Source organism: Thamnophis elegans, chromosome 14 (assembly GCF_009769535.1).
Source record: "Thamnophis elegans isolate rThaEle1 chromosome 14, rThaEle1.pri, whole genome shotgun sequence".
Lineage (NCBI taxonomy): Eukaryota > Metazoa > Chordata > Lepidosauria > Squamata > Colubridae > Thamnophis > Thamnophis elegans.
In genome coordinates this window covers 25,279,970-25,568,327 of record NC_045554.1, presented here as the reverse complement: position 1 = coordinate 25,568,327, position 288,358 = coordinate 25,279,970, and the positions used below count along the sequence as shown (strand labels likewise).

The 288,358-nt window shown below is 44.5% G+C and overlaps 5 protein-coding genes across 6 annotated transcripts; all 5 read left to right on the top strand.

Annotated features, from left to right (window-relative positions):
* The first annotated feature begins 29,160 nt into the window (after nt 1-29,160).
* Nucleotides 29,161-84,977, top strand: FA2H (fatty acid 2-hydroxylase). Its single transcript, XM_032231084.1, has 7 exons — nt 29,161-29,436; nt 61,986-62,039; nt 76,160-76,302; nt 78,447-78,553; nt 79,536-79,708; nt 83,367-83,619; nt 84,901-84,977. Exons 1-7 carry the CDS (start codon nt 29,161-29,163, stop codon nt 84,975-84,977), a joined length of 1,083 nt encoding a protein of 360 aa, XP_032086975.1.
* A 17,746-nt stretch (nt 84,978-102,723) lies between these two features.
* Nucleotides 102,724-121,329, top strand: MLKL (mixed lineage kinase domain like pseudokinase). Its single transcript, XM_032231185.1, has 10 exons — nt 102,724-102,803; nt 104,978-105,430; nt 109,463-109,628; nt 111,201-111,298; nt 113,829-113,964; nt 115,510-115,594; nt 116,951-117,102; nt 118,252-118,301; nt 120,260-120,400; nt 121,168-121,329. Exons 2-10 carry the CDS (start codon nt 104,980-104,982, stop codon nt 121,233-121,235), a joined length of 1,347 nt encoding a protein of 448 aa, XP_032087076.1. The 5' UTR covers nt 102,724-102,803; nt 104,978-104,979; the 3' UTR covers nt 121,236-121,329.
* Nucleotides 121,330-125,356: 4,027 nt separating this feature from the next.
* RFWD3 (ring finger and WD repeat domain 3) lies at nt 125,357-138,463 on the top strand. Its single transcript, XM_032230870.1, has 12 exons — nt 125,357-125,650; nt 126,146-126,351; nt 126,977-127,068; nt 127,141-127,338; nt 127,854-127,945; nt 130,717-130,831; nt 132,599-132,830; nt 132,926-133,076; nt 134,233-134,409; nt 135,158-135,372; nt 136,474-136,691; nt 137,364-138,463. Exons 1-12 carry the CDS (start codon nt 125,400-125,402, stop codon nt 137,505-137,507), a joined length of 2,091 nt encoding a protein of 696 aa, XP_032086761.1. The 5' UTR covers nt 125,357-125,399; the 3' UTR covers nt 137,508-138,463.
* Nucleotides 138,464-149,410: 10,947 nt separating this feature from the next.
* On the top strand, nt 149,411-239,403 carry GLG1 (golgi glycoprotein 1). Its single transcript, XM_032230327.1, has 26 exons — nt 149,411-149,804; nt 188,258-188,290; nt 189,788-189,874; nt 198,677-198,892; nt 200,057-200,260; nt 203,374-203,445; nt 204,626-204,809; nt 207,778-207,992; nt 210,700-210,821; nt 212,187-212,288; nt 212,418-212,571; nt 214,177-214,314; nt 217,189-217,275; nt 218,897-218,959; nt 221,751-221,864; nt 223,458-223,546; nt 223,642-223,759; nt 224,758-224,850; nt 226,472-226,609; nt 229,067-229,190; nt 230,461-230,603; nt 232,171-232,272; nt 234,195-234,302; nt 235,140-235,260; nt 235,832-235,938; nt 237,472-239,403. Exons 1-26 carry the CDS (start codon nt 149,439-149,441, stop codon nt 237,637-237,639), a joined length of 3,468 nt encoding a protein of 1,155 aa, XP_032086218.1. The 5' UTR covers nt 149,411-149,438; the 3' UTR covers nt 237,640-239,403.
* Nucleotides 239,404-242,639: 3,236 nt separating this feature from the next.
* Nucleotides 242,640-280,614, top strand: PDPR (pyruvate dehydrogenase phosphatase regulatory subunit). Of its 2 annotated transcripts, none has more exons than XM_032230628.1 (18): nt 242,640-242,876; nt 247,317-247,598; nt 250,332-250,465; nt 252,141-252,222; nt 252,307-252,470; nt 255,246-255,367; nt 257,237-257,354; nt 258,951-259,100; nt 261,036-261,228; nt 263,251-263,375; nt 265,477-265,632; nt 265,721-265,854; nt 268,780-268,928; nt 271,100-271,212; nt 273,131-273,225; nt 275,605-275,694; nt 276,461-276,643; nt 276,907-280,614. In XM_032230628.1, the coding sequence occupies exons 2-18, from the start codon at nt 247,369-247,371 to the stop codon at nt 277,309-277,311; spliced, it is 2,643 nt and encodes an 880-aa protein (XP_032086519.1). In that variant the 5' UTR covers nt 242,640-242,876; nt 247,317-247,368; the 3' UTR covers nt 277,312-280,614. The 2 variants fall into 2 exon arrangements, with proteins under 2 accessions (XP_032086519.1, XP_032086518.1); XM_032230627.1 differs by having other exon boundaries at nt 242,640-242,849; nt 276,907-277,311.
* The last annotated feature ends 7,744 nt before the right edge of the window (nt 280,615-288,358 follow it).

Here is a 288,358-nt window from a genome sequence, read left to right as displayed (position 1 = left end):
AGTTCACACCACTCTTTTTGCATTCATTTCAAAGGAAGGGAGAGTTTTGGGATGAATTTTCATGGGAATCCGATTTGAGAGTTTTGTGATGTAAATCAAGTGTGGCATACATGTATGTTTAATGTGTATCCTCCAAGAGTCAGGAAATTATTCTTTTTTTCATTACATGCCAAAATAAGACATCAAGGTAACCTCCAAGAGGACTCCTTTTTAATAGCATGGCTAAGGTCATCACAGAGGGTCATCATTTTCCTGAACAAATTTTAGTGTCTGCTAAATTTTCTTTTAACAGATTAACAGAGCTGGAAAGGGACCTTGTAGGTCATCTAGCCCAACCCCCTGTCAAAGCAGGAGACCCTACACCATTTCTGACAGATGGCTGTTCAGTCTCTTCTTGAAAGCCTCCAGGGATGAAGCTCCCACAACCTCTGAAGGCAACTTCTCTTCCATGGGTGGATTGTCCTCACTGTCAGAAAATTCCTCCTTATTTCAAGGTTTTATTCAGTTGGGACTCTCTTCTAAATTGTTCACAACGTCCAGAGTGATTCTGATCCACGGTTTAAAATCCCAGGATTATTAGGCAGCAGTTATTTCATTTGAAGAAGACAAGAAGAGACCACTAGATAGTCATTTATCTGAAACAGTGTAGGTTCCCCTGCTTGAGCAGGAGGCTGGACTAGAAGACCTCCAAGGTCCCTTCCAGCTCTAATCTATTCTACATTTGCTTGCCTGTTGTTTTTGTTTTCCAATCTGCCAAACATTTATTGGAATTACTGAAAAATCCTACTAACTTCAGCCCAGACAGGATTTTTTTTAAAAACCCAGGTCTCTTTGTCAGTCATTCTTGGACTGCTAAAGGGTTTCTTGACTGTTAAAATGTTGAAAGGGGAGGACAGCCTCCGCTACCCTATAAAATTTAGAAAACAAGTGGAACTCAACCCCAGAGAGTGATATGGAATGGATAAAGGTAAAGATTCCCCTGCAGATGCTTGCTAGTCGTTCCTGACTCTAGGGGGAGGTGCTCATCTCCGTTTCAAAGCCAAAGAGCCAGCACAGTCCGAAGACGTCTCCGTGGTCATGTGGCCGGCATGACTAAACGCTGAAGGGGCATGGAACACTGTTACCTTCCCACCAAAGGTTGTTCCTATTTTTCTACGTGCATTTTTAACATGCTTCAAAACTGCTAGATTGACAGAAGCTGGGACAAGTAACAGGAGCTCACTCCGTTACACGGCGCTAGGAATTCGAACTGCCAAACTGCCGACCTTTCTGATCGACACGCTCGATGTCTTAGCCACTGAGCCTCTGCATCCCTATGGAATGGATATCCTGGAACAACGTTTCTAAATTAACTCAGCCCTCCCGACCTCTGAATGCCTGGCAGAATTTGTTTAAATCCTTCCTCCGGAAGACTTCGATTTCCCTAATCCTCTGCTGCATTTGGAGGGCACCTGGTTGGGGAAGGGCAGTGCTGATCTTAAGGCCTTTTCCTGAATTGTGAGAAATTCTGCCCATCTCTGCTTGGGAGCCAAGGCTGGGTATTTCCTGAAACGGTGGGAGGGGAATCAGAGGGAGCCAAAAAGGGGGAATGGGGGCCACGCTAAGCTCTTCCTGCTGGGCCTCTTGGTTTTCTGGGGCTTCATCCCACGCAGGGACGGTCAGAGGTCCGTTTCAGCTGGAAGCAGAAGAGGCAGTGCTGATCCGAAGTTTGGGATTCTGTGGAAGAACTGCTTGAACGACTCCTAGAAGATAAAGGGGAGAGAGGGGCCAAGATAAATCAAGTCATTAGATCATCAGGCAATCTCCACCAGGTAAGAAACCTGACACTGCCTGCCCTACGTTACAAACTTTTCTCCATCCCCACAAAAAGCTGCTGTGCTGCAACCTGTCTTTAAAAGGAGAGTTTTGAATTATAACAGAAAAGCAACAGCTGAAGGGGACCTTGGAGGTCTTTTAATCCAACCCCATGCTCAGGCAGGACACCCTATACCAGTGATGGCTAATTTTTTTTGGATCACATGCCAAAAGCAGGGGGAATGCAGGGGGGCCGTGCATGGGCGTGCCCACACCCATAATGTTATGCGTCTGACCTCAGCATGCTTGTGGGGGGGGCGCACACATGCGTACAACGAGCGCTACCCTCCTGCTTTTGGCTCGCTTTTTTCGCCCTTCCCAGGCACCAGAGGCTCTCTAGGAGCCTAGGGAGGGTGAAAACAGCCTCCCCTGCTCCCCTGGAGCCCCTCCGGAGGCTTCAGGAGCTTCCCTGAAGCCTCTGGAGGGTGAAAATAGCCCTATGGCCAAACCGGAAGTTCGGGAACAGTGACTTCTGGTTTGTCCATAGAACTGTTTTTTGTCCTCCGGAGCTCCGGAGGGCAAAAAACGGCCCTATGAGCAAACTGGAAGTCAGTTCCCGAACTTCCGGTTTGTCTATAGGGCCAATTTTTCATGCTTTAAAAGAAGGCTGAAGTCAGCTGGCCAGCATGCGCATGTACACTGGAGTTGACAGGGCAAGACCTTGCGTGCCCTAACAAATGGCTCCATGTGCCACCTGTGGCACGTGTCCCATAGGTTCGTCCTATACTATTTCAGACAAATAGTTTCCAATCACTTCTTTAAAACTTCCATTGTTGGAACATTTACAACTTCTGGAGGCAAGTTGTTCCACTGATTAATTGTTCTAACTTTCCTCCTTAGTTCTAAATTGGTTTTGTCCTTGATTAGTTTCCACTCGTTTCTTCTTCTCTTGCCTTTGGGTGCTTTGGAGAATAGCTTGACTCCCTCTTCTTTGTGGCAACCCCTGAGATATTGGAACACTGCTATCATGTGTCCCCTAGTCCTTCTTTTCATTAAACTAGACATACCCAATTTCAGCAACTGTTCTTTATATGAGTTCTGATATGGCCACGGAGTATATGGTTTAGATTACTTTTGTATCTAAAATCATGCCTAATGTGGAAAATATGGACATGACTTTTTCCCCCCTTCCCCTCAGAATTTCAGAAATTGAAGACGACCTACTGAAATTAGCAGAGAGAAGGAAGGGCTTTGTGCTTCATGCAACTGACTTTTTCCGCCATCAGACGTGATGGTGATGTCCTTCAATTCAGGGGGTTTAAAAATGTGAGATAAGAGGGGGGAAATATAGCTATACCATACTATATATAACATCACCAGATTCAGTCCTGTATTTAGAGATCAAATTGACTGTATTGCTAAATGAAGTGGGAAAACTCAATTGCAGCATTAAAGACATGGCTAGCAGCTGACTGTGGAGCAGATGCCAAACTGCTCATTAATGTTCAGAGTTAAGCTAAAGAAGAAGAAGAGGAATCTTGGAGTCTTAGTGGACAACCAGTTAAATATAAGCCAGTAGTGTCAACGCAATCCTAAATTGCATTAACAGAGTGATACAATCAAGATCAAGGGAGGTACTAATACCACTCTATAAAGCCTTAGTAAGACTACACCTAGAGTACTGCATCCAGTTTCGGTCACCACCAAAGATGTTGAGACTCTAGAAAGAGTGCAGAGAAGGGCAACCAAGATGATTAGGGGATTGGGGGCTAAAACATACGATGAATGGTTGAAGGAACTGGGCATGGCTAGTCTAGTGAAGAGAAGGACCAGGGGAGACAGGATAGCAGTCTTCCAATATCTGAGGGGCTGCCTGAAGGCCAGACAAGGAATAATGGGTGTAAAATGACCAGGAGAGATTCAACCTGGAAAAAAAGAGAAATTTTCTGACCGTGAGAACAATCAACCAGTGGAACAGAAGTTGCCTTCAGAAGTTGTGGGAGCTTCATCACTGGAAGCTTTCAAGAAGAGACTGGACAGCCCTCTTTCAAAAATGGTATAGGATCTCCTGCTTGGGCTAGGTAACCTCCAAGGTCCCTTCCAACTCTGTTAATCTGTATAAAATGAAGTCAGATTAGTATTCTGGTAATTCCCAAATCAGAAGGCTACAAAAACTGATGAAGCATCCACTGAAATATGGCCAACAACAGAAGAATCCATTCTCAACGAGCAAAGCCAGGAAATCAAGAACAGCAGGACAGCCAACAGATTGAAAGAGGAAAATATACATCCCAATACCAAAAAACAGAGGAGACTTAACAGTTGAGTGCGCAGACTACCATACGATATTCTAATTTTAATGATGGCAAAACTGACGGTTAAAATCAGTGCAGACATGGAAAAAGACACGTCGGGTGTTCAGGCTGGCTTCAGAAAAGGTTGAGGAGCACAAGACATTATTTGACAATTGAGAAAGCTAAGAACAACATGTGCTCCATTCATTTGACAAAAATCTGATTTGTATCAGTGACATCAAGTGTGTAAAGTTCTCAGAAAAGAAATGGGAATTCCTGGCCATCATATTGTCCTCATAGAACATTTATGTGTGTCAGAAGCCCCAGTAGGGACAAGAACATGATGACTCACAATGACTCCGTGTTGTCAGAGAAGTGGGACAAACCTGCAAATAATCTCTCTATAATATATTCAGTCTATATGCAGAAACTATATTAAGGCAGGGGTGTCCAAACTTGGGAACTTTAAGATTTGTGGACTTCAACTCTCAGCATGGCTGGTTGGGGAATTCTGGGAGTTGAAGTCCACAAGTCTTAAAGTTCCCAAGTTTGGACACCCCTGTATTAAGGGAAACAACTGGAAGAAGGTTTTAAAAGCGGAGGAAGAAATATCAATAACCTGGCACGACCCTGATAGCCAAAAATGCAAATGCAGAAAGAGCCTTAGTGCTTCAAGTCAAAGAATGCAGTGAAAAATTGCAAAAAAAATAATAATCATAAATTAAAAACTTTTTTTTAAAAACCCCAAAGATACAGGTGGAACAACCAGTCTCAGAATAGGCAAGCAAGATAAGGAAGTGATGGGGAGTTTTTGCTTGTTAGGATCAACCCTTAGCAACAAAGGAACAAGCAGTCAAGATATGCACCCCAGATGAATCAGCCCTGGAACAAGATATTTTCTGAACCTACAAAGATCAAAAGCATGCAAGCTGTCGTTTTCACTGTGACTCCATGGAAGCCAAAGTTGGACTTTGAAGCAGCAGAATATGAGAAGTTTCCATGCTTTCAAACTTTGGTGTTGGATGCACATTATTTGTTTACATTTTATAAGCATTCCTTAACATTTGTCCCTCTTCCCATCTTCAGCTCAAGTGAAGGGCTTTTCCTATTAGACACAGTCACTTTGATCTTTCTGGTAGTAATTTTCAGATCCATGCACCTTCCTTACTGTATCGCTCTAACATTCACTGCAAAGTATTCAGGTCCTCAGCCAAAGACATTCACGTTCCCAACAAACATCACCGTAATTTTTTATTTATTTATGTATTTTTGGCTTTCATACATAGCGGTCTTGCTCATTGCTCTCCATTGACCTCTTCGCTAAGTGTTCCTTCTATTTTCACATGTGCTTCCATTCAATCATAGTTTGTCCTCTATCACATTCAGTGACCAACCTTCAGCCCCACATTCACACAAACATTCTGTAATCCACCTCTGTCCTTGTTCCCATTTGCTTTCTCAAATGTGGCAGAGACGAGTCTACGACAACTCACCGTAGCCAACTCCCCTCAGGACAACTTACCACGGCCAATTCGCCCCAAGGGACTTACACTAATCTCAAAGAAATAGTGGGATAGAATCATTAAGGAAAGGATGCAAAAGGAGGGACAGCAAATTGTCCCATTCCGGACAGAGACCACCTATGCTCCCCGCCAGGATGCACTGGTCAATATTTTTCAGATCCCCCACCTTTGCTGACTAGGAAGTTGCTTCCTCTTGTCATCCCGCAGGTTCAGCTGCCGTAAGAGGCGAATCAGCTGGTTGATCTGGCGTAGTGTCATTTCTGGAGCCGGGCACGTCAGCCGCTGACGCTGGCTGATCAGGCATGGAGGATTGGCAAAGAGGGAGAAGCAGCTGTTTCTGCCCAGAAGCTGCACGGCTTGCTTGTTCTTGTAGCAGGAGGCATACTGGGCACCGAGGAAGAAAGTCAGAGAGGTTTAAGGTTAGGGCTGGGGGAAATTGTCCATTTCTTTTTGCCTCTAATTCACATTTCTGTATTGCAAATTGTTGCTTTTCCATTCCTCATTTCAAATTTTCTTTTGAATTAGATGCATGCAACTCCAAACAAAGATTTTCGCACTTTTACATTATACTGTTTTTGCAAATAACTACATCTAAAAGAGTGGTTTTTTTTTTCTAAGCACACTTTTAAAGTGTAGGGAACTCTTTTTCCTCCAAAAAACACTTTTAAAGTAGCCAGGTAGTCCTCAACTTACAACAGTCCATTTAGGGACCGTTTCATAGTTACCACGGCACTGAAAAACTGAGTTATAACCATTTTTCACACTTATGACCATTGCAGAATCCCCATGCTCATGTGATTTGCATTTGGCTGCTTAACAACTGACTCACATTTATGACAGTTGCAGTGTCCCGGGGTCATGTGTTCACCTTTTCTGACCTGACAAGCAAAGTTAATGGGCAAGCCAGGTTCACTTAACAACAATGTTACTAACAACTGCAAAGATTCACTTAACGATTGCACCAAGACAGGTTGTAAATTGGGACAAAACTCACCTAACCACTGTCTTACTTAGCACCATAAATTTTGGGCTCAATTGTGGTCATAAGTCAAGGACCAAAAGTGCACTGCACCATAGATAGGGCCCTGTGTGTCACCTCTGGCATGCATGCCATAGGTTTGCCATCACAGGATTAGCCCCTTGAAGGACAACAGGATGCTATTTAGAGGACTGAAGGAGCTGCAGTCCCAACTGGATTAAGAAGGCTGTACTAACCAGAACCACAAAGAGCACTTTGACCCGGGGGTTGGACAAGAAGACCTTGGAGACCACTTCAAGCTTTATGATTCCAAGATCCTTGCTCTGGGCCAAGCTCCAGAGTCTTTTTCCAACAGCCTCTCCCAAAAGCCTTCCAGTTTCCCTGGAAGCCTTCCCAACTTTGATATAAAAACGTAAAATAAAATAAACACCATCCAATTGAAGTTAGATAGTTTTCATTCATGGTCCATATTAGGATTGTGGAAAACTGAACATTCAAAGTTCATTAGACCTACCCATTTTGCACAACAGAGGGCTGGGTGGGTGTGCATTATTCGTTTAAATGGACAATTGTTTGCGCGCATTGACCAAATTCTTGGATCCTAGCCACGAGAAAAGAAGAGCACATAGGCAGGTCCCCAAATCCAGGAGGGCTCAAATGATGCATTTTAAAGGAAAGGGCTGTAAACAGGTAACATGACTCAGCTAAAGGACAAATGGCAGAAATATTTGGCCACATTCCCCTGATGGGAGAAACATGGATTTGGCACGCAATGCAGGAGGAGGTAGAGGAAAAAGGAGTTTCTTACCGGGACAAATGTGGCCATTGTTCCTTGTAGCAGGAGAGATTTGAAGGGAAGGAGGGTGGGTGGGTTGGTTGGTAGCTGAAGCTTTGGGAGAATCAGTGGTCCCAATTTATAGGCTCACTGCAGCACTGTGCAGAAGATCCAGAAGACTGAACTGCTCTGCACTGCTGCCTCCCCTCCCTCCCTTCTCACGTTCCAAGTGATTTCTTCCTTCATCAGGTTTCTACAAGATGGGTCTTTTGGCCACCTAGGCTGGCTCAGATTACTCAGGGAGGGAGTGGGAGGGAACATGAATTAATTATGGGCTTCCATAATTCATCAATTGAGAGCAACCTGGCAAGCAAGGGGTCTTTCGGGCCAACATGAGAAGAGAAAGAACAAAGCTGTAAGAGGGGCACATCCCAGCAGCCATTTTCAATTCTAAGCTCCGCTTCCAATTGTAATTAGCTATGGGTCGTGCAAAGCATCACTCTTGTTTATTTGCTGGTTCGTTGGTTGGTGGGTTGGTTAGTTGGTGTGTTGATTGGTTGGTTGGTGTGCTGGTTGGTTGGTTGGTTGGTTGGTAGGTTGCTTTTGGTGCAGGAACTTCTGAATGGGAAGTTCTAACATTAAGAGAACGGGAAAGATGTGTCAATGTGTTTGGTTTACCTTTCTTAGATTAACAGATTATCAAATTAACAGAGTTGGAAGGGACCTTGTAGATCATCTAATCCAATCCTCCCATCCAAGCAGGAGACAGATGGCAGTCCAGAGTTTTAGAATTTTTTAGAGTTTTATTGAACACTTATAGGCCGCCCTTTTCCCTGAGGGGACTCAGGGCGGCTTACAATAATGAGGGAGGGGAGTGCAAGACAAGACATAAAAGAAAATGTGAGTAAAAAATAGTTAACAATAAAAGCACAACATTCACTCGGCATTCGGGCGGGGAGAGAGTAAAGTCCTATCCCCAGGCCTGACGGGATAGCCAGCTCTTGAGGGCCGTGCGGAAGGCCTGGACGGTGGTGAGGGTGCGGATCTCCACGGGGAGATTGTTCCATAGCGTCGGAGCTGCAACTGAGAAGGCTCTCCTCCGCGTAGTCGTCAGTCGGCACTGACTGGCGGATGGAATTCGGAGGAGGCCTACCCTGTGCGATCTGATGGGACGCAGGGAGGTAATTGGCAGAAGGCGGTCTCTCAAATAGCCAGATCCACTACCATGGAGCGCTTTGTGGATGGTAAGTAGGACCTTGAAGTGCACCCAGAGATCAACAGGTAGCCAGCGCAGCTCACGGAGGATCGGTGTTATGTGGGCGAACCGCGGTGCACCCACGATCACTCGCGCGGCCGCATTCTGGACTAGCTGAAGTCGCCGGATGCTCTTCAAGGGCAGCCCCATGTAGAGCACATTGCAGTATTCCAGCCTAGAGATCACAAGGGCTCGAGTGACTGTTGTGAGGGCCTCCCGGTTCAGGTAGGGCCGCAACTGGCGCACCAGGCGAACCTGGGCAAATGCCCCCCTGGTCACAGCTGACAAGTGATGGTCGAAACTCAGCTGTGGGTCCAGGAGGACTCCCAAGTTGCGGACCCTGTCTGAGGGGTATAAATTTTGCCCCCCCAGCCTGATTGATGGAACATTAACCAAATTGCTGGGAGGAAAACACAACAGCCACTCGGTCTTTTCCGGGTTGAGTACCAGTTTGTTGGCTCTCATCCAGTCTTTAACAGCCTCAAGGCCCCGGTTCATCACGTCCACCGCTTCATTGAGTTGGCACGGGGCGGACAGATACAACTGTGTATCGTCCGCGTATTGATGGTATTTTATCCCGTGCCTCCGAATGATCTCGCCCAGCGGTTTCATGTATATGTTGAATAGTAGGGGGGATAAGACCGAGCCCTGCGGCACCCCATAAGTTAGGGGCCTCGGGGACGATCTCTGCCCCCCCACCAACACCGACTGCGACCTGTCCGAGAGGTAGGAGGAGAACCACTGCAGAACAGTGCCGCCCACCCCCACCTCCCGCAGTCGTCGCAGAAGGATACCATGGTCGATGATATCGAAAGCCGCTGAGAGGTCAAGGAGAACCAGGATGGACGCATGGCCTCCATCTCTGGCTCTCCAGAGATCATCGGTCAATGTGACCAAAGCGGTTTCTGTGCTGTAACCGGGCCTGAAGCCGGACTGGAAGGGGTCAAGATAGTTAGCTTCCTCCAAGGTACGCTGAAGCTGGAAGGCCAGTCTCTTCTTGAAAGTCTCCAGGGATGAAGCTCCCACAACTTCCGAAAGCAACTTCTGTTCCATGAGTTGATCGTTCTCACTGTCAGAAAATTCCTCCTTATTTCCAGGTTGAATCTCCCCTTGTTCAGTTTCCATCCATTGTTCCTTGTCTGGCCTTCGGGTACTTTGGAGAATAGCTTGATCCCCTCCTCTCTATAGCAGCCCGTCAAGTATTGGAAGATGCTATCCTGTCTCCCCTGGTCCTTCTCTTCCCTAGCCCAGTTCCTGTAACCGTTCATCATCTGTTTTAGCCTCCAGTCCCATCCTGGTTGCTCTTCTCTGCACTCTTTCTAGAGTCTCAATATCTCTTTTTATAGTGTGGTGACCAAAACTGGATGCAGTACTCTAGATGTGCTCTTACTAAGGCTTTATAGAGTGGTATTAGTACCTCCCTTGATCTTGATTGTATCTCTCTGTTAATGCAGCATAGGATTGCATTGGCTTTTTTGGCTATCACTGCACGCTGCTTGCTCATATTTAGCTGGTTGTCCAACGAAGACTCCAAACTCCCTCTCCCAGTCGCTGCTATTAAGCCTGGTTTCACCCAGTCTGTATGTGTCCTTTTGGTTTTCCTTGTCTAAGTGTAAGACTTGACTTTCCTCTACACTGAATTTCATTTTGTTAGGCAGGGCCCAGCATTCAAGTCTGTCCAGATAGTTGATGCTCTGTGTTTTATACCAGTGGTGTCCAACCTTGGCAACTTTAAGGCCTGTGGACTTCAACTCCCAGAGTTCCTCTGCCAGCTTTGCTGGCTGAGGAACTCTGGGAATTGAAGTCCACAGGTCTTAAAGTTGCCAAGGTTGGACACTACTGTTTTATACAGCTGCGTCTTGGGCCATCCTCAGCTGCACTCCTTTTCTGGATCCATTCGAAAGGCTCCTGGAAAGTCGCTGCAGGAGGTTGAGCTCAGGTGCTTGGAGGAGAATCTCTTCCCAGAACAAATCGAGCTGCAGACAGGCGGTGTGTCAACAATCCGACTTGGGACTGAAAAAGATCCTCTCGGCGCATGGCTTATTCATGCCCTGACAAAGACTCCGGTGACAGACACGCTCTGTTAACAAGACGTCAGGCTATAGTGGGGATAATGGGTTATCAGGTTCTTCTCCTGCAGTCGTGCAACACAGGAAGGCAGTTTGTCCTTCTGATAAAAATAGCTACCCCTCTTTTGAATGTGGGGCTGCCCGTCCCCGAAGTCATTCACGAGCACAGCCGTTACAGGTAGTCCTGAACTTACGACCAGTTTGCTGTCAGTTTATAGCTCCATGGTAGGCACTGAGAGAAAGAACTGGAAGAAGGTCATGGCAGCCCATAATGGGTGTTTTGCTGGGCAGTTGCTCTGAACGTGAGGTATGGTTGAAAAAGCCAAGATGTAGGCCACAGTTGTGTAATTGAAGCTGCACCTGGGAGCTTTAAATCTGGGTTGCTTCCATTGTACCATTGTGGCCACCATTTTGAATTTTTTGACACCCTGCAGGTTTTCTTTCCTTTGAGTGGGGGAGGGGGGAGTTTGACCAGTGGTGGGTTCCGGGTGGTACACCCCAGTACGGGTGTAGCGGTGGCAGCTGAGAGCAGCAGCCACCATACCAGAACAGTGTTTCCATTGCCCCCCCCCCTCGTTCCTTGCCTGTTTTTAAGCTCACCAGGCCATTTGTGCATACATGCGCAGCGTACGGCGCCTCTGCAACCTCTGCCGAGCAGCTGGAGCATTGCAGGGTGGTGGCGTGCGCATGCATGCGCAGCTTGCGTGCCCGAGGTAGACGCCCGGCCCCATTGCAGCGTACCAGTTGTGATGGGATCCGGAATCCACTACTGAGTTTGACCCAGCAAATCTTTTCCTTGAAGGCAAAGGAAGAAAATACTTTTGAAAGTTTATTTTTTCAGCTGTGACGAGCTTTGCATATTTCTCTTAAAAAGCTTTGACAACAACAGTAGATATGACATGTCATTCAATCAATTTGTTAGTCACTTTTACCGCTCATACTATCTTTCTTCGGATCTACCTCCATTTAAACCAGTGTTTTTTTCAAACTTGGCAACTTGAAGATGCCTCAACTTCAACTCACCAAATCCCAACCACATCTTTGAAGTTAAATAAATAATCTGGGAGAAAAAAGCCCATGCAGAAATGGCAAAGTTTGAAACACACTAATTTAATCACTGAATTACACACACACAGACCCACACACACTGCCAAAGGAGTGTGTGTCAAAGGAGTTTCCTTATGGTTCTCCTTACAATGGAAAAGAAATACCAGATGACATTTATGTTGGCAGAATATTACGCAAGCATGAAGCCTCCCCAAAGGGACAAGGAAGGAATTAGTGAACTTGAAATGATCACATGGTGATATGCCAAAGACTGCAGAAAAGGATAGTCTCTATTCAATACCAAGAGGAGATTACTGTTCTGTCAACTCCCCTCTTCATCCTTAGTCTATTACTCAGCTGACTGAAGAGGTGTGTCAGGGTTCCAAATAGCATCCAAAAGTAAACCAGAGTCCAAGGCAAAGTATTGCTCAAAGTTCCAATTTATTAAGAGAGCCATGTTGGCACATCTGGGGAAACCCAAATCTGAAAGCTTCCTGGTTTTCCCCACCCAGTTGAAAGTTCAAGATCTTGCCCCCACACCCACCACTCCATCACATGGTCCAAACTCCCACTGCCATGCTGGCAGTTCCACCAATCCAGTTCCGGTCAGGTGCAGAAGTGCAGAGACAAAGGATGACCTTGGCTTTCTGAGAAGAATGTTGTTATGGCTACATAGCATCTAACTCCGTACAATCCCCCCTCCCGTTTTCCCACAATAGAAAAGGCATAGCAGAATAATAGAAAGTGTGGCAGGCCAAAGACCGAAAAGAAAAGATGGCTGCAGGCCTGACAAGGTGCTAAGAATGCAACCTACAACTGTATTCTCGAAAAATGTATTAACAGATTAACAGAGTTGGAAGGGACCTTACAGGTCATCTAGTCCAACCCTCCACTCAAGCAGGAGACCCTACACCCATGATGGTGAACCTATGGCACATGTGCCACAAGTGGCACGCAGCGCCCTCACTGTGGGCACGTGAACTGTCATTCTACTTCAGCTCCACCACGCATGTGCGCACACCTCCCACCAGCCAGCTGGCTGTTGGGTCTCTCATGCGCATGTGGGGGGGCAGGGGACATGTGCAGGGATGCATGGCATGCACAGGGGCAGGGGCATGCGGGGAAACGTGTGCATGCATGGGGGCAGGGGGCATGCCCAGGGGGCGTACACGCATTGCATTTTGGGGCTTCAGGCGTGCTTTGGCCACTCACTTCTGAAAAGGTTAGCCCTCACTGCCCTGCACCATTTCTGACATGCCAGTCCAATATCTTCTTGAAGACTTCCAGTGATGGAGTGTTAAGGAAGAGGAAGGAGGGAAGAAGGAATACAGTATGGTATATGGTATGGTATAGTATTGTATAGCATAGAATAGCATAGCATAGTTTATTTATTGTAATTGTACAAAATAAATACAACAAAATTGGTTTTAGCCTCATTGGTGCAAAATTATAGCGGAAACGAAAAAAGAGAGAAAAAGAAAAAACTAGCCATACGTTTCCACGTGTGCCTGGAGTGATTGTAGTTGTGTTTAAGAGTTTGACAGCCAAGGATAGAAACTATTTTAAAACTATTTGTCCGGCTAGCTATGCTTCGATGTCTTCTGCCCAATGGTAGAAGTGCAAAGAGACACTGACCAGGGTATGAAGCATCTCTGGGTATCTCCCTTACTCTGCTAAAGCAGCGAGGCCTGGCGATGTCTTGGATAAGTGAGAAGACACAAGGGGACACTTGCCCGAAGTCCTTCTTTTCACTAGACTAGACATACCCAGTTCCTGCAACCATTCTTCATATGTTTTAGCCTCCAGCCCCCTAATCTTTTTTATTGCTCTTCTCTGCCTGCTTTCCATCACCTTTTTTAATATTGTGGCAACCAGAACTGGATGCAGCCAAGATTGGAGAATCCTTTTCTGGGGGTTTTGAGCACAGCCCATTTCTTTTAATTCCATCCTGCTCTGTGTGTACAACCTATTGATTCCAGGGCACTCCTTGTCGTTTATTTGCTGAGTAATCTCACAATTTCCCCAAGAGCTTCGAGGCAGCGTATGCAGGAGTCCTGGCACATGCACAGTGCCTTCATATGATTCTCCATTTCCTGTTGCCAAAGCATATTTTAAGGCCAGGTGTCAGCGGCAAGCCTTTGAAATTCAAACATAAAAGACACATCCCTGTACAGTTGGTGCAATTTTCAGTGGTGTTACAGCATCCGATGCAAATAGATTATTTGCATCCTGACACCCTTGAAGCATGGTGCAATGCTCAGGTTTCCGCGATAAGTCATTCTAATCTATCCTCCCTCCCAACCCCTCAAACTCTGTCAGCCCTTCAAGGTAGACCAGATCAGGATCAATAACCTTTTGGTTATTAATTTTTCTACACTTCCAAAATGCAGAAGACAAAATCCTCTGAGGCTTTGGTGCTTTAACCTCCTCTGCCTCCTTTTTCAATAAAATTCCCCGAAAGCCAGTTAGCCGCTAATTCCGCTCCAGAATCCATTTTTTTTTTTTCTGTGAGTTGATCAATTACGCACCCAGTTTCAACACTCCGCTCCAGCATACTAACTTAGTCCAGATGCCCCAACTTTGTAGCGGTCATTCAGTTATGGCCGCCGGCCCCACAGCCAGTTTGAAGGGCTTTTCTTCAACCTCCCGAGGAACTCCTGGTTCATCTAGGTCAGGGGTCTCCAACCTTGGCAACTTTAGCAATAGCAATAGCAATAGCAGTAGACTTATATACCGCTTCATAGGCCTTTCAGGCCTCTCTAAGCGGTTTACAGAGAGTCAGCATATTGCCCCCAACAATCTGGGTCCTCATTTTACCCACCTCGGAAGGATGGAAGGCTGAGTCAACCCTGAGCCGGTGAGATTTGAACCGCTGACCTGCTGATCTAGCAGTAGCCTGCAGTGCTGCATTTAACCACTGCGCCACCTTGGCTCTTAAGCTGGCTGAGGAACTCTGGGAGTTGAAGTCCACAAGTCTTAAAGTTGCCAAGGTTGGAGGCCCCTGCTCTAGGTCATTCAAGATGTCCATTCTTCTTCCTCGTTCTTCCAGGATGGTTCTAGTCCAAAGACCTCTAGACAGCGATTTGTCTGGCAGGATTTCCGTGAGGCTCAGCAGAGCCTGTTTTTTTCCAGCTGATCTCGCAGTGACGCTTCCGGCTTCCCCCGTCCATTGCTTCTTGTCTTGCCTTCACATGCTTTGGCAAATAGGTTGAGCCCCCCCCCTCCTTTGTGGCAGCCCCTCAGATATTGGAACGCTGCTTTCACGTCACCCCTAGTCCTTTTCACTAGACTAGAGGTACCTAATTCCTGTAACCGTTCTTCATATGTTTTAGTCTTCCAGGCCCTAAATTGTCTTAGTTTCTCTTCTCTGCATTCTTTCCAAAGTCTCAACCTCTTGTTTATATTGTGTTGACCAAAACTGAATGCAATGTTCCAACTATGGTCTTACCAAGGTACTATAAAGCTAACACTTCACATGATCTTTTTAAAAAGTTTTTTATTTTTTATTCTCTTACATACCATTTTAAGTATACATACATTCACATAGTTATTCTTCTTCTTTACGTTTGTCATTTTTATAGATTTGTCAATCCATTAAAAAGGTCATATTGTACAGTTTGGGTTGTTTCATTTACCATTCCATCTGCCTGCTTTAACACCATCTTATTTTGCCTTTCTTTTCTCCCTCCCTCCCTTCTCTACTTTCTTCCTTCCTCCTCTCCTTTCCCTTCCATCTTCCCTAGCCCTCTCCCCTACTCCTACTCTTCCTCTCCCCTTTCCTACCCTCTCTCCTTCTCTTTCTCTCCCTTCCACCCTCTTCTCCTTACCTCTTTCTTCCTTCCCTCCTCTTCCTCTCTCCCTTTCTTTTTCTGTTTTTATAGGTGTTCTCTTTCAGATCTCAATTTATGTTTCCTTGGAATGGTATTTCTGCAAACCCAAATATAGTTTAGTATCATTTCTTATTCCCTTTCCTTTGCTAATCTATCCTATGTTTTTCCCCTTTTATATCTCACTCTTGAAAATGTACTTTTATATTTAGTACTTTCTTTTCTGTTTTCCCCTTCATCCCCCCTTTCTCATTTAATAGTGTATCATCTGGGTTCTGTATCTTCCCCTTACTTTCTTTTCTAGATTCCTTTCTCTAGCCAATCATAAAATCTCCCCCATATCTTGAAGTACACCGATTCCTCTTTATCCTTTATTTATCTCTTTATGTTTATCTCTGCACAGTCTAATTTTTTTTATCATCTTTTCATCTGTTGGTAACATATTTGATTTCCAATTTTGGGTAAATACAATTCTCGCTGCTGTAGTTACATGTATAATCAAATAAGTATCCTCTCTTTTGTGTTTCTCAGGAAGAATACCCAATAAAAATGTCTCTGGTCTAAATTCTATTTTTTGTTGTAACATTTTCTCTAGCCATGTTCTTATTTTAGTCCAATATTTCCTTGCTTCTGCACATGTCCACCACGTATGATAATATGAACCTGTTGCTTGTTGACATTTCTAACATTTCGCTGACTTGTCTTTAAACATCTTTGCTAATTTTCCCGGGGATATTTCCCAGGTGAAGTTTGAACTGCTCTGGTGGGGGGGGTGTGTGTCATACAATGAAGGGGCTTGTGTTCTGAATGGGATTGGGCAAATCCTATTGTGTCTTAATGGTTTTCATCCTGCATTGGATCTTGCATGAGCAGCGGTTTCTAATCCTACCATTCTACCTTCGTTTCAAAATATTCTGAATGGATTACCAAATCTGCATTTCTAAAAGCTGCCTCCTCAGTTTCTGCTTGGGGGCAGGGAGACTGGGGCTGGTTTAACAACATGTTTCTCCATTACTTCCTTTGGGGAAATATAATATCTTGCTTTTTTAATATTCCTCAAAGTATTTCATTCTTCTGGGAGGGGAGGGCTTCCCCCACTACTCTGCATTTTGCATTTTGTGAAGTAGTACTCCTTTGCATTTTCAGCTTGCATTAATGCAAATTCAGCATATAGGTTGACGGAAAAAGGGGTCGATATAGACCAGTGATGGCTAACCTTTTTCCATCGTGTGCCAAAAGCAGGGGAAGGGCAGGGGGTTCATGCATGGGTGTGCCCACACCCATAATTCTATGTGCGTGACACCACCCTGCGCATTCATGCGTGTGCGACCCCTGCCCTCCCCCTGCTTTTGGCACGCGTTTTTCATTCTCAATGAGCTTCAGAGGCTTTCTAGGAGTCTCCCCTGCCCCCTCGAGTGAGAGAAAAATGGTCCAACTTGCAAATTGGAAGTCTGTTCCTGAATTTCCAGTTTTTGCATTGGGTTGTTTTTTGCCCTCCGGAGGCTTCAGCTCCATGCCCTAACAAATGGCTACATGTGCCATAGGTTTGCCATCACAGATATAGACTCTCTTCCCCAGTCCTTTGCCAAGCTGAAGCCAGCCTGTTTCCCCAGGGGGTTGGGGGCTCCTGGCTTGTAAATATAGATTGTGCATGAGGAAAATAAGATGTACTGGGATTCCCAGCATCTGAGAAATAATATTGGGTCAGGCAAACATCTTTATCGTGGGTTAAGAAAGGTCCTTTTATCAAGAAGGTGTTCCATTATATCATAATTATTAAATGGCACATATTATAAAGACTGGCTAAATAAGAAACTGCATAATTGATGTTCTGATTTTTACTATCTGTCATCCAATCCATTTGCCCAAAGTTTAGCAGCTAAAGAAGGAAAATTCTTGAGCTGCATTGGGATGGTCTTGGGTACAATTTGAAGTGCTGGTTGTCACCTTTAAAATCCAGCATGGCCTGGGACTGGCTTACCTGAGAAGCTTGCCTTGTTCCAAGAGTTTCTACCCATCTGATTTGATGGAGGAAATTGGGCATGCTGCAAAGTGTGTCGACTGGCAGGAACTAGAAGATGGGCATTTTCTGCAGTCGCTCCTGCTTTGTGGAATATCCTCTCTTTGAAGTATAAAATAAACAACTCAGGTGACACATTATTAAATTAGGGTGGGGGGAATAGGAAAGTATTAAAATACATGTATTCAAGTTAAAAATGATACAAGTGGATTTATTATTGGAAAGTAAAATGTTACGGAGAAAATTATTTTTATGTAAATATAAAGTTGGGATCCCTGAAATGCCACCCTGAGAACCCATCAGAGAAAGAAAATAAGTGAGGGAAACAAGGAAAGGAGGGAGGAAAAGGAGGGAAAAGAAGAACCGGTAAAGCAGAGGAATGAAGGGAGGAGATTTAAGAGTAGGAGAGAAGGTAAGGAGGAGGAGAAGAGAGGAGGAGTGGAGGAAAGAGGGGAAGAAGAAAAGAGGGAAAGGAAGGAAAGGCAAAGCAGAGGAATGAAGGGAGGAGATTTAAGAGTAGGAGAGAAAGTAAGAAGGAGGAGAAGAGAGGAGGAGTGGAGGAAAGAGAGAGGAAGAAGAAAAGAGGAAGGAGAGGAAGAAGGTGGAGAAGGGAGGTTGAGAAGAAGGAAGGAGCAAGGCTGTTGCAGAATAAGATGGAGACATGGGGCGGCAAGAAAGTGGCCCAAACCGTATTATATATATTTGTAAGAAGATAACAATAAACATGAATTGTTAACAGATAAATGTAAATAGCACCTATAAAAATGTATATTTTTGAATGAATTTGAAAGGGAAAAATAAAAAAAACTTTCAAAAAGAAGAAGATTAAAATGGATGCTTCTTGGCATTTCACAAGGCCTTAAACACCTGGCTGTGTTTCTGAACCTGGGATACTGTTTCCTGACTTCACTATTAACTGGGCAAGTATCTTGGCTGATAGTGTATTTATTTTGTTGTTTTTAATGTTTTAAAAATGTTTGCATTTTTTAAATTGTTGTATAAAGGCTGCATTAATAGAGAGAGGGAATCAAGATTATGTAAAGTGTTAATACCACTTTATAAGGCCTTGGTAAGACCACCACACCTGGAATACTGCATCCAGTTTTGGTCACCACATTATAAAAAAAGATGTTATATAAAAGACTCTAGAAAGAGTGCAGAGAAGAGCAACCAGGATGATTAGGGAGCTGGAGGCTAAGACATACAATGAACGGTTGCAGGAACTGGGCCTGGCTAGTCTAGGGAAGAGAAGGACCAGGGGAGACAGGATAGCAGTCTTCCAATATTTGAGGGGCTGTAACAAAGAAGAAGAGTTCACATATTCTCCAAAACATTTTGAAGACAGGACAAGAAGTAATAGATGGAAACTAAGGAAGGAGAGAACAAAGCTAGAAGTAAGGAGAATTTTGATGATGGCGAGAACCATCAACCAATGGAACAGAAGTTGCCTTCAGAAGTTGTGGGAACTTCATCACTGGAGCCTTTCAAGAAGGGACTGGACAGCCACTTGTCAGAAATGATTATATTATTAGATTAGATTAGATTAGATTAACAGAGTTGGAAGGCCCCCCAACAATCTGGTTGTCCTCATTTTCCTGACCTCGGAAGGATGGAAGAGTGAGTCAGCCTTGAGGCTGGTGAGATTTGAACTGCCAAATTGCAGGCAGCCAGCAGAAATAGCCTGCAGTACTGCACTCTAACCACTGCATCACCGTGGCTCATGGTCATAAACTTTTTCAGTGCGTTGTAACTTTGAATGGTCACTAAGCAAACTGTTGTAAATCAAGGACTACCTGTACTTCTGAAAACAAAATCTACTAGGAAGGCTTTGCTTCAATATTTTTCCTCAAAAGAAGGAAGATATGTACCTGCAATAAAACTTTTTAATGCCAAAGTGGCTCTTAAAATTTTATACGGAGCTCCAATTTGGATCATGTTTTGTTGATTATAATACACGGAATTGTTGCAGAAAATGACAAGCTTAGACTTCTCAGGATACAGGAGAAGTTTATTTGGCAGCCAGGTTCAGAAAGCGAGCACGTAGCTAGCATTGGAAATTCCGAACAACCTTCATTATCGAAGCACGCGTTCTTATACATTCTCAAAAGCAGCGCAACACGGAAATACTTAACTCATTTCTTATTGGTTATTTTGGGGGGAAAGCCTTATAAGTAGATGGGGGTCTTACTTCTCCTTTTGTTCTTGGGATACAGGTATGGACTACGTGCCTTTAGTGAACTTTATTTGAACCTTGTGGTTTGGACTTTTGACATAGGGACGTTGGCTGGAGCATCTTGTGGTTAGAGGCTGATGCCATTTCCCTGTCCCTTTAAGCAAGCTTCTAACTGTCCCTTTTATGCCACGTCTTCATTCTTATATTTTAATTCATATTTTATTCTACTTTAGTAGCATAGGTGCCAACTCGGAAACAGAGTAATACAGTTGATAACAAAGGCTGGCTAAGGTTTATTAAATTTTGGTTACAAATATTTGCTTTCAACAAGAAAGGATTGTTTCAGGAAACCCATAAATAAATCCAAGTATGTGGTTTAAAGACACAACTTAAAAGATTTGCACTATTGATTATTTAATATCCAGAAACATGCCATTAGCATGCCATCAAACAAAAATTATGGGATAATTCAACTCAGGAATTATCCTGAGCTAAAGCCAAAGCATTGTTTCCATCTGTAACTTTTGGAATTAACTATAATAGCATAGATACTTTTTTTCAACTTCCTAAGTATTTGAATCGCTTACATTTAAGTGAACTGCCTTATCAAAAGCCGGATAAATAAGTTGACATCAAATTATGCTACATGAAATCCTCAATTTACGATCACAATTAGGACTAGAATTTCTGTTGCTAAGCAAGGCAGTTATTAAGGGAGTCTCAATTGATTTTACATCCCCCCCACAGCTGCTAAGCAAATTACTACAATTTTGTGGCAACCCCTCAAATATCGGAACACTGCTATCCTGTCTCCACTGGTGCTTCTCTTCCCTAGATTAGCCATGCCCAGTTCCTGCAACAGTTCATTGTATGTTTTAGCCTCCAGTCCCCTAATCCTCTTGGTTGCTCTTCTCTGCACTCTTTTTAGAGTCTCAACATCTTTTTTATACTGTGGTGACCAAAACCGGATGCAGTACTCTAGGTGTGGCCTTACTAAGGCTTTATAGAGTGGTACTAGTAGCTCCCTTGATCTTGATTGTATTCCTCAATTAATGCAATTTAGGATCGCATTGGCTTTTTTGGCTGCTGCCACACACTATTGGTTCATAAAAGATGGTCTTTTGTATGTGTGTGAATGTGCCCACAGTAATGTTTAATTTGGTGAACTTGCTGTTCTGATGGGGAAATGTTTTATTTGACTTTTATTGAAAGTACAAATCTCCTTTGATGTGTCTCTGGGTGCCACTTCTATATGCTCAGGAAGTTTGCATTCTGTTGACTATCACTTGTTTGGCTTACTCATTTTCATCCCGACTGTCAGTTATCAGCAGAAGAAATAGTCTGGGAACCATTCCAACATTATATTGACTGCTTGATGATCATATACTATTAATAATTAAATAAAAAGTCAGAGCTGGTGCAGGATTAAATTCAATTTTTATTTAAAGTCTTACCATAATGAATTTTTGTAAGTCTTCGGCAAGAACTTATCTGACCTATTTTAAAATCCATACCAGGAAGATAGATTTCTGAGCATGTACAAATTTTACCTCCTGATGAAAATCCTATAATTACAGTGGCAACAGCCAAATTTTTAATGACTGCTATAAAAATAAGGCTTCTAGTAAAAAGAAAAAAATCAGGAGGTTGCAGTTTTACGTAATGTTTAGTACTTAAATGATTTATATTGTATTAGTAAGTAAAAATATTAAGTAATATTTAATGTAATATTTATTAGATATTTTGTTAAATTGTTTTAAGTTACATTTTATACTTCCTTTGGGACCTTTTGGCCAAAAATAAACGTGACCCGTCAAAACCGCGGAGGACAAAATCGCGCTCGACGAAAGCGCGCATGTGATGTCATCACAGCGCGACGAAAAAAATTAAAAATTGAAATAAAATTAAAATTAAAGCAAGCCGATTCACATAAAGGTAAGGGTTAGGGTTAGGGTTAGGGTTAGGTTAAGGGTTAGGGTTAGGTTTAGAGCGTTAGGGTTACGTTTAGCGTTAGGTTAAGGGTTAGCGTTAGGTTTAGTGTTACGTTAACGGTTAGGTTTAGGGTTAGATTTAGGGTTAGGTTAAGGGTTAGGTTTAGGGTTAGGTTTGGGGGGGTTAGGGTAAGGTTTTCGCTTTTTTTTTTACATTTTTCGATCACAGCACGATGTTTTCGTCACGCTGTGATGACGTCAAATGCGCGCTTTCGTCGAGCGCGATTTTGTCCTCCGCGGTTTTGTGGTGGAACCAAAATAAAATGGGTGAATCTTGGAACAAGAATTCTGGCAGCAAAATAGAGGTAATCTTTGATAGGTTCTTTGTGACTGTCCAAAGTTGCAACAGCACTAAAAAAAATGACCTATGACCATTATTCACACTTATGACTGTTCAGACCCTTGGCAACTAACTCATACTTATGACCGCTGCAGTGTCTGAGGGTCTTGGGATCCTCTTTTACAACCTTCGGACAAACAAAGTCAAAGGGGAAACCTGCTTCATTTAACAACCGTGTTGCTACCTTAACAATGGCAGTGATTCACTTAACAACTGTGGCAAGAAAAGTCATAAAAGGGGCAAACCTCACTTAAAAAATAACTCAGCAACAGAAATTTTGGCAATTTGTAAGTTGAGGACTAGCTGTAGAGAGAGGTGAATTTTATACACTTGATTTCAGGACTTTCAATACATTGTATTACTCCAAAAGGAGAACAGCCCTGAACTTAAGATAATTTCCCCCCACCTCCTCCAAAAAGTGAAGATTTGGACTTCCGGGGGAGGAGCTGTCGTCGTCGGGGGCTCAACGGAGCTCCCCTCAGAGTTCTGGTCTGTATATCTTTTAGATCTTTTAGATCTAAAAGATCTATAGATATCTCCCCTTTTAGGCAGAAAGGGGCAGGGAGGAGCTCAGTCGTTAGAATCTCTTTGAAGTTCACAGCCTTTTGTCTTTTGCTGTGAACGGAGAAGAGGTTCAACACAAAGCTGAGCTTTTTTTTTTTACTCCAGCCAGATCTTCTCAGCTGTTTTTTTCAGCTCAAGGCAGGTCGTCCTCCCCCCTCAGAACAAATCTAAGCTATTTAAAATTGGTCCGGGCAGCGACCATTCCTGAAAACCTTTTTTGTTTATTATTATTTAAAATACCAGCTTCAATTTTATAAAAAACTCCTCTGTTTAACTGTTTTTCAAAATGGCGATTTTATAGCCTTCGCAGTTGATATACTTAATCAGCCCTGTTTTTCTGAAGACTTCTCTTTACTAATTGCCAAAGTTTACTCAAAGTATTTTATTGCAAATCAAGGTGTGCAGAGACTTTGTTTGTTCGCTTTTGTTCTTTTATAATGGCTCCCAAGTCAAAAAATTCTAAGCGTTTTCTTAACAATACATCCCAAGTAATCGCTATAAAGCCACAGTCTTTGCCTTCTACGCCCCCTACTGGAGATCTGTTAACGAAAGAATTTCTTTTTGAAACTCTCAGAGAATTTAGAGAGGAAATAATGCAATTTATTTCGGAACTATGTGATAAACTTGATGCCAAGATTGCCCAAACAAGGGAGGATACTATCGGAGTTATAACCGTGATGACAGATTACATGGCAGGAATGGAGGATAAATTGGAACTTTTGGAACAAGACAATTTTAATCTGACATCTAAAATCGAAAAGTTGCAACAGGAAGTTGAAAAGACAGAGAAACAACTTGTTATGACAAATTATAAAAAGACTGCGTTTGCAATAAGAGTTAGGGGATTGCGTGAAAACGAACAGGAGAATTTGAAGCAGACCTTTTTTGAGGCTTTCAGTCGTGTGGTGGGAGGTCCGGGACTCAACTTTGATTGGCAGATCCAAAAAATTTACCGCCATAATTCGTGGACAGCAAAACAGAGACAGCTTCCGAGAGATGTGGTTATATATTTTGCTACAAAAGAATCCAGAAACGCGATACTACAAGAGTTCTACAACAACAGGCTGCGAATTGATGGACAGGATTTGATCGTTTTTAAAGAGGTGCCACCCCAGATGTTAAAAGCCAGGAGAGACTATGCTTTTTAAACTAAAGAACTTAGAGATAATCAGATACAGTACAGATGGGAGGCGCCATTTGGTATTACAGTCACACTTGACGATCAGAAACATCGCCTCAACTCAGCTTGTGAAGCCCGAGACTTTTATCATAAGATTTTAAAGGCGGGACTTCCTGAATTACCCGGACTTGGACAAATACAAGGAGAAGTACAAGAGAAACAACCAATCACACAACTACAAGGCGGGAGCTATCGTTTTTCCCCTTCGGAAGGGCAGCAGAGCGGAGAACAAGGATTTAGTTATGCTTCCAAAACATTTGCTTAATCTTAACTTAAATAATACTCTGTGACTATATCTTGTAGAAAATGGCATAGCGGTATACCGATCAAGAGACATTAAGGCTGTAAGAAACAATGCTGATCGCCTCGGAAATTATATTGTATGGGACTTAAAAAAAAAGACTTGATAGACAACTTGGAACTTTTACATAAACTGCTTATGTTTTATTCTCTAGGGTGAGGAAGGCGGAGATTGTGATGCTTTCGGATTGTGGTTTAGGTTGAATTGAGTTGGGAAGGGTGGCGCAGATGGGAGGGTAGTGAAGGTTTAATTAGAGCTTATTTTGAGCCAGAAAGTAAGTTGACTTTTATAGTAATTTTTATTTGAACATAATGTTTGGAAGAATATACTCAGGGAGCTTGAAGGAAGGCAGAGCAAATAGGGGAGGTGTACGGATGATAATAATATATATATATGGACACGGGTAGAGGCAGGATGAGAGGAGTTGGAACAGAAACCGAGAGAAATATTTGAGGTGTTTAAGTTGCTTTATAGAGAAAGAGGTAAAAGGGATATATTAAAGGTTTGGAAATGGATACATATTTAGATAAAGAGATAAGGTCCCTAGCTAGAGTAGAATTTTATTTGATTAACTCACTTGGTTTTAACATAGTTTGAAATCCTGCAAGTAATAAATTAATTGAGACTAGGAATGATGCACATTGCTTAAATGTTAATAATGATGGGAAGCTGAGCTTAAGGTAGAGATTTTATTGATTTCTCTTTTTTTGGGGGGGTCTTTTTCCCCTTTCTTTTTAATTTTTTAATTTTTTTTTTAATTTTTTTTTAGCTTCTAATCTACTTGGTTTCAATATACTCCAGACTTTGCTTGATAAGGAACGATGTCGGGAATGGGATCTGGGAAGTCGGAAGGGGGTCTGGGAAGGGGGTTTATGGGGGGGAGGGGGGGGAGGGTGGAAATATAAATTCAATTTTTAAAACAATGAATGCACTTGGATACTGTTGCTTTTTTTTTTCTTTCTTTCTTTTTTCCTTTCCTTTAATTTTTTTTTCTCTTATAATTTTAGTGTAAATTACAAAACGAATAGACCAATGAATAGTAAAAATACTCCGAAGTGAGGAGCAGAGGGAAAGAAGAGGGAGGAATTAAGAGGGAGTGAGAAGGGAATGTAAGGAGGGTGAGATGGTGGGAAGGGGAGAAAGGAATGGTTGAGGGGGAGGGGAAGTAGAAGAGGGGATTGTTGGAGGGGAGAAATGAAAGTTGGAGGGGTAGAAGAAAGGGTGTATGAAGGATAGAAGTGTTATGAGTTGTGTTTATTGCCTTTTTTTAACTGCACAGTATTTAAGTGATTGTATAAAGGAAAATGAAAATGAAATAAAATATCCAATGAAAAACAAAAAGTGAAGATTTGGCAGCAGGGAGGAAAAATGCAACACCGGTAAAAATCCTGGAAAATGCCCAGTTGTGTATCTTGTCTCCTCTTGAGCAGGGGGCTGGACTAGAAGACCTCCAAGGTCCCTTACAACTGTTATTCTGTTGGACTGTGAATTCCAGATAAAGCCAATCTCAGGAGCACCTCCTTAATAAAAAATATGTATGTGAAAATCACACCCACATTTTCTAATTGTTGGGCAATAAACCTCCGTTGGCAAAAGCCCCATAAAACTTTGCATTGTAAACCCATCATTTTACACAACTGGCCAAAATGAGGCAGCGTATATGGTTGATCAAGGTTTCTTGCTTGACAGTGTTTATAAACCAAGCCATGACTGCCCTCCAGAGTTAGTTTGGAAAAATGAAGGACTCTTGACACCCTCTGTGTTGATTAATACGCTTTCTTAAAAGGTGTCAACTTTGATGATATTTTTTTGTCACATTAACATGGCTCTCGTTCTAAAACTACATCCTGGCAGATGGAGTGGTCTGTACATCACCTTCTCTCTGAACTGGGATCAAATCTACCTCAAAAGCACAATTTGACCAAGAATGGCAGGTCCTATGGGAGCATGTCCTAAAGATTTATCTGCTGGGATTCGGAGTGGCTCCCACTGTTAGGTAAGCATCACTACTCTTCACATTTTTTCTTGGGAACATACCTGGGTAAGACCCTAACATGTGCGATGGGTTGACATCTGTTTGTTCCTTTGTTCTGTGACACGCCTGGTTTTCCACAGCCCTCATGCAGTGTTTATGTCTTTTTCCTCTGAAAAGGTGGAGCAGTCTGAACAGGGTGTCTCCAATATCGCTTTGTATATCTCCACAATGCACCTAAATCCTACTGATGGCCACAATTTGTCCCACAAAGGAAATAATAGTTCTACGAAATATGAGGCATGGACACTGTGAGGCGTATATAAAATTAATTACAGCTGAGCTCACGACTCATTGCAATTAATTACTGTGCAATTACATGCTTGGTGAGGTGGCCATGGGTAGATGAAGATAAAAGAAAGTTAGCCTAGGCATGCTTGGTGAGGTGGCCATGGGTAGAAACCTGCCATGTGAATCCGGGTATCACATCAGGCCATCAGAAGGGGCGTTTGGATTCCTTTCTGGTCCTTGAAAAAGGCAGGGTGTGTTCGAAGAGAACCTTGCGTGGCAGCCCCTTCAAAGCCCAGCAGGAAACCTAAAGCAAGGTCTGCACTGGGGTGGGGAGGGGAGACATCTTGAAGGACTCCAGCCACTGATTAGAAAATTGAGTGAACCAGGCCATCGCTTTGATCCAATATCAGATGATAGATAGGGAGATGGATGGATAAATTGATAGATGGATAGATAAATGGATACAGAGATAAAATAGATAGCTAGCTAGCTAGCTAGCTAGATAGATAGATATGGATGGATAAATGGATAGATAAATTGATAGATAGAAAGAAAAAGAAAGAAAGGGAAAAAGAAAGAAAGAAAGAAAGATAAATGGATGGATAGATAAATGGATGGATAGATAAATGGATGGATATAGAGATAGGTGAATTTAGAGATAGAGGGATATAGATAGATAAATAGATATAGATGGATGGATGGATAAATGGATAGATAAATGGAAAGATACGTAGATAGATATGGATAGATGGATGGATAAAGATAGATAGATAGATAGATAGATAGATAGATAGATAGATAGATAGATAGATAGATAGATGATGGATGGATGGAGGGATACAGGGATACATGGATAGATAAATGGACACAGAGATAGGGATAGATAGATCGAGATGGACGGATAAATGGATAGATGGATAGGTAAATTGATACATATACATATACATATACATATACATATACATTTTATATATATATATATATATATATATATATATATATATATATATATATATATATATATATATATATATATAGAGAGAGAGAGAGAGAGAGAGAGAGAGAGAGAGAGAGATAAATGGATGGATGGATGGATGGATAGATAAATGGATATAGAGATAGATCAGACAAGAAGACCGCCATGAAATGGGCCATTACTTCCCAGGTAAAGGGGAGAAAACTTCACAGATTTTACAGGGCTTTGAGGGACTCCTTGGCTGGGCTTCAAAGGAAGAAGAGGGGCTGAGGAAGAGGCCAAGCAAGGAGGGGAAAGGATGGAGCTGTGAACGGGGTTGTGCCCTTTTTAGGGGTTTCATTTTAACGTTGATTACTGAACATTCAAAGTGACAATAAAGTCATTCTAAGGGCGGAGAGCACGGGAGCTTCTAAAGAAGACAATCCTGTTGGGCAGCTGTGATGTCCCGAGATTTCTTATTTCAATCAATCAGAATAGAGCTGGGACCTTGGAGGTCTTCTAGTCCAACCCCCTCCTGAAGCAGGGGATCCTACACCGTTTCCTTCCCTCCTCTAGATGACAACGTTCATTCATTAGATAAAACCCACCTTGCTTTTGATTCAGGATCTCAAGGAAGCAGAGAGCTCGAGAGCGCTCCCTCCTCCCTTGTTCCCTAACAACACCCCTGTGAGGTAGGCTCCTGGTCCCGGGACCTCCCGCCCGTTCTCGGGCTCAATTGAGACACCCGGGGAGAAGGCGTCCCTCGTGGGGAAACTGCGCAGGGGATCTTCCCAGGCAGGCTGAAGTCGGGAGATTCTCACGCCGGGAACATTGTAAGGGTGGAGGCTCGCGGCGCTCTGCGGACCGGGCTTCACTGTTCGCAGGCCGGGGGCCCAGCCATCCTCTCCCGCAGCCGTCCAGCCGGCCCGATCTAAGAGCCCTCTCGCTTCATCCCGAGCCGTTGCATCACCGCTGAGTCCGTCGGTTCCCGGCTGCTTCGCGTGTTCGGGCTCTTGAGCGGCTGCGTTACGCCACCTCGTCCCTCTCCCCGAATGGCTCAGCCGCGCGTCGTGCGAATAAGACGATCGCAGGCCTGGAGGCTAAAACATACGAAGAAGGGCTGCGGGTCTTGGGTCTGGCTGGTGACTTGAGTCTAGAGAAAAGAAGAATTAGGGGTGCCACGAGAGCAGCCTTTCAGTCCTTGAGGGGCTGCCACAAAGAAAGGTTATTCTCCAAAGCACCCGAAGGGAAGATGAATAATGGATGGAAACTAACCAAGGAGAGAAGCAACCTGGAATTAAGGAGAAACTTCCTAACAGGGAGGACAATTAAACAGTGGAACAGTTGGCCACCAGAAATTGTGGGCGCTGCTCCATCACGGTTTTTTTTTAAGAAGAGTTGAGACGGCCACTTGTGTCAAATTGCACAGGATCTCCTGTTTGATCAGGTGGCTGGACTAGAAGACCTCCAAGGTCCCTTCCAGCTTCTTCTAAGAATGAGGCAGCGCTCTTGCGGGGAAGCCTGGGCGGGGAGGGCGTGGTCCGCCTCAGGGCAGTGGGTTGGGGTGGCTTGTATCCCCTCGCCGTTTTGGAGATGCTCCCGCCAGGGGAAGCGGCGGCACTCTGCGCGCGCTCAGAGGCCCCTTTCCCTCGCTCGACGGCCCGGCCACTGGCGGCGGGGGCGGGCTGGCAGCGGGCGCGATGCTTCGGCGGAGGGGCGGCGCCGTCGGGGGCGGAGCGGGGCGGGCGCACAGCCGTGAGGCTAGCAGGTGCCCGGCCAGCGCAACCGAATCCTCGCCAGACGTTCCTCGATGGCCGCCAGACCAACCAGTCGCTCCTTCAGCCGTGCCGAGCTGAGCGCCGGCTGCGCCCAGGGCGCCTGCCTGGTGCTGACCGGCCGCCGCCTCTACGACCTCAGCGCCTTCGTGCGCCTCCACCCGGGCGGGCAGCAGGTGCTGCTGGAGCGGGCTGGCACCGACGTGAGCGCCGCGCTGGACGGCCCGCCGCACCGGCACTCGGCCAACGCGCGCCGATGGCTCCAGCAGTACTATCTGGGCGAGCTGGAGGCCGACGGGGAGGCAGAGCAGGTAACGGGCGTCGGGCGGGGCAAGGGCGCGCACTCACTCCCGGGGCTCCTGCGGGCTGCTGGGCGAGGCTGCGGGCTGTCCCGCCGCGGGGCGAAGGCAGTGCGCGCCCCCACGTCAGGCTGCCGAGCCCGGCTCGTCTTTCGGCCGCGGGAGCGAAAACCCCGCAGTAAGCGGGGAAGAGCCGCGGGGGGCAAAGAGCGGCCGAAAAGGGCCGGGCTGTCTCGTCCCTCAGTCCCCGCCGCCTCAGCCGCCGTTTCGGCCTTGCTCAGGAGGGCCCTTTTGGGGCGCGAGGGCTTCGTCTGCCGTCAGGGGCCAAGATGCCCGGGGGGATGCTGGGAGTTGAAGTCCACGGCTGGCAGGGGCGCTCCAGCCTTCGGGAGGGTCCGACGGTCCCTCCACCCCTGTAGGCGCTTCTTGAACTCAGAGCCGTAATTAACCAGTTAACCAAAACCGATGCCTGAAGTAGCTTCTGATAGCCTGGAAGCATTAGCAATGGCATTTAGACTTATATGTCGCCTTATGGGGGACGAAGAGCAATAACTTAGATTTATACCTCGCTTTATGTGGGAAAGAATAGCAATAACACTTAGACATATGTTGCTTTATGTGGGAAAGAATAGCAATAACACAGACTTATATGTTGCTTTAAGTGGGAAAGAATAGCAATAATACTTAGACTTATATGTCGCTTTATGTGGGAAAGAATAGCAATAACAATATCACTTAGATTTATATGCTGCTTCAGTGCTTCACAGCCCTCTCTAAGCGGTTTATAGAGTCAGCCTATTGCCCCCAACAATCTGGGTCCTCGTTTTACCCACCTCGGAAGGACAGAAGGCTAGGTCATCCTTGAGCTGCTTAGAACCCCTCTCCAAGAGAGAAAAACTCCAGATTCCATCCACCCCCAGTCAGGATTGGCTGTGCACGATGGGTGCTGGGTATGGTACCTGTACAATTTTGCAGAGTTTATCCTGTGTGCCGTGGTAGGTGAGCGTGGACACCTGTTTATCTCAAGGGTTTTCAATTTCAGACCCAGCAGCAGTTCAAAGTGGTTCAGGCCACCTTTGCTGTTTTGTTCTGTTTCTTCTGAACGGGCTCAGCTGATGCCCCCCACTAATCTAGTCTTTCTATTTTCTGGGGAGCTTCCATTGAGCCAATTTTGGCCATGAAAATTGTGCTGGAGACTTCTCTCTGGGGACGAAAGAAAACTCCAGTTTAGTAGACTTCTAAGTTTAGTGGGTGACTTTTCTACTCCGTCCTCCACTGCCAAGGAGAGAGAGAGAGAATAGAAAGGAAGTTTGGCCAAGAAGAAATTAAAAGTCAAAGGGAGAGGTTATGTTGCCAGATAGCTTGGAAGAACAAAAAAAAAATGGTCCTTGTGAAATCAGAAACCCTCACCATGTTGCATGTCAGTGAAAAATGTGAGCATCATACCCAAGGTTTGTTTTATGCATGGCAACACCTGAAAGCAAAGTTTTAGTGCTTGAATGTCTTAGAAACCTATTGTGCTCTTTTTCACCCACTCCCTTTCAAAGTAACAATATCAAGGATAGATCCATCGCTAGGTAGGTGGAGTGGCAGATGCTTCCCAGGGTAATATTTTATTTACCTGTTGCATGGGTGTAGTCCATGAAAGTTGGTGCTGGGGGCCTTTTTGAGATGATGAAAAATTGCACAATAAGGAGGAGGGGGGAAGCAAAATCATCTTCATTGAAGCTCGACTCCTGATGCATTGCCATCATCTTGGTGGCATCATGGGTGTGGCTTTCTGTGGCTTCTCCTGGTGCGTTCTTTTGACTTTGCTGTCTACCTGCGGCCCTTTCCTTGTTGTATGTATCTGCTGTGTACACCCACTTCAGGCCAAGGGATGTATCAGACTATCTATTTAGTTCAGAGTTCATTTCCTTTCGGTTCAGGTAAAGGGTAAAGTTGGGTGTAAGTAAGTAGTAAAATCTTTATTACGGTCAAAGACCAGCAATACACATTAGTTTTTACACTATATCAAAAATACTAACATTAAAATATAATTAAAAAGTATTGTCATTAGAAGTGGATAATAATATAATGGTCCAAAGATTGTGAAAAAGTATGTCCAGATAATTGGTATAAGATGACAACTATACTTCCGTAGCCAATTTTTTTCTTATGGACATTGCAGTAGAACAGAACTTTTCCACTGCATACGTGGTAACCGGGTTAGTGTCCTGGAGGAGAAAGCCTATATAAAAATTGTCTGCCCTCCCTGGTAATCTCTCTAATAAGGGGAAAATATGTGCAGACCTACAAGCTCTGTATAGCTCACAGTGTAATAGAACATGTGAATTATCTTCCACTTCTCCTTTACCACATATACAAACCCGTTTTTCTATAGGTGTTCTCTTATACCTGCCCTGGGGGAGTGCTGAAGGAAGAATGCTAAATCTGGCTCTGAAGAAAGCTATTCTTTGTTTTGGGGAGATCAGGTCATTTAGATATCTTGCCGATTCCCACACTCCCTGTTTGATTCTGTCCCTACTGTGGAGAGGCAACTGTTTAGTTCTTCTTGGAACTCCATGTCCCTCATTCTATTAATTACTACTTGCTTTGCTTGCTCAAAGCCTAGGGACATTAAGAATTATGTTGAGAGCCCATAAGAGCCCAGCCTGTGATCAATTGCCTGTTTCCAGGGGGATGGGAAATTGTCAGTCAACACTAGTGGGGACAGTCCCTTTGGACGAAATGCATTTTAAGCCAATAAATGATCATCATCTTCCAGGCTCCTACCTGAATTTGAGGCATGCCTGTCTCAATTCTTAACTGGGCATTTGGAGTTCCATTGGGTGCGGCTAAGATGGCTCGCAGGAATTTAGTTTGTATGGTTTCTAACAAGTCTCTCTTTGCAAGGATTCCTGTTGTGCCCCGTAAAGAATTTGTGCCAATGTTTTGGCCTCAAAAAGTTTTAAGGAAGCAGGTACTAACTGACCTCCACTTGTGTAAAAGAAATGTTTGATTGCATTTGAGGACCTAATGGCTACTTACAATGTGTGGTCCAGGTGTGCCTTCCATGTCCCTAGAGAGTGGAAAACCACATCAAGGTATCTAAATGTTCTAACCTGTTCCAAACTATATCCTTCTATTTGCCAGGAGTAATGGCTTGGTCTTTTAGCAAAAAGTAAAATTTTTGATTTATCGAAGTTAAGGACCAGCTTATTTTGCCTGCTATAGCCACGTGAGCTGGGTGGAGTGCAGGCCGATCTTTGCTAAGGAAAACATGGAAAGGCTTAACACAGGCGACAGCAGCAACAAACTTGGTTCTACCAATGATTAGCTGCATCGCCGCCTCGCTTACCAGTTCTGTTCCCCTGCTTTATTGTGTGATATTTCTGCCCCTTGCCTCTGCCTCCTTCCCCTACAATTGCTTGGGTTAGCATGTCATTGTTTATTTGTTTGTTGGTTTATCTTCCTCATCCTGTTTGCCCCACAACAACAACCTGGTAGGGTGAGTTGAGCTAAGAGAGAGAGGGAGACTGGCTAGGGGTGAAATTCAGCAGATTCTCACAGGTTTTGGAGAACCGGTAGCAGAAATTCTGAGTAGTTCGGGGAACCGATAAATACCTCCTCTGACTGGCCCCAGAGTGGGGTGAGAATGGAGATTTTGTAGTATCCTTCCCCTGGAGTGGGGTGGGAATCAAGATTTTGTAGTAACCTTCCCCTGGAGTGGGGTGGGAATGGAGATTTTGTAGTAACCTTCCCCTGGAGTGAGGTGGGAATGGAGATTTTGTAGTATCCTTCCCCTGGAGTGGGCTAGGAATAGGGATTTTGCAGTATCCTTCCCCTGGAGTGGGGTGGGAATCAGGATTTTGTAGTAACCTTCCCCTGGAGTGGGGTGGAAATGGAGATTTTGTAGTATCCTTCCCCTGTAGTGGAGTGGGAATGGGGATTTTGCAGTATCCTTCCCCTGGAGTGGGGTGGGAATGGAGATTTTGCAGTATCCTTCCCCTAGAGTGGGATTGGGAATGGAGATTTTGCAGTATCCTTCCCCTGGAGTGGGGTGGGAATAGGGATTTTGCAGTATCCTTCCCTTGGAGTGGGGTGGGAATCAAGGTTTTGTAGTAACCTTCCCTGGAGTGGGGTGGGAATGGAGATTTAGTAGTATCCTTCCCCTGGAGTGGGGTGGGAATCAGGATTTTGTAGTAACCTTCCCCTGGAGTGGGGTGGGAATGGAGATTCTGCAGTATCCTTCCCCTGGAGTGGGGAGGAAATGGAGATTTTGCAGTATCCTTCCCCTGGAGTGGGGAGGGAATGGAGATTTTGCAGTATCCTTCCCCTGTAGTGGAGTGGGAATGGGGATTTTGTAGTATCCTTCCCCTGGAGTGGGGTAGGAATGGAGATTTTGCAGTATCCTTCCCCTGGAGTGGGGAGGGAATGGAGATTTTGCAGTATCCTTCCCCTGGAGTGGGGTGGGAATGAAGATTTTGCAGTATCCTTCCCCTGGAGTGGGGTGGGAATCAAGATTTTGTAGTAACCTTCCCCTGGAGTGGGGTGGGAATAGAGATTTTGTAGTATCCTTCCCCTGGAGTGGGCTAGGAATAGGGATTTTGCAGTATCCTTCCCCTGGAGTGGGGTGGGAATCAGGATTTTGTAGTAACCTTCCCCTGGAGTGGGGTGGGAATGGAGATTTTGCAGTATCCTTCCCCTGTAGTGGAGTGGGAATGGGGATTTTGCAGTATCCTTCCCCTGGAGTGGGGTGGGAATGGAGATTTTGCAGTATCCTTCCCCTAGAGTGGGATTGGGAATGGAGATTTTGCAGTATCCTTCCCCTGGAGTGGGGTGGGAATAGGGATTTTGCAGTATCCTTCCCCTGGAGTGGGGTGGGAATCAAGATTTTGTAGTAACCTTCCCCTGGAGTGGGGTGGGAATGGAGATTTTGCAGGATCCTTCCCCTGGAGTGGAGTGGGAATGGGGATTTTGCAGTATCCTTCCCCTGGAGTGGGGAGGGAATGGAAATTTTGCAGTATCCTTCCCCTGGAGTGGGGGGGGAATGGAGATTTTGCAGTATCCTTCCCCTGGAATGGGGAGGGAATGGGGAGGGAATGGGGATTTTACAGTATCCTTCCCCTGCCATGCCCACATAACCAATATTTTTAAAAAATGAATTTCAACACTGGGACTGGCCCAAAATCACCTTTCATGGCTAAGGTATGACTAGGTCTCTAGCTGGTACCTTAACCACTGGACCAAACAGGCTCTCAGGGGTATTTTTGAGATTTGTTGAGCCCACCTCTGCTAACTGATAAGTCATGATTTTTCCAGTCGTGGAAAAAGGCTCAATCAAACAGGTATAGGATTTGATTGAGGTCAGGAAGAGATAGGTTTTTTTGGCAAACAATCTGACGAGTTGAGGGCAGCAAAGGGCATTTTCAGGGCAATGTCCAATGCCACTGACTTTAAGTCAGCTGAGAGGGGCTCATGCAAACTTTGGAGACACAAATGCAAAGAGGACCAGACAAAGGTTAATTCTTCGAGAGCTTCATGGGTATAACTACATTGCTTAGATCTTGTCTGGTCATGTGCCTGGCATGACTAAACGCTGAAGGCGCACGGAACGCTGTTACCTTCACACCAAAGGTGGTCCCTATTTTTCTACTTGCATTTTTTTTTAACATGCTGTTGAACTGCTAGGTTGGCAGAAGCTGGGACAAGTAATGGGAGCTCACTCCGTTACACGGCGCTAGGGATTCGAACCGTTGAACTGCCAACTTTCCTCATCGATAAGCTCAGCATCTTACCCACTGAACCACCGCGTCCCTAACATCAGTGATAGCTGATAGCAATAGCACTTAAGACTTATATGCTGCTTCACAGTCCTTTACAGCTTTCTCTACCACTAATCAAACTATATAAAGCTAAGGAAATCTTCATGCTCCTATATGGAGCTGAGGTGTGGGGTTTACAGTTTTAGAACAAACACAGTCTCAGCACCCGAGATGTATTTTGGGTGTGGACCCTAAGACATCTGTGGCAGCTGTCAGAGCAGAATTGGGAATTTACACAATTCATGCACTGTCTAAAATTAGAACTTATAATTACTGGCTGGAAATTAATGAAATGGAAACGGATAGTTAAGTTATGCCTACTAGAGCAGATAAACTTGCAATCACAAACCAGCCTAACACACACACACACCCCGTCCCCAACCCAACCCAACCTCATCCGGCTGGCTCAGCATTCTTGGAACTGTGGCTGCTGCACATCTGGAGGGCTCCGGATTGTGGGGGGCTGAGTTTAGAAGCTGCTTTTCTGGGAGAACCACAAGCATTCTGCCAGAAATGTGTGAGAAGTAGTTGTTTGCTGCAGACGAGATGAGGTGTGGAAAAAAGAGGAGCAACGTTGGGAACTGAATAACTAAAGATGGTTGCAGCTATGTGGGCCATCCTGCGTTCCTTGGCCAATTCAGTATGTCCAGTCTAACAAAGAGAATGATTAAGGGGTGACATAATAGCAGTTTTCCAATATCTGAGGGATTCTCTCCAAACTCTCCAAAGCATCAGAGAGCAGGACAAGAAGGAGCAGGTGGAAGCTCAGAGGGAGGTACCACTTAGAACAGGATAAAAGTTTTGGCATTGGGAACAATCAACCAATGGAACCAAAGTTGCCTTCAGAAATTCTGGGAGCTCCAACATTGGAAGTTTTCAAGAAGAGACTGGAGAACCATTTGTCCAGAATGGTATAGGGGGTTAGACTAGAACCATGAGGGCGAACCTATGGCACACATGCCCAAAGTGGCACACAGAGCCATGTTGCCCGGCATGCGCAGCATCGCCCTTTCCTTTTCCTTGTTTCTGGCGCACATGAGTGCGCGGCAACCAGCTGGACTTAGCACATGTGGCAGTGCCGGAAACCGGAAGAGCTGGTCTTCCAGTTTCCGGCGTGCACATGTGTGCCAGCCAACTGATTGTCATCTGCACATGCGTGCCAGAAACTGGAAGACCAGCTGGCCAGTGCACAAGTTCATTTCCCAGGTCCATGCTCTTCTTCCAGGTTGCGGGCCTGGCACGCGCTCCCTTTTCGGCACTTGGTTTGCCATCACTGGGCTAGAAGATCCTGGAGGACCGGGGAACTACCAGAGGACTGGAAAAGAGCTGATGTGGTTCCCATCTTCAAAAAAAATAGTGGGGGAAACAGACCCAGGAAACTAGAGACCAATCAGCCTAACATCAATACCCGGGAAGATCCTGGAAAAGATAATAAAAAACCAGACCTGCCAAAACTAGAAATGAACAAAATAATAACTAGCAGTCGGCACGGGTTTGTTTCATTCTTTAACATAGTGACTAAATTAGTAGGCCAGCAAAATGCTGTGGACATAATATACTTCGACTTCAGCAAGGCATTCGACAAAGTAGACCACAACTACTTCTTGGTAAGAAAAAAGTGGGATAGATAACATCATCACCAAATGGATTCATCAGTGGCTGACAAACCGTACTCAACAAGTAGTCCTAAACGATGCTTCCATCTACATGGAAGGAAGGGAGCAGTGAGATACCAGAAGGTTCCGTCTTAGACCCAATACTCTTCAATATCTTCATAAATGACTTAGATGAGGGAATAGAAGGGGAACTTACCAAATTTGCAGATGATATTAAGCTGGCAGGAATAGCTAACACCCTAGAAGATAGGCTCAAGATCCAGACGAATCTTGACAGACTTGAACACTGGGCCTTAACAAAATGAAATTCAATGTAGAGAAAGTAAAGTCTTACACTTAGGCAAGAAAAACCAAAAGGACACACATAGAGTGGGAGAAACCAGGCTTAATAGCAGTGACTGTGGAGTCTTAGTGGACAACCAGTTAAATGTGAGCCAGCTCTGTGCGGGTGGCAGCCAAAAAAGCCAGTGCAATCCTAAGTTGCATTAACTGAGGGATACAATTGAGATCAAGGGAGGTATTAATACCACTCTATAAAGCCTTAGTAAGACCACACCTACAATACTGCATCCAGTTTTGGGCACCACATTATAAAAGAGATGTTGAGACTCTAGAAAGGATGCAGAGAAGAGCAACCAGGATGATTAGGGGACTGGAGGCTAAAACATACGATGAATGGTTGCAGGAACTGGGCATGGCTAGTCTAGTGAAGAGAAGGACCCAGGGGAGGCAGGATAGCAGCGTTCCAATATTTGAGGGGCGCCACAGAGAGGAAGGGGTCCACCTGTTTTCCACAGCACCCGAAGCCCAGACAAGGAATAATGGATGGAAACTGACCAAGGAGAGAGATTCAACCTGGAAATAAGGAGGAATTTTCTGACCGTGAAAACAATCCACCAATGGAACAGAAGTTGCCTTCAGAAGTTGTGGAAGCTCATTACTGGAGGCTTTCAAGAAGAGACTAGACTGCCATCTGTCAGAAGTAGTGTAGGGTCTGCTTGGATGGTGGTGGGGAGGTTAGACTAGATGACCTCCAAGATCCCTCCCAATTCTGTTATTCGGTATTCAAGAGACTGCTCTGAGCACACACACCCTACTCTCCTGGTGAAGATGCCAGGGAACCTGCTTGTCAGTGAGTGCCTCATTCCATGTTTGTGGTCATAATCCCTGTGCCTAACCGCCCCCTTTCCCCTCCTCCTCCTTTTCCTCTTCTTCCTCTTTGTGCCCTCTCTGGAATCCCCCATCTCCCCTGTCCCTGCTCTGGCAGAACAAGTCCAGCCAGTTCCCAGGAACCGGCTGAACTCAACAAACAAGTTCTTATTCTGCTTCCTTTGAAATGCCAGTGGTGGTGCAAATCTACGAGCCCGTTGACGAGGCATCTCAAGCGCACAATTGCCGCCTGGCACCAAAGGGGCGGCTTGTCTGCCTCCGGCTCAAGCTGGTGCTCCTCGCTGTTGTGCTTGCATTTCCTTCTTGGAGACTGACTTTCTCCCACCCTTGGCAAAGGCTGACCAACAGAGCAGGCTTTCTTACTTACTCATCCTTTACTCGCTGGTCGGGAGGGCTGGGGCAGAGCCCCTTACAGCTACACCAGTGATTCTCCAGCTCGGCAACTTGAAGATGGATGGATTTCAGAATTCCCAGCTGTGCTCTCTTAAGTTGCCCAGCTGGAGAAACACTGAGCTTCATGAAAGGTCACTGTGGTTTTCTTGGGAGCTTTTTGGAAGTAGATTTTCATTGTGGCCTTCTTGGTAGAGAAGGAGGACTGGTCCAAAGTCATCCAGCTGATGTCCGGGTGTAAGATAAGGATGAGAGCTCAGATTCATCTTTCTAACCCAGAGCCTTAACCAGTAGAGCTGTCAGGCTCTTAAGAACAAGTTGTTTTCAAATTACCTCCCACCCACCCCCAAAAAACCTTTGAAAATTAAAAGACTTCTTTGCAGAACAAGTCACCAAATCTAAAACAGCAAGAATCATAAAATCATAGGGCTGGAATGGACTTTGAAGGTCTTCTAGTTCAACCTCCTAATACCAGTGTTGGCGAACCTTTTCGGCACAGGAGCATGCATGTGCATGCGCACATGTGCCAGAAACTTGGAAGAGCAGCCACCTGGTGTGCGCATGCCGGGCAGCTGCTCTTCTGGTTTCTGCGCACAACCAGCTGATCTTTGCACACGCATGCTTGCCAGAAACCAGAAGGCCAGGTGGCTGGAGCGCACACACACATTGGAACCTGGAAGAGCAACAGGCGACAGTTCGCGTGCCCAGAGAGTTGACTCTGTGTGCCACTTCTGGCACGTGTGCCATAGGTTTGCCATCATGGTCCTATAACATTTGAGACAAATTGCTGTCCAGTCTCTTCTCCAAAGCCTCCAGTGATGGAACTCCCACAACTTCGAAGGCAAGCCAGTGGCTGATTGTTCTCCTGCTCCGGAAATTTCTCCTTAGTTCTAGGTTGAATCTCTCCTTGGTCAGTTTCCAACTGTTACTTCTCGTTCTGCCCGCAGGTGCATTGGGGAATAGGTTGACCACCTCTTCTCTGTGCCAGGTCCTCAAGGGCTGGAAAACAGCTATCATTTCTCCATAATCCTTCTCTTCCTTGGGCTGAACATTCCTCATCCTCTGAACCATTCATCATACGGTTTAGCCACCTGACTCCTTATCACTGTTGCTGCTATTCTCTGCATTCTTACTCAGATCTTTTGGTGTCATGGTGAACAGAAGTGGATGCCGTATTCCAAGATGGGGCCTTACAAGGCCTTATAAAGTGGTATTAACCCTTCATGTGATCTTGATTCTATGCGTCTGTTGCTGAGCCTAGGATTGCATTGGCTTTTTGGCAGCCGCAGTACACGGCTGGCTCACCCTTAAGTAGCTGTCCATTAGGACTCCAAGATCCCTCTGGCAGTTACTGCTGTTGAGCCAGGTACAGGCACAATTAAAGAAGGCGAAGATTTGATTCTGTTTTTGTTTACAGCAGGAAAGTCAAAATATAGGTTCTCATTCAAGGTTTATTGAAACAGTTAGGAAAAACTAATTTATGTATGGAAATTAGTTTAGTTTGTTTGTTTATTATTTATATTTATAAATAGTTAGGGTTTCCATAAGAGACCATGTTATGCAGGCTGGTATGATCTTTTCTCTTCTGGAACTGAAAAATATCTTATTTCCCCGAAAATAAGACAGGCTCTTATTTTCTTTTGACCCCCCAAATAAGCCCTTGGCCTTATTTTCAGGGAGGTCTTATTATTTTTGAGGAGCAGGAGGCGGCAAGCGTGGTCACCTCATGGCTGCTGCTGTATTGCAATATTTTCAGGGAGGGTTTATTTTAGTGCATGCGCTCAAAAGTCCAATTGGGCTTATTATCTGGGGCGGTCTTATTTTCAGGGAACGGGGTACTGTACTACCCAACAAATTTAGGAAATATGGGAAAAGTGCATCCTTCCTGAAATTATGTGGGAAATGTATATAAATATTTTAAACATTTATTTTGTTTATGAAATAAAAGGGCTAGATGAAAGCCTAAAAAATGTTTGCAATTGGGGGCTGCTGCCGTGACAGTTTGCTACTTTGGGAAAGTAACAGGTAGCTGAATAATAATCAGTGGAGTTATAATGTGTGGTCATGCATTTCTGATTGCTTTCTGTTGCTAAGACACATACTCTGAAACATTAAAGAACAATTTCTGATATCAGATAAAGAAGAACAAGATGTATTCAGAATAACTATCAGAGATTCAATCCACATAATGTACCTTCTGGGTGATTAAAGTTACCCACAGTAGGTGATTTTGCGGTCATTTGCCTTAGGCAATCAACCCCTTTGGGGCCACTGTATGGTATGAACCAGGGAATAGGTTGATCAGTAGCTAGATTAAATGCGCTGTGGAAATGCTCCATGTAATCTGGCTGGGTTGGCACAGTTAACCTTTTCTGGTTGTAGAGGAGGACAGGTGTCCTATATGGTCTTTTGAGAAGCTGGTCAGTTATACAGATGCCAGAAGCTGGCTTCATACATTACATTCAGTCAAAATGTGGCTTGCCAATTTGGCCTAACGTAGCAATAGCACTAGCACTTAGACTTATATACAACTTCATAGTGCTTCACAGCCCTCTCTAAGCGCTGTACAGAATCAGCCTATTTGCCCTCAACAATCTGGGTCTCATTTTACTAATCTTGGAAGACGGAAGGCTGAATCAATCTTGAGCCTGGTGGGATTTGGGTAGAGTTAGCCTGCAATACTGCATTCTAATCATTGTGGAAGGAAGGAAGGAAGGAAGGAAGGAAGATAGCAATAGACATATACAGCTTCACATTGCTTTTCCAGCCCTCTCTAAGGGGCTTACAGAGTCAGCCTATTTGCCCCCAACAATCTCGGTTCTTTTTTTACCCACCTCGGAAGGATGGAAGGCTGAGTCAAGCTTAAGCCTGTTGAGATTTGAACTGCCAAACTGTTGGCAGTCAGCGGTCAGCAGAAGTAGCCTGCAATACTGTACTCTAAACCACTGCGCCACCACAACATGATGTGTGACCTAGTTTTTTGTGGTACTTGAACCATGAAGTGCATCCAGTTTCTAACTTGGGTTCAGGTTTGCTTATCTTCCTGAAAAGGGCTGCTTTGATTCGGAATCCGTCATACCTGGGACGAGTGAAAATGCTATTGGTTCAGACCCGTTCGCCCACACAGTAGTAAAATGCTACCACTTTGGGTGAATCAGTATTTCCAACGATCAGCTGGCTGATGATCAGCTGTGACGCACGATTTGTATTAGCCAGAATTATCAGATTTTCTGCTTCTTAGCTAATCTACAGGTGAAACTCAAAAATTAGAATATCATGCTAAAGTTCATTTATTTCAGTAATGCAACCTTAAAAGGTGAAACTAATATATGAGATAGACTCATTACATGCAAAGCAAGATAGTTCAAGCCGTTGATTTGTCATAATTGTGATGATTATGGCGTACAGCTCATGAAAACTCAAATCCACAATCTCAGAAAATTAGAATATTACATGCAATCAATAAAACAAGGATTGTACATAGAACAATATCGGACCTCTGAAAAGTATAAGCATGCATATGTACTCAGTACTGGTTTGGGCCCCTTTTGCAGCAATTACTGGCTCAATGCGGCGTGGCATGGAAGCTATCAGCCTGTGGCACTGCTGAGGTGTTATGGAAGACCAGGATGCTTCAATAGCGGCCTTCAGCTCTTCTGCATTGTTCGGTCTCATGTCTCTCATCTTTCTCTTGGCAATTGCCCCATAGTTTCTCTATGGGGTTCAGGTCAGGCAAGTTTGCTGGCCAATCAAGCACAGTAATCCCACAGACATTGAACCAGGTTTTGGTGCTTTTGGTAGTGTGGGCAGCTGGAAAATGAAGTCAGCATCCCATGAAGCTCGTCTGTGGAAGGAAGCATTAAGTGCTCCAAAATCTCCTGGTAGACGGCTGCATTGACTCTGGACTTAATGAACACAGTGGTCCAAAGTTCTGTTGCTCAGTGGTCCAAAGTCCTCTTTTCTGATGAGAGCAACTTTTGCCAAAGGCACTAAAACCTGGTTCAATGACTGTGGGATTACTGTGCTTGATTGGCCTCTCCATTCTTCCTCTATACGCTGGGTCCTTGGCTTCCAAATGAGATGCAAAAGTTGCAGCCATCTACCAGGAGATTTTGGAGCACTTCATGCTTCCTTCCGCAGTCGAGCTTCATGGGGATACTGACTTCATTTTCCAAAAATCACGGCTTGAACTATCTTGCTTTGCATGTAATGAGTCTTAGCTCATATATTAGTTTCACCTTTGCATTACTGAAATAAATGAACTTTTGCACGATATTCTAATTTTTCGAGTTTCACCTGTAAATCGCATGGCACAGCGAATTCCACCCCCCCCTTCACTGTTCTACTTACCTCTGCAGACTCGGAAGGCTTCAAAATGTTCCTTTTTTTAGCACTGGGCCTCAGGCGCACATGCAAACCACACGCTCCGGCAGCAGACTCACCTAACGGGTTGCACACTTCAGAGGAATACACCGCTGACTTGGGAGCTTTGCTGACGGGTGCCCAAATTCCTGGACTTAAAAAATCACGGTTAGGATTTAAGTGGGATGCCAGGAGGCAGGGTTAGGGCAATGATTAAATTAGGCTTTGAACAAATCCACTGTTCTCCATATTTGACCTTTTTAAACTTTTGGTCCCCATTAAGACTTTGAATGATGGGGTGTTAGTTAAAGAACCGTTGTAATTATATGAAGCTGGCAGGGACCCCATCCCTGGGCTGGGGAAACCACATCCAGGGATTTGAAGCTGGAACTGGGATACTGAAAACTGGCAGCCTAGATAATAGCCATGTGATTTGCGAATATGAGAATCAGAGGGAGTTTTAACTCTGGAACTGGTTGGCTTCTCAGAGGCCTCTTGCTTGTACACCTCTGGATCAGTGGCGGGATTCAAATTTTCTTACTACTGGTTCTGTGGGCATGGCTTGGTTGGCGTGGCAGGGAAAGGTATTGCAAAATCTCCATTTCCTCTCGGTCAGCTGGGACTCGGGAGGCAGAGAATAGATTGGAGGTGGGGCCAGCCAGAGGTGGTATTTGCCGGTTCTCCAAACTACTCATAATTTCCGCTACCGATTCTCCAGAACTGGTCAGAACCTGATGAATACCACCTCTGTCTGGATGGGTCTTGGAGTTATTTCTCATCTCCCAATGAGTTCAGAGACATGTCAATTCCCTACAGCTTTACACAATCTCGGATATCTAGTCAGGAGAAGGGGTCTCCAACCTTGGCAACTTTAAGCCACAAAGGACTTCAACTCTCAGAATTCCCTTTGCTGGCTGGAGAATCTGGGAGTTGACGTCTGCCAAGGCTTAAAGTTGCCAAGGTTGGAGACCTTTGGTCAGGAGCCTTTAATCACAACACCCAACTGGCTCTCTTGTTTGCATCAGTCCTGACTCCTGGTGATTACCTGGGCAGGTCCCTGCAATTTTCTCCATGACATTTTCCAAGCGGTTTATCCTGAACTTCCGGCTAGGGCTGAAAGCGAGAGATTGTGGCAATAACTCTGCGCTTAATGTGAAATTACACCTCTGAGTCTCCCAGATTCCAATCCCAACACCTTAACCACTTGGCCAAACTGGCTGTCTTCTGCCCCCGTTCCTGTGCTGGAGAGCAGCAAAATTACACTGCCTCTTCTCATGTTGTTGCTTGATTCCGATCCAGGTCATCTCAGGGTGGGAAGGAGGCCGAAGAAATCCTTTAAGTCCAGGGGCTGACAAGGGAAAGAGACCCAGGACAGTGGCAAAAGGGAGGCTGAGCCCTTCCTGCTTTAGTGAATCCCTACAGTTGTTAAGTTACCGTTATTTTTCGGAGTATAAGACGCACCTTCCCCCCCTCTAAAGAGGGTGAAATTTGGCAGAGGGAAAAAAGAAGGAAGGGAGGAGAAGAGAGGGAGAGGGGAAGAGCTGAAGATGATATAGACTATAATATGGTGTTTGGAAAGCAGAAGAGCAAATAAAATTGCTTAATGGCAAAAGGAATTGATCTGTTATTGAATACTAAAAAATATTTGTTAAAATGTATTGGTATACTTTGGATTATATATATTATGTATGTTAAAATAAAAAAAAAGATAGATAGAATAGGATAGATAGATGATAGATAGATAGATAGATAGATAGATAGATGATAGATAGATAGATAGATAGATAGAGTGTGTGTGAAAATTTGGGTGCGTCTTATACACTGAATGTAGCTTGGCCCACCACCAGCCCACATTCTTTGGCCTCTGCCTCCCAGCAATTTACCTCCTTGCAGCAAATGGGGAAATGGGGCTTGAGTGGTGGCAATTGGCTATGGCAGTGATGGCGAATGTTTTTCTGCTTGAGTGCCAAAAGGGACCATAATGCAATGCCCTCCCCTGGTGCATGTGCGCACAACACCCCCCCCCTGCATATGCACATAGGCCTCACTGAAGCCTCTCGACTTCTGGTAGGCCAATTGGGCTGTTTTTCGCCCTCCCCAGGCTTCAAGAAAGCCACCTAAAGCCTGGGGAGGGTGAAAAATGGCTCACACAGGCCTACAAGAAGTTTGGAAATGAACTTCCGGTAGGCCCGTTGGTCCCATTTTTCGCCATCCACAGGTTCCGGAGGCTTTTCTGAAGCCTAGGGAGGGCGAAAACGACCTCCTCCCACCCTCTGGAAGACCGAAAATCAGCTGGCCAAGGCACAATGCACGCTAGAGCTGACACAGGGCAACGCTCGTGTGCCCTCAGATATGGCTCTGTGTGCCACCTGTGGCACACATGCCATTGGTTCGCCACACGGGGCTATGGCAATCCCTGCAGCCTAAAACAGCTGATCATCGGAAGGCTGGTACTGAAGCTGAAAGTGAAACGGGCTGTTTGCTGCAAAGAGGCAAAATTGCTGGGAGGCAGAGGCAGATGTTTTCCCCTTGTTTTCATCCCCCAAGGCTAGACGCGTCTTAAACTTTGGAGTGTCTTATACTCCGAAAAATATGGTAGTCACACAGTGTTAAGTGAATCTGGCTTCTTCAGTGACTTTGCTTGTCAGAAGGTCACACCAAGGGATCATTTGACAGGCAGCACTTGGCCTCCTGCACTCCAACTGCACCTGGGAGCAAAAACAGGCCGCGGGTGTGTATGTGTGTGCTGCACCCACCCACCCCATGCCCCCTTTGGGCCTTGTAGGCCTCCCGCACTTACCTGGGAGCCAAAATGGGGTGTGTGGGGACTCCTGGAAGGGTCAGAAACCAGCTAGAAATTCAACAACCGGTTCTCCCGAACCAGCCTGAACCACCTGAGTCCCACCACTGGGCCTTCCCCTTACAGAGGGCACGAGGGGAGTGCCATCCTAGCAGATCCGGGACTTGGTTCGCCCATTCACATACAGAGAGAGAGAAAGGGGAGAGAGAGAGGAGAGGAGAGATGAGAGGGAGGGAGGGAGGGAGGGAGGGAGGGAGAGAGGAGAGAGAGAGAGGAGAGAGAGAGAGAGATCGGTAGGTAGGTAAGGTAGAGAGACAGATAGGGATGGCTGCCTGGATGGACAATAGGCAGGCAGACAATAAATAATGAAATCATCCGGGCCCCAGCCCCACCCTTCAGAAGGACCCTGGTGCCCCCAGAAGCTGCACGGGTGGGCCCCCTCCTCGGCTTTGTTCTCAGCTGTTCCGTGAGCTCTTTGGACCCCCCAGGTTCACCCCAAGAGCTCCGGGGATTTGCTGGTCACAAGAGCATCTCCTGCCCTTCCTCCCAAACGCGGCCATTCACAGCTAGTGGAATAAACCTCATGCTGATGTCCCACAATGTGTTAAACCAGGGCTCTCCAACTTTGGCAGCTTTAAGCCTGTCGGACTTCCAACTCCCAGAATTCCCCAGCCAGCTGCCTGGGGAATTCTGGGAGTTGGAAGTCCGCCAGGCTTAAAGCTGCCAAGGTTGGAGACCCCTGTGCTAAACAGATAGGATTGCTGAGTCCCGCCAGTTTCAGAACTGGCCTGCTAAAAATGCAAACAGCCTCCTTTTGTTCCTTCAAAATCAAAAGGCCCAGTGATCTTTCCCTCCCCATTAAAATTCTGCAGAGATGTTCTTGTCAAGTAGATCCAAAATCTGCCCTCCAGGTAGCAACGGTGAACTCATCCTCCGTGGGAGGATTGGGAAGAGGAACTTTTGTGGTGTTACTCAGATTATCTCCTGGGGATCTGGAATGAATTGAGGAGGAAGGTTGTAGAAGTTCTCACACCACAAAGTAAAGGTTTATGCCCAGCCGTCCTGACCTACTCGCTAGGCAGCATTCTAGCCTAGGCATTTCATCGCCAGATAAGATATTCACAGGAGAAGCCATGCCTTGCACTACGCATGGGAAGACTTGAAATATACTGACTTGAAATTCAGTAGCTGCCATCCAGAACACTGAAGGCTTCATTGTCATTACGTCTGTCGGGTCCCCTCCCTCTCATTCATTTATGGGCAAGGATCGAGGAAGAAATGCTTGCCTTGGTCCTTTGTACGCATTTGCAATTCGCAGAATCAGCCGCATCAACAGGGCATTGTTTCCTTCCCCTGCATAAATGCTGACTGAATTTCTGTTACGTAATAAACCCAGGTTCATAAACCATAGTTGCTGAGTTCGACAGTCAAGCAAATCAGCCATGCGATGGCTTCACATCAGGGGTGAAATTCAGCAGGTTCTGACAGGTTCTGGAGAACCGGTAGCAGAGATTTTGAGTAGTTCAGAGAACGAGCAAATACCACCTCTGCCTGGCCCCAGAATGGGGAGGGAATGAGGATTTTGCAGTATCCTTCCCCAAGGAGTGGGGTGGAAAGGGAGATTTGAAGTATCCTTCCCCTGGAGTGGGGAGGGAATGGGGATTTTGCAGTATCCTTCTCCTGGAGTGGGGAAGGAATTGAGATTTTGCAGTATCCTTCCCCTGGAGTGGGAGTGAATGGAGATTTTGCAATATCCTTCCCCCAGGAGTGGGTTAGAAGGGAGATTTTGAAGTATCCTTCCCCAGGAGTGGGGACGGAATGGGGATTTTGCAGTATCCTTCTCCTGGAGTGGGGAGGGAATTGAGATTTTGCAGCATCCTTTCCCTGGAGTGGGAAGGGAATTGAGATTTTACAGTATCCCTCCCTGGAGTGGGGAAGGAATGTAGGATTTTGCAGTATCCTAGCCCCAGGAGTAGGGAGGGAATGGAGATTTTACAGTAGGGTATGGCCCACCAAGCCACACCCACAAAACCAAACTAAAAGTCAGTTTGCTGTAGTGTTTAAAGCAGGGGTTGGCACGTTTAAGGTATATGAACTTCAATTCCTAAGATTCCCCAGCCAACCTTGCTGGCTGGGCAATTCTGGGAATTGAAGTCCACACATCGAAAAGTTGAGAAACACTGTTTAAACCAGAAGTCTTCAAACTTGACAACTTTAAAACTTGTGGCCTTCACTCTCAGAATTCCTTAGCCAGCCTAGTTATGGTATTCTTGGAGTTGAAGTCCGCAAATCTTAAAACTGCCATGTTTGGATTCCCCTGGTTTAGCTGAAGACACATTTCTTGGTAGAACATCAACTTTGCGTATTGAAGTTTTATTCTTCATTCCAGGCAGCTTCTTACGTTCCGATGAGTCAACCTGGCTCAGATATATGTAGCGTGTCTACCTTTGCCATCTCTAAAGCAGAGGTGGTATGCTGCCGGCTCGCACTGGCTTGGGCGAACTGGTAATGGCAGTGCCACAAGGCTCCGCCCACCCACCCTGACATCATCACGGTCCTTCTGTGTATGCGCCTCCTGCTACCGAACTGGTAGTGAAGAGAATAAAATACCATTACTGCTCTAAAGAAGTTCAAAAAAGGGTTGCATAGGATGAGATGGATCTTTAAGTATGTTTTGAACTTTCTTAAGGCAGCGGGAAATGATAAAGCTCTTCCAAAGAGCTAATTAGGTGTGGACAGAGTTGATGCTGCTGACAATTGGTCTGAGTGGAGTGTGCTGGTTTGTGAATTTGGGGGAGTCCATATATGCCTGCGATAATGACTCCCCAGGGCAAAGACAGTCATGTGGTGGCTTTTCAAGCTTGTTTCAAAGACTCCAGAGCTGATTTTCCGGCAAGGATGTGGTGGGAAACAGGAGATGGGAGAAGAATGGGATCTCCTTTACCGCTGAGTTTGCGCATTTGTCTCATGCTTGAAGTGCCCTGCTGACCACTGAGGGTTTTGGACTGCCTGTGAATATGAATATGGGATGAACTGGATTCAGAAGATGTAACTTCGCACCTTTATGGGTCCCAGAGTCTGCTTTGGATTTGCATTTAGGAAGTCTTCTGCAGACTAATGGGATTAGTCTCTAATATATTCAAGGCATCTCCAGCTGCCTGTTCCTCCATATTTTGAGAAAATGAAATCGAGCACTTTCCCAGATGTGTCCTCTGCTCAGCTCAGGATATCTGGGCTTTTGCTCAACAAGGCACCAGAACCAAGGCAACCAGGAAGCCAGATCCCTCGTGATGAGGTAGCAGCAGTCCCTCATCATTAAAAACAAGATGGCGGTGCCATAGGCGCAATAGAATCAGTTTGGCAGCGTGGCCAACGAGTTACCACCTACTACCTATTCGGCCCGACACCGGGGCTGAACCTGTAGGAACCCACCTCTGAATCCAGGAAAGAAAACTAACTTAATAGCAAAAAGCACTTAGACTTATGTACCACTTCAAATGCTTTTACAGCCCTCTCTAAGCGGTTTACAGAGTCAGTCTATTTGCCCCCAACAATCTGGGTCCTCATTTGAACCACCTCGGAAGGATGGAAGGCTGAGTCACCCTTGAACCACTCAGGATAGAATACTGTATTCCTTAACCACCTGCGCCACCACAGCTCTTAACCAGTAGATATCGAGATCGATTAGATGGAGGTGTGACCGTCAAAAGCGCGTTCCACAAAAGCGCGGTCGACGAAATCGCGTATGTGACGTCATCACAACGCGACGAAAAAGATCGAAAAATTGAAATAAAAATTAAATTACAGCAAGCCGATTCACATAAAGGTAAGGGTTAGGTTAAGGGTTAGGGTTAGGTTTAGAGCGTTAGCGTTACGTTTAGCGTTAGGTTAAGGGTTAGCGTTACGTTTTTCGTTACGTTAAGGGTTAGGTTTAGGGTTAGGTTTAGGGTTAGGTTTAGGGGGGGTTAGGGGAAGGTTTTAGCTTTATTTTTACATTTTTCGATCTTTTTCGATCTTTTTCGTCGCGCTGTGATGACGTCACATACGCGCTTTCGTCGACCGCGATTTTGTCATCCGTGGTTTTGTGGTAGAACCGATGGAGGGAGGGAGCGAGAGACAGACAGACAGACAGACAGACATAGAGATAGGTAGCAATAGACTTATGTACCACTCCACAGTGCTTTACAGCCCTCTTTGAGCAGTTTACAGAGTCAGCCTATTGGCCCCCAAAATCTGGCTCCCTTTTTACCCACCTCGGAAGGACGGGAGGCTGAGTCAATCTTGAGCTCTTCAGAATTGAACTGCCAAACTGCAAGCAGCCTGCAGTATTGCATTCTAACTACTGAGCCACCACAGCTCATGGCTTTAATAAACATTTCACCCTGCACCTCTCCAATTGTTTGGGTGTGAAAAGGGCAGCCACACGGCCAACTAGACAAGGCTATTATCACAGCAGTTAGGTGTCATATTTCTGGAACAGGTGAAGGAAAGTGGTTAGCATAGATGGGGAGGCCAAGAACTTTGTGTTCGAAGCTGAAAGAAGTTACGGTATGTTGAATCCATGTAATGTGCTAGAATAGCCAAAATTAAGTTTTGGAAGTTTGGTGTATTTGTGGGAATCCAGATAGGATCTTAATACAAGTAGTCCTTGGTTTACAACAATTCATTTAGTGACTCATTTGAGGAGTTATAAATGCTGCCACAAGAGAAAAAAACAAATCACTGCTTGTCTGCTTCTTGTAGGGTTATAAACAAAGTTTTTTTTAAAATAGTTTTTATTAAACATTTTAACCTTTAAAAACAGTGGGGAGGACAAATACAGAAAAAACAAGACACACATAATAGTATAAATAGTTTTACAGCCTCTCTGTATTGGCTTACATATTAGCTTTTGTAGTTCTCTATCCTACATTGCCTTCCTATCAGTTTTAACACCTGTAATAGTGTAATAACAGTTGTACTCACAGTTGTAACAATAATAATTTGATCATATCACCATTATATTTACATTATTATGTAAATTATATTATAGTACATTATGGTAAATACTTTTAAGTTTGATAGTAATTAGTAATTTTGGTAATTTTTATTCAATGCTAGTTTAGAAAAAGCAAAAAAAAAAAAGACTTCTATTTCCTGTTTTGGCTTTTGTTTTCTAGCCACTTATACATTCTATTCCATATTTTATAATAATCTGATTCGTCTCTTTCTTTTAACTCCATGGTCCTTTTGTCCATCTCTGAAATTTGAATACATTTCTAATTGTTGTTTTGTCTGCAGGTGTATTGATTTGTTTCCAGTTTGTGCGAAAGGAATCCCAGCTGCAGTGAATATGTGTAGTATTATGTATTGAGATTTTTTTGTCCGTTTTCGGAGTCTAATATTCTAATAAGAACAATTCCGGTTTCAGTTCTGTCTTTTGCTCTGTAATTCTTCCAACCATTTCTGAATTTTACACTAGTATTTCCTTGTGATGGGGCACGTCCAACACATAGGGTAGAATGTACCTATGGAGGACTCGAATTACGCTTGCAATAAATGTAAAGTGGTTTGATTACTTGAAATAAAAGTTGCATTATAGGCATGAGATTAAAAAAAAGGATCAGCCCAAACTACAAGTAGTCCTTCACTTATAACAGTTCATTTAGTGACCGTTCAAAGTTACAACAGCACTGAAAAATGTGACCTATGAACATGTTTCATGGTTATGACTGTCGCAGCATCCCAATGATCATGTGATCAAAATTCAGACTCTTGGCAATTGTCTCATATTTATGACGGTTGCAGTATCATGGTGTTATGGGATCCCCTTTTATGACCTTCTGACAATCAAAGTCAATGGGGAAGCCGGATTCACTTAACAACTGGGTTACTAACTTATCAACTGCCGTGATTCACTTAACAACTGTGGCAAGAAGGTTGTACAATGGGACAAAGCTCACTTAACAAATGTCTCACTTAACAATGGTACTGTTGGGCTCAATAAGTCGAGAACGGCATTTTATACCGTTCCCTGAACCTCTCTCTGTGCTTCTGTTCTTGCAAGCCTTTCCTGCTTTCTGCTTGCTTTGGTTCATGCCCTAAACTTCTGAATTATCCAGCCTTCCTAATCTCAGGGAGAGGCACGTGGAGGATTTTTAAAATGGATTTAAAAGAGCCCTTCTTGGGATTTACAGCACCTAGGTGAGTTCTGGATTAGCACCAGATTAGTTGGATTTGCAGTTTATCTGCAAATCTGTGTTTCAGTTGTTTGTAGTTAGTCAGTTTCTTCAGGTCTTCGGAGATGAGCTCCAAGGAGCATTTTTCTGGAACTGCTCTCACACGGAAGGGCAGGAGAAAGGTCCTCAGCGGGATGAGTGGAAACAGGGACAAAGGCTGGAAGGTACAAAAGTATTGAGAAGGAGAGTAGATGGTGTTGGTGTGAATAGATTATTTTCATCATTCATTTATTACATTTATATGCTGCCCATCACCAATAAAGTAAGTCTGTTTGGGTTATAGATGATAGAAAGATAAATGTACGAACAATAAAATTAAGGAAAGTTACATAAAAGCTAAAACCAAGTAGAAAGATGGCACAGGGATGAAGTCATGTTCTTACTGTCCATCGTCTCCAGCAAATGAGGATGTCCCAAATCAGGGCCCAAACCCAACTGGCAAAACCAGATTTGAAGACCAGAAGAGAGGAGAAGATCTCACCTTCGGAGGTAGAATGTTCCATAGGTCAGGTGCCCCAACGGAAAAGGTTCTTCTCAACACCACCAGCCCAAATTCCTTACAGGTGGGTCCATCCATATTCCTTGTCTGGACTTCGGGTGCCTTGGAAAACAGGTAGATCCCTTCCTCTCTGTGGCAGCCCCTCAAATATTGGAAGATGCTATCCTGTCTCCCCTGGTCCTTCTCTTCCCTAGACTAGCCATGCCCAGTTCATCGTATGTTTAGCCTCCAGGGCCCTAATCAGCCTGGTTGCTCTTCTCTGCACTTTTTCTAGAGTCTCAACATCTTTTTATAGTGTGGTCACCAAAACTGGACGCAGTTATTGCTATTAAGCCTGGTTTCACCCCGTCTATGTGTCCTTTTGATTGGGTCCATAGCAAGTCCCTCTTGTTGGAGCAAGTGGGGTGGTCTAATCCATTGAAGATTGGTTTAAAAGCTAGCTCTGTTAATCAAAGCTTTTTTCTTATCTTATGTCTTTCATTTCTTTGACTTTCTGTTTCTCTCTGCCACTGTACCTGCTTTGTGAGACATCTTGCCCCCAGATGTGAGAAAAGCCTCCCATCTCTTGGCCTTCTGCAAAGAGGTCAAAACGTGACTCTGCAGCCTCAGGGGGGGCCACAGGGGACCTGAAAATTGTGGGGCTGGCGAGTCCTTCAGGGTATTACAGGCCCCACCTGTAATAATCCAGCACTAAAAGGCAGTCTTAGAATTCCCTCCCCTTTTTGATGGACAATTGTCATTATTTATCACTTTGAATTTTTAATTTCTACTGTTAATTGGTATACATTTTTTTATTATTGTTTACATTGTATGATGCCCTGCCCTGAGCCCTGTTAAGGTATTGGCGTCTTAGAAATATGAAATATAAATGAATAAATAATAGCCTAGAAGGGAATAGCTTGATGGGTGTGTGTATAACACACACCCACACACCCATAACTATTCACTGTACAATGCAACATACAGATTATTTTTCAGTTCGCTCTGTACCATTTGAGGAATTGAAGATTATATGCTACAATCCAAGCAAACCAAATCTCTTTAATCTATTAAATATACATTACTAAACATAGGCTGGATTTCATCCATGTTACCGAGGTGTAATTTGATTTATCTTGATTTTCGCTTTTGATACCAACCCAACCAACTCTAGTTTATTCATGTAGAACGAAACAAGCCACAACCTAATCTTGCTGTTTTATGTTTAGTGGGGTAGCCCTTCCCACCATACAGATATTGGAGTTTATCTTTGTGTGGCCGTGAGTATAACACCCTGTCGGTCCCATATTAATCCGGTCCCACTGGGCCTGGTAGCTCAGGAAGGGGCCGGATGTGGTAGCCTCACAGATTTTACCAGGCTGCTGTGGAGACACGGGATGCATGCGATATGGGCGCTTCAGCGAGTGGGCGCTTCAGTTCCACTGTCATGGTGTTTATTACCCAAACTATAGGAAAAGGCCCTAGGTACTTTGACCTCAGATTTCTGCATGGTACCCTCAATTTAAGGTATTTCGTGGAGAGATATACCTGGTCCCCTACCCTGAAAGGTTTGTGGGCTGCTTGTTTCTTGTTGGCCTGAACCTTATAGGTTATGGCCACTTCCTGCAAGGCTGCTTTTACAACTCCCAGGTGTCTGGTATCTTGTCTGCCACTCTTTCAGGGTTCCTGGGCCCTGGGGCCCCTGGGTCCACTCCAGAATGGGCACAAACTCCACCTCATGCAGCACCCAGAAGGAGGTGAACCCAGTGCTACTTTGTGCACCATGTTATTATTGTATGCCACCTCCGCGAAGGAAAGTAAGTAAACCTGGCCAATCCTTCTGATAATATGAGATGTAATGTCTCAGATAGCATTTCACCATGGCATTTTGCAACTTCAGAGGCTCCATTGGTGCTGGGGTAGAATGCTGAGCTCAAGCTTTGGGAGGAACCTATGAGGTGTACAAAGTCATGCCGAAATTGCACCTCCCTAACTGAGATGATACGTCGGGGTACTCTGTGGAGACAGTAGATGTGACTAATAAACAGTTTGACAAGCTGCTGGGCCGATGATACCTCAGTGCACAAACGAAATGTGCCTGTTTTGAGAACAAGTCAATGACTGTCAATAGTGTGCCCATTACTCTCTGGAAAGTCTACTATGAAGGTCGTGGTAATCTCTTCCCATGGTCAGGACAGGATCAGCCACGGTCTGCAGGAGACCTAGTGGTTTTTCAGGCCACGCCTTCGCTGATGCACACATCGGACAGCTTTCACATAGTTCTCAATCTCTGCTGTCATGCGAGGCCACCAGAACTGCCATTTGGCCAGGTGGAGGGTTTTAAGGAGCCCAAAATGGCCAGCTGTTTGACTTATAGTTTGACATATGGATATACAGCCCTCTTAATGTGGCTGAACTCCCAAAATTCCCAGCCATCATGGCCACTGGAAAGGGATGGAGCAATGGTTGGTGGTTAGGTTTGGTTTCCAAGGCTGTAGCTTAGAATTCCCGGCTTGTTTTTGCTTTTGAACAATTGGCTGATGCCTTCTTCAAGCTTCCACAGAAAACCTATATGAGAAACAAATAGCCATGAAAAGAAATTATTAATATGCACTGGCCCATAAAATAATCTAATTAATTATTAAACTCTATTATTATATTTTATGAAAACTGTATTAGCAAAACAAAGGGAAAAAATCAAAACAACAGGCAAGCTAATGCACCCCCCCTAGAAATAACATATTACCTATAAATCATCTAAATATAGTATGTATATTTAATGATAATATATATTAATCATGAAAATGGATTTATTCTTGTAAATATCATGATATCCATATCATTTTTATTGGGTTAAAAAAGGCCTTTTCAAAAAAATGATAAATTACACCTTTATTGTATCTAGTCTGTGATGTTTGGATTTTTTCAGTTTCTCAATATAACTTCACCATACGACAAAAGTTCCTTAGAAAAAGACCACGGTTTTGAAAACAATTCACACATTTAACATGAAAACATTTACCCAGGAATCTACAGTACTTATATACCGTTAAATATTAATAGTATTAAAAACAAAAACAAATAACAAAGAAGACCAAATCATTTGGGTCAAAGGGGTCATCAAATTTCTTACATTACATACAGCCAAGAAAATCTGATGTCCATCTTTCTGATGGATGGCTTGGGGCCTCCCGTAAACTTGGAATGAAATCTTTGAGGAATTAATTACTTCCTCAAGGTCAAAGTGCTGAAGGTAAAGAATTTGAATAATGTAGAAAGGCCTGGAGTTGAGGAACATCTGGGCAGGGCTGCAACTTCTCTCCTTCTGCGTACTGATCAGTGGTGGGATTCAAATAATTTACCAACCAGTTCTCTGCCCTAATGACCAGCTGGGTAGGCGGGGCTTGGTGGTCATGTGATCATGTGGGCGTGGCCAAGTCAATGTCACTCAGGTCGATGGGCACTTCGCCTTAGTTGTACAATGGTAATAAGGGTTAACTGGAGAGGCAGTTCTGTAAGCAGGGCAATAAAAATTAGGCTAGAAAGAACACCAGAATGCTTCCTTCCTGCCTTCCTTACAGGATTAGCCCTGCAAAGTGGAAAAAAACTAAAGATTTCTTCCCAAAACCGGTTATCCGAACTGCTTAGAAAGTTAACAACCGGTTCTCCCGAATAGGTGCGAACTGGCTGAATCCCACCACTGGTACGGATCTTCCTTCTCTCTGAAAATTCTATCCGCTTTGTCAGCCCTTCAAGGCAGCTTTGAATTGTTGAACCCAGAAATGTCCATCTGGGTTCAGTTCCAAGTAGGGAAAAAGACACTGGATTCATGGAAGTTGCTTGGAAAGAAAGTTTATTGATAAACAGGATCACATGGTTTGAGGCCCTGGGCAAAAAGGGAAGAGATGCTGAGAGTTCCTGGGTTTTATGCCCTCTCTGGGCTTTTGAATTTGAGCTTGTGTTCTGATTGGTTGCCAGGCTTCCATGGGGCCATGCAGGGGCTACTTTGTAGGTTGTGTTTTGAGTCCCAAGCTTGGTTGAGCCTTGCTGGGTGATTCAATGAAGGATGGCTCTGCCTGAAGGAGGTAGATCTTTGTTATGTAGAATGGCCCATTAACAAAGGTGGGGGATGGCTGAGTTTTTGCCTGTCTCTTAGGGGAAATACTCTGCCTTTTTAGTATTTCCTAAAATATTTCATTTTTCTGGGAGAGGGGTAGTGCTAACTTCCTACAGTAATCCAGAGCAGGAAGCCAAGCCTAACAATATCTTAAACTTTAGACTTTAACACTGCCCAGAGAAAAGAAGGTCTAAGGAGGACATGATAGCAGTATTCCAGAATTTGAGGGACTGCCACAAAGAAGAAGGGGGTCAACGTATTTTGCAAACTGCAGAAGACATTTTTTAAACAGATTAACAAAGTTGGACCCCCCACCCACCCATGCAGGAGACCCTACACCATTTCTGACAATGACAGCCCAGTCTCTTTTTGAAAGTCTCAAGTGATGAAGCTCCCACAACATGTGAAGGCAACTTCTGTTCCATTGGTTGATTTTTCTCACTGTCAGAAAATTCCTCCCTATTTCTAGGTTGAATCTCTCCTTGATCAGTTTCCATCCATTATTACTTGTCTGGCCTTCAGATGCTTTGGAAAACAGGTTGACCGCCTCAAATATTGGAAGACTGCTATCATGTCTCCCCTGGTTAGTGAAGACAAGAAACAATGGATGGAAGCTAATCAAGGAGAGAAGCGACCTGGAGAAACTTTCCCAACAGGGAGGACAATTAACCAGTGGAACATAGTTGCCTCCAGAAGTTGTGGGTACTTCATCACTGGAGGTTTTTTAAGAAGAGACTGGACAGCCACTTTTCTGAGATGGTTTAGGGTCTTCTGCTTGAGCAGGAGGTTGGATTAGAAGATCTCCAAGGTCCCTTCCAGCTCTATTCTGGTTGATTTTCCACAACATTGAAGAGGGACGTGCATTTTGAAGGCTCAGTCGTCTGACCACAGGCTGGTCAGAAAAGATGATCCTGGGATAAGATGGAGGAGATACTCAAGAGGAATGCCAGCCCGAAGGGGGTCAGACAAATTGCTAGGTCTCAATGGCTCTTAAACGGAGCCTGCACCAGGGCAGGCAACCAAGAGTGAGCCTTCCTTCCCACGTAAGAAGCCCTGCAGAGCTCTTCTGCCCTGTGCTGTGCTCAGCCTTAGGTGATCTGGGGTTGGAAGGAGATTACAAAGCCAGCCCTCATTTTCTGATGCCTCCCGCTGTTCTTTGATCCACTAGGCTCCCCTGAGGCGGGAATTCACCAGAGGGTTCTGGAGCAGTTTCCACTATCTTAGCCCAGAGTCAGAAGATTGAGTGGGGAGAATTAACCAGTGGAACAGAAGTTGCCTTCAGAAGTTGTGGGTGCTTCATTACTGGAGGTTTTTAAGAAAAGGCTGGACGCCCACTTGTCTGAAATGGTGCTTGAGAAGGGAGTTGGACTAGAAAATCTCCAAGGTCCCTTCCAGCTCTATTCTGGTTGATTGATTCATTGCTTTATTTTAGCTTTCAAAACTTCCTTTTCCTGGGGTGGAAAAGAGGCCATTGCAGACTACTTGACCTGATTTTGCTTTCTACACCACCCCAAAATATTTGTCGGTCTCTGGATAGAAAGATAGCAAGTTCTCCTTGCTCCTGAGCTCAATTCTTATGAACTTTGCCCAAGACAGAAGGAAGGATTAATGGACCACATGCTTTCATAACCAAGGGAATTGCTTTGCCCATAAATTCCAGGTGTAACTTGACACACACACACACACACACCCATTGGGGTGAACATTGAAATGTAAACAAGAAAGGTCATTTTACTCCCTTTGGTGGATTCATAAAACATTCTGGACTCAAATGCATATCCTGATTCAGAGGAGTTTAAAGATTTATATATAATTGGGCCCATAAATACGGTTGGTGAAGATGCTGGAACTTGCTAAGGGAGGAAATTGACATATTGGATTAGAAAAAAAGACAATATGTTTACTGCTGAGTGGAAACACCTTATGGACTTTTGATATAAAATATTTATGGCTTAATGCAGTGGTTCCCAAACTTGGCAACTTTAAGACTTGTGGACTTCAACTCCCAGAATTCTCCAGCCAGCTCTGCTCGGCACTCAATTCAAAGTGAGATATTTGTTTGGTGATGGCCCAACCAGACAATGTCAGTTCTGAGTGACCAGCTGTATAGATTTGTTTCCATCATGATTGGTCTATAATTTCGTTCTTCCAATGATACACCCATAGTATAGTCTTTATCATTGTGCAAAATAAATACAACGAAATTGGTTACTTCAATACTACATCACTACTGTATGAGTCCATCCACCTTGCTGTTGGTCATCCTCTTGTTCTTTTTTTCCTCCATCCCCAGGCTTCTCCAGGGAGCTGGACTCTTGTGTTATGAGCCCAAGATAAGACAGAGAGTTACCTGATGTACCATCAATTGGAGATTAAATGGGTAGATTTGTTATCCTGATGAATTGGCCTTTCCAATTGTTTTTTTTATTACCGGTTCTGTGGATGTGGCTTGGTGAGCGTGGCAGGGAAAGATAGTGCAAAATCTCCATTCCTTCCCCACTCCAGGAGAAGGATAGTGTGTGTGTGTGTGTGTGTGTATTAAACATTAAACAAGCGCACCAAACCCAGTACGGTTCCTTCAGCTGGGGCTGCGGGCTCCTTCTAAGCAGCCTACATTACAAATTGTAAATTTAAATTGCATGTCGGATTCATTACCAACTCCCTTTGATTTCAGTCAGCCATGAAAATTGTATAGCTTCACTACTGAGAAAGTGTTGTGTCGCAAAGAGCAGCGGCCTAATCAGGCTCTTCTCCTAGGACACATTTCCATTTTGCCAATTATCAAATTTGGAATGCGGTGTGTGTGTGTATGTGTGTAGAGAAAAGCCAAGGCACTGAGTGGGAGTCATTTTTTTTCACTACTGTGGTTAGTGAGCGTGGTAGAGCAGGCTGCTTAACCAAACTGCAGCCTACCTTCCTTCCTTCCTCGCCTCCCACCCATTTGAGCCTCCACCCCAGGGCAGTAAAAACTACCACCTTGAGACAGGTGTGGGAAGGACGAGAGGTTTTGGAATTCTGCAGCCACCTTCAAGCAGATTACAGCAGTCAAACTGTCATGGATCCGCCCACCCACCCACCCACCCCGGATTCCTCTCTGGACACAAATTCGGAGGAGGGAGGTGAATATGAGTCGGCAGAGGAAAGTATAGAGGCAAATGTGGGTCAGGATCAGGGCTCGGAGAGTGCTTCCGGAGAAATCTCAACAATCAGATGAGTGACAGGTTGAGACTGAGAAGGCGAGACACAAGGTTGACTCAGCCTTCCATCCTTCCTAGGTGGGTAAAATGAGGACCCAGATTGTTGGGGGCAAATAGGCTGACTCTGAAAAACACTTAGAGAGGACTGGAAAGCACTGTGAAGCAATATATTAAGTCTAAGTGCTATTGCTATTACAGAACAGGCTTAAGAAAGAACATTGATGCATAGCAGTAATAGCATGGGGCAGGGGTCGTCAACCATCAGACCTCAGGAACCACTACGGTAAATTCATAATTTTAAATCCCGCGGACCACTAATATGATTTTTCTTAAAAAAATAGCATTTAGTGCAATATAAAAATGCAAATAATTTTTCTGAGGACCACCAGTTGGTGATCGCTGGGCTAGAACATAGCATAGCATAGCATAGCATAGCATAGCATAGCATAGCATAGCATAGCACAGTGTTTCTCAACCTTGGCGACTTTAAGTCCTGTGGACTTTAACTCCCAGAATTCCGCAGCCAGCTCTGCTCTGCTGGCTGGAGAATTCTGTGAGTTGAAGTCCACAAGTCTTAAAGTTGCCAAGTTTGGGAACCACTGGCTTAATGAATAGAGAGGATAGGCCAGTGATGGCAAACCTTTTTTCCCTTGAGTGCCAAAGTACTCGTGTGTGCATGATAGCGTGTGTGCTGACACCCATAATCCAATGCCCACCGCAGGCCCCACCATGCATGCGGGAACCCCCCCCCCCCAAATCTCCATTTTGGTCCTAGCAGGCTTCCCTGAAGCTTCCTGGAACCAAAAACAGGGCATGGGGAGGAATCCCTCCCACCCATCACGCATGCAAGTGTGACTCCCCACCCCACCCCTGCACATTTGCGTGCTTTTCCCAGCAGAGACCTGGAAATCAGCTGGCCGGCAGGAGGCGCACACACATGCACAGTGGCACTGACCTGGGCACGGCTTATGTGCCCGCAGAGATTGCTCTGCCTGCCAGAGTTTTGCCATCACTGGGATAGGTCATAGAAAAAAGAGAGTTATATTGTCGCCATAAAGTAACAGATAAATTTATAATTGTATTTATAACTTCCATAAAGAAGACCAGAAGCTACTTCATTGTATTTTTTTCCCTACTTTTCTTTCCCTTTTTTTCTTGGACTTTTTCTTGCGCTATTAGCTGGAGACCACCTGGCTGTTTTTTGGACCTCCTGGCTTCTTCCCCCAATATTGCAAAACCGTTGGGGGAAAGGGCTCAGAATGCTGGCTGTCAGCCGGATAAAGTTTTTAAAATTGAACAGGCAGGGACTAAATAAAACGAAATAACTAATTATCAATTAATTAAACAGACAAGGACTAGGGGTGACAAGACAGACAATATCTGAGGAGCTGCCACGAAGAAGAGGGGGGTCAATCTATTATCCAAAGCACCTGGAGGCAGGACAGCAAACAATGGATATCGGACAGCCACCATTTTTGGGGGAAACAGTTTGAGGGATGATGAAGTGGCTGAGAACAAGTGAGCGCATCCTTCTTCTTTTGACAGTCCTTTTCCTGGCTGTCTTTAAGATTTCCTCTAAAACCCTAGGGAGGTTCTGTAGGGCTCCAACTTCAGAATGAAGCAAAAGGCCATGAATTGAGATCTACCTGTAAGATTTCCTTTCCTAGCATAACTCTACAAGCAGCACCTGACTGTGAACTGAGTGTGCTGTGCTCCTTTTGAAAAGCTTTACTTTTTTCCCCTTTATTTCTGGGAATTTAGATTTTGAACTTTTTTTTTAGGGGGGAGGGAAGCCTGTTGGATGGGAGGCATTGAAAAGAGAATAAAAATATTGATAGGGCTGTAATTATTAGCAGAATTTGCTGGTTGGAGGCCATAATAAAATCGATCGATTGATTGATTGGGTTATAACCCAATAACAAAAAGCGTGCATCTAAAATTGGAAGGACTGGGGACCAATCACAATTCCTAAGGGAAGACCTGTGCAAGGCATCTTCAGAAAGGCCTCTGCTGTAGAACTTCACATCTGAGCAACTTTGCAATGAGGAGTAGTCCCTCAGGGAGACAGCCTTAGATAACTCAGGACTTTTAAGGTCACAGTGGAAATCTTGAGGGATAGAATTCCAAAATTGAAAGAGAGCAGCGCTCACTGTGCAGTTTAAATGGAAGTCTATCCAACAAATAGACATCTGAATTCTGGCTGAATGCAGAATGTCAAAAGAAGGCAACTTCCACCACTCTGTATAACTCTGGGAAACAATGATCAAACAAATGTTATTGTTAGGAATTCCAGAGTACCACTGTGGATCGGTGCAAACCATTTCATATATAACTGCTAGGTACTTGAATCTGTACATTGGTTTGTTTCTGGATGCAGTTGAGAGACCCACTTGAATTGAACTGCAGCCTTTATTCATAGCTACAGAGCCTGAATTTAAAAGAATCAACTGGAAAGAAAAAGTTCTGGACTCCAAAGCTAAATGTCTATGGAGATTCTTCGTCGTCCAGGTCATGGTTGAGAAGTTTCACTTCTCATCCAAGAAGGTTGTTCAGCAGAACTGAAGAAACTTCTTGGATGAGAAGCAAATTATCTTCAAGGAAAAACAAAGAAAACCCAGTTGCTTTCTGAAAAAGGCACATTTGGGACTCCAAGGCTGTTTTTAAGACATAGAACTGTGCAGTCTGGAATCTGTGAAGCCCATTGCCTTATCATAGACTGAAGTTGCCAGCCACAAAAATGGACTGAATTGGTTCCCCAGAAGTAGATCTTCCCCCTGAATCATTCCTCCTATGCTTTTTCTTGCAGACTTGTGCAAAGACACCGAACTCCACCACTTCTGAAGCCTCAGCTCCTGTCATATCCGAGAAATATAGATTGGCATCCGTCAATGGAGATAAGGTAAGAGATGTGATGGAAAGACAAAGGGGAATTCGGTTGACCCTTGAAAGCCAAGCTGCAGAACCTGTTAGCATCATCTCAGGATCAGTGATGGTATTCAGCCAGTTCTGACTGGTTCTAGTGAACTAGTAGCAAAAATTTTGAGTACTTTGTAGTACTCAAATACCACTTCTGGCTGGCCCCGCCCACATCTATTCGCTGCCTCCCGAGTCCCAGTTGATCTGCTGGGTCTTCTTCTGTTGCCCTGCACAGGAGAATGGAGCTGGAAAGCAGGTTGTTGGGGTGGGGAGGGAATGGGGATTTTGCAGTAACTTTCCCCTGCCAGGCCCACCAAGCCACGCCCACAGAACTGGTAGTAAAAAAAAATTGAATCCCACCACTGCTCAGGGTGTGAGAAAGATTAAAGTGGCAAGAGAGAGAAGAAATTAAATGATTTATTTTCTGCTTCATCCCTCCATGTCAGATTTAAATGGGCTCTTTTACCCCTTTACCCTGGACGTTTAGTTATACACCCTCATTTTAGGGTAGAGGTGGACAAAGATGTCCAGCTGATTTCCCTCGAGCTCCTGTGTTTAGGGCAGTGTTCCATAAGATAAGAAAACATTTATAGCAATAGCAATAGCCTTGGGCTTATATACTGCTTTACAGTGTTTTTACAGCCCCCTCTAAGCGGTTGACAGAGTCAGCCTATTTGCTCTCAACAATCTGGGTCCTCATTTTACCCACCTCGGAAGGATGGAAGGCTGAGTCAACTTTGAGCCTGGTGAGATTTCAACTGTTGGCAATACTGCATTCTAATCATTGTGCACAGGACGGAAGGAAGGAAGGAAGGAAGGAAGATAGCAATAGCACTTAGACTTATATACCGCTTCACAGTGCTTCACAGCCCTCTCTAAGCGGTTGACAGAGTCAGCCTATTGTCCCCCACAATCTGGGTCCTCATTTTACCCACCTCGGAAGGACGGAAGGCTGAGTCAACCTGGAGCCCCCTCATGATCAAACCCTTGGAGTGAGCAGTGAGTTAGCCTGTAGTACTCCATTCAGCAAGTGATTTTCCAGGGTAGGTGTCCCTGAAAGTCAAAAGGGCACCTGTAGCACAGATTAAAAGCGTGAGGCTTTGATCATGGGACTTGACTCTGTTGATCCTTCTCATAAAACCTCAGCAATGTTTCTCTAAAATAAGAAGTATAAATATGATGGATGGCTCTCTGTCTAACTTTCCTTGCTGACTAAGGTGCTTCGCATTGTGGAAAAGGGAAAGAATTGGCCAATAATAGTGTTTCCATGTCTTCCTGGTTTCTATTTTGGATTTTTTTTCCAGTCTGATGCTGATCCCCCCGCCCCCCCCCCCCCGGCTCCTTATGGCAGTGTGCAACTTGGCTAAATTGCCCTTCTTTTCTGTAGTCGGGGCTGGGGTCTTCTGGATTGTTGCTGAATCCTGTAGTGATCTCAGCTAATTAAATCAGCCTCCGGCTGGGTGACCTATGTCCAGGCAGTCACTGCACAAACAGAGCTCTAGAGATGAATAGGGTAACTGACAGGGAAGTTGTTGGGGAGAAGGTGGATGGGGCAAAGCTTGGAAACCTGGAAGCTATTCTGCCTAGCCAAGTCCTTAGTTAGCTACAGAATAGAGTTGGAAGGGACTTTGGAGGTCTTCTAGTCCAACCCCTTGCTCAAGCAGGAGATCCTATACATTTGAGACAAGTGGCTATCCAGTCTCTTCTAAAAACCTCCAGTGATGTAACGCCCACAACTTCTGAAGGCAACTTCCGTTCCACTGGTTAATTGCTCTCATTGTTAGGAACTTTCTCCTTAATTCCAGGTTGCTTCTCTCCTTGATTAGTTTCCATCCATTGTTTCTTGTCTGGCCTTCAGGTGCTTTGGAAAATAAATTGATCCCCTCTTCCTTGTGGCAGCCCCATCCCCTAGTCCAGTGATGGCAAACCTTTTAGACACCGAGTGCCCAAACGGTGTGCGCACGCATGCCCAACTGAAAGCGTGCATGTGTGGACATGCATGAGCACATGCACATGTGTGGACATGCACTTACACATGCGCAGCAGAGACTTGAAAACCAGCTGGCCAGTGGGAGACAGGGCATGCCAACACCAGCAGTGGGGCAAGAGGTCAGATCTTTTTCTTCCGTGAGCTTCTGTTTCATCGTTTGCAGGGAAACGGAAGCTCACGAAAGAAACACCATGGAGATTTGACCTGGGGCAACGGTGCGCATGCCAGCAGAGGGGGCTCTGCATGTCATCTATGGCACGCGTGTCATAGGTTTGCCATCACGGGTCTAGTCCTTCTGTTCTGTAGACTAACCGTATCATACACTAGCCTGCAGGAAGGAAGTGATGGAGGAAGAGGAGCAGGTTCTTCAGACAGAAGTGCCCTTGCCCTGGCCAAATCAGGAGACCTTCCCTTCCCACTGTGAGTCACTGCTTGAAGGAACTCCCTCACCTTTTAATCTTTCCAGCAAAATGACACCTCCTAGCTGGTAGGATGGAGCTGGCATCCCTCTTTGTGGGCGGCTGGCATACTTTCTTGGAAGCTTCTCTGGTGAGGAGGCGGAAGGTCAGCCTCAGGCTGAGCCCAAAGTTTGTTTATGGAAACAAAAGGTGCCACCACTGAGAAACAGGGCTCTGGAATGAGGTTCCCTGGTGGTGTTTTGAAGGGCCTTAAAGACTTAATTCTTCCCCCAGGTTTCCAATGACTGTGAGTGCCATCCCCTTTGACACGTCCCTTGCTGTTTGTCCCAATCTGGTTTCTGTCACCTTCGCCTCTTTTATTCCTTTTTTTTTCTTACTATCTTTTTAAAAAGGTTTTTGTCAATATAAAAAGATAACTTTAGTAAACATTTTACTAGTAAGCTGCCCAGTCATTGGCAGCATAAAACCTGAATGAATGAATGAATGAATAAAGCAGGCCTCTGAAGACAAGATATTGCGGAGAGCCAGAAGGAGGGGAAGCAAGAAGTATTTGTAGAAAGTGGGCACATATAAAAAAAATGCTGTGAGGAGTTAAGTCAAAATTCTCCGCTGACTTTTGGGTGTCCAGAGATGCACAAATTTCCTTGAAAGAGGAAATTTGGTCCCATCTTGGAACTCTCTAGGGCCTTCTAGATTAGAATATAATAAAATAGACTCTATACTGTGAATGTAATGTAATATAATGCAATAATAATTATATATTAGATACAATACATTAGTATATAGGTAGTCCTCGACTTGCAAAAAGTTCATTAAGTGACAATACAAAATTACCATGGCACTGAAAAAAGTGACTCATGACTGTTTTTTACACTTACGACTAAAATTCAAATACTTGACAACTGGTTCATTTTTATGACCATTGCAAAGTCCCAAAGTCACGTGATCTGTTTTTGCGACCTTCTGACAAGCAAAGTCAATGGAGAAGCCAGATTCACTTAACAACCTTGCTACCAACTTAACAACTGTAGTGATCCACTTAACAAATGTGGCAAGAAAGGCCATAAATTAGGGAAAACTCACTTATCAAATTTCTCATTTAACCACCAAAATTTAGGCTCAACTAACTGTAGTATGCTATGCTAAACTATGCTAAACTAAGCTATGCTATCCTGTCCTGTCCTGTCCTGTCCTATACTATACTATACTATACTATTACTATTACTATTACTATTACTATACTATACTATACTATACTATACTATACTATACTATACTATACTATACTATACTATACTATGTATAGTAGTCTATACTACACTGCTGTCCTGTAGTGTAGGTACTGTAGCATATTGCAGAGTTGATCTAATTGAAACTTTATTAAATAGTTTTAATAATGTTATTTCAAATAGGCAAGAAGTAGCTTGCAAGAAATAGTTTTGTTACTTTGTAATTTTTGATGAAAGAAATTAGGAAATTATAAGGACAATTATAGCAATAGCACTTGGACTTATATACCGCTTCTCTAAGCGGTTTACAGAGTCAGCCTCTTGCCCCCAACAATCTGGTCCTCATTTTACAGACCTCAGAAGGATGGAAGGCTGAGTCAACCTTGAACCTGGTGAGATTTGAACTGCCAGATTGCAGGGAGTCAGCAGAAGTAGCCTGCAGTACTTCGCTTTAACCACTGAGCCACCGCAGCTCATGAAGTGTTGCATAGTGTAAAAACCCTTACAAACCTTTAATTTGGGAACACTTCCCTAACACCGAGGTGGATGCCTACTTCACTTTATCTAGCAGACAGACTGCTGCTGACTAATTATCAGTTTTATTATTAAAGGCAAATACTTATCTTCCCTTGCCAGACGCACTGGCAGAGGAGAAATCTGTTTAATATTCAAATGAGTCTGAACTTATCTCATTTTGCATTTTAGAGGGATGCATAAACAAGATCTTTTGCTAGTGTATGAAGCCATAATATTCTAATTTTAGTAAGTCAGCTCTCTAGGTTTTTTTTTAATGCTAATAGATTTGTACAACTTAATGTAGGAAGACATAACCTATTTGCGAAATCATTTGTGAGAACACTGTAATTGTGAGAACAGAATTGCAAATGGTTATTATGCCTGAAGATAGAGAATTGTGCATAACCACACCAAAGGAATCTTTTGGATGAACAGAACACAACAGAGGAGCAGAGCTGGAAGGGACCTTGGAGATCTTCTAGCCCGACCCCCTGCTCAAGCAGGAGAACTCAGACCATCCCAGACAAGTGGCTGTCCAGTCTCTTCTTAAAAACCTCCAGTGATGGAGCACCTACAACTTCTGAAGACAAAGTCGTTCCACTGGTTAATTGTCCTCACTGTTAGGGAGTTTCTCTCCTTGATTAGTTTCCAACCATTGCTTCTTATCTTGCTATGGATTTGAACTACAGTTCTGACCACAGCAGGTCAGTTCAGTATAACAGGAGAGCAAGTAACTTTCTTTCTTTGATATGTTAGTCTTTTTTCATTTCTTAGTTTACGGGAGGGGATCATGTCTTTTCCCCATTGTTCCTCATTTCTTTCTCTTCCTCTCTTTTTTCCCCTTCTGGCTCTTGCTTCTCATTGCCTCCCCAGCCCACAAAGATTAATTTATTGAATTTAACTTGTGAAAGTATCCAGGACACTCAATTCAAAGTGAGATATTTGTTTGGTGATGGCCCAACCAGACAATGTCAGTTCTGAGTGACCAGCTGTATAGATTTGTTTCCATCATGATTGGTCCATAATTTCCTTCTTCCAATGATACACCCATAGTATAGTCTTTATCATTGTGCAAAATAAATACAATGAAATTGGTTACTACAGTACTACATCACTACTGTATGAGTCCATCCACCTTGCTGTTGGTCATCCTCTTGTTCTTTTTTTCCTCCATCCCCAGCTTTCTCCAGGGAGCTGGACTCTTGTGTTATGAGCCCAAGATAAGACAGAGAGTTACCTGATGTACCATCAATTGGAGATTAAATGGGTAGATTTGTTATCCTGATGAATTGGCCTTTCCAATTTTTTTTTTAATTACCGGTTCTGTGGATGTGGCTTGGTGGGAGTGGCAGGGAAAGATAGTGCAAAATCTCCATTCCCTCCCCACTCCAGGAGAAGGATAGTGTGTGTGTGTGTGTGTGTGTGTGTGTGTGTGTGTGTGTGTGTGTGTGTTAAACATTAAACAAGTGCACCAAACCCAGTACAGTTCCTTTAGCCGGGGCTGCGGGCTCCTTCTAAGCGGCCTACATTACAAATTGTAAATTTAAATTGCATGTCGGATTCATTACCAACTCCCTTTGATTTCAGTCAGCCGTGAAAATTGTACAGCTTCACTACTGAGAAAGTGTTGTGTCGCAAAGAGCAGCGGCCTAATCAGGCTCTTCTCCTAGGACACATTTCCATTTTGCCAATTATCAAATTTGGAATGCGGTGTGTGTGTGTATGTGTGTAGAGAAAAGCCAAGGCACTGAGTGGGAGTCATTTTTTTCACTACTGTGGTTAGTGAGCGTGGTAGAGCAGGCTGCTTAACCAAACTGCAGCCTACCTTCCTTCCTTCCTCGCCTCCCACCCATTTGAGCCTCCACCCCAGGGCAGAGTGGTCAGTAAAACTACCACCTTGAGACAGGTGTGGGAAGGACGAGAGGCGCGTTTAGAAATTCTGCAGCCACCTTCAAGCAGATTACAGCAGTCAAACTGTCATGGATCCGCCCACCCACCCCCCGGATTCCTCTCTGGACACAAATTCGGAGGAGGGAGGTGAATATGAGTTGGCAGAGGAAAGTATAGAGGCAAATGTGGGTCAGGATCAGGGCTCGGAGAGTGCTTCCAGAGAAGTCTCAACAATCAGATGAGTGACAGGTTGAGACTGAGAAGGCGAGACACAAGGTTGACTCAGCCTTCCATCCTTTCTAGGTGGGTAAAATGAGGACCCAGATTGTTGGGGGCAAATAAGCTGACTCTGAAAAACCACTTAGAGAGGACTGGAAAGCAATGTGAAGCGATATATTAAGTCTAAGTGCTATTACAGAACAGAAGGAAACATTGATGCATAGCAGTAATAGCATGGGGCAGGGGTCGTCAACCATTCGGACCTCAGGAACCACTAAATTCATAATTTTAAATCCCGCGGACCACTAATATGATTTTTTCTAAAAAAAAAATAGCATTTAGTGCAATATAAAAATGCAAATAATTTTTCTGAGGACCACCAAAATTTTCTCACAGGTCACCAATGGGCCACAGACCACCAGTTGGTGATCGCTGGCCTAGAGCATAGCATAGCATAGCACAATGTTTCTCAACCTTGGCGACTTTAAGTCCTGTGGACTTCAACTCCCAGAATTCCCCAGCCAGCTCTGCTCTGCTGGCTGGAGAATTCTGGGAGTTGAAGTCCACAAGTCTTAAAGTTGCCAAGTTTGGGAACCACTGAGGTAGGGGATCCTGGCCTGCCTCACCATATCAATTCTGGGAGTTGAAGTCCACAGGACTTAAAGTTGCCAAGGTTGAGAAACGCTGGCATAGCATATTGGTGATTGTAATAGGTAATAGTATAAACACTGACATAGTAAAAGTATACAGGTACTTCTTGACTTATGACCCCTTATGATATGATGGAATTTTCATTGCTAAGCAATGTTATTCAGTGAGATGCCTGATTTTATGACTTTGTTTTATGCCATGATTGTTAAACCCCTGCAGTTGTTAAGTGAACACGTGATCATTAAGCCAATCCAGTTTCCCCAATGACTTTGCTTTTGGATGGCAGCTGGGAAGGTCACAAGCGGCTGTCAAATGACCCCTGGGACTCTGCAACTGTCACAAACCCATGTAGGAGAAGATGAGGCAGAATCTTTGCCGGGGGGGGGGGGGGGAGTCAGGAGAAGAAGCAGCCTGGCTTGAGCCATCAATCTTCTTAAGCAGAATTGAACATTAACATTGTTTCAGGTGCAAAGGCTCAGAACTGCAGCTAAAGTTAGGGTCAAGAAGATTGATGGCTCAAGCTGATAGGCCAGACTCAGTGGTGGGATTCAGCCAGTCCGCACCTATTCGGGAGAACGGGTTGGTAACTTTCTAAGCAGTTTGGAGAACCGGTTGTTGGAAGAAATCTTTTGTTTTTTCCCACTTTACAGGGCTAATCCTGTAAGGAAGGGAGGAAGGAAACATTCTGGTGTGGTTTCTAGCCTCATCTTTATTGCCCTGCTTACAGAAACTGCCTCTCCGGTTAACCCTTAGTACATTGTAACAGCTAAGGCCAAGCGCCCATCGGGTGAGTGACCTTGAGTTGGCCACGCCCACCCAGTCACATGATCACTGAGCCCCACCTACCTAGATGGTTGTTACAGCAGAGAACTGGTTGTTAAATTATTTGAATCCCACCACTGGCGAGAATCTATTGTGCAATTACAATCCATGCTTGGTTTGCTGAGTATTGTGCAAACTTAGACAACAGCTCAGTTGCTACAGATGAACCTCAACAACTGATGATCGCAATTGGAACCAGAATTTCCTCTGCAAACAAGTCAGTCATTTACTTATGCAAATCACTTATGCTCATTAAATTAAGCGTGTGAGAGTTCTTAAGTGAATGGTTTACTGAGGAACTCCGGGAGATGAAGCGCCGAAAGAGACGCCTAGAGCAACTATGGAGATCCAGTAAGTCCGAGTCAGACCGAGCACTTTTAACATCTAGCATCAGAGCTTACCTCCGGGCAATTAGGACGACTAAAAGAACACACATTGCCTCTCTGATTGCTTCCGCTGAGTCGCGCCCCGCCGCCTTGTTCAGGATAACCCGTTCCCTCCTAAATAGGAGGGATACGAGCGATCCTTTGCAAGGCAGAGCTGAGGACTACGTCCAATTCCTCGCGGATAAAGTTGCTCGGCTTCGGGTGGACCTGGACTCCAATTGCGCAGAACCAGCTGAGGCACCAGGGGATAATCTGGCAGGACATCACTGGATTGATTTTCAGGCTGTTACCCCTGAGGACGTGGACAAGGCCATGGGAGCTGTAAATACCTCCACATGTGTACTGGACCCGTGCCCCTCCTGGCTGGTTGCTAACAGCAGGGAGGTGACACGGGGCTGGATCCAGGCGGTTGTTACCGCCTCCCTTCGGGAGGGGTTCTTTCCCCCCACTCTAAAGGTGGCGGTGGTGAGACCCCTTCTGAAGAAGCCATCCTTGGATCCAGCCGTTTTAAATAACTATCATCCAGTCTCCAACCTCCCCTTTGTGGGGAAGGTTGTTGAGAAGGTGGTAGCCTTTCAGCTCCGGCGATCCTTGGAGGAAACCGATTATCTAGATCCCTTCCAGTCGGGATTTAGGCCTGGCTACAGCACGGAAACCGCTTTGGTCGCATTGATCGATGATCTCTGGAGAGCCAGGGATGGAGGTTATGCCTCCGTCCTAGTGCTCCTTGACCTCTCAGCGGCTTTCGATACCATTGACCATGGTATCCTTCTGCGACGACTGCAGGAGGTGGGGGTGGGAGGCACTGTTCTACGGTGGTTCTCCTCTTACCTCTCGGACAGGTCGCAGTCGGTGTCGACTGGTGACTACCTGGAGGAGGGCCTTCTCTGTGGCTGCTCCAACCCTCTGGAACGAACTCCCCGTGGAGATTCGCACCCTCACCACCCTCCAGGCCTTCCGCAAAGCCCTTAAAACCTGGCTGTTCCGACAGGCCTGGGGCTAAACAACCGTTGCCCCTATCTCGAATGGTATGATTGTTGCGCTTTTAAATTATGTATTGTTTTGTGTTGGTGTCAAATTGTCTGTATCCCCTTTCCCTTGCTCAACTTGTGAGCCTCCCTGAGTCCCCCTCGGGGAAAAGGGCGGCATACAAATGAAATAAATGAAAATGAAAAATGAATGAAATGAATCAGATTTCCCCCATTGACTTTGCTTGTTGAAAGCCCCCCCCCCCCCCGCGCGTGAAGGACACCAGCGGCGATTACATGACACCCTGGGGTGCTGCAACCATTGTGAAGGAATGTGCAGTTCTCGACATCCTCCCTTCCTCATTCTGTTTGGCCAATTGCTGCTTTGTTTTGGGAAGAAAAATCCACAAAGTAATCTGGGTTTATTAAAGTCAAAAGAAGCAGAGGAACCACAATCACACTTTCTGTAGCCTCGAAGCACCTCAGTGGCCTTTGGGAGGTTAACTTTTGCAATCAGCCGAAAGGTGATTGGCCTTGGTGAATCCCCCTCTGCGATGTTGAATTTATGTTTTACTGACAGAGAAGTAGGGTCCCAAGTAACACACACACCCCCAACCAAAGAAGACTCCGAGGCTTGAGTTTCCTCAAAGTCTCATTATATTAGAGATGTCATATTGGCACATCTGGGGAAACCCGAATCTGAAAGCTTCCGTGTTTTCCCCACCCAAACGAAAGCCCAAGCCCCTGCTCAGCACCCACATGTCCGTCCCATGGCCCAATCAGGCATTATCCAAAACTGGGGATGCCACCCAGTCACACCATCGCAGCTGCAGGGCAAAGTGGCCTTGACTTTCTGAGAAAGAATGTTATTTTCACTACGTATCACCTACAATCTATATAATCCCCTTCCCATTTCCCCACAGTAGAAAATGTGGCAGAGCCTGAAGGCCCAAATATAAAAAGATGGCTTTCAGGTCTGACATGCATCTTTTACCAACAAAGAAATAAATAAAGCCTTTGTCGGTAAAACATAAATTCAAAAAAAAAAATAGTTTGTCGCGCAAACGGCTGCGTGCAAAGGCCTCTTGATTCGGGCTGAAAGGCAAAAGCGGAAGTAGCATGCTCCGCCCCATAATTGGGTAGACCAGGTTGCCCACTGGGGGGGGAAAAAAAAACACTTTACACTGTATGATGCCCTTTCTGGAAAGGAAAATAGTCACCAGTTAATTGCTTCTTGACTGTGCAGTTTTAACAGCACCTCTCCTTGAAGCAGGGGGGCTTTCAGGGTTCCAAGTAAGACCCCCAACCAAAGAAGACTCCGAGACTTGAGTTTCCTCAAAGTCCCATTTTATTAGAGATGTCCTATTGGCACATCTGGGGAAACCCGAATCTGAAAGCTTCCAGGTTTTCCCCACCCAAACGAAAGCCCTAGCCCCTGCCCAGCACCCACGTGTCCATCACATGGCCCAATCAGGCACCGTCCCAATTGGAGATGCTTCCCAGTCACACCACTCCAGGTGTAGGGCAAGACATCCTTGACTCTCTGAGAAAGAATGTTATTTTGCCTATATATCTCCCCTACTCCATATAATCCCTTCTCCCAATTTCCCACAGCATTGAATGTGGCAGGTCTGGAGGCCCAATGCAAAAGATGGCTTCCAGCCCTGAAACGGGCAGCGATCTGACCGAAACTCATTTTTAATCCTTCTGAGAAACTAGCTTTGTATTAGGTCCCAGTGCCAATGGCTTGGGAGCTTTATCTGGGCATGGCATCTTCTAACGGGGGTAGGAAGGCTTCTTCCCAGCTCTTTCTCACCCGTACAAACAGCCATGTGAATTCTGCTCTGTAAAAACTGTTGCAAGATATGCTTTACAGGGCACGCCATAACATTTATAGCCATGACACACCATTTAAATAGGAGGAAAGAGTACGTAAACAGTGAGGAAATAAAGACACGATCCTGATTCAGCTGGCAAAAGGCCCCCAGGGCTGGGCCTCTGCGGTTCATCTCTATCACTAGATCTGCAAACGTAATAAAGTTAGTTCTGGAAGTTTTCTTGGGTAAGTCAGTTTTAGGGGATTTCCAAGTACAAATCTAATGGCAGAAGGAAATGGCACCCCAGCAAAAAAAAAATAAAAAAAATACAGGTTTTGATCAAATAATAGTAATGTTTTCCCTTATATAAAGTTGTAGCTTCTTGCAAACTAGGAATTTTTTGCACAACGTGGAATAAATCTCATTTTAGCTGGGGAAGAGAAAATCTCTTGCTGGGAGAATCCAATTCTTGGTGGCACCTCACTGGCAGTTTCTCCAGAGTTGGCAAAGAGATGGTGAGATTGCAGAAATCTTGAACACCTCCGTTGTTAACTTCCCACATTTATTGCTTTTATTTATTTATTATGTCTACAGGTTGCCCATCTCCCTATCCAAATTCATAGGCAGGATAGGTTCCCCGTCTTTGTTGTGCTGCTGACACAGAGTATATATAATTCGTTGTAATAAATTTTGCTACCTTGCATATAGAATGCAATGCATACAGAATGTTGGTAAGGAATTAATCAAAGGGCCTCCAGACTGACTGTCTGTTTGTCCATCCATTATCTGGATAACACCCACAAAACAATTCCCCCCCAAAACCCCAAAGGGGAATGGCTCAAATGCTGCTGGCAGCTCCTTCTTCTTCCTTCCCCTGGTGATGGGAACCGCAGCTATTCTTAAGCAGGTTTCCCTTTGCTTAGCCTCGTTGGCCTTTCCATCCCAACGCAATGTCAGAAAGAAAGGGCTAGGAAGTCCATTTACCAGGATTGTGCAAAGGGGATGATGGGGAGAAGAAGCCAGCAAAAGAGCTGGAAATGGGCTGGGATCTGCAGAGGGAAAAATATATATTCAGAAAAGTTTGCCCAGCTCATCTACAAAGGAGAGACAGCTGGCAGGGATCAAATTCCTTGTGTGTCAATTCTGCATCTTGAACTTTTTGTTATTTTAGGTGGCATCTGTGGGAGGTTGGTTCACAAAAGTAAAGATAATACTGTGCAACTGAAGGCCAGCTCCTTCTTATCTATGTTTATTTGATCATGATAAACAGGAAGGTTTAGTAAATATGACATTTGACAATTTTGTTCCCGAAATATGAAAGAATGGGCATGGTGAGCAGTCTTCTGTCCCAGCATTAGAGCTGAGGTTAATTTTAAACACCTTATTGTGGTGCAAAGGTGAGAGCTGCCATCTTTCAGCAATCCAGAGTGATGAAAAAAATCCCCAGCTCTCTGCTGCCATCCAGTGGCGATCCAGGTTTTTGAAGCCCAGATTCCCGTGAACTCTTCTGCCTGGCACAAACACCTAATCTAGAATAGTTTTGGTTTTGCTGCGTACAGCCCAAAACTTTCCGGTTTATTCACAGGTTGTTTTCTTTGTGAGCAATAAGAGGATGCCCCAGTTTAATTCTGAAGGGATTTATCAAGCAATTGTAAACTGTAAACTATAAAAGATGCTTCCTTTCTCCTGGGTTGTCCTAACTTGTGGGCAGAATGAAATACAAATTATGTGTTGAGTCCTCTGGATACACTCCATTGTGGAAACAGAACTCAAGTTGACAACAATCAATTGTTTGCAATATAAGGCTTTTAAAAACTTGGGATGGCTATTTTTTAATTGGCATTGCTACACCCCTTGCTCTCTCTCACATACTAATCAGAGCTAATTATATATATTTAAATGGGTTAGTGAGTGGGAGAGAGCGGCCATATATTATTGGACTGTGTAATTTATATTTGCCCACAAACTCAGGTAAATAAAATCCTGTTTCCTTAAGCTGAGACTCTGGGGTTTAAGTGCTTATTTGAGCCACCCAGAGAAGCCCCACAGCGAAATGGGGACAAATAAATTTAGCAAATAAATAAGAAGTTAAAGTGGAAAAAAACTCTTTATTGCTTAATTGTTAGAAAATCTGTGTCTTTCTAGAAAAGATGGGATTTTTAGAAACCTGAATTTAGCTTCTTAACAGACTAATAGAGTTGGAAGGGACCTTGTAGGTCATCTAGTCCAACACACACACACACACCCCATCAAAGCTGGGGACACTACACTATTTCTGACAGAGGGCATTCCAGTCTCTTCTTGAAAGCCTCCAGTGATGAAGCTCCCACAACCTCTGAAGGCAACTTCTGTTCCATCGGTTGATTGTTCTCCCTGTCAGGAAATTCCTCCTTATTTCCAGGTTGAATCTCCCCTTGATCAGTTTCCATCCATTATTCCTTGTCTGGCCTTCGGGTGCCTTGGATAATAGCTTGACCCCCTCCTGTCTGTGGCAGCCCCTCAAATATTGGAAGGCTGCTATCCTGTCTCCCCTGGTCCTTCTCTTCACCAGACTAGACATGCCCAGTTCATTCTTCATATGTTTGAGTCTACAATCCCCAAATAATTCTGGTTGCTCTTCTCTGCACTCTTCCTAGGGTCTCTTTGCAGTGCCATTCATCAAATTTTCTAACATGCTATGTTGTCAGAATAACTCTGCCATAACTCTGACTGTTGAGACAATGCAGTTGTAAAGATCACGGGAATCTCTCCTTTCAGGAACTGGTGGACTGGGGGAAGCCTCTGGTCTGGCAAGTGGGCCACCTACGGGAGAAGTACGATGAATGGGTGCACCAGCCAGTGGATCGACCTATTCGCCTCTTCCAGTCGAATCTCCTGGAGTACCTCTCCAGGGCAACATGGTAAGAGCCAGACGTGGGGCAGGAGTGTGCAATGGGTGCAGGCCAAAGGCACAGAGTCCCAAGAAAACAGGTTTGGCCAGGATAAAGAGACGGGGTGACACAATGATTAGAATGCAGTATTGCAGGATGACTCTGCCCACTGCCAGCAGTTCGATCCTGACCAGCTCAAGGTTGACTCAGCCTTCCATCCTTCTGAGGTTGGTAAAATGAGGACCCAGATCATTGGGGGCAATAGGCTGATTGTAAACCACTTAGAGAGGGCTGTTAAAGCGGTATATGTTTTAAGTCCTATTGTCCTTTCTTCTTTCCTTCTTCCTTCCTTCCTTCCTTCCTTCCGATTGACTCAGCCTTCCATCCTTCCGAGGTCGATAAAATGAGGACCCAGATTGTTGGGGGACAATAGGCTGACTCTGTAAACTGCTTAAAGAGGGCTGAAAGCACTGTGAAGCGGTATATAAGTCTAAGTGCTATTGTCCGTCCTTCCTTCCTTCCTTCCTTCCTTCCTTCCTTCCATCCATCCATCCATCCATCCTTGGTGTGCAATGATTAGAATGCAATATTGCAGGCTGACTCTGCCAACTGCCAACAGTTTGATCCTGACTGGCTCATGATTGATTCAGCCTTCCATCCTTCTGAGGTTGGAAAAATGAGAACCCAGATTATTGGGGGCAAGAGGCTGAATCTGTGAACTGCTTAGAGAGAGCTGTAAAGGACTATAAATGTCTATGTGCTATTGCTATGTGGGTGGAGATCATTGATACATATGAAGAAGGAACATGTTTTCGATTCCTTGATTACAGTTGCAATCTTTTTTTATCTCCACTACCACTCTGCTTAGATAACCAAGGCTAGGACAAAATAAAAATGAATTTAGAGTAAGAAGGAGGAAACCCATGATACTTTGGGTCATTGTTTCAGAAATATTTTCTTAATGGATTATCCAGTGCCTTCAACAGTGGCAGAACTATGGTGGCGCAGGGGTTAGAATGCAATATTGCAGGCTAATTCTGCCAACTGCCAGGAGTTTGATTATCACTGATTTGCCCGAACTGGTATGAACCAGTAGCAACCAGCTCTGGGGAGGGAGACCTAGCTTCATTTAGGGCAGGGATGGGGAACAGTGGTCCTTTTATGACTTATGGACTTCAACTCCCAGAAATCCTGAGCCATGGCTGGCTCAGGATTTCTGGGAGTCGAAGTCCACAAGTCACAAAGGGGCCATCATTCCCCATCCCTGATTTAGAGAGAGCAGAGGCAAACTCATTCCTTGGACTGCATGGGCCCCATCAGGCTGTTCTTTTCCTATTCCCCAGTCTTGTTCGTTTGTCTTGAGATCTCCTGTTGGTCTCCCCTTCAAGCTCTGAATCTGTTTAGAGTTTCCAAGATCAGTTGAGGTTGGCTTAGTACCTCCTGTGGCAGTTCGTACTTCTGAGTCCTGCTCTGGGCACAAAGCCAGCTGGATGACCTTGGGCCAGTCACTTCCTCTTCAAATCATGCCTGAAAAGTCTTGCCAAGAAAATAGCAGGGACTTCCCCAGGCAGCCTCTGAGAATCAGACACGATTGAAGTGGGGGGGAAAACAAGATCTTTCACAAACGGCCCCCTCGGCTTCCAGAAAAAACCCAAGATCAGGAAAGAAGCCTTTGTGTTTGGCCTTTTCAGACATGGTGGCAGTGGTGGGTTCTAGCCGGTACAGTCGTACCGGTAGTAACCAGGAGCAGCAGCCACTGTACCGGTACGTTGGCTAGTTTGGCCCACCCACATTCCATACCTATAATGTGACCGGCCAATTGTGCACATGTGCACAGCGTGTGACACTTGTGCAACCTCTGCTGAATAGCTGGGTGTCGCAGGGGAGGGGGCGAGCAAGCGTGCCCGCCTAGGACACCCGGCCTTGTGTGCAGCATACCGTTTGCGACGGGGACCGGAACCCACCACTGCATGGTGGTCTTATCAGGGGGGGGGGAATCTTCTCCTGGAGGAATTGTCCCTGAAGGAAGTCAGAGAAATGGTCCTGCCAGTTTCTTAGTGTGCAGATTTAGTGCAGAATCTGAAAAAGCTGCTTCGCCCCCCTTTGAAGGCCAGATTTCAATGGCAGGATGTGTCGCAAATCCGAAACCAGTTTGACCCTTGTTTTTCTTCCAGGCACGTGGTCTGTATATTCTGGCTACCGGTGGTGTTTTTCCTCAGCCAGCACTGCTACACCACCCTTGCCCAGGGCAAAACCCAGCTGTTTGCCTCCTTCACATCAGGTGAGGCTTCTGTGCTGGCCGGTACCGTTTTCACACAAAACTCTCTACACACTTGAGGGAGTCAAAATGGAGACAGCAGAGGGCCTGGGAAGTAGGCTCTCTCAACATGCTCTCCTCCTTACTCCAGCCACTTACACCCAGTAGCTTTGGAATCCCCAAGGGCAAGTATCTAAGAGCCTAATGGGAGTGGATGTAACTGGGAGTCAGCAAACAGCCAGTTTGGTCTAGCGGTAAAGTCACCAGGCTGGAAACTGGGAGATGGTGAGTTCTAGTTTGGCCTTAGGCATGAAATCTATTTGGATGTCTTTGGGCCAACCATTAGGAGACAGTGAGTTCTAGTCCCGTCTTAGGCATGAAAGCTGGCTGGGTGACTTTGGGCCAATCACCAGGAGACAGTGAGTTCTAGTCCGGGTTGGGTGACTTTGGGCCAATCACCAGGAGACAGTGAGTTCTAGTCCGGGTTGGGGGACTTTGGGCCAATCACCAGGAGACAGTGAGTTCTAGTCCGGGTTGGGTGACCTTGGGCCAATCACCAGGAGACAGTGAGTTCTAGTCTGGGTTGGGTGACTTTGGGCCAATCACCAGGAGACAGTGAGTTCTAGTCCGGGTTGGGTGACTTTGGGCCAATCACCAGGAGACAGTGAGTTCTAGTCCGGGTTGGGTGACTTTGGGCCAATCACCAGGAGACAGTGAGTTCTAGTCCGGGTTGGGTGAGTTTGGGCCAATCACCAGGAGACAGTGAGTTCTAATCCTGGTTGGGTGACTTTGGGCCAATCACCAGGAGACAGTGAGTTCTAGTCCTGGTTGGGTGTCTTTGGGCCAATCACCAGGAGATAGTGAGTTCTAGTCCTGGTTGGGTGATTTTGGGAAATAGCCCCCGGCTGGCTGGCTGCTGTGGGAAATAAGCCTTCCTTGGTGCGTGCTCTGCTCCAGGGGACCCTTTCCCTTCTCACCCATTGCCGCTTTCCCTTCCGCTGCGTAGCCTATGCCATTCCTGTCCACAAGTACTGCTTCCCGCTGCTCTTCATCCTGGGCATCTTCACCTGGTCCCTGGTGGAGTATATCATCCATCGCTTCCTCTTCCACATGAACCCTCCAGCCAACAACTACTACCTGATCACCCTGCATTTCCTGGTCCATGGCCAGCATCATAAGGTAGGGGAGCCCTGGGAAACGGGGGCGATGGCAGCTTGGGGTGAGATTCTGGCACATGGATAAGGTAGGGGATCCTGGCCTGCCTCACCATATCAACCAGCTCAAGAGCAGCCCGAAGGGAGATTTGGCTCAGCAGTTTTGTGCATTGAAGAGCACTTCCAATATTGCAAAAGTGCCAGCCATGGAAAAGTCAAGGCTGACTTGATGGGTAAACAGGGCATGCATAGGCTTTGGGAGGCTGGTAGAGTGCTCGGGGGGGGGGGGAATGAGCAAAAAGCAACCTGTTTTCCACTCATTTTTGCCCTCCACAGCCCCCAGGAGCACTTTGCAAGCCTCCCAAACCCTCTGCATGTCCATTTTTGCGAAGGGGGCAGGATTTTGGGAGGCTAAAAATGCTGCATTCAGTGTACCCAGATTTTCACCCTCTTTTTGGGGGGGGGGGAAAGGTGCATCTTATACTCCAAAAATACGGTAGTTTTTGATATAACATACCAAAAAAATTGATTTGAATTTGGGTTTTACCAATTAGATTGATGGATCCTGATAGAATGGCTAGTTTATATTCTTATGAAAAAACAAAAAGTCGTGATTAATGCCTTATTTTACTGCAACAGAGAGAGTCGGAAGTCAGTGCTTCTTTTTCTTTTTCCTAATTGTTCCTCACTCTTCTTCCATCCCTCTTCCTCCCCTATTTTCTCTCATTTTTTGTATCTTATTTTATCTTATAACTCAATAAAAGTTTGGAGTAACCAAAGATAAATAAATACAAAAGCAAAAAGAAGGAGAAATGGAGAAGGGAAAAAGCAAACACATTTGTTTCTATCTGGAAACCACTTCTGGACGTTTTGGTTGAGGTTAGAAAAGAAATGAAACTTGGATTTTGGGCTTTGCCCATTAGATAGATATGGTATTATGGAAATAGCTACCGTGTTTTTTTGGAGTAGAAGACACACCTTTTTCCCTCAAAAAAGAGGCTGAAATCTCGGTGCGTCTTATACTCTGAATACAGCATTTTTTTCCTCTGGAAAACCCACCCTCACCAAAATGGCCATGCATAGCCTTTAGGAGGCTTCCAGAGTGCTCCTGGGGGCTGGGGAGGGCAGAAATGAGTGAAAAACGGGCCGTTTTTTGCTCAGTTCCCCCCCCACCCGGAGCATTCTATAAGCCTTCTAAAGGCTATTCATGCCCTTTTTTTGAAGAAAAAAAAACGGGGCATTTTTCATGCAAAATGGGACATTTTGGGGTGGTGTGCAGAGTGCAAAAACTTTTTTTTTTAATTTGCCTCTTCAAAATCTTGGTGTGTTTTAAACTCGGAAAAATACAGTAGTTCAAACTACTAGGTAAAACTAAAAAGTCGCTGTTTGATGTTATTACCCTATTCTACTGCCCCAAAGAGAGTCGGAAGTCAATGACATGATGAGTTTCAAAGTGCTCTGTGCTCGGTTACTGCCCGACTTGGGGCAATTCTGCACAATATCCTCAGCTTGTTCTCTTCCAGCCTGTTCCTGAAATTTATTTAAGGGATCCCAGGCTGGGTCATCGCTCCCATTAATTGCCTTTCTACCTGTATGGGAAGAATGAGATATACCAAGTGGTCCAGAGGTGGGTTATTATCTATTCGGTCTGGTTCAGCAGAATAGGTAGTAAAAATCTAGCGTATGTTTGCGAACCGGTAATAATGGTAGCCTGGCCATGCCCCCGAACTGGTTCCCTCAGTCACTATTGCCGTTGGCAGCATGTTTTGTGGCTGGAAAAGGAGGCAGAGAGAAACAGTCCTGTTGCCAAGGTACACAACAGGTGGGGGGGAAGAAATTCCAACTTCAGCCTCCTGGTATGGCCTGAGGCTTTGGGTGAAGGTGGGAGGGAGGTTGAGCAGCAGATTGAGTGAGGGGTGGGTGGTGGCTTTTTCCCTTCTCCTTGCCCCCCAGGAACACACTGCAGGCTTCAGCAGGGCTGGGGGAAGGGTAAAACGCCCCTGTTTTTGCGAAAAACTAGCAAAAAACCGAGGCATTTTTGCCTTTTCCCCAGCCCTGCTGAATCCTGCAGAGTGTTCCTGGGGGGGGGGGGGGGGGGCAGGGAGGACAAAAACTTTTTTTTCCTTACTGGGTAGTTTGCAGGCGCTCTCTTAGCGAGGCTGGAGGGCCCCCCCCCCGCCATTAAAACTTTTCGCCACTGTTTCGGTGGGCATGGCTTGGTGAGGGGCTCATGTGACTGAGTGGGCGTGAGTGCTGTCAGGTTGGCCACGCCCACTCAGCCACATGCCCCCGTCTAGCCACGCCCACTGAACCGGTAGTAAACATTTTTGAAACCCACCCCTGAAGTGGTCCCTGGAGGTAGGGATCATCCCTTCTTGATGGACCCCCCTCCATCCTAGAGGGACGTGGTCACATCTTTTCCACCCCCTCGTTTTATCCAAAGGCCTGGACTTTTTGTGAAGTCACATCATTGCAATTAGCTTTGTTTACCACTCAGTCTTCTACCCCGTTTGGCCAGCTTGACTTCAATTTAGGTGTGTTAAAGGCTCTGGCGTTCCATGCCACTCGAGTCTTTGCAAAGTTCAGCACCCTTCCTGGGCGTTTTAATCCTCAGGGCAGGAAGAGGCCGAAAGCTTTTGGATTTCCCCAGCCCCGATGTTACCACTTCCGCTTGAGGATGGAGATGGGTGGGAAGGATATTCTACTGAGCCACAAAGGACCCATTTCCGTTTTAGCGAAACCAAGTAGGATTTGTCATAATTCCAGCTTCAGGTAGAAGCCCTGGAGACGAGGGCCAGAGTGTTCAATGCAATGGGGGTGGGGTGGGGTGTTGTCCAAAAAATCAAGATGATGGCCTGCGGGATCAAAAGATCACCCTTTTGATGTGCATCATGTGGACAGAAGGGCCGGACTGAGCTTCAATCATGCCCGGTGGCTGCTAGCTTAACAGGCATGTCCTTAAAATACTGGATGGAGCCTGTCGGGGAATTGATTATTAGGGGACCAGAGGCTAACACATATATGGAACAGTTGCTGGAACTGGGTATGGCTAGTTTAATGAAAAGAAGGACTAGGGGTGACAGCAATCTTCTAATATCTCAGGGGCTGCCCCAAAGAAGAGGGAGTCAAGCTCTTATCCAAAGCACCTGTGGGCAGGATAAGAAGCAATGGGTGGAAACTAATCAAGGAGAGAAGCAACTTAGAACTAAGCAGAAATTTCCTGACAGTTAGAAAAAGTAATCAGCGGAATAACTTGCCTCCAGAAGTTGTGAGTGCTCCATCACTGGAGGTTTTTACGAAGAGATTGGACAGCCATTTGTCTGAAATGGTCCTGGGCTTCATGCCTGAGCAGAGGGTTGAACTAGAAGACCTCCAAGGTCCCTTCCAACTCTGTTATTCTGATTTCAACTCTCAGAGCTGATGGCTGGGGGAATCCTGGGAGTTGAAATCCACACAGCTTAAAGCAGTGTTTCTCAACCTTGGCAACTTGAAGATGTCCGGACTTTAACTCCCAGAATCCCCCAGCCAGCATTCGCTGGCTGGGGAATTCTGGGAGTTGAAGTCCGGACATCTTCAAGTTGCCAAGGTTGAGAAACACTGGCTTAAAGTTTGCAGAAGTTGAGAAACCCGCCGTTCTACGGTATCTACCGAGACCTCATTTTCTCCGCTGTCCTCTCTCGCAGTCGCCGTTCGACCACACCCGCCTGGTCTTCCCACCCGTGCCGGCCTCCCTGCTTTTCTTCCCGTTCTACTTCCTTGCTCAAGTGGTTGTACCTGGAGAATTGGGGCTCTCCATCCTATCCGGAGGAATTGTTGGTTACATTATTTACGACATGATGCATTATTACTTGCACTACGGCTCGCCCAAAGAAGGCACCTACCTCTACGGTCTGAAGACCTATCACATCAAGCACCACTTCGAGCACCAGAAAGCAGGTGAGGGTGGGCACCGCAGAGGGGAGGGGAGGGGGAGAGGGAGAAAGGTACAGCTGGGCTTTGAGTCCCTTTATTTTCTTTCAAGCATCGTAGCTTCCAGGAGCCAAACTAAGCCAATACAGGTAGTCCTTGACTTACAACAGTTTGCTTAGGGACCATTTGAAGTGACAACAGCACTGAAAAAAGGGACATGTGGCCATTTTTCACACTTATGCCCATTTTTCACACTTATGACCACTGCAGTACTCGACCAATTAGATCCCATAGATTAGGCCTCCTCCGAGTTCCATCTGCCGGTCAATGTCGACTGGCAACCACGCGGAGGAGGGCCTTCTCGGTGGCAGCTCCGACCCTATGGAACGATCTCCCCGTGGAGATTCGTACCCTCACCACCCTCCAGACCTTCCGCACAGCCCTTAATATCTGGCTCTCCCGTCAGGCCTGGGGCTAAAGACTGTAACCCACCCGAATAGTATGAATGTTGTGCTTTTAATGATGTACTGTCTTATGTGTTAATTGTTTGTTTTCCCTCCCCTTCTAGTTGTAAGCCGCCCTGAGTCCCCCCCAGGGAAAAGGGCGGCATATAAATAAACTACTCAGACTCAGACTCAGACTCAGTATCCCCCCTAATCACATGGTCAAAATTCAGATGCTTGGCAACTGACCTTGTACTTGTGGGAAAATGCTAGGAAAAGGGGGAAAACATCAAATGCCGGAAAAAAAAACCAAATGCACAAGTATAGTCTAGGTGGTTCCTGGCTCAATAGCAGTAACTGTGGAATGGATCTTGGAGACTCTGGAAAGAGGGCAGAGAAGGGCAACCAGGATGATTAGGGACTGGAGGCTAAAACAGACGATGAAAGGTTGCAGGAACTGGGCATTGCTGGTTTAATGAAAAGAAGGACTAGGGAAGACATGATAACAGTCTTCCAATATCTCAGGGGTTGCCACAAAGAAGAGGGAGTCAAAGTATTCTCCAAGGTAGAACAAGAAGCAATGGGTGGAAACGAATGAAGGAGAGAAGCAACTTAGAACTGAGAAGAAATTTCCTGACAGTGAGAACAATTAACCAGTGGAACAACTTGCCTCCAGAGGTTGTGAATGCTCCAACACTGGAAGTTTTAAAAAAGACATTGGACAACCATTTGTCTGAAGTGGTGTAGAGTTTCTTGCTTAAGCAGGGGGTTGGTCTAGAAGACCTCCACTGTCCCTTCCAACTCTGTTATTCTGTATTTTGTATTATCATCCTATATGTTCTTTTTTCCCCTCTGCCCGCTTCAGGTTTTGGGATTTCCAGCCGATTCTGGGATCGTCCCTTCCACACGCTGATTCCAGAAGAAAACAAGAAGAGCGATTAGCGTCACACTTTCCTGCTGGGCCCCTGGGATTGCGACCAGAGGCCTGGCGGCTGTGGTTGCTGGAACTTTGCAAGGCCTGTAACAACCCTTCGACTTGGACTGGGGAGAGAACTGAGTCCCCTTTTCCTGCTGCTTTGTGGCCTTATTTTTTTTTTGGGGGGGGGAACCAAGAGTGCCTTAAGATCTCCCGGAGCTGTGAAGAAGCAAATGGTGGGGAGAGGGCCAGTTGCATCTTAGCCTCATAGTCAGGGATGGATGTCAGACAGAAATCCTGCTCAGCTTTATTTCCTTTTATGTAGGTATAATTTTATTAAAGATTTTTCTTAAACGAAAGAACACGAAAGCTAATGCAAACTAATATAAAGTGGGAACAAGAAAAGAGTGAAGAAAAAAAAACCAAAGAGAAAGCTAAAAGTGCAAGAAATGGGGGGAAGAAAAAGAAAAATAGGGGGAAATAGATACAAAGAAGTAGTTTCTGATCTATTTTACAGCAGTTATAAGTACGATCATAAAACTTATTCTATGGTTACAACATAACATGAGCCGAGGTGGCACAGTGGTTAAATGCAGCTGACTGCAGTTCAGCAGTTCGGCGGTTCAAATCTCACCGGCTCAGGGTTGACTCAGCCTTCCATCCTTCCGAGGTGGGTAAAATGAGGACCCGGATTGTTGGGGGCAATATGCTGACTCTGTAAACCGCTTAGAGAGGGCTGAAAGCCCTATGAAGCGGTATATAAATCTAACTGCTATTGCTATTGCTATAACTCTTCTTTCTATAATGTATCCTAATCATCCAAACCATAAATTGTAAGTTCATTTTTTTCCCGTATTTTACACAGAAAGTCCATGAAAGGCTTTCTAGTTAGCAATAAACATAGATACTGTATTTTTTGTGATCAAAGAAATCAATTTAGCCATCTCAGCAAACTCCGTCATCTTTACCAGCCATTCCCCCATGAGGGATAGTGCCAAATCTTTTCCCCTTTTGCACCTACTGCTCAGCTGCCTTTCCAAGCACCAAAGTCTTATTTTGTAACCTACGTGGTTGAATTTATCCCTCTCACAGCTAAGCAGATCTTGTGGGAGAACGTGCCTTGCCAGGGGCTCCTGGCTGTTAGATGTCCTGGCTTCTACGGCTGGGTTTTGTGGGTGAGAGAAAAGGGTGTGGGAAAAAGAGGCCATTTCTCAAACGGCGTTTAACCACACTTGCATAGACGCACCTTGGAAGCTCTTTATGGCTCTTGGCAGAATATTGAAGATAGAATAATAGGCCACATGAAGGAATGTGGTGATGTCTTTGTGAGACCACACTTAGAATATTGCATCTGGTTTTGGTCACCACAATGCAAACAAGATATCCAGACTCCAGAAAGAATGCAGAGAAGAGCAGGCAGGATGATTAGAAGGTTGGAGGCTAAACTTTATGAATTGTGGGAATTAGGTCTGCTTAGTCTAACAACAACAACAACAACAACAACAAAAAGACCGGGGTGACATGATAGCATTTTGCTTCCAATTTTGAGGAGTCAGCCTATTCTTCAAAGTTCAGGAAGGCTGTTAAAACCTGGCTGTTCCGGCAGGCCTGGGGCTGTTGACCTTATTGAAAGCCCTGACGAGAGCGAATGCATGTTATGAATTTTAAATCATTTTTTAATTTTTCTTTCTTCCTTTTTCTTTTTTTCTTCACTTTGTAAGCTGCCCAGAGTCCTGCGGGATTGGGCGGCCTATAAATTTAATAAATAAATAAATAAATAAATAAATAATAATAATAATAATAATAATACCTGGGGACAGGACAGGAAATAATAATGGAATCAAGGAGTAAAGCAACCTAGAACTAAGGAGACATTTCCTGGCAGGTAAAGTGTTTTTTCTGGTGAGGCCGCTCTATCAGGGCAACTACCCACATATGAGACGGAGCCAGTGGTGGGATTCAAATAATTTACCAACCAGTTCTCTGCCCTAATGCCCAGCTGGGTGGGCAGGGCTTTGTGGTCATGTGATCATGTGGGCGTGGCCAAGTCAATGTCACTCAGGTCGATGGGTAATAAGGGTTAACTGGAGAGGCAGTTTCTGTAAGCAGGGCAATAAAGATCAGGCTAGAAACAACACCAGAATGTTTCTTTCCTGCCTTACAGGATTAGCCCTGTAAAGTGGGAAAAAACAAAAGGAGATTTCTTCCAACAACTGGTTTTCCCAACTGCTTAGAAAGTTACCAACCGGTTCTCCCGAATAGGTGCGAGCTGGCTGAATCCCACCACTGGACAGAGCAGTCGCTTTCGTGACAAACTATTTTTTGTGTTGAATTTATATTTTACCGACAAAGAAATAAAGGAAGACTAGCATAAATCTACTTCAGGCTATTTAGCTCTCGTCAGCTAGCCATAGCCTTTCTGGGATTCGAACCGGGCTACTTCCCAGAGTCCCAGAGAGGGTATGGCTGGCTGATGAGAGCTAAATAGCCTGAAGTAGATCTATGCTAGTCTCCCTTTATTTCTTTGCTGGTAAAATATAAACTCAAGACTCCCTGGCAGGTAGAACAATCAACCAGTGGGACAGAAGTTGCCTTCAGAAGTTGTGGGAGCTTCATCACTGGAAGCTTTCAAGAAGAGTCTAGACAGCAACTTTTCTGAAATAGTTTAGGGTCCCCTGCTTGAACAGGGGAGGGGGCTGGACTAGAAGATCTCCAAGGTCTCTTCCGACTCCATAATTCTGTGATTCTGACCCTTCTCTTTTATGACATCACAATATAGGTAGAAAAAGGGACCTGTTTGCACTTTGATGCTGCACTATTGCTTTGTCAGCCTGTCAGCCTGTGGTGGGTTCCTACCAGTTCAGCCCAGTTCAACCATACCGGTCGTGGTTTGGTGGCCTGGATCGCTGGAACTGCCAGGGACCCAGGCCTGCCATGCCCCTGAACCGATTCTCCAGGGGGTGCCATAGGCTTTTGCTTCTGTCCATGCGCAGAGCAATTTTTATCACACTGCACTTAGCAAGTGTGATCATCAGGTGTGCGTGTGTGGGTACTGCCATCCTGATGATCTTCCCTCCATGGATGTCCCTGGACACAGGAACCTTCTCTGTCTCAACTACCCCAGATGCCATGGCCAAGAGCTGCTCCTTCCACCCTTCGTCCAGGGGTCCTTGGTGACCCTTGGGAGCATCTCCCTCTTACTTCCTGCACCCTGGCTCAAATTGTGTTTTTCTGTCTCCAGGGAGGGGGGCGCTTTGGACCAGCCTTTGGCCTGGGCCCTGGTTGCCATATGGCCAGCGGCATCAAGAGCTGGAGGGTTGAATCCTCACTAGACTGGGATGGAGGACTCTTGGAGGAGATGAGAGTTGGATGGTTCGAGCTCTTTCCCTCTAGGATCCTCTCATCTTACCTCCTCTGAGTCCTCTACCCCAGCCTGCCTCCTGCTGGGAGGACAAGCGAGTTGCAGCAATGGGAGAAGGTTTCTGCTGCCTTCTGGTTGCTCTGAAAGTGGCAACACCCATCATTGATTGCTCATTGCCTTGTGATTCTGCTACCAACTTTTCCTTTTGCTCCCCTTAGGATTCAATGCCACTGATGAAACGTTGGGGTGTGTGCAAGCAGCTGGCAGCTAGATTGCGTGTCCTTCTCCTGCCAACTTTGTTTGGGGCTCCATGCCCAAAGGCAGTGAGAACCTCTTCAAGGAGAGACCCCTGTCTTGCACTGCTCACCCATATCTGTGGCCATCCCAGAATCTTGGCATATAAAAATCACATTTTACCCTCCGATCAGATTCTAAAAAAATCCGGAAACCTGGTGTATTTGCAGAAGATATCCAGGTGGAACCATCGGTAAGAAAACGATACTCCCTCCGCCCTCATTCTGTACCAGCCAGCCTAGCAAAATGGCACACGTGGAAAATACAGATGGGACTGAACAGTCCTATTAGCACAGTGTCTTGGTAGTAGCTGCCAGTTTGTACTTCTTTTTTAAATAGTGATTTTATTTATGAGCTTCATGAATCTAACAAAGAGCAGAGGGAGTCTCTCCGGTTGATCTTGCGCATCTGAGTGCACACGTGCACGCACTCACAAACACCCACACACAAATACTTAGCAGCACTTCTGGCCTCTACCTTTGAATCTGAAGAGTCAGGTGGGTAGGTTAAGTTGGCCAGGATAATATAGAGATTATGGCAAAACAGATGAAAAGAGAAGCCTCAGGTGCTCCACCTTACCTGTATTAGGCTGCTTTTTAAAGTCCAAGCCAGTTGCTGTGGATACTTTTAACCTCATTTCACCTTTATTTGCTTTACCAATTGCTGTGTAGAAACAGCCAAAGCAGATGCTTACAGGTGATATATTTAATGCGATAGGAATCAGGGAATGGCTAACTAAATTACAGTTTATTGAATTATGATCTGCTGAGTTCAATCTCTATTGGACCTATGTACAACCTACTGAAGCCACATGAACTAAGCACCCAGGCTGGGTTTGCATAATCTGTTAGGTGGATGTCAACTCCCAGAGTTTCCCAGCCAGCCAGCATGACTTGCTCAGGAATTCTGGCAGTTGGTCCACAGACATCTTAAATGTGACTAAGGTTGAGGAAGGTTGACTTGGCATGTGTGCTAAACTGGGGTTGACTGGTTTGAGTCTTGCCCAATAATTCTTGCCAACATCCCAGAGTTCTTATTTTGGAAAAGACACTCTTGGACTTTTTCCAAAGGGACTTTCTCCAGCCTGAATCATTGATCATTGATCATTTGTGGAGATAGGATGGTTTTTAGTGATGCCGGAGGAAAGCCATAGAAGTTGATGGCAGCAAAAAAAGAAAAATTAGCAGTCCGCTAGTGCCTTTCCTGACTAACCAAGTTCATTGCAAGGCGTCCGCTTTCACAAACTGCTGCCTTTTAATTAAATTGGTTAGTCAGACGAGGCATTGGCAGACTTCTGATTATTCTGTGGAGCGATAACAAATGAGAAGTCCACTTGAGCCTGGAATGTTTGCCTAGCTCTGATCTGGTTTTGATTTAACAGAATAACAGAGTTGGAAGGGACCTTGGAGGTCTTCTAGTCCAGCCCACTGCAAAAGCAGAAGAAGACCGTATACCATTTTGGACAAATGGTTGTCCCATCTCTTAAAAGCCTCCAGTGATGGAGTACCCACAGCTTCTGAAGGCAACCCGTTCCACTGTTAATTATCCTCCCTGTCAGGAAATTCCTCCTGAGTCCTAGATTGCTTCTCTCCTTGATTAGTTTCCATGTGTTGCTTCTTCATCTTGCCTTCAGGGGCTTTTAAAGCTGTGAATGCAAGATAAGAAGGGAAAGAAGCAGGCTTCTCAGGACATTGTTGTCCTGTCAGGAGAATCCCAATGAAAGAACCTGAAGTCATCATGTTCGATCTCTACCTCCAACTTCCCCAACAGGTAAAACGTCTGCTTTCTCCACCTACATACCAAGAGCAGGAGTCTTTCTTGGATTTTGTAAGGTCATTGGCAGTGGTGAAATCTAATTTTTTTGCCTGCCGGTTCTGTGGGCGTGCCTTGCTGGGGGGCATGGGGCTGGGTGAGCATGGCCAATTAAAAAAAAAACTTTTTAAAGTGTTTTTTTTCCTGCCCGTTTGGGCTAATAGGCAGGAAAAAAATGTTTTAAAAATTGAAAAAAAGAGCTTCCGAAGAATCGTTGGAAGCTCGTTCTTTCACTTTTTAAAGCATTTTTTCCCCTGCCTATTCTCCCAAAACGGCAGGAAAAAAACACTTTAAAAAGCGGGGAACAGGGGGAGAAGCTTCCCACCATTGCTGCGATCCTCAGAAGCTTTTTTTTATTACCGGTTCACAGAACCAGGGAGAATCGTCCCTACCGGTTCGGCTGAACTGGGCTGAACCAGGAGGATTTCACCCCTGGTCATTGGTAACCCTGCCCCGTTTCTGCTGCGTACCAGCCTTGTCCTCTGGCAGTGTTCATCAGGAGATAACAGTAAGCCAATCTAGAATCAACCGCAAAGGGGTCAAATGCCTTTACACCGGTGCTCATCGTATGGGAAACAAACAGGGAGCGCTTGGAAGTTCTAGTACAGGGACGTACAACGGTTCATTTCCATTCAAAGTTGCAACAGCACTGAAAAAAAGTGCCTTTATGATTGTTTTTCACACTTACAACTGTCACATAGTCACAATTCAGATACTTGGCAACTGACTCATGCAGTGTCCTCATGGAATAAACCTTTTACAAGCTGACAAACAAAGTCAATGGGGAAGCCACATTCACTTCACAACCGTATTACTTAACAACGGCTGTAAATTCACTTAACAACTGTGGCAAGAAAGGTCATAAACCGGGGCAAATATTCTCTTCAGAACTGTCTCACTTAGTAATAGAAATTTCAGGCTTAATGGGGGTTGTAAGCCAAGGATTGCCTGCATATGAAGCCAAGTATGTTTGTGTAACTTACTGAAAGTTGATAGGAGGGAACAAATAAATACAAATACAATAGCAGAGTTGGAAGGGACCTTGGAGGTCTTCTAGTCCAACCCCCTGCCTAGGCAGGAAACCCTATACCGTTTCAGACAAATGGCTATCCAACATCTTCTCAAAGACTTCCAGTGTTGGGGCATTCACAACCTCTGGAGGCAACTTCAGTTCCACTAATTAATTGTTCTAACTGTCAGAAAGTTTTTCCTCACTTCTAAGTTGCTTCTCTCCTTGATGAGTTTCCACCCATTGCTTCTTGTTCTGCCCTCAGGTGCCTTGGAGAATAGTTTGACTCCCTCTTCTTTGTGGCAATTCCTGAGATATTGGAACACGGCTATCATGTCTCCCCTAGTCCTTTTTTTCTGGAATCCACAACTAGAAGGATATAAATAAAAGCTGTTCAAAAAAGAACAGACTTAACAAATAGGGAGAATTGTATTGTGTATAAGGAATTATTACATTGCAACAGAAGCCTTCTAGAAAGTATTTGGGTAAATGTTGAAGAATAAAACAAGGACTTTGTTGTAAGTTTGTACTACAGGCTGCTCAACAAACCAGAGGAAACGCATGACCTCCTGGCTACTCCGTTAGCTGAGACATGCAGAAAACACACCCTTGTAGTAACGGGGGACTTTAACTACTCTGACATCAACTGGGAAACAAACTTATGTTTTGAGACGCCTTCTGAAATTCGTCCTCTTCAATGAAAGCCATTGCGAAAACGCTGCTGTGTTTCTCTCCTTTCGGCCTTCTGCCTTCCCCTCTTCTAAGGTTGACTGCATAAATGTTTTAGAAAAAGAAGAATGGTGGCATATATAAACTATAGTCATGAGATACTTGTACATAGAGGATGTATATTTTGACAATAAAGAACCTTTTGAAGCTTCTGTGCATGTGGGACAGTGGTGAGATTCAAATTTTTTTACTATCGGTTCTGTGGGTGTGGCTTGGTTTGGTGGGCATGGATTGGTGGGTGTGGCAGGGGAAGGTTATTGCAAAATCTCCATTTCCTCCCGATCACCTGAGACTCGGGAGGGAGGCAGAGAAGAGATGGGGGCGGGACCAGCCAGAGGTGGTATTTGCTGGTTCTCCAAACTACTCAAAATTTCCACTACCGGTTCTCCAGAACTGGTCAGAACCAGCTGAATACCCACCTCTGATGTGGGAGTAGTTGGGGTGGAAATGCTGGGAAGGGCGGTGAGGGGTGTATGAAGTTAAAACCCACCCCTCTGCTAGAAAACTGAAATATTCTGGGAAAGGCAGAATATTATATTTCCCTGAATGTGAAAAGGGAGAAACATGTTTTTAAAGACGGTGCAGCTTCCTGTCAAGGAGCTCTTTGTCAATGAGCCATTAAAGCCTGAGCTGGTCTACTTTACGTGATAAAGGTAGGATTAGCCTTCTAGAGAAACTCACCACATGGCATCTGGAAACTCAGATCAAACTTGGACTCAAAACACAGCCTAGAGAGTTGCCCCTGCATGGCCCCATGGGAATCTGACAACCAATCAGAATAAAATTCTTACACAGGAACAGGAAACAGAGAGGTTGGGCTGAACAGAGTATAAAAAAACCAGTTGTGATATGTCAGGTCAGGGTTGGGTTCCAGCACTCACTACTGCCGGTTCACTCACGGGTGCTTTGCACGAGCGCACATGCAGAAGCAAAAAACAAGATGGCAGCGGCTATGTCGGAGCCCAGAGAACCCGTTCGGGGGCGTGGCAGGCCTGGGTCGCTGCCGGTTCCCGCGAACCAGGCCACCAAACCACTACCGGTTCAGCCGAACCGATCTGAACAGGTAGGAACCCACCACTGTGTCTGGTAACGGTGCCGTGGTGATGCACGTTTGACACCCCTGCTGTAAGCAGTTCCCCTCTTCCCTCGCTCCCTATCCCTGAGATGAAATCATGTCGTTGCAGAATTCATGAAACAAAAATTTGCTTTAGAGTCCCAATCAGTACACACACAAATACACACACACACACACACACACACACACACAGAGGCAGAGACCGAGACCGAGACCGAGACCATGAGAGTCAGCTTTGGAGGACTCATAAAGCCTCAGGCTCTGATTTAATGAGTTTGGGCAATTCTTTTAAAAGAGGCTGGCTTCCTTTTTGACAAAAGTACAAAAAACAGCATCCATCAAAGCTGCAGTAAGGTGGGTCCTCCTTGACTTACGACCACAATGGAGCCCAAAATTTGTGTTGCTAAGCGAAGATTTGTGTTGGTTGCGAGTTTTGCCCCATTTTGCGACCTTTCTTTTTCCCAGTTGTTGAGTGAATCGTTGCAGTTAAATTAGTAACAGGGTGGTTCCCCGTTGACTTCGCTTGTCAGAAGGTCGCAAAAAAGAATCACATGGTGCCAGGACAGTGCAATCGTCATAAATATGAACCAGTTGCCAAGCGTCTGAATTTTGATCACATGACCATGGGGAGGCTGCAATGGTCATAAGTGTGAGAAACGGTCATAAGTTTAAGACTTGTGTAATCTGTAAAGTCTCCTAGATTTTTCAGCCTTAGATGGTTTTCCAGCTAAGGCAGGGCTGTCCAAACTTGGGAACTTTAAGACTTGTGGACTTCAACTCCCAGAATTCCCCAGTCAGCATGTTGAAGTTGAAGTCCACAAGTCTTAAAATTTCCAAGTTTGAACACCCCTGTTCTACACTGTTAGGTAAGCTCCCCGTTGGGAGAGCAAGTACGTTCAGCGAAGCGTTGTGAGAGTTGTGTTGGAGAACACACAAACCAGCATACAGAGATACTGCAGTTTAAATAGGCTTTTACTTTCGTGGAAATAGAGGTATCAGAGTCAATCAAACAGTCCAAGTCATACACTGATAAGGCAGTCAGTCATCAACGTCTTTCAGATAAAGGATAATCCAAATAACATAGTCCAGTATCATATAATCAGTTCAGTACTCAAAGTTTGCTAGCATTTGCAAAACTTACAATAGCTCACGGCACTTTCTAACAGCCAGCTTCCAAAACACTCAGATCAGATCAGCCCAGCATCTAACAAACAGAGAACTAACAGTCATTCTAGCTCCCTCTTATGGCCGATTGAGGAAAACAGCAACCAATCACATTGGACAGTATGATTTAAAGAAACAGGTACAACATTGTTACATGATTTATATATTGCCTACCCAACCATTAGATTATATTCCTAACACACCATTCCAGATAAATGGCTGTCCAATCTTTTCTTTAAAAACACCCCAATGATGGAGCACTCCCAGCTTCTGAAGGCAAACAGTTTCACTGATTGTTTGTTCTCACTGTCAGGAAATTTCTCTTTAGTTCTGGGTTAGATCGCTCCTTGGTATGTTTCCATCTGTTCCTGCCTTCAAGTGCTTTGGAGAATAAGTTGTCCATCCTCTTCTCCATTCTCGCTCTTCAAGTATTGGAAGAGAGCTAATATGTCCCCCGTAATCCTTTACGTATCCCTGAATACCTTCATAAATTATTTCAATATTTTCCTAAACAATTTTGATGAGAAGGGGAACATCTAGAGAATAGAAAGACTAGGTGACATGATAGCAGTGTTCCATTATCTTAGCAACACTTGCAATTAAGTTAGATGGTTTCTAATTTTCAACCCTCTTTGAAAACTTTTTTAAACATTCCTATAACGCAAAGGTATCCAAACTTGGGAACTTTAAGACTTGTGGACTTCAACTCCCAGAATGGCTGGCTGGGGAATTCTGGGAGTTGGAGTCCACAAGTCTTAATACATCCATATCAGACTAACCCAGGTCTGGGCACAAATGCCAAATCCAGTCTGAACATCTGGCTGGCTGCAATGACCCATCACCACCACCACAACATCTTAATACAGTTGCCCATTTTAGTGGACTCTGAGTATGTCACAAAATATAAACACTGGATTATAATATAAAGAATGAGACATGATGTTGAGCAGGGGTTTGGATTAAAGACCACCAAGGTCACTTCCAGCTCTGATATTTTGTATTTTATATACAAATAACAAACCAAGAGAAGGATCTGTATAATTTTCCTATACTGGATTTATAAAAATAGACTGGTTAAAATCTCGAACAATTTTGCAAGAAGGAAGGGATAAAGCAAAAAAAAAAAAAAAAAATGAAACAGAACAAAATTCCGGGGCATTATTTGAAGGGACTAAATATCAAGATTGTTAAAGATAAAAAACAAAGGTTTGTTTGATCAAGGCTAAAATAAACAAGTTATTTCTGATAGCCCTTAATAATTTTGCTGATCGGGACAGGAATAACAAGGTTTTGAGGATTTGTTTATAGATAAGACATGAGATATAGACGAAGAAATGTTGCATTTTTAGTGAGTAGTTTAATAATTTACTACTAGTGTTTATGCGTTGTGGTGAAAGGGGAAGCCATTTCTTTATATATTTCTTTTCTTTTTCTTTATTATATTACATTTTTTTCTGTTTTTACTTTTCTACTTTCTTTTTTCTGCACGTTCAATTTCTTTTTTCTTCTTCTTTTCAGTTTGGGTTAGTTTTATCAGTGCAATTTTTAAATAAAATTACTGTTTTAAAAAAACTAATTGTACAGGCAAGGAAGGATTCCCTGGAGTGATTTCTTTCATAAATATAGTGGCTGACATTCAGACAGTTACTTACTCTGAGCACCATTGCTACCAGTAATTTATCCTCTCCTTCCCTAAAGCCAGCCAGATTTCTGATTTATCCATCAAAAAATGGATAAACAAAGAGCCAAGGTGGCGCAGTGGTTAAATGCAGCACTGCAGGCTACTTCAGCTGACTGCAGTTCTGCAGTTCGGCTGTTCAAATCTCACTGGCTCAGGGTTGACTCAGCCTTCCATCCTTCCGAGGTGGGTAAAATGAGGACCCGGATTGTTGTTGGGGGCAATATGCTGACTCTGTAAACCGCTTAGAGAGGGCTGAAAGCCCTATGAAGCGGTATATAAGTCTAACTGCTATTGCTATTGCTATAATACATAATAATACATATACTCACTGCAGCTAGGACTTCTTTCGCACAAAACTGGGAAAAAATCAATACACCCACAGATGAAACAATAATCGGAAAAGTACTCAAATGTGCAGAGATGGACAAAATGACCATAGAATTAAAAGAAAGAGAAGAATCGGATTTCTACAAAACTTGGAATAGAATTTATAAGTGGCTAGAAAACAGAAGCCAAAACAGAAAATAGACAATGTAAATATAATGGTGATATAAATAATTAATATTATTATAAGTGTTACTACTACTGTTGTTATATTATAGGACAAAGTAAAAGCAATAGGAAGGCAGTGCAAAACAGAGAACTAGAAAGGCTAAATATGAAAGCCGATATGTTCAATAAAAACTATTTTTAAAAAATCCAATGACCAGGACCTGTCTGACCACTAGGGGGCGATGGTGTAAAGAGAGAGTTAAGGACGGTCACTGCTCACTCCCTCTGCCTGCTCTTTGTCTCAGGCTGATAGCATTTAATCAGGGCTTCTCTTATCTTCTTTCAGAAGAAAAACTTCTCAAAGTCCACTATCATCACGTTTAAGGCTGCCTAAGAATGCCGATAACCCTTGAGTATAGAGGCATGTTGGAAAGAAACAGGATAGTAACAGAATAACAGAGCTGGAAGGGACTTTGGAGGTCTTCTAGCCTGAAAACGACCTGAAAATGCTCCCCAAAATGGCCTGTTTTCTGGGCGTTTGGGGGGCTGTTTTCAGGCTGTTTTCTGGTGCTCCTGCCCCTGTGAGGATCATCTGGCCAGTGCACATGTGCACTACGGAAAGCAGAAGAGCGGCTGGCGACAGCGCACATGTTCTCAGAGCTCTGTGTGCCACCTCTGGCATGCGTGCCATAGGGTAAGCATCTCAGCCCTATACCATTTCAAGCAGGTGACTGTCCAGTCTCTTTTTTAAAACTGCCAGTGATGGAGCGCCTACAATTTTGGGAGGCAAGTTGTTCCACTGGTTAATTGTCCTCCCTGTTAGGAAGTTTCTCCTTAGTTCTAGGTTGCTTCTCTCCTTGATTAGTTTCCATCCATTGTTTCTTGCATTTTTAAAGAAAAGATTGGACAGCCATTTATCTGGAATGGGGTAGAGCAGGAGTGTCCAAACTTGGGAACTTTAAGACTTGTGGACTTCAACTCCCAGAATTCCCCAGCCAGTTGGCTGGGGAATTCTGGGAGTTGAAGTCCACAAGTCTTAAAGTTCCCAAGTTTGGATACCTTTGGTATAGAACTTCCTACCTTGGTCAATGGATTGGATAGAAGACCTCCAAAATCCCTTCTATCCCTAAGATTTTATGATTCTGGTCATCTGGGAGAGCCGAGAGGAAGGACTCACAGCCCAGAATAGAGCAGCCATCAAGATACGTCCTTATGAGGGACATAAAACATGGCTGGAGCTTTGGACACACCATTGCGGTCTCCATCTTGGCCTTTCTACTATAGGCTATGGACCAATGCACTTCAGCCAACACAATACAATACAATAGAACAGCAGAGTTGGAAGGGACCTTGGAGGTCTTCTAGTCCAACCCCCTGCCTAGGCAGGAAACCCAATACCATTTCAGACAAATGGCTATCCAACATCTTCTTAAAGACTTCCAGTGTTGGGGCATTCACAACATACATGCACACTTCAAAAACCCAAGAAGACACTAAGGCAGAAACTTCTCCACCCCAAGGATAAAACACCCAGACATAAATTGAGCAACATGGTATATGCAGTACAGTGCAGTGAGCCATGGGCAGAGCTGTACATTGGGGAAACAAAACAACCACTTCATAAACGGATGGCACAACATTGGAGAACAAACCGATCAGGGCTAGATTCAGCAGTCCATTTGCATTTAAAAGACAAGGGCCACTCTTTTGAAGATAGCAAAGTCCACATTTTGGACAGAGAGGACGGCTGGTTTGAAAGAGGTCAAAAAAGCCCTCTCTCCGTCTTGAACAGCCCTCTCTCAACAGAGGGTGAGGGGTATGACACCATCTATCTCCAGTCTACAATTGATTCAGCCGATTTGCACCTATTCGGGAGAACCGGTTCGTAACTTTCTAAGCAGTTCGGAGAACCGGTTGTTGGAAGAAATCTTATTTTTTCCTCACTTTACAGGGCTAATCCTGTAAGGAAGGCAGGAAGGGAAAATTCTGGTGTTGTTTCTAGCCTGATCTTTATTGCCCTGCTTACAGAAACTGCCTCTCCGGTTAACCCTTATTACCCATCGACCTGAGTGACATTGACTTGGCCACGCCCACATGATCACATGACCACAAAGCCCTGCCCACCCAGCTGGACATTAGGGCAGAGAACTGGTTGGTAAATTATTTGAATCCCACCACTGGCTGCGTCTCATATGTGGGTAGTTGCCCTGATAGAGCGGCCTCACCGGAAAAAACACTTTACCTGCCAGGAAATGTCTCCTTAGTTCTAGGTTGCTTTACTCCTTGATTCCATTATTATTAACAACTAAGGCGAAGCGCCCATCGACGCGAGTTGGCCACAGCCACATTGTCACATGACCACCGAGCTATGCCTACCCAGCTGGTCATTATGGCAGAGAACCGGTTGTTAAATTATTTGAATCCCACCACTGAATTGAGTCCTTCCAAGAAGGCTCCACACCCATTTGTACCACTCAGGTGACCCTGAGGATACAGACAAACCTGCAAGTGTCTTTAACAACTCTCTAAAAAGGATGCAGATGACCAGCTGTCTGCAAGGAGTATAAATCCTTCCATTCCTCACTGTCCAGTCAGAGCTGAAGAAGCTTCTAGGATGAGAAGTTGTTGCAATATGCGTGCAGGCATGCATTAGCTGTGCTGAAACACGTATAGAACAGAAGTAATGATTAACCATATGATTAGATCAGTAAAAAATGTTTAACTCTTAACACTAAGCAGATCAGTAATCACAGACTCTTAATTATAAGCGTTGATTAAATCAGGGGTTACAACTGTTTAACTCTCAAACATTAATTAAGGATTAGAAGTTTGCACATGATAAAAGATTTATTGACTATGAGTATTCTTTAGGTCTACATGGAAGTAAATGAGTTACCATATACCATAAACTTGCACAACCATGATTGGTCCACATTGGCTATGTGAATCCACCCCTTCCTTGTGTATGCTCAATAAAAGAGGCCCCCGGACTCTGCTCCGGGTCGGTTCGTCCCGAAGGAAATTCGTGTCCGAGTCTTTCTTCCACATTGGCTTCATGAACGACCCGCGGAGAAATCGCAAGAAGTGAAATGTCTTCAAAGAAAAACCAGGAAGTCCAGTTGCCTTCCTGGTTTTTAAAAAAAAAAACACTTTTGGGACAGACATGACCAGCAGGCTGCAGCCCTGACAATCTGGAGGACTGAGAATCTCCATAGATATAATATACTCTGTGCTTAGCTTACCATCTTCCAGTCCTTGAACTGCCCAAAAACTGCATAAATTCTACCAGGGGATGGAGGGAAGGGATTTAAAAACAGCAGTTACATGATGGAATACAATCAAGATCAAGGGAGGTATTAATACCACTCTATAAAGCCTTAGTAAGGCCACACCTAGAGTACTGCATCCAGGCTTGGTCACCAGTCACACTATAAAAAAGATGTTGAGACTCTAGAAAAAGTGCAGAGGAGAACAACCAGGTTGATTAGGGGACTGGAGGCTAAAACGCACGATGAACGGTTGCAGGAACTGGGCCTGGCTGAGAAGGACCAGGGGAGACATGATAGCAGTCTTCCAATATTTGAGGGGCTGCCACAGAGAGGAGGGGATCAAGCTATTTTCCAAGGCCAGACAAGGAATAATGGTGGAAACTGACCAAGGAGAGATTCAACCTGGAAATAAGGAGAAATTTTCTGACAGTGAGAATAATCAATCCATGGAACAGCAGTTGCCTTCTGAAATTGTGGAAGCTTCATCCCTGGAGGCTTCCAAGAAGAGACTGGACTGCCATCGGTCAGAAATGGTGTAGGGTCTCCTGCCTGGGTGGGGGGTTGGAGTAGATGACCTATAAGGTCCCTTCCAGCTCTGTTAATCTGTACATCTGATGCTTTGCTTCACCCGCTTTTAAATCTCCACTTCCCCTGAATTCTGCTCCCCCAACAGCCAACCCCTCCTGTGCCTGAGGAACAAGGCCAGCGAATCACCCTATTTGTCCAGTTTTAATGCAAGGAAATTTGACGAAGGAAGTTGTTGGGAGGAAAATGCAATAAGCTTGATGAAGGAATGCAGGCGCCGGGAAGGGAGAAAAAATAACAAATGAGTCAGAGGTGTGTGGAAAGGGTGAGGGGGAAAAACCTCAGGAGAATCCCGCCTTCATTCTGTTGGGTATAAGAGAAAGCCGAGGAAAACTCTTTTAGGCTTTCAAGATTCTGTTATTATACTACAGCAGCAAGAATTGTATTTGCCCACAATTGGAAATTAAATAAGCTACCAACAGATGAAGAGATAATCCGAGGTGGCGCAGTGGTTAAATGCAGCACTGCAGGCTACTTCAGCTGACTGCAGTTCTGCAGTTCGGCGGTTCAAATCTCACCGGCTCAAAGGTTGACTCAGCCTTCCATCCTTCCGAGGTGGGTAAAATGAGGACCCGGATTGTTGTTGGGGGCAATATGCTGACTCTGTAAACCGCTTAGAGAGGGCTGAAAGCCCTATGAAGCGGTATATAAGTCTAACTGCTATTGCTATTGCTAATAAAAAAGATATTAGATTGTGCAGAGATGAAAAGGTTGACAATGGAAATGAAGGATAAAGAGGAATCAGAGTACTTCAAGACACGGGGAAGATTTCATTATGAAAGGAAACTAGAAAAGAAAGTTGGGAGAAGATAGAGAACCCAGTCAATACACTATTTAATGGGAAAGTTGGGGGAGAAGGGGAAAAATAGAAAAGAAAATGTTAAATACATAAGTATATATTCAAGAGCGAGATATAAAGAGGGAGGAATATAGTTAGGATAGATTAGCGAAGAAAAGGGAATAAGAAATGATACTAAATTTTATTTGGGTTTGCGGAAATACCATCCCAAGGAAATATCTGAAAGAGACACCTACAATAATAGAAAAGAAAGGGAGAGAGGAGGAGAGAATGAAAGGAAGACGAGGGAAAGGAGAAAGAGGTGAGAAGAGGAGGATGGAATAAAGTAGAGAAGGGAGGGAGGGAGAAAAGGAAAGGAAAATAAGGTGGTGTTACAATAGGCGGAAGGGATGGTAAATAAAGCAACCCAAACTGTATATTATAACCTATGAAATGAAATTATAAATGTATAAGAATGACAAATGAAAAGAATAATAATAATTATGTGAATGTATACTTAAAATGGTATGTAAGAGAACAAAAATAAAAAATTCCATTTCAAGATTCTGTTATTATACAGGTAGTCCTCGAGTTACGACCACAGTTGAGCCCAAAATTTAGGCCGCTAAGTGAAACATTTGTTAAGCGAGTTTTGCCCCATATTACTCTCTTTCTGACCACAGTTGTTAAGTGAATTCCTGCAATTGTTAAATTAGTAACCCGGTTGTTAAATGAATCTGACTTCCCCGTTGACTCCGCTTGTCATAAAGTCACAAAAGGTGATTGACATGACGTCAGGACATTGCAACCGTCATAAATCTGAACCGGTTGCCAAGCATCTGAATGTTCATCATGTGACTATAGGAGTGTTGCATAAGTCACTATTTTTCAGTGCCGTTGTAACATTGAACAGTCACTAAATGAACTGTTGTAAGCCAAGGACTACTCGCACTCCATAACAGTAAAATGGCACTCCTGTAATCCTTGTTATGTCTGAACTGGCCTATTGATGCTTTAACAGCATCAAACAACAGCTGCCTAGTCCAGAACCTTAGGAAGGACTTGATAGATGGATTTTAAAAAATGTTAAATCCAATTTAAACATCTGGCTGACTGTGTGATGAACCTTAGATGGGAGCTACAGTATTTTGGTGCAGTGGTGAAAGTACTGGCCTAGAAACCAGGAGATTGTGAATTCTAATCCCGCTTTAGCTATGGAAACAGGCTGGGTGACTTTGAACCAGTCACTCTCTCTCAGCCCAACTTACTTGTTATTGTAGGGAAAATAGCAGGAGGAAGGAGTATTGGGTATGTTTGCAACCTTGAGTTATTTATACAGTAATAAACGCAGGATAAAAATGAAATAATTTCATTCATTCATTCCTGATTTTTCACAGGTTTTCCTGTGAAGCTTGGGGTATTTTTCAGAAACTGAAACTATATTTACAGCTTGAGCGGCATGCAGAGTTCCCCAGCTTGCGTAATCCATTTCATCACTCTTTGCCAGGAAGTAGGGCCAAAAGAGGAATTGCAGGAGGTTTTTGCTGTGTTTTTTGTGAAAACACAAGAGAAAGCCGAGGAGAAGACATCTTAGAGACTCGAGGTAAGCTGGAGGAGGTCGAGGGAGAAGGAAAGTTGCTTCTTCTGTTGAAGAGACCCGCGGGAGAGGCAGCTCACAGTTGAGGCCAAGTTGAACTTACAGAAAATGTCGGTTGGGGAAGAACTGAATGTCAGGAGAATGAAAGCAGAGAAGAGCCGGAGAGGACCTGCTCACATCCTGAGTTAGACTTGTAATGGAGGCCGCTCTCCCCAAGATAGAGTTAGAATGCTGTCCTTGCTTCCCATGCTATGTCAAAGTGAGCTTTACTTCAAACTTCAGTTCTTGGTATCTTCTTCATGTTTGAAGTTTTCTTGGCATTAATGTGGAAAAGAGTTGGGATTCTTTCAGAGTATCTTTGGGGAATAATGGATGGAAACTGACCAAGGAGAGATTCAACCTGGAAATAAGGAGGAATTTCCTGACAGTGAGAACAATCAACCCATGGAACAGAAGTTACCTTCAGAAGTTGAGGGTGCTCCATCACTGGAGGCTTTCAAGAAGAGACTGGATAGCCATTTGTCAGAATTGCTGTAGGGCAGTGTTTCTCAACCTTGGCAACTTGAAGATGTCCAGACTTCAACTCCCAGAATTCCCCAGCCAGCATGCTGGCTGGGGAATTCTGGGAGTTGAAGTCTGGACATCTTCAAGTTGCCAAGGTTGAGAAACACTGGTGTAGGGTCTCCTGATTGGGCAGGGGGGGGGGAGTTGGACTAGATGACCTACAAAGTCCCTTCCGACTGTTAATCTGGAAAGTCTCCTAGATTTTTCAGTCTTAGATGGTTTTCCATCTAAGGCAGGGGTGTCCAAACTTGGGAACTTTAAGACTTGTGGACTTCAACTCCCAGAGAATTCTGGGAATTGAAGTCCACAAGTCTTAAAGTTCTCAAGTTTGGACACCCCTGATCTAAGGGTCAACCAAATTGACAGATCTCTATCACCTAAAATAAGGGCAGCCTAAGGACCCCATAATACAATGGTGTGTAATCATTTTGTATTAGTAGGCAAGATGGTGCTTTGGGGTGGTAGCCCCTGATTTCAAAAAAGATCCCCTGTTAAGCAACGAGGGTGATCCGTGCCTGAAATAACATGATTTCTTTCAGAATCCCTGCACCTAACTGAAGCCGCGCAGGTTGGCTTCCCTAGATGTTGGTGATGGTGAGGATGTCTATCTTTTGCCAAAGAAGCTTCCTAATTGTAAGTCCATGGAGGGCTTACGATTCCCATGGTTTCTTGATTTATGAAGTTTTTTATTTTTTTCATTTTCATATAAATAACCACATAGTCAACATTGTTTTGTATTATTAAATATTTACGTCAATTTGTCTTACCATCAACCCCCGAGAATGATTATTGGCTCTTCTGCTCTCCATACACCATATTTGTACCTTATCCTTCGCTTTCTTCTCTCTCCTCCTCCTCCTCCTCCTCCTCCTCCTCCTCCTCCTCCTCCCTCCTTTCTTCCCTCTATCATTCTTCTCTTCTCTGCTTCCTCTTCCTCTCTCCTTCTCCTCTCTCCCCTTTCCACTCCTTTCTCTCCTCCTCTTCCCCCTCCCTGCCCTCTCTCCTCTCCTTTTCTTCCTCCCTTTACTGCTTTCCTCTCTTCCACACTCTTGTGGTTTCTTGATTAGGATTCCCAGTAGCGCAACGGGACACGCTTCAAAAACCAACTTCTGGGCCATTGTAAGTTGTCTTCTGTACCTGAAGTCTTCTGGGTTAGATGAAGGGCACAGTCCAGTTGAGCCATGCTTTTTTTTAAAAAAAAAAGTTTTTTATTTTTCCTTTCAAATTCATTCTTAAATATACATTCTTATAATTGCTATTTAACATTTGTCAATTAATATCATGTTTCTGCCTGTATATTTACATTTTCATACTTTCTTATTTCCCTTCCCCCTGATTTAATAATGTGTTGTGTGAGTTATTTGTTTTGTGCTTTGTTCCTTTCTGTTTGTATCTTTTTTCAAGCCAATCATAAAATCGGCCCCATGTCCTGTAGTAGACTTATTCCTCTTTGTCCTTTATTCTGAATGTCAACCTATTCATTTCTGCACAATCTAATATCTCCTTTATTATCTCTCCTTCTGATGGGATTTTGTCTGCTTTCCAATTTTGTGCAAATACAATTCTAGCTGCCAGTTGAGTCATGCTTTGTTCACAGGATTGTTCCTTCCTTGCAGCCATGGAAATCGTGGATCACATTCTAGCCGTTGCGAATGTCATCTACGGGCAATATCAGCACATGAAGTACTGCAAGAAGCAGAAAGAGCGCCTTGTCAAGCGCATGGAGGTCCTCCTGAGGCCTCTTGCGCTCCTCAAGGCTCAGCCCCCCAGCAAACTGTCCTCCAGTCTGACATGGATGCTGCAGAGCATGCTGGACCTTTTGCTTGAAGCCCAGGGACTCTTTGAGAAGTACAAAAACCATAACATGCTGGAGAGGTTCATGAAGGCTGGGGAGATGCTGGAAGAGTTTGCAAACCTGAATGAGCGCTTTGGTGATACGGGCCAAGGACTTCTGCTGCAGCTCCAGGTGGAGCAGAAGGTGCTAGTGAGCTTCCAGAAGTGCGTGGTGAGCAAGGAATGCTGCCAAGATCTGGCGGAAGACAAAGTTTGCTGGAAGGAGATGGCCAAAGGTAGGGCTGTGTTTTGGGTAGGGCAGGAGACCTATGGCTGTCCAGTCTCTTCTTCAAAAACCCCCAGTGATGAAGGACCCACAACTTCAGAAGGCAAAGCTGTTCCACTGGTTGATTGTCGTCACTGTTAGGAAGTCTCTACAGGTTGCTTCTCTCCTTGATTAGCTTCCATCCATTGTTTCTTGTCTTCACTAATCTAGTGAAGAGAAGGACCAGGGAAGACATGATAGCAGTTTTCCAATATTTGAGGGGTCCATCTGTTTTCCAAGGCACCTGAAGGCCAGACAAGGAATAATGGACGGAAACTGATCAAGGAGAGATTCAGCCTAGAAATAAGGAGAAAATTCCTGACAGTGAGAATGATCAACCAATGGAACAGAAGTTGCCTTTGGATGTCGTGGGAGCTTCATCACTGGAAGCTTTCAAGAAGAGACTAGACTGTCATCTGTCAGAAATGGTGTAGGGTCTCCTGCTTGGGTGGGGGTGGGAGATGGTGGACTAGATCAGTGTTTTTCAACCACTGTGCAGCGGCACACTAGTGTGCCGTGACATAGTGTAAGGTGTGCCATGGGAAAAACACTTTATATATAGTCAATATAGGCACAGAGTTAAAATTTTTTAACATTTTCTAATGGTGGTGTGCCTCGTGATTTTTTTCATGAAAAAAGTGTGCCTTTGCACAAAAAAGGTTGAAAAACACTGGACTAGATGACCTACAAGGTCCCTTCCAACTCTGTTATTCTGTTCTGTGCTTCCTTTGAGAAATGGAACAGGGAATCTCTCTCTCTCTCTCTCTCTCTCTCTCTCTCTCTCTCTCTCTCTCTCTCTCTCTCTCTCTCTCTCTCTCTCTCTCTCTCTCTCTCTCATAAGTTCCAGATGTTTCTAAGCAATTAGAGGCAGGTAAAGCCATCCCAGGGGAGGTGTGTTCAATGGGAGATAAGATGCTAACTCATGCAGGGTGGGAATTCTGGAGTTCGGTGCTTCTGTGGGATTCTCACCAGGGAAAGCTGCCCTATGCTCTCCCTTCTTCTAGAAGTGGCTTATACCTCTGAGGATGCTCTTTGGGCCAGAATTAAGTTGGAGAAGGCCCCCTTTTTCGTGACCTTCCAACCTTTATATTCGGACTGTTGCATCATGAATCCCACATTCAGCAGTGTCATTTCCTAATATTTTGAGATCTGGCAACTTCTCTTTGTCTTCAAATGAGACCATTGTGATTGCCTACCAAGGAGGGAGGGTGACCCATGCCTGAAATCTGTGTCTGCATTCAAGAGTCAACATCAGAAAAGGACCGTTAGACAAACGGCTTCCAAACACACAAGCAGACATATAGATGCTGCTATGAAAACTGAAAGGGAAAAGGAAAAACATATATTTTTAAAAAAATCTAGCACTATGGATGGATGGAACCTGTCTAAGGAGACAACACAGCACACCAGAACCTACAAGAGGAAATTTAAAAGAAGAAGGATAGGTGGAAGGTATTTTGCATCAGTTCCTAAACATCTTAAAAATAGTGCCCAGTAGAACAATTCCGTTTTGCCTTTTTCTTTTTTTTTTCTATGGAGATTCTCAGTCATCCAGGTTATGGTTGTTCCAAAGGTGGTGTTTTTTCCCCCAAAAGGCAATTGGACTTTCTTGGTTTTGATTGAAGATATTTCACTTCTTGTTCAAGAAGCTTCTTCAGTTCTGATCGAATGGTGGGGAAATGGAAGGATTCATATTCCTTGCAGTCATCTGGTCCTTAGCACAGAAGAAGCTTCTTGGATGAGAAGCGAAATATCTTCAAGAAAAAATAAAGGAAGTCCAGTTGCCTTTTGAAAAAGCACCTTTGGGACAACGGATGACAGAGAATCTCGACAGACATTTAGCTACGCATTTAGGGATGAACACCCTTTGAATGGTGCCGAGTATGAATGGATTTCCAGAAAAAAATAGCAGATCACAAGATTTAGGTGGCCCCGAGGACACAGATAAATCTCCAAGTAGCCTCAATGACTCTCAGAGAGAGTACTAAGGATCAGATGACTACAAGGAATATAAATCCTTCCATTCTCCACCATTCAGTCAGAACTGAAGAAGCATCTGGGACGGGAAGCGAAACATCTTCAAGCAAAACAAAAAAGTCCCGTTGCCTTTTGAAAGAAAGGAGCTTTGGGCCTTGCTTTTTTCCTTGCAGTTTTTGCAGCGGTATTGAATTGAATTGAATTTATTGGTCTTGTATGCCGCCCACTCCCGAAGGACTCCGGGCAGCTTACAATAAACAAAGGAAGGGGATAAATAGACAATAGACAAACAACAATTTAAAATACACAACATTCATAGTTCCCGTGGGGCTGACTATTTCAACAGCCCGCCCAGCCTGCCGGAGCAGCCAGGTCTTCGTGGCTTTGCAGAAGGCCGGGAGAGTAGTAAGGGTCCGGATCTCCACGGGGCGCTCGTTCCAGAGGGCTGGAGCTGCAACAGAGAAGGCTCTCCCCCAGGGAGTCACCAGCCGACATTGGCTGGCAGATGGGATCCGGAGGAGACCTAACCTGTGCGATCTAATTGGTCTGAGAGAGGTAATTGGCAGGAGGCGGTCTCTCAGGTATCCAGGTCTGATGCCATGTAGGGCTTTATAAGTAACGACTAGCACCTTGAAGCGAGTCCAGAGACTAATAGGTAGCCAGTGCAGCTCGCGGAGGATAGGTGTAACGTAGGTGTACCTGGGTGCACCCACGATCGCTCGCGCGGCTGCGTTCTGGACTAGCTGAAGTCTTCGAACACTCTTCAAGGGCAGCCCCATGTAGAGCACGTTACAGTAATCCAGTCTTGAGGTCACAAGGGCGTGAGTGACTGTCTGAAGAGCCTCCCGATCCAGGTATGGTGGCAATTGGTGCACCAGGCGAACCTGGGCAAAGGTCCCCCTGGTCACAGCCGACAGATGGTGTTCTAAAGTCAGCTGTGGATCCAGGAGGACTCCCAAATTGCAGACCCTCTCTGAGGGGCGTATAATTTCACCCCCCAGCCTGAGAGATGGAATACTTGGCCAATCTTTGGGAGGGAACATCAGTAGCCACTCGGTCTTGTCTGGATTGAGTGCCAACTTGTTTACTCCCATCCAGACCCTAACAGCCTCCAGGCACTGGCACATCACTTCTACTGCTTCCTTATATGTGTGCATTTGTGTTATTATTATTATGGTTCGTTGCACAGGCAGCCAGGGGTTCAGGCTGGATCTGGCATTTTTGTCCCCCTGCCGAGTCCTTCCCAGAGACCTGGGATAGCCTGATATGGATGTTGGATGACATTAAAAGTATCGTTGCAGGAGGTCGGCTGTTTTGAGAAAAGCTGCCTTTTGCAATTGACTGATGGGGATATTGTCAATGCCGATGGTTGTTCAAACAGCATGCCGGTTGTTTTGGGATTGCATCCAAGGCACCTATTACTATTGATGCTACCCAGGGGTGGGTTGCTACCAGCATTACGTTAGCCATGCACATTTACACCTAAAAAGGTCTGCACATGCGTGGAACGTAAAAAAAGGGGGGGGATTACATTTCTGCAATGGAGAATGTTCTGCGCATGCGCAGAAGCAAAAATCAAGATGGCATCACCAACAATAGAACTGGTTCGGGTGCGTGGGTGGCTGAGTTACTACCTACTTGGCCGAACTGATAGGAACCCACCTCTGGTGCTCCCTTTGCCTTCTTTTGCCACAATCGTTATTTCTATTTGCAGGTCTTTTGCATTTTGTAATCTTCTCCAGTTGTTTCTGCTGCCTCCAGGTCCTGCCACGCCCACTATCCAGACTTTTTTGCCACCCGACTCACAGTTCAAGGCAACAATAGGATAATGCGATGCACATAAAAACATGCACAGACCGGGCCATCCTATCTCAGCCATCCTATCTCGCATTGTCATCTTTTCTGCCTCCCTCTTCAAACGTTGTTGGAAAGTCCCTCTCTCCTTCGGGCTGTTTTTATTTTTTGTGACTGAAAAGTGCAGGATGGTAGCCTCACTGTTTTCATTCTGTTCAATCCTTCTTTCCAGGGCAGAAGGAAGAAGCTCAAATGGAAATCACAGAGATCGACAGGCACTTCTTAACAAAGATGGCCTTTCTGTCGGAGATGAAAGACCACGTCCTGTACAAAGGAGAATATTACAAAAGTCCGGTGGCCGTCAAAGTCTTCAAAAACCCCATGACCATCAACACCAAGTGAGTGAAGAAGGGGGGTTGTGGGGACGGTAGAAGCTGTTATACTTGAGTCGAAAAGTTAAGCTGACTTTTTCCTCTAGCTGCTGCCTCCACTTTGTACTTTTCACATTGTTTATCGCTGCTCTTCCCACCTCCTGCTTTTGTCCTTTGTCCAGTGAAGTCGTGGAAAGATGTCTTCACATCCAATTTGAGGTGCTTAAGGCACCAGGTTGGGGAACTGAGTTACAGTCCTGTCTTAGACACAAAGCGAGTAGGGTGACCTTAGGCCAGTCACTTTCTCTCCACCCTAGGAAAGAGGCAATGGCAAGCCACTTCTGAAAAAGATTGCCAAGGAAACTGCAGGGACATGTTTTTTAACATTCAACCAGGGAGGACAATTTTAACAGATTTAATAGATTAACAGAGCTGGAAGGGACCATGGAGGTATTCTAGTCCAACCCCCTGCCCAAGAAGGAGACCCAACACATTTCTGATAAATGGCAGTCCAGTCTAGTGTTGAAAGCTTCCAGTGATGAATCTCATTGAATTTATGTTTAATGTTAGTGCTAAGGCAATACTTATCATTTGGTGTTTTTTTTTGTACACATTTCTTTATTGTCAGTGCTTGATGTTTGTTTATAGGTTTGTCTTTCTTTTTTTAAAAAAATTAAATTATCACAAAAGAAAAAAAATCCTGCAGGAACTAGTCGAAGAAGTCTCCGGCAATCAGACCTGGAAGAAAACAAAAACTGTCTTCTAGGGATAACTTTATCCATTTATTTGCACAGATTTGAAAAGGCCTGGCCCTCAATCATTCTGGTGATTACCTAGAGACTGATTTGTTTAGAGCAGTGGTTCCCAAACTTGGCAACCTTAAGACTTGTGGACTTCAACTCCCAGAATTCTCCAGCCAGCTCTGCCCCTTAACAGAGGGATTGAATCAAGATCAAGGGAGGTACTAATATCACTCTATAAAGCCTTAGTAAGACCATCCCTAGAATCCTGCATCCAGTTTTGGTCACCACACTATAAAAAAGATGTTGAGACTCCAGAAAAAGTGCAGAGAAGATGAACCAGGATGATGAGGGGACTGGAGGCTAAAACATACAACGGACGGTTGCAAGAACTGGGCAAGGCTTGTCTAGTGAAGAGAAGGACCAGGGGAGACAGGATAGCAGTCTTCCAATATTTGAGGGGCTGCCACAGAGAGGAGGGAGATCAAGCTATTTTCCAAAGGATCCGAAGGCCAGACAAGGAATAATGGATGGAAACTGACCAAGGAGAGATTCAACCTGAAAAAAGGAGGAATTTTCTGACCGTGAGAACAATCAACCAATGGAACAGAAGTCGCCTTCGGAAGTTGTGGGAGCTTCATCACTAGAGGCTTTCAAGAAGAGATTGGACTGCCATCTGTCAGAAATGGTGTAGGGTCTCCTGCTTGGGTGGGGGGTTGGACTAGAGGACTTAAGGTCCCTTCCAACTCTGTTAATCTGTTTATCGTTGCAAATCCTTCTCTCTGTTTGGGGTGGGTAGGTTTTGAGGGCGAGGCCATCAGCTCCTGCCCCAAGACTGACCCTGTTCAGTTTCTCGCAGGAAAGTGAGGCAGATCTTCGAGGAGGAGATCAGGACCCTGAAGAGGCTGGAGTCCTCCTACATTGTGCGCTTGTACGGCATCTGCATTGATGAAAGCGGTAAGATCTTTGGCTGGCTTGGGATTTGGAGAATAGCAATAGCAATGGAGATGAATTCAGGAAATCCTCGATGGAGCCTCATGGGGATGAATTCAGGAAGTCCTCGACTTATGACCACAATCTAAGACCAGAATTCCCATTGCTAAGCAAGGCGGGTTTTAAGTGAGTCACACTGGATGTTGCGATCTTTTTTACCCAGCGGGGGTGGTGTTGGTGTTAAGCGAATCACTCCAGTCGTTCAGTGAATTGTGCGGTCGTTCAGTGAATCTGGCTTCCTCCGTTGATTTTGCTTTTCTGAAGCCAAGCGGCAAAGTCCAAAATGTACTCAGAGTCACCAAAGTGCCAAAAAGAGACTAAGGAAAGGCTTGGAAAAAGTAAGGGCTTTGATTTGGGCCAAAGCAAAAGAGCTGGGTGGACAAGTTCACAGCATACAGGCATGCAAGGAAAAAGCCACACCTGGGGAGAGTGTGGTTAAGAACTTATGCACTCATGTAGCCAGTCAGAGACAATGTTTGTTACTCAATGTGGGAAATGTCTTGTCCGTGTCCTTCTTATCTCCAAAGCATGTCTGTAGAGCATCCCTTGTAGCTTTATGTATCCCTGCTCTCCTTATCTGTTTGATGGGCATTCTTGGGCAGCTCCTTGCCTGCCCCCCCCCTTCCTGGTTATCTATGGAGCAGAATGTTCCTGGGTAGCTCTTGGTTCTATCTTTCTTATTTCTTTTCCAATCCCTTACAGAAGTAAAATAGCAAAAATCCATTCTTAACAGAAGCAAATAGCAAAGGTTCCATTGATTCCTGTGACTATCTTCCTTCAGTGGCAAATGGCGACCCTGGGATGCTGCAACTATATAAACTCATGCTGTTTGCCAAGTGCCAAATTTTGATCAGGTGACTAGAGCAGTGTTTCTCAACCTTGGCAACTTGAAGATGTCCGGACTTCAACTCCCAGAATTCCCCAGCCAGCGAATGCATTCGCTGGCTGGGGAATTCTGGGAGTTGAAGTCCGGACATCTTCAAGTTGCCAAGGTTGAGAAACACTGGACTAGAGGGATTTGGAATGGGACAACTGGCCACAGCCAACTCACCTTGGCCAACTCACCTTGGGACAATTTAACAATTCTATTTAATTATTTTAAATAAATTACAAAACAATTTCACACTTCACTCTATCCCTCCTTTTGCATCCTTCCTTTAATGCAGTGTTTCTCAACCTTGGCCACTTGAAGATGTCTGGATTTCGCTGGCTGGGGGATTCTGGGAGTTGAAGTCCAGACATCTTCAAGTGGCCAAGGTTGAGAAACACTGCTTTAATGATTCTATTCCACTGTTTGTTTAACATTAGTGCGACTCTTGTCCTGCAGTGAGTGATCCCGTGGCAGGTTGGCCAGGGTGAATTGGCTGTGGCGAGTTGTCATAGACCCACAGGGATGCTGCGAAGTTGTAAGCCTGAGGACAGGTCATAAGTCCCTTTTTTTCCATCACGACTGTCACTTCAAACAGTCACTAAAGGAAAGGACTTCCTGTCCTGATGCAGCCCCCTCTAACTTCCACCGATTCTTTTCGTGCAGAGTAAGGGGAGAGATTTCCTGCAGAAAAAGGGAAGTGAGGTTGTAGGAACGCTGCTGTCACTCCATTCTTGGCAGAATGGCAAGGTTTGTGGCCAGCTTTTCAGAGCCAGCTCTTCAGAGGATTGTGGGTGGGAACTCTGGACAGGGACCTAAACTTAAGGGGCAGTTGCTCCCTGGTAGGCACAGCCATTCAGCCTCGGCTCTTCCAGTGAGGCGGTCAACATAGCCACAGGTAGATTTCTGTGCAAAACCTGCTATTGCATATCAGCAAAACATTTGTATTTCATTCTAACTCACTGTTTCTCAAAGTTGGCAACTTGAAGATAGCTGGACTTCATCTCCCAGAGTTCCCCAGCCAGCATAGCTGACTTCTGCCTTTTGTTCAATTAACAGGAGCTAAGCGGAGCAGGGGGTGGGGTAGGGGGGCTCCAAAGGTGGGTTCCTACCAGTTCGCACCTATTCGGTAGAACCGGTTCGTCAAATCTACCGAACCGGTTAGAAGAGGTTCCACCAGTGGACCTGGAAAGCAGGCCACACCTACAGAAGAGGTTCCAAAATTTTTGAAACCCCCCACTGCCCCCCCCACTGACACAGAGAGAGAGAGAAAGAAAAAGAAAGGAAGAAAGAAAGAAAGAAAAAAGAAAGAAAAAGAGTGAGAGAGGGATGAAAGAAAAAAAGAAAAAAGGGACAGAGAGACAAAAGGAAGGAAAGAGAGAGAGAGAGAGAGAAAACACATGGCCGGCAAGCCACTCCCACCAGGTCACATGGCCGGCAAGCCACTCCCACAAAGGAGGCCACACCCACAGAGTAGGTTCCAAATTTTTTTGAAACCCACCACTGGGGGGCTCCCTTTGCTGTTCTGGCTTGGGGTTGAGAAACGGAGCATCCCGGCCAGGTGAGCTAAGCGGGGCAGACTCCCAGGAGTAGCCATCTCCTCATGGAGGATCTTTGTTCCTTTAGGGACAGTTCCACAGTTCTCCATAGTCACTGAGTATTGTGAGAAGGGCACCCTGCGGGAAGTGTTGAGAAAAGAACAGGACCTGCCCTGGAAGATTCGCTGCGACATGGCTTCGGATGCGGCCGCTGGGCTGTACAGGTGTGTGTGGCTGGAGGGAGAAGGAGCAGGTGTTCCTGAAGGTTGGTCCTCAACACCAGTTCTTGTCTCATCCTGTCCTGACAATAGCAGTAGCACTCATTATATACCGCTTTATGTGGGAAAAAATGGGGGAAAGAATAGCAATAGACTTATATACCACTTTATATGGGAATGAATAGCAATATCAGTAGCACTTAGACTTATATACCACTTTATGTTGGAAAGAATAGCAATATCAGTTGCACTTAGATTTATATACTGCTTCATGTGGGAAAGAATGTGGGAAAGCAATAACAATAGACTTATATACTGCTTCACAGTGCTTTACAGCTCTCTCATTAGTTTACAGAGTCAGCCTCTTGCCCCCAACAATCTGGGTCCTCATTTTACCTACCGCAGATGGATGGAAGGCTGAGTCAACCTTGAGCCAATCAGAATTGAACTCCTAGCAGTGGGCAGAATTAGCCTGCAACAATACTGCATTCTAACCACTGCACCGCCACAGCTCTACAAGCTTCACATATCCAGGGATCTCAGTCCCAGCCTCCCCATGTGGTCTTCAATACATCCTGACCCATGAATAATGAGCTTTAGGTCTTAGTAAAGGACTCATTGACTAAGCCTTGGCTGCCTGGTGTGCCCTGAGGGATCAGGTCTGTCTCAGATTTGGAAAAGTGCCCTGGTGGCAAAGTGGTTAGAGTGCAGTACTGCAGGCTACTTCTGCTGAATGCTGGCTGACTGCAATTTAGCAGTTCAAATCCCACCAGGCTCAAGGTTGACTCAGACATCCATCCTTCCGAGGTGGGTAAAATGAGGACCCAGATTGTTGGGGGCAAGAGGCTGACTCTGTGAACTGCTTAGAGGGGGTTGTAAAGCACTGAGAAGCGGCATATAAGTCTAAGTGCTATTGCCCTTCCTTCCTTCCTTCCTTCCTTCCTTCCTTTCTTCTTTCCTTCTTTCTTTCTTTCCTTCCTTCCTTCCTCCTTCCTTCCTTCCTTCCTTCCTTCCTTCTGGTTGGCTCAGCCTTCCATTCTTCTGAGGTGGGTAAAATGAGGACCCAGATTGTTGTGGGCAAGAGGCTGACTCTGTGAACTCCTTAGAGAGGGCTGTAAAGCACTGTGAGGCAGTTTATAAGTCTAAGTGCTATTGCTATTGCCCTTCCTTCCTTCCTTCCTTCCTTCCTTCCTTCCTTCCTTTCTTCCTTCCTTCCTTCCTTCCGGTTGACTCAGTTTTCCATCCTTCCATGACTGATAAAATGAGGATCCAGATTGTTGGAGGCAAGAGACTGACTGTAAACTGCTTAGAAGGGGCTGAAAAACACTGTGAAGCTGCATATGTCTAAGTGCTATTGCCCTTCCTTCCTTCCTTCCTTCCTTCCTTCTTTCCTTCCTTCCGGTTGGCTCAGCCTTCCATTCTTCTGAGGTGGGTAAAATGAGGACCCAGATTGTTGGGGGCAAAAGGCTGACTGTAAACTGCTTAGAGGGGGCCATTGCTATAAACTGCACATAAGAATTGGGTGAAGCTCTTCCTTTTTGTTGGCTGCAGGTTGCACCAGACAGGAGAGAAGTGCCAACTGCATCGTTGCATCAACAGTTCCAAATTCTTGGTTGCCAAGGGCTACTGTGTAAAGGTGAGGTCTGCATGTAGCATCCCTATACTATAAAGATAGACCTCGAGTTACGACAGTTCATATAGTGACCGTTCAAAGTGACAATAGCATTGAAAAAAATGACTTACGATCATTTTTCACACCTATTATCGTTGCAGCATCCCCGTGGTCACATTCGGATGCTTGGCATATGACTCGTATTTATGACGTTTGCCATGTCCCTGGGTCATACAATCTCCTTTGGCGACTTTCTGACAAGGTTGATTCACTTAACAACCATGTTACTAACTAAACAACTGCAGCGACTCACTTAACAGCTGTGGCAGGAAAGGTTGTAAGATGGTACAAAACCCACTTAAGAACTGTCTTACTTAGCAATAGAAATTTTGGGCTTGATTGTGGTCGTAAGTCAAGGATTATCTGTACCAGTACTTTCTGGTTTAAAGACAATGAGCCTAAAAGTCTAATCGTTACAGAATTGTAAGAGGGGGCTTGTATTTCCTTTCAGTGAGATTATGTTGGAGAAAACCTACGCAAACCTGCCCTTAGAAAGTTGTGTTGTGTTTGAGGGAGTCAATATCTTCCTAGCATTACCCATCCATCCCTGGAAGGATATAAGCCCTCATTGTACTACTTTGGGGAAGTATAACAATGGGAGATGATTTTGGAAGATGCTCTAGTTGGGTGGATGCCAGAATTACAGGGACTCCCTGTTAACACAACTCAATCAAAATAGAGCTGGAAGGGACCTTGGAGATCTTCTAGTCCAGCTCCCTGCTCAAGCAGGAGACCCTCTACCATTTTAGACAAGTGACTGTCCAGTCTCTTCTTAAAACCCTCCAGTGATGGAGCACTCACAACTTTTGAAGGCAAGCTCTTCCATTGGTTAATTATCCTCACTGTTAGGAAGTTTCTCTTTAGTTCTAGGTTGCTTCTCTCCTTCGTTAGTTTCCAATCATTGTTTCATGTCCTCCCTTCTGGTGCTTTGGAGAATAATTGACCCCCTTCCCTTTGTGGCAGCCCCTCAAATACTGGAATACTGCTATCATGTCCCCCCCCTCCCCAGTCCTTCTTTTCTCTTGATTTGCCATACCCAAATCCTGCAACTGTTCTTCGTATCTTTTTGTCTCCAGGCCTTTAATCCTTCTGGTTGCTCTTCTTTATAGTTTTTCCAAAGACTCAAACATCTTTTTTATAATGTGGTCACCAAAACTGGATACAGTATTCCAGGTGCGGCCTTACTTTATAAAGCTTTATAAAGCAGTACTAATACTTCAGGCGATTAGGACCGCTTTATAAAACCTTAATAACTCCATTGGCTGTGGATGCATTTCCAAACAGGCTTCACAGAACTCACTTTGTTTCCATTCCATTCAGTTGTCAGGATTTAAACTGGACCAAACTGAGTCATCCATCGGTCGAAAAAACAAGGATAAAGTCTCCAGGCCGGTGTCTTCTTTAGCCTACATCTGTCCAGAGGGCCTGGCCTCTTTACACCACCCATACAACTTGGCTAGTGAAATATACAGGTATGTCTGTATCCTGCCTCTTCGCAGCTATGAAGAGCTATGTGGGGTCAACACATCGTTTTCTGGAGCTCAGTATGGCCTCGGTTTAATGGGGTCAGTTTCAGACCGAATTCTGCATTGCTATGTCATGTTGAACTTGATCAATTTTAAATTGGATTAGGATTGCCAGTGGATGCCCGTCTGTATGTGGTTTAGCCTTTTCCATTAGAATTCATAACGTTGTGGGAGCACAGAAAATGGGTTAATTCAGTATCAAGGTTAAAGTGTGTTGTGCAGAGAGCCAGCAATCTATGGCAACATGTCCCTCCCTTGTCTCTCCAGGGGCCGCTTTGAGAAGAGCAGCCAAATATCTGTAATTTCTGTGGCATTGAAACTCCCTCAGTTTCCTTTCTGGAGATTCCCTTATGTGAGCAGTAATGAAAGGAGGAAGTGACAAGAGTTCAGATGTCATACTCAATTTCTTTAACCGTGACTTGACTAAATTCCAATAGCTGTGTATGCCCGACATATTAAGTTATAAACCTTGAACTAATGATTACGGTGCCTGGATTCACACAATAGGCCACTTTTGAGGCTTAGTGGGACATGTGAACTCAGCTTTCCTTGAGAAATGAATCTGCAGGAGTGCCACTGTCATGGCTGGTGGCCCACTGTGGAGGCTGGATCTTGGGGAGTAGGGGAGGAAGGCTTCCCTTGAGCGGGGGCACCCCAAAAGGCATTCTGAAGATATCAAAACCCCTAGTTAGAACTGACTCTGCCCTAGTCGCAGGCTGCCATCTTGAGGGAGAGGGGTAAATAAAGGGCAAAATGCCATGACCCACCCTTGGTGTCCTTCAAGGTGGGTCTATGGGCCATGAATCCCAGAGTGGCTCCATCCATACCACATATCAGCCATTTGCTTAACCATGATTTATTGAATAGGCTACTGTTAGCTAGCTTTGCAAACCATGAAAGGCCTAAAAGCTTTCAACAGAATCTACTAAGCCGTGATGTGGTGATGTTTGGTTGGAGACTGAATAGTATTGTGCAGATCTGGCCAATGTGTCAGGGCCCACTCAGATGGGCCACCCCATGGCTTGATAATGGCAGGGAAGGAGCTGCCATCTCTCGGCCCCCTTGTGTGACAGCTCCTGCCTTCCTTTCTTTCAGCTTTGGGATTGTGCTATGGGAGATCGCAACTGGGAAGCTCCCCTTTACAGGTGAGGCCTGGGCTCTTCTCTGGGGAAGGTCTGGGTTCTTCTCTACGGGGGAGGATGCTGTAGGTAAAACAGAAGGGTACAGTTTCATCTTGTGGCACAACCACTGTGTAAAACAAAGAACTGTGGGGATGGAAGGGACTTTGGAGGTCTTCTGGTCCAGCCACCTGCCAAAATGATACTATCCTTGAAAAAAGGTAGTCCAATATTTTCTTGAAAACCTCCAGTGATGGAGCACCCAAATTTGAGAGGCAAGCTCTTCCATTGTTTAATTGCCTTCTTAGTCAGAATTAATTCCTCCTGAATTCTAGGCTGGATCTTTCTCTAATGATCTTCCACCCATTCCTTCTTGTCCTGCCTTCAGATGTTTTGGAGAGCACGTCCATCTTCTCTTCAGCAGTCCCTCAAATATTGGAAGACAGCTATCATGTCTCCCCTAATCCTTCTCTAAGGGGGGGGGTGTTTCTCATGGCATTCCCCTGCGCAGGGCTCCTTAACCTTGACAGCTTTGAGATGGGTGGACTTCAGTTCCCAGAATTCTCCAGCCAACCATGAATTCCATCCATCTTAAAGTTGAAATGTGGGAGTTGAAGTCCACACATCTTAAAGTCGTCCAGCTTGAGAAACGCTGCTTTGGGGTTTCTTACAGTAGGCTGCCATTGAACAGTTCTCAAGGTTTGTCTTCCTGCCGATTAGTGGAAGAGGGCCGTGTCCCACTCCCCTATCAGGAATGCCATATCCTACTTCTCCATTGGTGGGGAAGAAGGAAAGCTGAGGGATAAGGGAAGATAAGAGATAAGGGGAACTGCTCTCCTGCCCAAGGGTCTGGTCCATGCTGATAAAGAGCCCTCTGGCCCTTCCTCTTGCCGTGGTCTCAGCTCAGCAGTTGGAGATGGAGCACAGGCAGAGAGGGCCAGGGACACTGATTCCAGAGCAGCCCAGAATGGCTGTGTTGGAGGCTCCTAAAATGGAGGCGTTTTGAATCAAGAGCCAGTAGAAGTGAAACCTGGGATCAAGGATTTTCCCAGATCTTGAGTTGAGGAAGTTGGATTTTCTGAATCTGCACAGGAGACTTCCTGTGCAGATTCCCAGAACTTCCTTTTTATCTGCAGAGACAAAGACCAGCTGGCTACAGTTTGGAGTGATTCATTGTTCTCCCCCCCCCCCCCCCTGTCTCTCTTCCACATCTGTTGCTCTTGGGCAGGTCAAGCCCTTTTTTTTTGCAGCAGTCAGGAAAGATCCCTCTTTCAACACACCCTAAGAGAGATGATCCCAGACAATGATCAGCCAGGCTTTGCTTAAGGACTCTCCCTGATTTTTTTCGCCTTTACAAATACAGATGTCTGTCGTGCGGCCAATAAAATTGTTACTGGAGTCTTGGAAACGTATATGAAAAGTCCAGGTAGAGGTGCAGAAGGCAGCAATAAAAAATAAAATTCAGGAAGACCTCAGTGGCTCAGGAGATTCTCAATTCCCGACCTCCAGTCCTTCTGACGCGCCCTAAAAAGTTGGCTTTTCCAGCAAACCGGCCTGGCCTGAACAAAATAAAATAAATGTTTGATTATTGTTAATTTTAATCAATTTTTTAAAAATGTGATTGTTCATCTTAATTGGGTTTGTTTTTTGGATACACTATTAAAAATTTTTTAACTTGTAATATATGTTTTTTTTAATGTTGTACACCGCCCTGAGTCCTTGGGAGAAGGGCGGCATATAAATCCAACAAACAAACAAACAAACAAACAATCATCCAAGTCATAGTTGCCCTGAAAGTGGCCCAGTCAGTAGTGGGCTGCAGACCCTCCAGTTGGGGACTCCTGCCATATACGACTTCAGACAATCATCTCTGTATAATCTCTTCTTGAAAAACTCCCATGATGGAGCAGTCACAATTTCTGGATGCAAGCTCTCGGTATGCCTATCTATGTGAAACCTTGCAACCTCTCTGATTGTGATTCTAGGCTGCAACTCTCAAGAAATCTATGAGAAGGTTCATAAGCAAAAAGTACAGGAGCCTTTGTCAGAAGACTGCCCGCCCTATTTACGGGAAATCATCAACCAGTGTCGCAGTTATAACCCTTCCAAGCGCCCAACTACTGAAGGTATGAGAAAGCAGCAGGCATTGGGATGCGTGGTTGGGGTAACACATTTCACTAAGCCATAATTTGCTTTTAGTTAGGGTTTGATGCGTAACCTGTAGCTAGTTTTGTATATAATGCAACACTAAACGGTGCACCAATATTGGGGTATTCGGGGAGCAATGAATCCAGACATAAGTACTCTAGGCTCACACTTCCTTATCTCACTAGCTGTCAACTCTTCCAGCCTGGTCAGTTAGGAAAGAAAGAAAAACTCCTGGCCCATAATTAGCCAAAAGTATACATTACTAAAGCCAAAGTGGTCCTAGAAGACGCAAAGCTGGATCTGAAATTTTCACGAACAAAAGATACCGTTAACTTTCCCTTGTTCCTGGCCAACTCCCTGATTATCAGCCAATGTCCAGTTAACACTTTGTTTGGGAAATATTCTGTGCATGCGCATGGCTCCACATTCCTTTGGTGTGACCTTGAGACAGTTGGCTTCCCAGAGAATGGGATGGCTTGCTTTTGATTCATCTGGGTTCTGAATGTAAAGTGGTGTATAAGTCTAACTGCTATTGCTATCCCTTCCCCCACTGCTCCCTCCCCCCGTTACTGATGTCAGGCTGTCAGCTTGCGATGCGCATCTTAGCAGAATGGCAGCCATGACACCAGCAAAGATGGAATTGCTACTCATTTATTAAGCAGACAAATGGCACCATGTTTTGAAGGCTGAGCTACAAAACTGAGGTAGGAAGATTTCTGAAAACTGATTTTTTTTTCCTTTGCAGTTATTGTGAACCAACTCCTCATTGACCAGGATGATAACGGCAGCAACTTCATGAGGGAAAATCAGTGATTGTGGGAGATACGTTCTATCATCTGAACTGTCTCTCTTTTTTCCTACGTTGTTAAGTAAGCTCCCCGTTGGAAGAGCGAGTGCGTTCAGAGAAGCGTTGTGAGAGTTGTGTTGGAGAACACAAAAACCAGCATACAGAGACACTGCAGTTTAAATAGGCTTTTACTTTCATGGAAATAGAGGTATCAGAGTCCATCAAACAGTCCAAGTCATACACGGATAAGACAGTCAGTCATCAACGTCTTTCAGTTAAGGGATAATACAAATAACATAGTCCATAAACATACAAACAGTCTGGTACTCAAAGTTTGCTAGCAGTTGCAAAACTTACAATAGCTGACAGCACTTTCTAACAGCCAGCTTCCAAAAACACTCAGATCAGATCAGCCCAGCATCTAACAAATAGAGAGCTAACAGTCATTCTGGCTCCCTCTTATGGCCGATTGAGGAAAACAGCAACCAATCACATTTTACAGTATGATTTAAAGAAACAGCATTGTTACATGATTTATATATTGCCAACCCAACCATTAGATTATATTCCTAACACATGTTTCAATATTCTTTGGCTCAGCCTGATCTTTGAACCACGAGCCATCTTTGCCATTTACCCTTCTGTTGGCTCCATAAAATGTGGGGGTTTGGGGTAGCAAATCCCCCCCCAGATGTTGAAGGCCAATGTCAAACCTGCCTCAACTTGGGCTTCTGAGTAAAAACAATCCTTAACTCCAGTTGTTGAGAAAGGTATAATTTACTAGCTGTCAAGTGAACTACAGGAGCGTAAAAGTCAGAGCTGAGATTTCACGCCAGTTAAGTTTCCTCCCTTGGTCCCTTTTCCATTGTGTGTCTCTTATGGTCTGGTTCAAGTTTAGAAGAGATGTTTTGGAAACAGTCACTCTATGGGTTGGCATTCTTCTCCCAGGGAAACGTGGAAGATTTCATTGGTCCTAAAATGAGGCAAAACTCTCTTAAACAAATTTCTCACTTAGCAACATAAATTTTGGGCTGAATTGTGGTTGTAAGTCGAGGACTATCTGTATTTGCACAACAGCCTTAAACCACTCAGTCCTGGGCACCCTCTTTTTTGGGGGGAAAAGGTGTGTCTTATACTCCAAAAAATATGGTAGCCTCTTTTTTGGGGGAACCAAAATTAGCCTTTTTCCTTCCACACAAAGCCAAAAGAACATTATCCCATCAATAAACACAGAATTAAAGTCACCATATGTTTGAATGTCGATCTTTCTAGCTAGCTGAGAAGGCTTGCTGAATATCACTCATCTTGGTTCTTTGTCACTAGAGGCTTCTTTCTGGCAGTTACGCTTCATTATTCAATTTATTCTTCAGGCCGTTGATCATTAAGAAACGCAACAGGGGAGAATTTCCTCCCAAAAAGACTGATCTGAAATAGCAAAAGCACTTAGACTTATGTACTGCTTCACGGTGCTTTTACAGCCCTCTCTAAGCAGTTTACAGAGTCAGCCTATTTGCCCCCAACAATCTGGGTCCTCATTTTACCCACCTCGGAAGGATGGAAGGCTGAGTCAACCGGAAGGAAGGAAAGAAGGTAAGAAGGAAGGGAAATAGCAATAGCACTTAGACTTATATGCAGCTTCACAGGGCTTTCCAGCCCCCTCTAAGCAGTTTATAGAGTCAGCCTCTTGCCCCCAACAATCTGAGTCCTCATTTTACCCACTTCAGAAGAATGGAAGGCAGGATCAACCGGAAGGAAGGAAGGAAGGAAGGAAGGAAGGAAGGAAGGAAGGAAGGAAGGGCAATAGCACTTAGACTTATGTACCGCTTCTCGGTGCTTTTACAGCCCTCTCTAAGCAGTTTACAGAGTCAGTCTATTTGCCCCCAACAATCTGGGTCCTCATTTTACCCACCTCAGAAGGATGGAAGACCAACCTTGAGCCTGGTGAGATTCAAACTGCTGAACTGCTGGCAGCCAGCAGTCAGCAGAAGTGTCCTGCAGGACTGCACTCTAACCACTGCTCCACCACAGCTCTTGATTTGAAAGTTGATTTAAAAACGACAGATTACAAGAAAGAAAGATGTTTCATGGGACACACAAAAGGAACTAGCTCACGCCTTAATAGTTAAAAGGGACCTTTATTATATTGCACTGATACATGCCGCCTGGCACAATCAACCTCCTATAAAATAACAGCCTTTGTTGTTACCCATTGCTCTCTAATGTCTTATAATGCCCTAAAAATGACAATAAAGCTTATTTATCTATTTATCTTTTATTTTATTTATTTTGTCAAACATGTATAAGATAATAGATACGTATAAAAATGATTACGAATACAGGAAATGGATACGAATAAGTGGGGATAGTAAGACAGGTAGGCATATTGGTGTGTTTATGGACGCCCCTTTACAGACCTCTTAGAAATGGGGTGAGGTCAAAAGTAGCCAGTCTAAGGTTAAAATTTTGAGGGTTTGGGAAAGAAACCACAGAGTCAGGTAGAGCATTCCAGGCATTGACAACTCTGTGGCTGAAGTTGTATTTTCTGCAATCGAGTTTGGAGAGGTTTAGGTTTAAGTTTGTATCTATTGTGTGCTCGTGTATTGTTGTGGTTGAAGCTGAAGTAGTCATTGACAGGTAGGACAATGTAGCAGATAGTTTTATGTACTATGCTTAGGTTGGATCGAAGACGGCATAAGCCCAAAATTTCAAGCCTGGTGGCATAAGGGATTCTGTTGTGAGCAGAGGAGTGGAGGACTCTCCCCGTGAAATATCTCTGGACCAGTGGTGGGTTGAAGGTGGTACGTCACGGTACGGGTGCCCCGGAGCCTGCCCGCAGCACCGAATACTATTCCAGTACAGTGCTCCGGAGGGCCCATCCGCCTGCCCGAGCTCCTTACTGGTCTTTTAAGTCTTTGGCGCCTGCGCGATGCTCCGCTGAGCAGTTGGAGCATAGCGGAGGCTTGCGGAGGTGCTGATGCCTGTGCGCGCTGCACGTGTGTGCATGCGTCCATGTGGACGCTGCCGGGTCAGTTCCAACCGTACCGGTTGGAACCCGATCCGGAACCCACTACTGCTCTGGACTAGCTCAATTGTGTAAATGTCTAATATGCAGTGCGGGTTCCAGGTAGATGAGCTGCATTGGAGAATTGGTCTAGGAAAGGTTTTGTATGCCCTAGTTAGCAATACAACGTTACCTGTTGCAATACGCGCAGGCATACATTAGCTATGCTGAAACGCGTATAGAATAGAAGCAATGATTAACCCTATGATTGAATCAGTAAGACAAACTGTTTAACTCTAGGCATTAAGTAAATTAGTAATTAACACTAAGCAGATCAGTAATCACAGACTCTTAATTACAAGCTTGATTAAATCAGGGGTTACAACTGTTTAACTCTCAAACATTAATTAAGGATTTGAAGTTTACACGATGATAAAAGATTTATTGACTGAGTATTCTTTAGGTCTACATGGAAGTAAATGAGTTACCATATACTGTAAACTTGCACAATCATGATTGGTCCCCATTGGCTATGTAAATCCACCCCTCTCTTGTGTATGCTCAATAAAAAAGGACCCCCGGACTCCGTTCTGGGTCGGTTCGTCCCGAAGGGAATTCGTGTCCGAGTCTCTCTTCCACATTGGCTTCATGAACGACCCACGGAGAAATCGCAGTTACCAGAGAAGAAGCTTCCCAAGATTAGGTTAACAACTCCTAGTGCCTTTTTGGCAATTCAACGTTGCTGTTTGAAACTGTCAATTCCTCCCCCCACCCAATGTTTTTCTTCCTATGGATCCCGTTTTTCCACTGTTTTTTTTTAATTCTAGTGGTGTGTTTCATGCCCAACGGAACCGCATCCGCCCCACCCGCAAACGCCACTGCCGCATCAGGCTGCAAAACGCGCTTTCTTTTTAAACTCCGGCTGGTGGCGGCAGCGGCCTTAAAACTGCGCACGCGCGTCTTCCAGTCCTCCTTTCCCTCCCCCTCCCTGCTCCGCTCCATGTTTACCCAGAAGAGTGACAGCCGGGAAGACCAATAGAGAGACTCAGTGTCCAATAGAAATCAAACTCTGCGTTCGCGCGCCTCCCGGGCGGCCAATGGGGGGGCGTGGGCAGGAGGCGGGGCGGTTGAGCGGCTGGCCGGCGCGCGCGTCGCCTGGCCCCTCAGAGGGCGGGAGGGAAGGAGGCCGATGGCGGCGGCTGAGGAGGCCATGGAAGTGGATCTCCCGCCTGTGGCCGAGGCCGACGAGAGGGAGCCGGCCGTCGCGTCCGATCGCGAGGAAGCCTCGGGGCGCCGTCCGGCGATTGCCCGCTCCTCACGAGACGCTCGGGCGGCGGAGTCGCGGAGGCCGCGCCGTTCCCGGAGGAACCTGCCTGGCGCCCCTCGGGCAGCGCCTTCCTCCGCCTCAGCGTCGTCCTCCCAACGGGCAGCCCGGGCCAGGTGAGTGGTCGTGGGCCCCGCGCGCTGCCTGCCCATCGCCTGGCGACCGCCTTTCTTCCTTCCTTCCTTCCACGCCCCTCAGGTTCTCGACGGGCTAGCCGGGGCTGCGGAGACGCTCCTCGGAAGAAGCCGCAGGCCGAGCCCCGGGGACGCTCCGTGGCTGTTTTCGGGGGCGGGGGTGGGTGGTTAGCGCCTAAATTCTGCAGTTGGGGGTTGGAATGGTATTGGCGCTTCATCGCCTCCTTTCTCCATCTCAGCCACTTTAAAATGCGTGGGATTCTGGGAGTTGGAGTCCAGGCCTGTCAAAGTGGCTGCTGGGCTGGCTGGGAATTCTGGGAATTGGAGTCCAGACATGTGAAAACTGCTGCTTGGTTGCTGTGGGAATTCTGGGTGTTGGAGTCTGCACGGCTCAGCCACTGAGATCAAGGAAATGCATGTTTCGAGGGGGCTAAAATCAGATTTCACACAAATACACATTTACCTTGTGTTGATTAGATCCACAGCATCGCTGGACAGCTATTTCCAGGTCAGTAGGACCCAGCCAGCAGAACCATCACTTCTAGTAATCCACAATGACAGCAGCTCAGATGAAACCGTGGTCCTAAGTGATTCCGAGAGCAGCGGCAACAGCAGCAGCCCGACGGAGGACGAAGAGGAACCTGCAAGAAATTTAGAGGAAATACCTCTAATTGGCTTGGAAGGTTTGCATTGTTTCCACATCTTTGAAAATCTAAATGTATGTAAATGTCTCAGGACATGATGCCCATCCTTGATCAGAGCAATTTATTTGTTTGTGTAACATTTTCATGAGCTTCGGTCTTTTGAGGGGGGCAGGATGTGGGGGCTGCAATGCACAATTGAAGCTCTGCTCCAATTACACCTTAAAAACAGGTGGAATTTTGATTGGCCTGTTGCGGATGCCATTTTGACTATTTTAACCAAACCCAATAGATATCCCTGTTGTTTTGCATCTCCTGTTGCATAGGATGGATCACGTTTTGTAACCTAACAATCTAAGAAATTGGCTGAGCTAAGACGAAAAGTCTTGGGCAGATTTTGTGCCTGGCATACCTTTACTGTGCAGTAATGATTGGTTGCTAATTAGTATGTATATTTGTATGTAACTATCTAAAATAGTCTGATTAAGTCTGTCTTGAATTCTATATTCTTATTGTCTGTGAGGTTTTTGTGGTTTGGAATTAAATGGAAATAACTTGCTTATTCTTTTTTGTCTCTTCTTTAAAATTGAAATGGCTTATTGGGAGGGTTGCACTTTCATATAGATTGATTTGCTTACATGAAATATTTCTTTGTTTTTTCTCTTAGTAATTGTCTCAAATCAAATGGAGCCTCCTGGAGATAATTCTAATGAGATAGAGCATCCTGATTCTAGAGTCACAGCTTCCCAAACAAAGAAGGTGAGAGGAAGTGAAGTTGAATACCTGGGCCCTCATTTACCTGAGCTACCTTCCATATTTTCTTTTTTCTAGACAACTCCATTAAAGAAAAGTAATCCGGCGGCATCCCTGGTTTCTTTGGAAGAGGACAGTGGCGATATCTGTGCCATCTGCTTTGAAGAGTGGACGAACGCTGGGCAGCATCGTCTTGCAGCATTGCGCTGTGGGCATCTCTTTGGCTACAGCTGCATTGAGAGATGGCTGAAGGGTCAAGTGGGCAAATGCCCCCAGGTAAAAGTCTTTTAGCAAGAAAGACTCATTTGAAATAAAACTAATTAGGATTCTAAGGGGGAAAGTGCTATTATCATTCAGGAGAATTATTTATTGTATGCAAATTGCAACAGACAGTGCACAGTGCACTTGGACTGTTGGCAGCGGAGGCTTGTTGTGATAAAGATCAGTTACCAAAGAAGTTTTAAACAGATTACAAGGAGTCACTGGTCTCTTGCATTCAGACAAGTACGAAACAGAATTCTTACATCCACAAACTTACCAGTACCTTAAAAGTATATCGATACTAGCAGAAGAGCCCAAATAAAGAAAAAAAACACTTTACATTTGATAAAGCAAGTAACCACAAGCACAGTATCCCTCACGATGTGAAAATATTTCAATCTTCCTAAAAATGCACCATATTTGATGTGTTTGTTGAGCCGAGATTGTAATGTTGTTTTTATCCAAACCACAGCCAAACAATAGATTATTTGCCAGAAAGTGACTCACTTTCATTTTGTGCTTTGTTTTAGTGCAATAAGAAAGCCAAACGCACAGATATTGTTGTCCTTTATGCCCGTACTCTGAAAGCACTGGACACCACTGAACAGGAAAACATGAAAAGGTATTGATGCTGGATCACCTTCATTTTCTTACATGAAATTTTATGTACATTTATGGTCAAGGATGAAGTCAAAATAATTTTTTATTGAAATGTGTTGTGCATAGAATAGATCAGCCCAGGTTCCCTCAGAATGTGTTCTTTGTGTTTCTGTGAGGCTTTAAGGGCCTGGATGGGGATCAACAGGCTTTGACTGAACTCTGGCAAGACCGAATGGCTTTGTGCTGTCCGTGGGGCTACCCTTGAAGAGCATTCAGCTGGTACAGAATATAGTGGCGCAGGCAGTTCTTGGGGTCTGAAGAATGGCCCATCTAACACCACTGGTCCGTGAGCTGCATTGGTTGCCAATTTGCTTCTGGGTGCAATTCAAGGTGTTGGTAATCACCTTTAAAGCCCTTCCTGGCATGGGGTGAGGCTACTTGAGGGACCGTTTCATCCCACTGGGATTAGCCCATCCTATCCATATCAGCAGAGCATGCATGCTGCAGGCCTGATGAACCTGATTATTCTGACTGGTGGGATCTTGAAGAAGGGCCTTCTACCCTGGGGAACCTCTTCTCTCCCTCCTGCGCCCCCCAGGTATGAGGTCAGCCCTAATCGTCCTCACCTAAAGAGCTTAAAGACACTTGGGGCCCAATGGGGAACTTCATAGTGGAGGTGGTTGATTAACAACGGATTTTCCACCCTCCCAGCTTTTAATTGGGCCGTGGTCTAGATTTTATATTAATTTATCTTTTTAGTTTATATGGTTTTTATTTTTTATGATTGTAAGCCACAGAGTTATCTTGAAGTACAATGGGCAGCCTATAAATTTTACAAATAATAAATGTAAGGTTTGCAGATTGGAGCTGAAAGAATCTTGTACAGCTAGCCCTTGATTTACAACAGTTCATTTAGTGACCGTTGAAAGTTTCAATGGCACTGAAAAATTTATGACCATTCTTCACACTTACAACCATTTCAGCATCCCCATGGTCAATCAAAATTTGGACATGGCAACTGACTCATATTTATGACAGTTGCTGTATCCCGGGTCATGTGATCCTCTTTTGCAACCTTCTGATAAGCAAAGCCAATGGTGAAGCCAGATTCATTTAACAACTGTGTTACTAATTTAACACCTGTGGTGATTCACTTAACTGTGGCAAGACAGATTATAAAATCGGGCAAAACTCACTTAACAAATGTCTCACTTAACAACAGAAATTTAGGGCTCAACTGTGATCGTAAGTTGAGGTCTACCTGTATAAATAACGAATAAATGAAAACACTAACACAATTACAAGTTATGTCTAGGAGATCAAGCAAACCTGTAGTGGTATTTTTTGTGCCTGATTAATCTGTGAGTCCAGATCAGGCAGCAAAGCATGAAAACAACCTGGTATCCAGACTCAGAAAATGATTTCAAACAAAGTTTACTAACGATTAATGGGTGCATCGGCAGCATGTAAAGACTGTGATTAGCATCAAATCTTTCACTGAATGCTGTAATGAGCAACGATAGATTGAGGCCATTTTCTGTGGCAGTTGCAGCTGCATTGACAACGTTTTTACTGTATCAACTGGTGTATAAAGAAGGGTGGTGATTTGATAAGTATTGAAGTTACCGCAGGTCAGATATGCTGAGGAGTATAATTCTTTCCCTCGGTAACAACAACAATATTTCTATGGGAATGATCCTGCTTCTGCAACTCTGCCTTATTCTGGAAAGCCAATGGTTGCTTAATCATAAGTTAGCAAATAGTTGGGTTCAGATGACATGAAGAATATAAACGTCAATGGAACTTTTGTTCTTGACAGTTTTATAAATTTTGTAACTTGGTTACTTTTAACTTCGTCCAGAAAAAATAGGTCACCGTGAAATTGTAGACATTTTCTGTATTCTAACATCACAGCTCAGATTAATCTTTCTCAGTCTTGTTTAATCAGCTATTCCATGTATAAGATTTAGATGTCTGTGTGCAGAAATGTTCTGTAACTTTTTGATACTAAAGTTTATATGAAGCGCTTTTAAGGCCAAAAGGACTTCTAGTGCATTTTTAAAAAATGAGCTTTGCTGCCAGACTCACACTGTACTGTAAATATTGTAACACACAGTGAGGATTTTGGGAGTCTCTTGGGTCAGGTTTGGTGACTTCGTGGATATTCCTTGTAGCTTTTATTTATTTCTTATTAATTTCTATCCCATCTTTATTTTTAGAAATAACTCAAGATGGCCTGCATAGGTGGTATTCCTCCTCTTATTTACCCCATAACAACCACCTTGTGTGGTTGATTGGGCTGAGAGAAAGTGACTTGCTGAAAGTCATCCAGCCAGCTCTCTTGCCTACCATGTTTCCCCAAAAATAATACCCAGCCAGAAAATAAGCCCTAGCATGATTTTTCAGGATGCTTGTGATATAAGCCCTACCAAAAATAAGCCCTAGTTAAAAACAATCAACCAGACAGATGCATTTAGGACCATATTTACCTGAAAATAAGACATCACCTAAAAATAAGCCCCAATGCATCTTTTGGAGCAAAAATTAATATGAGTCGGTCTTATTTTTGGGGAAATGCGGGTAAGACCAGACTAGAACTCACTGTCTCCTGGTCTCTAGGCCAGCACCTTCATCATTAGACCAAAGCAGCTTCCTTAGAATCCAGAGGAAAATAATCTGTCACGGACTTCTTCTATGATGTTTTCTCAGTTTTTCAGTCCAGTCTACAGTCTAGGAATTCTTGGTGATTTCCCATCCAAAATTCTAACCAGATCTGTCCCATTTTTGTCACAGCTCTTTAGAAAAGGAACAATGCCTGCGAAGGAAAGCAGAACTGGAATCAGCCCAGAGCCGCCTTCAACTGCAGGTCATGACAGAGGAGTGCAGCAAACTGAAGCAGCAAGTACAGGTAAGATTAGCTGCAGTCAATCACCCAGGACAACTGTACAGGTAGTCCTCGACTTACAACTACAATTGAGCCCAAACATTTCTGTTGTTAAGTGTGTTTTGCCCCATTTTAGGACCTTTCTTGCCTCAGTTGTTAGGTGAATCACTGCAATTGGTAAGTTAGTAACCCACTTGTTAAATGAACCTGGCTTCCACACTGACTTTGCTTGTCAGAAGATCGCAAAAGGGGATCATGTGACTCCAGGACACTGCAATTCTCATAAATTTGAACCAGTTGCCATGCATCTGAATTTTAATCACATGACCATGGGGATGCTGCAACAGTTGTAAGTGTGAAAAACAGTCATGAGTCATTTTTTTAGTGCCATTGTAACTTTGAACAGTCGTAAATGGACTGTTGTAAGTCAAGGACTCTGTAATCCATGTCACATGCTCTTTGGGGGCGGGGAAGCATTTGTGGAAGAGATTCTTATGGCATCCCCTTCATGGTTGTTAAAGAGTACAGATATCCCCAGAGATGTTCCTTGGGGCGTGCCAAGCTTCCTTCTTTTCTTCTGACCGACCTACCTACCTACCTACCTACCACTTGTTCCTCCTCTTATTTTCTCCACTAAAACCACCATATTAGAAGAATTGGACTGAGAGATTGACTGGGCCAAAGTCAGCCAGCCAGCTTTCATGCCTAAGGCGGGACTAGAATTTACAATCTCTTGGTTTCTAGCCTGACAGCCTAACCACCAGTGAACTTTGAGACGCTTCCTAGGAGAAAGTCTGTGGCATTCCAGATAAATGCTTGCCTTACAAGGGAAAGTATAAGTGAATTGAGTTTTAGAACACATGAATGGAGGCGGGAAGGCAGGGGCTAGTGAATTGATAAGCTGGATTCAAAGTATCAAAATGGAGAGAAGGGATTGCTTGGCATGGATCAATCTTGCTTGGTGAGCTTGTGAGAATGGAACAGCAAGGCTCTGTAGAAGTTTGGAGAAGATGGCAGTTAGTCTGTTTTTGCTACTTGGCCAATCAATGGCATCTGAATTTTGAAATAAATTTGAAATTGTACAGGGAAATAAAAAGTTGTATTAGTTGATCCCATTATAAATTAAAATTTATAACTGCTGGCCTAAAATAATTAGTCCAACTAAAGAAGAATGTTTATCTACAGCTTAACAAAATTAGTCTCCTTTGTTTAGGGCTTTCCTGACTAAGCACAAAAATCTCCATCCTTTAAGCTGATCATTAAAAGATAAGAGATATATGAAATATATGGCCTTTTATTTATCTGGAATGTACCCATGGGAAAAAAAATACCTGGAGGGACTAAACCCGTGATGGCGAACCTATGGCATGCATGCCACAGGTTGTACGTAGAGCCCTCTCTGAGGGCACATGAGCTGCTGCCCCAGCTCAGTTCCGCCATGCATGCGCGCGCACCTCCCACCAACCACCTGATTTTTGGGTCTCTGCCGTATATGCACGGGGCAAAGGGCGCACACGGTGGTGGGGCGGAGTGCATGCCGTGGGGCATGTGCCATGCACAGGGGGACGGGGGCATGGGGTGGTGGTGGGGTAGCCATCACTGGACTAGCCCTCCCATGCCAAATCATATATTTTATATAGAACACTGTTTCTCAGCCTTGCCAACTAAGACATGTGGACTTCAACTCCCAGAATGCTGGCTGGAGAATTCGGGAGTTGAAGTCTGCACACCTTGCAATGGGCAAGAAACACAACGAGCTCTCTGGGCTTGACTTAACACTCCCTTCTGCAGGAACTGAAGACTTTGCTGGTCCGGCACAACGCCAGCTCCTCCTCTCAGCAGTCCAGCAGTGCTCGCTCTTGCTTTCCCGGCTGCCTCTCCTCCAGCCAGGGTCAGCACAAGTACCATTTTGAGAGAGCCTTTCTGGTCTCTCAGATGGGCAACTGCCGGGTGATGGCCTACTGTGACCCCCTGAGCTGCCTCGTGGTCTCACAGCCCTCTCCGCAAAGTACTCTCCTCCCTGGTGAGTCAGTAACCAAACCAAGAGGTGGGGATGTGTGATTGCTATCTCAGTCAAAGGGAGGAGTTGGCTAAGTGGCCTTTTCCGTGTCTTTTGAGGTTATGGCATTAAGATGATGAGTGCCGTCAACCTGAAAAGCAGTCAGTATGTGCCCATCCACAGCAAGCAGATCCGGGGCCTGGCCTTCAGCAACCGGGCAGATGGCTTGCTCTTGTCTGCTTCTTTGGACCATACGCTCAGGCTTACAAGGTGAGTATCTACACTACAAAGTCAGGCCCTGCATTTAGGGAGAAAAACCAAATGCATAGGTAGAAGACAGGCTGTATCTAGGTGTCCCGGTCAATCACAGCTTAAGTGTGAGCCTGACGTGTGCTGCAGCTGCCCAAAAAGCCAATGCAATCCTAGGCGGCACCAAAGGAGGGATAGTTTCAAGACAGTGTGAAGGGATAGTACCGCTTTATAGTGTTCTAGTGAGGCCACTCTTGGGATGCTGTTTGGTTACCACGTTATAAAAAAAGAGGTTGATACTGTAGGAAGTGTGCAGAGAAGAACAACAAAGAGGATAAAGTTCTGCAGGTTAGAATGTCTGATGAACTAGATATGCTTAGCTTAAGGAAGAGAAGGCTTAGGGGAGACGGGATTGCTGTCTTTTAATAGTTGAAGGGGAAGAGGCGGCCGGTTTATTCTCTCTAGCAGTGCCAAAAAAATCATGTGGAAACGTCATGGCCGCGCTCCGGAAAATCCAAACTTCCAGATTCTGGTGTGCATGTGCACCTGGCAATCAGCTGACCAATGTGCATGCACACACCGGTTTTCCGCACTGTCGCCTGTGAAGGACAACTGATCATTGCGCGCACATGCATGCCAGACACCCAGAAGACAAACAGGGAAGGCCGCGTGTGCCAGGTAACATGACTTTGCATGCCACTTTGGGCATTTTTGCCATAGGCTTGCTATCATGGCTCTATGGCATCTGAGGGCAGGAAAAGAAGCAGTGGCTGGAAGCTTGGCAGAGAGAGATCCAACCTGGAAATGAGAAGGGATTTGCTAGCAGTGAGGACAATTAATCAGTGGAACAGCTGGCCTCCTGGGGTTGAGGTGCTCCATCAGAGGAGGTTTTCAGGAAAAAATTGGGCAGCCATTTCTCCAGGATAATATAAGGACTCCTACCTTGTGCAGGGGGTTAGTTTAGAAGACCTTCCGGGTCCTTCTAGCCCTATAGTTCTACTGGTAGTGAAGAGGCTTTACGCTGCGTGACTCAGGAAACTGGTCTGTGGTCCTTTTTGGGGGAAATGGTTTCCCGCCTGGCCATTATTGCTGTTGAGTGGTAATGGACCAAGGGAAGAGGTACAAGGGTAGGCATGGGGCACAGATGCTGAGAGGCTCTTCTCTCCTTTTCTCCCAGCTTAGCCACAAACACTGTTGTACAGACCTATAATGCTAGCCGCCCCATCTGGTGCTGCTGCTGGTGCCTCGACGACACCAACTATGTCTATGCTGGGCTGGCTAATGGATCGATCTTGGTCTATGATCTGAGGGACACAAATTCCCACGTCCAGGAATTGCCTCCACAGAAGTCCAGGTATGGCTTTCATAAGACAATATTGCTTTCCAAACACTGAGACCACGGAAAACTTTTAAAACATCTCCGTAATAAGTTCATTTCTAAGGCTAAAAATCCTTCATGCTGTAGGCTAGGAACATACCTTTCTTGAAAAGAATTCCTTTGAAGACTTGGATACAGAATATAAACTCCTTGCTGTGATCCAGATAAATCTCCAAACTGGCGAGAGCAAAAAGGGGCCAGACTAGCTAATGTCGAACTAATCTTGCCATAGAGGCATTTCTACTCCTTAAGTCACTGCTGACATTAGCTTTCTCATGGTGGGGAATTGGAAAGAATACAGTGAGGGTAAAGTTGTGGGATGGCATTTATCTTGCTTGTAGTAGTTCTGCATTAATGAGTCTTCTGAGCAATTATGAGTGATGTGAATCAAGTTACCCTTCTTATCTCTACAATGTTTAGTAAAGCTTAATCTGAAGTAAGCAGGGGATTTCAGTCTTAGCAACACTTGCAATTAAGTTAGATGGTTTCTCTTTGAAATCGTTTTTAAACATTCCTATAAAGCAGGGGTGTCCAAACTTGGGAACTTTTAAGACTTGTGGACTTCAACTCCCAGAATGGCTGGCTGTGGAATTCTGGGAGTTGAAGTCCACAAGTCTTAAAAGTTCCCAGGTTTGGACACCCTTGCTATAAAGATTTTCGTTTTAGGGAATCAGAGAGAATGGCCTGGTGATACTGATTTTGCTGCTGTCTCTGACCCCATCAGATGTCCTGTGGTATCTTTATCTTACCTTCCTCGAATGGCTTCAACTTCACTGCCATATGGTGGACTGGTGTCTGGAACGCTGGAAGGAGCCTGTTTTTGGGAGCAGAAGTCTAGCAATTCCTACCGACCTCACGATCTCCTCCTTGAACCCGGAGGTTGCATTGACCTTCAGACAGAACCCAGCACACGACACTGCCTTGCAACATTCAGACCCAGTAAGTTGTCATCTGGGGATATTTTTTTGCTTAGGGTTAGGATTGGCCCAGCAGAAGCATCGAATTTGGACACGGAATCATCTTCAGGAAAGCATTCTGTTTTCCCCCCTCCCTTTTTCCTTTTACTAAATGGTGTAACCTCCCTCTTGACAGTACTTGTTTATGTTAGATTCCTGCCTGATCCATTACTTATAAATAGGAGGGGGACCTTGGATGGCGCTTCCTGTTGGACTGTAGGGCATTGCTGGTAGTACCTTTTGGTCGCTATTCTGGCTGTCTCCTTTTTGTCAGTTAGGAGAGATTTGAAGATGGAGGAGAGAATCATTTCAGGGTTCATTTAATGTATGTGCCTGGGCCATGGGCGTAGCCTGAGCTCTCCTTTTGTACCCCTGGCCATTGCTTCCACCCCAAAGACCACAGACATAATCCCCGCCTTTTCCTACATAGCATCTTTCATGGAATCTCCTGTCAACATGTCTTTCTCACTGCCTGGAAACGTTAAGAATTATACCTCCAGCACACGGAGCTTTGTGCTAAATCTGATTTTCTCTTTTGCCCCCATTTGGAATACTGCTTTACAAGCAAACCTCAGAGATTGTTACTAATGCCACTCTTGTAGTAGGTAGGTAGGTAGCAGGCCCTACCTTGGCATTTGGCATTCAGGACTGAGTGAAATAATGGTCTCAATGCAGTGGTGGGTTCCGGATCCCATCGCAACTGGTACACTCTGACGGGGCTGTCCGTCCACCATGGGCATGTGCTCTGTGCATGCTCGCACACCCACCACCCTGCGATGCTACAGCTGTTCGGAGCATCGCGCAGGCGCCATACGCTGCACACGCATGCACAAATGGCCCTGTTGGCTTAAATACAGGTAAGTAACAAAGGCAAGCGGGTGGGCCCTCCAAAGCACCATTCCGGTACGGTACGCCTGTACCGGGGTGTACCGCCTGGAACCCACCACTGTCTCAATGTGCAGACAAGCAGCAGCTGAAGGAAATCAAGCATCTATCAAACAGGGATTTCATTTAAATGCTTCTGCAGTGTTGGGTGTTGATATTTTCCAACTTTGTAACTTTTTTCAATTTTGCCCTTTCACAGACCGAAACAACAACTGCTTGCAGTGTGTGGTGATGGAGCTGACATCTACTCATCTGACAGACCGAGATGACGAAATTGTCTGTTCATGCAACCCCATTCAAACTCTTACTGCAGGTCCAACGTGCAAACTCTTAACCAAAAATTCCATTTTTCAAAGTCCCGAAGATGATGGCAGCATCCTTGTGTGTGCAGGGGATGAAGCATCAAATTCTGCCATGGTATGTCCTTAATTTTGGATAAGAACTTTGCCTTTCATTGGTAGTGTTAGGTATTGATTGTTTTTCTTCTTCCACAACAGTTAAGTCACAAAAACCATGGAGTGATTGAGTGAGGGTGCGGGTGTGTTGCAATTGCCACAGTATACATCAGGGGTCCCCAAACTTGGCAACTTTAAGACTTGTGGACTTCAATTCCCAGAATTCTCCAGCCAGCACAGCTTTTTTCTGGGAGTTGAATTCTGGGAGTTGAAGTCCACAAGACTTAAAAGTTGCCACGTTTGAAGACCTCTGGTATACATCCATGCCACTAGAGAACCTCTTGTGCAGCTGAACCTTGAGCTGGGACTGGGGCTGTCCTCTATTTATTTCTCTAGGGATAGGAGACTGGGAGGAAAATGATGAACTCAGTTGTGGGGCATATAGAGCCAGTATTCCTCCATGCAATACTGTTCATTAGAGTTGAGAAGGAAGGGAGGCCAGTCCCTAATTTTTCTATTTTATTTGGTCTTTACAGCTCTAGTCTGAAGTCTTCTAAAAACCATTTATCAGGGGACAGGAAAGGAGGGTAGCTTTATTAGGAAGTATTATTTCCTGTAAAACATTGTAGTTTGCAGAACCATGTCTTGCCCTCTGAGATATGTGGTGAATTATGGCCTTCTCTTTATCCTGAAGCTCTGGGACGCAGGAAGTGGAACTCTGCTTCAGAAACTGCCAGCTGACCTCCCTGTGTTGGATGTCTGTCCTTTTGAGGTGAATCGCAACAGCTTCCTTGCTACTTTGACGGAGAAGATGGTGAAAATCTACAAGTGGCAGTGACTGTCTCCCTTGCCTTCCAAGCCTGATCCCTGGGCAGATGCTTTGCTGCTAATTGGATGTTTGGCTGTCTTGAAGATAGGATTATTCCTGAATCACCTTAGATTTGTACCTCAGGGTAATTTATTTGCTCCGTCTCTGCTCACCTTATGTCTCTGTTTCTCTCTCCCCCCCCCCCCAATTTATATTTTTTTCAATGAAGACAGTTGTTTCAGTCATGCAACAAATCTTGTTATGGGTCTTGTCTTCTGGTTGCATTATTCTGGGAGTAAGTGAAGAAGAAGCTTGGCTGCCATTTTCTGGATATAGTTTCTGGAAATTAATCATTGGTGCTTGCTAAGACTACCTTAATTAGCCCTGCTCCACAGTGGCCTAGAACTTCATAATGTGGGTACTAATAGGTCACTAACCTATTGTGTACAAAGCAAAAAGCAGTTTGTATCGCTCTTCTTTCTCTTTTGGTCTACTTAAATTCACTTTTCTGCAATGAACTATTCTAGCAAAATGTTTTCTGATCATGAGGAAAAAAGGTGATCGCAAATTCTGCCTGAAACTGGCTGCTGACATGGATTTCGAATGCAGTTTGGTGAGATGCAGTGACTTAATGTACAAGCCTAACTGTTTGGATTGAAACTGTGATTTAGGGGACTTCCAGCCGATCTCCCAAAGCCAGACCATTGCAAAAATGAAAAGTGAAGCCACTTCAGAACTTGATTAAGTATGTTTGCAAGAAAAAAGGTTTTGCTTGGCTTTTCTTAAGTACACCGGTGATCTGTTTTCTGCTCTGAATTAAAATGACATTGTATTTTGATTGCTGGCTTTCACAAAGCAAATTACTAGAGTGTATATACTGCAAGGCTCATCTGAAAACCTTTAAAAATCCGAAAGCTGTAGAAATGGAAGCTTTTTGCACTGCCTGTACTGTGTGTGGCAGTACAAGCCTCGGAACAACATTCTTAAACTGAAATACTGTGACATGTAAGTATGTCCAATTGTCCTGTTATGTATATTTGTTAAACTAGCAATTGTGAAACAAACTTTAAAAATCAGTGGTTTTCTCAAGTGGGCAAAACACTTTGTTGTTAGGCTATTCGAATCGCTTTAAAATTAAGCATAAGTGCCAAGAAAGGGAAGGAGAGTGTGCATCTCAAAAGATCTGTAGGAAAATGATACCTTTTGTACATGTTGTCAGACCGGACCACTTCCACGTGGTAAATTAATATATATATGGGTTTGGGGAATATTTCCTTAACTTTTTGTTGGCAACTAGCAAGGTGCAATTTATAAGGTAACTCTTTTCAAAAGTGAATGATTATACCTTAACTAAGTTGAAAACATAGTTAATTTTTTTAATGAAATGTGCTGGAATGAACTGTTACCTTGTGGGAATCTCTAGAATGTAGAAATGGTTCTGCTTTTAACAGTGAGCAAGTCACTTTATATTAAAGTACATGATCACTATAATGTAAACACAGATGAATTTGTGACATCGCCAGAATTACAATTGCTTTAAAAATACAAGTTTCTGTATAATAAACTTCTTTATCAAGCATTTATAAGGAATTTTGAATATCCTGTCTATGCATAGATAACATCTAGAGCACATCTGAAGAACATTTAAAATGTTCTAAAATGATATTTGCAAAAGGATTACATGTGAAATGTAGGCCAAGTTCTATTAGAGATACCGCCCAGCTAATAACACTGCGGAGGTAAATGTAACTGACAACATTGGTGTCTTAGTCTCTCAATAGACAGGTAGTCCTTGACTTAGAACAGTTCATTTAGTGACCAAAGTTACAACAGCATTGAAAAAAGTGACACGGCTGTTTTTCACAGTTATGATGGCTGCAGCATCCCCAGGATCATTTGATCCAAATTCAGATGCTTGGCAATTGATTCATATTTATGACGGTTGCAGTGTCCTGGGGGGAGGGGGGGTGTCAACCTTCTGACAAGCAAAGTCAATCAGGAAGCCAGATCCATTTAACAACCGTGTTCCTAACTTAACAACTGCAGTGATTCACTTAAACAACTGTGGCAAGAAAAGTTGTGAAATGGGACAAAATTCACTTAACAAATGTTTCACTTAGCAATATAAATTTTTGGCTCAGTTGTGGTCGAAAGCCAAGGACTTCCTGTACTTCTCTTAGATGACCTGTTTTGACAGTTTAGAAAAGAAGCTGTTAAAAATTATTTGACAAATGCAGGATGTAACCCTCAATCGGTGCTTGGATTATTGCAATGTATAGCCTATTTACAGAATAGGGTTAAGATGGTATTAATACCAGCCCAAATTCTTGGAGGATACAGTATTATGCCTTTGAACCCTTGCCCAATTCTTACATTGTGTGTTCATTTTTCATGCATCATAGCTGAGAATATTTAGACAACAAAAATATATCAAACGAGGTGAAATGCAACCAGGCTGCTAAGAAATCTTGGATGTATTTTTTAAAGACTTGCATATATGTCAATGTTATTATTTGGCAAGCTGTGCTTGCATTTTGTCCGTACTAGTTAATTTTCATGCAACACACAGTTCAGAATAACTGGCCATGGAATAAGTTGGTCAGCAGCTCGGCTCTAGCCTTATCATCTACCCTAAAGGTTTTTTAAAAATCTCTTTTGGATGGGAGGACCCTCCTCCTCCCAAGATGGTGTTATTAGGGACAGCAAAACTAGCAGGGCCTCTCTGGAACTTTACCTGGATCACAAAGATCAGAAGGCACAGTTAATCTTTTCATAAATTTCACGCAGCACAGAAATTACTGTAGTGGATTGATGGGGAGCATAGTTTAATATCAAGCAGCACAAAATGAGCAGGGAATATATGGGAGTTGTGTTTCTGCTTGCAGGGCATGTAAAAGAAAGGGCAAAGAACAGTTGTTAAAGAAAGATGGGATCAATTATTTTAGGAATAAGATAATTATTTTATAATTATGGCGAACCAGTAGATGTTAATTTGCTTGTTCTGTCTTAACTCTGCCCTTGGATAGAATGTGGCTTTAGCCACACACATCCACATAAATATAAGCACACAAAAATATGATGCGCACGTACATACAGGATTGATTTCAACAGGAGTCGGTAACCTTAGGCTGGAAAAGCTTGGCGTTGGTAATTTTTGGTCCTTTGAAATTTCAAATGAATGTACCTGTTTTTTTCTTTTTTGTGTGTGGGATCAGCCACTTTATTTATCTATCAAATTTATATGGCTGCCCCCCTCACAGAAAATGACACCTAGTGGTGTACATTTTGTTTCCTGCAGTGCCTCATTGGCAAGGGTGCCAATTTACACTAACTTAGGGAGAGAATTGTAAAATTTTATCAGCAATTTTCTGCTGCACATATTCACTTTTCTCTTTCAGACTTTCTGATGATCTGCATTTCAAAATCATGTCACTATTGGTGAAACTATGATCTTGACAGTTCCTACCTTTGTTGTCAGGATGATGCCTCTGCACTTTAATGTTTTGCCTGCAGTTTCTGATTTTAAGAATATAAACTCTGTTACTGTTTCAGCTTTCTGCTTGCATTGGGGTGGGCATAATTTTGATGTCATATTGAGCATCAGGCTGGCTTTTACATGCCCTTATTTCACCTTCCACAAGAAATCTTTCAGGTTTTTCTCCCTTTTAGCTTTCCACAGGAATCACCATCTTATCATTGTTGCTGCTTTTCCCAGCAATATTAATCCCAATTTCTATTCCCATCATTTTTGCAGTTAATCTTTGACTTATGACTGCAGTTGAGATTTCTGTTGCTAAGCGAGATAGTTGTTTAGTGAATTTTGCCCGATTTTACAACCTTTCTTGCCACAGTTATTAAGTGAAACACTGCAGTTACTAGTAACACAATCGTTAAGTGAACCTGGCTTCCCCATTGACTTTGCTTGTCAGAAGTGAATTGCACCTATCTTAAATACACTATCAGACTATTTAGTAAGACTATTAATATTCTTATCTTTCCTATTACCTAACTCCCTTTCTACTTATGATTATAACTTTGTGGCTTGTATCTTTATGCTTTATATTGTTTTATTTAGTTTCCTAGTATGATTTATGTTGATTCTATCACTAAGTCTTGTATCGTATGATTAATGTATTTTTATGATGACTATGATCATGATTTTTCACTTACAACCTTTATGTACAATGAGAGCTTATGCACCGAAGACAAATTCCTTGTGTGTCTAATTAACACTTGGTCAATAATCCTCTCCTCTTCTCTTCCCTTCTCTTGAATTCTGATCACATGACCATGCAGACAGATGTAATGGTCGTAAGTGTGAAAAAAGGTCATAAGACACTTCTTTCAATGCCATTGTAACTGAACGGCCACTAAGTGAACTGTTGTAAGTTGAGGATTACCTGTACTCCATGTCTACTTGCAAACCGCAAGAAGTATTTTAGCTGCATCGTGTAACATTTTAAACAGTTTTGCTGGTAATATCAACCAGACTGCGAAGCTTTGCTATTAGCAATATTTCTCATTTAGCAATATGCTCATTTAACTTCCCAGATTGTCTGGCAGTAGTTCTATAATCACAGCTTCATATGTATCAGGAATTTGGGGGTGTTTTGTCTGCAGCTCTGCAGTGTAATTCGCACTGGTTTTTTTGTATATCACTCCCCCACCCCCCCCACCCCGGATCTTTGCCTTATCTATTTCCATACCCTTCACTCCATGAAAAGTTTCCTTGATTTCTATGTCTTTCTTTAAAAAAAACCTTATTCTTCCCAAGGTGATAGTGGCTATAGGAATTACATGGTGGCCTACCTTTGGCCACTGTTTTTGTTTAATACATCTCTAAGGAACGATGTGTTTGCATTGCATCGTAATTTGAGAGTAATTGTTTGAGAGTGTTTGCATTGTAGCCAGTTTTTGACGGTGCAACATTGAGAGAAAATGTGTACTTTTATATTTTAAATATTTGTATATTGGTGGCTTTTAAATGGAGTGTTTGCTTTAGAATTTGAACAGTTTGGGTGTGTTCTACTGTAGCTTTCGGTAGTAATGAGCCATTTCTCTTTATACTGAAATCTGCTTGTTGTTTATTTCTTTGTTTGCAGTGTAGGCTGGAGTTGGGATGTGATTTGGGGAGGTTGTGTGACTATGTGCAGTGTTTTATATAGGTAGTCCTTGAACTTAACAAGTTCAGTTCACTTAGTGACCGCTCAAAGTTACATCATCACTGGAAAAAGTGAATTATGACCATTTTTCATTTACAACCATTAAAAGCATTCCCATGGTCATGTGATCAAATTCATCTGCTTGGCAACAGACTCATATTTATGACAATTGCAGTGTCCCGGGGTCATGTGACCCCCCTTTTGCGACCTTTGGACAAGCAAAGTCAATGGGGGAAGCCAGTTTCACTTAGCTACTGCAGTGATTCACTTAACAACTGTGGCAAGAAAGGTCGTAAAATGGGGCCAAACTCACTTAACAAATGTCCCATGTAGCGACAGATTTTGGGTTCAATTGTGGTTATAAGTCAAGGACTACCTGTATTTGTGGTAATTTGGGGGCTGTTCAGCTTTCACGCTTAAACTGCAGCTTTGGGTGGAGACTTGATGGATAAATGTTTTCCCTTTATACCAGGGATCTCCAAACTTGTCAGCTTTAAGACTTGTGGACTTCAACTCCCAGAATTCCTCAGCCAGCCAGCTGACTGACAAGTTTGGAGACCCCTGCTTTATACAGTACAGGTATACAGTCCTCAACTTACAAGAGTTCTTTTAGTGACTGTTTGAAGTTTCAACAACGCTTATGACCGTTTCTCACACTTATCACCATTGCAGCATCCCCATGGTCATGTGATCAAAATTCAGCCATTCGGCAACTGGCATGTATTTGTGAAAGTTGCAATTTCCCGAGATCATATGACCCCCTTTTGCAACCTTCTGACCAGCAAGGTCCATGGGGGAAGCCAGTTTCACTTAACAACCGTGTTACTGACTTATCAACTGCAGTGATTCACTTAACGGTGGCAAGAAAGGTAATAAAATAGGGCTAATGTCAGGCCTGCAGTTATATTCCTTTTTAGGATCTTTGGCCTGCCACACTCTCTTATTTTCCTATGCTGTTTCATTAGTGTAGTAATTGGGAGGGGGAATAGTAAGGAGAAGAATTGTAGAATGTGTTGTCATTCCTTTCTAGAAATCAAGGTAATATTTTGTCTCCGCACCTCTGCATCTGACCAGAACTAGCTGGGTGGAGATGCCAGCGTGGCCGAAGAAGCTTGGACCATGTCATGGATTTATGGGTGGGGGATAAGATCAAAAACTTTCAACTGGGTGGAATCCCAGGAAGCTTTTAGATTTGGGATTCCACAGTTTGTTGCCAACATGTCTGTCTTATTAAATTGGAACTTTAAGGATAGCTCTGCCTTGGACTCTGATTTAATTCTGCATGATATTTGGAACGCTGACATTATCCCAAATCTCCTTTTAAAACAAATCACCAGCACCCTGGCAAGGGGGCTGGTGAGGGTGCTGATTTCCCAACACTGACCGGGTCAGTGTAATTTCCTCTCTGCAATAGATCCTATCTTAAGGTAGCTATGATAATGAAAGCAGGAATAAATAAGGTTTAGCTCAGTTCTGGGTTTTTTTCCCTTTGCTTCTAGAAATGTCAAGGGTGCCTGGTATATTTGTTTTTCCATCACCGTTTTAATGTTTCTTTACAATTATGCAGGAACTGGGAACATTTCCAAATCCTGCCTGGGGTTATTTGTGAAGAGAACATATTTTCCCTTTCCGTTCTGGGCAACGCTGACTTTCCAAGATGTGATTGTATATAGTGCTAAAAGGTGTTGGACTAATGCAGATTCAAGTTCATTCTTGTGCATAGAAACTTCCTGGCTGATTTTGAACCAGTTACATTTTCTCAGCCAAACCGAGCTACTTGAACTCCAGAAATAAATTAGAAGATAATCTAAGAAATTTAAAAAATGGTTGAACTCAGGACTACATATGGTCTCATGTTGTCATGTTAGAATATTACAAGAATATGCCTTCTCCGCATAAGGATTAATCAGAATAAAACTATAAGGGACCTTGGAGGTCTTCTAGTCCAGCTCTCTGCTGAAGCAGGAGACCCTACATCATTTCCGACAAGTGACTGTCCAGTCTCTTCTTAAAAACCTCCAATGATGGAGCGTCCATGTTTTCTTGGGGCAAGCTGTTCCACTGGTTAATTGTCCTCACTGTTAGGAAGTTTCTCCTTAATTCCAGATTGCTTCCGTCTTTGATTGGTTTCCATCCATTGTTTCTTGTCCTGCCTTCTGCTTTGGAAAATAATTGACCCTCTCCTCTTTGTGGCAGCCCCTCAAATATTGGAAGACTGCTATCGTCCCCCTTAATCCTTCTTTTCTCTAAAATAGCCAAACCCAGTTCCTGCAACTATTCTTCATATGTTTTTATCTCCAGGCCTTTTAATCGTCTTAGTTGCTCTTTGCACTTTTCCCAAAGTCTCACCATCTTTTTTGTAATGTGACCAAAACTGGTTGCAATATTCCAGGTGTAGCCTTGCAAAGGCTTTGTAATACTTTGTGTGATTTTGATTCTACACTTCTGTTTATATAATTATACAATCAAATTATACAATAAAAATATAAGTGGAATCCTTGTTACTTTGGCCAACCAATGCTGATGATAAGAGTGTCTCACCTTTAACAGAACCATTTATGATCATCATCCTACTTTGTAGGCTTGTTGTGAGGGAAGATGGAGGGGCCTTTGAGCTCCAGGAGAAAAAGTGAGATTTAACCCGAATGAATAAATTGTTCCATCCTCCAATTAACAGAGGTGGGATGATAGTGGCAAAAGAAAGCAAACATAGTACCAATACTAAAAAGTGACTTGTGTGCCATCTCAAAACCTCTGGACCACTGCTTGAAAAAAAACCCCATCAGTCAATTGCAAAAAGCAGCTTTTCTCAGATCAGCTTACATCCTGCAGCAGTCCCATCAAGCAACAGGTCCTTGGGAACAACCCGAAAGAGATAAAAATGCCGAATCCAATGTAAACATCTAGTTGACTATAACCAACCTTAATCACATGTTTTTCAGAGCAGTTTCTGTTGGCTCTGTCTACTGGATATGCTAAAAGGGAAGAGACACTTAGGTGTTCTCTCTTATTTTCCAAATAGTACAGTTGGGTCGTTTCCAGATCTGTGTTTTGTTTTCTCTAGTTCTCTTTTCATTGCAGCATCCAGTAGATGAGACAAGCCAAGCCAAATGTGTTTGAAAGAGCCGTGTATCAAGAGGCAAAAATTAATTTTGAGTATCGGGTTGCAGAAATGGAAGTTGTTTAAAATCCAGACCAAAATGCACACGGAAGAAAGAAAACCAAGACATTTACATAGAAAAGGCATCCAATAAGGTTTCTCTGTAGGGAGAAAAACAGCTCTATAAATAATATAAACACTGAGAAGACCTTTAGTGTTGCTACAAAGACCATCATTTCTCAAATATTTACGGAGTAAAGAAATCATATTAGCCTGGAATGAGGAAAAAGCTGTACTTAGAATGCAAATCTTACCAAGTGTTGAAGAATTTATATAGAGGAGAAACTGTAAGTGCATTAAATGTTGCCTGAGATATGTGAAAGAATGATTATTATTTCTTATTATTTATTTAAATTTATTAGCTGTCCAATTCCAGTGCGGTGTTCTTTCAGTGAAGTCATACAGAAGAGAGAACATAAATGCCACTGGACTCACATTTTGCAGCCTTGGGGCTTCAGAAATCCTATTGTGCTGAATATTAATAATCAACACAGGAAAGCATGTTTTAAGGAGAAGCAGAAAACTATAAATCGTTACTTAGGCTTAACTCAGGATACATGGCCTAATCCTTCTGCAGAAATGGAAAAAAGTCTGGAACTTAGCACTCACCTCTCTCCTAGAAAAATAAAATATTCTAGGAAATATAAAAAAGGCAGAATATTGTATTTCCCTGGCTGAGGAATGGAAAAACATGCTTTTGGTAGGCAGGAAGCAGACTCACTCTTAATAGCTCACAGCAGACGTCTGCACTTAACAAAGAAAGATAAGCAAATGCCCTCACCCAAGATCCAACAAAGGTAGAATTTGCCCTCAACCAATCAGAGTACACTTCTTAAACAGGAACAGGAAGATCCAAGGTGGGCCCCAAGAGAGGGTATAAATATATATCTCCCACCCATTTGGGGTTTTTTTTGCCCAGGATCTTGAACCATGTGGTCCTGTCCACCATGAAACCATTTTTCCAAGCAGTCTCCATGTTTCCAGTGTCTTTCTTCCCACTTCGAACTGAACCCAGATGGACACTTCTTTCAACAAGTCTTAGAAATCTCAGCCTTCTCCACTATTAATTGACCCAGCCAATACAATTGTGGATGTTGGTCAGCTCTTTTATAAAGTCAGGTTGCTGAGAACGTGATACTGTCCTGTTGTAACCATGTGTTTTATAAAGGAAGCCTTTGAAAAGACAACCTTTCCCAATTTTGATACCTTTAAATTAAGTGGACTTCAGCTCCTAATATTATCCAGCCAAGACAATTGTGGAAGATGGCAAACGCATCTTACAGTTTTGAACTTGGAAAACCTTGCCCAAAGACTTCTGACAGCCTTCCAAACACTTAGTAAAATGGAGCTCTTTTGGAAGAATTTGGTTTAGTTTTTGGGATAATGCTGTCTTGTGTTAGTCTGATGGCCGTACTAATTCCTGTATTATGAAAATCAAGGAAGTTACTATGTAGTTGCCCTTGCCACCTATGAGCAGATTGCCTATAGGTGTTGTCTTTGTGTGGACAAATTAATTGAAATATGGAATTCATCTGTATAAAACATGCCTATTTAAAAATTCAGTTATATAAAGGTGTTAGAAATGAAATTGTACTCAAATAATAATTGCAGTAGATAACTATATATGGAGTTGTAACTATTTTCACCTAAAAGATACATTTTTCTTTTGTTTTTTTCCATTTAAAAAGCCCACTTTCTATGTATTCTTTCTTCTTTTAACAATGTATCTGTTTTTATCTTTGTGTTTTGTTTCTGTTTCTTTGTCATTATTTTAAAAGCAATAATAGAATAAATTTAAAAAATACGCAGGGGTCAAAGTTTGCAGTGTTGCAGTCTCCATCGTCAAGGGATACAATTAATTTGGGCAACCTCATGAATCAAACTAAAGCACGCACCCACCCACCCTTACCTGCTGGACTTAGAGGTTCAGCCCTCCCCCCACCCCTGGCTTCTCCAGGTAAAGTGAAGGACAAGTTTGCAATTGTTCCCATTTAGCCTGCGCAAGTCTCTTCAACTTTTGTGTACACATATACGCACAATCCTCTCTAAGTTGCTAAATGTGGGAGTGCCTGGTGATTTTCCTTGTCTCCTCCCTGCCCTCCCCCTCCCCAAAGTGTTTTTTGTGCTTCCAAGTGTTGGGTAAGTCTTAAGTGGCTATTGAGAGGGGTGCTGCGGCTTCCCTTCCTGTCTCTGCAACCAGCCCTCGGGAGTCACTTTGTTTAACACGTCCACCCTCAAACAAAGGGACTGGTTCAGCCGACGCCCCCTCCCCTTTTAATAGGCTGCTCAGATCCTTTCACAAATGGGGAGTTTTCTCAAAGGGGTCGTAACTGTAGCCTGCGTTTTCAACTGGGCTTGCACAGGATTGCAATTCACATCCTTTTCGGCAAGAATAACGAAGTAAGAAATCAGGAAGAGGGCTGTGCTTTGCTTGCTCGTGAAAACTGATGCCTTGGAATAAACTCTGCAGGTCGGAAAAGGGCTAACAGGCTCCTGTCCCCAATCTTCCCCCGCGAGCGACCAGCATTTTCTTTGCAGCTTCTCCCTTTGAGAGCTAATAGCCCTGGAAGATTCCCCCCACCCCTCCTCAAACTCAATACCCGATTCTGTGAGAGCTTTGTTCCCTGTGCCATTCGCCTGCTAAACTCGCAAGGTTCGGTCTTCTTGCCTTGCACGCATATACATCCGGACTAAACTGGGTTGTTTTTCTGCGTCCTATAATAATATATGTGGGTATACGCATAATTTTGTATTTATTTTGTCATGTTTATGTAGTGAAAATTGGAGGTGGTGACCCTTTGAAAGCTGTATGCAATGAAAGTTCATTTTAATGTATGACGATTAGGTTACATTCAAAGTGACCATAAAGTTTATTTTATTCTTCTACTCTAATTGCTATTCTATCCTATTAGTATTCTACTGTACTGTAGTCTATTCCTTACTCTAATTCTATTCTATTCCTATTCTATTCTAATTGCTATTCTATTAGTATTCTACTCTATCCTTACTGTAATTCTATTCCTTTTCTGTTTTCTATCCTATTCTACAATCTTTTATGTTCTCTTCTGTCCTCCCATTCCATCCCATATTCAATGTTGCCCATCTTTACGAGTCCACCATAGCTGAGTTTGCAGACCAGGACTAAGCTACCTGGATTTGTTGGTGTGTTGGTGTTCCGATTTGGCAGCCTAGAAGTGCAAGCACCCAAGATACAAAGCGATCAACGTGCAATGCGCTTCCTTCTGAAACAGCCTCCGTGTGTTTTGTCCCCCCCCCCCCAGCCGTTGTGACCTGCAAACAACAGTTCAACAATAAATCATGGTTAAAGGAGGGTTTGATGCCACCCGTAAGCCCAGGGAGCTAGCGAATGCAACCGCTGTTGTACGGCGGGCGTTTTTCTTCTCTCAAACGGGCGCCGGTTACATTCTCCCCGTTGCGTCGCCCGGTCGGCGGAAGCGACCGAAACCTCTCAGCGGGCCCAGCGGTTGCCAAGGAGACGGGGGAGGCGCAGCAGTCCCACCCTCTCGAAACGGCCGTCTCCGTCCCCGCGGCGCCGCGCGCAAGGACGCGGTGGGCGTGTCTCAGCGTCGTCGGCGTCGCGGTGGGCGGGGCGGCCCGAGCGAAGGAGTCGCATCCAAGATGGCGCTGTGCGGACGTGTCGGGGCCCGGGGCCGCCGCGGGCCGGGCCCTCTGCTCCTCCTCTTCCTCGCGGCCCTCGGCCCGGCGCTGGCTCAGCCGGCCGGGGCCGCCGCCGCCGCATTCCCGCCGCCGGGGCAGCCGCAGGGACAGCCGCAGGGGGGGCAGCAGCAGCAGCAGCAGTCGCCTCAACTCGGGCCGGCCGTGGGCGGCGTTGGCGGCGGCGGGCGGGCGCCCCGCGTCGGCTCCTCCGGCGGCTGGAAGCTGGCCGAAGAGCCGGTGTGCCGTGAAGACGTGATGCGCGTCTGCCCCAAGCACAGCTGGGCCAACAACCTGGCCGTCCTCGAGTGCCTGCAGGACGTGCGCGAGGTCAGCGGGCGGCGCGGGACCCCCGGGCGGGGAGGGGGGAGGATCAGCGAACCCCCCCACCCGGCTGCCAGGCCTTCCTGAGGCGTCCGTGGATGATGGGACCTCGCTAGGCTCACCTAGGCAGGCTTGACGGGACGACCTCGGGCGTTCCTTAACCTGGCCGCGCATTAGGGTCGCTTCCTTGGGCATCCTTGCTGGCCGAGCATTATGGGACACTTGGGGATCCAGAGGGTGGGTAGAACTGGCCCTGCCCCCTCTCCCCCCAAAAGCTGGCTTTTTCGGTCTTGCTGTGGATTTTAGGGTGCAGCCCCATTTCTGTGTAGGGGTGTCCTACCCCCACCCCCGGCTTCCTGTGCTGCCCAGAGAGCCTCGCTTGGGCGGATCTAGCCCCACCAGAGGTAGACCTGGCATCCCACCCGTGAGGTTTTTGCCAGGACTGGGTGAGGTGGTCTTGGGAAAGACGCTTTCCTAAAAGCCAGTGTTGTTTCCTCTTTGGCTGTGTGACTTTGTCCCCCCCAAAATCTAGCCTGAGAGAATCAGGTGGGTGCAGCTGGCACAAGAAACACTTGTGGATTTTCCTCAGAACTTTTGGAAGTTCATTCAAGCAGCAGTAAGGCGGAAGCTTGGTTCCCACCTGACTGGTGGATTTTTTTAAAAAGCGCCCATTGACCCACAGCCAAAGAAGAAGAAAAAGTTGGATTTTATAAAGGTTATTTGGGGTCTTGGCTTTTCCAGTTTTGAGTGGTGCATCATCTGCTCGTTTATCCTTACTGACTAGGTTCATTTTTAACTTTGGTTAACAGAACAGACAACTGAATTTAGGCATTTAAAACTACTGATTTTATTAGAAATAATTTCTAAAGGAACATGAACAAATATATGTCTGCTACACAGATTAAATTGAAAGGCTTATTATTTGTTTCATGATGCTTTAAGAAATGATTGCGGCTAAGTTTCGGCTCTTTCCAAGTTCTTCTGAATAGAAATTACTTAACATTTTTATTCTTATAGTGTTCCATTCATAAGAATGCAAAGTATGGCAATTTGTGAAATGGGCAAGCGAAGAATGAGCTCTAGATTAAGAGCACAAACCAGCCAATCTTGATAGGTTTTACTGGAAAAAGCTGAAATTTATCTTTGTGCTGTCTTTCTTTGTTGGTTTTTTTCTCTCTCAAATATTTGAATAACTTCAAAACTGTTGGGTGGGCTGAGGCCAGTAACATGGTGCTTTTAATAATAATACCAACATTGGAAAAAGTTTCAGTGAAAAGATTGTAATTAATCCGTTTGACTGAATGTAAGAGTGGGAAGACATGTTTAACTCATGAGGTGGAGTTTTACTCCCCCCTCTGTCCTTCGTTTTTGAAAGAAGTCAAGACATTCTGTGGGGCAAGATACTATGTTCTGCTTAAAAAGAACACTCACTATTTGATCACATAGAATCCTGAGTTTGGTTAAGCAGGAGAATAATGTCTTTTGTTTCATTGGGTTTACTTTCAGGCATCACAGTCACAAAATGGGCAGCATTTTATTGTAAGTTCAGGTGAGATGGTGCTGCTAGTAAGTATTGGCAAGAGCCTGATTAGCACATAGCACCACTTAATTTAGTTTTCTTTTGAATTATAACATGGATAATCCTCCTAGAAAGAAAAATAAGACTTACAAACAGGTTTTTAACTTGGTGTGAACCAGGCCAAATGTTTCTAAATTCTAGATTGTGATATGGAATTGCTTTGTATCTGTTTGTTCTGTTAGAAAAGTGTCCAGTGTGCTGCACTGGCTACTTCGGGTTTCCTTTCATTGCTATTGTAGGAAAGCTGTGTCTACTGTGACCAAAAAACAGGAGGAGTCTGGAAGCCTTTTTTCTAATACATTGTATTAAAAGGCTTATTACAAAAGCTTAGCGCCTTTTAGTCAAATTTGTTAATCAGAAAAGGCGTTACCAGATTCCTCTTTATTTTTTTTCATTCTAAAACCATGAATATGAAAACCACAGGGGGAGGAGTTCTGAAATTGGAAAATGTCTCACTTTCTGGCTGAACTAAGGGTAAAGGAAGCAAAAGTGACGTGGAAGGAATAGCTAGTTACTGAGGAAATCAATGTGAATATCTGTGTCCTTGCAGACAGCTAGCTCCCTTGGTGTCCACCAGACTGCCTATCTTCCCAGACTTTAATATAGTTGCTGGCTTTTCTAATTTAAAGCAGAGAGACATTTAAAGCCATTTCCCATAAAACACCAGCTTCTCTCATATCTCTATTTTGAAAATGCCTCAAGTGGGCCTCAAAATGTCCTTAGGAAGCAAAACTAAGTTGTGCTTTAGTGTATCGTTTGGAAGGGTGGTGTCTCCCCCAGAGAATGCGCAGTGATAGAGTGGGTTTGATGGACAGCATCTCAGAAGGCTAGAAAGATAAAGGAAGCCAAACTCACTAGTTCACTGCTTGGTAAATGATGGTTTTGTGGTTGGTCATTTACACCATGGCAGTTCTTTAATGAATTGTCAGAAATATGACAGTCATTATTTGAACACTCACAGTTTTGTCTTAGACTTCTAAATGATCCCCTCATCCCTAAAAGTTGCAACCTAAGGCTCAATTAGTGTTTCCATTACCCATGCTCTTGGTGCTTGCAATACTACTAGAGGGGCAGGGAAAACTATTTTTCATCTTGTGTAAGAGAAGTGTAACTTACGTTAAGTACAGCACCTTGTCTGATGTCACGTTAAGTACAGCACTTTCTCTGATGTCGGTTCCACCCTGCATTGGGATGAATTGCATCCTGAGTTCTAGTTTGTTCTCCTGTTTCAAACAGTAGATCTTAGTGCTCTTGTACTGAATTGTAATATTTATTTTCAGTGTGAATGACAGTGAACGAGCCAGTGGATTGTGGTTTTTGTTTTTAGATAGTGGGTGTTGTTTTAGATTTTTAGTTTACAATTTATACTTTCAATAGTTTCAAAAGAACAGCATTATGTTCTAGATGTACTATCATGTAACTACAATCTTAACACCTACATAATACAAGGAAGAATATTGCAGAAGATCATAGCAAATGAGGGCTGATATAAGACAGTAATGGTGGAAAGTATAAGGTCTCCTTCCCTGAACAGAGGGTTGGATAGAAGACCTCCAAGGTACCTAATAATGATTATAAGAGAGACAGGTGCTCTGGCTGCCTAAATCTTTTATGGCACCAGTGAATTCTTGAGGAATTCTGGTTTTACAATTAGTTTTCTAGATATGATACTTCGATGTAAACTGTGAACTGTCCAGACATGTCAGCTGAAAATATTTCATAAGTTTTGGAATTTGTTATTTTGCTTTCTTATTGTCAGAAAGAAAGTTTAGAAGGAACGTGAATGGTTAGGAAACTGATTGCACTGAATTTTAGGGAATGTCCTAGTACTTAAAGGATACATACAACTGTGTAACTCTTTTTGTGATGTGGAATTCTTTATGAAATGCCCCGTTTGCTGTACTGTGTATTCTAGAATATTGTAGTGGCTGGCAAGTTTGTTCTTCTAGAGTTAAAACCAGTAACAAAATTTGCATGTGCTGTTGAAATCCTACATTGGTTGTCTTACAGTTCTCTGTCATTGATTCCTGGAGATCTTTTGAAGATGCCTCCTCCCTTCTCTCTATATAGCATATAAAGCAGGGGTGTCAAACTTGTCAGGTGATGTATCTCAACTCCCCCCCCCTCGCTAAACCAGGGGTGAGCATGGCCAGTGTGTGATTGCCTGTGGGCTGCGAGCTTGACTCCTGGTAATAGATGTGTCTGCAGGTTATGTAGGGGGAAAAAACCAAGATGGTGCCATCTCAATGCAGTCAAAGTATGCCTAGTTTTTGTGTGCATTGTGCACAAACATGTAAGTGGCTGAGCTTCAATTGCACCATCCATGGCCACATTGACTTTTTTTAAAACCATATTCTATGGATATTTGTGCCGAATATATTATCAGAAATAAAGTTTTAAGATCAAAGTGGCAGCATCAAGTGAATTTTGATGATTTTGAGGAAGCAGAATGCGTGGACCTTCTTAATACCTGGAGAAAGACCAGACCATCCAGTTGGATGGCGAAGTCCAACATTCTGAAAGAAGCCGGGAGATGCTACTTCTCTCTTGTTTCCAAGACCTTGGAGTAGACATTACCTTTAACAAGTTGAAATGGCTTCAGTCCTTCGAAGTGTTTATTAGGATTTAATATGAAATGGACTTCATGTAGGAAATCTTACATGTAACAACAGTTTTATGAGCTGAAGAGAGAGACTTCTACACATCTGTCATTCTACAGCTGAAGCCCCAGAGAATGGAAGAGCATTAGTTCTGAGGTTGGTCTTTCCAGCATTTTGTGACATTTAATCCAGCTGTCTGTACATCGCAACAGCCAGATATATTGGACAACAATTCCTAAAGTCTGTTGCTGTTAAATGGGGATAAGTAGCAATCTTTGCATGAGACAGGGATACAGAATAACAGAGTGGGAAGGGGCTGCGGTGGTCTTCTAGTCCAACCCCCTGTTTCGTGTTAGTCCCACATCATTTGGTTCTTACAAGGTGCTCAAGAAATGATTATGAAAAATCTGAAAACATTTAAATGCTCTTATCTCATTATGTTATATAAATGTCAGATATTAAAGCAAAATAGTTTTGTTTCATCTCTATACATGAGGCTGGATACAGATTGAGCCCTGCCTAAAGCATACCCTTATGAAATAATTGGCTTTAGAATAATAAATGAATTATAGCTCATTTATTTAGCAATAATACTTTATTAAACTTGTATGCTACATGAACTGAACAATTATATGACGCACAACAACCAGACATTAAAAATTACCAATAAAATCAATAAAAGATAAAAGATGGCAAGCATGAGGAAGCAAGTGGTCTCTCTCCTTCTCCAAAGGACTGGTTGGAGGTTTTCACAGCTCCTTTGATCAACAGTAGAATCAGAGCCATCTGGATTGGGGAACAGACGGGGGTCTTTATTCCAGGGGGCAGGCACTGCTACAGAGAAGGTTCACTTCTGGGGTCCTGATAGATGACATAGTTTAATTGAAGGAACCTGAAGCACACTCATTCTGCAGGATTGAATCAGTGTGGTATATACCAGTGGTCTCCAACTTTGGCAACTTTAAGACTTGTGGACTTCAAGTCCCAGAACTCTGGAAGTTGAAGTCCACAGTCTTAAAGTTGCCAAGGTTGGAGGCCACTGGTATATACTATTGAAGATGTTAGTTCTTTCAGGAACCAGGCCCTGTGCCTTGTAGTGCTTTGTAGGTTACAAACAACACCTTGAATTGCACCTCACCCAGTGCAGCTTGTGAAGCTGCCACCTTCTGGATCAGTTGAAGCTTCTGGGTGGTCTTTAGGGACAGCAAGTTTATTCCAAGTTTACAAATCAGTCAAACCCAGAGAATGACTACTTCCTTCCTTATGGATTTATGATTTTCAAAATCTATGCAATACCTTTGTTTTAAAATTTTCCCCTTGTTTTTCCCAATATGACTCAAGTTATATGTTAACATCCTTTTGAGAGTATATTATTTTGTATTGCCTTGTATCTTCTTAAAAAGTTTATTATATAATAGTTTTAATCTTTTTATTATTCAGTAACATTGAATTCAGAAATTACCTGGGAGTAATTTTATTAAATGAAAATTCTCACTAAATATTTATATAGTTATGCTTACCTGTTTCTTTTCTTGTCATCTTCCATGTCCATTCCCATATTTTTTAATTGTTATAAGTTAAGATATTAAAACATTTTCCATGGTTTTGAAAACTTCCAGAGGTGTTATATCACCATGCAGGAACCAACGATCCATTTAGATGGTCTTAGGTTGGTGAGATAGTTTGGATAAAAACAAAAAACATGAGTTAGATTTCTTACTTGACTGGATACACTATTTACTTTTATACAGACAGGATTCAGTATCATACACCGTAACACACGTTATGTCCAGATTCTGCTGCTTCTAATCTCAGGCCATAGTTCCTCGTCTTCTGTTTTTTTCTCCTCCAAGTTAGGAGATGCATTGGAAATCTCAAATTCTGATGGATAAGGAAGGCCCTGCCTAAACAGTTCAATTTTTATGGCTTCTGGTCTTGTCCCTCATACTGTGATCAGTTTTGTTTGTAGTATTTGGGAAACAGCTGTAGATTAAATTAAGCTTTAGTCTTGCAGGCAAAACAGGCAAAGGTTGGAGTCACCATTTGAATAATAACAGAGTTTGCAGAGCTTTCTTTAATCTGCAGCTCAGGTTATGAATGAGGAAAAGCAGCAAGACTTAGAGACAGCCTCTTTCCCTGCATCCAACCATAGAAGAGGCCACCTGGTTCCTAGCACACAATTAGGAATACCTAGACTGCGTCTTCTGTGCCAAGAGGAGAGGTGGGGAGGAATCCCCCAGTTCTTAATTCCTTTTCAGTTCAATAAATCTCAAATAGGCTTGAATCAAGAATGCAAACACTGAATTAGATCATTGTGTCCCCTGCTAAGTACTGGTTGTAAAAATACTCATTTTCAAAAACCCTTTTCTGTAAATAATATGCTTTTTTATTAAAATATGTAAAGGTCTATTAGCCCTTCAGAGTCTTGTGCTGCTGTCATGTACCGTAGTTCTTGATTGTGGCTTGTGTGATTCTAGCATGCTTTGAAGTTTAAGTTGTATTTGCCAGGATAAATAGCTAACTGAAAGACTAAAATGGCAAATAACAAGGAAATGCAGGGAAACTAAAATAACAGTGAAGCATACAGAGCCCTAGCTTAAGAAATACAAGCTGAGAGCTCAGAATAGAAAGGTTTCAGACCCTTTCTTTAATAAATAAAAATACCACATTTTCAGTTATTACACCAGATAAGGTTAATTGATCCAGTTTTTGTGAAGACAAAAATGAGAACTGTATATTGACATAGTGGAGTATAAGTAGTTTTTGATTTATGACTGATCATTTAGTGACAATTTGATGTTACGACAGACTTTCTGGGAATATCTATGACCTGGTTACAAAATTCCGACAGCCTCCTCCCCCCCCCCCCTGAGCCTCCCATGTGAGTATATGTTGGGGGCTCATCAACCAGCCTGCATATATGACCATTTGCAGCATCCTGCTGTCACATGACTGGGTTTTACAAGTTTTTGTTTTTTTTTGCTGAAAACTGGTGTTTATTTCCTATTTTTGATCAAAATGGCCCACAGCAAATAATGGGTTTGCCTTACAATTGTGACATTCACTTTAAAACCAATGCAAAAAAGTTCGTAAAATTGAGTTGGTTACATGGGTGACTCATTTTTATGATTGTTACAACTTCTGATCATAATGGGCAGACTCTGATTGTTGTAAGTTGTGGACTATCTGTATTTGTTGGTTTTTCTATCCCCCCTTTTTTTTAAGTGCTCTAGGCAAGTTTAGTATGGCTTTCTCTTTTATCTACACAACAGCAGTTTTGATCCCTTATCATCCCTTATCCTTATATCACATGGTGCAGCAGGGAACTAGAACTCACAGTCTCCTAGTCTGTAGTCCAATATTTGAACCACACCGCCATGCTGGTTCTTTGTTCTGAAGGGAGTGAAATTGGTATTGGTATTGGTATTTATTCAATTTGTAAGCTGCCCTATTCCCCGAAGGGACTCAGGGACATGAAGATAGATTTCAACTTGGGTCTCTCTAATCCTAATCCAACAGTTAATACAGATACAATAAAAACGTAATAGCCAATATGTTTCACTAGAAATCTTTCTCAGTGGTATATTTCCTCTAAATGTTATGATTTAGGATATTTGTAGAAGCCTTTCCTACTGATTTGCTGCAGCCATTTAGATGTTATGTTCATCTATAATAAACTTACTGGGTCTTATTTCCTAGGAGATAGGTATAGGAATTGTTTGTGTTAACAGATAGGAACTAAATAGATGAACATTAAAAGGGAATGTATATGAAACGTCTAGACAAAAATATTTAATGCTAGTTCACATTTAGATCTGACTTTGCACTAGTAGGTAAATGCAGATGTCAATCCCAGCCAGTGTAGCTGATGGCAAAGGATGTTTTTTTTCTTGAAAACATCTGGAGGACACCCCAGTGTCTAGCTCTGGCTGAGAAGAAAGCGCTCTGTATCACTGATAAATTTTTAGGAGATGGGCTGTTGATGAGAATTGAGTCTGTAAGTCTTCATTTGATCTTAGATCAATAAACATGCTGAGCCTGAAGGCTGTTTGTGTAATTTATAGCCGTGCAGGTGTGAATACAATGGGGGACTGTTAAGGACGCTCCTTTTCCTCTGAGGGAACCAGCATAATGAAATATAAGTCCTTAAGAGATTCCACTGTCCTCCTCCATTGGGAAGATCAGAAGCATCAATATAGAATTAAAAAGAGCTTTCTTTCTCTCTGCTGCATTTGGTGTTCTGCTTTGTGCCGCAGAGACAGGCAAGATTTCTGGATGAGCTCTTCCCATAGAAGCGTCCTTATTTCAAAGCACTGACCCAATGAAGGAGTTAAATATTGATCAAAGATGCATAAACATTAACCCAATGAAAATAATGAAGAGGATAACCTGATGCGAAACAATGATAGGAACTTAGAAAAGTATTTATTGCATTTGTGCTATCTCTTTATCCCGTGATCTCTTTCCTGCTTTGCAGTTTGTCTTTCAGCAACCCTCATTCAACCCCTAACATTTGAAGATTGACCATTAGCTGTGATCTTCCTACGCATGGAGGGAACAATAGTAGTAGTAGTAGTAATAGTAGTAATAATAGTAATAGTAGTAATAGTAGTAGTAGACGACGACTTCTCAGTTGCTGTATCAGACAGGAGCGTCTCATTCTGGGAATCGTCACTGCGGGGAAAAAGTTCTAGGAGAGTTAAGCAAAACTGGGACCAGTAGCAGTGTTACCAGAGTTGGCACACAACAGTTTTGTGTGTCTACAAAAGCTCTGTCTATGTGCCTTAAACAGATCTTTACATACTGTACTTCTACTTTCAGCTGAGAGGAGAGTTTGGAAAATCCTTCCATGAGTCTCCATTGTTCTTTCGGAGCTGACATTTTGTTTATTTGTTGCACAGAGCACTGGTTCAAAATGGTTTGTGGGTTTATTTGCTTTTTTTTTCCCCCCCCAAAAAATACTTCGGCTTTCTTGTGTACTTTGTGATCAGATAGACATTATCATTTTACTGTCTGCCTGGAAATTGCAGTGAGCAGATGGCACCTGGAGTTCTTCAGCAATATCACCAGAATAGTTTCAGTCATTAAGCAGTTAGTACAGCTGTTTAGCTCATTAGTTAAGGCTCATTAATGAGTACCTCCCAATAAAAATGTAGTAAACAGGTAGTTACCTATTTCCAACAGAGCCTGAACAGGATGTAGGCAATCCTGTTGGAGTTGTCAGATCTCAAACCAAGATGGCTGAGGCTTCCCAGGTCTGCCTCTTACAGAGATTCCCATCAGGCCAAAGGTGGCCTCAAACAGCATGTTCCCCTCCCGCCCCTCTCTTTTGAGAAACTTAGTTAAGCAGATCATCCCTACCTCTGCATTTTTGTAACCAGAATGTAATAAATAGCTGCGGTGATGAGTCATGCTTCTGTTTAAACTGCCGAGCCTTGCGCGCCCGAGCGGTTTTATTCCAAGCTAGCTTCAGCGCTTCCATTACATTCAGTTTTTGAATACCTATCTTAGAAAAGCCATTCAAGGAATCTGCCTTGCAATGCAGTGTGTGTGTGTGTGTGTGTGTGTGTGTGTGTGTGTGTGTGTGTGCTTTTGCTTCCTAGACCTGGGAATGGGGGCAAGCAGTTAAGATCAGAGGGTCTGACAATTTGAGGATAATAGACTGAAAGTAAAGGCTGAGATTATAGTTAACTACTATAAAGATACTGGCATCATACATACACATACCCGTATATGTTCTGTGCTCTGTAACTGTTACACTGTTCCCTTTTGCGGTAGGCAATATTATGCGGAAAGACTGTCTGAAATAATAAACACACTAACCTTAAGAAAAAGATGGGCTGCTAAATCTAGTTTACATCAATGTTATTAACTGTATATACCTCTTTCTATTCTTGCAAACCGTCCCTAGAGCCAAGGTGGCGCAGTGGTTAAATGCAGCACTGCAGGCTACTGCTAGATCAGCAGGTCAGCGGTTCAAATCTCACCGGCTCAGGGTTGACTCAGCCTTCCATCCTTCCGAGGTGGGTAAAATGAGGACCCAGATTGTTGGGGGCAATATGCTGACTCTCTGTAAACCGCTTAGAGAGGCCTGAAAGGCCTATGAAGCGGTATATAAGTCTACTGCTATTGCTTATTGCTATTCCTTGCTTTCACCGTGCCCATACAGCACTTTTTTTTTAAAAAAATGTCACACCTGTCATTATTCATATGTATATATAGTAGATGCTCCCCAGAAAGCAACCAGACTCGGTTGGAGCTCCCCCCCCCCGCATTACTAAATGTGTGTAAGTCTTTGGAAGTCTTGGACTTCATTCTTGTTAATAGAGTTTTAACTAGACAGTAGTCCCTGCAAAACTGCCTGTTTTGTCCAAAAAAAATTAAGTCACTACAATTTGCATGGGATTTTGGCCCAGCAGCATAAAATATTTCTGATTTAAGTAAAACTTTCAAATTAAAATGAGGAATGCAAAGAACGGGAGCTTGTGATCTAGTGGTTGAGAAAAGGCTTTTTGCTGGATGCACAATTGCTTAATTTCTTTTCTGCTTCTCTTTGAATAACAGCTATATCTGTATCAAAAAGCACAGAATCGTCAATAATGTCTCTCTTGGGCTGCAGCATAGTGTTCAGCTATGAAATAGGCTTAATTTTTCCTTCAAAGAGCAATTTCAGAGCTAGCAAATTCTTTGTACTTCTGTCTACTGAATATTTCCACCTGTGTTTATCAGCCGGTTTCTCATATTCCTCCTAAACAATATCTTAAAATTTTGAGAAGCTGGTTACAGCTTTTACCTAAGTTCTGCATAATTGAGGGAGGGTTGTTTTTTTTTTGTTTTTTTGCTAACGTAACAAACTTTCTAAAGATCTTGGAGTTACTGTTGGCTAAGTATTCTTCTGAAAGAAATGAGGTGTGTAGAAAAGTTTTGCAATATGGTTCAAGTCTCTGCCTGTAGTTATATCCATTTCCTGGTATCTGGTATTTTACTTTAGGTTTGCTGGAAGTAGAGGGAGCTTCTTGCAAAAAAATGTAGAACTACTATTTTGGGGAATTTGTAAGGTGCAAAACAAGTTGCTAAATACAAGCAATCCTCCAAATTATGACCAAAATTGAGCCTGGAATTATGGTTGTAAGTTATTGTGCTCATTAAACAAAATGTTCACATGACTAGCCCAGATTTCTTTGTGGTGGCTGTTAACTAGGTCAGTAATCTGAGTGCGTGTGTCTGGAGGTTGGGATGGCCCAGTGCAGGCCCAGACCACCTCTCTCAATTGGGCTATGCTGGGTCTCTCCACCCACTGAGCCCCCCCCTTGCATAGCTTCCCACCCTGTAGGGTCCCACCAGCCTTGGGCTTGCTTATGGGTTGCTTCAGGCCGTGGGTCTCCTCCCTGCCCCACTTACCAAAACTCACCTTTCCAAAAGAGCACCCAGCTGGTGCGACGAGATCTTTGTGCCATTCTGGAAGTGGGCATCATTTGTGCATTTGCTCAGAAGTACATCATCATTAACATTCCAAATTGTGTGATTTGAAAAATTGTGCTCTTCTGAGATCACAAGAATTGTGGACGGATCCAGAATTTCATCCATTTCTTGGGATAGTGTGAGGGGCTTCTCTGGAGGAAAGCTGTGCATTGCCTTGGCTGGGCATGCTTTTGAAGAGGCAGTCTTCAGGAGAGGGAATGGATGCTGCAGTGGTCATAAGTGTGAAAAATGGTCATAAGTCACTTTTCCCAATGCCTTTGTAACTTTGAAGAGTCACTAAGTGAACTGTTGTAAGTCGAGGACTACCTGTAGTCATAAGAGTGGAGGGATAGATAGCCAAGTGCCTGAATTTTCATTGTGTATGGCACTGCAGTGGCCATAGCATTGAGTACAGGCTGTATGTCCTTTCATCATAATTATGAATGGTCGTAAGTCAAGGACTACCTGTACAAGAACGTTGAGCAGGTAGACGCGCACTGCTTCTCCAAAGCCTTTGTTCCAGCCATCCTGAAAATCGTGTTGGACTGAAGTCACCAAGCTTTAACAATAATCTTGTGTTTGTTGATGACCACTACACAAAAATGAAGCTTTGTTTTGCTTGCTGTAGTTCATTGGCTGATATTTTGTGGAGTTCCATCTTCTACGGAAAGGGGAACTTCTCTGTGTGAAATATTCTTAGTTAGCTCAGAAACAATGAACTATCTTTTGCCTGCTGTGTTTTTCTGCTTCATCAGTTGTGGACTTCAGTTTGGCTTCAGATTCCGGGTTTTAAGGGTTGCTGTGTGAGGAGGAATAATAGCAGAGGCACAGGAGTGTATGACAATTCACGAACAACTCGCCACGGCCAACTTGCTGTAGCAAACTCGCTGCAGGACAATTCACTGTGGGTCGAGAGTGACACTAATTATCAAAGAAATGGGGGAATAGAATCATTAAAAAAAGGATGTCGAAGGAGGGAATTAAATGTGATTGACAAAAATTAAAAAATAATTTTAAATGAATTTTGAATAATTAAATTGAATTGTTAAATTGTCCTGCAGCAAGTTGTCCCACAGCAAGTTGGCTGTGACAAGTTGTCCCATTCCGGAAACCTAGATCTTCCCTGGTGGGGGTCTTTTGCGCTTCTGCACTTGCTGTTTGACCCAGACTTTTCATCTCATCCTCCGATTAAATTCTGGCCAAAACCTTTATGTTTGAACCAGAACAAAATATATTGTTTTTTTCTCCTAGAACCACCCACAAATGTTTTTGAACACACAGTGTGCTGTGTGGGTATTTGCCTATCTTGGTGTTGAATCTTAAAGAGCTTATTATTGAGAGGACCTTGCAAGTAGGGTTTTGGTCAAGGATCAAAACAATGTACTGGTGGTCATCAGCTTACAACAGTTCACTTAGTGACCGCTCGCAGTTACAATATCACTGGAAAAAAATGACTCGTGACTATTTTTCACACTTATGACCATTGCAGCATCCCCATGGCCATGTGATTTACATTCGGATGCTTGACAACTGGTTCATATTTATGACAGCTGCGGTATCCTGGGGTCATGTTATTTACCTTCTGTGGCTTCTGACAAGCAAAGTCGATGGGAAAGCCAAATTCACTTAACAACGGTGTTGCTAACTTATCAATTGCAGTGACTCCCTTAACAAAAGTGGCAAGAAAAATTATAAAATGGGGCAAAACTCACTTAACAAATATCTCACTTAAGAACAGAAACGTTTGGCTCAACTGTGGTTGTAAGTAGATGACTTCCTGTATTTGTTTCATTTATATTAATTAAGCATTGGAAGAATAAAAGAGAGTGAATCTGTTTTCACTCTTTTCTTTTCTCCATCGGAGCTACAACTTATCATTGATTGATACATCTTTGGTTAACCCATATTGTGATGATGAAATTTCCCATTAAAACCATGAATATTCAGTAGGAAGGAAGTGGGAGAGCAGTGACAGCTGGACGCCAGTCTGGATTCTCTCCACGTTTCTAAGCTGCTCCAGGACTATTTTTGCATCTGAACCAAATCAGTGATCTGCATAACATTGTCCTGGTGAATCAGAAGCTAAGCCTGTGTATTTGAGGACAGATGAATGTGTGGTAAGAGCCACTGGGGTGGAGTGACCATTCATCTGCTAGACAAAGAGAGAAAACTCTTGTTTGCCACATTGACTGTGAGCACAAGATGACACTGAGAGGCCAAGGCCATTTTGGATTGCTGAGGTCCCGAGGAGAGAGACGGGGGGGGGGGGGGGGGCTTGGTTTGTCAACACACAAGAAGGAAGATTTTTTTTTATTAATGAAAATTTTATTTTAAAACAAACACAAACACACAACACATATAACATAAAAGCCTCTTCAACTACATACAGTGTGTCAATTGGTTACAAGGTCTTTCTGCGTCCTTTCCATAGTCATCACTTGAATTTTATCAAAATTCACATATTGTCAATCAAATATCTTTGTATACATTGTTATTATGCTTCCTTTGTTTGATTATCACTATTGTTTCTCCATTTTAAACAAGGTATTCTAAATATATAACCATTTATATTATAATGATTCATTATATCATCTTCAATATATCCAATAATAAAGAGTTATTTTTTTATCCTATTCTAAGTCATTCTATTATTTTAGCATTGATAACATTCTCTAATAATTTTCAATTCCATGGTTTTCCCCATTATTAGTATCATCAATCTAATATACATGTACACAAATTGTTATAATTATTAAACATCCATTAAACCTAGCTCTTATTACATCCTTTCAATATAAGGCATATTAAATTGAAGTAAATTTATATTATGGCATTTCATTACATCCTGAAATCATCCAATGATATTACATCTTTATATTCTATTCTATATAGAATTGTTTATATTTTATAAAAATGAAGATTTTAAATATAGTTAAAAGTTGGGGCTCAAGATGAACTCTCAATATGTAGTTTTGTTTTTCTCTGTTATGCGCATGCTTCATTCAAATCCATTGAATGCTGGCCCTTGGCATTACTTTTGGATCATTACACTTTTCAGCGAATGCTTAAAGTTTGATTGAAAATGAAATGGACAATATTTAGTACATATCAGCAACAGTGTTGTTTGTAGAGGGACTGAAGGCTGAAGAGAACTACACATGTACTTATTCAATCAAAAAGAGAATGCTGAAAATAGGTAGAGAAATCTGTTTTGTCCTGTAGATCTGTGGGCCCCAATCTTTGGGCCCCAGGGAACCGATTCCATGGAGAGAGGCTTTTCCACAGACCAGAGGAGGCGTGGTTTCATGTGCTGCCAGCATCCCACGGATTGGGCTTTGCTTGTTTGCACGGACCGGTTTCTGGCATGCTACGGCCCAATGTAGGTCCATTGACTGGGGGTTGGAGATCTCTGCTGCAGATTATTGATCTGGCCAACTCATTGGACTTATTATACTTGCATGCTCCTGGGAACCTCTGATATCATTCTATTATTTACCTTCCCTGTTATTTTGGCAGGAAGTTTTATTCTTTATATTGTTTTTTTGTATTTGTTTTTGTACTATTGGATTTTGCTTTGGATTTTAAGAGATAAGGCAGGTTATAATGATTTTGAATTAGTTTTATATCCTGCTGATTAAGTCTACGGGACTTGTAAAAAATCTCAGAACCAGATGGTCTTCAGTACTGGCTAAAGATTAGGAAATTCTAATCCCAAATCTTCTGGTTTTGGTCAGTTTTACATTAAAAATATACAAATTCCTTTTGATAAAAGTCAGTTTGGGCTGTACAAGTTGTTAGACTGAGCATAACTGAGGATGTGTCTGTTTAGGCAGAATAACTTTATATTTCAAGCCAGCTTGTGACATTTTTCATGCATTTGAACTAAAATGTGGTTCAATTCATATTTTTAAATGGATCAGTCTGCTTAAATTATATGTTTTTGTTTGAAAAGATTTCAACACTGTAACCCATATTAATCAAGCCATTGTTGCCTTTTTTACAAGCTATTACTGGTCCCCAAGGATTGACAATTTAGGCCAGGCTGTCTGAAAGTACTGGGAGCTGTCAGGTTAGTTCCCCTTCCCCAAATCTTCTCAGCAGTTTGTGCTTGTGGACTTGGCATCAGTTGCCTTGCAAGACTTCTTTGTGGTTTAATTATGCACAAAGACCTCTGGTGTACTGCAGCAACTATCCAAACAGGCTTACCAATTACAATTGAAATTAATATTTCTTCACATTCACAACATTTTGGCTTGTTTTATGAAGCAAGTTGTGTTTCTCAGGACTATTGAAAGATTAAAAAGCTATCATAGCTGTGAAATTTTTGACACATTTTTGATATGGCTTGCAATAATAAAGAATAAACTGCTTCAGCTGACTACATTCTGGTAAATCACAAGGCAAGAGAGAAGGAAGGGAAAACCAAAGCCACTGAAGTTATAACCGAACCCTGCCTTCCTGCTACAGATACAGATCGGACTATCTTTCTACCCCTTCAATGTTTCTCCACACTAAAGTTTGGTTTGATGAAATTGAATTGCATTTTTAATGTCGCTTTTTCTGTTCGTTTATGCAATTTACATACCACTCGGTTACAAAGTTATTGGCTCACAATAGGATGCAAGTAAAACAAAGGGGGGGAAACTAATCTCCAAATCTCATCTGTATATTTATGAAAACCAGTATGATTACACTTTTTAAAAGGGCAATAAGGTACTTTCTTTAAAAAAACAAAAGCCTATCTAAAGTTACTGTGATTTGTGCAAATATGATACTCTTGGAAAGGTAATACCTGAAGGATCAAATGATGGAATGTATGCACAGATGAGGCCCTTGGGATCAGAGGAGTTAGGACGCAGGTATGGATGGAATGGACATGAGAGTGAGGAATATTAATTCTGATAAAACATTTGCTCTTGTCTTCATTTCTTTGCCTTGACAATTAAGAGCTTTGCTCCTTTCCTATCTCTCTTACTGAAGAGGGAGGGGGGGTCGCAGGGGGCTGCCTCAGATAAAACTGTTCTTTTATTCTGCTCTGCAATAGGAAGGGGGAGGGCTGCACATTAACAGCGAGACAGCAGTTAGCACCTTAAAACCACTAGCCAGGATATTAGGAACAAGAATAGCTCGCTTATAAGAAAAACCCCAAAACCCACCTAGAGGTGGCACACTTTGCAAGATACCTGTGACCTGGGGTGAAAAACAGGTGACACTACATTTAGCTATTTAACATAATGAGTGTAAGGGTTTAGGGGGGCTGAAGCCCAAATAACCAATCAATATTATCTGTTATGCATGCATTATTAGGGGAAGGGCAAAGGGTTGAATGCCACCATCCCTTGACTATAAAAACTGCTGTAAGATCCTAATCTGGGCCCTTGCTTAGCTTTTGAAACCGCGGTCCTTATATCTTGGACCCAAAATAAAAGTATAATTCTGTATCACACTTTGTGCCTGGTGACTTATCGCCTTCAACACCAAGAAGAGCCCAGTTTTGGGGGGGGGCAAACCTGGGAAGAACCTCTGAATAATGTTCCTTTGTTATAACTAAACATCTTGGACTAGACAAGGTGGCTTTCTTGGATTTTCAGTCTTAAATGGAAGAAAACAATTGTGAACCAACTAAGAAGACATTGTAATTGCTGCAAGAGGATGAGAGGCTTTTGGTGATCTGGTTCTCTTTCTAGCAGTTTAGATAACTTGAATTCCTGGATATTTTCCAAAAGGAGCCTTGCTATGGGCTCACTTCATTTGTATGAAGGAACCAAATGAAAATCCTTCAGAAAAATGGAGACCTATTTGGTGGGGGGAAATTGTACTTGCAAACAGATATTCAGAACCCCAAGAAGAAACAGTAATTGTCCCCTGGGAAATCATGCAGAAAAATAGTTTTGTAATATATGGGAAGAAAGTTGTCTGTTCTTACTTTCTGCAGATAAATGATTAATACAGTGGTGATCAATAATAGGCCTAGATTATGTAGCTAAGTTGAATTGCAACTGATGGCTTACCTTTAAATGCGAAATCATAGTTAATATTAGCATACACGTTTTCTCTTTATTGTTAAAGGGTCTATGTTATCTAACCATCAGAATGTTAATAATTTCCAGTAAACAGTTTAGAAAAAACATTGCATCCAAATAATGTAATGTATAGGGTGATTCTTAAATATGGCAAACAAACAATATAAAAAGAAAAAACATTGCAAATGATGGTGGGATAGAACTGAAATAATTTACAGGAGAGAGGCTGTAAATGCCTATTATTTGGGCATTAACTATTCGCCCAGTGCCTGCTGCCAGAGAACCAGATGCCGAAACTGGGCTGGGATGAAAAGCTCTAGACAGAAGCACAAAATGCCTCTTAGCCAGAGAAGTGGTTGACCATCTTTTGCTGGCCATATTTAGACAGAGGCCGGACAGTCATCCATGGGGGAAGCTTTGATGTGGTTCCTGCCTGAACAAAGGATTGGACTTCGTGGCCTCAGTGGTGCCTTCTAACATTGGTGTTCTGTTGTTTGTTTTTCCCCCTGTGGCTTTTTTTGGGTGGGAGGGAAGTTCTACCAAAAAACAGAAGAAAGAAATGGCCTGTAATATTTCTTTTTACACAAAATTGTTAAGACATTGGTTTTGATATAAGTATTTATATTCTCGCCTCGGCCTAGGAAACCAGTTTTTAGAAGTCTATGAATGATAACAAGTTTAAAAAAAAAAAAAAAAGAAACAAAAACTGCTGAAAGTGATAGTGTTTCAGATTCAGTTAATGCCTCATGTCTCAACAGTTGTATTCTGAGCTTTCTTCCCCTTCATTTGTCAGCTTACTTCCTGTCCGTTTGACAAAATGGGGAACAAAACTAAAAATATATAACTTACAGTGTTCACGGTTTCTTTTGCTTTTCCTTGATAACATTTTGATTGCATGTTTCTTTGGAAAGGCAAAAAGAAAATGTTCTTTTCCTTACAATTCATTATCATATAAATTCTATCAGCAGATTTATAGCTTTTTTGAATTAAACTAACCCTTTTAATTTTAAGCAAGCCTGCTTATTTTATAAATAAAGTAAGGGTTTTTAAAAACTGACTCCCATGCATTTAATTTCCCCACCATTTGATTTTTCATTTCCTTCAAAATTTCCAGAAAAATGGCTTCTGTATTTAAACAAACAAATAAAAAGGTAATGCAAGTCAGTAATTAGCCTTCATGTGACAGTAAATTGTTACTTCAGTTTATCTTGCTGAGGTATTGAATACATAAGTATTAAAGTAAATACGGATCAATTACCTGGGGAAGATATACTGAAGTAACAGTGTTAAATACCAGAGTGTTGCAATTTCAGTAAGTTTCTATCTTGATAGTCAGGCAACTATTTTCTCCCAGAGCAGCTCGAGTAAAACAAGAGAGCTCCTGGTCTCAAAGGCAAGAGAAGAAAGAAAAGGGAACTGGAGGGAAAAGAAAGAAAAAAAGAAATGTTTCCAAGCCCAGGAGAAGAGGGCAGATCAAATGCTGGTCTTTATATACAGGTAGTCCTCAACTTATAGCCACAATTAAGCCTAAAATTTATGTTGTGTGTAATTGGCTTATTATTATTATTATTATTATTATTATTACGATGATGATGATGATGTTAATCTTTAGTGAGATTCACAGCCTTTGGGGCTGGTTGGTAGCTCAACAGCTTGAGTCCTAACCAGGGACCTAGGAACTGTTAAGGTAACATTATTATTATTATCGCAACAACAGAATAGTATCACAGCGGCCAGTTGTTTCGCTGGATTTGGCATTGATTACTAATCGGGCCCCACCCAGGGGCCTAGGACGTCGTAATGTATTTTCGTAATATCCGTGCAGATCCAAGCAGTGCGGCTTTTTGCATTTGACTGATGGTGATTTTGTCAATTTTTAACTGTTTTAAATGTAATTCCAGTGCTTTTGGAATAGCACCCAGTGTGCCAATTACCACTGGAATTACCACTGCTGGTTTGTGCCATAGTAGTTGAATTTCGATTTTTAAGTCCTGGTATTTTCCGATTTTTTCAGGTTCCTTCTTGGCGACCCTGCTATCACCTGGTATTGCAATGTCTGTGATTGTGACCTTATTTTTCTCAACCAGTGTGATGTCTGGTGTATTATGCGCCAGTATTTTGTCCGTTTGTATACGGAAATCCCACAAGATCTTGACCATCTGATTTTCAGTGACTTTTTCAGGCTGATGTTCCCACCAGTTTGTTGCTGTTTTAATATTATAATTTATAATCAGTCTGCACGATTTTTTTACAGCAGCTGAGTATGTGATCAACAGTTTCATCAGCTTCTTTGCAAAGTCTGCATTTGTCATCATCAGAGGATTTTTCGATTTTGGCCTTGATGGCATTTGTGCAGATAGCTTGTTCTTGCGCAGCCAGGATTAGTGACTCTGTTTCTTTCTTTAATGTACCTGTTGTTAACCATAACCAAGTTTGTTCACTGTCCACTTTATCTTTTATTTTTTCCAGAAATTGGCCATGCAGTGCTTTGTTCTGCCAACTCTCCATTCTTGATTTTATCACATCTTTTCTGTATTCTTGTTTCGTCTGTTGGGCCTTCAGTAGTTTTTTGTTCTTTACTTCAATTAATAGATGTTCTTGACTTTCTTTTAAATAATCAGCCAGTGCATGTTTTTCTTCTTCAACTGTTTGCTTCACTTGTAATAATCCTCTGCCACCTGATTTTCGGGGCAGGTACAATCTATCAGTATCACCATGTGGATGTAAACTGTAGTGCATTGTCATTAGTTTCCTGGTTTTTCGGTCCAAAAGGTCCAAATCAGCTTGTGTCCAGTTAACTATACCAGCTGTGTATCTTATAACTGGTATTGCCCAGGTATTTATGGCCTTGATTGTATTGTATTATTGTATTATTATTGTATTATTGTATTATTATTGTATTATTGATTGTATTATTATGCAATTGTATCACAGCGGCCAATTGTTTCGCCGGATTTGGCATTGGTTACTAGTCGGGCCCCACCCAGGGGCCTAGGACGTCGTAACGTATTTTCGTAATATGCGTGCAAGATCCAAGCAGTGCGGCTTTTTGCATTTGACTGATGGTGATCTTGTCAATTTTTAACTGTTTTAAATGTAATTCCAGTGCTTTTGGAATAGCACCCAGTGTGCCAATTACCACTGGAATCACCACTGCTGGTTTGTGCCATAGTCGTTGAATTTCAATTTTTAAGTCCTGGTATTTTGCGATTTTTTCATGTTCCTTCTCGGCGACCCTGCTATCACCTGGTATTGCGATGTCTATGATTGTGACCTTATTTTTCTCAACCAGTGTGATGTCTGGTGTATTATGCGCCAGTATTTTGTCGGTTTGTATACGGAAATCCCACAAGATCTTGACCATATGATTTTCGGTGACTTTTTCAGGCTGATGTTCCCACCAGTTTGTTGGTGTTTTAATATTATAATTTTTGCACAAATTCCAATGGATCATTTGTGCTACTGAATTGTGCCGCAATTCATAATCAGTCTGTGCGATTTTTTTACAGCAGCTGAGTATGTGATCAACAGTTTCATCAGCTTCTTTGCAAAGTCTGCATTTGGCATCATCAGAGGATTTTTTGATTTTGGCCTTAATGGCATTTGTGCGGATAGCTTGTTCTTGCGCAGCCAGGATTAGTGACTCTGTTTCTTTCTTTAATGTACCTGTTGTTAACCATAACCAAGTTTGTTCACTGTTCACTTTATCTTTTATTTTTTCCAGAAATTGGCCATGCAGTGCTTTGTTCTGCCAACTCTTCTGTCTTGATTTTACCACATCTTTTCTGTATTCTTGTTTCGTCTGTTGGGCCTTCAGTGGATTTTTGTTCTTTACTTCGATTGTATTATTATTATTATTATTATTATTTTACTATCTTTCTTTGCCCTTGTGGTTAAGTGAACCACTGAAGTTGTTAAGTTAGTAACTTTAAGTGAGTCTGGATTTCCCATTGTGTTTGCTTGTCAGGAGGTTGCAAAAGGGGATCGCATGACCCTGAGGCGCTGTAACCGTCGTGAATATGAGTCACTTGTGAAGCACTCAAATATAAAACACGTGACCATGGGGATGCTGCAATGGTCACAAGTGTGAAAACTCATAAGTCACTTGTTTCAGTCCTCTTGTAACTTTGAACTGTCACTAAGGGAACTACTGTAGGTTGGGGACTACCTGTACATCCAGACTGGGCTGTCCTTCTCTTCTCTTTCTGATTGAGAGGGCTGAGGGGTGGGTGAAGCCAGAGAGGAGGGCTTCACTGCAGAGCTAGAGAAATCTGCACCAGGGACCCAAGTTTTTCATTGGGCAAAGGGAGCTGCAACCAGCCAAGTAGATCTGTTCCCTGCCAGGACATTTCTTTAAAGTGGCCACAGTCATGTGGGATCAAGGCTCAAAGGCCAATATATGCATTTGCAAAGCCTATCTGTGGGAGTGAGTCACACACACCCTTCCATCTCTGCTGACCCTTATCAGGTGCCTTGTGAGAAAGAGAACCAACCCATCCAATTCCAACTTTTCAGACGAGGGTGGCTTTGCTGGCGTTTGGCATTTTGGCATTATCTTGGGGGAGGAAGACTTAAGTTAAACAAAATGGATTTAGATCCTGGTTTAAGGCCCTACTCAGGAAAACTCAAATGTTAATGATTTAAGTCACTGTCGGAAGGGTTCTACTTAATCATTCATTCAGTAAAAGAAAGTTTTTTCTTGCCTGATATAACCTTAATGCATATTAATTATTTTTCTGTGATTTATGTAGATTTCAATTTCAGAAGGTAGGTGCGCACATTATGCAGCAATTGTTAGCTCAGATGTTTTGAGGTGATACTAGAATAATTTTATTTGGTACCAAAGCAGATACATGCTTGGCATATCATTAGGCAGCAACCGGGCTCTTGTAGTGATAGGGAAACTATCCCTTTAATCACTAAAGCGGCTTTTATGTGTGGCAATAAGCTTATCTATTTTGACACGCCTTTCCTCAACAAATCACCAAAACATTATTTAAACAACATGAAAATGTTTCTCTTAACCATGGCTGTCTGTACATGCATTGAAAAAATGTGTAGGATAATCACATGTGAAAACATACATGAAGTATTTGGTGTCCATTGTGGGGGTGCAGTTTTACTGTTCTCACTCTGCAAAATAGAGATCTTTTCTTTTTCAGTTTCGCAAGTTATTTCCCAGTTGAGAATTTATGAGTCCAAGGAAAAGGAAACATTTCTCTTTGCAACTTCAGAAGAGGCCAGATTATCATTTCAGTAGACTGCAAATTTGAGCGCTTAAGTGACAGGAACTTCATTAAAACAATCCCAGAAAGGGATCCTTTGCAGTCTGCAGTGGTGAAAGTGTTCTATTCAATGATGGACATTCGGTCTTGGTTTCTCCAGGGCTGCTGGAAGAAGTCCTCCTTGCTCTTTTCCCCAACCTTTCTATTTATGTAAATGTCACTTGGCTCTACTCTATCCTCACATCCCGTATTCACCGCGAATTGGTGGTGCTGTGCTTGTTCATTCACCTGCAAGAGGATAAACCAGCTCAGTTAATCAGCATATTCACAGACTGCGTGTAGACATTATGATTACGATTTATTTTATTCTGGCGCTGGGTTCATCGTCCCCACAATGCTTTAAGAAAATGGTAAAACTCAATGCAAGTGATTGAAATTGGAGTTATTGATATACTTCAAAAAAAATCAGCTCTTTCATGTCTTTGGAATGGAATTTTAAGGTAATTTCAGTTATCCCTCTGGATAAAAAGCGGATTGAAGTTACTCATATATAACCTGAATAATTATTGTCTCAATACTATGGCTACGGACCAGAGGTGGTATTCAGCAAGTTCTAACCAGTTCTGGAGAACTGGTAGCGGAAATTTTGACTAGTTTGGAGAACTGGTAAATACTACCGCTGGCTGGCCCTGTCTCCATCTATTTTTGAATCAAGAATGATCAGCTTTCCAGTCAGATATTTTCCTTCCTTACTATTATGCACCCCTCTTGTGAGGTTCATGAAGCATGGATTAGCCCAACAGTCCCCAACAATGTGGCTTCCTTTTTGTGAAACGCTTTCTCTAGTGGTAAGGGTGACCTATACTCCAAAGGCCTTATTTTCCAGCTCAGTAATTTTAAGGTATGTGGCCTTCTTCACTTTCCACAGTTGCCCAGCTAGCATGTTGTGGAATTATGGGAGTTGAAGGCCATGCATGTTAAAGTTGCAGAGAGATATTTCAAAAATAGGGCAAAGGATGATATTGGCCTTTAGATTACGAAAGTGGCACTTTTGATACATAGAAGATTTTTAAGTACTGATTAATATTGTACTTGTTGCTGATATTTATTTATTAAATTTGTTTTCTGTCCATCTCACATGAGTTGACTCTGGGTGGCTTGCAGTGTTAAAAAGAATAAAATTATACAAATGCAATAGTATTTTATTCTTATATACTATAAAATGCAACTCATCAACTATAACTAAAAGATGGAGAGAGCGGGAGTAGGATGAGAAGTGGGGTAGGTGGGATCTGTTGTTATTTTCCAGAGGAAGGGAGGGAGTGGTCACGTGTGGGTATTCTCAAAGCCTGATTGGTCCAAAGACTGAGAGCAAACACTTAAATACTGATGCCTTCCAATCCTGGCCCAGTTTCCTCTCAGTCTTTCTTGGTCCAAGTACTGTGAGAATATTCCTGGTAGGATTTCTATTTGTTTCAATCTGATCTCTCATTTGGTTTAATTGGGCAGGGCATCAGAAAGGGGGACTTCTTGGCTTCAGTGGATTCTGGCCGGTCATCGCAGGTTCTTGAGGTTCTCACATGGGAACCGTCACTACCAATACAGGGCTCTTCCCTTCGGGCTGGCCTCGGCTCCCCAGGCCTTCACGAAGGTTCTGGCGGCCCTGGCGGCTCATCTGCGCTCTATTCCGGTTCGGCTCCAATGCTATTTAGATGATGTCTTGGTTCAGGCGGGGGTCTCTTCCTCAGGCCATTTCGGACCTTCAGCTCACCATCCAGAGTCTTCAGAGCCTGGGTTTCTTGGTGAACTTTCCCAAGAGCCACCTTTCCCCTTCCACACACATTCTTCACCTGGGGACGATCATAGACTCCGTGTTGGGGGTAGTGCATCTGTCCCAGGAGCGCCAGAGCAGCCTGCGTCAACTGGCAGAAAACGTTCGCAGAAGTTGGTTAGTTTCGATCCTCACTCTATCTCAGTTGTTGGACAAGATGGTTTCTTGCATTGGGATAGTCCCATGGGCCAGACTTCATCTTTGGCCTCTCCAGTGGGAACTCATCCCTTTTCAGAGGGGGCGATTGAGCAATTCTCTTCAGACCCTCCGCCTCCCAGTGGGGGTCCAGGTCTCGCTGGGGTGGTGGCTTTCCCCGGCCATTCAGCGGGGCTGCTGTTTCTGGGAGCCGGACAGGGTGACCGTCACCATGGACACGAGTCTGTTCGGGTGGGGGTGGGGGTCCTGGTGGGTACCCAGATGGCTCAGGGCAGGTGGATGGCCTCGGATCTCTGCCACAACATAAATTGGTTGGAGCTGAAGGCGGCCTGCCTGGCTCTGCGACACTTTCAGACTTCAGTGGAGGGGTGTCACATGCTCCTCCTGACGGACAATGTGGCCACCAAGGCCCACATCAATCGTCGGGGGGGACCCACTCTCTGGCTCTCTGGCTAGAGGCTCTGAGACTGGGCATCTGGGCGGAGAGACACCTGTTGTCCTTGGTGTCGGAACACATCTCCAGGCTCTCCAACGTCCAGGCGGATTGGCTGAGTCGGGTGACTCTGGACAATGGCGAGTGGCAACTCCATCCGTCGTTGTTTCAGAGGATCTGTCAGAGGTTCGGCACTCCTCTGGTGGATCTGTTCGCCTCGCCCGCGAACTCACAACTTCCCCGGTTTTCACCCGTTTCCAGTCCAGGTCTGCGGAGGGCACGTATGCCCTCAGGAGCAGGTGGCCCTCAGGCCTTCTGTATGCATTTCCTCCCATCCCCATCAGGAAGGTGGTAGCGGAGAAGGCGCTGGTCATTGTGGTGGCCCCTTATTGGCCCAGGAGGCCTTGGTTCACAGACCTAGTCCAGCTGTCGGTGGCTCCGCCATGGAGGATTCCACGGGAGGAGGTGGTTTTGCAGCAGGGGGTCCTGCTTCACCCGGAGCCTCAGTGCCTCCATCTGACTGCCTGGCTCTTAAACAGCGGCTACTAAGGGGGGCTAACCTGTCCTCTGGGGTCATTGTACCATCGAGGGGTCTTGGCGTCCATCAACGACCTGCATTTACAATTCCACCTGGGCGGCCTCTGTCCGGTGGTGTTCTCCTGTTGCCATTTCTCCCGACAGGGCCACTATTCCCAGCGTCTTGGACTTCCTGCAGAGGGGCCTTCATGACGGGCTTTCACTGAATACATTGCGCGGCCAGGTGGCGGCTTTGTCTTCGGTCTTGGGGTGTGTGGGGTCTTCTTTTCTCCATAGTGAGGGGGGAGGAGTATCCAGGATGGGTTTGACCTTATCCTCTCGTGATTGGTTTGAGTCAGATAAGCTCTTTGGGCTCCGCCCCCTGGCAGTGAGCATGCCCAGTTTTCTGACTCAAAACCTTCATGAGAAGTTGCTCATTCGAGAGCTCCAGGAATTTACTAGGAAAATTCATTTGGACCCGTCGAGTTTTGCCTCCCTGCTTCATACACAGCCTCCTCCTGCAAGATTGGAACTGCCACTAGCCCCCCTGGGGCGGCAGGCTGCCCTGGACACTGAGGAGATCCGAAGTCTCTCAGTGAGGAGCTTGACCAGGCAGCAGGAGAAAGGGCAGAAGCCTCTAGCAGGCAGCCCTAACCAGGAGGACGGGCACAAGCCTCTAGCAGGCAGCCCCAACCGCTGAGGCTTGTAAGTCGCTGGAGCGCTCCGTTGCTCCCCTCAAGGGTTGAGCGACGAACCAGGGCTTTCAAACGCCCTGGAGCGCCCGTGCTGCCTCCACGTGGCCAGAGGATCGTGAGGAAGCCGAAGAAGCTGTTCTTGGCCACAGCGGCATCGGAGGAGAGGCAGGAGGAAGAGAATCCGGCTGGGAGCGCACGTGGCAAGCTCTCAGGAGCTCAAGCCTCGCTTCAGGCACTTTTAAATTTCGCGCCCCTTTGCAAGCCGGTCGGCGCCATTTTGAAGCCGGGAGGACCCACGTGGTCCAAAATGGCGGCGCCCAGCAACTACCAGGAAGGAGAATCCCAGGCAGTTGCAAGCAGGGACTGCAGCCCCACCGGAGGGGCAGAAGAACAAGCACCCAGGTCAGTGGCTTCCCCAGAGACTGCCCGAGGAGGGGGGGGGAAGAGGAAAGGCTAAATGCAAAACCAAGCACCTTTCCCCCAGGGCAGATCCAGAGGAAGGGAGGGGTCACAAGCCCCCCAAGCCCTCTAAATACGAGCGGAGGAGGCATAAGGCTTTAGAGAGACTTTGCAACCAAGCAGCCAGCCATCAGAACGCCCCAGGCAAAGGGGGGGAAAATTCAGGCACTCCCTTATCCAGCGGAGGCTCAGGGGAGAATCCAGCTCTGCCAACAAGGATCCCTATAGACACCTCGGGGCTTTGGGGCTCCACTCAGGGGTGGCAATCCCCTATCACCCCTACTGTGGGGGCAGCCTTGCCTACTGGCTTTCCCCTTTTGGGCAGCCCCCCCCCTGCTCAGGGGGGCTTCAGCCCCAACCCAGCGCCTCCCACAGGAGCCCCCAACTTCCAAGAATTAATGATGCAGGCTTTTCAGCAATACATGGCTGCAGCATTCCAGCAGCCACAGCCTCAGGGGGGCCCCCTCCCCCCCACCCCCAGGGCCCCTGAATTCCCAGAGGCCCAGGAGGAAGAGATTCACAGCTCCTCAGATTCATCCCAGGAGGACAGTGACAATGAAAGTGAGGAAGGCGAGATCAGAGAACTCAAGCTATCAGAGGATGAAGGCATGCCTCCTCCTAAACCCACATTCACTGGGTTGTTCCAGCCCTCACTGTTTGAGTCCCTGCTCTTCAAGGCCAAGGCAACGGTCAAGCTAGGCAACAGAGCAGCGGAGGCCACACCCCAACGCCAGGGCCTCTCAGCAGAGAACATCTTTGATGAGCAGGCCATCGAGGCAGACACTGTTCCTACGCCCAAGACCTTCCTAGGCCTGATAAGGCGCCAATGGGCATCTCCTACAAAGGGCCCATCACCCTCCTCTTCAGACAGGATGTTCTTCAATGTGGACCAAGAGCTGGCTAAGCTACTTGCACAGCCCACCATAGATGATCCAATCGTGGCTCTTCATACATCCACCAACATGCCTGGGGAGCCAGAGGATGCCTTGAAGGCGGAGGACAAGAAGGCAGACCTCACCTTGCAGAGGGGCCATTTAGCAGCGGCCTGGGCTGTGAAAGCATCCACCACAGCCTCTTTCATCATCAGATCTTCCTTGCTGTGGCTGCAAGAGCTACAGCAACGCACCCCCATAGCAGATGCCCGGTCACATCAGGACATCAACAGGCTGGCAGCGGCCATCCAGTTCTCATCGGATGCCACCCTGGCTGCAGCCAGATTTGCTTCCAGGGCGATCGCATCGTCGGTGGCATCACGCAGGCTGCTGTGGCTTCGACAGTGGCAGGTGGAGGTTCGTCACAAGTGGCGCCTGGCTTCAGCCCCCTTCACAGGGGACTCCCTCTTTGGCTCGGCTCTGGACCGGTTCCTGGTTGAGAACAAGGACAAGAGGAAGGTCCTCGCCACTGCCCAGAAGAAAGGCAGCTTCAGGTCAACTCCATACCCCAGACGCTCCTATTCCCGGGGTCAGGACTCTGGTTCCTTCTTTCGGGGTCAGGACTTCCTTAGGGGGTCAGAGGCAGGTTTCTCAGGAGGCAGGCAGTATCAAGGGGGATTCCCTGCTAGACAGAGGTACCCAGACAGACAGCAAAGAGGCAGGCAACAGAAGCGGCCCTTTCGAGGGGGCGGAGGAGGCGGAGGGGGGCGCTCCTTCCGCAAATATTAAAGCTAGGTCCAGCACTCTCCCCATTGGGGGGTGCCTAGCGCACTTCGCTGACCGCTGGGACCTCACCTCCTCTGACAGATGGGTGCAGAAGACCATCAGGCATGGCCTTTCACTCGAATTTCTTTCCAGTCCCCCGAGCTTCTTCCGGATATGTCAGGTTTCTAAGAACCCGACCCGGAGGCTGCTGATGCAGGAAGCCATCCAACACCTGTTGGAGATCCGGGCGATCCAGCCAGTGCCTCCAGAGCAACAGGGTCAGGGGCACTATTCCATCCTGTTTGTCATCCCCAAGGCCTCTGGGGGCTGGAGAGCGATCCTTGACTTGAAACGCCTGAACCGTTCCATTCGCTATAGGAGGTTCAAGATGCACTCCCTACACTCTATCTTGGAGGGGGTTAGACAAGGAGACTTTCTCACTTCCATAGACCTCACTGAGGCCTATCTGCACATCCCCATTGCCCAGGATCACCGTAGGTATCTCAGGTTCTGCTACATGGGTCACCACTATCAGTACCGGGCCCTCCCCTTCGGGCTGTCTTCGGCCCCGAGGGTATTCACAAAGGTAATGGCAGCGCTGGCAGCGCACCTGAGACAGGTCCCGGTGCGCATCCAATGTTACCTGGATGATCTGCTCCTGCAGTCATCTTCCTTTAGGGGCGCTCTGCAAGACCTAGACATCACCATGACAGTCCTGAGGGACCATGGGTTTACAGTGAACCTAGCCAAGAGTCACCTCCACCCCTCTACTAGTCTGATTCACCTAGGAGCCAGAATAGACACCCAGGCGGGCATGGTCTTCCTGTCACCCGACAGACAGATAGCGCTTAGACAGCTAGCCTCCTCGATAGCCAGGAAGCGCAAGGTGTCCCTAGCCACTCTGTCTAAACTACTAGGCACCATGGTCTCCGCCATTGGCATCGTCCCGTGGGCTCGCCTCCACACCAGAGATCTCCAATGGTTCCTCTTGCCGTTCCAGCGAAGACGCACGAGCTGTTCGCAGACCAAGGTACTTCTCCCGCTAGACGTCTCCCGCTCCCTGGCTTGGTGGACATCCCCAGCGATCACAAAGGGCGAAACCTTCTGGACACCAGACCGCTTGACGGTAACGACGGATGCCAGTCTGAGTGGGTGGGGTGCCCATCTGCTGGCTCAGATGGCGCAAGGAGAGTGGACTCAGGCGGAAGGGACTCACAACATAAACTGGTTGGAGCTCAGGGCGGTCCGCCTGGCTCTGTTACGGTTCCAGAATTCGGTCAGGGGCCAGCACATATTAGTCCTCACAGACAATATCACCACCAAGGCTCACATAAACAGACAGGGGGGGACAAGATCAAGGGCCCTCATGAAGGAGGCCAAACGTCTGGGTCAGTGGGCCGAAAGGAACCTCCGGTCTTTGAGGGCAGAACACATAGCGGGGGTGGACAACACCAGGGCCGACTGGCTCAGCCGGGCCGAGGTGGACAACTCAGAGTGGAGGCTACAGCCTGCGATATTCGAGGAGGTGGCCGAGCGCTTCGGGCGCCCGGAAGTCGATCTGTTCGCCACTCCCCTCAACACTCAGCTCCCGAGGTTCTTCTCCAGGTACTGGACACGGGGGGCGGAAGGGACGGACGCTCTGCGGAGCTCATGGCCCAGGGGTCTTTTGTATGCCTTTCCTCCCTTGCCCCTGATTCCCAGGGTCATACGGAAGATCCTTCAGGAGGGGGCGGAAGTGGTTCTGTTGGCTCCTCATTGGCCCCGGAGGCCTTGGTTTGCAGATCTCCAGTCTCTGTCAGTGGAGAGGCCCTGGAGAATTCCCCAGGAGAGGATCTCCCTCAGCCAGGGGGCGCTGGAGCACCCGGATCCTCAATGGCTCCAGTTGACCGCTTGGCGGTTGAGCGGAGCATCCTGAGGAAAGACCTCTTCTCCCCCAGGGTGATAAGGACTATCCAGGCCGCCCGCAGGCCCTCCACAGAGCGCATCTATGGCTCCACTTGGCGGGCCTTTGACTCTTGGTGCAACTCCCGGGGGTTCAACCCCATCCAGGCTACGGTGCCTCAGGTTCTGGACTTCCTCCAGGCGGGCCTGGATAGAGGGTTAGCTCCTAACACAATTAGGAGACAGGTCTCAGCCATCTCATCAGTTCTCCTGTGTGGCAGAAACCGGAGCCTGACGCACCACCCCATGGTCAGGCAATTCCTTAAGGGGGCCTCCAACCTCAGACCACCTACGGTACACAGGTACCCTTCCTGGGATTTACACAGGGTATTGGACGCTCTAACGGGCGCCCCATTTGAGCCATTACAAACAGTTTCCCTTAAGTTCCTGACCCTGAAGGTGGCTTTCCTGGTGGCCATCACTTCCGCCAGGCGGATATCCGAACTGCAGGCGCTGTCCACCAGGGAGGATCTCTGTGTCTTTCACCAAGATAGGGTGGTGTTACGGCTGGATCCATCCTTCATTCCCAAGGTGTGCTCCTGCTTCCATCGGGCCCAGGAACTGATTTTGCCCAACTTCTGTCCAGACCCTTCTCACCCATTGGAGAGGAAGTGGCACACTCTGGACGTAAGGAGGGCTCTGAGGATTTACCTCAGGAGAACCAGGCCAAACAGGAAATCCGAAGCCCTGTTTGTCTCCTTCCAACCAGGATCCCTGGGTAATAAGGTAACTTCCACCACTATCGGCAGGTGGTTGCGAACCTGCATTGCCACTGCTTACCAATCGCAGGGGTTACAGACACCAAATCATATCACAGCCCACTCCACACGGAGTGCTGCCACATCCACGGCCTGGGCCACACAAGCATCCCTGGCCGAAATCTGCAGGGCAGCCACGTGGGCTTCCCCCTCTCCCTTTGTTAGGAACTATAAGTTGGACTCCTTTGCCTCGGCAGAGGCCTCGTTCGGCCGCAGGGTGTTGCAGGCGGTTCACAGGGCAGGACCCGTGCCTCAACAGGCCTGAGTGGGGGACATATGGCCTCAGGGATCTCCCTCCCTAGGGACGTGCAGGCTTTGGTACGTCCCATCCTGGATACTCCTCCCCCCTCACTATGGAGAAAGGGCGTTGGTACTTACCTGATACGCCTCTTCTCATAGTGGGGGGAGGAGTATCCAGTCCCTCCCTGACTATGTTTGTACAACTAAGTGTTATGTTCATTGTTTATATTGTTATTTAATTATTGATGTTGAAGACAATAAAAGCAAAAAAACTGAATCAAGAGTCTGGAGTGAATGATGCAACGAGTCGGAGAGAGTTCTTCGTCATAAAACTGGGCATGCTCACTGCCAGGGGGCGGAGCCCAAAGAGCTTATCTGACTCAAACCAATCACGAGAGGATAAGGTCAAACCCATCCTGGATACTCCTCCCCCCACTATGAGAAGAGGCGTATCAGGTAAGTACCAACGCCCTTTCTCTCTCATGTTCCGCTGATCAAACGTTTTCTGAAGGCGGCAGCTAACCTTAGGCCTCCCCCCGTCCACAGGTTTCCCATGTGGGATCTTCCCCTGGTTCTCAGGGCTTTGACGGGGGCCCCATTCGAACCTCTCCGGTCTGTTCATCTATGGTTCTTGTCTCTGAAGGTGGCTTTCCTGGTGGCGGTCACCTCCGCCAGGCGTATTTCAGAACTGGGCGCTCTGTCTTCCAGGGACGACCTTTGCCATTTTCACCAGGACAAGGTGGTGCTTTGCCTTGATCCTACCTTCTTCCCAAAGATGAATACTCCTTTTCATAGGGCTCAGGAGATCTTCCTGTCTGACTTTTGCCCGGGCCCGTCCAATATAGGGAGAGGCTCTGGCATCGGTTGGATGTGTGCCGCGCGCTGTGGATCTATCTCTGGCGGACCGAGGGGGTCCGTAGGTCGGAGGCCTTGTTTGTTTCGTTCCAGCGGGGTACGTTAGGATCTAGGGTGTCCTTGGCCACCATTGGCCGTTGGCTGCGTCAGGCCATTGCGGAGGCCTATGGAGCGGCTGGTCATCTGACCTCGTTGGGCATTACAGCCCACTCTACTAGGAGTGCTGCGACCACGGCGGCGTGGGCCACAAGAGCTCCCTTTGAGGACATTTGTCGGGCGGCCACTTGGGCTTCTCCGATGCCATTCATCCGACATTATCACCTGGATGCCTTTGTTTTGGCGGACGCATCCTTTGGTCGGAGGGTCCTGCAGAGGGTGGCGGCTGATGCTCCCCTTGAGCCTTAGGGGTCTTTTGTTCTCCCTCCCTGGGACTAGTAGCTTGGGTATGTCCCACATGTGACCACTCCCTCTCTTCCTCTGGAAAAAGAATGTTGGTCTTACCTGAACGTGTCTTTTAAGAGGAAGGGAGGGAGTGGTCACGACCCACCCTGAGGTTTCCGTGTTGGGGCCAAGGGGAGGACTCGGGTGGTTCCCAGTGGGGGAGGGTTTGTTCTTGTTGTTTTGTTGTTTCAGTTCTACTGTTCGCCTTTGAGGAAACTGGGGCAGGATTGGAAGGCACCAGTATTTAAGTGTTTGCTCTCAGTCTTTGGACCAATCAGGCTTTGAGAATACCCATACATGACCACTCCCTCCCTTCCTCTTAAAAGACACGTTCAGGTAACACCAACATTCTATCTATCAACCATTTTGAGTGTGACGCTTTCCCATTTTTGGATAGTGTTTCACCCTGCCCAGATCGGCTAGGATTAGAGTGGGCAATAAATATTGTAAAATAAATGAAATTAAATACTTTATTTGCTGCAGGATATCAGTTCAGCCATGGCAACTTCTTTTTCTGAAGTTAGACATGAAATTAGCTTTTATGGTTTCAGCAAGTCTTGCTTTTCTGAGTATCTGGAAGGAGATTCCTCCATCTTTAACCATTTTAGAAAGCCCTGAAACCTATTATTACAGCCTACTAAAAAGTGACCTAAATTACTAGCTTTGGATACTCTGGAAGTGGTGGCAATTTCAGGAAGCAGATTGGCTGTTCTAGAGACATCCTTCACAGATCCTTCTTATGAAGAGAAGCCAATTTTTATTGTAGTTCAAGGCTGCTGCAGCAGCACAATCAAATTTATAGTTCAGAGCTTTTCATTATTGTTACCTAGGACATCATTTTCCTAGATTGCTGTTGGAAGCCAGTTTGGTCTGCAGTTCGAAATGTGTATCAGTGATGTGGGCTAATTTAGCAGCCTGTAAGTTAGATAAGATAACCTTTATTGTCATTTTTTTACTATGAGCACACTTGGCACACGTTACTAATGAAATTATATTGCCTGCTCTTAAAAGAAATACACACACACACACACACACACACAAACCATTGTCCATTTTGAATACATAGCGGAAAGAGGAGAGTTGAGAGTTCAGAAGGGTGATACTAATGGAACAATGTCATGTTCTGGATAGAAGGAAGTGAACTTCCAATACTCTTTTCTGCCGTCCTCACCACTCTCTGCACAGCCTTCCTGCCTGAAGGAGTTAAAACCTCCAAACCACCCAATAATACCATATGACAGGATGCTTTCAATCATCCCTCTATAGAAAGTGGTAAGGACAGTGGAAGGAAGATGCGTTCTTCTCACATGCGATGCAGAAAATGCAGGTGCTGCTGTGCTCACCTCGCCAGCGTCTCACTGTTGAGTGAGAGAGCTAACCTGCTTGTTAGCTTAAGTCAATATTAAGGTGACATCCTAAAGGAAGAGTTCATAATCTGTGCAATCCAGATTGAATGACTTTCCTGGTGGCTATAAAAACTTGGTTGTCATGTTCTTTTTGAAGTACAAATTTAGCAAGGCGCCACAAGAACCCAGGAAGAGTCTTTTTTTTAAAAACTAAACATGTATAGACAAGTTAGTAAGGCTAGTTAATTTCTAGGTGCTTGGTGGCTGAAGCGTCTAATTGCTACTGTGAGTGAGTAAAAATTCTGAATATATTCCTCCATAACCTGCACTTAGTCTTTGAAGCAAGAACCAAGAGCTAAATTATGGGTAATTGATTTACTGTTACCTTAATTATAAGCTTTTGCTAGATGAGCTTTACAATTGTTGCATAAATAGCATTATGCTGATATAAAATCATAGCTGGTTAGTCTTTGAAGGATGGGGCTGCACACTTATTCACAAAAAATGGGAGGGAGGGAGGGGCTTGCCTTGTGCCAAGAAGAGAGATATCCTTCAGTGGGTCTGTCAAAATTTAGAACTGCACTTTCTTTGACTCTCAAACTATATTTAATAAGTGGTGGCAAAATTGTTTGTGGAGAAGTGAACTACTTTGCTTTTATAAATATCACATCCTGTTTGCTGGGATGTGGATTTTATTGAAAGACTATATAAAGTATGCCTTACCTCACTCCCTAATCTGGCCTTAGAAAAGTAAAATGAAATGGAACCTTGCATTTCTCTTTTCTCTAGAATTATGGCCATTGTCCCAGAGCAGAGGTCATAGAGCAACTATATGAATGCTAAGATATACAAACGGTTAACAAATTAAAATTTAAAGTTTAAATTAAAGTTTAACTGGAAAGTGAAACGATTAAATATAAGTCCGGATAGCACTCACATTTAAATAGTTCTTGTCCTAGGCCAGTGATGGCGAACCTTTTTTCCCTTGGGTGCCAAAAACGTGCGTGTGATAGTGCGCATACCAACACTCATGCATGCGTGTGAGAGCCCCTTCTCCTTTTGGTGCTAGCAGGCTTCCCTGAAGCCTCCTGGAACCCAAAACAGAGCCTGGGGAGGCCCATCCCCTCCACCTGCCGTGCATGCGCACACAACCCCCCCCTTGCATATGCATGCGCTACTCCCACCAGAGACCCCAAAATCAGCTGGCCAGCGGGATGCAGGTATACGTGTGCAGTGGAACTGACCAGGGCGACGGCTCGTGTTCCTGCAGAAATGGCTCCACGTGCCATAGTTTTGCCATCATGGTCCGAGACTTATTTCTTGGATTGTGGTTCTTAGATTTTGGGCATCCAAAGGACAGAAAAAGTTGTGTGCTTTTGTTTTGAATACTTTCTGTTGATGTAGTTTGTAAATGGAGCTTGTTCCCTGGTTAAAATAAGGAAAATAGGCTGATCCCAACTGTGTGCATTAAACTAAAAACAATCACCTTGTATTTTGTTTACAATATGTTGTGAACATTATCTTTATTTTTATCCCTCCTTTATTATTTTTCCTCCTCCTATCCCCCCCTCCCCCCAAAAAAACTCCTGTGAGGTGGGTTGGGCTGAGAGAGCGTCTGGGTCAAAGTCATCTACCTGACTTTCGTACCCAAGTTGTGATCTCGTATTTTCTAGCCTGGTGCTCTAACCATTAGACCAAACTGGCTCCCATGTGAAACTTCAAGCTTCCTCTGACATAGGATGGTTTCTTCATTTCCTACTTCCTTCCTTCCTTCCTTCCTTCCTTCCTTCCTTCCTTCCTTCCTTCCTTCCTTCCTTCCTTCCTTCCTTCCTTCCAAGCTGTCTGGATAAAATGGTAGCAAATGCCTGGCTTGTAAGAAGCCTGAAATATTCTGAATTTTTGCTCTAAAACCTGTGCAGCGAGTCCTCGACTTACAACACTTCATACAGTGACTGTTCAAAGTTAGAACATCACTGAAAAAAGTGACTTAAGACTGTTTTTCACGCTTACAACTGTTTGCAGTATCCTCATGGTCATGTGAACAAAATTCAGCTATTTGACAACCGATTCACATTTATAATGCTGAAGTATCCTTGGGGGGGTGTCACATGATCCCCTTTTGCGACCTTCTGACAAGCAAAGTCATTGGGAAAGGCAGATTCACTTAACAACCGTGTTACCAGCTTATCAACTGCAGTGATTCACTTAACAACTGTGGCAAGAAAGGCCGTAAGATGGGGCAAATTCACTTAACTGTCTTGCTTAGCCACATACGTTTTTGGGTTCAATTGTGGTCATACCTGTATACCCTTAAACTGGATTTCCTGGAGACGTTTTGGATTGATCCCCCACAATTCCAAATTGCTGACCCTGCTGATTGGACATGGCCTGTGCTCAGTCGTTCAGGCCCTGGTCATCTCACGGTGGAGGAACTGTAATGTGCTGTACATGCGGCTACCCTTGCAGAGCATTGTGAAGCTACAGCTAGTACAGAATAAGACAGCTCGGGTATTTTTGAGGTCCTCTGGAACGGCGCCTGTAATACCACTGCTCCGTGACTTCATTGGTTACCTGTCTGCTTCTGGGTGCAATTCAAGGTATTGGTGACCACCTTCAAAGCCCTTCATGACGTGGGTTTAGATTACGTGAGGGACCTTCTCCCCACTGGGAATGGCCCATACCACTCTTGCTGGCAGAGGAGGCATGCTCAGGTTCTGTCAGCCCAAAGGATCTAGGAGGAAGGCCTTCTCTGCTGTGGCTCCTGCCCTCTGGAACACCCCCCTCCAACACTTTGATGTGGGGTTGGCCCCAACCCTCCTATCTTTCCATAAGACTTGACTGTGCCAGCTGGCTTGGGGCACCAGTGGGGGAACAGTGGAGGTGGTTGATTGAGTAATAACAGATCCCATCTCCCCCCACATTTGGCCCCCACCCTCCCTGTGTGTCCTTGGTTTTAATGTCTGGTTTTATTTTTTTCTGTTTTAACTGTATTTTGTAACTGTAAGCTGCCCAGATTTACCCTATGGTAAGTTGGGCAGCCAATAAATTTAATAGATAAATAATAGGAAAAGGGGGAGGCCTGAGAGTCAGGGTTAGAGAGTCTCCATTCCCACCCCATTCCAGGGGAAGGATACTGCATAATCCGCATCCCCTCCCGATCAGCTCGGACTCCGGAGGGAGGCAGAGAATAGATGAGGGCAGGGCCAGCCAGAGGTGGTATTTACTGGTTTTCTGAACTATTCAAAATTTCTGCTACCGGTTCTCCAGAACTGGTCTGAACCTGCTGAATGCCCACCTCTGGTATGATGCCCTCCAGAGGTTTCAACTACAGCTGCAGTTGCAGTCCTTGTCCCTTGTTGACAGGGAATTGATGGAGGTTGTAATCCAGCATTAAATTTATAAGCCTTTTAGGGAGTCCTTTGCCCGGGAATGTGCTTCGTTGAGTAAAGGAAAAAAAAAGTAGTGCATGTGAGAAAAATGAAGGATATATCAAGGGGTAAATGTAAGCAAACATAGTTACACGTTTTTAAACAGGGTTAAAAATATTTCAGGGTTAAAACTATTTCAGGGTAGTGAAGTGGTACCCCAAATAGACAAGGAATACAAGCCAAAGGCACATGAGAAAAACTTGTTCTGCGTTACTTCGGCTGGGTATGCGTACAGTGGAATCTCCTTGATTCCACTCCCTTCTTTCAGTCACATCTGGGGGAAAATATCCCATTCATCTTAAGGTGTTTGTTGAATTGAGATGGCTTCTTGGCTTTTGCTTAGATCTGGTCAAAAACGGATGGTGTGATGCTCTCATCATTGTGAGCTTTTCTCCTCCCTGTAAAATGATAATTCGTAATTGCAATTGTGACTGATGGCCAGGAAAAAAAAAGTGAAGTGTTCCACCATCTTAAGAACGATTGAAGCTTTGTTCGCACAATCCTGCTGGCCTTTATTGCGTAGAGCGCCAGCTTGTCTAAAGTAGATTGCTTTATGAAATAAGACTTGTGGAAAAGCAAGCTAAATGGAACATTCGGAAAAGAAACTTAGTTTGATGCCTTTGAGTTGAAACTAATTCCTTGGTGGTAGCCATTGATTAGAAAAGATAAACTGGTATTTAATCTACGGGCTGCTGGCTTTGGCAGAACGATTTGTCAGGTTAGTCTGATCACGCACATTATTTTGAGACAATGACATTGGCTGATTTGTGGGGAAGGAAAGCAGGGTATCCTGACCTCTGAATTAATACCATTTTGTTTTGTTTTCTATTTCTAGCCGGATAACGAGATCTCTTCTGACTGCAACCACGTAAGTGTGCTTTTTGAAAAAAAAAGGTTTGGCACATATTGTTTCAAGAGCACTGAGCACATTTGTTTTGACAAAAGGGGAAGTTGGTGGGATCCTGACTAACTCAACCAAATGGAAAAGGCTCAGCTTTCTTTACTTTTCTATGGCTGCCTCTGTAGGCCAGTCAGAATTGTGTTTGTCGGGAAATGCTTGTTGGAAAGGCATTGTGCTCGAAAGGCAAAACTTTCCTATGCGTACAACTCATCAATCATTTTCCTTTAAGCTACTGAGAGGAATGCAACCGAATAAACTTCCCCGAATTTAAGCACTCAGTTTGTGCTCTGAAACAATTTCTGTTCAGTCAGCTCATTGTTTAGCCATTTCTCCTTTTGCTGCCCTAATCTCGTGCTCCAGTTTGCAACCGGTTCACCTCTGGTCTGTGCTGCTCTATGCTGGATGCCTTTTGGAAGAGGTTCATGTAAAACAACAACAACACACAGCTCCCTAACAAGGTGCATATACAAAGTGCAGTTCCAGCATTGTTCCAATTGAATGCCATCTTGATTATTCCACTGGCGATTTCAATGAGCTTCAAAGAAAATAAGGTGGGTGGGGGACTGGCACTGCATTTACACTGCACCCGGCTTCCTAGGGTATAAAACTAAAGCAAAACAGGTGCGCGTGCGCGCGTGCGCGCACACACACACACACACACCTTTCAAAGGCAAGAGAAGGCTGCATTGTGCTGAAAATAACGTCACAAGAGGATAGAGTAACAGTTCTCATCACAGAGTACTGAGCTTTTTGGAGCACGGGAAAGGAGAACCATTCTCTCTCTAGCTGCATTGGTGTGAGTTTTAATGAGTACATTCACATGTCTGGTACCCCTCCTTGCCTCTATTTTATCATCTGCATTTAGGGGCACAAAATTCTCTATGTTAATTGTCATTTACTTGCCTGCAGCAATTACTCAGTGGCTTATAATAGTAAAACCTATTAAAGAAAACATATCAACACATAAGGAATAGAAATACATATACACCAATGTGACTTTGGCTACTTTAAGATGTGTGGACCTCCCAGAGATCCCGGCTAATTTGGTGGGCAGAAAAAATCTGGGATTGAAATCTACATGTCTTAAACATGTTGCCAGGTTTAAAAACCATTCACATACTGGTGAGTCATGTAGAGATAAAGTATAAATTTCATAAATTATATACAGTGTAAACTTCAAGAAAAAAAAAATCTGATCTACATGTTGCCTTATTCTTAAAAACCAGGAAGCAAAGATTAATCTGATGTGTAGAAAATGTTGTTTTATACATTTTGGGAGTTGCCCAGAGTTGGCAGCTACATAAATGTGTTCAATAAATTAATCTAAATTGAAGTCCTGATATCACAGGAAAAATGTTGTCAGATTTATGTTAGATTAGATTGAGCTATTCCTTTAAAAAAAATATCCCAAAGCAGCATTTTTAAAAGCTAAGTTTTGTCTTTTGTTTCTTGTTTTCCCTTTAGCTGCTGTGGAACTACAAATTGAACCTGACTACAGATCCAAAATTTGAATCGGTGGCTAGAGAAGTTTGCAAATCCACTATATCAGAGGTAATTTGATTTCTTAGCGGGGTGAGCAGAGCCTGGAAACTGACTACCTTTTTCTGAAAAACAGAGTAAAAGATGAAAACGTTGAGTTATTCTTCCAAAAAGTGTAAATATCTTCTGAATTGATTTTGTTTCTTTTTTTAAATAGAATTTGAAACATGTTTTTTTAAAAAACCACTAACTTCCATTGCAGATTTAGTCTATGTTTTTTTGCTAGTTATCAAAAATGTGAGAGCAATGCATTACAAAGTAATGGGGACTTCAAGCCTCTTTCTCAATCTGCAATTCAGGATCCTCTTCGTTAAATATGGTGCATTTATTTCTGGTCCAACCGTATGCGCAGTGAATGCAATTAATTTTATGCATTTGGGATGGGGGGGAGTAGGAGTTGCATAATTCTTTTATCATCTTAGGAGGAGTCAAAATTAAGAAGCTCTGCTTTTAAGATGTACTATAGTTTCCCTGGGATTAGTTCCAGTTGCAGCCTGAAGATGGTCATGGGGTAGTATCCAGTGCCCAGTTTAACTAGCACAATGTTTTCCAAAACCAGGACCAGTATAGGTGGTCCTGGAGCTTCAGAATCTGACAGAATAGGATAACTTGCCACAGTCAGTTCATGGTGGCCAACTCGCCTCAGCTGATTCACCAGGAGACAACTTGCCAGAACAATTCAACAATTCAATTTGATTCTTTGAAGTAATTTAAAAAATATTTTATTTTTTGTCATTCTCATTTCATTTTGTTCCTCTTTTGGCATCCTTCTTTAATGATTTTATTCATTTAATATTAGTGTAACTCTTATCCTCTGGTGAGTTGTCATGTGTGGAGTGGGCCATGGCAAATTGTTGTAGATCCAAAGAATTACAAAGATTTTCCTTAACAGACATGAATGCAAGCTGCAAGGAAGAGGGAAAGAGCTGCAATCTCTTCATGGAACATTAGTATTCTGCCTGCAGGCGGCACCTCTCTCTCTTTGTCCTTATCTGGATTGATAATGTTTATTTAAGTGTTGGAGATAATGAGGGCTTGCTAAAAAAATGTACTGGCTACCTCAGAGAAGGCAGTTGTGAGATCATGTTTTTAAAAATATCTCCATGTTACCATACCAGGTTTTCCAGCTGGTACTGTTTACAAACTGCCCTTCTTTGGCATGGTGCTTGAGTGGATAACTGGGTGCATCTGGTGCTGTGCCACCGACAACACAGGAATTCTGTGCTGAGTTTGATTTTGTTTTTAATTTTGGAATTGCAACCACCTTGAATAGTCCGCTGGGAAAAGTAGGGTATTTCTCTGAAAGGGGACGTGGAATCAGTGCAAAGCTACTAATTGCTTGGATTATTCAGAACTATGTGATGCCCACTGATCATAGTTTGATGGAATCTGGGAGGTATGAGGAGTCTTTCTGAGTTTGGCACCCAATATAGGTGTTACGATTGCAGGGAAGTTGAAGAAAGCTGCCCCAGTGTTTTCCTTCCTCTCTCAAGCCCTGGTTTCAAAAAAAGTGGTTAAAATGTGTATCATTTATCCATGAATATCCATGGCTCCATCTTTTAGCATCTGCATGAAATTGCTGGGAGGGTTTCTTAAGATGAAGATGATAAGCATACCTGTTTCTGCTGTTTAAATGACACTAAGGTAGTAGTGAATGAAGCTACTCCAATGAAACCCCTCTGGAATGGAACGATCATTTTCATAGCCTCCCCCTAGAACACGGGCGTCAAACTTGCTATGTTATATTGCCGTCATGTGAGGTTTCACATTTTTCCCATTCACGGAGCTGGGGTGGGCATGGCCTGCAATGTGACTACACAGTCCCATGGGCCACCAGTTTGACACTCTGCCTTACCCTGTTTTCCCCAAAATAAGACCTCACCAGATAATAAGCCCAATCGGACTTTTGAGCGCATGCGCTAAAATAAGCCATCCCCCCCAAATAAGCCCTCCCCAAAAATATTGCCACACAGAAGCAGCCATGAGGTGACCACACTCACCGCCTCCTGCACCTCAAAAATAATGAGACCTCCCCAAAAATAAGGCCAAACACTTATTTCGGGGGTGAAAAGAAAATAAGACCATGTCTTATTTTCGGGGAAACACGTTAGAAGAAAATATGCAGAACACCCACAAACTATTCATCAATAGTTTCTAAAAAAGAGACACAACCCAGCATTCCTGCAGCTGGAAGAAACGTATTCCAGGCTTCCCCAGGGGGAAAAATGATAAATATTGCTGATAAAAGACTCAATTCTTAGGGGAACAGAAACGACAGTCCGTTTTACGACTTTTCTTGCCCCATTTGTTAAGTGAATCACTGCAGTTGTTCAACTTCATTTATATCCCTCCTTCAGCTTTCAGCAAACACACATCTCACAATCTCCTTCCCGGTACAGGTAGTCCTCGACTTACAACAGTTCACTTAGTGACCATTCAAAGTTACAATTATACTGAAAAATTGACTTATGACTTACGACTTCAGACTTATGACCATTGCAGCATCCCCACAGTCATGTGATATACATTCAGATGGCCTGACAACTCACTCACATTTGTGACCGTAGAAACGTCCTGGGGTCACATGGCCATCTTTTGCCACGTTCTGACAAGCAAAGTCGATGGGGAAGCTGGATTCAAGATATAAAATAGCAGAGGGGGAAGGGACCTTGGAGGTCTTCTACTCCAACCCCCTGCCTAGGCAGGAAACCCTATACCATTTCAGACAAATGGCTATCCAACATCTTAAAGACTTCCAGTGTTGGGGCATTCACAACTTCTGGAGGCAAGCTGTTCCACTGATTAATTGTTCTAACTGTCAGGAAGTTTCTCCTCAGTTTTAAGTTGCTTCTCTCCTTGATTAGTTTCCACCCATTGCTTCTTGTTCTGCCCTCAGGTGCCTTGGAGAATAGTTTGACTCCCTCTTCTTTGTGGCAATTCCTGAGATATTGGAAGACTGCTATCATGTCTCCCCTAGTCCTTCTTTTCATTAAACTAGACATACCCTGTTCCTGCAACTGTTCTTCATATGTTTTAGCCTCCAGTCCCCTCATCCTCTTTGTTGCTCTTCTATGCACTCTTTCCAGAGTCCCCATATCTTTTCTACATCGTGGTGACCAAAACTGAATGCAGGATTCCAAGTTTGGCCTTACCAAGGCATTATAAAGTGGTATTAATACTTCACGTGATCTTGAATTGAATTCACTTAACAACCGAGTTTCTAATTTAACAACTGCAGTGATTCACTTAACAAACATGGCAAGAAAAGTCATAAAATGGGGCAAATCTCATTTAACTAATTCCTCAGCAACACAAATTTTGAGCCCAATTATGGTCGTAAGTCCAGGACTACCTATAGCTCCATTCCTTTTTCCTTGTCTTGGACTTTTCACCCGCAGTGCACTGAGACCTTCTTTGTGCCTTCCTGTTCATCTGCATGCAGCTAGCTTCTTACCTGATCACACTTTCACACTGATCACACACCTGATCGCCTGGGAGCCTTGCCCTCAGAAGCACCTACTGCCCCTGGCCCCACCGGCCCCACGCCCTGAGGTTTCTCCCCTCTCCTGAACCAGATCACAAAATGGGGTATTAAAGGCTGTAGAACAGTGTTGGCACACCTTTTCAGCACCGAGTGCTTAAGTGGGAATGTGTGTGTGTGTGAGGGGGAGCGCCGGAAACTGGAAGATCAGCTTCCCATCATGTGCATGCGTGCCAGGGAGCTGCTCTTCCAATTTCTGGTGCTCCCACGTGCCCGAAGACCACCTGAACCCAGAAGAGCAATGGGTGATGGCTGGCGTGCCTGGAGAGATGGTTCTGCATACCACTTCCGACATAGGTTCGCCATCATGGCTATAGGATGATCAAGAGGGCAGGCTCTTCCCACCCAGGTCTCTGCAGAAGACATTCACAAGAGTGACTGTTTTCATGCCTCGCCCATCTCTGAATCCCAAGTTAAAAGGCTTCTTCCAAGTGGTTCCTGCAGCCACAGTCTCAGCACTCTTCCTCCATGGTGATAGTTGTCAAGGGTTATAAGGAGGCTGGGAAAGGATTGGAAGAGAATAATCATAAACCATCAAGAAGATGGATCAGTCAACACCTTATCTCATTTGTTTAGCCCAGGTGGCAAGAAAGCTGAGAAGGAGCATTGGAGTTCATTCAAGAAATGTAACCTTCATGAACTCGTGGAAGTAGGAAAATCTCCTTACAGCTTTCAAGTTTTTACGTTTATTCCAGACTGTCATTAAACGAGACCTTACTCAAATCTGTGTAGCTTTCCTAGCCTTGGGCTTGCCCAGCTGCATGGCACACAAGGCTGTTGGCATGGCCCCTTCTCAAATGAAGGAACTGGCTCTCCCAGATCACACTGCTAATACCCCATCAAATCCATCAAAGAGCCACAATCAAGTCCAAATGGCTGCAGAAAACCACAGGAACAGCCATTCTACTTCATCATAGCCCACAGACCAGAAGGGATTCCAGAGAACATGGCCAGACGTCTTAATCACCTCAGCAGAAGCATGGCTGGGCTGGGGAATTCTGGGAGTTGAAGTCCACAAGTCTTAAAGTTCCCAAGTTTGGACACCCCTTTTCCAGAGCCATGGTGGCGCAGTGGTTAGAATGTAATATTGTAGGCAAACTCTGCCAACTGCCAGCAGTTCGATCCTGACTGGCTCTAATCCCCACTAGAGAGAAGCAGAAAATGATCTCCATCAATGGCAGAGAAAAGAGAGGACACTCCCACCACCCCAAAAGTGCCAGGTCTCCCAACAATGACACTTAACAGGTGATTCCTTAGAGCAGGGGTGTCCAAACGTGGGGACTTTAAGACTTGTGGAGTTCAACTCCCAGAATTCCCCAGCCAGCCTGTTCGACACCCTTGTTCCAGAGCCATGGTGGCGCAGTGGCTAGAATGTAATATTGCAGGCAAACTCTGCCAACTGCCAGCAGTTGGATGCTTACTGGCTCAAGTTTGACTCAACTTTCCATTCTTCCGAGGCCAGTAAAATGAGGAGCCGGATTGTTGCAGGCAATAAGCTGACTCTATAAACCGCTCAGAGAGGGCTGTAAAGCACTGCGAAGTGGAATATAAGACTACATGCTATTGCTATTATTAAATGAATGATAATGAAAACTCCTGGGCAGAGACATAGCCAGGATGTATCATCTTTCACACACGCCTGCAACTCAATGTTTGAATAACTGGAAATCAGGATTTAACGGAAGCTTACACACAAAACTGCAATCCTCTGAACAGTACAAGTGAAGTTTCTAAGTGTGCCCCAGGTTCTCAGGAGCTGCTGAAGGAAGAGGATATCACCTGTTGCAAAATCTTTAATTTGGATCTTGCCTGGAGTCAAGGGTTAGTTTTGAAGGCTAAAACGACCCCATCCAATTACCAGTCTTCTGGTAATCATTTGTTATATTATAGTTAGCTAATTCTCTCTTGCTTGGCCCAATAAATTAAACATTAAGTCATAAAACTATGCCAATAGCTGACCGCTAAGTTGACCAAAGGTTGTACTGTTTGTTGAGTCTTCATGCCTTCGCCCTTGAGTTCTTTTTAGGCTGTTTGTCATCAGATAAAATACCCCAGGAGAGATTTTACTCAAATAATCTTTACTGACTCTGAGCTTCTCAATACAAAAAGGACAATTGTGGATTTTAGTTGGGTAATGCTTTCTGCCATTTTGCATCTAGTGGCGAGACAGGCGTCAATGCCAGAAGCACCAGTGAATGATTCTTTTAAAATGCACTCGGATTAGCAACACACAACTGCACACAATAGTTTTCTTTGATTAATTTTCCCTGCCACAAGAAGTCAAACACCTAGTTTTTTATTGAAGAAGAATTGTAAGAGAGAACTTGGTGTTCAGCTTTCAGGACAATAGGTGGGGTCCCCCCCCCTCCCCTCCCCTCCAAACATTTCTTCCTTCAGGGAATCTATTCTGTATTGTCTAGTAGGAAGATGGGAAAATAGCTTGTTCTTTTTGTGTTTCTTGCAGCTATAAAATACTCCAGACATTCAATACATGACTCCACCTAATTGAAGTTCCTGCAATCACAGCAGTCCATCTGAGTTGGCCCCTGCATTTCTTTTGGAACAACTCATTTTTTTGGGGGGAAAAACCCCTGTTCTTTTCCAAGTATACGCTCACTGTGTGTGTGGGTACCTTTGCAACTAAGGCACCAGTACAAAATAGATCCTTCTTTTTTCCTGATGCGAACAGATAAAAGCTGTATTTTAAGCAGGATTGTTTAAAAAGGCCACTACCTCTTCACTATATAATGCAGTGGACCCAACATTTTGGGTGCCAGGGACCGGTTCTATGGCAAACGCTTTTTCTGCCACCCGGGGAGGGTTGTGGTTTCGTGCACTGCCTGGGTCCTGCACCTGTGCAGATGGGGACTTGATTGCTTGCGTGGCAGGCCACAGACAGTGTTGGTCCTCAGACTGGGTTTGGGTACCCCTGATATAATGAGTTTTCTTTATCGACAAGTGTGGAAGTTATTGTGGATCAGGTTTCTTGCCCAGTTCTGCATAATTAGAAAAAATATTTCTTTTAAAATTATAGCATAAAAAGAACGGTTGAATGTAATGATTTTGTTAGACTAAGGTTTACTTGATGAGAATCAAAATTATCATTGTTTAAACAAGTGTTCCAACTGCAGACATTTGTGATGCGTCATTACAGTTCTTTTAAGGGTGTGATTTCTAAATATTCACTAGGTAATCCATTTGTGGTTAAGTGATTTAAGATAATTCTTCTGTGGTTAAGTGGTTCTATTAGTAACTCCCATTTACTCTTAGGCTTGTTCAGTGTAGTTGGGGATTTCTTGTTCCTGACTTGGTCAGTTAGCTTAGCTTTAAACTTCTATTACTTCCAGGGAGATTGATGGGTAAATACCACGAGATCCCTTCAATAACATCAACGTGTATAGGCAGGGATTATGCCTGGTATCTGAAACTTTCTTTTTAAAACCTTTGTTGATAGAAAATGCCTAGTGTGATCTGCATTCTGTATAGTTAAGTCCCCAGGTCTCAGAATATAGCTCCTACACCTTGATAGCAGGTAATCCTTGATTTATGACCATTCATTTAATGTCCATTCAAATTTGCGACATCCTTAAAAATAATTTATGTCTTGTTCTTACACTGACGACCATCATGCCATCATCCCTGCGGTCGCATCCCCATTAGGATGCTTGGCGGCCAGCTCCCATGTACAACCAATGATCGTGTCCTGTGGTTATGTGGTTGAAATGTGTGACTTTCCCAGAGAGTTTTTGACCCAAAACAGCATCAGGGGAAACTGGATTTGCATGGCGATTCACTTAATAATGACTGTGGTAAATAGTTGTAAAATGGGGTCTGGTCGCATGATGACTCGCTTTACGACCACATTGACTTATGACAGAAATGCCAGTCCCAATTGTGGTGGTTAACAAGGTTCCAAGTAACACCTGTAAGGAAAGAAGACTCCGAGGCTTAAGTTTCCTCAAAGTCCTGTTTTATTAGAGATGTCCTATGGGCACATCTGGGGGAACCCGAATCTGAAAGCTTCCAGGTTTTCCCCACCCAAAAGAAAGTCCAAGCCCCTGCCCAGCACCCACATGTCCGTCACATGGTCCAACCAGGCACCCTCCCAACTGGAGATGCCTCCCAGTCACACCACTCCATGTGCAGGGCAAGATGTCCTTGACTCTCGGAGAAAGGCATGTTATTTTGACTATATATCTCCCCTACCCCATACTATCCCCCCCTCCCATTTTCCCACAGTAGAAAACGTGGCAGGTCTGAAGGCCCAATGCAAAAGATGGCTTCCAGGCCTAGGTCGTAAGTTGAGGACTACCTGTAAGGCGGTCTTACCTTGAGTTTCTTTTGAGTAGAATTTGAAGATGCTTTCAAGCTTCCATAAAAAGTTATTTGTGTAGCAGGAAGTAGCTTTTCCACTGCGCTCTGGGCCTCCAAATACTGTTTTGCAAAGATTTTACTCATCAAGGCAATTGTTTTCAGTCTCTCGCTTTGTTTAAATGGCTTCAAGATTCCTGGTCTGCTCTGGTGCTTATTTTCCTGCCTTGGAGGAGAGCTGTGATACTTCCCCTTGGATTTAGTTCATGGACAGTAGTGGTAAAAGCCACCAATCACTCCAAAACCTTCCCTGCGGAGGTTGCTCACTGTAGAGCAGGGGTGTCCAACCTGGGAACTTTTAAGACTTGTGGACTTCATCTCCCAGAATTCCCCAGACAGCATCTCTGGCTGGGGAATCCTCCGAGTTGAGGTCCACAAAGTTGCCAAGGTTGGACACCCTAACTTCATCGTGGCTTCTCAGAATGAGCAACCAGACTGACACGTTAACAATTCATTCTCTGAATACTTATAGGGCAATGGTCAGCAATCTTAAACACTCAAAGAGCCACAAAGGTCCTAACCGGAAGGCCCCCATTCAATTCTGGAGCTGACCAGAAGTCCGGTTCCCCCGTCATAGAGTCTTCTCCTAGCACGACATCCTTTTTCCTCTACCTGTCGCAGCTAAAAGTCCTATCAATGGTGAAGCCGACCAGTGACAGGGAGCCGCAGCAGAGGGATGAAAGAGCCACATGCGACTCCAGAGCCGTGGGGTTGCTGAACCATGTTGTAGGGGATCCATGACTGCTGAAGCCTTAATATCTGTTCTAGCCTTTGTCTCTGAAAATTGGAGTCTGGGTTTTTAACTCTGTATTGAAAACTAAAAGACAGGAACTTGGCAAACTAAATTCTCCACAGGATCCGGGCAAGGTATTATTCATTTTCTCGTGGCTCTTTCTGAACAGATCAAAGAGTGTGCTGATGAACCGGTCGGAAAAGGTTATTTGGTATCGTGCTTGGTGGAGCACAGAGGAAACATCACGGAATACCAGTGTCACCAGTACATCACCAAAATGACAGCCATAATTTTCAGCGATTACCGCCTGATCTGTGGATTTATGGATCACTGCAGGTCTGATATTAACTTCCTGAAGTGTGGCAGTATTCGACCGGGAGAAAAGGTAATCTATTTGAAAATATTTTGATTCTATAGCTATTAATTTTGGGGAGGAGCATCATTTCTCTAAAAAAGGAAAGTTCTCTAACCTGCTTTGAAGAGACCAGTTGGAAGATAATGGCTAAAAGTCTGTGGAGATTCTCAGTCATCCAGGGCATGGTTGTCCCAAAGGTGCTTTTTCAGGAGGTAATTGGACTTCCTTGTTACTTCTTTGAAGACGTTTCATTTCTCATCCAAGAAGCTTCTTCAGCTCTGACTGGATGGTAAGAAATGGAAGGATTAAGCTATACAATTTGGGATGAACAGCCTTTAAATGGGGTGGGAGTAGGAAGGGATTTCCAGAGGGGAAAAAATTGCAGACTACAGGAACCATTTGCACCACTCAGGTGACCCTGAGGACACAGATAAGCCTTCAAGGGCTTCAACAACCACGGATGCAAATGACCAGCTGCCTGCAAGGAATATAAATCCTTCCATTCCCTACCATCCAGTCAGAGCTGAAGAAGCTTCTTGGATGAGAAGCGAAATGTCTTCGAAGAAAAACCAGACAGTCCAGTTACCTCTTTAAAAAGCGTCTTTGGAAAATCATGGCTAGATTTCTTATTTCTGTATGGAATTTGTGTTATTATCTGGACATGTTTTTTGGCAAGTCAGTTAGTTAGCTGAGGATGCCCTTAGATTCCCCTTGGGATTAGGGATGTTCAATTTTGCATTTTGAAAACAGGTAGTCCTTAATGTGTGACCACACAGTAGGGGCAAGAATTTTCATTGCTAAAAATATGGTCATTAAATGAGTTACCTCCAATTTTATGCTTTTGCTTGCCACCATATGTTGCTAAGCAAATCACTGTAGTCATTAAATGAATCAAATAATCATCAAGTGAAACCAGTGTCCCCCATTAATTTTACTTGTTAGAAGCCCTCAGTGAAGATGATCACATGATCCCAAGATCCTGCAGCAGTCATAAACACATGCCAGTTGCCAAGCACCCAGAGTTTGATCATGTGACCACAGGGATCCTTGCGATTGTTGTAATTGCCTTTTTCCCCAGGGCTGTCCTAACTTTGAACAGCGATTAAATGAATGGCCGTAAGTCAAGAACTGCCCGTAAATTTGAGCCGAATATATTTTTTCTTGCTGTGGAATGACTTCCTCCTCTGCACGCAGGATGCCCATTCTCAAGGGGAAGTGGTGGCCTGCCTGGAGAAAGGACTGGTGAAAGTGGCGGAGGACAACGAGCATCGCATCAAAGTCTCGGAGTCCTGCATGAAGGCGATTCTCCGAGTGGCGGAGCTGTCCTCGGATGACTTCCATCTGGACCGGCATCTCTATTTTGCTTGCCGAGATGATCGGGAGCACTTTTGTGAGACTGTAAGTTCCTGTTTAGCTTTCCTCTTCTTTAATCAAAATGCCCCTCTTCAGCCAATCTGGCTGGCTGTGCTGACTAGGCCAGACACTGGCCTAGGCATCTCTCCCGATGTCAGCTTGGGGGAGGCTGAACCCGTTCCCGGCACATCAGGTGGGGAGTTGGTCAGTGGCTCCAAGCAGCCGTCCGAGAGGGATTTGGCTGAAGCACAGCTGCAGCAGGACAGCACCGAGGCTTTGGGTGGGGAAAGCATGCAGCCGCAGCCGGTCAGGGTTGAGGACGAGCACGGATGACAAACCTGTGATATCACGTGAAGTATTGTGGTATTTTATGCCTTTCCGGAGCCAGGGTTGGCATGGCCTCCGCATGATGCATCCGGCCTAGGGGCTGCCAGTTTGAGACCCCTAAGAAAGATGAACCACCTTCTGCACCTGATCCAAGAACACGCAGGGCAGAGAAAAGGCAGGAGCAGAGAAGGTCAGCCCGACTACTTGTAAGGAGGTAGCCGAGGTTCTTCTTGATAGGCTGTAGCAGAAGCTGGCTTTTTGGCACAGCAGACAGATGGGAGCCACGCTGGGAGCAATGTGTTCATTTCCTAGCTGTGTGTTTTCCGGTCGTTGTGATTCTTGCCTTGCTTTGGATTGACAACGTGCCTTGTGAACTCTGGGCCTTTCTTGCCTCGTGAAGTTGCCTCTTGTGTTCTGGATTTAATTTTGCCTGTTTATTTTGGTTGGGACACTTTCAAGTGCCTTGGACTCCTCGGCCATTGTTCTGTGGACTAGCATTGGTCTGCTTATGGCTGGACTTCATTGGGACAGTTCTGGGTTTTTGGTGAAGAGAGTTCCAGGGGAACCCACTAAACCACAGTTTGTGTGTGGGAGTGGGACAGCACACTGGCACTGCCTGGACTCAAAGTCTTTGACATGGCCTGTTTTAGGACGAGATTCCTCCACGGCATTTCCAAACTGTAGGCCAGCCTGGCAATTAACAGAAAAGAAAGAAGGAGGAGAAGAAAAAGCCCATAATATGGCTTGTATTGTTGCCAAGGAAACTATTGGACAGAGCTATGAAGGCAACAAAAAGTCAAGCTTGATTTAAGGAGGCTACTTTTTATTACAAAATAACAAACTTGATTCAACATTGATTTCATTTAACTGAGGATGCTACCTGGTAAATAACAACAGACTTGTAAACTATAAAGTACAGGATTATGATTAAAAAGCAGTCGGGGAAGTGCAATGAATAAAATATATATTAGTAAAATGGAGCGTAACTGAAGTTGTAATTGGCTTTGACAATTGTGTTTCAGTCTGTCTATGAGTTTGTTGGAACAGCACCGTATTTTTCAGAATATAAGACGCACCAAGGTTTTGAAGAGGCAAATTAAAAAAAAAGTGGGAAGAGGTTAAAAAGAAACAAAAATACTTTCACAGACACTATGTTAGAGATGCACTGATACAGGTCTGGAATAAAATTAGAGAAAAACATTACATGAAAATACTGACGTGGCTTTCCATTATGGAAGCCATGACACATCCCAATACACTAGATCTATCGAAAATGGTTAGATATAGTGAAATTTTAGACAGCCAAGGGAATTTGAAAACAAATCCAGAATTAAAGGAGCAAAATATAAATATAGATTGGTGGCCATATCTCCAACTACAATCGAGATACAAAAAAGATGTAAAAGAATATGGAATATACACAGAATTACAACCAATAGATAAAATTTTAATTGGCTCGGAAAATAAATTCACAGCAAAAATTTACAAATATTTATTAGAAGTAACATTAGAAGAAGTAAAAGTTAAAGGTTGCATGATAGCGTGGGCCAAAAACTTTGGTTACAACATAGATCTAGTGGTTTGGGAAAGAATTTGGAACACAAATTATAAACTAACACGATCAGCAGCCCTTAAAGAAAATATATACAAAATGTTTTATCGTTGGCATTTAACACCAACAAGATTGGCTAAAATGTACCCAAACATGAACCCGACCTGCTGGAAGTGTAAAAAAGTACAAGGGACTTATTATCACATATGGTGGACCTGCCTGGAAACACAAAAATATTGGATAAAAATTTGGAAATGGGTGCAAGAAATTACAGGAGAACAGATAAAATACAAACCCGAAATCTTTCTACTGGGAATAATCAAAGGGAAATATACAAAGAAAATTAAGTACATATTAACACATCTGCTAACTACAGCTAGAATAGCATTTGCCCAATGCTGGAAACAAAATAATACCCCCTCGGACGAATTAGTGATAAAAAAAACTTTGGATTGTGCAGAGATGGACAAATTAATGCTGAAATTAAAAGATAAAGAAGAGTCGGAATATTATGAAATTTGGAACAATTGGTACAAATGGCTGCAAAACAAGAACAAAATTAATTAAGCCAAAAACCCATATATATAAATATATATAGAACTATGTATAAAGTGTGTAAATATAGAAGCAAAATATTATATACATGTACAGGTATGATGACATAAGAATGTTGATATAATGACTGTAAGGTGTTGTAGAAGGGAAAAAATAATAAAAAAAAATATGTCGGGGAAAAAAAATAAAAAAAAGTTTTTGCACTCTGCAGACCTCGCAAAAATGACTCGTTTTTCACAAAAACAGGCCCATTTTTTTTTTGAAAAAAAATATGCACGAATAGCCTTTAGGAGGCTTGTAGGAGTGCTCCTGGGAGGTGGGGGTAGCAAAAACGAGCAAAATGGACCCGTTTTTTTTGTCAAAAAATTGGCATGCATGGCCTTTAGGAGGCTTATAGAGTCCTCCTGGGGGCTGGAGGTGGGCAAAATTGAGCAAAAAACGGGCCATTTTCTGCTCATTTCTGCCTTCCCCAGCTCCCAGGAGCACTCTGGAAGCCTCCTAAAGGCTATGCATGGCCATTTTTGCAAAGGGGACGGGGTTTTGGGAGGCCACAAATGCTGTATTCAGTGTATGAGACGCACCCAGATTTTCAACCTCTTTTCTGACGGAAGAAGATGCGTCTTATACTCCGAAAAATATGATATATGGTGAATAACGGTATGTATCAGATTTTGAAAAGTGACTATAATGTAAATACTAAAATAATTGTTGCTTTATTTCACAGACTCAAGCAGGCGAAGGCAGAGTATACAAGTGTCTATTTAACCACAAGTTTGAAGATGCCATGAGTGAAAAGGTGAGTGCTGAATTCAGCCTTTTAGTCGCTGCCCCTTCCTTCACCCAAGGTTTGGCTTCTCAGTCACCTCTTGGGTTTCTCTAATCTATGCACCCAAGAGAGGATAAGCCAGCTGACTAACTAGAGTCATGAGTTCACACACCGCAGTTGCTTATTCACACAAGCACCCTAAGCTCAAATAAATCACCTTATGGCTTAAAGAGATAAGGTAGTTCATGCAATTTTTGAGACTGTGGCTGGATTCTAAAATAGGCTGAACCACAAATTCCCCAGTTCCTTTTGCGTCCACTTAGGCAGGTCTATGGAGATCATATTAGCTGGGTGGGAGGACAGTAGAAAGGAGAGGAGATTTAGGTGGAGGCATGGAGTCAGTATTAGGACATCTCTGTCTGTGCTTTGTGAGCCAAGGGAAAGTTGCCCTGAATTGCAGAATGTAGCACAGGTAGACCTTGACTTACAATTGTAATTAAGTTTGGAAATTACAGTGGTAAGTTGTGGTGGCCATGAAGTGCATCCACCACAAGACCAGAGCCATTTTTTCAACCTTTCTGTGGCAGTCATTAAGCGATTGTGGCGGTTATTAAATGAAACACGTCAGTTGCTAAATAAACCCATTGTTCGCGATGGGCCTGGTTTTGCCTGAAACGAAGTAAACATCAGTTTGGGACAAAGATGTCATAAAGTCAACTTGTTGGACAGAGCAAGTTGAAAGAGCACCCTGGGCTAGTCTATTGTAGCACTTCTGTCGCTTGGTCTAGTGAAAGTCAGGATAATTTCTGAATGACAAAAGAGGTGGTGTATTGATATTAAGTTTGAGCAAAATTGTATGTTCCGGGGAATAAGAAAACGTTCCGCTTTCCTTCCAGATACATACTGATTCAGTCCATCCAGGGTTGGTCTACAGATAAATCTTTTGGAACAGGAGTTCATAGTTTCTCAGGGCCACTTCCTGCTCCAGAAGATTTATAACCAGAAAAAAAAAACGTTGGGCGATTCCCAAAAGAATTGGACTGATGTGATATAGAAAAATGGAGCCCTTTGTAACCATGGAGCATTTTGGGATCTTCTAATTCAGATGTGTCTTCATTTTTAATTGGGGCAAAATTTTAATTATGTCATAAATCAATATAAATCAAAGGTGAATGGTCATTTGACTTGAATTCTCACTTGTCCCCTTCAGTGTCGGGATGCATTGACCACTCGGCAAAAGTTGATTGCCCAGGATTACAAAGTCAGCTACTCCTTGGCCAAATCCTGCAAAAGCGACCTGAAAAAGTACCGTTGTAATGTGGAGAATTTGCCTCGTACCCGGGAAGCCCGTCTCTCTTACCTGCTCATGTGCCTCGAATCTGCTGTGCACAGAGGTAGTGTTCATCCTTTTTGCTCTTTTGTCAAACCCTAATTTGTGAACAGAACAGAACATAACATATTTTCCGGCATATAAGATGACTTTTTAACCCCAAAACAAAAGAAAAAGCAACGCCATCAAGCAAAAATCTGCGCCGCCCCCAGCCCAGATGCTGGCCTTTCAATCGATAACCTCGGCGCTCCTTGCCTGGGCATGTGGATGGATGAGCGCTGGGATGGCTTAGTAAAGTCTGGCTGGAGGTCTGGAGGAGGAAGGTGCTGAGCTCAAACTACGAAAGCCCGGCAGCACGGAGGCCTTCAGTTGGCTCGCGGGCTTAGTAAAGTCTGGCTGGAGGTCTGGAGGGGGTCGTCTTATACACCCAGTCACCTTATATGGCGGAATATACGGTAACAGAAATCTGTGGGTGCAGCCCTGGTCACTGAGATGCATGCAGAATCCTTAGATAGCACAGGAGAAAAACACATTAAATAATAATATATTTTTTAACAAGTGTAGCATCTGAAATGTAAAAAAAAAAAAACTTCAGAATTTTTTTGCATGAAAATCATGTCAGTCTCTGGAATCTGAAGGAGAGGAAGCCACAGGGAATTGACATCCCCCTCTCCCCCAAAAGCCTGGAGTGACTATATGGCTGTACTCTAGAAAGTGCATTTAGTTTAGAAAAATCCTTGTAAATGGGTGAGTTTAAAAAAACATACTGTTCTGATCCACTGTGTCGTTCTGGTTCCTTGCACCTGACGGGACAGATGTTTGCATTGGTCAACAAAACATTTTTATCAGCCATTGTCGGAAGTTTGGCTATTTAGGCTATTTAGAGTATTAAAACCAATGTTGTACTTTGAATTTAATTTGGAGCCGGACTTCTGATTGTCCCTGAATTAATATGCATAGTGCTGACACCAAAGTTGGGAAACCTTTAGTGCAGCATTTTCAAACTTGGCAACTTTTAGATGTGTGGACTTCAGCCCCCAGGATTGTGGGAATTGAAGTCCACAGAAAGCTTGAAACGCTTCTTTAGATCCATTCATAATCCTGCAGAATTGTGACCTTCAAAACAATCAGAGCTTGATCTAAAGACTATTAATAGTTAAAGAGAAACTGACTAAAGAGGCAGCTTTATTGAAGACTTTAAGCCAATATCCACTGTCTTTGTTGGGAAGTATATGCAAAGTCATCCATCAGAAGACAATTGTGAGTTTCGGGGCACGTTTGAGCAGCTCCGTCTCTTCAAAAAAAGAGACCAATTGTTTGCCCTCTTGGAGCTTCTGTTCATAGGAGAAAATAGTGGTAATAAATCATGTCACGATTAAAAGAGAGCTCTGTGGTCCTTGGAACATGGATTTGGGATGTTCGTGAGGTTAGAGACGGCTACAAAGCAATTTCTAGAGATGTTGGATTCCAGGTCAGGCAAATGGAGGAGCACCTTGTTATTCTTCTGAGAACAGATCATCCAAGATCAAGGGGCCCAAAGAATCCTGAGAATAAAGGATCTACTGGCCCTTATGTTGCTTGATCTCCGTATTCATGAGTCTACCAACAGGGCAACACCGAAGAACAGTCTGCATAGGAAGATATTAAGGATAAAATCTCTACTTTTTCAGAAACTGCATTTCTGCCTGTCTCAGATTTGCCAAAGACCCCCTGAATGACCCAGCAGGCAGTTGGAACAATATTGTGTCGGGAGCTGGGACTAACAAAAGCGGACTTTTGAGCCTTAATGAGAAACGCTGTGTTTGGAGACAATGAAACATTACATTTCAATAAAAGTGCCTCACTCAACTGTGAAGCATGCCAGTGGGAGTATCATGGCTTGGGGTTGCTGTGCAGCTCTCGATGGCTGAGTGAGCAATTGATTCTGGATAATAACCAGCAAATTCTGCAGGAGAATGTCAGGCTGTATTTCTGTGAGATGAAGCTTACACAGATGTAAGTGATGCAGCACAACAACAATTCCGGGTGTACAAATGAATCTATGGCAGTTGGCTAGGCCAAAAGGGATTTTTGCATTTTGGGAGGGCACGTTAAAGCCCTGACTTTTAACCCACCTGAGATGCTTGTAGTGTCACCTGACATGAGCAGCCATGCAAGACAAGCTCCAGATATCAACGAATCAAGGTATTTCTGTATGACCATACTACATCTATGTTAAAATGCAGGATTGCATCATTGCCAGTTGCAGGAAGTCTGTCCAGTAAGTAAATCTAAAATTTCACGCACTTTCCCCAACAAAGACAGTAGAAGTTGGTTTAGAGCATTTAATAAAAAAAGGGGCAGACTGAAAACAAAAACGTGTTCAGATATGTATGTGAGTAATTTAAAGCAACGCTCTTATTAGGAAAAGGTTCAAGCCTGAAAAAACTAAAAATGCCGATAGCTGGGTTGGTGCCTGCCTCAGCTCTATTCCTTTCACTCAGTCAAGTCATCCTTTTTTATCAGCTTTCTGATGCTGAAATTGGTGCATCCTATATATACCAAATGCAGCCATTTTTGGCCTCCCGAAGCTGAGGCGTTTTTGCCTTTCCCCAGCCTCCAGAAGCACTCTGCAGGCTTCAGCAGGGCTGGGGGAAGGCAAAAATGCCTCAATTTTTGTGAAAAATGGCCCATTTTTAGCAAAAATGGGGCTGTTTTTGCCTTCCCTGAGCCCTGCTGAAGCCTGCAGAGGGCTGCTGGGGGCTGGGAGAAGGCAAAAATTTTTTTTTTCTTAGTTACCTCTTCGAAACCTTGGTGCGTCTTATACACTGGTGCGTCTTATAGTCTGAAAAAAATATGATAAATGTAAAATTTCCAAGTGGAAAATCCCTTTCCCAATTTTTGTTATTGCAACAAGAGTGCCTATGTAATGCACGAGTCCCAGCCAGAGCAATTCTTCTGATGTGCCATTCCAACAATCCAAGGCACATGATGACTTGTTCATTGCTGGGATTCTATTCCACCTTCCTTGAGTCTCCTCTGATTTGTCCTAGGCCGGCAGGTAAGCAGCGAATGCCAGGGAGAAATGCTGGACTACAGGCGGATGCTGATGGAGGACTTCTCCCTGAGCCCAGAAATCATCCTCGGCTGCCGCACTGAGATCGAGCACCATTGCTCGGGGCTGCATCGAAAGGGCCGCACTCTGCACTGCCTGATGAAAGTGGTTCGGGGAGAGAAAGGCAACTTGGGGGACAGCTGCCAACATTCAGTAAGCTTTGCATGGGGTGGGGGAGTCTTCACCTGCAATTTCCTCACAGGGGGATGCCCTGTTTGGTGCTTGCCGGAATTTAGCATCTTGGGCATAATCTTTTCCGGCTTCTGTGAAGAAAGCAGTGGGCTGTTTGGAAGGAACTCTTCCCATTAAAGCAACAATCATTCAACTTTGCCACTTTGCAGACTGGCTGAGGGGAGGGTGATCTCTCTCTCACTCTCCATCTCTCCCTCTCTCCCTCTCCCTTCTTTATTCTCCCTCTCCCTCCTTCCATAACATAGGTAGTCCTCGACTTATAACCACAATTGAGGTTGATACGCCTGCGTCTGCCAGAAACCGGCATGTGCATGTGCGTTTCGGTTTGGCCACTCAGTGCCAAAAAGGTTCCCCGTCACTGATCTATACCAAACATAAAAACCAGGAGCAGCTAGCCTGCATTCATTCATTCATTCATTCTCTCCCTCTCCCTCTCCCTCTCCCCCCCCCTCTCTCTCTCACACACACACACACCGAGGCACACAGACACACACACACACACGGACGGCTGTGTGAATGTGGTAGTTTAGGTTCAGGGTATGTTCCCTTGGTTCTGCTCCATGTAGCCGCCACCTCTCCTATTCCGGTGCATACATTATCTTTCCGGCACAGTATTTCCATTCGGTATTTCCAAATACATCCTAGTTGCAGGAATTAACAATGATAAAAGGGAGCAACATTAATCTTTTATCACTGCTTTCTCCCTCTTCTTCAATAACAGACTCTTAGTCTGCCAAGAACTTGCTGGTTGTACATAAAAGGAGGGCCCTGATCATTTTATGTTTCCAGCTGGGGAAGGATAAACAGAATCAAGATTAAAGAAAGGAAGCCAAAGAATTGTGTGTCTGAAATGAAAACTTCCTCCTGCTTCGGTGTGTTGTACCTTGGGTGACGAGAGCAGTAGATTTATTTCCCAGACAGACATAGATGATGCTGGTGTCCCCTGCAGGCTTCCATTGTTGGGTACACACCTCTGTTGGATAGGTGCATTAGTGCAAGGAAGTTGGTGGTTTGGTACCTTACGACTGTCCAGATTTTCTGGATAGGTTTTCATTCAGGTACTTTGCAACATATCAGCTGGAAAAGGAGTGGCTGGGATGCAGCTCGGCTGATCCCCTTTGGCCACCCTTCCTGGCAGCACTTGGGTTTTCAGGAAGAATTTTGCTTCCAAAGAATTAGGGAACTCCTTTAGCTTGCGAGGATTTGGAAAGATTGTGGTTTGATTGCAGTGCCAAGTCCACAACGAACAGGTGGCTGAATCGAGAAGTAGAATGTTCAAAGCTGACACTGTTTTCCTTAGAAAACTGTCAAGTGATAAGGCTTTTAAAATAAAAATCTGCTTCCTTACAAGAACCTTTTACTGAATTCCTTTCTTTCCAGGAACGGGTAATAGGATGCCATAAGCTTTGAGGTTTCTGCAGAACTGCACTCAGATTAGCTTTTTTGGGAAACTGGCCATCTTGCTGTTAATGTTGCACTGTATTAAACTGGAATGTCAGTATGTTTTCTATAATTTGGGTCCGGTGGCTTATATTTTGCTTTCTTCTCATCCCAAATGAAATAACTAAGAGCACTAAATTCCTAGGCTGTCATTCACCTCAAACATCCTTTACTTGAAGGCTGTTTCAGATTTGGGAGGTTGCAACTTGCATTCATGAGTGGAATTGGTGGGGTGGGGGAAGACCACCGTCCTAGAGTGCCCAGCACAGCTTCGCCCTACCCACCTGCCTTGTCAGTTCTAGGAAGAGAAAAAGACCCAATGCAACTAAGGTGGTTCTGGTTGTTCTCATTGAGATTAATCTAAATTGCATAATGAGTGTGGTAGAGTGTAGTCTGGATTCCAGGAGGGCGGGGCTGCTTTCCAAAAGGCAAAGAGGCAACAAAGCCTGGAAGGGTTGTTCGGGGAGAGTTAAGGCTCCTTCCTGGTGATTCTTAAGAGTATATCTATAGTTATACAAGTAGTTGTTTTCGTTTGGTAAGTTTTCTGTCTATAGGTGAGGAATAATAACTGCTCAGAAGTAACTCCACATGGAATGGAATGGAATAGAATAGAAATATGGAATAGAATAGAACAGAAATATGAAATAGAATAGAATAACTATTGTCACTTTGAATATTACACTAATTGGCATACATTAAAAATGAAATCTAGTTGCATACAGCTCTTAAAGGGTCACCACCTCCAATTTTACACTACATAAAGATTGCTAGATAAATACATAAATGCAAAATTATGTATATACCTACATATATTATATGACACACAGAATTGCCACATTTGTCTTGGTTCCTGGGGCCTGACAAAGGGGATGGTACTTTGGGTTGCAAATGCCTGGATCTTGAGATGTTGTGGGGTAGCCTAACCCTTTGCCTGCCTGACTTCAAGTTTCCTGCTGCAAATGAAAGAGCAGAACTACAAAAAGTCGGGAGTCTTACCTGGTCCAAAGTCCAGCCGTTTGCTCTTGATTGGGTTAGGCTGGAAAAACCCTTTGCCCAAAGCCACCTCTCCTTCGGGGGGGGAGGGGCTATGGGCCTTGTTGAAGTTGCAAGGAATGGGTGACATCCATGCTTCAGAATCATGGCCTCCTGGATTTAACTGGTGGCGAGACAGCTGCTTGTCCCAATGAGGATTCTGGATCTTAACTTTTGTTTCTTCTCCCTCCTTCAGCTTCAGACGCTGATCCAGGAGGTGGACCCTGTGGCGGATTATCGTATCGATCGAGCTTTGAACGAAGCCTGCGAGTCAGTGATCCAAACAGCCTGCAAGCACATCCGTGCCGGAGATCCCATGTAGGTGGCCAAGCCCTGCCCTTTTTTGCCCGCACGTGTTTCTTTGGGGTGAGAGGGACCCACAGGGAAAGGGACGGATTCCAGGTGGTCTCTTGCAGAGGGAAGATTTGGACTAAGAAAGATTAGAAGAGATTGGTACTGTGATGATATGTTAATGGCATCTTCCTGGCCATTTCTACATCCCTCACTTATCAAGGAAATAAACCATCTTCTGCTGATTCAGAGCGGCAAGTGGTAAAATTTGAAGAAAGCCTCTGAGGGATAAAATGGGCTGGGAATTGTATAATTTTATTCTACATTTAGTCCTTGAGTTACGATCACAGTTAGGCCCAAAGTGTATCTTGCTAAGCGAAACATTTGTGAAGGGAGTTTGTCCCATTTTACGACTTTTCTTGCCACAGTTGTTAAGCGAACCACTGCATTTATTGTTAAATGAATCTCGATTCCCCATTGACTTTGCTTGTCAGAAGGTTGCAAAATCTGACCACATGACTCCAGGACAAGGCAATGGTCATAAATTGAACCAGTTGCCTAGCATCCAAATTCTGGTCATGTGACCATAGGGATGCTGCAGTGGTCGTAAGTGCGAAAAACAGCCAAGGGCAACTTTTTTCAGTGTCGTGCTGTTGTAACTTTGAACGGTCACTAAATGAACTGTTGTAGATTGAGGATTACCTCCCTTTCTGCCTATCTTGTTAAAAGAAACTGGGAGATTCTGATTTTTAGAGGCAATTGGTTGCCAAGAGAAGAGAGATCCGGGGATTTTAATGCCGCTTCAAGTTGGTGTTGCGGATAAGCAATATAGGGAAAGGGTGGACCAGAGAGAGACCTTCATCTAGAGAAGGCTCTGTGGTTGCAATGGGCAGCCAGTTTGTGGGCAGGTTGGTTTGCCTGCCTGCCTGCCAGAGGCTGGCGGTTAGTAGGACCTAATACAAGAGTGTCAGAGATGCTGTATTTGCAAGGGCAACAACGGAAAGGAGGGCGGATGAGGAGGGAGGAAGAAAGAGAAAGCAAGGGTGGGGAACCTAGAATAGGAGAGAGGATAAGAAGGATTAGAAGGAAGGAGGAGAGGGGAAGAAGAAAGGAGGAAGGAGAGGAGGAAAGAAGGCAGAGAAGGGAGGTTGAGAAGATGGAAGGAGCAAGGTTGCTGCAAGATAAGATGAAGGCACGGGGCAGCAAGAAAGTGACTCAAACTGAATTGTGTGTGTGTGTAAAAATAAATATAGAGACTAATAATGAATAGACAAATGTTAAATAGCAACTATAAAATGTGTATGTGTGAATGAACTTGAAATGAAAAAATAAACTTTTTTAAAAAAAATAAATGCTGTAGTTGCCGTCTTAACTCTTCTCTTTCTCCTGTAGGATTCTTTCTTGCCTCATGGAGCACTTGTACACAGAGAAGATGGTGGAGGATTGTGAACACCGGCTCTTAGAGCTTCAGTACTTTATTTCACGGGATTGGAAGTGAGTGCACGGGGAAGGGGCGTTGAGGCGCTTTGCTTGTGACTCTGGGACTTCCTACCTGGTCCATGGCTGCTGTGGGGAGCCAAGCCACCCAGGAATCTCACGCTGATGCTCTTTGGGCCCTCCTAGGTTGGATTCCGTCCTCTACCGTAAGTGCCAAGGAGATGCCTCTCGACTTTGTCACACTCATGGTTGGAATGAAACAAGCGAGATTATTCCTCCCGGAGCCATCTTCTCCTGCCTATACAGACACGCTTATCGCACAGAAGAGCAGGGAAGAAGGGTAGGTATTATCCCCTCATCTTCTTGACACATCTTGGTGCTTCTCAGAGAATAAATAGGCTTTGGGAACGTGCAGTGGGTTTAGTTCCTGAAGTACCGTATTTTTCAGAGTATAAGACGCACCTTTCCCCTCCCAAAAAGAGGGTGAAAATCTGAGGGCATCTTATACACTGAATACAGCATTTCTGGCCTCTCGAAACCCCACTCCCTTTGCAAAAATGGATGTGCATAGGCTTTGGGAGACTTGTAGAGTGCTCCTGGCAGCTGGGGATGGCAAAAGTGAGCAAAAAATGGGCCATTTTTGCTCGTTTTTGACCCCTCCCCAGCCCCCGGGAGCACTCTACAAGCCTCCCAAAGCCTCTCCATGCCTTCCCCCACCCTGCAAAAAATGAGCCATGCAGAGGGTTTAGGAGGCCTGCACAGTGCAAAAACTTTTTTAAAAAAAATTATCTCTTCAAAATCACGGTGCATCTTATACTCCGAAAAATATGGTAGTCTTTGAATGTTCCTAAAGGAACAGAGAAACTGAGCAGAAGGTCTGGGAACATCTGGGAAGAGAACGCAGTGTTTTGCTGGACTAGTTGCTTGGATCTTTACACCAGCCTTCTTGGCTGGGAAGCTTCATGTGCATATTAGGATGTTCATGGGAAAACCTACAGATTTTTATTTTCCTTGCCTCTATAATGAGGCAAGGATCCACCGGAAGGAGGCCAAGAGCTGTTAGTCCCTGGGAGAGACTTCATAATGCAATGTACTTCCATATCAGAGGATCCCAGATTCAACCTTGGCATCCCAGGTTCAACCTTAGCATTCAGCTGTGGAGGTGGGTTTGATCAATTTTTTCTTGTGCCAATAACATCTTGGTTACATCATTTTCTTGCAATGTGCTTGAGATCTGGGGAAACTGAACCATAACTGCCTCCAAGAAAGAATGGATTTTTGAAATGAGATTGTGGCATTTTGTAGATTAAAAAAAATTCATACAGTCAGCTTTATAGAAGAAACTTATAGAAGACCAGAGGATCAATGGAGCATCTCTTATATTCCTTCTCTGCTTCCTTCCCCAATAAATTTGGCTATATTTAACTTAGTCTTAATTTTTTAGAACATTAGATTCAATCTGATTTTTGTATTGTCCATTAGTTGAGTCTTCTGCTGATATATGACTTTATTTTCTATAAATAGACAGTTTATCTAGCCACGTAATGTTTGTGAGACTTCTCGGTGTAAACAGCCTCCTAAATGTAAGATAGAAAATCTGGAATTTTGAGCACTTCGATACAAGCACAAATTAGAGATTGGATCTATTTTTAGCTGCCTACAACAAGAATTGCAGCTTGACCCAATTGATTCAGTTGCTGCCTTCTTATGGTTTATTTAAATACTTTCTGATTAAATAAACATTTTAGCTATTCAAATATCAATGAAAGTAAGAATTGGAAGGGGACTGCAAAGAAAGGAAGACTCAGAAGAGACAATGTTTTGGCCTGGTACTGGGTTTGGCCAAGAACAGCTGGAGAATTGGTGTCTGCTTCTGGAAGAAAAACACAATTTTTTTGAGTGGGTGGGTTTGTTCATCACAAATGTCCATATCCGTCTTTCGTAGTTATCCCGAGAATGCAGAGCGGAAGTACAGCGAATTCTGCATCAGCGCGCTTTGGATGTGAAACTAGATCCAGCCCTCCAAGACAAGTGCATGATAGATTTGGGGAAGTGGTGCAGTGAGAAAACAGAAACTGGACAGGTAACTATGGCATTCATTCTTTTCAGAATTAGATTAGATTAGACTAGGCTGGAATTGTTATATTTGGGGGCTAAGCAGTGGTAATTACCTGAAAATATCTCGACTTTTAAATAATGTGTCAATATAACTTTTCTTCAGGTTTAGAATATGAGCATTTCTGTAACCTACTGCTTTGAATAGAAACCTGATTGCTTGTGGGGCCATGTGTTGGTTGAAGAGAATTTGTACAAGTTTGAAAGCGTGCAAATGCAAGTAAATTAATAGGTACCCCTTGAGTGGGAAGGTAACAGCATTCCATACACCTTTGGCATATAGCTCTTGTGGCCACATGACCAGGGAGATTGTCTTCGGACATCACTGGCTCCCTTGGCCAAGAAATGGAGACGAACACCATGCCCTGGAATTGGACAGAACTGGCAGGGAAACCTTTACCTTTACTGAACATAGTAGAAAAATAGCACAGTTGACAAGAGAACTGACTCCAGCAACCAGGACAGGGAGGTGATCACACAGATACTATTTCGTATTTTGAATACTGTCCTTGCTGTTTTTACAGTGCAGTTAATACTACAGGTGGTGTTTGGTTAGCAGCCACCCATTCCGCAACCACATAAAATTAGAATGGTGCCAGATGAGTCGTGGTTAGGACCTGTTCTCAAAATTCTGGTCATTGCTGTCACACAATTGTAATCTGCATGTTTGGCAACCACTTGCGCTTATGAGAGTTGCGACATCTGCAGTCAGGTGATTGCAATTTGCGACTTTCCCTGCCAGATTGCCCCAAGCCAAATCAATCGTCAATTCAGCAGGAAGTAATAAGGAAAGGGGAGTTGTGAGATTGCTGGTCAAGAAAGGTTGGCTATGTTATTAAATTGTTAAGGGTGTTTGAAATTAAGGGAAAATGTTGATGCAGGGGTGGGCAACTCTGGCAAAATTTGGGACCCGTGTACTTCAGTTCTCAGAATTTCTGTGCTGGCTGAAGAGACCCCAAAGAAGGAACTTGGTGGCAACCCTGGAGAAGAGAATTCGGGTTGATTGTTTTGTCTTTTGACATTCCTTCAGCATGTTAATGTAGACTTTTTAATGGAGAAAGAAGAACCTCAAAGCAGGAGATGTTTGGGGCTCTTTTTCATAAGAGGTTTCTCTAAATGGATTTTATTATTCAGCATAATGAGTATTTGAACAAAGCGGGGAACGTTTTCTTCAATCGCTTTTTCATGCGACCTTATCCTGCCTTCCTTCCAAGGAGTTTGATGAAGGGGAGATTGGTTTTGGCACTTGCTCCTTACAGGTAGACAGTTAAAAGGCAACATGCATACTTGAGTGAAGATTGGCTGCCCAAAAGCTGTTTACCCCAGCAAGGCCAATTGCTTAATCAGCCAGAGAAATAAGAAACGAAGTAAAAGATTCAGAACCAGAAATATTGTAATCTAGTTAGGAAATATGTGCATATTAGAATGAATAAACCAAGCACATTTCATATGTTATGCAAGAATTAGTTTTAGCATTGGGCATTAATAAACTGACTGAGTTGGAGGTCTTCTAGTCCAACCCCCTGCCTAGGCAGGAAACCCTATACCGTTTCAGACAAATGGCTATCCAGTCGCTTCTTAATAGCAGTTAGCAATAGCAATAGCAGTTAGACTTATATACCGCTTCATAGGGCTTTCAGCCCTCTCTAAGCGGTTTACAGAGTCAGCATATTGCCCCCAACAACAATCCGGGTCCTCATTTTACCCACCTCGGAAGGATGGAAGGCTGAGTCAACCCTGAGCTGGTGAGATTTGAACAGCCGAACTGCAGAACTGTAGTCAGCTGAAGTAGCCTGCAGTGCTGCATTTAACCACTGCGCCACCTCGGCTCCTTAAATCTCCAGTGTAAGAGAACCCCAATTTCTGGAGGCAAGCCATTCCATTGATTAATTGTTCTAACTATCAGGAAATCTCTTCTTAGTTCTAGGTTGCTTCTCTCCTTGATTAGTTTCCATTCATTGCATCTTGTTTTAACTTCAGGTGCTTTGGAGAACAGCTTGTGTCCTCTTCTTTGAGATAGCTAGTCAGATATTGGAACGCTGCTATCATGTCACCACTATTCCTCCTTTTCATTAGACTAGGCCAGGGGTGTCAAACTCCATTGTCATGTGACATATTACGACTTTTGTCGTGATTTTGCTAAAATGGAAGTGGGCATGGCCAGCGTGTGATGGCACTTGGCCTGCGGGCCGTGAGTTTGACACTGCTAGATTAGATGTATCCAATTCCTGCAATTGTTCTTCATATGTTTTAGTCTCCAGCCCCCTAATCATCATTTTTGTTGGTCTTCCCTGCACTCTTTACTGAATCTCAACAGCTTTTTTATATTGTGTCGACCAAAACTGGATGCGGTATTCAAGGCGCTAGAAAGTAGTATCAACACTTCACGATATCTTGATTTTGTCCCTCTGTTAATGCAGCTTAGAACTGTGTTGGCTTTTTTGGTGGCTGCAGCACACTGCTGGCTCATATTTAATTGGTTGTCCACCAAGATTCCTAGATCCCTCTTACAATTACTGCTATTAAGCCAGGTACCGTCTACTCAGTACCTGTGCATTTGGTTTTCCTTGCCTAGGTGTAAAACCTTACTTTCTTCTTTGTTTTAAGCCAAGTATTTGTAGCTAAAAGAATGACCAGCTGAGAGACCAGTGGTATTTCAGAGGGGTGTGAATCTTAGCTTTCTTACTTCAATGCAACCTGGAGCAATAATTATGACTTATTAGATCAGGATTTATATTTGTCAGAAAAATGATATATAACACCATTGCTAAAATCCATAGCAGAATCCTGGGGATATTTTTGTGGGCATTCATGTCTTCTTGTTGTTGTTTTTTATGTGCAGGAACTCGAATGTCTACAAGACCATCTGGATGATCTGGTAACTGAATGCAGAGACGTTGTTGGAAACCTTACAGAGCTGGAATCTGAGGTGAGGTGACTCTTTCAAAAGAGAAAGCTCCACTATTCTGTGACGCTTAACACTGAGTCATTGTTAATGGATTGCAAACTACGCTTTATCTCTCAGTGTCTAGAATGGGTAGACCTTGAGAAATAACCAAAGGCTGCTATCCCTGGGAATCATGGCAGTCAGGCAGACAAATCTATTAACAAATCAGCAAGGTCTGGCTAGCCTTTGCCTTTGACCCTTTCCAATCCAAAATGAGAAATTATGTGAAGAGACTTGGTTCAGTATCTGTCCATCAGTGCCATACTGCTAAATAAAAAAAATCCAGAAAGGAATGGGAACCAAGCTTGGCATGGTAGACGAAGTCAGGAAAAAAAATCTGAATTCCAAAGTGGAATGAATCCAGTTTCTGGCTGTGGAGAAAAAATAGAATTCCAGGAGTCATGCTCTGCATGTTTTCCTTACCTTGTTTATGATAATTTGTATATCTATACATTAGATGTTTGTTGAGTGATTCCTTCTTGCTGAGAAATCAGAGGCTGATGCAGATTCTTAGCAAAAATATTAAGTAGCTTCCAGGGAGGGACTTCTTTGATTAAGCAGAGAGAATTAAGTGGAGGAGACTCCATTTCCCCACCTCAAGCTTGACATACATACTTCACTTAATTCAAGTGCCTGAGAAGAAACTATCGGTGGTGCCTTAAGCAACTTAAGTGAAAATGAAAAGACAGGACAAATTGGGATGTGCAAGGCTTGTGATATGTATGTATGAGCTGACCTGGAAAAGGGGGGCATTTATTTGCAGTCAATGGAAATGTAATATTTGCACAGGCTGCAGTGTTTACTGAGATGCTTAAGGAAAAGTAGTGGGATTGGCACAGATGTCCAGATATCCTCTCATAAAGTAGAATGAAGAAGTATTAGATTACACAGAGGAGTTGCTACAAGAGGGCCTGGGGGAGAAAGCAATTTTTTATAAAAAGAGAATCAAAAGGGAAACTCAGTGGATGAAAGGAACTTCCTTATCCAGTTGTGCAGGAAAACAAAGAGATGTTATGGGAATGGGAAATAAGATGGTTTTAAATTCTTAGGACAAATGAACTATAAAGGTAAAGGTTCCCTCATACATAAGTGCTAATCGTTCCCAACTCTAAGGGGCGGTGCTCATCTCCGTTTCAAAGCTGAAGAGCCATGGTCATGTGGTCGGCATGACTAAATGCTGAAGATGCACAGAATGCTGTTACCTTCCCAACCAAAGATGGTTCCTAATTTTCTACTTGCATTTTTGCATCCTTTCGAACTGCTAGATTGGCAGAAGCTGGGACAAGTAACTGGAGCTCACTCGATTAGGCGGCACTAGGGATTTGAACCACCAAACTGCCGAATTGCCAACCTTTCTGATTGACAAGCTCAGCGTCTTAGCCACTGAGCCACCGCATCCCACTTAAATGGGAGTATAGGATAGCATTATTGTCATCTCTGGTACCCCCTTGCAATACTTATGGGCTGGTAACTATTTAATCGTCATTTGAATTGCCGGTATTGGAAGCAGAAGTATAAGCAGAAAATATCTAAGAGCATCGTTTGTGTTAAAAATTGGGCATGACCTAGAGTGAACTGACTGGTTTCTGGATTCCTCTGACAGGACATCCAGATAGAAGCTTTGCTGATGCGAGCATGTGAACCCATCATCCAGACCTTCTGCCATGTAAGTGATTCTTTCTCCTCATAGTTTTGGCCACATTAACGTAAAGTCCTTTTCCATTAAGTCAGGGGTATCCAGACCTGGGAACTTTAAGACTTGTGGACTTCAACTCCCAGAATTCGCATGGCTGGCTGGGGAATTCTGGGAGTTGAAGTCCACAAGGCTTAAAGTTCCCAAGTTTGGATACCCCTGCATTAGGCGATACTTCTCCTGATGCCCTTCCTGTTAAATGTTCCTTCTTGGAATCTCTGTAAAATGCAAATGTTCTGCTCCTGCTGATTGTCATCAGTTTGCACAGACAGATGGCCTCCAATATATTAGAGATGGGGATTCTGGAAATTGCAGTCACTTCCTATCTGCAAGGAGCCATACTGGAAAAGTCGGGTCAGGATAGCTGCTTTTTTTTCCAGATTCCAGGATTTTGTTAGCTGCCTCTGTTATAAGTTATAACCTTTATTGTCATTGTACATATATACAGCGCAGTTGATTTAGCCTCTACAAAATATAAAACAGCATGAATAATATATAAACTGGTCCTTAGACAAGTAATTAGGGAGAAACCAGTCATATGTTTCCCTGTATGCATGGAGTGATTGTAGTTGTATTTAGGAGTCTGACAGTCCATGGATAAAAGCTATTTTTTTTAAACCTGTTTGTCCGGCTGGCTATACTTTTGTGTGTCTTCTGCCTGATGGTAAAAGTGAGAAAAGACACCGACCAGAATGTGAATCGTCCCTAAATATCTTCCCTACTCTGCTGAATCAATGAGAGTTGGTGATGTCAGCCAGTGGTGTTAGGGGGCAACCAATGGTTTCTTGTGCCGAATTAATCACTCTCTGTAGTGCTGAAAGAAAATTAATGGAATTATTGCAAAGGAATTGCTGGTGAAAGAGTCCTATATTTTTATTTCCTACTTCTAAACCGCCCAACTCCTTCAGAGTATATGTATTGTAACATCTGAGGGAATGTTGTGAGTAAGGAGCTGCAGTGTAGTAAAATGCCCTGCCCCTGTTCCTACTTGCCTGCCTAACAGAGAATAAAACATGTAATTTGCAGTCTTGTAGCGATCACTTGGGTACCAAAAAGGTGGAGTTAGAAGAGCAGGCAGATGGTGGAGAATCGGATGCCTGGGGCCATCCTCCTTGTTACATCAGTTTCCTCTCAACCTTCCAGACCCTCTTCCCCCTTGAGAAAGGGATTTCTTTCTTTGAGAACGTAATTGAAAAGGTTTGCTCAGCACTGGCCAAAGTTTCTCACAATGGGGGATATTTGTCAGAAGGTGGAGGTGAGACTCCGGAAGCGCTGCTCTAGTGCTGTCCTTAATCATGGAGCCAAGCGAAACCGGCATTTTGGAATAGAATGAAGTAATTACACATAGTCCTTGACTTACAATGGTTCATTTAGTGACCAAAGTTACAACGGCACTGAAAACAGTGACTTATGGCCAAGAGCCAAGGTGGCGCAGTGGTTAAAATGCAGCACTGCAGTCTACTGCTAGATCAGCAGGTCAGCGGTTCAAATCTCACCGGCTCAGGGTTGACTCAGCCTTCCATCCTTCCGAGGTGGGTAAAATGAGGACCCAGATTGTTGGGGGCAATATGCTGACTCTCTGTAAACCGCTTAGAGAGGCCTGAAAGGCCTATGAAGCGGTATATAAGTCTACTGCTATTTTTCACACGTGATCATTGCAGCATCTCCATGGTCATGTGATTTACAATCAGATGCTTGGCAACTGGGTTCATATTTATGATGGTTGCACCGTCCCCGGGGACATGTGGCCATCTTTTGCGACCTTCCAACGAGCAAAGTCAGTGAGGAAGCCAGATTCACTTAACAACAGTTACTAATTTAACAATTGCAGCGATTCACTTAACAAACGTGGCAAGAAAGGTCATAAAATAAAGCAAAATTCACTTAACAAATGTTTCACTTAGTGACAGAGGTTTTGGGCTCAATTCTGGTCATAAGTCAAAAATTACCTTTATGCCAGAAAAAGTTTCAAATGTTACTGTGCATAGAATTTCAACCTTATATAGGAACTGACTTTTAATTTTCATTCCCCTGTCCCTGTGGGGTTTGAATAGCATTTAATGAGGCAATTTGGCTGTATGAAACATATGTCACAGAGAGGAGGGGGCCAAGCTACTTTCCAAGGCACCCGAAAGCCAGACAAGGAATAATGGATGGAAACTGACCAAGGAGAGATTCAACCTGGAAATAAGGAGGAATTTTCTGACAGTAAGAACAATCAACCAATGGAACAGAAGTTGCCTTCAGAAGTTGCCTTCAGAAGTTGTGGGAGCTTCATCCCAGGAGGCTTTCAAGAAGAGACTGGACTTCCCTCTGTCAGAAATGGTGTAAGGTCTCCTGTTTGAGCAGAGGGTTGGTGTAGATGACCTACAAGATCCCTTCCAACCCCGTTATTCTATGTTCTATATAAAATTTTATCCTGCTTGTACTACACCTTTCCTCAGTTTGCTCTCCTCGTGATGTGCACTGGGTTGCAACTTTAAATGCCCTTGGCCGCAGGTGGTTGGCAGTGCCAGGTGCGAATGGAATTAGCGGTTGATGTGCTGAGTTGAGGAAATACGACTCAATTAGATTGTTCTGGGGCCAAGACTGGCTATTCCTCCCTCACCTTCTAAGATGACAGTTGAGTTCAAGCAGACCCCTTGAGACTTTTCCAAGTTATGATTTATGCCTTCCTTAATTTGACGGCGGAAGCTTCCCAGAAGGGAGTGAGTTTCTGCCAGACAGTCATTACACGCCCCTAATTGTTCTATCTCCCCTTCAGGAAATGGCAGACAACCAAATTGACTCAGGAGACCTCATGGAGTGTCTGGTTCAAAATAAACATCAGAAGGAGATGAATGAGAAGTGTGCAGTTGGAGTTACGCATTTCCAGCTAGTGAGTACAGCCATTTGATTCGTTTATTCCCAGCTGTTTGTATGTTGCCGATTCTAACAACTCCAGGGGACTGATTATATATATCAGTGTAAAAGAACCCATGAAATACTAGTAAAAATAATATGCTTTTAACTACTGGCATCACTTGGAAGCTATTCCTGCCCAATTGCTGCTGTCTTAAAAAGGACAGCCCTCTCCGTTTTTCTAGAAACCTCAGAGTACATTCTGCTGGAGAGCCAGCTGTTCTAAAGCAGTGGTCTCCAATCTTGGCAACTTTAAGACCTGTGGACTTCAACTCCCAGAGTTCCTCAGCCAGCAAAGTCTTAAAGTTGCCAAGGTTGGAGACCATTGTTCTAGAGAAGGGGAAGAGCTGCCATTTTTCCCCAAAAGTTTTTTTTATTTTTATTCTCTTATATATAGTTATAGGTATACATTCACATAGTTATTGTTCTTATTTATCTTTATCACTTTTACATATTTGTTTTTCCATATAAAGAGTTAAAATATACATTCTGGGTTGATTTTCTTACCACCCCATACACCTATTTTGTATTATCACCATCCTATTTTTTCTTTTCTTTTCACCCTCCCTTCCTTCCTTCCTTCCTCCTCTCCTTTCCCTTTCCTACTTCCCTTACCTCTCCTCTACCCCTCTCTTCCTCTTCCCCCTCCTACCCTCTCTCCTTCTCTTTCTGTCCCCTACCTCCTTCCTCTCCTTTCCTCTTCCTTCCTTCCTCCTCTCCTTTCCCTTTCCTTCTTCCCTTACCTCTCCCCTACTTCTCTCTTCCTCTTCCTCCTCGTACCCTCTCTCCTTCTCTTTCTGTCCCCTTCCTCTCCTTTCCTCTTTCTTCTTTCTCTCCCTTTTCCTCTCTTCTCCTCTCTTCCGTTCCTTTTCTGTTGTTGTGGTTATCTCTTTTTCAACTCTGAACTGGTGTATTTTCGTGATAGTATTCCCGCAAACCCTGTTATAATTTTATGTTTATCCTTTCCTATTCCCTTTTCTTCATTATCATATCCTAACTATTTCACCCCCCCATATCTCATTTTTGAACATGTACTTATATATTAATACTTTCTTTTCTATTTCCCCACTTCTCCCCCCCCCCCCCCGAAGGGGAACTGCCACTTTAAGCTCATCCCTGGGTCCCAACTCCCCAGTTTTTTTCAGGATGGGTACCTGGAGCATCCTGTCCCTGCTCGACGATGTAGGGCAGGCAGGTTTTCCGTGATCTAAAAAGGCTAAGCCAAAAAGAATTTGAGCGTTGCCAGGGCAAAGAACCAGACAGGCCCCTTTCTTCCAAATGGACAGGATCACCCAGTGAATAGAAAGTGGGCTCCTTGTGCTCCCTTTCCTCAAGGCTTCCTGGCTTCCTTGTAATGATTATTCTCTCCATAAATGCATCTCCTTCCAGATGGCCATCCGTTATTTCCATGGCTGTTAATTGGAGTCTGGCCAACCACATGCTTCTCATCATCCGCATAGGAGTTGTGGTCCTACCGCTCTCCACCAGAACGTTGCTAGACTGGAGGGAGACATTCAGGGGAGTTGAGGACTGATAACTGCTCACTTTTTTTTTTTTTTTTTTTGTTCAGATCCAAATGAAGGATTTCAGGTTCTCCTACAAATTTAAAATGGCCTGCAAGGAAGATGTGCTGAAGTTGTGTCCTAACATCAAGAAAAAGTACGTCTGTTTGTTTTCCTCCGTGGCTTAGTGGGGCAGCCTAGTTGGCCTTTCCTCTGGTCTGTGGGGAAACATCATGCTTCTTTCTTCTGTAGGGTGGACGTGGTGATCTGCCTGAGCACCACGGTGCGCAATGATACCCTGCAGGACGCCAAAGAGCACCGGGTTTCTCTGAAGTGCCGCAAGCAGCTGCGGGTGGAGGAGCTGGAAATGGTAAACAGGCCTGGCTGCTTGTCGGTCCGGCACAGGCTTCTCGGGGAATGTGGTGGGACGTGGGTTAAAAGCACAGACCGCCACTCATTGCTTATGGGTTTTCCCCTAGTTATCTTTTGCCGAGTTTGTGTTCCACGCTGGTGCCTTGCCACAAGGAAGCAGTCTTCTTGGGTGCCCAGGGTGCCATTGTGTTGCCCAGTCTGATCCCACCAATCTCAGCATCTTTTCTTGGCAGGTTTTGGAGTAAAGGCTGGGGCCGAACTCAGATTCCTCCTGGAAGACAACTGAGGAGAGCTCAGCTCTAAATAATGCTTTTGTGTTGCATCTTGAGGCTAAGCCCGAGTGCTTTCAATGCATGTCATCCTTCCCGCCCCCCTCCTGCAGTGGCAGGAATCAGTTAAAGCAGCGGTTCTCAACCTTCCTAATGCCGTGACCCTTTAATTCAGTTCCTCATGTTGTGACTCCCAACCAACGCTCTGTTATGCCAAAACCCCGCCCCCTCAGCTCCGATTGGCTTGGAACCCAATTTCTCTCCCCCCCCCATATATATAGACTCCACCCTTTTTTACGTTTGCGTTTCTCCTACTTCCCTGCATGTGCATTTGTGGGTGTTTGCGTGCGCGCATGTGTGCGAGAGAGAGAGAGAGAGAGCGACACAGCACGCTTTAGAGTCTAAAGAGTTCCGATGGTCTTAGGCGACCCCTGTGAAAAGGCCGTTCAACCCCCAAAGGGGTCGTGACCCACAGGTTGAGAACCACCGAGTTAAAGGGTTCTGTGGGATCTTGAAGAGCGCAGAGCGCTTTGTGACTTTGGTTTGGTCTAAACCAGGGATCCCCAAACCTGGCAACTTTAAAACTTGGGGACTTCAACGTCCCCAAGTCTTAAAGTTGCCAAGTTTGAAGACCTTTGGTCTAAATAAAGAAGCTGCCAGTTTGCTCTGAGCTTCCATGGCTGCTCCCGTTTCATATTCCTCTTTTGGATCCGAATTTGTCTTGCAGACTGAAGATATCCGTCTGGAACCAGATCTTCACGAAGCGTGTAAAACTGACATTAGGAACTACTGCCAGAACGTTCCCTACGGCAATGCCCAGGTGATCATAGGCTTCTCTAGATGTATTTGCAGGGGTTTGTTTGGACGTTTGCAACTTTGCTCCAAGGTGTAACGCTATTGGTCTCCACTCCTCATATATTTTATTGCAAAGCAGTGGTGCCTGTGCCAGATTTGAGCTTGCCTTTCCCAACTCTTGTGAGATTTACTAATTGAGAGTGTGTGTATGTACAGTATGTGTGTAGTTATTACATTTATATGCCACTCGTGTCACCGATAAGGTGGCTTATAAATGGTAAAACGATAAATGTATAATAAACAAGGCTAATGCAAAGCCTCTAATTTGCATGCCATCCTTTTAAGTTTGGGAGGTGATTTACAAAGATTTCATAAATTGTTATAGGGTTGTCCCTGTGGTAGAATAGCATATTTCTAAAATGACCACAGTGCATTTATGGTAACTATTTCATTTGAATTAACTTAAAATATAAACAGAGTTAGTTTTTTTGCCTTAGTCCTTTTTGTTAATTTTTGGAGTGTAGCCAAAGCTGAAGATGCCTCAGCCTTGCTTTTCTCTCTGTTTGCTTCTGCTTGGAACAAGGGACATGCAGTATTCTGGGATACTTCGTAATCAGTGCTTCTATAACAAGCAGTTGCTGAAAACGTTCACTTTGAAATTATCATGCTAGTGGTAGAAATGGCTTCATTTCAAATTCTTTCTTGCCTCTTAAATTACAGTTTTGCTTGCTCTCAAGTTAAACATTTTGCTACTCAAACTTTTTTAATTTTTTTTATTTCGAACATATAAACACATAAACAAAACAAAAAAACATAGATTAAAACAACAAAGGAACAAAAAGTTCCAGCATACAGCATTTCCATATCGGTAGGTCTTTACAATTGATGTTTTCCCTCATATACATTCATATCTTACATTCGTAGTCCCCTTGTTCTTTGCTTCATTATGTATTCTATTTTCATACTTATTTATACTAGACTGTTTGTATCAGAATATAACTTTACACATATTGTGCATTATATACTTACTATCGTTTAGCTACTATATCTTAACTTACCTTAACTATATCTTATTTTATCACTATATCTTAACACTTCTACTACATCAGTATTTTATGTTTCCCTACTTCTTGTTTCTGTCCTCTAAACATTTATACCATATATTCCATGTTGATATTAATATTCCGATTCCTCCTTTCCTTGTATTTCTTTTGTCAGTTTGTCCATCTCTGCACACTTTAAATTTTTTTCTAAAATTTGCTACTAAAACTTTTGAGAACGTCACCACGTGTTTCTCAACCTTAGCTAATTTAAGATGTAAGTCATGGCTGACTGTGGAATCCTGGTCCGTACATCTTCCAGGGCCAGGTTTAAGAAACAATGATGTCATCTGTGCAACCGGTTCCTTCAATCCAGGCCTTGCAAGGGCTGATCTTGGACTGGGCTGGGATTTGATGCTATCTAACATAAGGGTCTTCTTACCAAAGTGCATTTTGACCGGGTGTAGTCTTTCACCCGATCCCAGTTCTGTTTCTTCAGCGCTGCCCTCTTTACAGTCAGTGCTCCTCGATTCTCCCGCAGCGCACATAGAAAGGCCGTTCAGATAAACTAACGGTCGTTTTCTTCATCTCCTCCTCTCCTGGCAGATCATTGAGTGTTTGAAAGAAAACAAGAAACAGCTGAGCAGCCGTTGCCATCAAAAAGTCTTCAAACTCCAAGAGACAGAGATGATGGATCCAGAGCTGGATTACACCCTTATGCGGGTCTGCAAACAGATGATCAAGGTAAGGATGACCAGTCCTTGCCCCAGGAACGTCTTGGGCTGGGCATTGGGAAGGAAAGGGAGACAACTTGACAATCAATCAGAATGCAGTGGAAAGAGACCTTGGAGGTCTTCTAGTCCCACCCCCTGCTTAAAAAGGAGAGTCTGCACAATTTCAGACAAGAGATTGTCCCGTCTCTTCTTAAAACATTTCCAGTGATGGAGCACCCACAACTTCTGGTGGCAAGCTGTTCCACTGATTAAGTTTCTCCTTAATTCCAGGTTGGCTCTCTCCTTGATTAGTTTCCATCCATTGTTTCTTGTCCTGCCTTCAGGTGCTTTGGAGAATAAGTTGACCCCCTCTTCTTTGTGGCAGTCCCTCAAGTACTGGAAGACTACTGTCATGCTACCCCAGTCCTTCTCTTCTCTAGACTGCCCATATGCAATTCCTACATCTGTTCTTCATATGTTTTAGTCTCCAGTTCCCTAATCATCTTGGTTGGTCTTCTCTGCATTTTTTCCAAAGCCTCAACATCTTTTTGCAATGTGGTGACCAAAATTGGACACCGTATTCCAGGTGTGGCATTACTAAAACGGTACTAATTTGTTAGAGCTCCCAGAAAGCGTTTTGTCCTCCCAATCAGAAAGAGAGTGAGATGTGCATCTGGGTCTTCTGTTTTAATTCTTGCCCCTTTTGATGAGTAATCGTGTTGAAGGATTATTGGGAAAGGAGTGAGAAGTCTGCAATAGCCACGCAGTTTTGTGTGTAATATAGCAGTCCTCAATTTACAACCACAATTGGGAGCAGTTTCATTGCTAAGCAAGGTGATAGTTAAGTGAGTCGAGTCTGATTTTACATCCTCTTTTGCCACAGTTGTTAAGTGAATCACTGCTGTTAAGAGGATCACAAGGTTGTTAAGTGAATCTGGCTTCTTTGTTGCATCTTTCCTTGTCGGAAGTCGATTGGGGAAGTTGTAGGCAGAGATCCCAGGACCCCAAATTGCAGTAACTATCTTGAATAGTGCCCCAATTCTGGTCCTGTGACCATCAGGATGCTGTGATGGTCATAAGTGCATGTAGTGGTCATAAGTCACTGTTTTCAGTGTTGTTGTAACTACAAATGGTTACTAAACAAATGTAACTACTTGTTCATCATAATTTATATAAAAACTTGTTCAGGGCTGGCTGTTCAGGCCGCAAAGTAAACAGCAGGAGCAATAGCAATAGCACTTAAGACTTATATATCGTTTCATGTGGGAAAGAATAGCAATAGCACCTAAGACTTATATATGGCTTCATGTGGGAAAGAATAGCAATAGCACTTAAGAGTTATATATGGCTTCATGTGGGAAAGAATAGCAATAACACCTAAGACTTATATACCGCTTCATGTGGGAAAGAATAGCAATAGCACTTAAGACTTATATACCGCTTCATGTGGGAAAGAATAAGAATAGCACTTAGATTTATATATCGCTTCATGTGGGAAAGAATAGCGATAGCACTTAAGATTTATATACCGCTTCACGGTGCTTTGCAGCGGTTTACAGAGTCAGCCTGTTGCCCCCAACAATCTATCTCGGAAGGACGAAAGTCTGAGTCAACCTTGAGATGGATTGAACTCTTGGTAGTTGGCAGAGTCAGCCTGCAATATTACATTCTAACTAGGGCGCCACTATGGCTCCTGGAAGGAGTGGGGAGTGTTATGGGATGGGCATGGAAGACTCAGAATGTTTGATGTCCTCATCCCTCACTTCCTCTGTGTATGGATTGTGAGCTGTGGTAGGGTTGGTTTGTGAGAAAAAAGAATCCAGTTCTCTAAACAGGACAATCCCTTTATTGCCCTCAATCAATATTGCCTCTGCGCATCACTTGTTTGGCCTCTGCGCATCACCTTTTTGGGTGGCAATCGGTGGCGATTTGCTTTGGCGATCCCCGCAGCCTTGAACAGGTCTCAAATGGAGAGTTCAGAGGCTGAAAAGGTGAGACGCGGAGCCCAAAATGGCAATTCGGAACAGCTGCTACCTTGTCGTACCACTTTCTGCGCTTCACTTGCTTTACTCACTGGAACTCCCTGCAACAATCAGCTGTGCTTTTGAAGCTATGAATCTGCTCCAATGCACGCACACGCTTACAACCAGCGAACTAATATTCTGACCAAACTAAGGACCCTAGCCAGAGGAATACCTGGTAGTCAGAGGCAGAATGTTATTTTTTTCTTATTTTCCTCCCCAAAATCTAAGTTGCATCTTATACTCCGGAGAGTCTTATACTCTGAAAAATACAGTACTTGAGGAGAACACCAACAGGGCAGGCGTTTTGAGGCAATCCAGGGCTCCATGTCTTGAGTCTGGGTCTTGGAGGAAGGATGAGTCTCCAAGCTTTGCCTTCCTGCACTGTTTCCTACTTGGAGGAGATGTTCAAGCATAGGAGAAGTTTCTCCTTGGCTGAGTTGTTGTTTCCCTGTCTCCCTTGGCAGAGGTTCTGCCCTGAAGCAGACGCAAAGAACATGCTGCAGTGCTTGAAGCAGAACAAAAACAGCGAGGTGATGGATCCCAAATGCAAGCAAATGATCACAAAGCGCCAGATTACCCAGAACACAGGTAATGCTCTGTGGCCGCGTGGAGCCAGAACAGGACAGCCTGCCTTCATTCGTGGGTGAATTCTGTTTCTGCTTGTGTCCGGGGCTTTGAAGTAAATTGAAAACCTACAAAAGGACTCCGCCCTTTCCTTTCGCCATGCTCCTTGCACATGGCTCCTCTGCTTTCTTTTTCTGGAGTGTATTATTTGTGCTTGTTGCTTGCTTTTATTGTGCAGCACTGAGCACTCTGATTTCTAGCCACCTCTCTGCATTTCAAATCACCCACACAGCTTGTCTGAGCAGAATGTGATGCTTGTTTTTCTGCAGAGTGTGCCTTTTATGTCTGCTCAAATCTATCCTAGGCCTAGTAAAATTTTCCTCTGAGGGTCACCGACCTGTCTTCTCCATGCAGAGCATTTTGTCATTTCAAAGTGAACTGAAATGTAATCATCAAATCTACAGAAAGCACTTGGTTGCAACTTACTAAATATATTTGACCCAAAGTAGAAATGTTGGAGCTCAGAGAAGAATTTACCTGGCATATGGAAAGCCCCTAATTTGGACTTTGGCTGGTTGAAACAATCTGAGCTAGCATGGCTGGGAGGGACTTTGGCATAGACAAAGATATGGATTCAGTAAAAACTGAACATGCAACCACAAAAAAGGAGAGAGAGAAAGAGAGAGAGAGAGAGAGGAGGAGAAAGGAGGAAGGGAGGGAGGAAGAGTGAGAGAGAGATTGCTGAATTCTGCATTAGGTAGCCAAAACAACTTTATCTTGGAACTGGCTGAAACTGTGAGAGCTGCTCTTTGCTTAAAATAAATCCTTTTATTTCATTTTTGCCTTGGATTGTACTGAATGGGGAATCTTCCCCTTCCATTAAAAAAAAAAACCCACAATGGAAAAAAAATTGAACTAGAAAAGACTTGGGGTTTAGCCTATCTTGGTCAACATAAAATCATGGTAATTTTGAATTCTCGTTTAACCAGACAAAGAGTAGTTCAACCATTACCTCTGCCTTTTGAGATCCCAGCAACCATTTCAGTTCAGTGAAGCTATTTTTTTCTTTGCTAGTCATAATCTGCACATTTGCTGCTGAAAAAACGAAGTCTCTAAGTGTTTAGGAATTGTATTCCAGACCTTCCTTTCAGGTAACGCCTTTGTAATTTGCTCCGTTAGAGAGCATTCAGATGCAACTCCACTTGTAGGCTGCTTTGTAAACCCAGTACAGCTCTGCAGAAATGCCTCCCCTGCGAATCTTTTAAGCCTGATTGAACCTTTTTCTCTCTGGCAGATTACCGCCTGAATCCAGTGCTCAGGAAAGCATGCAAAGCAGACATCCCCAAATTCTGCCAGAGCATTCTGAGTAAAGCCAAGGAGGAGTCAGAGCTGGAAGGGCAGGTCATCTCCTGCCTGAAACTGAAATACGCAGACCAGGTAATGAGGTCCCCTGCATTGGCCAGAACAATCCACGGAGCTTCCTTTCCGCTTCTGTAGAAACCGTGCAGAGGTTGAGAGAGAAAAAGAAAGCGAAGTCTGCCTCAACCCAAAGTGGGATCCCATTACAAGCTTATCAATGAAAGAGACTCTTAGGCTGTCACACAAGCATGGCAGGAAAGGAAGATCAGGGAGGAGACCTGCTTTAACGCGCTCACTTAAGCTGGCAGGTTCCGATCTTCTAATTCCCGGCATTAAAATGTCTTAAAGAAAGCCTGCGTCAATCTTGCATCCTTGGTAGGGTTTTGAAGGCCACAGGGTTCTCCTGTCAGCCTACCTGCCAGAGGTGTGAGCTGACTTCTGCAATTCCTTGCCAGTTTGGCCATTGTTAAGAATTTTGGAGAATGGAAACCCACTGGGCACGTAGAAACAGGCTGATGTGCCTTCCACTTTCACTGACCTGCTACCATGTTTCCCCCAAAATAATACCCCAAAAGTAAGTCCTAGCTTGATTTTTACATGTGCATCCAGTATAAGCCCTATCCCCCAAATATGCCCTGATTAAGACCTCACCCACTCCAGGGTGCCCAGGTAAAAATTAAGCTAGGGTGGGAATGGGGGTGGTGGAGTTGCCCTACTACTTACCTTTGGACAGTCGCAGCCACGCCTCACCCCCCCCCCCCCCAAACACCTACCTTGCCAGCCTATTTCTTCTGCGGCCAGATTGATTGATCTGGAGCTTTGTTATCAGCTGCAGAAGCCTTCAGGAAAGTCTTGCAGGCTGCAGAAGAAGTTACTGAAGGCCTCTGAGAGTGAAAAGGAGGCTGGGGGCAACAAGCACAAGTGAGGTGAGTCAGTGGGACCACTTCCCCTGAAAATAAGACCTGGTGCCTTTTTCGGTGGAAAAAAAATTATAAGACCAGGTCTTATTTTTGGGGAAAGATGGTAGCTTGGCCTCTGAGCTAGAGACTTGATATGGAAGCAGTTTGTCCAAATGTTGATGGGGATTACTGGTCTGGATCATGAATCAGGCTTCCAAGCTGCGTGAATTTGTGTACTCCAGCTGTCTCGTCTGGGAACCAACAATGGCTGTGGGTTTCAAGGGCTTTACCTGAGGGGTTAGCTGGAGTTCTGTTTTTCTGCAATCCTGAAAAGACATCAGCAATTGCCATTTGTTGGTTTGGATATAGGATTGGACACCCATCCTCCTTTTCCTTTTGCTGAAAAGGCAAAACAGGGCTGCAATTGTGGCTTTACAGAAACCAGCAAAACAAAAAGGGAGGGGGGAGCAGAAGTGAAAAGGCAGGTCCAGCCATCTCACCGACTGCCATGAAGATAGTTTGCTTTTGAACAAAATAAGTATTGTGTTTTGCTTTACAACTGTTACAACTGTTTACAACTGCTTGTAAACAATCAGGAGATAATTTTCATTTTGCAAGGCTAGATGACAATAAATTGGGCAGTTTTTAATCTCTATTCAGCTGCACAGCAAGTCAGATGTCGAGAGTGATATCAGGCTTGGTTCTTCTCCAGCGTGACGACAATTCTTGTTCTTGTTTCTGTACAGCGTCTTTCTTCAGACTGCGAAGATCAGATTCGAGTGATCATTGAGGAATCTGCTCTGGATTACCGGTTAGATCCTCAGTTGCAAATGCACTGCTCAGAAGAGGTGGGAGCTTCCAGATTCAGTCCTCCCCCCCCCCCCAAATATGTTGACAAGTTCTTATCACTTTTAACCGCATCATGTAAATAATAGGAGTCGTGAACCGGGATATAAATCTCTCTGAATCCCTCTATCGCCATTGCCATTATTTACATTGAATTTGCATTGTGCAAAACCAGTTTAATATCATCTATGAGAACTCTTCTCTGGTATTGACCTGTCCGGAACTCAGCTTGTTCATTAAATTCCTTTGTCTATGGAGATTCTCCGCCCTCCAGGTCATGGTTGTCCCAAAGGTGCTTTTTTTTCCAAGAGGCAACTGGACTTTCTGTTTTTTCTTTGAAGACGTTTTGCTTCTCATCCAAGAAGCTTCTTTGGCTTTCTGAAGCTGAAGAAGCTTCTTGGAGGAGAAGCAAAATGTCTTCAAAGAAAAACCGGAAAGTCCAGTTGCCTCTTGAAAAAAAAGCACCTTTGGGACAATTAAATTCCTTTATTTGTGGAGGGCCTCCCCCCCCCCCCCCAGGGTTAATGGAATCTGATTCCCCAATTTGTCTTTCTGCAGTTAAGATCTCTGTGAAAATAAGTCTCCCCTATGCACTTTGGAAGAAACAGTAAAGCTAAGAGCTGGAATTCCTGCTGTTTGTACTGCAGACAAAATGCAGTTGCCAGTCAGTATTTTTGTTGTGTGTGTGTGTGTGTGTGTGTGTGTGTGTGTGTGTTGCTGCTGCTAATCTGCTCTCCAGGGCTGCAGGAGGACTTCCTCCTGCAAGAATATCTGGGGGTGTTTTTCTGATACTTGTGCGAAAATAAGAACTTGTAAATGCTTAGAGCCATTGAATTGAAAAAGGCCATTACAACAATCGAGTTTTACTCCGTTCCAGAATCTAAATTACAGGCAGTCCTTGACTTATGTCCTTAACAGTTAGCGGCTGTTTGAAATGACAATAGACTCCCCCCGAGCTACTTACAACCCAGTTTTGAAGTTGTGTCACATACACATTCAGAGCCACGTGATGAAATGTTGGGCATTTGGCGAAATCCCATATTTATGGCCTTTTGCATTTACTTAATAACTGCTGCAAAAAACGGTCATAAAATCAGAGACATTAAGATCATTGTGATTTACAACTGTAATTCTAGGCTCAGTTATGATCCTCTGATTTAGAACTGCCTGGAGCAGGTCCAGTGATGTCAAAACGGTTAGGAAGAAGGACTGACTCCCATCCCGTCTCCTGTTTTCCTGAAACAAGGCAGAGGTTCTTTGCGCCACATTTTCCAGTTTTTGAGAAGGACTCTCATTCCACTAACCTCTCCCTCCTTCGGCCTGATCTGACTCCCTCAGTCTTCTCTCCTAAGCTCTTTGCAGATCCACGTTCCCCGGCTCTGTGAACCTGTTCCAGCTTCTCTAAACCTTCCTAAAAATGTGGCGCCCAGAATTGGGCACAGTGCTTGAGGTTGGACTGACGCAAAATATATGGAAAGGATTACTTCCCATATTTGGAAACTCTTGCTTGTATTGATGTAATTCTAAAATCACATTTGCCTCTGTAATGGCCATGGCACACGGCCAGAGTCTTTTCAGCCCCTGAGCACTTCCCATTCCACGATGTTTTTAAACCTATTATTATCAAGCTGGTATCATCTTAAATGACTAGCTTCTAAATTCGATCCTAGACTGCATTCCTCAGCTAAAGTTTCTACCCTTAAATATAGCGGAGCTCTGTTCCTTGGCTCCGGAATACTAAACTATTTTGAGCACAAATCCACTTGTTGTGGGCAAAGATACAGCATCCCTTCCCCTTTGTTTGCTGAGGTACCTAGAAAACTTGTTTGCCTATTCCATGTTTCTGTTCTCCTTTTGTAAATACTTGAACTTTGCTAGGTTGCCCTCTGGGCGCTGCATTCTAACGTGCTTTCTGTCCTTGCAGATTTTCACTTTGTGCGCAGAAGAGGCCGCAGCCCAGGAGCAGACTGGGCAGGTGGAAGAGTGCCTGAAAGTGAACTTGCTCAAAATTAAAGCAGAGATGTGCAAAAAGGTGAGCAGTTCATGGCCACACAGATAAAAGCAGCGGCTCTAGTCTTCCAAAGGAAGGGAGACATTTCCGAGCCCTCAGCATTAGTCTCCCTTTGAGAGGCATCTGGAGTCAGAATTGTGGTCTTTATATCTGAGCTCCACAACCTTTTTGGCTTTGCGGGCCAGCAGGGAGGGGGGGTAGAGAGGAGATTGGTTCCACCTGAGCGGCAGGCAAGCGCGTGCACATGCAGCTCCATTTGCGCAAGAGGCAGACACATGCATGCATTTACTCACCTGCTGTTCCACCCGTCTGTTCGCGCAACTTCTGAGGCCTGGTTCCAATCGGCTGTGTTGTTTTCTTTGGACAACTCCTCAGATGATTCCTCAGAGGCTGCCTCAAGCGAGAACAGCAGTAGCGCTTAGACTTATATACTGCTTTACAGGGCTTTGCAGCCCTCTCAAACAGTTTGCAGAGTCAGCCTCTTGCCCCCAACAATCTGGGTCCTCATTTTACCCAACTCAGAAGGACGGAAGGCTGAGTCAACCTTGAGCCATTCAGGATAGAACTCCTGGCAGTCAGCAGAGTTAGCCTGCAATACTGCATTCTAACAGGAAGACAGGAAAGAAGGAAGGAAGGAAGGAATAGCACTTAGACCTATATACCATTTTACAGTGCTTTACAACTCTCTAAGTAGTTTACAGAGCCAGCCTATTGCCACCCTCCTCCTCCTCCTCCTCCACCACCTCCTCCTCCTCCTCCTCCTCCTCCTCCCAAAACCCAAGCCCTTTGGTTTTCATTAGCTCGACAACAACTTGCGATCCTATCCGATCATGTTCCTTGTGACTTTCTACTCTCCAGGAGGTGCTGAACATGCTGAAGGAAAGCAAGGCTGATATTTTTGTGGATCCCGTCCTTCACACAGCCTGCGCGCTGGACATCAAGCACCACTGTGCCGCCATCACTCCAGGAAGAGGCCGGCGTAAGTTTTGCATTAACTGAGGGGCCTGTGGAGTGCTGAGACTGCAAGGCTGTTCTGACCTCAAAGTTCATTCACTCCAGATCGTGGCTGCTTACAAACCTGGATTATGAATTGATGAATAACTATGAATACCACGCTAGAGATGAAGGACAAGGGCATTTTTTTAACCTGCTTCTCCCTGTTTTTGGGGGTGGAAAAGTTTCAAATTGCAAGTGTCTTGTTTTCAGATACTTATCCATCTGTAAAATGGGTTTTTACATTTATTTTGGGGAGGGTGGTGAAGGAGAAAGAGAAAGAAGCTGGCTGAGAAGGTACCTACGTCATGCACTACGCAGGGGTGTCAAACTCACGTCACACACTGGCCACGCCCATCCCTGGTTTAGCAAAGGGGGAAAAGTCACCATACATCCCGTGACAACAATGTGATGTCGCGAGTTTGACACCCGTGCGCTAAGGGGAGCCTCCTTCCTGGAGATTCTGCTCTATTCGTGGTTTGCGGTGTGGCAGGGCCTTTCCCTGACCTCTTCAAGGGAGCCCACCTTTGGTGATAGTGTTTTCCTTCATTCTGCAGAGATGTCCTGCCTCATGGAGGCTCTGGAGGACAAGCGGGTACGGCTACAGCCAGAATGCAAAAAACGCCTTAATGACCGGATCGAAATGTGGAGCTTTGCCGCGAAGGTGAGTGAGGTGGCACGAAATGGGGATAGAAGAATCCTTGGCCTGCTTGGAAATGAGGAGGAAATTAAGAGGAGGTAAAACAGATCCTAAGAAGTGTTTGGTGTTCTTGTAGGTAGGTTGGCTCTCATCCTCATACAGGTCATCCTTGAGTTACGATTACAATTAGGACTGAGATTTCCAATACTAAGCAAGACTTAGTAATTTAAGACACCACTCAGTGAAGTGAGTGGTGTCTGATTTTAACAACACTTTTTTGCCACATTTGTTAAGCAAATCCAAGGTGGTTTTTAAGTGAATCATGTGGTTGTTAAGCGAATCCATCTTCCCCCATTGACTGCCCGTTTGGAAGCTGGCTGGAAAGATTGCAAATGATAATTTTACACAACTTTGGGATGTCGAAAAGGCATGTTGGTTGAGAGTGCCTGAATTTTGATTGGTTGACTAAGGTTGCTGTGCTGTTCATGTACAAGGACCAGGCACAAGTCACCTTTTCAGTGGTGGTGTAACTTCAAACAATTGCTAAACAAATGGTTGTAAGTGGAGGATTTCTAGCCAGTATGATTGCTGATTTGAGTCTGTCTGTCTGTCTGTCTGTCTCTGTCTGTCTGTCTGTCTCTCTCTCTCATTTAAAAGAGGTACTAAATGATGAGTTCAATGCAACGAAACTTCATTTTCATGTATGCTGATTAGTGTACATTTAAAGTGACTATTCTATTCTATTCTTATTCTACTCTTATTTCTATTCCATTCTATTCTATTCTATTTTATTTCTATTTCTATTTTCTCCCCTACTCCTATCTCATTTGTAGTCTGTTCATGATCTGGACCTCGCCTGCGCTTTGCATGGAAAAGAACCTCACTGGCTTTGTTTATTAAAGAGGAAATACTTGCATGGCAAATTGATTTGAAGGCACGTTACGATGTATCACTACAAAGTGGGATGGTAATAAAGTTAGGGATTGATCCATAAGCAACTGTAGTAGGGTTTTGTCCAGCTTCAACTTTGAAGAAAATTCTACTACAAACTTATGTGGAACTTTAGCTTGGATGCATGTAAAGAAGTTTATCATAACCATGACAACATGCCGGCTAGGGAATTCTGGGAGTTGAAATCTGCACATCTCGTGCAAGTTGTCAAGGTTGAGAAACAATGATTTAAAGGTATCAAAGATTAACAGAACTTTTGACCTTAAAAACGTGGTTCCCATCCTTAGACACGTCTGGAAAGTTTTAAGAAAGGTGCAGTAATCATTTCCCAGAACAAATGTGTGGAAATGTATTTGGGCATGCTTTAACTCTCTGGCTGTGAGCTTCATGGTTGTTAAGAGCCAGCGTTGCACCTTCTAGCCAGACTGATACTTAAGAGATTTCTACAGAATTTGGCCAGGTGAAATTGTCCTTTTATTAGCGTAATTTCATTGGAACAGACTCTTGTTTGTCTCCTGCCTTGCCAACCCGAATCCACCTGTCCTGGTTGGGTTGAGTTGTTTTTCCCTGGGCTTGGTAGCTGACGGCTCCTTTTCCTCTTGCCAGGTGGCCCCAGCAGAAGGCTTTTCGGACCTTGCCATGCAAGTGGTGACGTCTCCCTCCAAGAACTACATCCTGTCGGTGATCAGTGCAGGCATCTGTGTCCTGTTCCTGATTGGTCTGATGTGCGGGCGTATCACCAAGCGAGTGACACGAGAACTGAAGGACAGGTAGAGACGACCTTGATCACCGGAGGGAAGGAGGAGGAGGAGGAAGGCCTGCCCAATTTGTACAGTCTTCTCTGTATAGTCTCCCTCCCCACCTCGCTCTCCTTCAGACAATACAAGCCAATTAGAACAGCAGCAGCAGCAGCAGCAGCAGCTCGGGTCGACTGGTCTCCCATCCTGTCCAGCAGCTTTGTTACCCCATCGTTAGCCACGGTTGTTTGCCTGCCTGTAGACAAAGCTCTTTCTTTCCCCCCTCCCCCCCTTTTATTTTCTGGTCCCCTCGTCCTGTTGAACTACCTTCTTCACGTGCTCCAAATCAGACTGACAAACTGCAGCCCCGGAGGTTTTTAAAGTGAACCTTTTAAAGATCCATTCTTGGCATAATTTGGCGAGGGGAAGAGGGCAGTGTGTCTCGGTGAGGAAATATTTGCACCCTGAGTTTAGGCAGGACTTGAAAGGATGGGACATTTTACCCACCACTCACCACCACCGACCCGTGGTTTGGATACCTAGTTTGCCAATGAACCAGCATCTTCAGCTCATCCTCTGTCAGGAAAAAATGGTCTCAGAGGAATATCATCTCCGCCGGTTCTCCTCTTTCTGTCACAAGGGTCTGTTTGTGTGTATTTTTCCTTTCCTTAACCAGTTTGTTCCTTAGTTTCCGCCAACCGGCAAAAGCCACTTTTTTTCTCCGTTGTCTTTGGGATGAATAAAATATCGACCCCACATACGAAAAAGTCCGGTGCTTTTATAGGTTTTCCCCTCGAAAAAGCTACATCCTGCCCCAGTGGAAGCTGTTAGATGAGACAAGTGAGGGTGCAAAGCTGCGTAGCAAGTAGGCGTCTCGGAAAGTTACACTGAAGATTTGGGGCCCCGAAAGAGGAAGATGGCCGTTCCTGGGGCGATGATTATAAGGTGACCCTCTCCCCCGATATGCAGATGTGGCATTAATTGGAAGGGGAGAGGGGTTCATGCTCTGTAGGAAAGGGGTCCCTTCTGGAGACTCTTCCTGAGCACAAAAGGGTTGATGGGGACGGTTTGTCTGTTATTTGAAAGGAAGCAGTAACTTTTCTGAAGCAGCTCTGTGAACAGCCCTCCTGGCCTGAACCTGGATGCTACTCTTGACCTGATTGGGGAGTAAAAGAAGCCGCACCTGCTCTTTGGTTGGCACATGGGACAGTCTTTTAACCTGCTAGCCTGCTGGGTCTGAATCCTGCATTTGGGTGTTCTGGCCAGTGCAAAGCTTAATTGCTTGCCCCTCTCCATTTCCCTGGCATGTTCCAGCTCATCCCAGTATTGCACTTGCTAGGCAGATTCTACCTTTATAGATTACTATTATTATTATTATTATTTTTGCATTTAACTTCCCGAAAGTGGAGGGTGTTTCTGTCAAGGGACCAGGGCGGTCAGAGTGTCTGGGCAAGCTGTCGCTCGTAACAGTACTGTGAATATTTTCTGCTGCTCTGAAGTTTTGGTGAATGGTGTCTCCACAAAGTGAACTTTTAGGAGACTTCATACTGGAAAATGAGCAATGTGGCATCTGGTTTTGCTTCCCTAGAGCTGGCGGTTTGGTGTGTTTTATATTTTTAAGTGACTACTGATTCTTTTTTTTCTTCTTGCTATCATGAACAGTACTTGGGTCACGGTTCTTTTTGTGTTCCCCCTGGATCTTCTAGAACGGGGGGTGGGGAAGGGTGGCCCTTTTATGACTTGTGGACGTCAACTCCCAGAATTCCTAAGCCAGCCAGGCACCATGTTGGCTCAGGAATTCTGGGAGTTGAAGTCCACAAATCATAAAAGGGCCACCCTTCTCCACCCCTGTTCTAGAAAGTGGAACTGGTAAAAGGCACATGATAGGAGAATCCAGTGGATGCTGCAGGGCCTGGTGCTTTTTCTCCTCTGCAGGATCTAAAAACAACTCCAGTATTTTGTCAGACAATGGTTTACCTAACCATGATAGGGCGTTGAAGCTCTGTGGAGAGGCTGGCTGTGGATAATGGACTACAGCAGGCCTGAAGAGGCTAAACCATTGATAGGAAGCAAGGAAGAGTCCCAGACAAGACTCATTCAGAATTGTAGCACTGGGCAAGATGCCAGCAAGACATCTTGTTGATAAAGTGCCCACCCCCCCAGTTCATTTTAGCTGGAAAATTACACCACACACATTTTTTTAAAAAAATTGCATCCCCTCAGCTAGCTGTAGTTGCCTTTTCCTGCATTCCCAGCTTGTCTTGAGGAGAAGGAATGATGCTTCTGCGGAAAGAGAAGACAGGGCACCGGACAAGCAGTGGCACCGAGATAGCTTGCCCTCTGGAAGGAGGGTGGACAGCCTCTAATGTTGCTGCAGTCCCCATGCTCCTTTCCCAGGACTTTCTCTCCGGCTGCCTCTTCCATTTTATTTTTCAACCTCAGGAACCGGTCACTTAAGAGAGGAGAGATCAGGCGTCATTTCCACTTAGGCTGTGCCACACCAGATTAATTCTGCTTAATTAGATCAATTAATTCAAGGAAGGCAGAGAAAGCAGTGCTGAGTTTTGCCAGTTTCAATGGTTGAAAATCCTCCTTAACTGGGACCCGGAAGGCTCCTTCCACTTGCTACTTCTATATAGTTGTGCTTTGTGCTTTTGCAACCGTTTGCAGAAGGGGACAGGTTGGTCGCGGATGGCTCCTCTACCTAAATTTGGTGAGGACACCTTCTTTTCCAGGATCCAATCTGGATCGGTTCACAGGGCTTAGAAGTTTTGTCTTCCGAGCTTTCGGACTTGTCCTGGAGCCCATTCTTCAGGGAACTTCTCTGTGGGAAGAAGTTCCCCCGAGGATGGGCTTCTGGCACAACTCCGAAAGCTCGGAAGACAAAACGTCTGGTCCCGGTGACCGACTCAGATTGTATCCTACTACCTTATCCTGGGACACGTACATTTGCCCTTCTTCTCTGTGCTGCACTTCAGAAAGAGAACTGGAGCTGGAAGCAGCAGCATCAGACAGTCTGCTCCCCTTGACTCAGTGAGGGAAAGTTAGTGCAGCGGTTCCTTTAAGAATCTTTGGCCTGCCAGTTAGAGCATCAGGGGCCCCCAAGATGGAAGGCTGAGGGAGGACAGAAGCGGGTGGGGAGGGGGCTGTGCACTGAACCTAACTTCCTTTTGGACCAAGCATTATAGTTTTTTGTGAGGAAACTGCCACTCTTGATGACTGGCTACGTTTGGGGTCTTTGTAGGAGTGGCATTGCTTCCTCGGCCTCAAATTTGCAGTGTGGCCAACCCTGTGGCCCCATATCCGGAGTTTCCTGAATTGGCACCAAGAGGCATTTTACCTGCAAGGCAGCCCAGAACCAACGAATGTTTTTGAGGGTCGTGATTTTGAGGTTTGTTTTCATTGCAGAGCCAAATACTGGATTTGAAACGAACACCCACGCCAAACAACTTGGAATGGCATAGCTAGGTTATGTCCGGTGCCCTTCTTGCAGCTTTGAAAAACAGCCATTGGAGACATGGTAAAAGGATTAAAAAAACAAAAACAAAAAACAGAACAGAACAGCAAATGTGGGCTGATCTTGGTTTTTTTTTAAAAAAAAAATGTAATATTAAGGTTTTTGTTTGTAAATTTTTTTTTTTCTTATCTATGTACAAATTCTTGGCCATTCTTTGTTTTTACATGTTCATGCTGTGCAATTTTGAATTGTTAACTGAAATACTGAACATAATGTGCATTTTTCTGTACAGATGAAATGGGAGAATTTAATAAAAAAGTCTGCAGGTTTTATGCTTTTTGCTGTGTTTTTCTCAACTGCCTTTCATAATCACACCCGAGTTCTGCTACTTTTCAAGGTCATTTAATGGTGACTACTGGTTGTCTCCAGATGTTGCCCTTAGCGCTTTTGAAATTTTGAAGAACTCCCTGATCCTCAGTTTACTGACAAACCAGGGGGATCAGTTTTGTAAATTCAATCTGGACTGATACTTGTTGCAGGAGAGGACAGAGTTCTTGGGGGTAGAGGCATTGGGTAGAGGAGTGCATCCATGCTCCCTCTTAGACCTATGCTGTCAGTCTCGAGGCTACGGTCTCTGCTCTACAAGGCAGGGAGAACGCAAGGTACTGGCCTTCTAATCGAACTGGATTTTAAAATGGAGCCAAGGATTGTTTCTATTTCGTGGTTTGAGTATTAGGGATCCGACTCAGGTGTTGCCGCCAGCTGCCCCTTTTCCCTTGCAGCCTCAGGGCAAGATCGATATTCAAGTAAACCATCAGGTTTATGCCAAAAGAGGAAAGGGGCAGTAACATTTTCTGCTGCTGCTTGGCAGCCCGCCAAAGAATAGAATAGAAATAATACAAAAGAACAGAAGGAATAGAATAGCATTCTGGAAGTTGAAGTCCACAAGTCTTAAAAGTTGGTAAGTTTGAAGAACTCTGGAGTAGAACAATGAATAGAATGTAATAATAGAGTAGAAGAGTGACGTATAATTCTAATTTTTTTTCTTCCTCTTCTTTTTTGTAAGCCGCCCGGAGTCCTTTGGGATTGGGCGGCATATAAATTTTAATAAATAAATAAATATAGAATAGAATATAGAATGAGACTGAATAGAATATATAATAGAATGAGAATAAATAGAATAGAAAGAATGAATAGAATAGAATAGAGCTGGAAGGGACCTTAGAGGTCTTCTAGTCCAGTCCCTGCTGAAGCAGGATAACCTTTGCTATTTCACATAAGTGACTGTCCAGTCTCTTCTCAATTTGGCTCCGCAGCTGATTGTTGCATTTGACACGATCCTCCGGCGGCGCTTAAAGAAGCCGATCAAAAACTCGCCCAGCTTCCACCGGCATCCAGCTGATCGACCGACAACGGGAAGAGTGCGCAAGCGCAGTACCACCACGGCACACTGCCCCACCGAAGCGCGCCTGCGCTCGCTCTTTTACGCTCTTATCCCCGCCCCCCTCCTCCCGCCCCCCCCCCGCCCCAGCGCCCATTGGCTGCCGCCCGACGGGTTACACCACCGGCAGTCGCGCGACTTTGTCGCACGCGGGGCGGCCGTAAAGCGCGGACCGAGAAAAAAAAAGCAGAGGGGGAAGGTCGCGCGCCGCTTCTGCGCCCGTCCCAGGTCTCTTTCCTTCCTCCCCCCCCCCGCGACGATACCTGCGGGGGCGGAGCCGAGTATGCAGATGACCCGCCGCGGGGCGGGGCCGACGATGCAAATTAAAGCCTCCAGGCAGCGCGTCCAGGTGAGCGCCGCGCCGGAGGTTACACAGGTGGGTCCTTGGCGGCCGGGCTGGACACGGCGGGGGGACGTTCAGGCGGCCCCGAGAGGAAACCCGGCTGGGGGGGGGGGAGACCGCCTCGCCCTGACCTTCCTAGCACCCCGAAGGGTAGGAGCGGCGCCCCCCCGCCCTTGTAGCCCTTATAGTCCAGCGCCCCCTCCTCTCTCTTTCCCCCCTCCCGTCCCGGGTGGTGGGAAAGTCTTCTCGGCGTTGGGGGGGGGGACGAAACGCCCCCCACCCTTGTGGGTTCGTTTCCCGCGGGGCTTTCGTGGGTGGGTGGCTTGGGGGTGAGGCTCAGAGAGCTATTTGATACCCCCTCCCCAAAAGAGTGGCAGTCTTAGGGCTCCTTGGCCTTAAGGACCACCTCCCTCAGGTAGATAGCCCCCTCCCCCCCCCCCCGACCTTTACTGGGTTTGTTTGTCTCTTTGTTATTTCATACCTTATTTAACAGAAGAAGAGAGCTGGAAGGGACCTTGTAGGTCATTTAGTCGAGCCTCCCTCCCCCGCCCAAGAAAGGAGCCTCTACACGGTTTCTGACCACTGGCAATCCATCCATTAAACATATGTTCATGGGTTTAACATACATTCACAAACCCAATTTATGTAGGCTCAGAGAAAAAACCCACAAGCAGCATTTCCACAATATTTTAGCTGATAGAATGGGTGGGATTCAAGTAATTTAACAACCGGTTCTCTGCCCTAATGAATTTCTCCCAACAACCATTTCACCAAACTGCTCAGAAAGGTTAACAACCGGTTCTCCCAAAGTGGTGCGAACTGAGTCCCATCACTGGATAGGATCCCATCCTGAAAACAAGCTAATTCAGGCACCCAGGAAAGTGGATTAAGTGATCTCAAGCCAAGTTGTAATAATTCTAACTGCATTGATTTCAACAAATGGCCCGTGAACTTGAAACTGCAGGTCCCTCCCTCTGACCGTTGTAAGTCAAGGACATGTTGCACCCGCTGTTGCAGCGGCTCTAGGTGGCTTATCAAAGTGGCTTATCAAATGACATAAGGTGAAGGCAGGTACTCCTTGATTTACAACCGTTCATTTAACAACCATTTGCAGTCGCAACGGCACTGAAAAAAAGTGACTTGGGGCCGGTTTTCGCCCTTACGACTGTTGCAGCATCCCTGAGGTCAGGGGGATCAGACGCTAGACAAGCGACTCAGATTTATGACGATGGCAGTGTCAAGTGATTGGCTTTTGCAAACTTCTGACCAGTAAAGGCAATTTGGGGGGCAGATTCACTGAACAACTGAGTTGTAGTGATTAACAAATGTAGTAATTCACTTAACAACTTTGGTAAGGAAGATCGTAAAATAGGACAAAATACACTTAACAAATGTCTCACTTAGCAACGGAAATTTTGGGCGTAGTTGTGGTCGTAAACCAGGGACTACTGAAAAAAATGGACCAAATGTCAAATAGGTTGATCACATTAATGGAAAATCTCACAAAGAGATTCATGGGTGAATAAATGAATTTGCATCTGGTTTCTTGGATTCAAATCCACCATCCAAATCTTTATATAGAATAATTAAAGTCAAGAAAGATTAAATAAAGACTAAAAAGTAAGAAGATGGAGGACACAGGGTGGGTGTCTGGGATCTTATCTCCAGCTGGCAGAGCAGGTTTTGAAGGTCTTCCAGCAGGCCAGGAGTGTGGAGGAGACCCCACCTCACCTCCCATAGGAGAAGAGCCCAGAGGGATCCCAGTAGGTCTCTTCACTGGAGTGAGTGGGATGAGCTCGGGCTGAGATGGTGATTCAGGAGATCCAGGTCTATTTGACCAGGCATAAAAAGAAGGGGAAAAGATGACCGGATGCTGAAGAGAATTGTAATGCACTGTGAGAAAGAAAAATATGTTCTGGGTTTGGGGAAAAAAATTGGAAGAAAAAAGTTTCAGATATGAAAACTGGCTGGGTGACCTTGGGACAGTCGCTCTCAGCCCAACTCACTTCATTGTGTCCTTGTGGGGAAATTGGAGGCAAGTGGATTAGCAAAGTTTTCCACCATATATATGTATATATTTTAAAAAGCAGGATAAAACAACAAACATAATAAAAAGATACCCAGGGGCTTAACTATAGCAGTTATTTATATCCTGGTTATTTCAAGCAATAGAAATAATTATATTTCTTTTGTTCAATTGTATCTGGGTATTAGAGACTCCCTGGATAAGTCCCTTCAGAAGTGGTTTGTCATTGCCTCCTTCCTAGGGCTGAGAGAGAGGGACTGGCCCAGGATCCTCCAGCTTGCCTTGTACCCTAGGACTCATGGTCTCCCAGTTTCTAGCCTGATGCCTTAACCACTATGCTGAATTTTCTGCCCAGTTATAAATTGCCATGCAATAAATAAAATAGGAGGAGGTTGCACCCATTCAAATGAAATGATTTCAGGTTGCAACCAGGGTTGTTTTAAGACTTAAGAAAGAAATCGGAAGGAAATAATGGTTGAGCTCCCATTCTTAAAAAATACAAAACTTTTTTTAAAATAGGGATTTGTCTTCTCTTCCGTTTATTGCCACGTTGTGAGTCTTTTCTTGGTGATCACTTTTGTACTTAAGGTCAAGGTGTGACTGAGTCAGTGCTGCCCTGTGGCAGTAATTGTGCTTTTGGCATTCAGTGGGTAAATTGTTTTACCCGTGGAATTGGAGCGAGGTAAGACAGGTGGTGCCTCTTCTCTGGCATATTGGCTGAATTCACACTAAAGGTAAAGGTTCCCCTTGCACACATGTGCTAGTCGTTCCAGACTCTAGGAGGCGGTGCTCATCTCCGTTTCAAAGCCAAAGAGCCAGCGCTGTCCGAAGACATCTCTGTGGTCATGTGGCCATAGCAATAGCAATAGCAGTAGACTTATATACCGCTTCATAGGGCTTTCAGCCCTCTCTAAGCGGTTTACAGAGAGTCAGCATATTGCCCCCAACAATCTGGGTCCTCATTTTACCCACCTCGGAAGGATGGAAGGCTGAGTCAACCCTGAGCCGGTGGGATTTGAACCGCTGAACTGCTGATCTAGCAGTAGCCTGCAGTGCTGCATTTAACCACTGCGCCACCTTGGCCAGCATGACTCAATGCCAAAGGTGCATGGAACAATGTTACCTTCCCACCAAAGTGGTTCCTATTATTCTACTTGCATTATTTACATGCTTTCGAACTGCTAGGTTGGCAGCAGCTGGGACAAGTAATGGGAGCTCACTCCGTTACTAGGGATTCGAACCACCGAACTGCTGACGTTTCTGATCGACAAACTTGGCGTCTTAGCCACTATGCCATTGGGTCCCTGGATTCACTAGATCAAACTAAAAATGGGTTTTAATGGATTGTGGTTAAATTCACCTGGGTCTGTTTGCATCACATTAAGGTGTATAATACATACTTGCGCATGGCATGTTGTATGATTGCTTAACTGGACTTGGGATCAAGTCTATTCTGTAAATGTATATGAGGTTGAAAGAGAAGAGGTGCAGCCATTGAACTTGACCAAACTTGCGTATCCTTTCAATTTAGCGGCCGCTGTATATGCGGGGCCGCCATCGCTCCACCAATATCCCCAGTGGAAGTAGCGAGTGGGGATTATTGTACTTGCAGAATGCATTTTTGTTGTGCTTATATTCTTTATTTTGGTGGAATTATATGGCTTGCCCCAACATTTTCTGTTGATTTTTTGAAAGTGTGCAATGTTTTTGTTTCAGTTTGTGAATTCCAAATACTAAAGTGATAAAAATGGCTTCTGATGAATGATCACTGCAATCCTTTTCCAAAAAGGGCCAGGTTCTGTACTCAAACTTTTACAGGTTCCCACCCATCCAAAAACTTTAAGAACCTTGATCTCTTCACATCTCAGATGGTGATGCTTGTTAGGAATATAATTCTAATGATTGGGTTGGCAATATATAAATCATGTAACAATGTTGTGCCTGTTTCTTTAAATCATACTGTAAAATGTGATTGGTTGATGTTTTTCCTCAATCCGCCATAAGAGGGAGCCAGAATGACTGTTAGCTCTCTGTTTGTTAGATGCTGGGCTAATCTGATCTGATTTGGAAGCTGGCTGTTAGAAAGTGCCGTGAGCTATTGTAAGTTTTGCAACTGCTAGCAAACTTTGAGTACCAGACTGTTTGTATGATTATGGACTATGTTATTTGGATTATCCCTTAACTGAAAGACATTGATGACTGACTGTCTTATCCGTGTATGACTTGGACTGTTTGATGGACTCTGATACCTCTATTTCCACGAAAGTAAAAAAACCTATTTAAACTGCAGTGTTTCTGTATGCTGGTTTGTGTGTTCTCCAACACAACTCACACAACACTTTGCTGAACGTACTCGCTCTCCCAACGGGGAGCTTACCTAACAATGCTGACCGATATCATTGAAGTCGTATTCCAAGCAAAATGAAAAGCATATTCCTCTTTTGCAGAGCTAGCAGCAGCTGTGAAGATTTCCTGGTGCGTCTTCGGAGAACCATCAGCATGATGTTTCTCCAACGACTGTTAAACTTCCAATGGCAAAGAATGACTCTGACGTGGTGGAGGCTGTGTGGCTGCCGGCACAGTAGCAGCAATGGAGCTGAATCTCACTTGATGCCCCTGCCAACACGCGCACAAGTGGTTATCTGTGGTGGTGGAATCATGGGCACATCAGTGGCATATCATCTCTCCAAGCTAGGGTGGAAGGACATTGTCTTACTGGAGCAGGGCAGGTAAAGGATGATGTTTTTGAGAACGTTGCCAACTCTGTCCAATCATAACTTCCTTGGTCTTCCTCCTCTCAAACCACCATAATTTGCTCTGAAATACCGTATTTTTCAGAGTATAAGACGCACCTTTTTTCCTCAAAAAAGAGGCTGAAAATCTGGGTGCGTCTTCTATATCGAATACAGCATTTTTTTAAAAATTTTTTTATTTTATCAATTTCATATATACATTCACAATTATATGATCTCATAACTGTTATTAATAATATGTATTTATAACAATTTTTCCCTACAGTATATTGCATATACTTGAAGATTGCTTTCTTAACATCCCATAGATCCATCTTATCTTACAACGGTCCTACTTCTTCTTCCCTCCCTCCCTCTTTCCTTCCCTCATTTCTTCTCTCCTACTCCCCTTCCTTCCCTCCCTCCTTCAGCATTTTTTGCTTCCGACGCCCCGCCTCTTCACTGAAATGGCCATGCATACCCTTATGGAGGCTTTCAGAGAGCTCCTGGGGGCTGGGGAGGGCAGAAATGAGCAAACAACGGGCTGTTTTTTTTGCCCCCCAGCCCCCAGCAGCACTCTATAAGCCTCCATAGGCTATGCATGCAATTTTTTTTTACAAAAAACAGGCCCATTTTTGCAAAAATGGGCCGTTTTTTGCTTGTTTTTGGACCTCCCAGCCCCCAGGAACACTATGCAAGCCTCCCTAAGGCTATTCATGCCTCTCTTTTTTTTGAAGAAAAAAATGGGCCCATTTTTGCGAAAAACGGGCCGTTTTTGGGAGGTTTGCAGAGTGCAAAAACTTTTGTTTTTCCTTTTGGAAAGCTCTTTGATTGATGAGAATTAGATTGATCAAGTGCTCTTCCAGCAGAAATAAAGTCTTAGGTGCTGCAGATTGCCAGCTATTTCCTTCTCCAGCACATGGATATATACACCTGGAAACATCTATCTACCTACCTACTTTCCCTACCTACCTACCTAATGTATTTCTCTCTCTCTCTCTCCCTCTCTCTCTCTCCCCCTCTCCCTCTCTTCCCCTACCTACCAACCAACCTACTCTCTCTCTCTCTTCCTACTTACTGTATTTCTCTATTTCTGTCTCTCTCCCTCTCTATCCCTTTATCTACCTACCTACCTACCTACTCGCTCTTTCTCCCTATCCACCTAACTTTATTTCTCTCTCTCTCTCCCCCTCTCTATCCCTCTTATCTACCTACCTACTTTTTAAAAATTTGCCTCTTCAAAACCTTGATGCGTCTTATACTCCCATGTGTCTTATACTCCAAAAAATACGGTACATCTTCATTTATTCTCTATAAAGGATCAGATTTCCTCTCTATGCCTTTTTTTGCACTGGGTGATTTTCTATATATTATCCCTTCATTGAGCCCCTTTTTGAGAGTAAAAGAAATGGAAATGGGCTGGTCACAGAGCCAGAAGAACTGAGGGCAGGTGGACCAAGGCGGTCATAGAATGGATCCCACTTGATCAAAAGCGTCTACGAAAGAGACCTAAAACGAGATGGAGAGGGGACATCAGCAAGTCTGGCTGGCCCAATTGGCCAAAGAAAGCTCAGGACAGTCTTGGCTGGAAACATGCAGAAGAGGCTTCCATCCTGCAGTGGGCTGACAACGGCTAGAAGGAATGAATGAATTGATCCCCTATCCCAGGGGTATCAAACTCAAGGCCCAAGGGGTGCTTAAATTTGGCCTGCAATGCCTCTGGCAGCCAAAACAGAGGGGGGGGGACCTCATGTATTCCCCCCCCCCAATGCCATTTTCTGCCTGGACGACCTCCTGCAGCACTTTGCCAGCCAAAACGACATGGGGGAGCTGCGTAGCATTCCAGGCGGAAAACGGGGCACAAGGGTGCCTTGTGTGCCCCCCCCCCCCGCCCAGCTTTTGCCAGCAAAGTGCTACAGGAGGCATCTGTCCCCTCTTTCTCCTCTCCTTCCCACCCATCCTGCCAGCCTGCCAAGTTTAGTTTAGTTTAGTTTTATTTGTCTTGTATGCCGCCCACTCCCGAAGGACTCCGGGCGGCTTACAATAAACAAGGGAGGGGATAAATAAACAAAACAATACTTTAAAATACACAACAGTCACAGTTTCCGTGGGGCTGGATATTTCGAAAGCCCCCCGGCCTGCTGGAGCAGCCAGGACTTAACGGCTTTGCGGAAGGCTGGGAGGGTAGTAAGGGTCCGGATCTCCACGGGGAGGTCGTTCCAGAGGGCTGGAGCTGCGACAGAGAAGGCTCTCCCCCGGGGAGTCTCCAGCTGACATTGGCTGGCAGATGGAATCCGGAGAAGACCTAACCTGTGAGATCTAATCGGTCTATGGGAGGTAATCGGCAGGAGGCGGTCTCTCAGGTACCCAGGCCAAGGAGAACTACAATGCCGATCCGGCCCTCAAAGAAATCCAGTTTGACACCCCACCCGCCCTATTTGTTCTGGACTACATCTCTGCTTGCTTTACCATAAAGATGGTCCTTAACCTATGACTGTAATAGAGCCCAGAATTTCTGTCATGATGTCACGATGGGAGTAAGTTGAGTCACCCTTCTGGCCAACCCCTTTTGCAATCATCACAACTTATGACCGTGATGAGCAGGCTCTGCTACAGTGGTATGTCGAGGACTGTGTGTTTACCTTGCAATTGAGCTTCGGGGCGTCTTCTACTCTTCTCCCTCTTGGGGGTCTGGAGTTTCTCTTCACCTCCCTGGCTTTTCTCTTTCAGGCTGGCAGCTGGTTCCACTCGGTTCTGCGCAGGCATCGTAAGCACCGTGCGGCATTTGTCCATTGAGCTGAAGATGGCTGATTACTCACGGAAGCTCTACCAGCAGCTTGAGCAAGAGACAGGGGTGAAAACTGGTAAGCACTGGAGGTGCCACTTTGGGCAAACAAGACATCCTGTATCTACCTTGTTGGCACCCTCCAACTTCATCAGGAGTAAGGGGAGAGTAGAACAGAATAGAATAGAAAAGATCTTGTAGGCCTTCTAGTCCAGCCCCCTCCTCAAATAGGAAACCCTATACCAGTGTTTCTCAACCTTGGCTACTTGAAGATGTCTGGACTTCAACTCCCAGAATTCCCCAGCCAGCGAATGCTGGCTGGGGAATTCTGGGAGTTGAAGTCCAGACATCTTCAAGTGGCCAAGGTTGAGAAACACTGCCCTATACCATTCCAGACAAGTGGCTGTCCAGTCTCTTCTTAGAAACCTCCAGTGCGCAGATCACCTACAACTTCTGATGGCCAACTGTTCCACTGGTCAATTGTCCTCATTGTTAGGGAGTTTCTCCTTAGTTCCAAGTTGCTTCTCTCTTTGATTAATTTCCCATCCATTATTTCTTGTCTTGCCTTCTGATCAGTGGTGGGTTGCTCACGGTTCGGCCCCGTTTGGCCGAATCAGTAGCGGCGGCGGGAGGCTCCGCCCACCGCAGAAGCGTTGTGGATGCGCAAGGGGGCGTGCCTGAACCGGTAGTAAAAAAATTGGCCACCCACCTCTGCTTCTGATGCTTTGGAGAATAATGTAACCTTTGCTCTTTGGGGCAGCCCCTCAAATACTGGAATCCTGCTATCATGTCACCCCTAAATCTTCCTTTCTTTTGACTAGCCAGACCCTCGATGGCCATTAGAGCACCCCCAGGGTCATGTGATCAAAATTCAGATGCTTGACACATGACAGTTGCAGTGTCCTGGAATCACGTGATCCCCCCTTTTGCGACCATAACTGAGGCAAGAAATGGGGCAAAACTCATTTAACAAATGTCTCACTTAATAACAGAAATCTTGGGCTCATTGTGGTCATGTCGAGGACTGCCCGTATAGCAACGACGTGGTTTAAACTCGCTTCATTTCATGGTGCTGCAGAGGTTGGAAGTGCGGATTCTCTTGTCCAAGCTCTTCCCTCTAACAGGTTTCCCAACTGTGGCAGTTTCCAGGTATATTGACTTCAATTCCCAGAATTCCACAACCAGCAGAGCCATTGCAGGGAATTCTGGGAGTTGACGTCCACTCACTTTCGATTCACCAAGGTTGGGAAACAACCGCTCTTAACCCTTGCTTCCTTCCGTTCTCCCATCCAAGAATACCGTATTTATATTTTTTGGAGTGTAAGATGCACCAAGATTTTGAAAAGGCAAATTAAAAAAGTTTTTGCACTCTGCAGACCTCCTGAAAATGGGCCCATTTTTGTCAAACAAAAAAGAAAAGGTGGGCATGCATAGCCCTTACGAGGCTTATAGAGTGCTCCTGGGGGACTGCAGGGCAAAAACGGCCTGTTTTTCACTCATTTCTGCCCTCCCCAGCCCCCAGGAGCACTCTGGAAGGCTCCTAAAGGCTCTGCACAGCCATTTTGGTGAAGGGAGCAGGGTTTCAGTAGGCCCAAATGCTGTATTCAGTGTATAAGAGGCACCCAGATTTTCACCCTCTTTTTTGAGGGAAAAAGGTGCGTCTTATACTCTGAAAAATGCAGTAAGTAATGCAGAAAATGGCTCTGGTGGGACCTCACGGAGGCTGAGAGTAGGCTATTATTTTTTTGTTCCAGGTTACGTGAAGACAGGCTCCATCTCACTAGCTCAGACCCAAGACCGGCTGATCTCGCTGAAGCGCATTGCCTCGCGCCTCAAGTAAGCTGGCACATAGGTGCGTCTGGTGGGGTAGCACACGCCTGGATGGAACAAGTGTAATGGTTCCTATGTTTTCTCCGGCAGAATCATGGGTATTCCCTGTGAGCTTATCCCGCCAAAGAGAGTATCCCAGCTCCACCCCTTTATCAACATCCACGACCTGGTGGGGGCCCTGCATGTGCCCGAGGACGCCATCATATCATCTGCTGACGTGACAATTGCTTTGGCCAATGCTGCTGCAGCAAACGGTATGACCCCGCCTCCCCAGTGTCCTGCTGGGGCTTCCTTTCTCAGGGTGGGCTCTGCTTGGGAATGGGGAGGGGGGGGGGTGGAGTGATGCTACAAACCCACAGGGATAGAATCCCCTCCAGCTTTCCTTTAAGACATTGTGTTGTGGCCTGCTGGCTGCTGGCCCCTCCAGTAGCCGAATTAAATGAGGAGGAGGCGACCTCAGAAGCATGAATGGTTGAATCAAACTCCTGGCAGTGGGCAGAGTTAGCTTTCAATACTGTATTCTAAGCACTGCACCACCATGTGAGACGATATCCTTTTGAAGGCAGCATTCCGTTTGTCAAACTGGGTTTGTCAAGGAGCGTGAATGGCGGTGAGGTTCTGTTGAGTTGTGTTCCTTCCAGTGTGGCGCTTTAGGTGAGCAGAGTCCAAGAGTTAAAGTGAAAGATCAGGTGTCAGGCCTGCCACACTTTCTGTTATTCTACTCTGCATTGTCTATTGTGGGAAAATGGGAGGGGGATTGTAAGGAGTTAGATGCGATGTAGCCAAAATAAAATTCCTTTCTAGAAAGCCAAGTCATCCTTTGTCTTTGCACATTTGCATCCGTGACCCGACAATTGCGCGATGGACATATCCATGCCGACAAAATAGCGCCGATTTAAACGAGACGTCATAATTGTGCCAACAAAAAAGCGACGATAAAATCGTGACGACAAAAACGCGATGATGACAACCACAAGTTACTGTTTGATTAGCAGTAAAAGTTTATTATGTCACTAAATAATTAAAGCATTCGGCAGTTAAAATTTATTATTATGTCACTAAACAATTTAAAAACTCTGCAGTTCAAATTCATTATGTCACTAAACAATTTGACGGAATTAATTTAGATGCCAATATTATGACATACGGCACACAGATAGTCCGTACGATCACGCCCTGCATATGTAGGAAGAATTGCAGCAAGACGCCTTGATAGTTGCACGTATTTAGACTTGCTTGCTTCCTGACTATTGGTAATTCCGCTCTGTATACGACTGATGGTTTGTTCTGTTACGTCTTGTTCACGACGGAAATGATGAACCAATGTGTAAATGGTTGGATGGTGGCATACTACAGACGACTGGAACGCGTTATGCCAACCCTCGACTGAGTTATTTGTTTGCGGCAAGCCATCAGCAACACGACCTCGCATGTTCCACATGGTGATAGGAAACAACGGGTTAGCTCGTCGATTGCATCTCAAACGACCAACGTAATTGTCTTCCCAGTAATCATAAACATTCTGAAGATTGTCTGGTTTACTATCATTCAGTTCGTCGAAGGCAGACCCAACATCTTCCGGAGGCACGAAACTCAGTGCAATTAGCATTTTTGAGTACAGTTTAATGTTCTCGTCGTCGTGATACAAGTTAGATAAGCCTTTGTTTTGTATACGATGCCATAATGACTGACCAAGGTGAAACAGACAACCAAGTACGGTAGCATGTGGAAATACAATTGCCAGTGCATTCATAGTTCCTTTTTCAAAATCAATCAGAATGCTGGTAGGCATGAGAGATGATCGCAGTTCGATCATTTTGTGGAAAACCCTCTCATAGTCTGCCTGTGTTTTTGTTCTCATGAGCACATATATTAATTGTGATTGTCAATTAGAGCATGTATCGTAAATACCTGTAGAAATATTTCGGAAGCTACCTTGAATGTTCCGTCCATAAACCAGTGTGGATATTGCTCCAACAATTGCAAATCTGCTGCAGTGCTGAACATGAACATTCTGTTTCTGTCTTGATCACCCAAATCCCACAGAAGAAAATTTTCGCAACGTGTTGTTACCTTCATAGTGTCCGGAAGAATGATGTCTTGAACAGAATGTGGCCTAGGATTGTTGACATCAGGCCTCTTCTGTTTCCGCTCGACAGTCCGTTGGCTTGCTGAATACGACGGCAAAAGATGGGCTGCTTCCAGCGAGACTCCTGCTGTGCTGTTCACAACAATTTGACAAGGTTTTTCCACACCATTTTCAGCTCGTTCGCGTATAGTTGCTTTTATATTTTCACTTTCATTTTTTGCGTTATCTGGGGCGTGCATGTGTTCAGTACTTGTTTGTAACGTCCCGTCTGTTTTCTTCTTAAGTCTGCTGGCACATTCTCTTTTAATGCACCTCCACGAAGACGATCAATCTTGATTTAACTTGTCGCATTGATATCGATATCCTTCATACAGCAGTTGTTGTTTTCCTTTAATATTTATTATTAAATTGGTGTGTGCTGACTGCATTATAACGTACATTATAACGTATGTATACGCATTCCACTATGTTAAAGGCACAGCACATTCACTCGTGATTTTGTGATCGTGCATTTGTTGGCGCGCTATTGTCAAAAATCAATTAGTGATTTTGACAGCGCTCATTTGTCCATCGCGGTTTTGTCGGCGCGCTTATGTCTATCACGCATTTGTCGGTGAACCCTTTGCATCTGACCGGAACTGGATGGGTGGAAGCTGCCAGCATGGCAATGGGAGATTGGACCATGGGATGGACTTGTGGGTGTGGGGGCAGGATCTTGAACTTTCAACTGGGTGGGGAAAACCCGGAAGCTTTCAGATTCGGGTTTTCCCAGATGTGCCAACATGGCTCTCTTCATCAATTGGAACTTTGAGCAATACTTTGCCTCGGACTCTGATTTAATTTTGGATGCTATTTGGAACCCTGACATCAGGTTCGTCGCTTTTCCTTGCAATGGATCACCAGAGATCACCCAACTTCCTGTCTTCTGTTGTCTTCCCAGGTGTTCAAATCCACGAACGAACCAGCGTCATCCATGTCCTGGACCAGAAGGGCTGCGTAACTGGAGTGGAGACAGACAGAGGGATGATTGAGTGCCCATACTTCGTTAACTGTGCTGGGCAGGTGAGGCCCTGATTGGACTGTGGAGCTGAAGGGCTTGTGGTCCTGACCATGACTGGGTCTCCTCTTTGTGGGGTTCTGGGACTGCCTATCAAAATAGACTTATCAAACAGGTTTTATGTGGCTGGGCCTTTTGTGCAACAAAGGAGAAGCACTTATTCAGATTGGCAAACTGCTCACGGCACTGGATGGGGAATAGAACAGAATGAGCTGGAAGGGACCTTGGAGGTCTTCTAGTCTAGCCCCCAGCTCTCTGAATTACAGTTTAAATTACAGAAATTAATCCTATAGAAAATTTAAAGTAGACAAAAGAGTTTATGGTTTTGAACAGAATGCGATCTTCAGAAAGGCATTTGATAGAGTAGAATGGAATTTTATATGCTACCATACCTGGGCAAGAGTAAGTGAAGGAAAAGGGGGTTTGTTAATTACATTTTAAAGTAGATTATGGTACTAAGTCTGAATGAGCTGGAAGGGACCTTGGCGGTCTTCTAGCCTAGCCCCCTGCTCAAGCGGGAGAACCTATACCATCTCAGATAAGTGACTGTCTAGTCTCTTCTTAAAAACCTCCAGTGATGGAGCTTCCACGATTTCTGGTGGCCAGCTGTTCTACTGGTTGATTGTCTTCCCTGTTAGGAAGTTTCTCCTTAATTCCAGGTTGCTTCTCTCTTTGGTTAGACTCAGTGGCAGTTGTGCTAAATGGGGTGGCTGGTGGGATCAAGGGCAGAGGGCGAATGGATGGCTGCTTGTTGCAGGCATATGGTTGCTGGGAGACCAGAAGGAGCTCACGGGAAGGTTGTCTATCTGCTTTTCTCACCGTTATCTTTGGGTTCTGTGATCAGAACTAATTGTGCAGGGCATGGAATTGTGCTCAGCGAGTGTTAAACCATATTAACTAATATTTGCTAACTGTTTGTGTGCTGCGCCAGTTGAAAAGCAGGCTATAAAACGAAATAATAAATAACTTGTTCCTTATGCATTTTGTCTCTTGTGACGAAGTCCTTACTACTTCTTCCCAGGCAGCTGTTCACATCCATCCTGCAATCTTTCTTCCTTGTACTACATGTTAGATATATTATCCCTGCTGTTTCTTTGGCAACAATAAGAATCTCATTAACTAAATTCCCATCTATTAGAGCAAATCCCAGAATTGACCAAAAAGAGTTTATAGGTGGTATTAAAGCTGCTTCTTAAAATAGCAGTAATTCTAGATTGAGCTGGAAATATAATAATCATCATATTCCATATAACTGTTTCTGAAGTTGATATCTACTTGTTCTGTTTGGTTTTTTTGTTTTTTTTGAAAAAAAATGATAAAGCAACAATTAAAATTGATAAGTCATTCTAACACAATCTTACTGTTAATTTTCCCGGCCCTTCCGATGCAGCATAAAAAATTAATTCAGTTAATTTTGTTATTATCTGCTAGGTTCATTATAGCAAAACTGAATGAATAACATCTAAAAATTTGGTAAATATCACCGTCTGAAAAATTAACACAACATTAAAAGTGTACTGAAGCACTTTGTTTAAAGATTATTTTATTCTCATTTAGTTTCTATGGTTTCAGTTTAATGAAAGAAATTCTTAATGCATTAAATGCAAGTGTCCTTTTGGAACAAAATATTGAAAATTAACAGTTGTTTCAGTCCTCGATGTTACAAACCAACTTATATACATAATTTTCTGGGTTTTTATTTGTTCCTATGGAATGTGGGGTTTTGGGTTTCCTATTATGGTATTTTTGTATTCCTCCATTTAAAAAAATAGGTTGAAATGTTTCTTTGAAACGATGCAGCACGATTTCAAGAATGAGCCCCACGGACATCAAATCTGCCCTTGGCTTTTTTAAACGCCCTTCTTTGCTTTCAGTGGGCTTATGAGCTCGGCCTTTCCAACGAACAGCCGGTCAGCATCCCGCTGCATGCCTGTGAACACTTCTACCTGCTGACGCGCCCCCTGAAGACCCCGCTGGAGAGTAGCACGCCAAGTGAGGAACCTTCTCTTGTGCTGTCTTGCAGGTGCTTGGGCTTTGGCACAATGGCAGGCCAAGCGTGTTCAGTGCAGAGGTGCTTGGCATCCACAAAGGTTGGAGGCCCCAGGGACTCCAGGTGTTTAAGGGCTATCAACTCCAGGGACAGGGGGCTTCAATGCAGGCTGATGTCTGCCACTTGGACACTTGGAGCTCCAGAGATTTCTTGTCTGTGAGTTAAAGAAAGGGGTATCCAACCTTGGCAACTTTTAGTGGACTTCAACTCCCAGAATTCTGGGAATTAAAATCCACAGGTCTTAAAAGTTGCCAAGGTTGGACGTCTCTTCTGACCCAGTTCCCCAAACAAACCCTTTATGATTCCTTTTATAGTGGTATAGCCTTTATTGTCATTGTACAAAAATAAATACAACGAAAATGGTTTTAGCTCCCTGGTGCAATTTATGACAGCAAATACAAACAACATAAATAGTATAAAGAATATTCCCAATGCAAGGGGGGGAAAAGAAAAGAAAAACTAGTCCTACGTTTCCACGTGTGCGTGGTGTGATTGTGGTTGTGTTTAAGAGTCTGACAGCCCAAGAATAGACTTCATTAGGAGTCGACAAAATGTTTCTCTCTCACTCCAGACTAACAGGTCTGTCCGGCAGGGAGATGAATAGTTGTCTTTCACATCTATTCATCTCCGCCCCCTGCCTTTGATCCCCAGAGCTAGGGTGGGGCTTCACTAGCAGTGGTGGCTCTTCCGTCCTGAGGGCCAGTCCATAGATTTTCACTCCTCTCTTCTGTTTTCTGCACATCCGTGTGTCAGGCACTGGGCCCAACTGTTCCTCCTCTTCCTCATCAACCACCTCCAGACCTGGGGGCTGTTGACTCTCCATCTGAGGGCTGATGGATGGCCCAGGCTCCGCCTCTCCCTCCCTCCCTCCCTCCCTCCCTCCCTCTCTCTCTCTCTCTCTCTCTCTCTGCCAGCTCCATTCCCTCCCCCCTCCGAGCTCTCAGGTTGCCTTGATGCTGACCCTGACTCCCACTCCTCTTCCTCTGATTCAGCTTTCTTGGAGCCTGGGGAGGGGGAAAGCGCCCCCCAGAGGCCCCATGGAGGTGGAAAACGGCCTGTTTTCCGACTTCCAATGGGCCAGGTAGGTCTGTTTTTCACCCTCCCAGGCTCCAGAGGCTTTCTAGGAGCCTGGGGAGGGTGAAAAACAGCCCAATATGCAAACTGGAAGATCGGGAACGGACTTCTGGGTTGCCCATTGGGATGTTCTATTTGCCCCCAACAATCTGACTCCTCATTTTACCCACCTCGGAAGGAGGGAAGGCTGAGTCAACCTTGAGCCAGTCAGGATCGAACTCCTGGCAGTGGGCAGAGTTACCCTGCAATACTGTATTCTAAGCAATGCGCCACCAAGTGGGACCTCTAGTTGCACGAGAAGGCAGCCTGGCTCTGGGTGCAAGAATGCTGTGTGCAGTGGAGCCTTTAGTAAGCAAGGAGAGTGTCCCCCCCCCCCTCCTCTGTGTTTTGGGTTGGTTGCCCCAACCCCACCTGGCATCCTGTTTTTCTCCCTGGGTTCAAGCCTTTGCTTCTCTCCTCCGCAGCTATTGTGGATCTTGATGGGAGGATCTACATCCGCAGCTGGCAGGGGGGCATCCTCTCGGGAGGCTTCGAAAAGAACCCCAAGCCTATTTTCACAGAGGGGAAGAATCAGCTGGAGGTCCACCGCTTGCAGGAAGACTGGGATCACTTTGGTAAGGCGGCTGGGCCATTGATTGTTGTAAAGCAGAGGTAGGGAATGATGGCCCCTTTATGACTTGTGGACTTCAACTCCCATCATTCCCGAGCCAGCTGGGAGTTGAAGTCCACAAGTCACAAAGGGGCCATCGTTCCCCACCCCTGGTGTAAAAGAATGCCCGTTCTACTTGATTATTTTTCTTCATTTACTCCATTTTGATGCTGCCCATCAAAACCGAGGCTCAGAAAAACACAGAATTTTCTGCCTGCCTCAGCAAAGCAGTTGGGGGATGAAGGGGCTCCCAGTGCTGCATTGCAAAGTCCTTTATTTTGGGGGGGAACTTTGCACATATATCCTGGTTGCTCTTTCCCACTTCCCCTCTTTTTCATCTTTACTGCCGGGTAAGTACAGGTAGTCCTCGACTTACGACCAAAACCGAGCCCAGAATGTATGTTGCTAAGTGAGACATTTGTTAAGCGAGTTTTGCCCCATTTTACAACTTTCCTTGCCACCGTTATTAAGTGAATCACTGCAGTTGTTAGATTAGATTAACGTGGTTGTTAAGTGAATCTGCCTTTCCCCATTGACTTTGCTTGTCAGGAGGTCGCAAAATGGGGATCACGTAACCCTGGGACATGGCAACCGTCATAAATGTGAACCAGTTGCCAAATATTTGCACGTAAATCACGTGACCTTTGCAGCATGCAAAAAGGTTGTGAGTGTGAAAAAACTTTCACGAGTCACTTTTTTCAGTGCCGTTGTAACTTTGAACCATCACTAAATGAACAGTTGTGAGTCAAGGACTACCTGCAACTTTTAAGATGATGTCATGTTGCTTATGGCACCATGACGAGCAGAATACAGGTTGCCCTCGATTTATGACCGCAATTAAGCCAAAACCTTTCTATTGCTAAACGAGACATTTGTTAAAGGTGAGATTGCCCCCCCCTTGTACAGCTTTCCTGCAGTTGTTAAGTTAGTCACACTGTTGTTAAGTGAATCTGGTTGACTTTCCTTGTGAGAAAGTCGCAAAAAGGGACCAGGGACCTCAGGACACTGCAAGCATCAAATGCTACTCAGTTGCCAAGCATCCCAATTTTGATCACATGACCCTGGGGACCTTGCAAGTGTGGAAAATGGCCCTAAATTACAGACTGTACAGTTATAGAGACTAATTTGATTCTGAACTTAATAACGGCAGCAAGATTGTTGGTGGCGCAGTACTGGAAGAACGAAGAATTGCCTACTATTCAAGAATGGATGTTAAAAGTAGTAAATTTAGCAGAGATGGCCAAAATCTCAGCATATTTGAAGGACCACTCAAACGAGAACTATAAGTTGGAATGGAGAAGATGGATTGATTACATTCAAAATATCGGACTAAGAAATTTCAATTAGCTTATGAATGAACAAGGAATGTTACAATTTATCTAAATTCAGTTTAATAAAAGGGGAGTTAAAGTACAAGAGGAGGTAGGATGCTATAGTTAGTTAGCTTATGTTAGTGAATGATTGTTAAATGCTTATACCCTGTATTTTGCTCTGGGAAGTTGGGGGCAGGGAGGGTTGGAGGGGGGGGAGGGTTGGGGTAGGGGGAGGGAAGGGGAAGGGGAAATATTTGTAAAATGTATTAAAACTCTTCAATAAGAAAAAGAAAAATGGCCCTAAATCACATTTTCTATGCTGTTGTAACTTCAAATCATCACTAAATGAACTGTTGTAAGTCGAGAACTACCAATAGAAAGCAGGCTGGCGTGAGAAACATGCTTTGCTTAGCTGGCTGGGGAATTCTGGGAGTTGAAGTCCCCAAGTCTTAAAGTTCCCAAGTTTGGACAACCCTGCTCTAAGAAATCACTTGTAAGTGTCATTATTGGAGACCTGGCACTTTTGGGGTGGTGGGAGTGTCCTCTCTTTTCTCTGCCATTGTCTGCTCTCTCTTGGGGGGGATTAGAGCCGCTGCTGAGTGCCTTGCTGCGGAGGATGCCGGATATGGAGGCCCTGGAGATCGTGCAGCTGGTGAATTGCCCAGAATCCTTTACTCCAGACATGCGGTGCATTATGGGAGAATCCCCCAACATACAGGGATACTTCGTCCTAGCAGGAATGAACGCCGCTGGTACATCCTTTGGAGGTGGGGCAGGCAAGTAAGTGGACTCATTTCCTGTGGAGGAAAGAAAGGGGGCGAGGGGTTCTCTCTAGGAGAATGATTTGAGCCCAGGTGGCGCAGTGGTCAGAGTGCAGTACTGCAGGCTACTTCAGCTGACTGCCAGCTGCAGTTTGGCAGTTCGATTCTCACCAGGCTCAAGGTTGACTCAGCCTTCCGTCCTTCCGAGGTGGGTCAAATGAGGACCCAGACTGTTGGGGGCAAATAGGCTGACTCTGTAAACCGCTTAGAGAGGACGGGAAAGCACTGTGAAGCGGTATATAAGTCTAAGGGCTATTGCTCCTTCCTTCCTTCCTTCCTTCCTTCCTTCCTTCCTTCCTTCCTTCCTATTAGAATGCAGTATTGCAAGCTAACTCTGCCCACAGCCACCAGTTCAAATCCCACCATGCTCAAGGTTGACACAGCCTTCCGTCCTTCCGAGGTGGGTCAAATGAGGACCCAGACTGTTGGGGGCAATATGCTGACTCTGTAAACAGCTTAGAGAGGGCTGTAAAAGCATGTGAAGCAGTATATAAGCCTAAGTGCTACTGCTATTTTTCTAGTCCTTAACTTACTGAAACAAAAATGAGCACAGCCCCTTTTATTTGAACGAAGTAAAATCCACACGGACTCCTTTCTGTTTTCCTTAACTTATTGGAAGGCTAACATCCTACACCAGGGGTCCCTAACCCCCAGTCCATGGGCCAACACTGAGCTGCTTCATGCCAGAAACCGGTCTGTGCAAACAAGCAAAACCTCATCCGTGGGATGCAGGCAGTACACCAAACCACACCCATTCTGGTCTGCGGGAAAACTTCCCTCCTGGGAACCGGTCCCTGATGCTCAAAATGTTGGGGGCCATTGTCCTACATCACTATACTGAGAAGAAGAGGCTTCCTCTACCCTTTTTACAATGGAAGGCTAGTTAAGTTTTATGGACCTTGTTTATGAGATGTAAAGATATTTACAACTGACATTCCTATGTTTACATATGCATACTGGTTTTTTTTTCATTTATTTGATTTCAGTTTTCAAAGTAGTTGAATCACAGTTTTTTTTCTAGATTGAGGATACGTGTAGAACCAGATCATGGAGAGGTCCCTTTTCCTCTCCCCCCCCCCCCCCCAGTTTCTGCAAATAAGACTTGTGTTTGTCCTCCTTTGCAGAAAGTGGCACTGATGATCACTCTGGGATGCTGCCCCTAATTCTGTGGCTATATAGGGTTGTGTTCTGACCCCCTCCTCCGTCCAGTAACAAATGCCAAGACAAGCTTAACTGGAATTCTACAGCACTTTATTAGCAGGAAACATAAACTTCAGTGGCTGAAAGCCCAAGCATAACAAACAGATAAGAACCTTGGCAGCAACTCAGACTTCGACATAGGCAGATAACAGCTTCTCAGTGTTATGAATGAAGTTGAATCCTGCAAATCAGACACCTCCCCGAGTCCCTCCTTAAATACAATCTTGAGAGGAGCCTAATTACAACCAGCTGGGTCCAATTATCTTTTGTAACTGCATAGCTGTTTTCTTCGTCGATCTGCCCGGCATTGCTGGGCATCCACCTCCCTTATCTCCTCGTCACTACTCCAAGGCCTGACGTCATGAGCACACTCCCTTCGGCTCTCACCACTGCTCCATGCCTCAGGTGCCTCCCAGTGGCCAACCAGCCCCTCTGCGCCCTGCTCAGAGTCGGACCCCTGTCCAGGGTCCTCCACCTCTTCCAGAGCCGACTCATAAGGCCCCTCGTTGTCGGAGTCTGTTTGCAGCTCCAACGGCTCCTGCTGGGCCACAACAGGTTGTGACTTATGAGTTACTTTTCTGAGTTATTCTTACAGGTTTCCTCACATTTCTCATTGTCGAATTTGGAATCTGTGACTTGGAGTGATGAGTTTTCTGGATATCTTCAGAGATTCAAAAGCCACTGGTTGGGGTGGGGGGAATTTTAATGCAATTTGTGCTGCAAACAGAGGGACTTGATGGCCTCCACAGCCCCTTCCAGCTCTGTGTGTTTTTGATAACAGGTACCTGGCCGAATGGATGGTGAATGGCTACCCCTCTGACAACATATGGCCCTTGGACCTGAAGCGCTTTGGAGCTCTGCAAAGCAGCCGAACCTTCCTCCGTCATCGGGTTATGGAAGTGATGCGTAAGTAGCTGCCTCTCGTGTTCCCTGGGCTCGCCACGTAGCTCATGGAGATGGGCGAGGGGTTGCGCCTGTTTCCTGGCTTGGCAGCTGGTGGTTCATTCGTTAGAGGCTCTCTCAGAACTGCTTTGGAAGCTGTTTCTCAATGGGTGGAAATACCGTATTTTTCGGACTATAAGATGCACCATGATTTTGAAGAGGTAATTCTTTTAAAAAAGTTTTTGCACTCTGCAGGCCTCCCAAACCCTCTGCACGCCTCATTCCCCCCCACCAAAAAAAAGGACATGCAGAGCTTTGGGAGGCTTGTAGAGTTCTCCTGGAGGCTGGGGGTGGGAGGGCAAAAATGAGGGGAAAACGGGCCGTTTTTTGCAGAAAAAAAGGGGAGGCATGCAGAGCTTTGGGAGGCTCTAAAAAAAGCTCATTTTTGCCCTCCCCAAACCTCAGGAGCATTTTGCAAGCCCCCCAAACCCTCTGCAAGAGCCAAGGTGGCGCAGTGGTTAAATGTAGCACTGCAGGCTACTGCTAGATCAGCAGGTCAGCGGTTCAAATCTCACCGGCTCAGGGTTGACTCAGCCTTCCATCCTTCCGAGGTGGGTAAAATGAGGACCCAGATTGTTGGGGGCAATATGCTGACTCTCTGTAAACCGCTTAGAGAGGCCTGAAAGGCCTATGAAGCGGTATATAAGTCTACTGCTATTTTTGCAAAGGGGGTGGGGTTTCGGTAGGCCAAAAATGTTGTATTCAGTGGATAAGACGCACCTAGATTTTCACCCTCTTTTTTTGAGAGAAAAAGGTGGGTTTTATACTCTGAAAAGTATGGTAATTAATTATTATTTTCCTTGGCTGCGCTTTTCTTCTTGACTACCTAAATTGGCATAAGAGATGAAAAAGTAACATATTTTTTGGAGTATGAAGCACCCTTTTCCCTTAGAGGCTGAAAATCGGGGTGCATCTTATACACTGAATACAGTATTTTGGCCTCCAGAAATCCCGCTCCCTTTGCAAAAATGGCCATGCATACCCTTTAGGAGGCTTGTAGGGTGCTCCAGCGGGCTGGGGAGGGCAAAAATGAGTGAAAAATGGACTGGTTTTTGCTCGTCCCCCCCCCCCCAGTCCCCAGGAGCACCCTACAAGCCTCCTAAAGGGTATGCATGTCCTTTTTTTGATACAAAATGGGCCCATTTTCATGAAAACTGGCCATTTTTGGGATGCCTGCAGAGTGCAAAAACCTTTTTTTTAAATTTGCCTCTTCAAAATCTTGGTGTGTCTTATACTCCAGTGCGTCTTATACTCCGAAAAATACGGTACCTATAGAAGAAAAGGTAGCTCAGGATTGAATTGTGGAGTTCTTGGTGCTCTCTGAAGTGCTGAGCATTATGCTGGGAAGATGTTACCTAGTCAGGCCTGGAAACATCTGCAAGAAAGTTCACCAAGTTCAGAGAGCATCAAGGATTCCACACATTTGATCGTGTTAGAGAAAACAGTAGGAACAACTTTTCCAAATGCAAAATTAGTTCCTTACCAGGAGCTTCTCTTGACCTTGGATTGATATCCTGGTGGGCTTCTTTTCTGTTAAAGTTTGATCTGGATGTTTGGGGGATTATAAAAGGATATTCTACGAGCTGTGGTGGAGCAGTGGTTAGAATGCAGTACTGCAGGTTACTTCTGCTGACTGACTGCAATTTGGCTGTTCGAATCTCACCAGCTCAAGGTTGCCTCAGCCTTCCATCCTTCTGAGGTGGGTAAAATGAGGAGCCAGATTGTTGGGGGCAAATAGGGTGACTCTGTAAACCACTCAGAGTGGGCTGTTAAGCAACGTGAAGCGGTATATAAGTCTGCTATTACTATTGCCCTTCCTTCCTTCCTTCCTTCCTTCCTTCCTTCCTTCCTTCAGGTTGACTCAGCCTTCCATCCTTCTGAGGTGGGTAAAATGAGGAGCCAAATTTTGGGGGGAAATAGGCTGACTGTAAGCCACTTAGAGAGGGCTGGAAAGTGGTATATTAGTCTAAGGGCTATTGCCATTGCTATTCTGTCTGGACTGGGAAGATAATGTGCTCTGTCCCTTCCAGCACATTGATTCTGTGATTCTGTGGCCCCTCTCCAGCCCTGATTTATGACTTAAAAGTTCCCCGCTGGGATTTCCAGACTGGCCGGCAACTCCGCACGTCTCCCCTTTATGACCGGCTGGACGCCCAGGGAGCGAGGTGGATGGAGAAGCATGGCTTTGAGAGGGCAAAATTCTTTGTCCCTCCAGGGAAAGGTGAGAATGATTTTCCCCTGAATGCACCCCGAAACCTGAGAGCCACGTTTGGGGGCCCATCCTGAGCCTTGTGCTTCCTCTCCCGCAGATTTGCTGGCTCTGGATCAGAGCAAGACGTTTTACAAGCCCGACTGGTTTGACATTGTGGGCGCAGAGGTCAAGTGCTGCAAAGAGGCCGTCTGTGTGATTGACATGTCGTCTTTCACCAAGTTTGAGATAAGCGTAAGTGCATCTTCCCCCAGAGCTTTCTTTTTCCTTTGGAAGCTTTCTGTGTTGGTTTGTAGGGTGTCAGAAATGCCACCTCCCTGCCAGTCTGCCATGAAGGGGGGAAACTGGAAGGGAAACTGAACTGTGAGAACTCTCCTCTGTGAGAACCAAGGTCGGTTCCCTGGGAGAAGAACACCAACCTGTAGAGTAACTGTTCCCAAAACATCTCTTTTAAACTTGATTGGACAATGAGAGACACACAATGAGAAAAGGGACCAAGGGAGGAAAGTTACCATATTTTTCGGCATATAAGATGCACCTTCCCCCCCCCCAAAAGAGGGTGAAAATCTGGGTGCGTCTTATACACTGAATGCAGCATTTTTTGCCTCCCGAAAGTCTGCCCCCTTTGCAAAAATGAAAGTGCTCCTGGGGGCTGGGGAGGAGGGCAAAAACGAGCAAAAAAGGGCTGTTTTTGCTCATTTTTGCACCTCTCCCCAGCCCCCAGGAGCACTCTACAAGCCTCCCGAAGCTCTGCATGCCTTTTTTTTGTGAGTGTGTGCAAAAAACGAGGCGTGCAGCGGGTTTGGGAGGCATGCAGAGTGCAAAAACATTTTTTTTTAAATTTACCTCTTCAAAATAATGGTGCATCTTCCACTCCAGTGTGTCTTATAGTCCAAAAGGTACGGTAACTGGCAAAAGTCTGCCGTGAAATCTCAGCTCCGGCTTTTACGCTCCTGTAGTTCACTTGACTTCTAGTAAACTACTGTATATACTTGAGTATAAGCCTAGTTTTTCAGCCCACTTTTTGGGCTGAAAAAAGCCGCCTCGGCTTATACTCGAGTCAGTGAAAAATTTGCCCGAAATGGAGGAGAAAAAGGGGCGGGGCCATGCCGCTGGGTGACACTCGTGAATGGCCCAGTGCCCCTGTGAGTTTCCCCTCCCTCTGTGTCAGTTTGCCGCGCAGCGCGCACCGCACCATCCCCCCTCCTCACGTTCTAATGTAATGCAGGGCTGTCTTACGATTCCCCTTCCTCCCCCTTCTGCCGCTCTGCAACGATGTCCCACCTCCTCCTCGTTATGGCAAGCAGCCACATAGCGATGTCCCACCTCCTCTGGTACAGTGATCCAATGATAGGAATCACTGTGCCGTGTGTCATAGGAGGCGGGACATCGCTCCCGCGGCTGCACGGGACATCATCATCACAGCGGGACATCAGCATCATGAGGTGAGTGAAGTATTTCATTGAATACACCGCTAGTTTACTGTTTTTCTTTGAAATAAATATTCAAAAACATTATTGGTATCTATTTTTATTTTTGAAATTTACCGGTAGCTGCTGCATTTCCCACCCTAGGCTTATACTCGAGTCAATAACTTTTCCAGTTTTTTGTGGTAAAATTAGGTGCCTCGGCTTATATTCGGGTCGGCCTATACTCGAGTATATACGGTATACCTTTCTCAGCAAATGGAGCTAAGGATCGTTTTTACTTAGAAGCCCAAGTTGAGGCAGGTCTGACACAGGGACCTGACTTCAGGCATAAGTTTTTATACTTTGCCTTTGGCTTAGTAACGTATTGCCAGTGTAAGCAGTGGGGCATGTAAGTCTTTATTGCTTAGTGTCATTTGCAAATGCAACCAATTTGGGGTAGGGTAAAACTTTTAATTGCAACATGTATAACATGAAGCCTATGCCTCAAGAAGGCGGAGATTTTTAGTCAAGCTCAAAACACAAACATTGTGACTGCCAGTCTTGATTTAAGGTTAAGGACTTTTCATAGTTTTAGCTCCTTCCTTTTTTGTTGTTGTTTCTGGGAACAAATAGATTTCCTCTGGATGTGGAACTTTTATTTAAATTGTTCATAATTCAGTTCAGTTCAGTTTAGTTTAGTTTATTGTCATTGCACCTCAAACAATGAAATTAAATGCCATCCTCAGTGTACATTATAACTATAAAAATGAAACACAAACACACATTCTATACAATTAAATTGAAAACCCCTGATATTGCATTAATATTGCACTAGCCAGTAGAATTCAACATAGTTACTGCTCTTGGATAGAAGCTGTTTTTCAGTCTATTTGTCCTTGTTCTTTTTAATTTTTAATTTTAAAAACATGAACACAATAAGGAAGACATAGACTATATTTACACAACACACCGGAACTTCATGTTCCTTCTTGAAGCAGTTTTGAATCAGTACATTTTTATATATACCATTTTTCCTCCTAATACACTTCGATTGAGTTTCATCATTTTTAACCCTCTTATTTCATTATCTTTCACTTATCTATCTATATTTTCGCTATATACATCAGACAAACTTTGTCCTTCTGCTTGCTTAACCCTTTTCCTTGGTTTGTAACTTTTATCTTTCTTAGGCTATCATCGTTAATCTTTGTTTCTTTTCCCCAACCACCTGTACCATTTCCCCCATAATAAATAATACTCTGTCTCTTCCTTTCCTTGGACTTTTTTATTTAACTTGTCCATCTCAGCGCAGTCTAGAATCTTTCTTATTGTTTCATCTTCATTGGGTGTCGACTTATTCTTCCATCTCTGCGCGAATGCAATCCTAGCCACTGTAATTCTATGCAAGATTAAAATATAAGGTCTCTCTTAAATTTAGTCGTTGTTATGCCTAATAGGAATGTCTCTGGTTTCCAGTCAATTTGCTTGTTTCAATTTGCCCTTGTTTTTATTGTCCTGTACTGTCTGCCAGATGGTAATAGTTCAATAGGATGCACTGGACAGGGACCAAGTTATCTCTGGGTCGGGGCAGTTTGGCTCCAAATGCCTCTACAGCAGAATAGTGCAAGGAGACACCATGCCTCCATCTCCTCTCGCAGGCAGCTGGTAGGCTTCAGATTCGTCTGCTGTGACTAGGCCTCATCTGTCAAGCTGTTCTTACGTTTTGTGTTCCTTCTCCCACCTGCTGCAGTCCACGGGAGGACAAGCTTTGGAAGTTCTGCAGTATCTCTTCTCCAACGACCTGGAGGTGCCAGTTGGGCATATTGTGCATACGGGGATGCTCAATCACACCGGAGGGTATGAGAACGACTGCAGCATAGCCCGTCTGAACAAACGCAGGTAAGGTCTCCCAGGTACAGCCTGGATACTCGCTGGCTTCAGCCTGTGGAGCCTTTGGTGATCCATACTCGGAATCTGGTTGAAGCCGTGATGATGTCAGAATGGTAAACTCAATGTGGCATCATTAGCAGGATTATATCATAGCTCACGATATTATTAGATCATCATTGTGGCTTAAGAGAAGCTTTGGTCTCTGTATAACACTTGGATGCAGGCACAAACAATTTTATTTTTGTTTAGCAGATTTTTTCATTATTTTTTCCCTTCTACAACACCTTAGAGTCAACATTGTTGACTGTTGACTGTCAACACCTTACATCAACATTGTTATGTCATCATACCTGTACATGTATATAATATTTCGCTTCTATATTTACACACCTTTATACACAGTTCTATATATATTTATATATAGTTTTTTGGCTTAATTAGTTTTATTCTTGTTTTGCAGCCATTTGTACCAATTGTTCCAAATTTCATAATATTCCAACTCTTCTTTATCTTTTAATTTCAGTGTTAATTTGTCCATCTCTGCACAATCCAAAGTTTTTTTTATCACTAATTCGTCTGAGGGGGTATTATTTTGTTTCCAGCATTGGGCACAAACAAATTGAATCACCTGAGTTTAACTAGAAAGGGGAGGGATCTTTCCCCATTCCATACTTAATTTCATATAAACACATTCAGAAGACAGTCCAGGAATTTCTATAATTGCTTAGCCAAAATGCGTTGTTTGATCCTGGTTATTTTTCCTTAAACCATGATCAGTGATGTAACCTGTCAGGCCAATTACCTGTGATTTATGTGATAAACTATGGTTAAGCAGTCTGTTGATAGTGTGATATACATAACTATGGACTTGTGCAAGCCTAGAGAACTGAATGCTTTAGAATGTAATGTGCTCAATGTATTGAAGATGCCTTTCCAGAAATGAGACAAGCAAGAAAGTTGCTAAATGACATGGAAACCTGTTGCTATCAGAGTTGGATAGTGAGCACCTGACTGGCCATTTTCATTGGCTGACTCTTAACAGTTATGCTTTTTAATAAAACAGGTTATTTGAAAACGGTGCTGCCACACTTTGTGTCCTTCTGGTTCCAAATACTTACTCACACATGAGTTGCTATGGTAATTCATATTTTACTCAATGTCCAAGAGATAACAATAGCCAAAGCCTGCAAATCAAAACAGAGTGTCTGATAAATGATTGCTTGAATGGTCAGCTTTTTAAAAGAAGAGTGCAGAGGAATAGTCCAAAATCAGTTCAAGGATCCAAGAGATGGATCAAGAGATAACAATAGCCAAAGCCTGCAAATCAAAACAGAGTGTCTGATAAATGATTGCTTGAATGGTCAGCTTTTTAAAAGAAGAGTGCAGAGGAATAGTCCAAAATCAGTTCAAGGATCCAAGAGATGGATCAGGGTTGTTAGGCAGTCTAGAATTTCACAAGCAGAAACTCTATGAATGCCACACAAGAACCAGAGATCAGATGGTTGTTTCTGACAAAGGGAACATGGGTCAGAATTGCCTCTTATATCAGGCTGGTCAGCTGTCATTAATCAAGAGATTTGTTCTCTTGCTTGGCAAGAATCCCTTTCTGAGGGAGGTGGACAGTTAAGATATGGTAGGTAGGTAGGTAGATGGGTGGATGGATGGGTAGGATGGATGGATGGGTAGGATGGATGGGTGGGTGGGTGGGTGGGTGGGTGGGTAGGTAGGTAGGTAGGTAGGTAGGTAGGTAGGTAGGTAGGTAGATAGATAGATAGATAGATAGATAGATAGATAGATAGATAGATAGATAGATAGATAGATAGATAGATAAGGGAAGGAAGGAAGGAAAGAAAGAGAAAGGAGTAGAGAGAGAGGGAGCCTCATAGAACATCCCTGCTCTCCTCTCTGGGGATGAGGACTAAGAAGCCTTATATTGTCCGACTGTTCCATATGGTCGGGTGGTACCTGATTTGACCAGCTACAGGTGATTCCTATCTTTCTCTCTCCTGAGGCTGACGTTCCACAGATTTTTGGTGGAGCAGCATCTTCAGCATCCTGAGCATGACACTCTGCCTGATGGAATAAGTAATGAAGTGCTATCTGACGGCATCTTTGCGAAGGCTTTGTATAAAAATTGTCTCATTTGGGCTTAAATGCGTTTCTTGTGTTTCCTACTGCAGCTTCTTCATGATTTCCCCCACAGACCAGCAGGTTCACTGCTGGGCCTGGTTGAAGAAACACATGCCTGAAAACAGCAACCTCTTCTTGGAAGATGTAACCTGGAAATACACAGGTGAGGGCAGCTGCCAGCTGTTGGGACTCCTCTGGATCAAGGGAGGGTCCTTCTCCAAGGGAACCTCAGATTCTGCAGCCTGGTCTGCTGTTTGGTTTGCAGGGTTCGGACATGTCACACCTAAGCTAACTGTGAAGGGCCTGCCTCCCTTCTCCGTTCAACAAAGCAGAACTCTTGAAACAATGACCATTCCACGAGGAACCTTTTATTGAAGGAAAGCGATAGCAAGACAAAAGAAGCAGGATCTGAGGATTCCCTGCATTAGGTTAAAGCAGTTAGAGACCCCTCCCCTCAGACCGGTGTTGAATAAGCCAATCCACAGGTGCAAAGTTATTTTGAGAATCGCATTACCATTCCACAAGGAACCTTTTGTTGAAGGAAAGCAATAGCAAGACAAAAGAAGCAGGATCTGAGGATTCCCTGCATTAGGTTAAAGCAGTTAGAAACCCCTCCCCTCAGCCCAGTGTTGAATAAGCCAATCCACAGGTGCAAAGTTGTTTTGAGAATCACAGGCTGAGAAGGTGATAAGAAGTCATCCTCAGGCGTCGCTTGCTGGAGGCTTCGGAGCAGAGACAAAACAGATGGCCCTCCCCTTCTTTCATTCCCAAAAAAGATAAATCAGAAGATAAGTACAGGATAGAGAGGCAACAGGAAAAGGGCTATAAACTAAAGAATGCACCCAGGCCCTTTCCCCACCAGAATGGCAGCATCCCGATGTGTTCCTGCCCACCTGGTTGGAATCTCGGAGCTCCAGCTCTCTGGGTTCCTGAAACTGAGCAAGTCAGGCATGCAGGAATGACTTGGTTTCCCCTGGGTCTTTTCACATTTAACATTATTCAGAGCAAAAACCATAAATGTGGCAAATAGGTTTTAATCTTTGCCAGATACACGAGGCTTCTTGTGTCTCTTGGTTAGTGCGTCAGATCCAAGTTGGTGCCTTTATTTATTCCTTTGTTTGTTGTTTTTACAAATCACTCAAGGGACCTTCCTCCTATTTGCCCCCCCAACAACCACTCTGTGTGATGTGTTGGGCTGAGAGAAAGTGACTGGCCCAAAATCACTTGCTGGCTTTTATGCCTAAGGCAGGATGATAGCAATAGCCCTTAGACTTATATACTGTTTCACTGTGAATGCCTGACTCTGATCAGAATTAGCCTGCAATACTGCATTCTAATAGGAAGGAAGGGAGGGAGGGAGGGAGGGAGGGAGGAAGGAAGGAAGGAAGGAAGAAAAAAATTGCAATACCACTTAGACTTGTATACCACTTTGCAGTGCTTTCCAGCCCTCTCTAAGCGGTTTACAGAGTCAGCCTCTTGCCCCCAACAATCGGGGTCCTCATTTTACCGACCTTTGAAAGATGGAAGGCTGAGTCAACCTTGAGCCTGGTGAGCTTTGAACTGCCAAATTGCAGTCAGTCAGCAGAAGTAGCCTGCAGTACTGCACTCTAACCACTGCATCATCGTGGCCCTGTAATTCACCACCTCCTTGTTTCTAGTCTGGTGCCTTAACCACTAGACCAAACTGGCTCTCCCAAACTGGCTGCCATGCTATGGGGTAGACAGTTGATGTTGCTCCCCTATCCCAGAGGCCTAACCCAAGGGCTGGATGAGGACAGTTGCTCAATGTGGGCATCAGCGCTTGGCACAGCTGGGCGCTTGTTTTGGAAGGCTGATGGGAGAAGCCTTCAGCTGGAAAAGATGCAAGAACTTGTGTTAGGATCTCCAGGTATCTTGTCCCATTGAAGTGGTCTCCTCTTCCCCAAGTGAGATCCAATTTCAGATTCCGGATCCTTTCCCAGCTTTTGCTGGTTTGTGTTGAGCTGACAAGCTGCAAAGGGAAGAAGAAGGAAGTCATGGGGCAAGGATTTTATTCTGCAGTGGTTCCTGAAGCTGAATTCTTTTCCTTTGTTTTCCTCCAGCCTTGAATCTGATTGGCCCACGTGCCATGGATGTCCTGTCGGAGCTGTCGTATGCGCCAATGACACCTGAGCATTTCCCTTCCCTCTTCTGTAAGGTAGGGGACTTTTCCATTTCATTTGGCAACTTTCTTCCTGCTCATGCAGATGCTTACAGGTAGTCCTCAATTTACGACTTCAGTTGGGGGTCAGGAAAAAAATCATCATTAAGCAGTGCAGTCCTTAAGTGAGGAATCCCATGGTTGCTATTTGTAACTTCCCTTGCTTTGCTTGTCGGAAGTCAGCTTGCCTCCGTTATAAGATGCCCCTCATGGGTTGTGTCTGCTCTTCCATTTTTTCCTTTGTGCAAAGGAGACCAGTTATGGCAACAGCCGTGGGACTTATATACCACTTCACAGGGCTTTTACAGCTCTCTTAAGTGATTTACAGAGTCAGCCTATTGTCCCCCAACAATCTGGGTCCTCATTTTACCCAGCTTGGAAGGTTGGAAAGCAGAATCAACCTTGAGCCGGTCAGGAGTCAGACTGCAATACTAAATTCTAACCACTGCAAACTATGGAAGGATGGCTGGATGGATGGAAGGAAGGACAGTAGCAATAGACTTATATACCACTTTACAGTGTTTTACAGCCCTCTCTAAGCGGTTTACAGAGTCAGCCTCTTGCCCCCAACAATCTGGGTCCTCATTTTACCCACCTCAAGGATGGAAGGCAGAGTCAACCTTGAACTAGTGAGAATAGAATTCCTGGGAGTGGGCAGAGTTATCCTGCAATAGTGCATTCTAACAGGAGGGAAGGAAGGAGGGAGGGAGGGAAGGAAGGAAGGAAGGAAGGAAGGAAGGAAGGAAGGAAGGAAGGGAGGAATAGCACTTATGTACCACTTCAAAGTGCTTTTACAGCTCTCTTAAGTGATTTACAGAGTCAGCCTATTGCCCCCAACAATCTGGGTCCTCATTTTACCCAGCTTGGAAGGTTGGAAAGTGGAATCAACCTTGAGCTGGTCAGGAGTCAGACTGCAATAATGCTTTCTATCCACTGCAAACTATGGATGGATGGATGGATGGATGGATGGATGGGAAGGAAGGAAGGAAGGAAGAAAGGAAGGAAGGAAGGAAGGACAGTAGCAATAGACTTATATACCACTTTACAGTGTTTTACTGCCCTCTCTAAGCGGTTTACAGCCTCTTCCCCCTAACAATCTGGGTCCTCATTGTACTCACCTTGGAAGGATGAAAGCCTGAGTTAACCTTGAGCCGGTCAGGATCAAACTGTTGGCAGTTGGCCGAAGCAGCCTGCAGTACTACATTCTAACCCCTGCGCCACCACAGCTCACTTCAACAGCGGTGATCCTTGAGTATGATGACAGTTCAGATTGGGATTGCCCTTGCTAAATGATGCAGTCGCAAAGTGTGGCACCATATGATGGTATCACTTAGTGACAACAATCCTGGCAGTTCCCGTTGTGACTGTAACCTCAGGACCATGTAAGTTGTTAAGTGGGAAGAGGCGGGAGGCTTAGGTAAGGAGTGCAGGGGATGGGAGGGGTGCTGGGGAGTGTGGCACAGCTGGCTGGGGAATTCTAGGAGTTAAGTCCCTTTGTCTTAAGGTTGCCAGAGATGAGAAACACTGGCCTAGAATATGTTCTAAGGCTAGAGAACAGGTGTGTCCCTCCCCCATTCTGCAAGTCACCCACATTTTGATCTTGAGCGCTGAGCCAAGATACTTCTGGTGTAGAACTTCAGTTTTGTTTTCCCCCAGTTAAAACCTGTTCCTTGCTGGTTTACCTATGGTCAAGTGAAAGGAAAACCCTGGGAAAAGTTACTAGAATAATAAAAGAAACATGCTGAAGAAAAAAAATATAATAACTACAAAAATAGGGGAAAGAAGAAGAAGTTAGGGGAAAGGGGGAGATGAAGGAAAAGAATTAAAACTGGGATTTTTGGGAGCCCAAGAGAAAATGGTTAAAAGAGGAAGGGGAAAAGAGCTATATTAGAAGACTAAAGAGGATAGTAGTAAGATTGTTATTGTGATGTATCTAATTAAGAAATAAAGAAATGATAGTATATTTTTAGTTGTAGAAAAAAATGGAAAGAAATGCTCTCTATGCTTAAATTGAATTAGAAGATGTATGCTGTTTATAGCAAAATATACCAATAGGGAAAATAAGAAATGAAAATGTGGTGTAACTTTGGAGGGGCAATGGAAGATATTGTTGATGTATTAAGAAAAAACAACAAACATCAAGATGGAAAATAATGGAAGAGAATAATTTGGCAGAAAGTGAATATGAAACTATGATGTAAAAAGGACTTTGTAACTGAGGGGAGGTAAAAGAAAAGACCCGGAAAACTCTTTGTTCCTATAATATGTATAATTTGTATTGAAAAATAAAAAACCTTGAATGAGAAAAAAATATTTTGCCTTTGTCTCTGGAATTTTGTTCTGGATGTATAAACGGCCTGGTCCCTCTTTCTGCAGGAGATGAGTGTCGGCTACGCCAATGGCATCCGTGTCATGAGTATGACGCACACGGGGGAGCCCGGCTTCATGCTTTACATCCCCATCGAGGTGAGTGGGGCTTCTGCTTTGAAGGTCCATCTTCACTCTGTTGGGGGAGACGGGGGGACGGGACTTGTACCTAAAGGGGCCCAATCCCCAGAGGGCATGATGTCATCCACAATTTCTGAACTTTTGCTAAAAAGTACAGGGAGTCCTGGAGTTAGGACCACAGTGGAGCCCAACATTTATGCTGCTCAGTGAAAATTTCGTTATGTGAGTGTGGCCCATTTTACGACTTTTCTTGCCCCCCTTGCTAAGTGAATCGCTACGGTTGATAAGCTAGGAACGCGGTTGTTAAGTGAGTCCAGCTTTCCCGTTGATTTTGCTTATCAGGTGGTCGCAAAAGGGGATCACGTAACTCCCGGGACACAGCAACAGTCATAAATACACACCAGTTGCCAAGTGGCCAAATGTTGATCATGTGACCATGGGGATGCTGCAGCGGTCATAAGTGTGAGAAACAGTCCTAAGCCACTTTTTTTCAGTGCCGTTGTAACTGTCAACAGTCACTAAATGAACTGTTGTAACCCAAGGACTACCAGTGCCTAGACAGTGCCTGTGTCATCTTTTCAGGTTCCTAAATGAAGCCAAGAAAATGGCCCTTAGAGGCCATGTTGGCCAAGGCTGATCTATGCTCAGCTCGTCTGCCGTATCATTGGAGGTCATTGTCCAAGACTTGCGTCTTGAAGAGACAAGTGACCGTGGAATGCTATCAGCCTTTGGTTTCCAGGCTGGTTATTTAAATGCCCCTCTCCTCCCTCTCCTCCCTCTGCAGTATGCCCTCCACGTGTACAACGAGGTGATGAGCGTGGGGCAGAAGTATGGGATCCGGAACTCTGGTTATTACGCCCTCCGCAGCTTGCGCATTGAGAAGTTTTTTGCCTTCTGGGGACAAGACCTGGACGCTTTCACCACCCCTATGGAATGCGGGAGAGAATTCCGGGTGAAGCTGGACAAGGTGAGGAGGGGGGGAGGCACATAGCAGCATCCTGAATAACAGGAAGCGAGCTTCATATAATCTTCTCCGCTGTCCTCACCACTCTCCGTAGGGACTTTCTATCTGACGCACTGCAGCTACCAAACCAAACAATGCAGTTTGTTAAAATGCTTGCCAGTGGGTTGCTTGACCTTTCCCAGCAGTAAGTAGAAGAAAGAGCTGAAGTGGATTGAACCCCGTCTCCTGATGTGCTTCTTTCTCCCTCTTTGTCTCTCTCTCGGCAGGGCATAGATTTCATCGGGAGGGATGCGCTGATGGCTCAGAAGCAGGAAGGAGTCTACAAGCGCTTCACCATGTTCATCCTGGAAGACCATAACACTGACCTGGACTTGTGGCCCTGGTGGGGGGATCCCATCTACCGCAATGGCTGCTACGTGGGCAAGACCACCAGCAGCGCTTACAGTTACACGCTGGAACGGCATGTCTGCTTGGGCTTCGTTCAAAATCTGGACCCCGAGACCGGCAAGGAGCAGCTTGTCACGCCTGACTTTGTCAACCGGGGCGAATACCAGATCGACATTGCGGGGCAGCACTTCCAAGCCAAGGCCAAGCTCTACCCCTTCAGCTCCCTCTTCACCACCCGCCGGCGCAAGGACGAGATGGAATTCAGCGGCTTCCAGGGAAAATAATCCCCACCAAGTGCCAGACTTTTCCCCCACATTGCTCTTTGGACTCCTTAAGACCTCCTGGTCTGTTACATTTTGTATATTTTAACCCTTTCCCTTCCTCCTTTTCCCAAAGTGATCCTGCCGCTCCCAATCTTAAAGGGGTATTTATGACAGGGAGGTGCGATGCTCTGTTTCTAGAGCGAGCCGAGTCTTCCCTGGTCCCTCAGCTGTCAGGGAGAGTTTGAGGCCTTGGGAATTTGGCAGGATCTCTTGGGATCTGGAGTGGCCTGCAGAGCGAGACCTGTTGCTCGCTTAAGGCACCTACTCGCATCATTCAGAGATTTGCTCACATGAAGATATTCTGGTCCTATCTCTACCGGCTTCCCTTCAAGAGGGGTCAGTAGAAATGACAAGAGGATGATCTCACCTTTATCTCCAGAGTGGGAGATGCTGCATTCTGTTAGCAGGAGCCTCTTGGTAGGTTTGGCATGCATCTGCATCGATCTATGGGGCCACGGAAGTCCCTCGGATAGGAATACAACCGCCTGATGTTACTCATCTCCTCTGCTCCCCCTTTGGGATCTTATTTCATGAGAGCTACTTTGGGTACGGCTGCCTCTCAGGTCGTCGTCCTGTCATGGCCAACTCCCTCCTGGGTGACCTCCAGAGACGTGGACTTCAGCTCCCGGATTCTCAGCACAGACATGGGAGATGAGGAGCCTCTACAAGGCAGCCGGGCTGGAACAGGACATTTCCTGGCATATCTGCGGCTTGTGCAATAGAGGGTGGGGAGGGCGAGGAGTGTCTCTCACGGAAACGATTGGGGACAGAGGGGGCCAAGACTTTGGGGTAAGCAGCTTGCGCTGTAATTTTTAAGGCTGATCCGACATGCAGCTTGCCTGGGGGATCGAACCATTGTCCCCCTCATCCCCACCCCCATCCCTGATCTAAAGGCTGCATTTGGCCAAAAACGATGCTAGCACTGCTGCTCCGACTCTGGTGATCATCTCGTTCGCCATGAGGTCGGGCAATCAGCCATCTACCTGGAGATTTCCTTCCCTGTCGGTTTTGGAGCTCCAAAGGCCCCCGCCGGATGACGAGAGCTGCCAGGTTCTGCCCCCAAACCAAAACGCCACAGCATTTTTGCTTGGTGGGAAGTGAAGATAAGTCCTCTTGTGGCGCTTCTGGCAGGCTTAACGCTTTGCCTCTCTTTCTCCCCTCCCGACCACCCCCAGGGAGGGAATTCTTGGCCAGGAAGACTGGCTCTTTTGGAGACTCAGCCTTGCCTCCTCTTCTCTCCCCAAGAGAACAAACATCATGCTTCACTTTATAGCTCTTCTTCCCTCCCAGCCCTCTCATTCGCTCTGATCCTCCTCTTTTAGCCTCCCTCTGGATGAAGGCTGGGAAGGAGTAATTGGGGAAAGTGATTCTGTTCCAAAGTCCCTTAATTGGCTCCCAGAGACCTTTTGATGGGCTCTTCTCCTTGCCTTTCCTTTGTTCTACCTGTGATCTCCCACCGCTGCCAGTCAATGTGTGTGTGTCATACCTGCACCTCTGAACCCGTCAGTTTCCCATCCTGGGATGAGCAGTAAGGAACAGATGTTTGCGAAAAATTCCCTTTCCAGGCGCAGGGATTTTTATCTCATCCTGAGAGTCTTCCCTGGCCTTGTTTACGACCTGGGGTGGCATCTTCAGCCTCCCAGGACAAGGGCAGTTTGGAAGCAGCGCTAACCGAAGCCCAGCAAGGCTGCCTGAGAATAGTTTAGGGGCTGCCCCAAGACCCTCGTCCTCTCTCTGCCTCTTCCTCTCAGGCTGGCTAGGCTGCAGCGCCCTGGTCTGCTTGGGCAGAGGGGCAGAAGAGCTGGCCACTCCCCCCCTGCAGGTTGAAAACCTGGGAGAAGGCGGGGCAGGGGGATCCGAGAAGCCTCCAGGGACACCCAGCCTTCCCCAGTTGGTGCCGCTCGGGGTGGTTTGCGCTGTAGTTCCCATCACCTGTCCCTGTTGAGGGGTCTGTTTTTTGCTTATCAAAGCTCTTCCACCTTTGTCCTTGTGCCAAAGAGATCTTCTCCTTCACCGCCTTCCATCACCTTCCTGCAAAGGTTAGAGTGAAGACCTTCCCCCCCCACCCCTCCTCACTTTCTGCCAAGCTTCTCCGTGTGCGTTTGTACCAGGCTCACCATTCTCTTTGCAAAACCTCTTCCGTGCAATTCTCCCGCTTCTTTGCCTTCTGGCCTAGCTGCCCCTGCCTTTTTTGGGTGGGGGGGACGGACTCCTGCCAAGAAGCACAAGTCCCTCTGCCCCCCTCCTTTCCTTGCAGCCCCTTCCTCCTTTGCCATTCTCAGATGCACTTTAGGAACGCCCCTCTACTTTGGCGCTGAATGCCCCCCTCCACCCTGGATCCTGGGTTTCTTTCTAGAATTTGCCTCCCGAATCGATGGAGGGGAAAGATCATTGTGATTAATAAGTCCATCGTGATCATTTGCGAAAAACCGAAAAGCTTCCCTGGGCAGCTACTTCCACATGGCCTGAAGCCGAGGAAGTCACTGCTGCTGCTGCTGCTCCTCCTCCTCTTCAGAGTGCCTTACGCTCACCATGCGACCACGGAGGGGCTTAGCTCGGCCTTGACCCCTGCCCCGTCTCAGCCAGCTTAGTGCCTAAAAGCCTTGGACTCATCAGGACGCCCAATGGTTGAGACACAGGAAACCCTCCTGGCTTTGCAAGATACCTTGGCCGTCTTCACTGGGGAAATTGTTCCTGGCCCGAAGCCCCCCCCCCCCCCCCTCGTGGGAGCATCTGCTTCCCCCGCCCCCCCCCCCCCCTATTCTGCCCTTCTCCAATTGGGAAGCTGCTGCTTCAGCACACAACCTGTCCGCAAGGAACTCCTGTCCCAGAGTTGTTGTTTTTTTAGGCCACTGTGTTTGTATATAATAAAGACTTGATTAGCTACAAATGCTGGCTAGTCTGGATGTTGGCTTCAGGGTCTTCCAAAGAACTAGGCAGCATTTGGGCTGCCAGCCTCTGCATCTCGGGTTCGGGAGAGGCATTGCTGAGCAGCCTATGAATCCAGTGGGAGGATTGTGAGTGCTCAGTAATAGGGGAATTGTGGACATGTGTATGTGTGTGGTGATGGAGTTCCTGCTTTGGAACCTTGCTTTAACCACAGCCCTGGAAACTCATCAGTGTGATGAATGCAGCCATTTATACAAGATGCCCATCTCCTCCTCTCCTTCCCTTCTCACGGACAGAGCAGCCTTTCAGGCACCCAGTTCTGACCCAGCAACCTTCGCAAGTGATGATAAGCTGCTTAACTTGTGAGTAAAACCCCTTTTCAAAACCGGGCAGGAACAGTCTTTTATTCATGTGGATAAACAAAAACCAAACTTAATTACTGTATTTTTCAGAGTATAAGACGCACCATGATTTTGAAGAGGTAAATTTAAGGGGGAAAAGTTTTTGCACTCTGCCGGCCTCTCAAACCCTCTACACACCCCGTTTTTGGCAAAAAAAAAAAAAAAAAAAAAAAGGCCATGCAGAGCTTTGGGAGGTTCTTAAGAGTGTTCCTGGGGGGTGGGGGGTGGGGGGGTGGGCAAAAACGAGCAAAAAATGGCCCGTTTTTCACAAAAATGGGTCTTTTTTGCAAAAACAAAAAAGGACATGCAGAGGATTTGGGAGGTTCTTAAGAGTGTTCCTGGGGGCTGGGAGGGGGGGGGGCAAAAACAAGCAAAAATGGCAGGTTTTCAGCTCATTTTTGCCCTTCCCAACCCCCAGGACCACTCTGGAAGCCTCCCAAATCCTCTGCACGTCCATTTTTGTAAAGGGGGCAGAGTTTTGGTAGGCCAAAAATGCTGTATTCACTGTATAAGACGTACCCAGATTTTCACCTTCTTTTTTTGGGGGGGGGGAGGTGCGTCTTGTACTCCGAAAAATATGGTAGTCCCAACAAACCTGGTTCTGAATTGTTTCGGTATACCAGAAAAAGAACAGTTGTCTGCGACCACAGGCCACTCCCAAACCCCTCCGGTTCCTTTCCCAGCCAGGGAGGGACTGGCTATTGTCTGTGTCTGCCTCTCCCTGAGAGCCGGGCTCATTGCTGTCCTTTGCTCTCCTTTCCTCTCTAGGCATACACGAATCTGGTACGGGCCCCATCTGTCCCCCCTCTCACTCAGCTCAGGCCCTGAAGACAGCTGCCTCTCCCCCTGGGGGAGGACGGAAGGCCCCGGCTCAGTCTCCGATGCTGGTTCCTTCTCAGAGCCTTCCAAAAGCTCCAAAACCATCCCAGGCTCTCCCGCCACCTCCTCCTCGTTTGACTCTGCTGCTAGCTCTGCTGGCAGCTGACGGGCCACTACACACTGGTGCACTACACACAATGGCTTGTCCTAGTTTAGATGCTCTGCCTTCAGGGGCTCAAGCGGGTGAGCAGCCAAGCTGGGGGTATGCAGTGGATGGGGAATGGGGGCAATCCAGAGGCAACTCTTTGCCCTGGTTTGGCATTTGGGGAAAAGAGCAGCCCATTAGCTTCAAAAGATGCGCTTGTTCTGCCATGCGCTGGCGCCCCAGCAGTTGATCTGCAGAAGTTGCCCTCATGTGCCTGCAGTGCATATGACCCGATCTCCAGAGAGTCATTTTTCCATTCAATTCATTGAATTTTTCCACTGATTCATTGTTCCAACTCTCAGGAAATTTCTTCTTAGTCCTCCGTTGTTTCTCTCCTTGGTTAGTTTCCATCCATTGCTTCTTGCCCTGTCTTCAGCTGCTTTGGGGCAGGGGTCACCAACCTTTTAGACATCAGGGACCACTAAGTTCATAATTTTAAATCCTGCGACCACTAATATGACCTGCCTAATGACCGGTGGGATGGGCACTCGATGTCACTCGCGTTGAGGGGTGCCTCGCTAGCCTTTACTTGGCCCTCCCCTCCCAGCTACTCGCTTGTCCGCCTGGGCTTCTTAGGGCTTTAATAGGAAGCAATTGTTGGAGCTAAGCAGCCACCATGAGAAAGCGTTGGCAAAAGAGCTCTTCCCATGCAGTCTTCCCACGAACCCACCTTACAAAAAAAAACAACCCCCAATGTTGTTCTTATTTGGATTTGGATTATTTGGAGTAATCATTCCACATAGTTGCTTCAAATTAATCAGTAGTAACCGAGAGGGATCTTGGAGTCCTAGTGGACAACCATTTAAATATGAGCCAGCAGTGTGCAGCAGCTGCCAAAAAAGCCAACACAGTCTAGGTTGCATTAACAGAGGGATAGAATCAAGATCACGTGAAGGGTTAATAGCACTTTATAAGGCCTTGGTAAGGCCACACTTGGAATATTTGCATTCTGTTTTGGTCGCCACGATGTAGAAAAGATGTGGAGACTCTAGAAAGAGTGCAGAGAAGAGCAAGAAAGAAGATTAGGGGACTGGAGGCTAAAACATATGAAGAACGGTTGCAGGAACTGGAACTGTCTAGTTTAATGAAAAAAAGGACTAGGGGAGACATGATAGCAGTCTTCCAATATCTCAGGGGCTGCCCCACAGAGGAGGGAGTCAAGCTATTCTCCAAAGCACCTGAGGGTAAAACAAGAAGCAATGGGTGGAAACTAATCAAGGAGAGAAGCAAGCTAGGAGAAATTTCCTGAGAGTTAGAACAATTAATCAGTGGAACAATTTGCCTCTAGAAGTTGTGAATGCCCCAACACTGGAAGTCTTTAAGATGATGTTGGATAGAACTTCCGGTCTGGCGTCACGCTGGAACGGGCTGCTGACAGACTCTCTGTTCGGTTCGCCCGGTCTTTCCACGAGCGTGGCCGTAATAGGCAAGGTCCCTTCGAGGTGCGAGGACCTTTGGAGAGGGGAAACCTCTGTGCAGTGGAGGGTGAAAGGCGATCTCCTCCCACGAAGCAAGAGGCTCCCTCAGAGTTCGTGCAAAAGAGGTCGGCTGATTAATGGCCGACCAGAAGGCGTGACTGCCAGCCACTAATAAGGAAGGGAGAGACAGCTGCAGGGAATATATAGCGGACCAAATGACGGTAATCACAAGATCTGACTTAAAAGCCTAAACCTAAAAGATAAACAACTTTACTGCAATAAATACAGATACGTGTGTGGGCGCATTTATCTGCAGCGGCTATTAAATACAAACAGTGAACTTTTGTGAAAGCTGATTGACGTTGTGAATAGAAGAAGACAGGCTTTGGACTAGTTAAATTTGAGGATTAACAGAGGACGAGACGAAGAAGAGAAGCTGGATTTGCCTGCCTGGGAAAAAGGAAAGAAGTTTAATCACAAGGGTTTGAAGTACCCGGTGTCATATTACAGCCAGAGACAGCAGAAGGAAAACACTACACTGACAACAGGAAGAGATTGATGGGTGAGTTCTAAATACTTTCTGGCCTCTCCTGCACCCTGTCGTATCACGCTGAAACGTTTCTCTTCCTGACTCTCCCAGATACTATAGAATTAACTGAGCCTATATTTCACAGCCCTGCTCCAGCTTAATTACCCTGTATGTACCCCGGGCTCTGTATAACTACTTAAGCAGCACTCAGAAGGTACTAGACTTACACCTTATAGGGGAAGAGCTGAATTAAAGCAAATGGCAACGAAAACAGTAACCTTAATTAAAGGGAGTAAAAAGCAAACTCCCCTATCTACCCCGGTGAGGGAAAAGTCCCCTGAGGGCAGGCAAACGGGAGATAAGGCAGCCCCAACCCTGCAAGACCAGGAAGTAACAATGGACTCCCTACAAGAGACAATATTGAAGATGGGGGAAAGTGTCGCCAAAGGCCTGGAGGGAGTAAAGAATGAAATGCGTGAAGTAAGAAACAATATGGGAAAAATTGAGGAACGTATAGGAGTAATACAAACAGCGCTGCTGAAAAATGAGCAGGAAATTCAAAATGTTAAGGGGAGAACGGAAATAGTGGAAAAAAGGATAGACAAAGTGGAGGACAATCTGGAATCTATAAACTCAAGCCTGGAGGAGGCCATCCTCCAGCTAGAATTAGAGCGATCAGCATATTATTTAAGACTACAAAACGTGGAGGAAGCAAAAGATGAAAACCTCCGGGAGCTGATTGGAGAAATCCTGGGATTAGTCCTCGGCAGGCCGAAAAAAGAGGTTATTAATGATCTGGACGAAGCCTATAGAGTCAATACAGGCTTCGCGAGACGCCACCGGCTTCCGAGGGAGATCCATGTGAGGGTGTTGAGAAGACAGCTGAGAGAGGACATTCTAAGTACAATAAGAGGGGACTCTCTAACATACAAAGGTAAAGAAATTCTCATCTTAAAACAGACTCCACGGAGAGTCAGAGAGAAGAGAAGGAAATACAACTTCCTCTCCACACGTTTAAACAGAGACAGAATTCAGTTCAGATGGCTCCTTCCAGAAGGAATGTTGATAACATGGAGGGAAAAGAAATACCGAATAGATACCTTGGCGAAAGCTCAAGAATTCCAGGAACTTTTACTAGCAGACGATGAGAGATTTAATAAAGAAGGACTTTTAAGACAGGGGGACACTATAATTGAAACTCAACCAGAGGGGCGGGGGCCAGGAGAGGCCAGAGAACGAGAGAGATATGGCAGAGAAGATTCGAGAGCAAGGTCACCCATCGAGACTCGATCCAAAGGTGCCCTCAAAGCGAATAACGTGTAAGGGAATTGAAGAATGGGAAACGAATGTACTATCAGCTAATGTAAATGGTCTTAACATAACTTCCAAAAGAAAACGAGTACTGTTGGATCTAGTGAAACAAAAGTTAGATGTAATCTGTCTTCAGGAAACCCACATTAAAGAAAAATACAATAACCTGTTGGTCTGTCCAAAACTAGGTAAAACATTCTGCTCGTCAGCACAAACCAGAAAAAGAGGAATTGTGATGTATATAAAAGAATGGTTGAACCCCAAATTAATATATGCAGACAAAGGTGGTAGGGTATTAATGGTGGAGATAATTAATGGTGGGAAAAAATTTTTACTAGTTGGAATCTATGCCCCAAATCAAAAACAAGAGAGATTTTATATTAATCTATATAAGAGGATAAATGAAATAGAGTGGCAAAATATATGTATTCTAGGGGATTTCAACGCTATAGCAGATGGTAAGATGGACTATAAGGGTACCCACAAGAAAAGCACAAGAAGGAAACTACCGTCTGCCTATGTAAATATGGTGAAGGATTTAGATCTTTATGATGTCTGGCGAGCAATGAATGACAAGATGCAACAGTACACGTTTTACTCCCATCCACATAATTCATGGTCCCGTATCGACATGGTTTGGTCAAACTCGGAGCTACTCATGGATACTGTAAATATTGAAATAATAACCAACAAGTGGGCCGATCATCACCCAGTCTTATGGCAATGGAAAGGGAAGGCAAGGATAAAAGCTAGGTGGACATTAAACCAGAACATACTACAAGAGAAACAATTTGTACAACAAATAGAAAAGGAACTGGGCTACTTCTTTAAAGAAAACGGTAAAGAGCAGACCTCAATACAAAATGTTTGGGACACGATGAAGGCAGTTGTGAGGGGAATTTCCATAGCCTATATAATAAGAAGAAACAAAATGCACAGGGAAAAACTTAATACACTGAACAAAGAACTAAGAGAGACGGAACTGCTGACCCAGAAAGAGCCAGAAAATAGTAGACACAGGGAAAAAGGAGAGTTAATTAAACACCAAATAAATTTGATCTCCCAAGAGGAAATAGCACAAAACATTAAGAAAATGAAGCAGAATTATTTTGAACATGCAAATAAAACTGGGAGATGGTTGGCCCACAAAATAAGAAAGGAGAAGGTCAAAAGAATTATTAAACAACTGTATGACGAGGAGGGGAATCTGAAACAAGAAATAGGAGAAAAGAAAAAGATAGTACAGAACTATTATAGGAAACTATATAAACAAGACGAAATTAATGAACAGGACATTAGAAAATACCTTATAAAGCAGAAGCTTCCAGTCTTGTCGGAGGAGATGAGAGAGATGCTCGATAAAGAAATCACACAAGAAGAACTGAAAAAGGCCATTCAAAAACAAAAAAACAATAAAACACCTGGGCCGGATGGGCTCCCGTCGGAAATATATAAAAAACTTCAAAATACCATAGAAGACAAATTATTAGAACTATGTAATGATACATTGCAAAATGGTAGGGTCCCAAAATCATGGGGGGAAGCCTACATTACCCTAATACCAAAGGAAGAGGCGGACAGTAGCAAGGTCCAAAATTATAGACCCATATCCCTGTTAAATGCAGATTACAAAATCTTTGTATCAATATTGGCGGAAAGACTAAAAATAATATTAAATCAGAGTATCCATTCGGATCAAAACGGCTTTCTCCCAAAAAGACATATTAGAAACAATACAAGAATAATAATTGATACCCTGGAATTCTATCAAACAAGATCCGAGAAACAACTCGCATTAATCTTTGTCGACGCTCAGAAAGCCTTTGATAACCTAGATTGGAACTTTCTAACCACTCAACTAAAAATGATGAAATTTGGCGATAAATTTATTAGGATTATAGAATCTATATATTCACGGCAATCTGCAAATATTATAGTCAATGGGGAACTAACGGAGAGGATACAAATTGGAAAGGGTGTTAGACAAGGGTGCCCGCTCTCCCCACTACTATTTATTACGTCTCTAGAGGTCCTTTTAAATCGGATAAGATCAAATCAGGAAATTAGGGGCCTGACCATAAAAAAAGAACAATATAAAGTACAGGCCTTCGCGGATGACATGGTCTTTATCGTGGAAGACCCCTTACTTTCAGGACCGAATTTGATGAAGGACATTGAGAACTTTGGGTGTGTGGCCGGTTTAAAAATAAACAAGGAAAAAACAAAAATGATTATAAAAAATTTCCCCAAAAACCAGATTGGAGAACTAGAGGAAACAATGGAATTAAAGGTAACTAAAAAAATTAAGTATTTAGGGATCTGGCTGTCTGCGAAGTGCTCTTCCATAAAAGAAGACAACTATGATAAGTTGTTACAGAATACCCAAAAGGACTTAAAAACCTGGTCAAAACTACAACTATCACTGATGGGAAGAGTCGCAGTAATTAAAATGAATGTTCTCCCAAAAATCCTCTACCTATTTCAAACGGCACCGGTTAAGCTAGGGGAAAATTTTTATAATGATTTGGACAAAATGATTCGTAACTTTATATGGAATGGTAAAAAGCCCAGAATAAAATATATGCACCTGCAGGATAAAAGAACTCAAGGGGGAATGGGATTACCGGAATGGAAAACATATCATCAAGCAGCAACAACTATGTGGATAAAAGAATGGGTAATGTTAGCTAATAAAAGAATCTTAACAATAGAGGGCCACGACCTGCAATACGGGTGGCACAACTACTTATGGTGCGAGGGAAATAAAATCCACAATTATTTTAGTAGTCACCATTTAAGGGGGGTATTGATTAAGGACTGGCTCGAAATTAGAAGGAGATACTATACGCAACTACCTAAATGGATATCTCCGACGGAAGCCCTGATATACCCGAATTTGATAAACTTGGATAAAATTGTTACCTACCAACAGTTGCTAGACGACCAAAACAAACTAAACCCCAGGGAAAATTTGGCTGATAAGGGAATAAACATCGATTGGTGGCCATATCTTCAAATTCAAAACAAACATAAATTCGATCTAGCACAACCTGGCTTCCAGAACAAGAACCAGGAATTAGATAAAATTTTAATTGGACCAGATGAGAAATTAATTTCAAAAATATACAACTGCTTACTGATTCGAAAAACGGAAGCAGAAAGAGTAAAAGAAGTCATGGTAACCTGGGCCCAAAACATCGGCCACTCAATAGATCTAGACGACTGGGAAAGAGTCTGGGAATGGAATCTAAAATTGACAAAGTCGACGGCCTATAAAGAAAATATATATAAAATGTTCTATCGCTGGCATCTTCCACCGACAAGACTGGCGAAAATGTCTTCAAAAGTTTCAGCCATATGCTGGAAATGTAAAACGGTGCTGGGCACGTACTACCATATGTGGTGGACGTGTCCGGTAGCCAAAGCATATTGGAAG

Coding starts and splice junctions, on each gene's coding strand:
- PDPR (XM_032230628.1), top strand. CDS start 247,369: ATGATGTTTCTCCAACGACTGTTAAACTTCCAATGGCAAAGAATGACT. Junction 255,368..257,236: donor TCGTTAACTGTGCTGGGCAG/GTGAGGCCCTGA, acceptor CTTTGCTTTCAG/TGGGCTTATGAGCTCGGCCT. Junction 276,644..276,906: donor TCCGGGTGAAGCTGGACAAG/GTGAGGAGGGGG, acceptor CTCTCTCGGCAG/GGCATAGATTTCATCGGGAG.
- MLKL (XM_032231185.1), top strand. CDS start 104,980: ATGGAAATCGTGGATCACATTCTAGCCGTTGCGAATGTCATCTACGGG. Junction 105,431..109,462: donor CTGGAAGGAGATGGCCAAAG/GTAGGGCTGTGT, acceptor CCTTCTTTCCAG/GGCAGAAGGAAGAAGCTCAA. Junction 117,103..118,251: donor TTGGCTAGTGAAATATACAG/GTATGTCTGTAT, acceptor CCTTTCTTTCAG/CTTTGGGATTGTGCTATGGG.
- RFWD3 (XM_032230870.1), top strand. CDS start 125,400: ATGGCGGCGGCTGAGGAGGCCATGGAAGTGGATCTCCCGCCTGTGGCC. Junction 127,339..127,853: donor AAGTGGGCAAATGCCCCCAG/GTAAAAGTCTTT, acceptor GCTTTGTTTTAG/TGCAATAAGAAAGCCAAACG. Junction 127,946..130,716: donor GAACAGGAAAACATGAAAAG/GTATTGATGCTG, acceptor TTTTTGTCACAG/CTCTTTAGAAAAGGAACAAT.
- GLG1 (XM_032230327.1), top strand. CDS start 149,439: ATGGCGCTGTGCGGACGTGTCGGGGCCCGGGGCCGCCGCGGGCCGGGC. Junction 149,805..188,257: donor GCCTGCAGGACGTGCGCGAG/GTCAGCGGGCGG, acceptor TTCTATTTCTAG/CCGGATAACGAGATCTCTTC. Junction 230,604..232,170: donor AACTGAAATACGCAGACCAG/GTAATGAGGTCC, acceptor GTTTCTGTACAG/CGTCTTTCTTCAGACTGCGA.
- FA2H (XM_032231084.1), top strand. CDS start 29,161: ATGGCCGCCAGACCAACCAGTCGCTCCTTCAGCCGTGCCGAGCTGAGC. Junction 76,303..78,446: donor TACCTCTCCAGGGCAACATG/GTAAGAGCCAGA, acceptor TTTTTCTTCCAG/GCACGTGGTCTGTATATTCT. Junction 78,554..79,535: donor GTTTGCCTCCTTCACATCAG/GTGAGGCTTCTG, acceptor TCCGCTGCGTAG/CCTATGCCATTCCTGTCCAC.